Here is a 288,358-nt window from a genome sequence, read left to right as displayed (position 1 = left end):
TAAGTGTCATTATACACGGGTGCTCTATACATGGTATGTATAATGTAAGTGTCCAGGTAATCTAGTGATCGCCAGTGAAATTATACACAGGAGCTCTGTATATAGTGTCAGTGTACAGGTAATACAGTGATCACCAGTGACATTATACACAGGAGCTCTGTATATAGTGTCAGTGTACAGGTAATACAGTGATCACCAGTGACATTATACACAGGAGCTCTGTATATAGTGTCAGTGTACAGGTAATACAGTGATCACCAGTGACATTATACACAGTGTACATGTAATAGACTGACTCACCGGTGACGTCTCTAGGTGAAGTCCTTCATCTTCGCTTTTCTCCTTCATCCAGCACAGACCGCCATCACATCTTCCAGCCAGGACTCGTCTCTGCATAAAATAACACAGTTATCTAGAGCACATTCCCCAACTTCTACATTACGCAGCTGAATACAGACGTGCATCCACCATCAATATATGGTTAGTTATTATGCAACCTACCATTCCAAATATAAATTGTAATCCACCACTGTGCCCCCATTAACTGTAAATAGGCACTTAATATATAATTTAATTAGAACCTCTACTCTTTCCGCCAATTTGTTACCAGTCACACTCCTGCATCCGCAACGCCCCCTACTCTATACTTCCTGCTCCCCGCATTCAATATTTACATGCACCCCCTGCCCCAATTCATTATATCATGTCCGTGCTCTCCCCACCCCATCATCATTTATCATTTACTCTCCCCCACCCCACATTCGTTATGTGCAGCTCATTATCCCCTACTCCCAATTCCCCCATGTGCAGCTCTCAAACCCCCCCATGTGCAGCTCTCACCCCCCCATGTGCACATCTCTCACCCCCTCCCCCACATGTGCCCCTCTCGTCCCCCTCCCCCACATGTGCCCCTCTCTCATCCCCCTCCACCACATGTGCACCTCTCTCATCCCCCCCACATGTGCATCTCCCATCCCCCCCCCCCACACATGTGCATCTCCCATCCCCCCCCACACATGTGCATCTCCCATCTCCCCCCCACACACATGTGCATCTCCCATCTCCCCCCCACACACATGTGCATCTCCCATCTCCCCCCCACACACATGTGCATCTCCCATCCCCCCCCCCCACACACATGTGCATCTCCCCCCCCCCACACACATGTGCATCTCCCATCTCCCCCCCCACACACATGTGCATCTCCCATCTCCCCCCCCCACACACATGTGCATCTCCCATCTCCCCCCCCCACACACATGTGCATCTCCCATCTCCCCCCCCCACACACATGTGCATCTCCCATCTCCCCCCCCACACACATGTGCATCTCCCATCTCCCCCCCCACACACATGTGCATCTCCCATCTCCCCCCCCACACACATGTGCATCTCCCATCTCCCCCCCCACACACACATGTGCATCTCCCATCTCCCACCCCACACACACACATGTGCATCTCCCATCTCCCCCCCACACACACACACACACACACACATGTGCATCTCCCATCTCTCCACTCCTAGTTAATTGTATTTTAAAAAAAATAAAACTTGTTATACTTACCCCCATGCGATCCCTGCAGAATCCTGGCGCTCGTCCAAATCGCTGACAGCAGGTTCTCCTGACTTCCGGCCATGTGACTGCACCGTCACATGACCGGAAGTCAGGGGAATCATGAAGGCGCTGCTGCAACAGCGCAGCTCAGCGCTGAAATGTCCCGGACCCGGCGCATAGCATGGGGCCGGGGGCCCCATGAGGAGAGAGACGCACAAGAGGGGGGCCCCCGAGGGGGCCCCTACCGGCCGGGCCCCATACTGGAGTCAGGGCAGTCATGCCCTGATGGCGGCCCTGCTGGAGGCTGGAGGGGCCCCCTCTCCCTCGGGGCCCCCGTTCAATGAACCGGCTGCACGGGCGGTAGTTCCGCCCCTGCTATGTCTCCCTAGCAGGTTAGCCAAAGTGAAAAACGATGTAAGGGAACCTCTGCCAAAGGCAGAGGGAACTCACCGATACCGCGGCGACCGCTCCTTCTGAGTGTGTGGCGGTGGACGGGGAGCAGAGAGCAGGAGGTGCCCGATGGAACACGGAAGCCGGAGGAGAAGCAGGGACTGACACAGTGCGCGCCCAAGCCAAGAGCTTCCTGCCTGAGATATGAAGCCAGGAGACGCTAACCCACGCCCCCGCTAAGCCGCGCCCCGACAGAGCCCGCGCTATTCAGAGAGATTCCTGCCTCTATGAAGGCAGGAAGCAAGAAAAGAAAAAGCGTGCGCTAATACAAAAAGCTTCCTGCCTGATACACGGCAGGAAGCTAAGCACTGTGGGGCCACATATAAACATTACTGGCCTCCGTCTCTGCTACCCCCAGTAAAGGCAGCATCTGCAATAGACAAAAACACACAGGCAGTCACACTTCTAGAAACGGCGGCTGCTGCCGCAGCCGTTAAGGTACTCTTGTGCAAAAGAGCACTTACCCGGCTGAACGCCACAGAGATCCTCAGGGATGTGTGGCGCCGTGGCCCTTTGCTCCCCCCTACGGCGGAACACGCAGGGACCCCCAGATGTGGTGTGCGCCTCCGCCAGGGAGTGCCCTGTATCCCCCGGGGCCGGCAGGCTTCTGTGGGGACCTCCTCTATTGGTCTATTAGTCCATCTATACTGACCTCCATCAGGTTGCAAATTCAATATCATTTTTTTCTGCATGTAGCTCTGAAAAAATATTTCAGCTTGTAGCAGTGTGTGGGACTTGTTCTATTAGTCCATCTATACTGACCTCCATCAGGTTGCAAATTCAATATCATTTTTATCTGCATCTAACCCAGCCAATAGTTTTGGCCTAATACCACAGTTTGGCCACTCAGCTCTGCTCGGTTCCCATCCATTGTTTTTTTGTGCAAACAACTCCAGAGTTGTGAATTAGTTAACCACCAAAATGAGTGGAAAAAGGCCTGCTGCTGGTGGAAAGGGGAATAAGCGTGTTGGGAAGGAGAAAAAGGTTGTGTCCGTGGGGTAGGTGTTAAAGCAACAGTAACATCTGTAGAAGAAAGACCATCTTCCAGCCAAACTAAAATGTCTACTTCTTTTAGCGGACAATGTGATAAGATCCCTTTCTTACAGCCACGCCAATCGCTACAAATTCCAGATGAGGCACAAAAACAGCAGGTGCTTCAACGGATATCAAGTGCACCTTTAAGTGGGCTCTCCTCCACCTGAACTTCAACATCACAAATACTCCAGTCCTCAGAGGTGTCACCCCAATCGCACTTGCTTCCTCACAGCTCCCAAATCTCCAGCTGCCCGTCTGAGTATGGGGTAGAACAGATGGTTGAGTCTGCAGAGCTGTTTACTCATACTATAGCCTGGGAATCAGAGGTCGGCTCCAGAGCTTCTGTAAATCCAGACGAGGAAATGATCTGCACTGATGCCCAGAATCTTTATGAGTCGGATCCAGGACCAGACGCAGAAGGTTCTGACCATAATGTAGACCCTCATTCCCAAACTTTAACTCCTGTTGGTGGAGACAATGAGGAAGACGATGATGAGACTCAAATACCTGAGTGGAGCGACAACTTTAGTTTTTTGTCAGGGCAGGAACAGGTTGGCTCTGAGGACGACGGGTGTGATAACACTCAGGGTGATGATGATGAGGTTGGAGATCCCACTTACTGTCAACCCACAGTAAGCTAAGAGATGAGGTCAGCAGAGGTGGTGGAGGAGGATGCTAGTGACGACGAGGTCAGGTTGCGCCTTCCTGGACAGAGACGTAGTACTGGAAGCACGTCAACAACTGCATCCTCAAACACAACTCTGCCTCTGACCACAAATCGTGGTGGCTCTTCAGGTCGCATGGGTGCTAAGCCTTGCATAGCCTGGGCATTTTTTCAGATCGATAAAGATGACCCAACTCGTGTTATCTGTAACATTTGTCAGCAAAAGCTAAGTAGAGGCCAAAAAATACATAGTTTGAGTACTTCATGCATGAACCGGCACATGGACATGAAGCATAAGTTGCAGTGGGAAGCTCACTGTGCTACAATGCGGCCTAGCCGGCCGGGCCAACCACCGTCTGCCACATCTTGTGCATCTGCGGCCTCTTCATCCTCTGTGACTGGGGGGACAGCAGTCACACCTGTTTTGGGACGCAGACCTGCTGACGCGCCCCCTGGGCCTGTGCTGCTGGGGGTAGTAGTCCTCGTGGCGGTGACCCGGTCCGTGCCCAGGGTGTCAAACTAAGCGGCGGAGTTTAGTATAAGATGTTATAGTGTTCGACTACGCCACCCGTTGAATGCGGTTATGAAACCGCCACTGCAGGGCAGACCGCTGAGGCCGGTGGTACGGTTGTGCAGCGTGGATAGTATAACCCCCAACGGGAGGGGTATGGCCTCAGGGTAGCGGACGTGGATGATGGGGATAGTAGAATTGCTCGCAGGCACCAGGAACCACTCAGACGGTGCGGTGTAGTTCAGGGTCTTTACTGGTGGCAAAGGTAGACCCTCCCGGGAGTACTGGCTAGCGATCGGGGCCTGGTCAGTCCGTGAGCAGATAGGATCTCCCCTGGCCAGGCGGAGTTGTAGGCCTCCCCACTAATTGTACTCTTCCTGGCTACCTTGCTAGAAGCGGGTAAAAGTAGCCCACGTCCCTGAGTGTACCGTGTGGTGCTCACCCGTATGGCCGGTGACTCGGGGCCTTCTGGTAGCCTCCGCTCCACGACAGCGGTGCTGGTCCCTTGCGTGTGACCGTGCCTTCGGGTTTCTTGGCCAGAGGACCTGAAATCCCCTGCCGGTCGGTTTCTGCTGCTGGGTATGGCTCAGTCCCCACAGCCTCGGACTCCGTGTCCGGTGAGATCTCTTCAGTCAGGACGAGCTCTACAGCTTCCAGTCTCTGACCCCTTTTATCACTGCTCCCACAGAGCTCCTGATCTTGCTCTCCCTGTATCAGCTCCACTCCAGACCAGACTGTGTCTCTGTCTGGGACTCCTCTTCTTCTCTTCTTTTTCTTTTTCTAACCCCACCTCAGCCCCAGTTTATATAGGGAAAGTTCTTCCCCTCCCAGGACTGGGCAGGAGGTGTGGCATGCTTAGGGTTCCTGACCAGGAGACCTCCCACCTGCTCACAGACGTAATATTGCTATTACTGTGGTAACCAGAACCCTGGGGTGCCACACTGCCACCTCTTTACCCGCAACAGCCAGCGTGATTGGCAGGTCATCATTTTCTTTGGAGGTGGTAACACCAGCTGGTGTTGAGAGCTGTCCGACATCGATAGCGCCACCTTTGGATCAAGGCAACCTAACATGTCCGCCTGCATCTTCCTCACAGACCGGCAGTTTGCCGGGGACACCCTTTTCAACCCCGTCTAAGCACAACAGCCAGCCCTCGGTCCCTCAGATGTGGACAAGTAAAAGACCATTTCCTCCTAGCCATGAGAAAGCTAAGAGGTTGAATTTCACCATCTGCAAGCTCTTGGCTACAGAAATTCTGCCTTTCCGCCTAGTGGACACAGAGGATTTTCGAGACCTTATGTCCGTCGCAGTGCCCCAGTACCAGATGCCCAGTCGGCACTACTTCTCAAAGAAAGGTGTGCCTGCGCTCCACCAGCATGTCGCACACAACATCACCGCTTCTTTGAGAAACTCTGTGTGTGACAGGATGCATTTCACCACAGACACTTGGATGAGTAGGCATGGACAGGGGCGATACATGTCGCTGACTGGGCACTGGGTAACTATGGTGGCAGCAGGACAAGGGGCTCCTGTCCAAGTCTTGCCATCCCCACGGGTTGTGCGTCAATCCTCTTTATCTCAAAGTTCCTCCACTGCTTCTGCCTCCTCAACCTCCTCTCGGTCCTCCACCTGCACCCAAAGCCTGTCTGGTCATGCCACAAGCATTCTAACTGCGCAGAAGGGATCCTGCACACCTCCTTACTATGCTGGCAGTAGGGCTCAACGTCATCAGGTGATTTTTACTTTGAAATGTCTGGAAAATGTGAGTCACACAGCTGAGGAGTTGTGGTCAGCTCTGGAGAACCAATTTCATGAATGGTTGTCTCCACTGGACCTGAAACCAGGGAAGGCCGTGTGCGACAATGCTGCAAACCTGGGTGCGGCCCTTCGCCGGGGCAATGTCACACACGTGCCTTGTATGGCTCACGTGTTGAAACTGGTAGTCCAGCAATTTTTAGCCCACTATCCCGGACTAGATGGCCTTCTGCAGAGGGCACGGTCGCTGTGTGCACCCCGCAGCTCAGCGACTTACATCTCTACAGAAGTCGTTGGGCCTGCCACTTCACCAGCTAAAATGCGATGTGCCTACCCGGTAGAATTCAACTCTGCACATGTTGCAGTGACTGTGGCAGCACCGACAAGCCCTGGTGCAATACGTTCTGACTTATAGCCTGGGCCAACGAGATCCAGAGGTGGGGCAAATCACGCTGGAGGAGTGGTCTCAGATCAGGGACCTATGCACCCTTCTGCACAGTTTTGAAATGGCGACGAAGATGTTTAGTGCTGACTATGCCATTATCAGCATGACTATTCCGGTGATTTACATGCTGGAGCACATGTTAAACAGAATTCGGAGTCAGGTGGTGGCACAAGAGGAGGTGGAGGAAGTAGAGGAGGAGGAGTTGTATGCGGAAGGGCTAACATCTGCAAGGTCCAGACGGTCGGCAGCACCAAGGCGGCAGGCATGTGAAGGTGGGGGAGATGGTTTTACCAGGGTGCATGGAAGCAGCTAAACTAGTGAGGAAGGTGCAGGAGCCCAGGAAGAAGTGGAGGACGAACTGATGGAAGACTCATCAGATGAGGGAGACCTTGATCACATTTCTGTTGTGCGAGGTTGGGGGGAGAGGACAGAGGAAGGAAGCATGATTGTTACCTCGCCACCAACACAACAGGGACTTGGTGCTCCTGGATGCGCAACACACGAGTGCCTTCTTGCTGCACTACCTGCAACATGACCCTCGAATAGTGAGAATTAGAAATAATCCTGACTACTGGGTTGCTACACTGTTATATCCCCGGTACAAAAGTAAATTTGCAGAAATTATTCCTGCCATAGAGAGGGATGCACGCATGCAGGAGTATCAGCAGAGACTGTTGCAGAATCTTACATGTGCTTTTCCACAAAACACCAGTGGTGCACGTATTGAATCTCACAGTTCCAACTTGCCAACCGTGGGACCGTCGAGTGTCCAGCACTCAAACCGTAACAGAAACACAGTATCTGCTGGTAACATCAATTTTGCGGAATCATTTCACCACTTTTTTAGCCCATCCTTTGCAAGGCCACAGGAGACAAGAAGTCTGACACATAGTCAACGCCTAGAGACGATGGTACAGGAGTATCTCCAAGTAAACATTGAAGCCATGACTGTGTCACTGGACCCTTGCTCTTTTTGGGCTTCCAATCTGGATAAATGGCCGGAGCTCGCCACTTACGTCTTGGAGATTTTGTCATGCCCCGCAGCCAGCGTTCTGTCTGAACGTGTGTTCAGCGCTGCTGGTGGTGTGCTGACAGATAAGCGCACGCGGCTCTCCACTGATAATGTAGACAGACTCACGTTCATAAAGATGAACAAATCATGGATCCGAAATGACTTTTCTACCCCTGTGTCATCCTGGGGAGAGTAAAAGCTTCATGATTGGTTAAAATCACCTCACCAACCGTTTTAAGCTTTCAAATTACTTGTTAGAACCTTGCTCTTAGGTTTTTTCTATTGCTGGTCACATGACCTTGTTGGCCTATTTAGTCTTGCTCCGCCCTTCTGGCTTTGCTGGACTTCATTGTATTACTACTCTTTAGCTAGCCAGTGCTCAGTATCTAACTCTGTTAGTTTGCTTGGTCTTCGGACCTCTGTGTTCTATATATTTTGTTTGTTTGTCTGTCTGCTACTATTTCTGTTAGGAGGTGTCCACTTTGCTCTCAGTCCCTAGTACTTGTAGGGATTCCTCCCCCACATCTATAGGTCTCCGTACAGACTAGCTGAGGACTTTAGCAGGTCTGATCGCAGGATCAGGTTCCCTGTTACATCGTAGGGATCAAGCTGAGTTCTATCGTAGGGACAGATCTCCTCTCTTTCCTTAGCTCTGGTAGCAGAACATAACAGTAAGTCCAGCCTGCAAATTCTCTAAGGAAAGATTTTTCTGTTCCATCATGGTGTCGGTTCAGGATTTGGCTCAACGCCTGCAGGGACTCTCTCTGGAGGTGGCCGATCTTCATCAGCACGTGAGTAACTGTCCTGGAGCACATTTCTTGGAGCCTAAGGTACGTTTGCCTGATTTATTTTTTGGTGAACACCAAGAATTTTTTTCATTTAAAAATGCTTGCTTATTGTATTTTCGTTTGAGACCCAGGTCCTCTGGGGATGAATACCAGCGAGTAGGGTTCATAATGTCACTTTTGCGCAAAGAGCCTCAGGAGTGGGCCTTTTCTTTGCAACCTAGTGATACATGCTTTAGATCCGTGGATAGTTTTTTTCTGCTTTGGGGCTATTATATGATGATCCTGACCGTGTCTCATCTGCTGAGACTGAGTTGAGATGTTTGAGACAGGGATCAGGTAATGTGGAAAAATATTGTACTCATTTCCGTCGGTGGTCTACTCAAATAGGGTGGAACGATTCTGCTCTGAAGAGTCTGTTTCTTGCTGGGCTTAGTGAAAGGGTTAAAGACCTGCTAATTGCTTATCCCACACCTGAAGATTTGCAACAGGCTATGCAATTAGCTATACGGGTGGATAGGAGACTGCGTGCAAGGGTTAATGAGAGCAAATCCTCTGCTATGTCAGTTTCTGGTCATGAGAATGTGTGTACTGACAGTGGAGAGCCGATGGAGATTGGAGCGATGGCACCTCGCTCTCAAGAAAAGGACCGCAGATTTTCTGAAGGTTTGTGTTTCTATTGCGGAAATTCTGGTCATTTCATTAAAAGCTGTGTGCTTCGTATGAAGAAAGAAAAAAAAATGGTCAGTCATGCCCGTATTGCCTGTTTAAATTCCAAGGGTGTATTTTTAGCTGCTTCCACTTTTGCTCAGGAAAAATTAATGGAATTTCGGGTGTTTGTCGATTGTGGGTCTACTCTGAATGTAATTGATGGGGGATTCTTGGAAAAACTCAATTTAAAACCCGAACCTTTGTCATCCCCCATTGCTGTGGTTTCTGTGGATGGCTCCCCTTTGAAGAATGTTACTCTCAGGGTCTGTGAGTTTCCCCTCACTATTAATGGTGTTCACCATGAGAAATTGGATTTGGTAGTTTTGAATAACTTGCCTTCTCCGGTGGTGTTGGGATTGCCCTGGTTAAAATTGCACAATCCTGTACTGGATTGGTCTACCAATGAAATTAAATCCTGGAGCCATAAATGTTATGACAAGTGTTGTAACGGGCGTATTGCAGCTGTGGATAGGGGGGAATTGCCTGTTCCTATTCAGGATTTTTGGAGAGTATTTTCTGAGAAGGAATCGCAGGTTTTGCCTCCCCATAGAGACTATGATTGTACTATTGAATTTGTCCCTGGAGCGACTCTTCCTAAAAGTCGTTTATTTAACCTTACTATTCCTGAGAGAAAGGCTTTGGAGGAATACATACAGACAAGTTTGGCCGCCGGTCACATTAGGCCCTCTAAGTCTCCTGTGGCGGTTGGATTTTTTTTTGTAAAAAAAAAGGACGGCGGTTTACGTCCTTGTCTGGATTTTCGTGAGATTAACAAAATTACTGTACGCAATCCTTACCCACTGCCATTGATTCCTGATCTGTTTAACCAGTTAGTGGGGGCCAAGTGGTTCTCTAAAATTGACCTTCGGGGGGCATACAATCTGTTGCGCATGAAGGAGGGTGACGAATGGAAGACTGCTTTTAACACTCCTGTGGGTCATTTTGAGAATTTGGTTATGCCTTTTGGTCTTACTAATGCTCCTGCATTTTTTTCAGAATCTTATTAATGACATCCTTAGACCTTTGATCGGCAAAAATGTGGTTGTGTATTTGGATGACATTTTGATTTATTCGCCGGATCTGGAGTCTCATTGGCGGAGCGTACGTGAAGTATTACAGTTATTAATTGACAATTCGCTTTTTGCTAAGCTGGAGAAATGTGAGTTCGCTGTACAGAGAATTAGTTTTTTGGGCTACATTATCTCCAGTGAAGGTTTTGAGATGGACCCGGTTAAAGTTCAAGCTGTGCAGGAATGGCCTAGGCCTATTGGTTTGAAATCGATACAGAGGTTTTTGGGTTTCACCAATTATTATAGAAAATTCATTAAAAATGTTTATTATTGTCAAACCTCTGACCGATCTCACCAGGAAAGGTGCTGATGCGGTTCAGTGGACTTCTGAGGCCATTGAAGCTTTTGTGTATCTCAAGGAGAGGTTCACCTCTGCTCCCATCCTTATGCAGCCTGATGTGACTAAGCCGTTTTTGGTTGAGGTTGATGCTTCCTCTGTGGGGGTTGGCGCAGTATTGTCTCAGGATAACGGGGATGGAGTACATCCCTGTGCCTTTTTTTCAAAAAATTTTTCGGAGACTGAACTGAATTACGATATTGGTAATCGGGAATTATTGGCTATTAAACTCGCATTTGAACACTGGCGCCACCTCTTGGAAGGTGCTGAATTTCCCGTTCAGGTTTTTACGGATCATAAAAATCTGATATATCTTGATGCTGCCAAGCGCCTGAATGCCCGTCAGGCTAGGTGGGCACTGTTTTTCTCGCGGTTTAATTTTTCCGTTACTTACATCCCAGGTACTAAGAATGTTAAGGCGGATGCCTTGTCTCGCAGTTTTTCTCCCATAGTCGGTGCTGAGAAAGAGGAGAACATTTTACACGAAGGTGTTGTGATAGCTGCTTTGGACTCCGTTTTGGAAGATGAGATTCTTAAAGCACAGGAGAATGCCCCATCTAACACTCCCCATGGGAGGTTGTTTGTGCCTGGGACCTTAAGGAGAGATTTGTTTGTTGAGTGTCACGAATCTCGGTTGGCAGGTCATCCCAGAATCTCTGAGACCAAGAGACTGGTGGGTCGCAGTTTTTGGTGGCCTGGATGGCAGAAGTAAGTCATTAAGTGGGTGCGTCAATGTACTATATGTGCTAGATCTAAGTCCTCACATACTCCTGCTGCGGGGTTACTTTGCCCTCTGGAGGTTCCCAGTGCTCCTTGGACACATTTGGCTATGGACTTTGTAACTGACCTTCCCCCCTCTGAGGGTTTTACTGTCATCTGGGTGGTCGTGGACCGTTTTAGCAAGATGTGTCACTTGGTTCCCTTCGTCAAACTGCCCTGCGCTAAGACTCTCGCTAAGGCCTTTGTCAAGGAAATTGTCAGACTTCATGGCGTTCCTACTGACATTGTTTCTGATAGGGGACCTCAGTTCGTGGCTCGTTTTTGGCGCGCCTTTTGTGACAGGTTGGGAGTTCATTTGTCGTTCTCATCCGGATATCATCCTGAATCTAATGGCCAGACAGAAAGGAAAAACCAGGATGTTGAGCAGTTCTTGCGTTGTTTTGTGGCAGACAATCAAGAGGGGTGGTCTGAGTTTCTGCCACTTGCTGAATTTGCTCTGAACATTCATACATCTTCTTCTGCTGGTTGTTCGCCTTTTTTTTGTTGTTCTGGGAGACATCCGTCGTTTGGGTCGTTCTCCAAGTTGGTATCTGCCGTGCCTGAGGAGGAGAATTTTTCCGGCGATTTGGAGAGAGTTTGGACGGATGTACGTGGTAATCTTCAGGAGGCTAACAGAAAATCTAAAGACTACTTTGATAGGAAACGACAGGAGGTTTTGTTCGCTGTTGGTGACATGGTTTGGTTGTCCTCTAGGAATCTGCGGTTGAGGATTCCTTCTAAGAAATTGGGTCCCAAGTTTGTTGGGCCCTTTAAGGTGCTTCAGGTTGTCAACCAATCTGCTGTTAAGTTGGAGGTTCCTACCTCCTGGAGAATTAATCCGGTGTTTCATGTCTCTCTGTTGAAAAAAGCTGTTGTGTCGGATTGTGACGCCTCTGCCTCTGTTCCTCCGGTGGTGGAGGACGGGGAATATGAAATTTCTCGCATCCTTAATTCTAGACGGTATAGAGGTAGTTTGCAGTATCTCGTGGCCTGGAAAGGTTTCAGACCCGAGGATAACTCATGGGTGAGGTCGGAGGATGTTTCCGCGTCCAGACTTATCAGAGCGTTTCACAGGAGATTTCCTGATAAGCCTGGTCCTAGGGGATCCGGAGGATCCTCTTAGAAGGGGGGGTACTGTTAGAACCTTGCTCTTAGGTTTTTTCTATTGCTGGTCACATGACCTTGTTGGCCTATTTAGTCTTGCTCCGCCCTTCTGGCTTTGCTGGACTTCATTGTATTACTACTCTTTAGCTAGCCAGTGCTCAGTATCTAACTCTGTTAGTTTGCTTGGTCTTCGGACCTCTGTGTTCTATATATTTTGTTTGTTTGTCTGTCTGCTACTATTTCTGTTAGGAGGTGTCCACTTTGCTCTCAGTCCCTAGTACTTGTAGGGATTCCTCCCCCACATCTATAGGTCTCCGTACAGACTAGCTGAGGACTTTAGCAGGTCTGATCGCAGGATCAGGTTCCCTGTTACATCGTAGGGATCAAGCTGAGTTCTATCGTAGGGACAGATCTCCTCTCTTTCCTTAGCTCTGGTAGCAGAACATAACATTACTAATCATGTTTATCTGTATCTTGGCTGGAAAATTATTTGGGCTTTGTAGCAGTGTGCAGTACTGATTCTATTAGGCCATCTATACTAAGCTCCACCAGATTTAAAATTACTAATCATGTTTATCTGTATCTTGGCTGGAAAATAATTTGGGCTTTGTAGCAGTGTGCAGTACTGATTCTATTAGGCCATCTATACTAAGCTCCACCAGATTTAAAATTAATAATAATTTTTAGCTGCATCTAGCCCGGAAAATAATTTTGGGGCTCCTAGATGCGCAAGACACATGAGTGCCTTCTTGCTGCACTACCTGCAACATGACCCTCAGATTATCAGAATTCGAAGTAATCCTGACTACTGGGTTGCCACACTCTTAGATCCCCCACACTCTTCGATCAACCTTTTCATTTTAATAAAGCACAAAAAAATGGTCATTTTTGAAATTATAAGCATTAGCAGGTTATTAGAAACTGAAATCGAACAGTTTTCAACTCAAAACTTTATTCTAGGTGATGTTACATTTGCACATAGGAACCCTTGCTCGAAAGGAGCTTCTGAACACTCTCGTCCATTGAATTTGTCAGGTTTTGGATGGTTTCTGCTTCAATTGTTTTGCATGAGGACAGAATACCCTCCCAGAGCTGTTGCTTAGATGTGAACTGCCTCCTGCCATCATAGACACTCCTTTTGATGATGCTCCAGAGGTTCTGAATGGGGTAGAGGTCAGGGGAGCATGGGGGTCACACCATAAGTTTGTCCCCTTTTATGCCCATATCAGCCAGAGATGCAGATGTGTTATGTGCAGCATGAGACAGTGCATTATCATACTTGAAAATGATCGTGCTGTGGAATACACGGTTCTTCTTCTTGAACCATGGCAGGAAGTGCTGTTTGAGAAACTCCACATACATTATGGAGTTCATCTTTACCCCTTCAGGGATCCTAAAGGGGCCGACAATCTCTCTCCAGCCCAAAACATTACTCCACCTCCTCCTTGTTGGCGCTGTAGCCGTGTTTGCGTGGGGTGTCCATCAACCAGCCATCCTCCACTCCATCCATCTGGACCATCGAGCGTTGCACTGCACTCATCCGTGAACAAAACAGTTTTGAAGTCAGTCTTCATGCATTGTTTGGCCCACTGGAGCCGTTTCTGCTTGTGTGCAGTGGATAGAGGAGGTCGACAGGATGGCTTACACACAGCTGCAAACCTCTGAAGGACCCTGCATCTTGTTTTTCGGGGGACGTTGGAGGCACCAGCAGCTTCAAAAACTTGTCTGCTGCTATGACAAGGCTTTTTTGCCGCTGCTCTTTTAACCTGACGTAATTGCCTGTAGGAAAGAGTCCTCAATTTGCCCTTATCAGCACGCACACGTGTGTACTGTGAATCAGCTACATACTTCTTGATTGCCAAGACACTTCATCCTGATCATCGCACAATGTTGATTGTAGTCATGGCTTGACCTAAACACTCCACAATTTGTTGCTTCTCAGCAGCCGACACATCATATTTCTTTCCCATTTTGGCAGAAAATGTAGGCTGCTTAATAATGTGGGACAGCCTTCTTAAGTAGTCTTGCCTTTCATTGGACACACCTGCCAAACTAATTAGCACAGGTGTCTGCAATTGCTTACAGTGATATAAAGAGCCCTGACACACATCACCATCAATGAGTTTAACGGACAAACAAACAAATTCTTCCCTTATCACTCCTAAACACTTTTTGCATAATAATTTGGAACACAGTGTACATGTGCTTTTCCACAAAACACCAGTGGTTCACGTAGTGAATCTTACAATTCTAACTTGCCAACCGTGGTCTGTATGGAGTTGTTCAATAAAGGGCCCAAAATTAAGATAACATAGACGGGAGAGGTCTCTATGAATAGGAATTCCTAAATATTTGATACCCTGTGAGGGCCAGGCAAAGGGAAAGTTGGACTGGATGGAATCCTGTACGGATTTGGGGAGGGAGACATCGAGGGCCTCAGACTTCGCTGCATTGATTTTAAAATTTGACCATGTAACAAAGTGATCTATTTCAGCCATAACAGCAGGGATGGATATATGTGATTGAGTGATATATACTAGGACATCATCAGCAAATAGAGAGCACTTGTACTCGGTGCCTCCCACCTCAATCCACCTAATATTGGGGTTATGGCGAATTGATGAGAGCAGGTGCTCCGTCACTAGGATGTATTAGAGAGGGGACAGAGGACATCCCTGCCTTGTCCCATTGGTGATTATGAAAGGTGATGAAAATGTTCTGACGCGCCCCCTGGGCCTTGGGACACCCGGAGCCAGACCCTTTTTGGTGGATGCTGGTGGTTGTAGTCTCCGTGGCGGCGACCCGGTTCCGTGGCTCAGGGCGGTCAAACCAGTGGCGGAACTATTTATGTGGTTTTGATGTTTAAATGTCCGACTACGCCACCCGTGGATTGCGGTCAGAGTGAACCGCCGCTGCAGGGCAGACCGCTGAGGCTGGTGCTGTGGGTGCAGCAGAGCGTAGTATAACTCCCCACGGGAGGAGTATAGCCTCAGGGCAGTGTATGCAGAGGATGGGGGTGATGGTGCAGGGCAGCAGCAGTAACGACACGGAGTCCAGGGCCTTTACTCACTGTTCTTATTATCCAGACCACTTCTGCAGGTAACGGCTGCCCACGTCGTACTGTGCTCACCAGGTGAGGGGCTCAGACAACTCCCAGATAACTTTGGAGCGCTTCACAGTACCCCTTTGTGTGTCCTTTGTCTGGCCTTTCTTACCAACGCTTCTGTCCGGCTGCCTCGGGCCTCCTCTTGGTAAACTTGGCGCCAGTTTCCCTGATCCTATGTGGTGCCTTCCTAGCGGGTGTAGCGAGGGGCTGCGCCACATAAAATGTCACAGCCTCCGGTTTCTATCTGAGGGTCGTTTCCCGCCTCCACTAGTTTCGGGGACCGGTCTCCCCCTTTGGCCTGACCCCTCCACGCAGGTGGATTCGGGCGTGCGGTGGCGACTCGCCCGTCCGCACCCCTGGGATCCCTTCGTTCCTCGTTCCTGGAGCCTTCTCCGCTCCTCTTCCTTCCTTCTCCCTCTTCCAGGCCTAGGCCTCTGTTACTAGGCCCGCCTCCGGAGCAGAGCTCATGCAGAGCCCCTGCTCCCTGTCACTTCTGCTCAGACTTCTCTGCACTGAACTAAGATGGTGCCCACCTTTTATACTTCCTTCTCAATGCACCCAGGAACTGCTTCCTCCCTGCTCCTGCACTACAGGGTTCCCCTTCCTCAGTGTTCCCTCCCCCCACTCCAGCCAGGGACAGGGACAGTCCTGCCCATCTCAGGGGCATATTGGTCGCCCTGCCCCACGGCAATGTGGTGTAATGCATGCCGGTGTCGAGGGTCCTGATCCACACTCCATCCTTACCTGAGAGTGAGATATCACACCTCTGGGTGAGGTGCAATACCTCTGTAGCAACCGAGCCCTCGGAGTGCTACAGTTCCATTTATCTTCAGCCTAGGTGACGTATTGCGATACAGGGCCGTGATTTTGGCTATAAAAGGGTCCCCTAGACCCCTACCCCAAGCTTTTTAAGAGAATAATATATGGCGTGCCAGGAGACTCTATGGAATGCTTTCTCAGCATCCAACGAGAGTATCTAATTACAAATTTTTAACTGCATCTAGCCCAGGAAATACTTTGTGCCTAGTAGCAGTGTCTGCTAGTCAGCGGATTATCCCAGCTGTTAAGCAAGCCACACCACCTGTAGTTTGGACACTTAATTTTTTCAAAGGAAATGCTTCGGGACCCCGGGATACTCAGTGAAGAGCATCAGGAGGCACCCCAAGGCATAGGGGCTGTAAAAGGATTTCAAGTGTATTCATTCAAATTAGAGAGACAATTGAATTTAAAAAGCTTAGACCTGCCTCCACCACAGGGGGGCTCGCTCGACCCACCAGCGGACAGGCACCAGTATTGGGAGAGGGGGGCTGGCCGTCAGGGTCCACCGCGGCTCTGGCACAAACCCGGCGACACGGAGGTGGCACGGGCAGGAACGGACTGGCCGTGTCGGCTTCTCACTTTTTGGATTTTAGAAGGGCATGACATGCCTATATCTGTGTCTCCCCCTCCTTTTACTCCTCCACCTCTTTTCTTTTCGCATGACTATATGTACTTGTCACTTTTCCATGTGTTAGTTATGTCTTCTGAGCAGTTTGTCAGCTTTTGGACACCTTTGAAGGTGTTTTCTATGTGTTTCTATGTGTTTTTGTTTGCGTGCCATTGGTTTTAACGGTGTTCGAAGGTGTTCGACGAACAGTTCGGCGAACACAAGGGTGTTCGATGAACCGAACCGAACACTACGGGGGTGGCTCAACACTATTTAGGATAAAAAGCATGCAGTCCTCGATAAAATTAATCTGTTCTTCTGGCATGGTGGTGTGTTTTAGGAAGAATTTGGCTGCTTGGTAGCCTTTTTGATGTTGGATGACTGTATAGAGGGACGTGATGTCCAGTGTTCCTATTATATAGTGGTTTTCCCATCTAATTTTATTCAGTAATTGTAGAGTGTGTTTTGTATCTTTGAGATGAGCTGGCAGGAGGGGGACTAGGTTTTGTAGATGACTCAATAAATCTCGATAAATTGGAGGTTAGACTTTGAATCCCCGATATAATAGGTCTGCCGGGTGGGTTAATCAATGACTTATGAATTTTTGGGAGATAGTAGAATACAGCTATTCTAGGATACGGTGTAAGTATGTATTCGTACTCATTTTTAGTGAGAAGGCCTTCACTTAGGCCTTTGTTTAGCAGTTGCTTCAGTTCTATACTATATTTTGGAGTTGGGTCAAAGGACATTAATTCATAGGTTTGAGTATCGTTTAGGAGTCTAAGGCATTCGTTATGATATTGTGCATAGTCCAAAATGACAATACCTCCGCCTTTGTCTGCCGGGCGTATAACCAGGTCCTGGTTTTGCGCTAATGTTTGAATTGCCTTACGTTCACCTCTGGTAAGGTTATGTTTGATTGTAGAGCAATTTTTATCACTTATACGGTAAATGTCATCTATCACGTTTTTCTTAAATGCTTCCATTGACTCTGAATATTCATTCAGAGGATGGAAGTTTGATTTCTTTTTTAGTGTGCTATGATGGAGAATCTGATTAGTGGTATGAGGGGAAGTTGTGGTGATGCTATTGTTATTTTTATTTTTTGTCGCATGAATTTTTTCACCCCTATAAAGGCCTCGAATTTATCAAATCGGGATGCTGGTGCGTATTTCAGGCCCTTGTTCAATAATTTACATTCATCCGGTTTTAAGGTATAGTGGCTCAGGTTGAAAATAGAGGAGTTGTCTTGATTCATTAATAGGGCCTATATTAACTCCTTCCCTCTCCTTCCCTTCTAGGTCCTCCTCACCTACCTCAAGCTATCTACCCATTAACCTCTTGAAGCACGCTCCAAGCAAGATCCCTACCCATTGTGTTTTTAGTTGCAAATGGTCAGCCAACATCATGGTTTTTTAAATTAACTAACAATTTTATCCCAAAAAATTTTTTGCCAATACCTTTTATTATCTAATAAAATATTTATCTATTTATCTATTTGCCTACATCACCTTTTTAGTACCTCTAACCTACCAAGACCAGCGCAGATACCCTATTCTTATTTGTATTTAACCCTTGCAGCCTTTCTGGTTCACTGATTGTATCAGCTGCAGGTCTAGGTTATAGTCTAACAGCGCCCCCTATCAGTAACAACTTTTAATAGATAAATCTAAAAGTACCCTTATCAATATACATAAAGACACAACCCAGGCTATCCCTAGAATTCCCTATTGGACTCGTGGCCTTCTTAGCAGCGGAGGTTGACACCCTAGCGAATGGATTTGGTGTCCCCTCTCCACGTCGGCTCTCCCTTAACCCTTTTTACCCTTAAACAGACATACACATACATAAAAAAGTCATCAAAGATTGAAGGATACCGGCAGTCGTGTTACTGCTCACCTCCGCCCATCAGCACCTGTACTGCCTGGCCGACCACATGCACAGAATGATGGAGGTGGATGCGTCTGCTGACGCTCCCTCCTCCAAGCAGTATATAATACATCAGTCAAGCAAAAAAGCAAAAACAAGGGAAATGAAAAAATAAATATAGTGCACTGATATGGACAACTAAGTCAAATGTACCAATAAGTGAGTACGTTGATAGGATGTAAAAGTATTAGCTCAAAAAGCCGTTCTAGACAAATAAAGTGCAGCAGTGCTGATAATTCGGGGCAAGGAGAAGACAACAATATGCCCCTACTGTAATGAGAAGCCCATATGTTCAGTCGCAAGAAATAGACAACAATTTTTCATGCTGGACATGGAGAGGCTATGTGGGGGCTTATACTGTAAATAGAGAGGCTATGTGGGGGCTTATACTGTATATAGAGGCTATGTGGGGGCTTATACTGTATATAGAGAGGCTATGTGGGCCTCATGCTGTATATAGAGATTATGTGGGGCTCATGCTGTATATGGGGAAGCTATGTGGGACTCATGCAGTATATAGAGGCTAAGTGGGGCTTATGCTGTATATGTGGAGGTTATGTGGGGCTCATGCTGTATATAGAGGCTAAGTGGGGCTTATGCTGTATATGTGGAGGCTATGTGGGGCTCATTCTGTATATAGAGGTTATGTGGGGCTCATGCTGTATATAGAGGCTATTTGGGGCTCATTCTGTATATAGAGGCTATGTAGGCTCATGTTGTATATAAAGAAGCTATGTGGAGCTCATGCTGTATATGGGGAAGCTATGTGGGGCTCATGCTCTATATAGGGAGGCTATGTGGGGCTCATGCTGGACATGGGGAGGCTATGTGGGGCTTATACTGTATATAGAGAGGCTATGTGGGCCTCATGCTGTATATAGAGGTTATCTGGGGCTCATGCTGTATATGTGGAGGCTATGTGGGGCTCATGCCGTATATGTGGAGGCTATGTGGGGCTCATGCTGTATATAGAGGTTATGTGGGGCTCATGCTGTATATGTGGAGGCTATGTGGGGCTCATGCTGTATATGTGGAGGCTATGTGGGTCTCATGCTGTATATGTGGAGGCTATGTGGGGCTCATGCTGTATATAGAGAGGCTATGTGGGGCTCATGCTCTATATAGGGAAGCTATGTGGGGCTCATGCTGTATATAGGGAGGCTATGTGGGGCTCATGGTGTATACAGGAAGGCTATGTGGGGCTCATGCTATATATAGGGAGCCTATGTGGGGCTCTTAAGGTTTATAGGGGCTGTGTGTGGGCTCTTACGGTATATAGGGGGCTCATATGTTATATAGAAGGGGAAATATTTATATATACACGGTATATAGAGGGAAATAAGCATACTTAATTCTGTTCAATATTAAGTGTTCTAATTATTTTAGATTAATATTAATTGTAATTAATATGTTAATATTAATATTTAGCAAAATCAATTATAAACCCTCCATAGACTTTATTATACATGATTACATTGAATAGCATTGGCTGCAGGGCTTGTCCTAAGCACATTCTAGAATGTTGTGACATCACAAGATCTTCACCATCGTCACCTCTGCCTGGATATTATGACATCATGAGGAATATATAAGCAACCGCTCACCCGGAACTCCTTTGAGAGTTTATAGTAGGCGTTCAGAGTGAGTAAGTGTTTCTTCTACTCCTGGTCTGTCCGTATTATTTCCCATTTTCTGTCTATATACGTTTCTGATTTCTTATCACAAGCTTCATCTACTCCCCAATTCTCATTTCCCATACATTTTTAATGAGAAAGCCTTATATTTATTAATTAGCTCGTTATGGCAATATTTACTATTGATACAATTGGTTTTTAAGATCAGGCTATTCATAAGGAAACCTCTCTATTTCTTCAATTCAGGATTTTGCAGTTATTTAGATTTGAAAAATATCGAGCAAAAATCGAAGCTCAATTTATGTACCGGTAAGTCCTAAATAAGAAAAGTCATGTAATTCAGAACAGTGATTGTAATGCTGTCTCTATAAGTATATATAATAATGAAGTTCTGTTTTCTGATGTCCGTTCTTTACGCACGGCAAATGCCCGGACCAGTCAGGCCAGTACGATTACCACGATACCAAACTTGTATTTTTTCATTTAAGTGGTGAAAAAAAATTAGCAAAAATTAGCTTGAGTCTGCATTTTTGAATACCCGTAACATTTTAATTTGTTGTGGATGGAGCTGTGTGAGGACTTGTGTTTTGCATGGTGACCTGATGGTTTTATTGATACTATTTTGGGGTAGTTTCAACGCTTTGATCGCTTCTTAATGCATTTTTTGTGGAATTGTAGCAATCAAAAACCTGCAATTTTGCCATTTTGATTTCTTCTTTGCTTTACAGTTTTTACAGATTGGGTCAATTAATTTTATATTTTCATAGATTGGACTTTTCTCAACACGTTGATACCAAATATGTGTATTTTTTCTTTTTTTTCTTTCTTTAATGTTAACTGGAGAAGAGGGGGTGTGATTTGAACTTTTTTTTTACTTTTTTAAACACGTTTTTCTTCACTTCTTTCTCTGTTTGTTAGTCCTCTTAGGGGACTTGAATCTGCGATTGTCTGATCTCTTATGCCACATACAGCAGTATTCCGGTATATAGTAAAAATCACTGTCTTCTATGACGCCCAACCACAGGCAGAACGTCACAGGAGAGAGAAAAGTTTTTTTCACTGGCCCTTATATTCTATGGAGCTAGTAACCTGTCAGGTTTGGGGTGAATTGTGGATCACACTCACCCATTGACTGACTATTAGGAAAAACTTGGGAAATTTCCATCAGCTTTTTTATTTTTTCATACAAAGATAAATGGATGACATACTGATGGTAAAAATGGACACATGGACCAAAAAAAAAAAAAGGAAGCCGCACACTAATGAAAATTAGATTGTTTGGTTTTGTGCAGATGAGAAAAAAAATCACGTGTGAATATGGCCTAAAAATGAGTCGCCCAACTGAGTGACTTTTATTAAATACTTCAGTAAATCTAATTCTAAACTATTGTTTGTGTTTTCAGATGCAAGTGTAAATCACAGGTAAAAGTCCTTCCTCTCACTGTACAGTGGTGTGGTGCGCACAGGGCCGGTTTTAGACAAAGTGGGCTCTGGGCAAAAGTTTTAAGTGGGACCCCCAATGTTCACATATTGCAGCATCACACAGAAACATTTCAGTTGTATTCACATGTGCTGAGTTCAGGCCGTTAAACGAGCGCGATCAACAATATTGAAGTCGTTCAACCATTGTTTCCCGGCCTCTTTACACCGACTGAGGAAGAACGATGGACACAATCACTGATAGATCAATCTGTCCCCAAACAGTATCATGTTATCAGCAGCATATCTGAACTTTTCTCTCAGCGATGTGCTGCAGAGAACAATGATTTTTGTACCGGCATAAACAATGCAGTCACTGAATGAATAGGCAGCATTTTGATTGTTTAGTGTAATGCACAACCCATAGTCCTCCATATAGTATAATGCACAGCCCATAGTCCTCCATATAGTATAATGCACAGCCCATAGTCCTCCATATAGTATAATGCACAGCCCATAGTCCTCCATATAGTATAATGCACAGCCCATAGTACTCCACATAGTATAATACACTCCCCACAGTACTCCACATAGTATAATACACTCCCCATAGTCCTCCACATAGTATAATGCACAGCCCATAGTCCTCCATATAGTATAATACACTCCCCATAGTACTCCACATAGTATAATACACTCCCCATAGTCCTCCGCATAGTATAATATACCCCATAGTCCTCCATATAGTATAATACACTCCCCATAGTATCCACATAGTATAATGCACAGCCCATAGTACTCCACATAGTATAATGCACAGCCCATAGTCCTCCGCAAAGTATAATACACCCCATAGTCCTCCGCATAGTATAATACACTCCATAGTCCTCCGCATAGTATAATACATCCCATAGCCCTCCATATAGTATAATACATCCCATAGCCCTCCATATAGTATAATACACTCCATAGTTCTCCGCATAATATAATACATCCCATAGCCCATAGTCCTCCATATAGTATAATGCACTCCCCATAGTCCTCGGCATAGTATAATACACCCCATAGTCCTCCGCATAGTATAATACACTCCATAGTCCTCCGTATAGTATAATACATTCCATAGTCCTCCATATAGTATAATACACCCCATAGTCCTCCGCATAGTATAATACACTCCCCATAGTCCTCCATATAGTATAATACACTCCATAGTCCTCCATATAGTATAATACACAGCCCATAGTCCTCAATATAGTAAAATACACTCCCCATAGTCCTCCATATAGTATAATGCATCCCATAGTCCTCCATATATTATAATACATAGCCCATAGTCCTCCATATAGTATAATGCACAACCCATAGTACTCCACATAGTATAATACACTCCTCATAGTACTCCACATAGAATAATGCACTCCCAATAGTCCTCCGCATAGTATAAAACACCCCATAGTCCTCCATATAGTATAATACACTCCATAGTACTCCGCATAGTATAATACATCCCATAGTCCTCCATATAGTATAATACATCCCATAGTCCTCCGCATAGTATAATACATCCCATAGCCCTTAGTTCTCCATACAGCATAATGCACTCCCCATAGTCCTCCATATAGTATAATACACTCCCCATAGTCCTTTATACAGTATAATGCACTCCCCATAGTCCTCCATACAGTATAATGCACTACCCATAGTCCTCCATATAGTATAATACACTCCCCATAGTCATCCACATAGTATAATGCACTCCCCATAGTCCTCTGCATAGTATAATACACTCCATAGTCCTCCGCATAGTATAATACATCCCATAGTCCTCCATATAGTATAATACACTCCCCATAGTCCTCTATACCGTATAATGCACTACTTATAGTCCTCCATATAGTATAATACACTCCCCATAGTCCTGCATATAGTAAAATACACTCCCCATAGTCCTCCATATAGTAAAATACACTCCCCATAGTCCTCCATATAGTAAAATACACTCCCCATAGTCCTCCATATAGTAAAATACACTCCCCATAGTCCTCCATATAGTAAAATACACTCCCCATAGTCCTCCATATAGTAATATACATTCCCCATAGTCCTCCATATAGTATAATGCATTCCCTATAGTCCTCAACATAGTATAATGCACTCCCCATAGTCCTCCATATAATAAAATACACTTCCCATAGTCCTCCATATAGTATAATGCATCCCATAATCCTCCATATAGTATAATACACAGCCCATAGGCCTCCATACAGTATAATGCAGCCCCATATAGTACATATATAGTACACTGCAGCCAAATAGAGTACACTGCAGCCCAATAGAGTACACTGCAGCCCCACAGAGTACACTGCTGCCCCACAGAGTACACTGCTGCCCCACAGAGTACACTGCCGCCCCACAGAGTACAATGCCGCCCCACAGGGTACAATGCCGCCCCACAGAGTACAATGCCGCCCCACAGGGTACAATGCCGCCCCACAGGGTACAATGCCGCCCCACAGGGTACAATGCCACCCCACAGGGTACAGTGCCGCCCCATAGAGTTCAGTGCCGCCCCATAGAGTTCAATGCCGCCCCATACAGTATAATACAGTCTCATACAATATAATACAGTCCCATACAGTATAATGGCGCTCCAAAAAGTATAATGCCATCCCATAGAGTACAATGCCGCCCCCTAGAGTACAATGCCGCCCCATAGAGTACAGTGTCGCCCCATAGAGTACAATGTCGCCCCATAGAGTACAATGCCGCCCCATAGAGTACAATGCCGCCCCATAAAGTACAATGCCGCCCCATAAAGTACAATGCCGCCCCATAGAGTACAATACTGCCCCACCATAGAGTATAATGCCGCCCCATTGAGTATAATGCAGCCCCATAGGGTACAATTCAGCCCCATAGAATATAATACAGCCTCATACGGTACAATGCTACCCCACCATAAAGTATAATGCAGCCACAGAGTATAATGCTGCCTAATAGAGTATGATGCCGCCACATAGCATAGCATACAATGCAGACCTATAGAGTACAATTCTGCCCCATAAAGTATAAAGCAGCCACCCCATAGAGTATAATTCAGCCACTCCAAAGAGTATAATTCAAACCCCCTCAGAGCATAATGCAGCTACCCCATAGAGTATAATGCAGGCCCATAGAGTACAATGCCACCCCACCTGAAAGCATAATGCAGCCCCATAGAGTAGAATGCTGCCCCAGAGAATACAATGCTGCCCCATAGAGTATAATACAGCCTGATACAGTATAATGCTGCCCCACCAAAAAGTATATTGCAGCCCCATAGAGTACAATGCAGCCCCATAGAGTACAATGCAGCCCCATAGGGTACAATGCAGCCCCATAGAGTACAATGCAGCCCCATAGAGTACAATGCAGCCCCATAGAGTACAATGCTGCCCCATAGAGTACAATGCATCCCCATAGATTATAATGACGCCCCATAGAGTATAATGCCGCTGCATAGCATAAAATGCAGACCCATAGAGTACAATGGCGCCCCATAGAGTACAATGCTGCCCCATAGAGTATAATGCTGCTCCATAGAGTACAATGCAGCCCCATAGAATATAATGCAGCCACAGAGTATAATGCTGCCCAATAGAGTATGATGCCGCCACATAGAGTATAATGCAGGCCACCCCATAGAGTATAATGCAGGCCACCCCATAGAGTATATTGCAGGCCACCCCATAGAGTACAATGCCGCCCCATAGGGTACAATGCCGCCCCATAGGGTACAATGCCGCCCCATAGGGTACAATTTTACCCCATAGAATGCCATAGAGTACAATGCCACCCCATAGAGTACAATGGCGCCCCATAGAGTACAATGCCGCCCCATACAATATAATGTTACCCCATAGAATGCCATAGAGTACAATGCAGCCCCATAGAGTACAATGCCGCCCTACAGAGTATAATGCCACCCCATAGAGTATAATGCCGCCCCATAGAGTATAATGCCGCCCCATAGGGTACAATGCTGCCCCATAGGGTGCAATGCTGCCCCATAGGGTACAATGCCGCCCTCATAGAGTATAATACCACTACCCGATAGAGTATAACGCAGCCCATCCCATAGAGTACAATACAGCCCCTCAGACTACTATGCTGCCCGAAAGAGTACAATGCAGCCCCACAGAGTACAATGCTGCCGCGTAGCGTACAATGCTGTCGCATAGCGTATGATGCTTCCGCATAGCGTACAATGCAGACTTATAGAGTACAATGCCACCCCATAGAGTATAATGCCGCCCCATAGTGTATAATTCTACCCCATAGAGTATAATGTAGCCACCCCAAAGAGTATAATGCAGCCCCCCCTCATAGAGCAAAATGCAGCTACCCCATAGAGTATAATGCAGGCCATCCCACAGATTACAGTGCATCCACATAGAGTACAGTGCAGCCCCATAGAGTACAATGCAGCCCCATAGAGTACAATTCCGCCATATAGAGCATAATACAGCCCCATATAGTATAATGCCGCCCCACCATAGAGTACAATGCAGCCCCATAGAGTATAATGCCGCCCCATAGAGTATAATGCAGCCCCATACAGTATAATGCAGCCCCATAGAGTACAATACCGCCCCATAGAGTACAATACTGCCCCATAGAGTACAATACCGCCCCACAGAGTATAATGCTGCCCAATAGAGTATAATACTGCCCCATAGAGTATAATGCCGCTGCATAGTGTACAATGCAGACCCATAGAGTACAATGCCGCCCCACAGAGTATATATCCGTCCCATAGAATACAATGCCGTCCCATAGAGTACAATGCCGCCCCATAGAGTACAATGCCGTCCCACAGAGTACAATGCAGCCCCATACAGTATATTGCCATCCCACCATAAAGTATAATGCAGCCCCATAGTGTATAATCCAGCCCCACAGAGTATAATGCTGCACCATAGAGTATAATGCTGCCCCATAGAGTATAATGCCGCCGCATAGTGTACAATGCAGACCCATAGAGTACAATGCCGCCCCATAGAGTACAATGCCGTCCCACAGAGTATAATGCCGCCCCAAAGAGTATAATGCCGCCTCATAGAGTACAATCCCGCCCCATAGAGTACAATGCAGCCCCATACAGTATATTGCCATCCCACCATAAAGTATAATGCAGCCCCACAGTGTATAATCCAGCCCCACAGAGTATAATTCCGCCCCATAGAGTACAACGCAGCCCCAAAGAGTATAATGCAGCCCCCCTCATAGAGCACAATGCAGCTCCTCAAAGAGTATAATGCAGGCCATCCCATAGATTACAGTGCCTCGTCATAGAGTACTGTGCAGCCCCATACAGTATAATGCCGCCCCACCATAGCGTACAATGCCGCCCCATAGGGTACAATGCAGCCCCCTAGAGTAAACTGCGGCCCCATAGAGTATAATACAGCCCCATACTGTATAATGTCGTTCCACCATAGAGTACAATGCCGCCCCATAGAGTATAATGCCGCCCCATAGAGTATAATGCCGCCGCATAGAGTAAAATGCAGCCCCATAGAGTACAATGCAGCCCCACAGGGTATAATACAGCCCCATTCGGTATAATGCTGCTCCATAGAGTATAATGCTGCCCCATAGAGTACAATACCGCCCCATAGAGAACAATACCGCCCCATAGAGTACAATACCGCCCCATAGAGTATAATGCAGCTCCACAGAGTATAATGCTGCCCCATAAAGTATAATGCCGCCGCATAGCATACAATGCAGACCCATAGAGTACAATGTCGCCCCACAGAGTATAAATCCGTCCCATAGAATACAATGCAGCTCCATAGAGTACAATGCTGCCCCATAGAGTACAATGCCGCCCCATACAGTATATTGCCATCCCACCATAAAGTATAATGCAGCCCCATAGTGTATAATTCAGCCCCACAGAGTATAATTCTGCCCCATAGAGTACAATGCAGCCCCATAGAAAACAATGCTGCCCCAGAGAGTACAATGCCGCCCCATACAGTATAATGCCGCCCCATAGAGCATAATGCAGCCCCCCATAGAGCATAATGCAGCCCCCCATATAGAGTATAATGCAGCTACCCCATAGAGTATAATGCAGGCCATCCCTTAGAGTAAAACACAGCCACAGAGTATAATGCTGCCCCATTGAGTACAATGCCGCCCCATAGACTTTAATACAGCCCCATACATGTATAATACCGCCCCACAGAGTATAATGTCACCGCATAGTGCACAATGCAGACCCATAGAGTACAATGCCGCCTCATATAGTATATATCCACCCCATAGAGTTTATTGCCACCCCATAGAGTATAATACCGCCCCATAGAGTACAATGCAGCCCCACAGAGTACAATGCAGCCCCACAGAGTACAATGCAGCCCCATAGAGTACAATGCAGCCCCATAGAGTACATTGCAGCCCCCTAGAGTACATTGCAGCCCCCTAGAGTATAATACAGCCCCACAGTATATAATGGTTTCGCAGAGCGTACAATTTACCACCCTTTTACCACCTTGCAGCAAGATTTAACCTGTTTACTACCTGGCAGCAATATTTAACCCTTCTACAAACTGGCAGCAAGATTTAACCCGTTTACAACCTGGCAGCAAGATTTAACCCTTTTACAACCTGGCAGCAAGACAAGATTTAATGCTTTTAGCACCTGGCAGCAAGATTTAACCCTTTTCCCACCGGGTAGCAAGATTTAATCCTTTTTTTTTCCACCTGGCAGCAAGATTTAACCCCTTTTTTCCACCTGGCAGCAAGATTTAACCCGTTTACAACCTGGCAGCAAGATTTAACCTTTTTACCACCTGGCAGCAAGATTTAATCCTTTTACCACCTGGCAGCAAGATTTAACCAGTTTACCACATGGCAGCAAGATTTAACCCTTTTACCACCTGGCAGCAAGATTTAACCCGTTTACTACCTGGCAGCAAGATTTAACCGTTTACCAACTGGCAGCAAGATTTAACCCTTTTTTCTACCTGGCAGCAAAATTTAAGCCGTTTACCACCTGGCACGCAAGATTTAACCCTTTTACCACCTGGCAGCAAGATTTAACCCTTTTTTCTACGTGGCAGCATGATTTAAGTAGTTTACCACCTGGCAGCAAGATTTAACCCGTTTACCACATGGCAGCAAGATTTAATCCTTTTACCACATGGCAGCATGATTTAACCCTTTTACTACCAGGCAGCAAGATTTAACCCTTTTACCACCTGGCAGCAAGATTTAACCCTTTTTTCTACCTGGCAGCGAGATTTAAGCCGTTTACCACATGGCAGCAAGATTTAAACAGTTTACCACCTGGCAGCAAGATTTAACCCGTTTACCACATGGCAGCAAGATTTAATCCTTTTACCACATGGCAGCATGATTTAACCCTTTTACTACCAGGCAGCAAGATTTAACCCTTTTACCACCTGGCAGCAAGATTTAACCCTTTTTTCTACCTGGCAGCGAGATTTAAGCTGTTTACCACATGGCAGTGTAGCACCCTGAGGATTCGGCTGCTACAGGGGTATTGCACCTCAACCCAGAGGTGTGATATTCCACTCCCGGGTAAGGAAGGAGTGTGGAACTGAGCTCAGATAGACTGCATGCACTACATACATCCCATTCCAGAGGAGCAGGCCGACGGTACTCCCACTTAGAAATGTGCAGGTACAACCGAGCCTGTTCCTGGCTGGAGTGGGAGGGGGGTGGTACATCCCATGTAGTGTAGGGGCAGATAGGGGGAGCAGTCTGGGTAGTGATAGGAGCTCATTGGGTGCTGGTCACCTGAGCTCACACATAGAGGGATATATAAGGAGGGCACCAACTTAGATCAGGGTCAGACGCTGAGAACAAGTCAGTTGGAGAGGAGAGAGAAGGAAACAGCAGCCCTGGAGAGAGAGAGAGTGGAGCAGAGAAAGACCCAGAGGGGGAAGACTGAAGGGACCCAAGAACCCAAATTAGAACACCGGGTGAGGAGTCAGCAAGAGGGTACCGGAACCCAAGCTGGTGGGGGCAAAGACATTCCCCAGCCAGAGACCGGAGACCGTGGGCAGTGTCTGTCACGGTCACCCACCACATTCACCCCGAAGGCACACCACATGAAGGGTCAGGGAACCCAGGGCCAAGGGTGTCCCAAAAGAAGGCCCGAGGGAGCTGGACCTAGGTGAATCACTGGTGGGGACGGCTGAAGAAAGGACAGAGGGAGAGCTCAGGGCCACGCTCTGGACTTGTTTGGGGGTTGGCTGGATCCAGGACCTGGTGGACGCAGCACGGCTCGGGTGGTCACTAGCAGCTGGAGTGACCGGAACATCAGCAGTAAGTAAACACCCTTAACTGCACAACCCGAGTCTGTCTTCATTGCCGGCTGCACCACACCACCACAACCCCCATCCTCTGCGCCTGTCCCCTCTGAGGCTATACCCCTCCCGTTGGGGGTTATCCCACCAAGCTGCACATCCACCATCAGCCTCAGCGGACCCTGCTGCAGCGGCGGCCACAGTGACCGCATCACAACGGGTGGCGTAGTCGACACAAAAGAACTTTAGTAACATCTGTAAAGCTGCCACATAACACTGAGCTTGACGCCCTGGGCACGGGACCGGGTCACAGCCGCTCGGAGACTACAACCCCCCCCATCTGATCCGGTGCCGGGTATTCCCCTCAAAAAGGAATATGTCCCAGGGGGCGCGTAAACTTTGGCGTAGTCGGCAGGATTACGTGCCCGCAACACCCGGGTACTGCGTGCCTGAAGAAAAGTGCAAGTTTACCTCAGAAAGAAGTCTCCCGCCAGTTCCGGAGGGTCCACGCCATCGGACTCCATCACCAGTCGTTTCCCGCCGATTGTCCGCCATTTCCAGCTTGTTCCCGCCATCTGCAGAGTTTCCCGCCACTGGGCAACGCTTCCCGCCAAAACCGCAGATTTCCCGCCTTGGAAGAGCAGCGGACGCCATTATGGGCGTGCCAAAGGAGGGCAAGAGGCCACCTCCCATCGTGGGCCAGGACAGAAAATGGCGCCAAAAGGGGAAACCGCCCCCACCAACAGAGACTGTGATGCTGGAGGTGTCTGTCAGCGTGAAAGAACTCCCCCTGGAGCTGACAGTCACCGAGTTGCCCCGGGACCGCCCTCGAAGTGGGAGGAGACGAAAGAGAAGAGAAAAGATGGGTGTCGCTTGGAGCAGTCTGGAGCGAGCGCACCCGGAGGCAGGAAGCCTGGAAAGGAGCAGCAGAAAAGCTCACCCGGAGATGGAAAGAGAGCAGAACAGCACCGGCCCGCTGGCCAGGAGTCTGCTAGAGACCGAGGAAGGAGGGCAGAGCAGCACCGGCCCGCTGGCCAGGAGCCTGCCGGAAGCCGAGCAGAGCAGCACCGACCCGATGGTCAGGAGCCTGCTAGAGTCCACAACCCCGCTAGGTCTAGCGGAGATCCTAGCGCAGCTCCCCCGAGACCGGGAGTGTGCACAGACTGCCCTGGAGGGCCTCGCAAGGAGGATGGCCCGGGTACAGCGTGAGATACTGGCGGAGTGGAGCCGGGAGATGACCCAGCAAGCAAAGACCAGTCAACGGAGCACGCTACCCTGGAAGAGGAAGCAGACCGCCTCTGAGGATGGCGCAGGAGGACCCAAGGCCGGAGACGGCGCCGAGGAGGGAGCCGAACGCATGGAGGCAGGTAAAGGGGACGCCTATACCCCAAGCCGTGACACCGCTTACCTGCCCCAGCTCCCCGTCGCAGAGCCCGAAAGTCCCCCTGCTGTGCCCGTAGCCGCCAGGTCACCGCCATGGACTAGGCCCCGACCGGAAGCCGCCGCAGCGACCCCTGTGACGTCACGCGCCTCGACCCGAAGCGTGACAAAGCAGGAAATACCACCAGCCTGGTCGCAAGGCCTAGTACCCCCGGGCGCCGCAATACCAACAGCGCCCCCTACCTCCGCGGAGCCTCCGGCCTGGCCGCAAGGCCAGGTAGCCCAGGGCGCCGCCGTCCTAACGGTGCCCTTCACCTTCCAGGTGCCCCAGGCCTGGCCGCAAGGCCTGGGCAACCCGGGCGCCACCACCACCGCGCCCGCGCCTGCAATACCTAGGGTGCCACACCTGGGGGAGGACCTCTTCGGCCAGCTCACATGGCCGGACGGGCGGCCCTTCATCTGGCCCGAAGGGTACCCTGAGCTGGAGCGGCAGCAAAGACTAGGGCCCTTGTGTGAGCCCCTAATCCCGGCTCCGAAGCCCGTGGCTCGGGTCTCGCCTCCTCTAGCAGAAGCCCAATTCGTGTGGGACCCCACGGGAGAAGATTTGATGGGGTTCACCGGAGAAACTCGGGCAGCCGCAGCTGAACGTACAGAGTGTTGCCGTCAACAGCTGGCAGAGTTTAAGAGAGAACGGGAGGAGAGGCGGGTCAGAGAACAACAGGCCCAAATCCAGAGCGCGGAGCAGAAGAGCCGGACTAGGAGGAACCCCCGTGCAGCGCATTGTCCCCGCACCATCGGGACAGTGATAAAGTTCAACCCGCAGCATGGGTGGGGCTTTATTCGGGACCGTAACAACCGCGGTGACGTTTTTGTGACCCGCAGAGACGTCGAGTCCCACCTGCCGGAAGGTCACAAAGGCCGTGACCTCTACGTCGGAGACGAGGTCACTTTCACCCGGCACAAGTGTGCCAAAGGACCTTACGCCCTCCACGTACACCGCTTGACGGAGGAGGAGTTGCGGTACGGAGAGGAGGAGCCAGAGGACCCGGACGGGTCTGAAGAAACATCATATCAAGAAAGAGCAGGAGGAAGACGCCGTTGAGTGCGGCCGAGAAGTGATGTAAATAGTTACCCAATCGGGGTATAAAGGAACTGAAACTGGAACTGTTGCTGCTGCTAAAATAGTCCCCGTTGGGACCAGTGAACTGTTTTACCCGTTAACCCCTTCATCCTACAGGCTGAGGACTGTGAGCAGCCATTCCCTTCCCTCTACCTGGCCGAGGAACTGAGAGCGGCCAACATTCCCTGTATATAGTTGCGCGTCCTAAAGCGCCCCCTACCGGTTTTATAGAAAACCAGTTTTTCTAAGAGACTGTCGCACTTTTCCCGGACACACGTTGCACAGTGTCCGGAGGAGGAACCAGAGACAAGAGAAGTCTACGAGAATGTTTATATAAAAAGTTTTATATATATATAATGTTTATATGTTTTATATGTTTATATAAAAATTTTGTATGTTTTGGTGTTTTATGTCTTACAGCCCGAGGACGTGCTGTGATTTACCAGGGGGGAATGTAGCACCCTGAGGATTCGGCTGCTACAGGGGTATTGCACCTCAACCCAGAGGTGTGATATTCCACTCCCGGGTAAGGAAGGAGTGTGGAACTGAGCTCAGATAGACTGCATGCACTACATACATCCCATTCCAGAGGAGCAGGCCGACGGTACTCCCACTTAGAAATGTGCAGGTACAACCGAGCCTGTTCCTGGCTGGAGTGGGAGGGGGGTGGTACATCCCATGTAGTGTAGGGGCAGATAGGGGGAGCAGTCTGGGTAGTGATAGGAGCTCATTGGGTGCTGGTCACCTGAGCTCACACATAGAGGGATATATAAGGAGGGCACCAACTTAGATCAGGGTCAGACGCTGAGAACAAGTCAGTTGGAGAGGAGAGAGAAGGAAACAGCAGCCCTGGAGAGAGAGAGAGTGGAGCAGAGAAAGACCCAGAGGGGGAAGACTGAAGGGACCCAAGAACCCAAATTAGAACACCGGGTGAGGAGTCAGCAAGAGGGTACCGGAACCCAAGCTGGTGGGGGCAAAGACATTCCCCAGCCAGAGACCGGAGACCGTGGGCAGTGTCTGTCACGGTCACCCACCACATTCACCCCGAAGGCACACCACATGAAGGGTCAGGGAACCCAGGGCCAAGGGTGTCCCAAAAGAAGGCCCGAGGGAGCTGGACCTAGGTGAATCACTGGTGGGGACGGCTGAAGAAAGGACAGAGGGAGAGCTCAGGGCCACGCTCTGGACTTGTTTGGGGGTTGGCTGGATCCAGGACCTGGTGGACGCAGCACGGCTCGGGTGGTCACTAGCAGCTGGAGTGACCGGAACATCAGCAGTAAGTAAACACCCTTAACTGCACAACCCGAGTCTGTCTTCATTGCCGGCTGCACCACACCACCACAACCCCCATCCTCTGCGCCTGTCCCCTCTGAGGCTATACCCCTCCCGTTGGGGGTTATCCCACCAAGCTGCACATCCACCATCAGCCTCAGCGGACCCTGCTGCAGCGGCGGCCACAGTGACCGCATCACAACGGGTGGCGTAGTCGACACAAAAGAACTTTAGTAACATCTGTAAAGCTGCCACATAACACTGAGCTTGACGCCCTGGGCACGGGACCGGGTCACAGCCGCTCGGAGACTACAACCCCCCCCATCTGATCCGGTGCCGGGTATTCCCCTCAAAAAGGAATATGTCCCAGGGGGCGCGTCAGCAGCAAGATTTAAACAGTTTACCACCTGGCAGCAAGATTTAACCCTTTTACCACCTGGCAGCAAGATTTAACCCGTTTACTACCTGGCAGCAAGATTTAAGCTGTTTACCACCTGGCAGCAAGATTTAACCCGTTTACTACCTGGCAGCAAGATTTAATCCTTTTTTTTCCACCAGGCAGCAAGATTTAACCTCTTTTTTCCACCTGGCAGCAAGAGTTAACCCTTTTACCACCTGGCAGCAATATTTAACCCCTTTTATTCCACCTGGCAGCAAGATTTAACCTCTTTTTTTCACGTGGCAGCAAGATTTAACCCTTTTTTTTCCCCATGCGACAGTAAGATTTAACCCTTTTTTTCCCACCTGGTAGCAAGATTTAATCCTTTTTTTTCCACCTGGCAGCAAGATTTAACCCCTTTTTTCCACCTGGCAGCAAGATTTAACCATTTTAGAACCTGGCAGCAAGACAAGATTTAATGCTTTTACCACCTGGCAAGCAAGATTTAACCCCTTTTTTCCACCTGGCAACAAGATTTAACCCCTTTTACCACCTGGCAGCAAGATTTAACCCTTTTACAACCTGGCAGCAAGACAAGATTTAATGCTTTTAGCACCTGGCAGCAAGATTTAAGCCGTTTACTAACTGGCAGCAAGATTTAATCCTTTTACCAAATGGCAGCAAGATTTAACCCGTTTACTACCTGGCAGCAAGATTTAAGCCGTTTACCAACTGGCAAGCAAGATTTAACCTGTTTACTACCTGGCAGCAAGATTTAAGCCGTTTACTACCTGGCAGCAAGATTTAATCCTTTTACCAAATGGCAGCAAGATTTAACCCGTTTACTACCTGGCAGCAAGATTTAACCCGTTTACCACCTGGCAGCAAGATTTAACCCTTTTTCTACCTGGCAGCAAGATTTAAGCCGTTTACCACCTGGCAGCAAGATATAACCTGTTTACCACCTGGCAAGCAAGATTTAATCCTTTTACCACCTGGCAGCAAGATTTAACCAGTTTACTACATGGCAGCAAGATTTAACCCTTTTACCACCTGGCAGCAAGATTTAACCCTTTTACCACCTGGCAGCAAGATTTAACCGTTTACCAACTGGCAGCAAGATTTAACCCTTTTTTCTACCTGGCAGCAAGATTTAACCCGTTTACCACCTGGCAAGCAAGATTTAACCCTTTTACCACCTGGCAGCAAGATTTAACCCTTTTTTCTACGTGGCAGCATGATTTAAGTAGTTTACCACCTGGCAGCAAGATTTAACCCGTTTACCACATGGCAGCAAGATTTAACCCTTTTACCACCTGGCAGCATGATTTAACCCTTTTACTACCAGGCAGCAAGATTTAACCCTTTTACCACCTGGCAGTAAGAGTTAACCCTTTTTTCTACCTGGCAGCGAGATTTAAGTCGTTTACCACATGGCAGCAAGATTTAACCCGTTTACCACCTGGCAGCAAGATTTAACCCGTTTACCACCTGGCAGCAAGATTTAACCCGTTTACTACCTGGCAGCAAGATTTAAGCTGTTTACCACCTGGCAGCAAGATTTAACCCGTTTACTACCTGGCAGCAAGATTTAATCCTTTTTTTTCCCCCAGGCAGCAAGATTTAACCTCTTTTTTCCACCTGGCAGCAAGAGTTAACCCTTTTACCACCTGGCAGCAATATTTAACCCCTTTTTTTTCCACATGGCTGCAAGATTTAACCTCTTTTTTTCACGTGGCAGCAAGATTTAACCCTTTTTTTCCCACCTGGTAGCAAGATTTAATCCTTTTTTTTCCACCTGGCAGCAAGATTTAACCCCTTTTTTCCACCTGGCAGCAAGATTTAACCATTTTAGAACCTGGCAGCAAGATTTAACCCGTTTACCACCTGGCAGCAAGATTTAACCCTTTTACTACCTGGCAGCAAGATTTAACTCGTTTACTACCTGGCAGCAAGATTTAAGCCGTTTACCACCTGGCAAGCAAGATTTAACCCTGTTTTCTACCTGGCAGCAAGATTTAAGCCGTTTACCACTTGGCAGCAAGATTTAAGCTGTTAACCACCTGGCAGCAAGATTTAACCCGTTTACCACCTGGCAGCAAGATTTAACCCTTTCACCACCTGGCAGCAATATTTAACCCCTTTTTTCCACTTGGCAGCAAGATTTAACCTCTTTTTTCCATGTGGCAGCAAGATTTAACACTTTTACCACCTGGCAGCAAGATGTAACCCTTTTTTTTTCCACGCGACAGTAAGATTTAACCCTTTTTTCCCACCTGGTAGCAAGATTTAATCCTTTTTTTTCCACCTGGCAGCAAGATTTAACCCCTTTTTTCCACCTGGCAGCAAGATTTAACCCTTTTACAACCTGGCAGCAAGACAAGATTTAATGCTTTTAGCACCTGGCAGCAAGATTTAAGACGTTTACTACCTGGCAGCAAGATTTAACTCGTTTACTACCTGGCAAGCAAGATTTAACCCCTTTTTTTCACCTGGCAGCAAGATTTAACCCTTTTACCCCCTGGCAGCAAGATTTAAACCTTTTACCACCTGTCAGCAAGATTTAACCCTTTTTCCACCTGGCAGCAAGATTTAACTCTTTTACCACCTGGCAGCAAGATTTATGCCCTTTTTTCCACCTGGCATCAAGATGTAACCCTTTTTTTTTCCACGCGACAGTAAGATTTAACCCTTTTTTTCCAACTGGCAGCAAGATTTAACCCCTTTTTTCCACCTGGCAGCAAGATTTAACCCTTTTACAACCTGGCAGCAAGATTTAACCAGTTTACTACATGGCAGCAAGATTTAATGCTTTTAGCACCTGGCAGCAAGATTTAACCCTTTTCCCACCTGGTAGCAAGATTTAATCCTTTTTTTCCACCTGGCAGCAAGATTTAACCCCTTTTTCCACCTGGCAGCAAGATTTAACCCCTTTTTTTCCACCTGGCAGCAAGATTTAACCCCTTTTTTCCACCTGGCAGCAAGATTTAACCTTTTTACCACCTGGCAGCAAGATTTAACCCGTTTACCACCTGGCAAGCAAGATTTAATCCTTTTACCACCTGGCAGCAAGATTTAACCAGTTTACTACATGGCAGCAAGATTTAACCCTTTTACCACCTGGCAGCAAGATTTAACCCGTTTATTACCTGGCAGCAAGATTTAACCGTTTACCAACTGGCAGCAAGATTTAACCCTTTTTTCTACCTGGCAGCAAGATTTAAGCCGTTTACCACCTGGCAGCAAGATTTAACCAGTTTACCACCTGGCAAGCAAGATTTAACCTTTTTTTCTACGTGGCAGCAAGATTTAAGTCATTTACCACCTGGCAGCAAGATTTAACCCGTTTACCACATGGCAGCAAGATTTAACCCTTTTACCACCTGGCAGCATGATTTAACCCTTTTACTACCAGGCAGCATGATTTAACCCTTTTACTACCAGGCAGCAAGATTTAACCCTTTTACCACCTGGCAGCAAGATTTAACCCTTTTTTCTACCTGGCAGCAAGATTTAAGCTGTTTACCACATGGCAGCAAGATTTAACCCGTTTACCACCTGGCAGCAAGATTTAACCCTTTTACCACCTGGCAGCAAGATTTAACCCGTTTACTACTTGGCAGCAAGATTTAAGCTGTTTACCACCTGGCAGCAAGATTTAACCCGCTTACCACCTGGCAGCAAGATTTAACCTGTTTACTACCTGGCAGCAAGATTTAAGCCGTTTACAACCTGGCAGCAAGATTTAACCATTTTTTTCTACCTGGCAGCAAGATTTAACCCATTTACCACCTGGCAGCAAGATTTAATCCTATTTTTTCCACCTGGCAGCAAGATTTAACCCCTTATTTCCACCTGACAGCAAGATTTAACCCGTTTACCACCTGGCAGCAAGATTTAACCCTTTTACCACCTGGCAGCAAGTTTTAACCCTTTTTTTCCACCTGGCAACAAACCAAAAGGTTGTCCAACCAATTATACTTTTGTAATTTTATAAACACCACAATAAATTGATTTTTGACCTTTTGTTCCTCTTTAATTTCACTTGGCAGTGCCACCACCGATCACTACACCTTACGCCCTATCCACAATGTTGATAGTCATCACATGTCCCCTACATTACCAAGGGGTAATGTTTACGAAGAGAATCTTCTACTGGACCTATGCTGACGCCAGTGCCCACTTCAATTGGATGTGCACCTGGACGCACAATCAGCTGAAGTGTGTTACGGTGCAGAGACACGTTGAGTTCCTGCACCGCAATACACATCACCGGCCAATCAGAAGCCAGCAGCTGACAGGCATAGACGTTGCATGGCAGTGACGTTAGCCTACACACACAGTCTAGCCTATGCTGGGGCTACACGATGTTTGGTCACAACATAGGTCAAGCTGCCAAACTTCGGTCTATGCCGCTGCTACATGTTAGCGTGATGCAGGTGAGTAGGGTTACATTACGACCCCTGCGGTGATGTGACAAGTTCTGATTTTTTTTATCTGCTTGCTGCATTATGTAGGGTGGACGTAATGTGACCCTACTCACTTTATTTCTGCTGCCATGTCATGTAGCAGCATTTTACAATGATTATGGTGCACAACCTGCACTATGACCAAAATCACTGAGTAACCAGCATCAATAAATAATAGTGTAATGTATAGCTGAATAAAAAGAGTCACAGTACTCCATAGGAATCGGATCAGGGTCATGCAAAGATATTCAGCCGGTCAAGAAATAGTGTGCCCTTGTATTATGTGCCACATACATTCAAGATGATGAGTCTGAATACCAGCCAAAGAAGGTTGCAAGTTTTCCAATAGATCCTGCTGATCAATTGGTCGAGTTTGTATAATATATGAAGCATGTATGCAGTTATTGCTTTACATATAAAAAACGTAACCATATGAATAAAGATTGTTATAGATACATATTTATTTATAGTGATATACGGCAATAAAATGGCAGCACTCCAGACGTGAAATAGTGAAGAAAACTGATCATTACTCACCCTTGTATGCAGGGCTGCCACCAGGAATTTCAGGGCCCCATACTGGCAAAATTTTCGGGTCCCCTTGAGACTCTGCCTGGGTTCCACCCCAGCTCCACTTCTATCCCTCGAACCTTCTACAGTCCAACCGCCAACTCTTGGAAAAACTCCACTCCACACATTACCAGTTCCTAGTGAACACCAGATCACACACATAGCCATCAGCTTTTGTTTTGGCCAAAAGACGTCCTCACCAATCACACATTACCAGTTCCCAGTGAACACCAGATCACACACATAGCCATCAGCTTTTGTTTTGGCCAAAAGATTTTTACCACAATAAGGTAGACTCTTCTGGCTGGGCCCTACTCTACTTTAACCTATTTAAAAAAAATTAAAATATCCAATACTCTTTTTAGGTATAATTTTTATTTATTTTTCTTTAAGGGAATGTGTCATATACATTTTTTAAAATGACCAAAAATACCACATACAAGAGACAAATACCACCACACCATGACCACACCACATATAACCACCACATAGTGATCAAATAATACCACATACCAGAAACAAAATACCGTCACATCATGACCAGACCACATATTACCACCTCATAGTGCCCAAATAATACCACATACAAGGAACAAAAACTGCCACACCATAACCAGACCACATATTACCACCACATTGTCACTGAATAATACCACATACAAGGGACAAATACCGCCACACCACGACTGGACCTCATATTACCACCACATAGTGACCGAATACTACAATACTGATCATTAATAAAAAAAAACACAATATTACCATAAGTGCCATTATACACGGGAGCTCTGTACATGGTACAATGTATAATGTAAGTGTACAGGTAATATAGTGATCACCAGTGACATTATACACAGGAGCCCTATACATGGTATACTGTGTATAATGTAAGTGTACAGGTAATATAGTGATCACCAGTGACATTATACACAGGAGCCCTGTACATAGTATACAGTGTATAGTGTCAGTGTACATGTAATACACTGACTCACCGGTGATGTCTCTAGGTGAAGTCCTTCATCTTCGCTTTTCTCCTTCATACAGCACAGACCACCATCACTTCTTCCAGCCAGGACTCGTCTCTGCATAAAATAACACACAGTTATCTAGAGCACATTCCCCAACTTCTACATTACACAGCTGAATACAGACGTGCACTCACCATTAATATATAATTAGTTATTATGCAACCCACCATTCCAAATATAAATTGTAATCCACCCCTGTGCCCCCCACTAACTGTAAATAGCCACTTTCCCCAACTAATAAATATATAAATTAATTAGAACCCCAATTTATTACCAGTCACACTCCTGCATCCTCAATGCCCCCTACTCTGTACCTCCTGCTCCCCCAATTCATTATATTTATATGCACCCTCTACCCCAATTCATTGTCAAGTCCGTGCTCTCCTCATCCCCACCCTCTATTCAGTCAGGAGAAATATGCAGCCACGCAGCTCCGGTAAGGCACTTAGCACCGAGGTTTGTGCTCCCTTGCGGCGCCCCGGCGCTCGGCACTCTGTTACAGCATGGGGCCCCGTGAGCAGAAGCACAAGAGGGGGCCCCCCCCTCTATACTGCTGCTCAAGGGGCCCCATACAGCAGTAAGGGCAGTAATGCCCTGATGGCGGCCCTGTATGTATGTGCGACGTTTCGGCTCTTCACACTGTGAGCCTTTCTCAAGCCATGAACATTCACTGTGCATAAGCAAGGTATATATAGGTTACACCCCATAATCAGTGATTAATCACTATACATCAGGAAAGCATAGTGCATATGTATACAGTGCAGTAATATCAATCTCCTCATGTGTCAGTATGTATATAACAATAATTCATTTTTATTCTGTGCCAGTTGACAGGTCATTGCTAAAGAAGCTGGCTGTTCACAGAGTGCTGTATCCAAGCATATTAACGGAAATTTGAGTGGAAGGAAAAAGTGTGGTAGAAAAAGGTGCACAAGCAACAGGGATAACCGCAGCTTTGAAAGGATTGCTAAGAAAAGGCCATTCAAAAATTTGGGGGGAGATTCACAAGGAGTGGACTGCTGCTGGAGTCACTGCTTCAAGAGCCACCACACACAGACGTATCCAGGACATGGGCTACAAGTGTCGCATTCCTTGTGTCAAGCCACTCATGACCAATAGACAACGCCAGAAGCATCTTACCTGAGCCAAGGAGTAAAGGACCTGGACTGATGCTCAGTGGCCCAAGGTGTTGTTTTCAGATGAAAGTAAATTTTGCATTTCATTTGGAAATCAAGGTCCCAGAGTCTGGAGGAAGAGTGGAGAGGCCACAATCCAAGCTGCTGGAGGTCTAGTGTGAAGTTTCCACAATCAGTGATGGTTTGGGGGGCCATGTCATCTGCTGGTGGAGGTCCACTGTGTTTTATCAACACCAAAGTCAGCGCAGCCGTCTACCAGGAAATTTTAGAGCACTTCATGCTTCCCTCTGCCGACAAGCTTTTTGGAGATGGAAATTTCGTTCTCCAGCAGGACTTGGCACCTGTTCACACTGCCAAAAGTACCAATACCTGGTTTAAAAACAACAGTATCGCTGTGCTTGATTGGCCAGCAAAGTCGCCTGACCTTTACCCCATAGAGAATCTATGGGGTATTGTCAAGAGGAAGATGAGAGACACCAGACCCAACAATGCAGACGAGCTGAAGGCTGCTATCAAAGCAACCTGGGCTTCCATAACACCTCAGCAGGGCCACAGGCTGATCGCCTCCATGCCACGCCGCATTGATGCAGTAATTAATGCAAAAGGAGCCCCGACCAAATATTGAGGGCATTTACTGATCATACATTTCAGTAGGATAACATTTTGGATTTTAAAAACATTTTTCAAGCTGTTGTTATAAAGTATTCTAATTTACTGAGATAATGACTTTAGTGTTTTCATTGACTGTAAGCCATAATCATCAACATTAACAGAAATAAACACTTGAAATAGATCACTCTGTTTGCAATGACTCTATATAATATATGAGTTTCACTTTTTGTATTGAAGAACTGAAATAAATTAAGTCTTTGATGATATTCTAATTTTGTGAGAAGCACCTGTATATGTAACATAATATTACATGGTGCACTTTCTTGTCCTTTACATATCAGGTTCTGAACATAACAGGACGCTACATAATAAAGAACGGAGCCATACATAGCTAGAGAGGGTGCTACATAATAAGTGAGAGTGCCATACATAGCTAGAGAGGGTGCTACGTAATAAGGGACGGCGCCATACATACCTAGAGAGGATGCTACATAATAAGTGACAGTGCCATACATACTTAGAGAGGATGCTACGTAATAAGGGAAGGCGCCACACATAGCTAGAGAGGATGCTACATAATAAGTGACAGTGCAATACATACTTAGAGAGGATGCTACGTAATAAGGGAAGGCGCCACACATAGCTAGAGAGGATGCTACATAATAAGTGACAGCGCCATACATACCTAGAGAGCATGGTACGCAATAAGGGATGGCGCCATTCATAGCTAGAGAGGGTGCTACGTAATAAGGGAAGGCACCATGCATACTTAGGGAGAGTGCTATCTAATAAGGGACAGCGCCCTAGATTGCTAGAGAGGATGCTATGTAATAAAGGACGGCACCATACTTACCTAGAGAGGGTGCTACGTAATAAGGGAAGGCGCCCTACATAGCTAGAGAGGATGCTACGTAATAAGGGACAGCACTATACATAGCTAGAAAGGATGTTACGTAATAAGGGACGACGCCAGTGACAGTGTATGCCATACATACTTAGAGAGGGTGCTACGTAATAAGAGAAGGCACCATACATAGCTAGAGACGGTGCTACGTAATTAGGGACGGCGCCATACATAGCTAGAAAGGATGTTATGTAATAAGGAACGGCACCATACATAGCTAGAGAGGGTGCTACATAATAAGTGACAGCGCCATACATACCTAGAGAGGGTGCTGCGTAATAAGAGAAGGCACCATACATAGCTAGAGAGGGTGCTACGTAATAAGTGGCAGCGCTAAACATACCTAGAGAGGATGGTACGTAATAAGGGATGGCGCCATACATAGCTAGAGAGGATGGTACGTAATAAGGGACGGCGCCATACGTAGTCAGAGCGAATGCTACGTAATATGTGTCAGAACCATACATAGCTAGAGAGGGTGCTACATAATAAGTGACAGCGCCATACATACCTAGAGAGGATGGTACGTAATAAGGGACGGCGTTTTACATAACTAGAGAGGATGCTGCGTAATAAGAGAAGGCACCATACATAGCTAGAGAGGGTGTTATGTAATAAGGGACAGCACCATACATACCTAGAGAGGATGCTACATAATAAGGGGCGGCACCATACATAGCTAGAGAGGGTGTTACGTAATACGGGACGGCGCCATACGTAGTCAGAGCGAATGCTACGTAATATGTGTCAGAACCATACATAGCTAGAGAGGGTGCTATGTAATAAGGGACAGCGCTATACATAGCTAGAGAGGGTGTAACGTAATAAGGGACGGCGCCATACATAGCTAGAGAGGGTGTTACGTAATAAGGGACGGCGCCATACGTAGTCGGAGCGAATGCTACGTAATATGTGTCAGAACCATACATAGCTAGAGAGGGTGCTACATAATAAGGGACGGCGCTATACATAGCTTGAGAGGGTGTTACGTAATAAGGGACGGCGCCATACGTAGTCAGAGCGAATGCTACGTAATATGTGTCAGAACCATACATAGCTAGAGAGGGTGCTATGTAATAAGGGATGGCGCCATACATTGCTAGAGAGAATGTTGCGTAATAAGGGAAGGGCACCATACAAAGCTAGAGAGGGTACTAAGTAATAAGGAACGGCGCCATACATAGAGCGAATGCTACGTAATATGTATCAGCACCATACATACATAGAGAAGATGCTACGTAATAAGTGACAGCGCCATACATACCTAGAGAGGATGCTATGTAATAAGGTAAGGCGCCACACATAGCTAGAGAGGGTGCTACGTAATAAGTGACGGCACTATACATAAATAGAGAGGATGCTATGTAATAAGGGAAGGCACCATACATAGCTAGAGAGGGTACTACGTAATAAGGGACGGCGCTATACATAAATAGAGAGGATGCTACGTAATAAGTAACAGCGCCATACATACCTAGAGATGATGCTACCTGATAAGGGATGGTGCCATACATAGCTAGAATTGATGTTATATAATAAGGGACGGCACCATCCATAGCTAGAGAGGGTGCTGTGTAAGAAGGGAAGGTGCCATACATAGCTAGAGAGGATGCTACGTAATAAGGGACAACGCTATAAATAACTAGAGAGGATGCTACATAATAAGGGACGGCGCCATAAATAACTAGAGAGGATGCTATATAATAAGGGAAGGCACCATACATAGCTAGAGAGGGTGCTACGTAATAAGTGAAAGCGCCATACATACCTAGAGAGGATGCTATGTAATAAGGGATGGCGCCATACATAGCTAGAGAGGGTGCTACGTAATAAGTGAAAGCGCCATACATACCTAGAGAGGATGCTATGTAATAAGGGATGGCGCCATACATAGCTAGAGAGGGTGCTACGTAATAAGTGACAGCGCCATACATAGCTAGAGAGGATGCTATGTAATAAGGGAAGGCACCATACATAGCTAGAGAGGGTGCTACATAATAAGGGACGGCGCCATACATAACAAGAGAGGGTGCTACGTAATAAGTGACAGCGCCAAACATAAGTAGAAAGGATGCTACATAATAAGGGATGGCGCCATACATAGCTAGAGAGGATGCTACGTAATAAGGGAAGGCGCCCTACATAGCTAGAGAGGATGCTACGTAATAAGGGACAGCACCATACATACCAAGAGAGGATGATACGTAATAAGGGAAGGCACCATACATAGCTAGAGAGGATGATACGTAATAAGGGATGGCACCATTCATAGCTAGAGAGGGTGCTACGTAATAAGGGAAGGCACCATACATACCTAGAGAGAGTTCTACCTAATAAGGCACGGCACCTTAGATAGCTAGAGAGGATGCCACATCAAAACGGGCAGCATCATACATACCTAGAAAGGATGTTATGTAATAAGGGATGGCACCATACATAGCTAGAGAGGGTGCTACATATTAAGGCACAGCGCCATACATAGCTAGAGAGGATGCTATGTAATAAGAGAAGGCATCATACATACCTAGAGAGGATGCTACGTAATAAGGGAAGGCGCCATACATACCTAGAGAGGGTGCTACGTAATAAGGGAAGGCGCCATACATAGCTAGAGAGGATGCTACGTAATAAGGGACGACGCCATACATAGCTAGAGAGGTCGATACGTAATAAGTGACAGCGCCATACATAACTAGAGAGGGTGCTACGTAATTTGGGACGGCGCCATACATACTTAGAGAGGATGCTACGCAATTAGAGATGGCGCCATACATACGTAGAGAGGATGCTACGTAATAAGGGACGGCGCCATACATACGTAGAGAGGATGCTACGTAATTAGGGACGGCGCCATACATACGTAGAGAGGATGCTACGTAATAAGGGACGGCACCATCCATAGCTAGAGAGGGTGCTACATAATAAGTGACAGCGCCATACATGCCTAGAGAGGATGCTACATAATAAGGGACGGCCCCATACATACCTAGAGAGCATGCTACATAATAAGGGACGGCACCATACATAGCTAGAGAGGGTGCTATGTAATAAGGGAAGGCGCCACACATAGGTAGAGAGGGTGCTACGTAATAAGGGACGGCCCCATACATAGACAGAGAGTGTGCTAAGTAATAAGTGACAGCGCCATACATAGCTAGGGAGGGTGCTATGTAATAAGGGGAGGCACCATACATAGCTAGAGAGGGTACTATGTAATAAGGGACAGCGCCATACATAGAGCGAATGCTACGTAATATGTATCAGCACCATACATACCTAGAGAAGATGCTATGTAATAAGTGACAGCGCCATACATACATAGAAAGGATGCTACATAATAAGAGAAGGCACCATATATAGAGCGAATGCTACGTAATATGTATCAGCACCATACATACCTAGAGAAGATGCTACGTAATAAGTGACAGCGCCATACATACCTAGAGAGGATGCTGCGTAATAAGAGACGGCGTTTTACATAACTAGAGAGGATGCTAAGTAATAAGGGACAGCACCATACATACCTAGAGAGGATGATACATAATAAGGGAAGGCACCATACATAGCTAGAGAGGATGCTACGTAATAAGAGACAGTGCCAAACATACCTAGAGAGGGTGCTACGTAATGAGGGATGGCGCCATACATAACTAGAGAGGGTGCTACGTAATAAGGGAAGGCGCCCTACATAGATAGAGAGGATGCTACGTAATAAGGGACAGCACCATACATACCTAGAGAGGATGATACGTAATAAGGGAAGGCACCATACATAGCTAGAGAGGATGCTACGTAATAAGAGACAGTGCCAAACATACCTAGAGAGGGTGTTACGTAATAAGGGATGGCGCCATTCATAGCTAGAGAGGATGCTACGTAATAAGGGAAGGCACCATACATACCTAAAGAGAGTTCTACCTAATAAGGGACGGCGCCCTAGATAGCTAAAGAGGATGCTACATAAAAACGGGGAGCATCATACATAGCTAGAAATGATGTTATGTAATAAGGGACGGCACCATGCATAGCTAGAGAGGGTGCTACATAAGAATTGACAGCCCAAACATACCTAGAGAGGGTGCTGCGTAATAAGAGAAGGCACCATACATAGGTAGAGAGGATGCTATGTAATAAGGGAAGGTGCCATACATAGGTAGAGAGGGTGCTACATAATAAGGGACAGCCCCATACATAATACCTAGAGAGGATGCTACATAATAAGGGACGGCACCATACATAGCTAGAGAGGGTGCTAAGTAATAAGGGACGGCGCCGTACATAGAGTGAATGCTACGTAATATGTATCAGCACCATACATACCTAGAGAAGATGCTACGTAATAAGTGACAGCGCCAAATGTGGCACCCCAGGGGTCTGGTTGCCACAGTAATAAGAATATTACGTCTGAGAGCAAGTGGGAGGTTTCTTTGGTCAGGAGCCCTAAGCATGCAACACCGCCCGCCCAGACCTGGGAGGGGAGGAATCTGCCCTTATAAACTGGGTCTGGGGCGGGATTAGGTCAGTCAGAGCCTGGAGAGGGAAAGTTACAGCAGGAGCTCTGTAGGAGCAGGAGCAAGTGCCAGGGGCTGGAAGCTAGATAGCTCGACCTGGCTGAAGACTCTAAGACCGGACACGGAGTCCGAGGCTGTGGGGACATCCAGGTCCAGCAGCAGAATCCAAACGGCAGGGGATTCCAGGTCCTCTGGCCATAGAAGCCCAGAGGCACGGTCACAAGCAAGGGACCAGCACCGCCATCATGGAGTGGAGGCTAACCGAAGGCCCCAAGTCACCGGCCATACGGGTGAGCACCACACGGTACACTCATGGATGTGGGCTACTTCTACCCGTATACAGCAAGGTAGCCAGGAAGAGTACAGATAGACGGGGAGGCCTACAACTCCACCTGGCCAGGGGAGATCCCGCTTGCTCACAGACTGACCAGGCCTCTACTGCTAACCAGTAGTCCCGGGAGGGTCTGCTTTATAACACCAGTAAAGACCCTGAACTGCACTGCACTGACTCTGAGTTGTTCCTGCTGCGCTCGTGCACCATCACTCCCATCATCCACACCAACTGCCCTGAGGCTATACTTCTCCCGTGGGGAGTCATCCCATTCTTAGCTGCACACACAACACCGGCCTCAGCGGTCTGCCTTGCAGCGGCGGCCCCCACTGACCGCAATCCACGGGTGGCGTAGTCGGACCATTATCATACCAATAACCCTGCCACTGATTTGACCATCCTGGGCACGGACCGGGTCATCACCACGGAGACTACAACCCCCAGCGATCCGGCTCCGGGTATTCCCCGGACACACGTGCACACACAGCACAGGCCCAGGGGGCGAGTCACCATACATACCTAGAGAGGATGCTACGTTTTAAGGGACGGCCCCATACATAGCCAGAGAGAGTGCTACGTAATAAGTGACAGCGCCATACATAGCTAGAGAGGGTGCTATGTAATATGGGACGGCACCATACATAGAGCGAATGCTACGTAATATGTATCAGCACCATACATACCTAGAGAAGATGCTACTTAATAAGTGACAGCACCATACATACCTAGAGAGGATGCTACGTAATAAAGGATGGCGCTATACATAACTAGAGAGGATGCTACATAATAAGGGACGGCGCCATACATAGCAAGAGAGGATGCTACATAGTAAGGGATGGCACCATACATAACTAGAGAGGATGCTATGTAATAAGGGAAGGCACCATACATACCTAGAGAGGATACTACGTAATAAGGGACGGCGCCATACATAGCAAGAGAGGATGCAACATAATAAGGGACGGCCCCATACATACCTAGAGAGCATGCTACATAATAAGGGACGGCACCATACATAGCTAGAGAGGGTTCTATGTAATAAGGGACGGCACCATACATAGCTAGAGAGGGTGCTATGTAATAAGGGAAGGCGCCATACATAGCAAGAGAGGATGCTACATAGTAAGGGATGGCACCATACATAACTAGAGAGGATGCTATGTAATAAGGGAAGGCACCATACATACCTAGAGAGCATGCTACATAATAAGGGACGGCACCATACATAGCTAGAGAGGGTTCTATGTAATAAGGGACGGCACCATACATAGCTAGAGAGGGTGCTATGTAATAAGGGAAGGCGCCATACATAGCTAGAGAGGGTACTATGTAATAAGGGAAGGCACCATACATAGCTAGAGAGGGTACTATGTAATAAGGGACGGCGCCATACATAGCTAGAGAGGATGCTATGTAATAAGGGACGGCGCCATACATAGAGCGAATGCTACGTAATATGTATCAGCACCATACATTCATAGAGAAGATGCTACATAATAAGTGACAGCGCCATACATTCCTAGAGAGGATGCTACGTAATAAGGGAAGGCGCCACACATAGGTAGAGAGGGTGCTACGTAATAAGGCACGGCCCCATACATAGCCAGAGAGTGTGCTAAGTAATAAGTGACAGCGCCATACATAGCTAGGGAGGGTGCTATGTAATAAGGGAAGGCACCATACATAGCTAGAGAGGGTACTATGTAATAAGGGACAGCGCCATACATAGAGCGAATGCTACGTAATATGTATCAGCACCATACATACCTAGAGAAGATGCTACGTAATAAGTGACAGCGCCATACATACCTAGAGAGGATGCTGCGTAATAAGGGACGGCTTTTTACATAACTAGAGAGGATGCTAAGTAATAAGGGACAGCACCATACATATCTAGAGAGGATGATACGTAATAAGGGAAGGCACCATACATAGCTAGAGAGGATGCTACGTAATAAGAGACAGTGCCAAACATACCTAGAGAGGGTGCTACGTAATGAGGGATGGCGCCATACATAACTAGAGAGGGTTCTACGTAATAAGGGACGGCGCCATACATAGCTAGAGAGGAGGATACGTAATAAGGGAAGGCGCCCTACATAGCTAGAGAGGATGCTACGTAATAAGGGAAGGCGCCCTACATAGATAGAGAGGATGCTACGTAATAAGGGACAGCACCATACATACCTAGAGAGGATGATACGTAATAAGGGAAGGCACCATACATAGCTAGAGAGGATGCTACGTAATAAGAGACAGTGCCAAACATACCTAGAGAGGGTGTTACGTAATAAGGGATGGCGCCATTCATAGCTAGAGAGGATGCTACGTAATAAGGGAAGGCACCATACATACCTAAAGAGAGTTCTACCTAATAAGGGACGGCGCCCTAGATAGCTAGAGAGGATGCTACATAAAAACGGGGAGCATCATACATAGCTAGAAAGGATGTTATGTAATAAGGGACGGCACCATGCATAGCTAGAGAGGGTGCTACGTAAGAATTGACAGCCCAAACATACCTAGAGAGGGTGCTGCGTAATAAGAGAAGGCGCCATACATAGGTAGAGAGGATGCTATGTAATAAGGGAAGGTGCCATACATAGGTAGAGAGGGTGCTAAGTAATAAGGGACGGCGCCGTACATAGAGTGAATGCTACGTAATATGTATCAGCACCATACATACCTAGAGAAGATGCTACGTAATAAGTGACAGCGCCAAATGTGGCACCCAATATTACGTCTGAGAGCAAGTGGGAGGTTTCTCTGGTCAGGAGCCCTAAGCATGCAACACCGCCCGCCCAGACCTGGGAGGGGAGGAATCTGCCCTTATAAACTGGGTCTGGGGCGGGATTAGGTCAGTCAGAGCCTGGAGAGGGAAAGTTACAGCAGGAGCTCTGTAGGAGCAGGAGCGAGTGCCAGGGGCTGGAAGCTAGATAGCTCGTCCTGGCTGAAGACACTAAGACCGGACACGGAGTCCGAGGCTGTGGGGACATCCAGGTCCAGCAGCAGAATCCAAACGGCAGGGGATTCCAGGTCCTCTGGCCATAGAAGCCCAGAGGCACGGTCACAAGCAAGGGACCAGCACCGCCATCGTGGAGCGGAGGCTAACCGAAGGCCCCAAGTCACCGGCCATACGGGTGAGCACCACACGGTACACTCAGGGACGTGGGCTACTTCTACCCGTATACAGCAAGGTAGCCAGGAAGAGTACAGATAGACGGGGAGGCCTACAACTCCACCGGGCCAGGGGAGATCCCGCTTGCTCACAGACTGACCAGGCCTCTACTGCTAACCAGTACTCCCGGGAGGGTCTGCTTTATAACACCAGTAAAGACCCTGAACTGCACTGCACTGACTCTGAGTTGTTCCTGCTGCGCTCGTGCACCATCACTCCCATCATCCACACCAACTGCCCTGAGGCTATACTTCTCCCGTGGGGAGTCATCCCATTCTTAGCTGCACACACAACACCGGCCTCAGCGGTCTGCCTTGCAGCGGCGGCCCCCACTGACCGCAATCCACGGGTGGCGTAGTCGGACCATTATCATACCAATAACCCTGCCACTGATTTGACCACCCTGGGCACGGACCGGGTCATCGACACGGAGACTACAACCCCCAGCGATCCGGCTCCGGGTATTCCCCGCACACACGTGCACACACAGCACAGGCCCAGGGGGCGAGTCACCATACATAACTAGAGAGGATGCTACGTTATAAGGGACGGCCCCATACATAGCCAGAGAGAGTGCTACGCAATAAGTGACAGCGCCATACATAGCTAGAGAGGGTGCTATGTAATATGGGACGGCGCCATACATAGAGCGAATGCTACGTAATATGTATCAGCACCATACATACCTAGAGAAGATGCTACTTAATAAGTGACAGCACCATACATACCTAGAGAGGATGCTACGTAATAAGGGACGGCGCTATACATAACTAGAGAGGATGCTACATAATAAGGGACGGCGCCATACATAGCAAGAGAGAATGCTACATAATAAGGGATGGCACCATACATAACTAGAGAGGATGCTATGTAATAAGGGAAGGCACCATACATACCTAGAGAGGATACTACGTAATAAGGGACGGCGCTATACATAACTAGAGAGGATGCAACATAATAAGGGACGGCGCCATACATAGCTAGAGAGGATGTTACGTAATAAGGGATGGCACCATACATAGCTAGAGAGGATGCTACATAATAAGTGACAGCGCCATACATACCTAGAGAGGATGCTACATAATAAGGGATAGCGCCATACATAACTAGAGAGGGTTCTATGTAATAAGGGACGGCACCATACTGTTAGAACTCTCCTGTTAGTTTTTTTTTAGTTTGCTGGTCACATGACCATTTTTGCCTATTTAATCCGGCTCCGCCCTCCTGGTCTTGCTGGACTTCATTGTATTTACTACTCTTGAGCTAGCTTGGTGCTCTGTTGCCGTTCTCTATTAGTTTTGCTGGGTCTTCTGACCTCTATGCTTTTTGTTGTGTGTTTGTCTTTGACTGCTACTATTTCTGCTAGGAGGTGTCCAACTTATCCCAGTCCCTAGTTCTTGTAGGGATCCCTTCCTCACATCTATAGGTCTTCGTTCAGACTAGCCGAGGACTTTAGCGGGTCTGATCGCAGGATCAGGTTCCCCGTTACATCGTAGGGATCTAGTTTAGTTCTATTGTAGGGACAGTTCTCCTGTCTTTCCTTAGTCCCTGTAGCAGATCATAACAGTAAGTCCAGCCCTAAAAGAAAAAAAAAAAAAAAATTCTCTAAGGAAAGACCTCCAGTTTTCCATCATGGTCTCGGTTCAAGATTTGGCTCAACGCTTGCAGGGACTCTCTCTGGAGGTGGCCAAACTCCAACAACACGTGAGTAGCTGTTCTGGAGCACATTTTGTGGAACCAAAGGTACGTCTGCCTGATTTATTTTTTGGCGAACAACAAGATTGTTTTTCTTTTAAAAATGCTTGTTTATTGTATTTTCGTTTGAGACCCGGATCCTCTGGTGATGAATCACAGCGCATAGGGTTCATAATGTCAATTTTGCGCAAAGATCCTCAGGGATGGGCCTTCTCTCTCCAACCTAGTGATCCATGCTTTAGATCAGTGGATAGTTTTTTTTCTGCTTTGGGTTTGTTGTATGATGATCCTGATCGTGTCTCATCTGCTGAGTCTGAATTGAGACGTTTGAGGCAGGGATCAGGTAATGTGGAAAAATATTGTTCTCACTTCCGTCGGTGGTCTGCCCAGGTGGGGTGGAACGATTCAGCTTTGAAAAGCTTGTTTCTTGCAGGGCTAGGTGAAAGGGTTAAGGATTTACTGATTGCTTATCCCACACCTGGAAACTTGCAGGATGCTATGCAATTAGCTATACGGGTGGACAGGAGACTGCGTGCAAGGGTTAATGAGAGCAAATCCTCTGCTATGTCAGCTCCGAGTCTTGAGAGGGTCTGTGCTGACAATGGAGAGCCGATGGAGATTGGGGCGATGCCACCCCGCTCTCAGGAAAAAGATCGCAGGCTTTCTGAAGGCTTGTGCTTCTATTGCGGAAATTCTGGTCATTTTATTAAGAACTGTGTGCTTCGTTTGAAGAAAGAAAAAAAAATGGTCAGTTATGCCCGTATTGCCTGTTTAAATTCTAAGAGAGTATTCCTATCTGCCACTACTGCTGCTCAGGATGAATTAATTGAATTTCGGGTATTTGTGGATTGTGGTTCTACTCTGAATGTGATTGATGGGGGATTCTTGGAAAAACTTAGATTAGAACCTAAAACTTTGTCATCCCCTATTGCTGTGGTTTCTGTTGATGGCTCTCCCTTGAAGAGTGTTACTCATAAGGTCTGTGAATTTCCCCTCACTATTAATGGTATTCACCAAGAAAACTTGGATTTGGTGGTATTGGATAATTTGCCTTCTCCAGTAATATTGGGGTTACCCTGGTTAAAATTGCACAATCCTGTACTGGATTGGTCTACCAATGAAATTAAGTCCTGGAGCCCTAAGTGTTATGACAAGTGTTGTAACGGACGTATTGCTGCTGTGGATAAAGGGGAATTGCCTGTACCTATTCAGGATTTTAGGAGAGTTTTTTCTGAGGAGGAGTCACAAATTTTGCCTCCCCATAGAGACTATGATTGTACCATTGAATTTGTCCCTGGAGCGACTCTTCCTAAAAGTCGTTTATTTAATTTTACTATTCCTGAGAGAAAGGCTTTGGAGGAATACATACAGACAAGCTTGGCCGCCGGTCACATTAGGCCTTCCAAGTCTCCTGTGGCTGTTGGATTTTTTTTTGTAAAAAAAAAAGATGGCGGTTTACGTCCTTGTCTGGACTTTCGTGAGATTAATAAAATTACTGTACACAATCCGTACCCACTGCCATTGATTCCTGATTTATTTAACCAGTTAGTGGGGGCCAAGTGGTTCTCTAAAATTGATCTCCGGGGGGCATACAATTTGTTGCGCATGAAGGAGGGTGATGAATGGAAGAATGCTTTTAACACTCCTGTGGGTCATTTTGAGAATCTGGTTATGCCTTTTGGTCTTACCAATGCTCCAGCATTTTTTCAGAATCTTATTAATGACATCCTTAGACCTTTAATCGGCAAAAATGTGGTTGTGTATTTGGATGACATTCTGATTTATTCGCCTGATCTGGAGTCTCATTGGCGGAGCGTACGTGAGGTATTACAGTTATTAATGGACAATTCGCTTTTTGCTAAGCTGGAGAAATGTGAGTTCGCTGTACAGAGAATTAGTTTTTTGGGCTACATTATCTCCAGTGAAGGTTTTGAGATGGACCCGGTTAAAGTTCAAGCTGTGCAGGAATGGCCTAGGCCTATTGGTTTGAAATCGATACAGAGGTTTTTGGGTTTCGCCAATTATTACAGAAAATTCATAAAAAAATTTTCTATTATTGTCAAACCGCTGACCGATCTCACCAGGAAAGGTGCTAATGCGGTTCAGTGGACTTCTGAGGCCATTGAAGCTTTTGTGTTTCTAAAGGAGAGGTTCACCTCTGCTCCCATCCTTATGCAGCCTGATGTGACTAAGCCGTTTTTGGTTGAGGTTGATGCTTCTTCGGTGGGGGTCGGTGCGGTGTTGTCTCAGGAAAACAAGGATGGAGTACATCCCTGTGCCTTTTTTTCCAAAAAATTTTCTGAGACTGAACTTAATTACGATATTGGTAATCAGGAATTGCTGGCGATTAAACTCGCATTTGAACACTGGCGTCACCTCTTGGAAGGTGCTGAATTTCCCATTCAGGTTTTCACTGATCATAAAAATCTGATCTATCTTGATGCTGCCAAGCGCTTGAATGCCTTTTTTTCTCGCGGTTTAATTTTTCTGTCACTTACATCCCGGGTACCAAGAATGTTAAAGCGGATGCTTTGTCTCGCAGCTTTTCTCCCATGGTCGGTGTTGAGGAGGAAGAGGAGAGCATTTTACAAGAAGGTGTTGTGATTGCTGCTTTGGACTCCGTTTTGGAGGATGAGATTCTTAAAGCTCAGGAGAATGCCCCATCTAACACTCCCCATGGGAGGTTGTTTGTGCCTAGGACCTTTAGGAGAGATTTGTTTGTTGAGTGTCATGAGTCTCGGTTGGCAGGTCATCCAGGAATTTCTGAGACCAAGAGACTTGTGGGTCGCAGTTTTTGGTGGCCTGGATGGTAGAAGGAAGTCATTAAGTGGGTGCGCCAATGTACTGTGTGTGCTAGATCCAAGTCTTCGCATGCTCCTGCTGCGGGGTTGCTTTGCCCTCTGGAGGTTCCTAGTGCACCTTGGACACATCTGGCTATGGACTTTATTACTGACCTTCCCCCCTCTGAAGGTTTCACGGTCATCTGGGTGGTCGTGGACCGTTTTAGCAAGATGTGTCACTTGGTTCCCTTCATCAAACTGCCTTGCGCTAAGACACTCGCTAAGGCCTTTGTCAAGGAAATTGTCAGACTACATAATGTTCCTACTGACATTGTTTCTGATAGGGGACCTCAGTTCGTGGCTCGTTTTTGGCGTGCCTTTTGTGACAGGTTGGGAGTTCATTTGTCGTTTTCATCTGGATATCATCCTGAGTCTAATGGCCAGACAGAAAGGAAGAACCAGGATGTTGAGCAGTTCTTGCGTTGTTTTGTGGCAGACAATCAAGAGGGGTGGTCTGAGTTTCTGCCACTTGCTGAATTTGCTCTTAACAACCATGCATCCTCTTCTGCGGGGTGTTCGCCTTTTTTTTGTTGTTCTGGGAGACATCCGTCTTTTGGGTTATTCTCCAAATTGGTTTCGGCTGTGCCTGAGGAGGAGAGTTTTTCCGGTGATTTGGAGAGAGTTTGGACGGATGTGCGTGGTAATCTTCAGGAGGCTAACAAAAAATCTAAGAGGTACTTTGATAGGAAACGGCAAGAGGTTTTGTTTGCTGTTGGTGACATGGTTTGGTTGTCCTCTAAGAATCTGCGATTGAGGATTCCTTCTAAAAAATTGGGTCCCAAGGTCGTAGGGCCCTTTAAGGTGCTTCAGATAGTTAACCAATCTGCTGTTAGGTTGGAGGTTCCTACGTCCTGGAAGATTAACCCGGTGTTTCATGTTTCTCTGTTGAAAAAAGCTGATGTGTCTGATGGTGACGCCTCTGCCACTGTTCCTCCAGTGGTGGAGGACGGGGAATATGAAATTTCCCGCATCCTAAATGCTAGACGGTATAGAGGGAGTTTGCAGTATCTCGTCGCTTGGAAGGGTTTCGGACCTGAGGATAACTCATGGGTGAGGGCGGATGATGTTTCTGCTTCCAGACTTGTCAGAGAGTTTCACAGGAGGTTTCCTGGTAAGCCTGGGCCTAGGGGATCCGGAGGATCCTCTTAGAAGAGGGGGTACTGTTAGAACTCTCCTGTTAGTTTTTTTTTAGCTTGCTGGTCACATGACCATTTTTGCTTATTTAATCCGGCTCCACCCTCCTGGTCTTGCTGGACTTCATTGTATTTACTACTCTTGAGCTAGCTTGGTGCTCTGTTGCCGTTCTCTGTTAGTTTTGCTAGGTCTTCTGACCTCTATGCTTTTTGTTGTGTGTTTGTCTTTGACTGCTACTATTTCTGCTAGGAGGTGTCTAACTTATCCCAGTCCCTAGTTCTTGTAGGGATCCCTCCCTCACATCTATAGGTCTTCGTTCAGACTAGCCGAGGACTTTAGCGGGTCTGATCGCAGGATCAGGTTCCCCGTTACATCGTAGGGATCTAGTTTAGTTCTATTGTAGGGACAGTTCTCCTGTCTTTCCTTAGTCCCTGTAGCAGATCACAACACATATATAACTAGAGAGGGTGCTATGTAATAAGGGATGGCACCATGCATAGCTAGAGAGGATGCTATGTAATAAGGGAAGGCACCATACATAGCTAGAGAGGGTGCTACATAATAAGTGACAGCGCCATACATACCTAGAGAGGATGCTACATAATAAGGGATGGCGCCATACATAACTAGAGAGGGTGCTACGTAATAAGGGACGGCGCCATACATAGCTAGAGAGGATGCAACGTAATAAGGGAAGGCACCATACATACCTAGAGAGAGTTCTACCTAATAAGGGACGGCGCCCTAGATAGCTAGAGAGGATGCTACATAAAAATGGGTTGCATCATACATAGCTAGAAAGGATGTTATGTAATAAGGGACGGCACCATACATAGCTAGAGAGGATGCTACGTAAGAATTGACAGCGTCAAACATACCTAGAGAGGATGGTACGTAATAAGGGATGGAGCCATACATTGCTAGAGAGGGTGCTACGTAATAAGGCACAGCGCCATACATAGCTAGAGAGGATGCTACGTAATAAGGGAAGGCATCATACATACCTAGAGAGGGTGCTACGTAATAAGGGAAGGCGCCATACATAGCTAGAGAGGATGCTACGTAATAAGGGACGACGCCATACAAAGCTAGAGAGGTTGCTACGTAATAAGTGACAGCGCCATACATACTTAGAGAGGATGCTACGTAATTAGGGACGGCACCATACATACCTAGAGAGGATGCTACATAATAAGGGACGGCCCCATCCATACCTAGAGAAAATGCTACGTAATAAGTGACAGCGCCATACATGCCTAGAGAGGAAGCTACGTAATAAGGGAAGGTGCCATACATAGCTAGAGAGGGTGCTACATAATAAGTGACGGTGCCATACATAGCTAGAGAGGGTGCTAAGTAATAAGGGACGGCACTATACATAACTAGAGAGGATGCTACATAATAAGGGACGGCACCATACATAGCTAGGGAGGGTGCTACATAATACGGGACGGCACCATAGGTAGTTAGAGCGAATGCTACGTAATATGTGTCAGCACCATACATACCTAGAGAGGGTGCTACGTAATAAGGGACGGCGCCATACATTGCTAGAGAGAATGCTGCGTAATAAGGGACGGCCCCATACATAGCTAGAGAGGGTGCTACGTAAAAAGGGGTGTCGCTATACATTGCTAGAGAGGATGCTACGTAATAAGGGACAGCGCCATACATAGCTAGAAAGGATGTTACATAATAAGTGACGGTGCCATACATAGCTAGAGAGGGTGCTACGTAATAAGGGACGGCGCTATACATAGCTAGAGAGGGTACTACGTAATAAGGGACAGCTCCATACATAGAGAGAATGCTACGTAATAAGTGACAGCGCAATACATACCTAGAAAAGAGGCTACGAAATATGTGACAGCGCCATACATAGGTAGAGAGGATGCTACGTAATAAGGGAATGCGCCACACATAGGTAGAGAGGGTACTACGTAATAAGGGACGGCTCCATACATAGAGCGAATGCTACGTAATATGTATCAGCACCATACATACCTAGAAAAGATGCTACGAAATATGTGACAGCGCCATACATAGGTAGAGAGGATGCTACGTAATAAGGGAATGCGCCACACATAGGCAGAGAGGATGCTAGTTAATAAGGGACGGCCCATACATAGCTAGAGAGGGTGCTACGTAAAAAGGGGTGTCGCTATACATTGCTAGAGAGGATGCTACGTAATAAGGGACAGCGCCATATGTGTCACCCTACCTGGATGCCACAAGTGTAATAAAGCTGTGTCTGAGAGCAAGGGGGAGGTTCTCTGGTCAGGGGAACATTAGCATGCAATGCCTCCTGTCTCAGGCCAGTAGGGGGAGCAGGCTGCCCCTATAAAAGCTGGTACTGGGGACAGGGTTAGGGAGAACTGGATTGCCTGTCTCAGCTTTGAGACGTGTTCCAGAGTGGAGCAGGGACAGAAAGTTGATTGCACCTAAGAGGAAGTGTGGCAGTAGGAGAGCCACAAGCCAGAGACAAGAGGCGAAGAGAGCCTGTCTTGGCAGAGAAAGACTTAGCTTTACCAGACTTTGGTGTCTGAGGCTGGAAGGATTCCACATCCCCCAGCAGAGAACTAGTCCGCAAGGGACTGTACATTCCTTGGCCTAAGAAGCCTGGAGGCCCTGCCACAACCGAAGGGACCAGTAAAGCCGTACAAGGCTGGGAGCAAAAAGGAACCCACGTCGCAGGCCATACAGGCAAGAAAGCACGGAAAGCTCGGAAACGTGGGCTGTTATCCTATCAGGAGGAGATAGTCAGAAGGAGCGCAGAAAGCACGGTAGGCCTACACCCTCACCCTGACCAGGGCCAATTTCCCCGTTGCTCTCAGACGTCCAGGTCCCCTCCTAGCTGGGACTGTTTGTGGGTCAATTTACCTGTTTTAGTAAAGACCCTGGACTGCAACCTGTTGTCTGTGTGCTCCTTGCTCCTCCAGCACTACCAGCACTGGGACTCTCACTACCATCACTCCCAACATCCACTATACTGCCCTGGGGCTGCACTCTTCCCGTGGGGAGTCACACCATCCCAGCTGCACATATCATCAGCCCCAGCGGTCTGCATGCAGCGGCGGTTCCTAATAACCGCAAATCCACGGGTGGCGTAGTCGGACATAATCATTAACACATAACGGACTACCACTGGCCTGACCACCCTGAGCCACTACTACTCCCATCGTTTCCCTAATTGCCCGGATCCGAGTGCCCCACGGCCCAGGGGGCGAGTCAACTTTGGCGTAGTCGGCAGGATTTCGTGCCCGCAACCACCGGGTACTGCGTGCCTGAAAAAGACTGTTGTAAACTTACCTGTGGAGAAGTTTCCCGCCATCAGACGCCATCTCGGACCGTTTCCCGCCGTCCGGAGTCGTTTCCCGCCATCCGAAGCCGATTCCCGCCATCAGACGCCATCTTGGACCGTTTCCCGCCGTCTTCTGCCGTCTTCTGCCGTCTTCCCGCCATCGGACGCCATCTTCAGGACGCCGCGCGGGAAGAAGAGGGGCGTGGACGTCAAAACCGCGCGAGATCCGAAGCTCCGCCCCACGCACCGACGCTGCGCAAGGTCCTGGAAGGGAGAGAGAGCGACGCTGACGTCATCAGGACGCGACGCCAGGTCCTCGTCCATAGCAGCAGCAGCGGAGCCGCGGCCTACAGAAGAGGATCGCCGGAAGGTAGGCCACACTTCACTAGGGGGGGAGGAAGATGTCGGACACAGAGGCGCCCACTACCACCAACGCAGCTGCAGCAGCGGTGATGCCCTTTTCCTTGCCCTACATCCCTGGAGCGGCCTAGCTGCCCAAATACTCAGGGGAGCCCCATGCCCTAACTGACTTCAAGGAAAGACTGTATAGTTTGTTCCAAGTTTACCCCCTGACAGAGGAACAGAAGGTCAGCATATTGACAGGGCAGTTAACTGGCGCAGCCCAAAGGGAGGTAAAATCATGGCCCATTGAGGAGAAAGGGACTGTGAAGGGTATTCTGGCCCGGCTGCGGGGTACCTTTGATACACGTACCTCCGCTGAAATTAAAATGAGGTTCTATGGATGTAAGCAGCGGGCACAGGACAGCATCAGAGACTATGCCCTAAATCTGCAGGAAGCCTTGAGGGCTATTCAACAAACTGACCCTGGCAGTGTGCAGGAAACCGATAAGCTGCTAACAGAACAATTCATAGAGGGTCTGCTGTCCAGCGCCCACAGGGCCCAGCTGCGCCTCATGTTCTTTCAGAACCCCGACCTGACTTTTGCCCAATTTAAGGACAGGGCCATAAGGGTGCTCCGTGAATCTGCAACCAGTGGTGCTATAAACCCCCGGCGCCCTGTTATCACCTACCACCAGGAGGCGGCGCCCTCCTCTATGGACTCCGTGGAGGCTGATGCACAGGCCCTGAACAAAGCCCCGTCGAAAGGCCTGCACCACCAAGTCCAGGAGCTAACCAGGAGCGTCGCGGCGTTGACCAGGACCGTCCAGGCGTTGCAAGTGGACCCGTCAAGACCCATCGAGGTGGCTTCAAGTCCGAAGGATGTCCCGTGGCGTCGACAGAGGAGGATCCCGTCGTTCCGAGGGAGGCCCACAGACCGCTACGCAAAGGATGGACAGCCCATTTGCCGTCGATGCAACCAGCCTGGACACCTTTCCAGGTACTGTAATTTAAACGGGTCCAACCTGGGGCAGAGGGCCGACCCCCAGGCATAAGATCACCAGGCCCTTATAATTGGCGTGATAAGTACGTTGGGGGGCGCCCGGTTTTACCCGTGGTGCTGGACGGTATCCCCATGAGCGCCTTGCTGGATACTGGGTCGCAAGTAACCACAATCCCTTATGTACTTTTTAAGCAGTATTGGACTCATGCTGATATCACATGGTATCCAGACAGTAACTTGAGCATCATCGCCAGTAATGGCTTACCCGTGCCGCAGATGGGGTTCAAGGAGATGACCATTAAAATTGGTAAAGTTGAACTGCCGGCACAGGGAGTGATTATTGTGGACATTGACCGTCATGAAAGTCACCCTAAAATAACTGTGGGTACTAACATAATTGAAAATTGTCTTTCAGAAGTAATTGTAATTCTACAACAGGTGGCGGTGAATGCTAGTTCCAGCCAAAAGAGAGTCCTCAACAAGGAGATAAAAGCCCTGATGAGACGGCAGCAGGTAGAACTGTCTGGTGGTGAGATCGGTAGCGTAAGACTGAGTGACCCATTCCCCATTTCCATGCCTCCCAAAAGTAAAATGATGATCTGGTGTCGGACTGCAATCGGGTTGAGAGGTAGAGACTACCAAGCCATGGTAGAACCCGTGTACTCAGACAGCAGGCCCACCATTTTGACAGCCCGGGGGGTGGTTGATGTCCGTCATGGGAGGGTGCCCGTCCACATCCTCAACATTGGGGAGAGGGAAGTACACTTACCCAGGTACGCTACACTCGCCAAACTGTTTGTCGTTGAACACAAAGCTATCAGGGCCGTGGAACCCTTGCCTCCATCTCCACAGGCGGAGGGTAATGGCTCCCAGAAACAAAAGGAGGACTGGTGCCAGAAACTCCACGTCGGTGCTGACTCCACTCCCCTGCACCAAAAACAAGGAGTCTACCGGGTGGTACAGGAGTACGAGAGAGTCTTTAGTAAGCACCCGCTAGACTTCGGCAGAGTAAAAGGGATAGAACACCACATCCCCACAGGGAGCCACCCACCAATAAAAGAGAGGCACAGACCTGTACCCCCTGCAGATTATCAGAACGCCAAGGGTATGCTAAGGGAGATGAAAGAAGCTGGGGTCATTAGAGACAGCTGTAGCCCCTGGGCAGCCCCCTTGGTTCTGGTCAAAAAGAAAGACGGCACCATGAGAATGTGCGTGGACTATAGACAAATCAACCGTATCACCCACAAAGACGCATATCCGCTGCCTAGAATAGAAGAGTCTTTAGCCGCACTAAAATCTGCTAACTTCTTTTCTACTTTGGACTTTACTAGCGGGTACTGGCAGGTTCCTGTGGCAGAGGCTGACAAGGAGAAGACCGCCTTCACCACCCCGATGGGACTGAGCGAATTCAACTGTATGCCTTTCGGGCTCTGCAACGCACCAGGGACCTTCCAGCGGCTGATGGAATGCTGTCTAGGGCACCGAAACTTCGAGACGGTCCTCCTTTACCTGGACGACGTGATCGTCTATTCGAAGACCTACGAGGACCATCTCAAGCACCTGGCTGAGGTGTTCGAAGCCCTGGCAGGCTATGGCCTGAAGGTGAAACCATCGAAGTGCCACCTGCTGAAACCAAAGGTCCAGTACCTAGGGCACGTGGTAAGCGCGGAAGGAGTGGCCCCCGACCCTGACAAGGTCACGGCAATCAAGAGCTGGCCAAGCCCCTCGAACATCAAAGAGGTGAGACAGTTTCTCGGGTTGGTAGGCTACTACCGAAGGTTCATCCCCGGATTCACTAAGATGGCAGTTCCTATGCAGGACCTCCTGATCGGACAGTCCAAGTCCAGAAGTCAAAAGCCACTCTTCAAGTGGGATAAACCGGAAGAGGAGTCCTTCCGCCAGCTAAAGTTGGCCCTCACTGGGGATGAGATCCTGGCCTACCCTGATTATGGCCAGCCTTTCATTCTCCACACAGATGCCAGTAATGTGGGACTGGGAGCCGTACTGTCCCAAAACCAACAGGGCAGAGAACGGGTGATCGCATACGCCAGCCGGAAGCTGAGGCCCACCGAGAGGAACCTGGAGAATTACAGCTCCTTCAAGCTAGAATTCTTGGCGGTGGTGTGGGCCGTGACGGAACGCTTCAAGCATTACCTGGCCTCCGCAAAGTTCACCGTGTACACGGACAACAACCCGTTGACACACCTGGACAATGCAAGACTGGGTGCCCTGGAACAGCGGTGGATGGCCCGTCTCTCCAACTATGACTTCGTGATCAAGTACCGGGCAGGCAAAACCAACGCCAACGCGGACGCCCTATCAAGGATGCCTCACTTACCTGAAGGTGACGAAGACCCAGAAGAGCTGGAGGAAGTAGAACTCCCTGCGTTTCACCGGTATGGAGCCGCTCAACACTCTCACCGCGTGAAGGAGGAGGATCTAACAACTGTGATGATGAATCCCCTACCTCACCACAGCTGGGCCGAGACCCAAGATAGTGACCCTGCAGTCCGCCTGGTGAAAGATCTGCTGACCCGGGAAGACGCCCGCCTAGATCCAGATGCCCCAGAGGAAGCCAAGCAGCTATGGAAGGAGAAGAGCAAGCTGTTCCTCTACGAAGGCAAGTTGTGCAGAAGGATTGTTAACCACCGGACGCACGAGCTGACCTGGCAAGTCGTGGTCCCAAGGCGAGATGCAGCTATGGTCCTGGGGGCTTACCATGACAGAGCGGGACACTTCGGTTGGAAGAAACTGGAGTTCCTACTAAGAGGAAGGTTCTTTTGGGTCGGCTGTGGAAAAATGGTGCAGAGACTGTGGCCCTTGTCACCTAAGGAGGAAGGACCGTACCAGCCAGAAGACACCCTTGAGGCCCATCGTCACCACGCAGCCTCTTGAGCTGGTAGCTCTGGACCATGTCAAATTGGCTCCCAGCCGGTCAGGATACATCTATGCCCTGACAATCGTGGACCACTATTCCCGTTTTCTAGTGGTGGTCCCGGTAAAGGACTTGACAGCCCAAACAGCGGCCAGAGCCTTCCAGCAATACTTCTGCCGTCCACACAGGTATCCGGAACAGGTCCTGACAGACCAGGGTCCAGCGTTTGAAGCTGAAATCTTCCAGGAGTTCTGCAACCTCTATGGCTGTAAGAAGATTCGTACAACGCCTTACCACCCCCAAACCAATGGGATGTGTGAGAAGATGAACAATATAGTCATTGATCTCCTGAAGACGTTGCCCCTGGAGGAGCGCAGCCTGTGGCCAGAAAAACTGCCGGACCTGATAGACATGTACAACAATATCCCGGTGAATGCTACAAACTGCACCCCGGCTTACCTGATGCGAGCCAGACCAGGTAAGCTGCCCGTAGACCTGGAGATTGGAGTCCTAATACCTGAGGACACCTCCCCGGATGCTGACTGGGATACGGAAAGGCAACTGCAGTACAAGAAGGTACAGGAGAGTGTGGAGAAGAGCCTGGCCCAGGTGAGAGAGAGGCAAGAAAAACTCTTCAATCAACACGCCCCTGCTGGTCCCCTAGAACCTGGTGAGCAAGTCCTAAAGCGAAAAAGAAGGCTACATAAGTTGGACGACCAATGGGAAAGGGAACCCTACACCGTACTGCAGTCTGATCACGACAACCCAAAGGTGTGCGTAATCACCAAGGACGGAGGAGAAACCACTATTGTTGTCTCCAGGGACCACCTCAAAAGATGCCCCGAGCAACTCCGTAGTGCAGAAGAGGATCAGAGTGACCTTGAACCCGCAGAGGACAAGGAAGAAATGATCAGCACCGTTTTCGGAGAGTTCCCTCAGTCCTGGACTCGCATAAATGATGCTATAGTGGTACCAGTCCTGCATTTCCTGCAACCGGCACAGCAACAACCAACACCAGAGCCGGAAGGTGAAGAGGAGCAAGCGGTTCCAGAGGCAGAAGAGCCTGTTCCAGCAGCCCAGGAGAGTCAACCCTCTGCTGACAGTGAGCCTGCCATGCCTGCGGTAAGCCAAAGAACCCGCAGACAGCTGCCTGCCCTACCTGTACACCCAGCTGGTAGCTGTACCCCTAACGCTAGTGGGGAAAGCCAGGTTAGTCCACCACCAGACAGTGGGTTAAGGAGGTCAACCAGGAGCACAAAGGGACAGATACCCGCTCGCTGGAGAATATAGAGTGTACTAAATTGTAAATAACCTTGTTGCCAAATGTTGAAATGTTTGCTAAAGTTACCTGCATGTTTATTGATAGTGTGTTTCAGTCTCTTGCAGCAACCGTAAGGACTCAAAGGTTATGGACTTTTTATAACCGGGACTTTGCATGGACTGCATTCTGAGCCTAACCCAGGAATGAACTAAGACTGTGAAGGACTTGGGGTAGGACAGACCCCCACCTGGATAAGGCTCCCCGTTGTTTTGGTGATATGGACACCCAGTCACAGGCCACACTGTGACCTAAAGAACTCAATTTGTGCGCCGTCTGTCTATTAATGTTTTATTGTTATGCATATTGTCTTTGTTTATTGTTTAGTCCCGGAGTACTAAATTTCACTAGGGGGGAATGTGTCACCCTGACCTGGATGCCACAAGTGTAATAAAGCTGTGTCTGAGAGCAAGGGGGAGGTTCTCTGGTCAGGGGAACATTAGCATGCAATGCCTCCTGTCTCAGGCCAGTAGGGGGAGCAGGCTGCCCCTATAAAAGCTGGTACTGGGGACAGGGTTAGGGAGAACTGGATTGCCTGTCTCAGCTTTGAGACGTGTTCCAGAGTGGAGCAGGGACAGAAAGTTGATTGCACCTAAGAGGAAGTGTGGCAGTAGGAGAGAGCCACAAGCCAGAGACAAGAGGCGAAGAGAGCCTGTCTTGGCAGAGAAAGACTTAGCTTTACCAGACTTTGGTGTCTGAGGCTGGAAGGATTCCACATCCCCCAGCAGAGAACCAGTCCGTAAGGGACTGTACATTCCTTGGCCTAAGAAGCCTGGAGGCCCTGCCACAACCGAAGGGACCAGTAAAGCCGTACAAGGCTGGGAGCAAAAAGGAACCCACGTCGCAGGCCATACAGGCGAGAAAGCTCGGAAACGTGGGCTGTTATCCTATCAGGAGGAGATAGTAGGCCTACACCCTCACCCTGACCAGGGCCAATTTCCCCGTTGCTCTCAGACGTCCAGGTCCCCTCCTAGCTGGGACTGTTTGTGGGTCAATTTACCTGTTTTAGTAAAGACCCTGGACTGCAACCTGTTGTCTGTGTGCTCCTTGCTCCTCCAGCACTACCAGCACTGGGACTCTCACTACCATCACTCCCAACATCCACTATACTGCCCTGGGGCTGCACTCTTCCCGTGGGGAGTCACACCATCCCAGCTGCACATATCATCAGCCCCAGCGGTCTGCATGCAGCGGCGGTTCCTAATAACCGCAAATCCACGGGTGGCGTAGTCGGACATAATCATTAACACATAACGGACTACCACTGGCCTGACCACCCTGAGCCACGGAATCGGGTTGCCACTACTACTCCCATCGTTTCCCTAATTGCCCGGATCCGAGTGCCCCACGGCCCAGGGGGCGAGTCACCATACATAGCTAGAAAGGATGTTAAGTATTAAGGGACAGCACCATACATAGCTAGAGAGGGTGCTACGTAATAAGGGACGGCGCTATACATAGCTAGAGAGGGTACTACGTAATAAGGGACAGCTCCATACATAGAGAGAATGCTACGTAATATGTATCAGCACCATACATACCTAGAAAAGATGCTACGAAATATGTGACAGCGCCATACATAGGTAGAGAGAATGCTACGTAATAAGGGAATGCGCCACACATAGGTAGAGAGGATGTTAGGTAATAAGGGACGGCCCCATACATAGCTAGAGAGGGTGCTAAGTAATAAGTGACAGCGCCATACATAGCTAGAGAGGGTGCTACGTAATAAGGGGTGGCGCTATTCATTGCTAGAGAGGATGTTACGTAATAAGGGACAGCGCCATGCATAGCTAGAGAGGATGCTACATAATAAGTGACAGCGCCATACATACCTAGAGAGGGTGCTACGTAATAAGAGAAGGCATCATACATAGGTAGAGAGAGTGCTACATGATAAGGGACGGCGCCATATATACCTAGAGAGGGTACTACGCAATAAGGGACGGCGCCATACATAGAGCGAATGCTACGTAATATGTGTAAGCACCATACATACCTAGAGAAGATGCTACGTAATCAGTGACAGCGCCATACGTACCTAGAGAGGATGCTACATAATAAGGGAAGGCGCTATACATAGCTAGAGAGGGTGCTAAGTAATAAGTGACAGGGTCATACATAGCTCGAGAGGGTGCTACGTAATAAGTGATAGCGTCATACATAGCTAGGGAGGATGCTACGTAATAAGGGACGGCGCTAAACATAACTAGAGAGGATGCTACATAATAAGGGACGGCGCCATACATAGAGTAAAAGCTGCGTAATATGTTTCAGCACCATACATACCTAGAGAAGATGCTACGTAATAAGTTACAGCGCCATACATACCTAGAGAGGGTGCTGCGTAATAAGGGAATGCACCACACATAGCTAGAGAGGGTGCTACGTAATAAGGGACGGCGACATACATTGCTAGAGAGAAAGCTGCGTTATAAGGGACAGCACCATACATAGCTAGAGAGGATGCTACGTAATAAGGGACAGAGTTATACAGAGCTAGAAAGGATGTTACGTAATAAGGGACGGCCCCATACATAGCTAGAGAGGTTGCTACATAATAAGTGACAGCGCCATACATACCTAGAGAGGGTGCTACGTAATAAGGGACGAAGCCATACATACCTAGAGAGGGTGCTACGTAATAAGGGACGGCCCCATATATACCTAGAGAGGATGCTACATAATAAGGGACGGCGACATACATAGCTATTGAGGGTACTAAGTAATAAGGGACGGCGCCATACATAGAGCGAATGCTATGTAATATGTGTAAGCACCATACATACCTAGAGAAGATGCTACGTAATTGACGCGCCCCCTGGGCCAGTGCTGTTTGGGGATACCCGGAGCCGGATCAGATGGGGGTCGTAGTCTCCGAGTGGCGGCGACCCGGTCCGTGCCCAGGGTGTCAAACTCAGTGGCAGTCTGTTAGCAGTTGATGTTGGATGACTACGCCACCCGTTGAATGCAGCTTTGGAGCTGCCGCTGCAGGGCAGACCGCTGAGGCCGGTGGAAGGATGGTGCAGCGGGGATGGTATAACCCCCAACGGGAGGGGTATGGCCTCAGGGCAGCCGACGTGGATGATGGGGGTAGCAGGAACCACTCAGAGACGATGCGTGTAGTTCAGGGTCTTTACTGGTGACAAAGATAGACCCTCCCGGAGTACTTGCTAGCGATCGGGGCCTGGTCAGTCCTTGAGCAGATGGGATCTCCCCTGGCCAGGCGGAGTTGTAGGCCTTCCCAACTAACTGTACTCTTCTGGCTACCTTGCTAGAGGTGGTATAAGTAGCCCACGTCCCTGAGTGTACCGTGTGGTGCTCACCCGTATGGCCGGTGACTCGGGGCCTTCTAGTAGCTTCCGCTCCATGACGGCGGTGCTGGTCCCATGCGTGTGACCGTGCCTTCGGGTTTCTTGGCCAGAGGACCTGAAATCCCCTGCCTGACGGATTCTGCTGCTGGGTAGGAGTTAGTCCCCACAGCCTCGGACTCCGGGTCCGGTAAGAAATCTTCTCAGTCAGGGCGAGCTCTGCAGCTGCCAGCCCCTGATTCGAAGTAGTATTGCTCCCACTGAGCTTCTGCTGTTTCTTCCTGTGACTGTTTCTTGTCTCTACTCTCCTTGACTGACTAACCCTGCTTCAGCCCCGGGTTTATATAGGGGAAGTTCTTCCCCTCCCAAGACTGGGCAGGAGGTGTGGCATGCACAGGATCCCTGGCCAAGAGACCTCCCACCTGCTCTCAGACATAACATTGCTTGTTACTGTGGAAACCAGACCCCTGGGGTGCCACATTCCCCCCTAGTGAAATTTAGTACTCCGGGACTAAACATATTTTAGAAAAACATAACAAGATATAACAATAACAATACAATAAAGAAACACATAAAGGTGGTCACGGCATGTCCGTAACCGGGTGCAGTCTTTGAAGAAACAAAGGTGTCCATTCCACCAAAACAGGGAGACGTAACCAGGTAGGGGTCTGTCCTACCCCGAGTCCTTAACAGTCTCTAGTCCATCCTGGGTTACGCTCCAACTAATTGTACAAGGATTCCCGGTAGATCCACCAAGGATTCCTAAAAATAACTAGAAACACAAAATTATACACAAGCAACAATACACAGGTAAACATAAATAAAACAATTTATACACTTTAAATCCTCCAGCGTGCGGGTAACTGGCCTCTAGTGGCTCTAGTGGACCTACGGAGCTGACTGTCTGGCCCCGAACTACAGGGTGTAGGAGCTGTCAAGGGTAAACTGGGCAGCTGTCTACGAGTTCCCTGGCTCACTAGGGATATGGCAGGCTCACTGCAAGCAGAGGATTGATCCTCCTGGTCTGCGGGTGTGGGGTCTTCTGCCTCCTGGACCGGCTGTTCTTCCAGCTCTACCTGTTGCTCCGTAGGTGCTTGGGATGACGGTTGGAGGAAGGTGAGTACGGGCACCACAACCGCACCATTGACTTGAGTCCAAGACCGAGGGAAGTCCCCGAGCACAGTACTAACCATATCTTCCCTTTCCTCTACGGGTTGATGGTCTTCTTGTTCCTCTTCAGGGTTCCTCAGTTGTTCGGGACACTTCTTCAGGTGGTCCCGGGATACAATGGCTGTGGTTTCCCCTCCGTCTTTACTGATGGTGCAGACCTTCGGGTTCTCGTGGCTTGAGGGCAGTACGGTGTACGGGTCCTTCTCCCACTGGTCGTCCAACTTGTGGAGCCGTCTTTTCCTCTTTAAGACCTGCTCTCCGGGTACCAGGGGAACGGCGGGAGCGTACTGGTTGTAAGTTTTCTCTTGTCTTTCCCTAGCCTGACAGAGACTTCGCTCCACGCTCTCCTGTACTTTCCGGTACTGTTGCTGCCTCTCTGTGTCCCAGTCTGCTTCTGGTGAAGTGTCCTCGGGTGTCAGGACTCCCATTTCCAGGTCAACAGGTAACTTACCAGGTCTCGCCCTCATTAGGTAAGCCGGGGTACAGTTGGTGGAACCTACCGGGATGTGGTTGTATAGGTCCACCAGATCGGGCAACTTCTCAGGCCACAGACTGCGTTCTTCCAGGGGCAACGTTTTTAGAAGATCCATTACCACCTGGTTCATTTTTTCACAAAGTCCATTAGTTTGCGGATGGTAGGGTGTCGTCCTTATCTTCCGGCAGCCATACAGATTGCAAAATTCCTGGAAGACCTCCGCTTCAAAGGCAGGTCCCTGGTCCGTCAGCACTTGATCCGGGTACCCGTGTGGACGGCAGAAGTGCTGCTGAAAGGCTCTAGCTGCTGTTTGAGCCGTTAAGTCCTTGACGGGGACAACAACCAAGAACCGGGAGTAATGATCCACGATGGTTAACGCGTAGACGTAGCCACTTCTGCTTGGGGTCAGTTTTACATGATCCAAGGCTACCAGTTCCAACGGTTGCCGGGTGACGATGGACTGCAGGGGAGTCTTCTGGCTGGCACGGTCCTTCCTTCTCAGGTTGCACGGGCCACAGTCTCTGCACCACTTCTCGATGGTTCCCCTCATGCCTACCCAGTGGAACCGCTCGCGCAGCAGGAACTCCAGCTTCTTCCACCCGAAGTGTCCAGCTCCGTCATGGTATGCCTCCATCACCATGGCTGCGTCTCTTCGTGGCACCACTACTTGCCAGAGTAATTCATGCGTCCGGGAGTTAACCATTCTGCGGCACAACTTCCCTTTGTAAAGGAACAGTCGACTCTTCTCTGCCCATAGTTGTTTGGCTTCCTCCGGAGCGTCTGGTTCAAGGCGAGCCTCCGGCCGAGTCAGCATCTCCTTCACCAGTCGGACGGCAGGGTCGCTGTCTTGCGTTTCCGCCCAGTTGTAGTGGGGTAAGGGGTTCAACGTAGCAGCCTGCTTACTCCTTACCCGGTGGGAATACTGGATAGTCCCATGACGGTGGAACGCAGGGAGTTCAACTTCTTCCAGTCCCTCCGGATCTTCTCCTCCGTCCGGCAGGTTGGGCATCCTGGACAGGGCGTCCGCGTTGGTATTGGAGCGTCCTGCCCGGTATTTGATTGTGAACTCGTAGTTGGACAGACGGGCCATCCACCTCTGCTCCAGGGCCCCCGAGTCTTGCCGTGTCCAGGTGTGTCAACGGGTTGTTATCCGTGTACACGGTGAACCGGGAAGAAGCGAGGTAATGCTTAAAGCGCTCGGTGACTGCCCATACCACGGCCAGGAACTCTAACTTAAATGAGCTGTAGTTCTCGGGGTTCCTTTCGGTGGGTCGCAGTTTTCGGCTTGCGTAGGTGATTACTCGTTCTTTCCCTTGCTGAATCTGGGACAGTACGGCTCCTAGCCCGATGTTACTGGCGTCGGTGTAGAGCAGGGGTCTCAAACACGCGGCCCGCGGGCCGCATGCGGCCCCTGAGGCTGCTTTATGCGGCCCGCAGGCACAGACCCCTTGACGATCCCGACCTGGTCCAGGAGGAGCCGCCGACAGCAGCGCTGAATTGCCGCACAGAGACTGTTTCCCAGCACTGTATTTCCAATGCCAGCCGCTGGCCAATCAGAGGCCAGCAGCTGATATCTGCGTGTCGGCGCAGCGAGTATGACGTCATTGCCATATGCCGATGTCAGCTGCTGGCCTCTGATTGGCCGGCGGCTGACATTGAAAATGCTGTGCTGGGAGACAGTCTCTGTGCGGCAATGCAGCGCTGCTGTCGGCGGCTCCTCCTGGACCAGGTCGGGATCGTCAAGGGGTCGGACTCTGTGGTGCCTGCGGGCCACATCTGCAGGAAGGCCGCCGAGGGAACGGAGGACAGGTGAGAATCATCTTTTTTTTTTTTCTATTTTATGTGTGTGAAGAACAGCACAGGGGGCACAGAGCCACAACATGGGGACCAGGATGGGGCACATAGCCACAAGAGGGGACCTGGATGGGGCACATAGCCACAAGAGGGGACCTGGATGGGGCACATAGCCACAAGAGGGGACCTGGATGGGGCACATAGCCACAAGAGGGGACCTGGATGGGGCACATAGCCACAAGAGGGGACCTGGATGGGGCACATAGCCACAAGAGGGGACCTGGATGGGGCACATAGCCACAAGAGGGGACCTGGATGGGGCACATAGCCACAAGAGGGGACCTGGATGGGGCACATAGCCACAAGAGGGGACCTGGATGGGGCACATAGCCACAGGATGGGGACCTGGATGGGGCACAGAGCCTCAAGATGTGGACCTGGATGGGGCACATAGCCTCAAGATGTGGACCTGGATGGGGCACATAATGGGGACCTGGATGGGGCACAGAGCCACAAGATGGGGACCAGAGCCACAAGATGGGGACCTGGATGGGGCACATAGCCACAGGATGTGGACCTGGATGGGGCACAGAGCCTCAAGATGTGGACCTGGATGGGGCACATAGCCTCAAGATGTGGACATGGATGGGGCACATAATGGGGACCTGGATGGGGCACAGAGCCACAAGATGGGGACCAGAGCCACAAGATGGGGACCAGAGCCACAAGATGGGGACCAGAGCCACAAGATGGGGACCTGGATGGGGAACATTGCCACAGGATGGGGACCTGGATGGGGCACATAGCCCCAAGATGGGGACCTGGATGAGGCACATTAGTACAAGATGGGCGCCAGGATGGGGAACGTTGACACAGGATGGGGACCTGGATGGGGCACATAGCCACAGGATGGGGACCTGGATGGGGCACATTAGTACAAGATGGGGACTTGGATGGGGAACATTACTACAAGATGTTTTCCATTATTACTATATGATGCTAATTGTAAGACAATATTACTGTATGTGGCCAATTGGGGGAAATAAAATTGTAAAAAAAATAAAAAATAAAATAAAGCATGAAAAAATATTGGGCACTAAAAATGCTGTTTTATATGTAAACTAAAGTAAACACAAAAAAGTGCACGTTTATTATCGCCACATCCATAACGATCCAAGCCATAAAAAAATAAACACGGCAAAAATGTTCAAAAGGTGTACACAAAAAAAAATGGTATCACTAAAAATGTCACATTGAACAAAGAATGCGGCCCCCCAAATTAAAATTTTTTCCATGTGCGGCCCATATACCCAGCCGAGTTTGAGACCCCTGGTGTAGAGGATAAAGGGCTGGCTATAATCCGGGTATGCCAGGATTTCATCCCCCGTGAGGGCCATCTTCAGCTGGCGGAAGGACTCTTCTTCCAGCTCCTCCCATTTGAAGGGCGGCTTCTGGTTCTTGGCCTTCCGGGACTGGCCTATCAGGAGGTCCTGCATAGGAGCTGCCTTTTTGGTGAAGCCGGGGATGAATCTGCGGTAATAGCCTACCAACCCAAGGAACTGCCGCACTTCCTTTACACTGGAGGGACTTGGCCATTCCTTAATTGCGGTGATCTTATCAGGGTCGGGAGCCACTCCATCAGCGCTCACCACGTGTCCCAGGTACTGCACCTTTGGCTTCAGGAGGTGACACTTAGAGGGTTTCACCTTCAGGCCGTAACTTGCCAGGGCTTCGAACACTTCCGCCAGATGTTTCAGGTGGTCCTCATAAGTCTTGGAATATACGATGACATCGTCCAGGTACAACAAGACCGTCTCGAAGTTTTTGTGTCCCAGACAGCACTCCATTAATCGTTGGAAGGTTCCTGGTGCGTTACAAAGTCCAAACGGCATACAGGTAAACTCGCTAAGTCCCATCGGGGTGGTGAATGCGGTCTTCTCCCAGTCCGCCTCTGCTACAGGAACCTGCCAGTACCCGCTAGTGAGATCCAAGGTAGAGAAGAAGTTAGCAGATCTTAAAGCAGCCAAAGACTCCTCTATCCTTGGTAAAGGGTACGCATCCTTGTGTGTGATACGGTTGATTTTCCGGTAATCTACACACATCCTCATAGTGTTGTCTTTCTTTTTGACTAAAACCAGTGGGGCTGCCCAGGGGCTACAGCTATCCCGGATTACCCCAGCCTCCTTCATGTCTCTAAGCATCCCCTTGGCGTGTTGGTAATGTGCAGGGGGTACGGGTCGATACCTCTCTTTTATGGGAGGATGATCTCCCGTGGGGATGCGGTGTTCTACCCCCTTGACTCGCCCGAAGTCTAACGGGTGTTTACTAAACACTCTCTCATACTCTTGAACCACCCGGTAGACTCCCTGTTTCTGGTGGGAGGGAGTGGAGTCAGTTCCCAAGTGTAGTTGCTGACACCAATCCTCCATTACTTTCTTAGAGCCGTTACCTTCCTCCGGGTGAGATGGAGGCAAGGGTTCCACAGATTGTATAGCATTTTGGCTAATGGTATATAATTTGGCTAGCGTGGCATACCGGGGCAGGTACACTTCCCTCTTCCCGATATTGATTATGCGAACGGGCACCCTCCCATGGCGTACATTAACCACCCCCCGTGCTGTCAAGATGGTGGGCCTACTGTCTGAGTAAACTGGTTCTACCATTGCCTGGTAATCTCTACCTCTCAGACCAATAGCTGCCCGGCACCAAATCATCATTTCACTTTTTGGGGGCATGGCAATAGGAAAAGGGTCACACATTCTTACGCTACCAATCTCACCGCCGGAGAGTTCCACCTGTTGCCGTCGCATCAGTGCCCGGATCTCTTTCTGGAGCACCCGCTGCTCGCCGGAGCTGGCGTTCTTGGCAACCTGCTGTAGAAGGAAAATCACCTCTGCAAGACAATTTTCAATTACATTAGTTCCTAGAGTTATTTTTGGGTGACTCTCATGTTTGTCAATATCTACAATGATCAGTCCCTGTGCTGCCAGTTTGACTCTACCGATTTTGATGGTCACCTCTTTAAATCCGATCTGTGGCACGGGCTGGCCATTGCTGGCGATGATACTCAAGTCGTCGTCAGGGTAGCGGGTAATATCTGAGTCATTCCAGTACTGCTTAAAGAGCACGTACGAGATGGTGGTGACCTATGACCCGGTGTCCAGTAGGGCACTCATGGGAATGCCATCCAGTACCACAGGCAAGACTGGACGTCCTCCCACATATCTGTCGCGCCAGTTCGATGGGCCTGGTGATCTTTTTCCTGGGGGTTGGTCCTCTACCCCAGGTTGTGCCCGTTTAAAGAACAGTACCTTGCCATATGTCCGGGTTGATTGCAGCGGCGGCAGATGGGTCGTCCGTCCTCGCTGTATCGGTCACTGGGTCTTCCTCTGGCCGGTGGGGTCCTCCTTGGTCGACGCCACGGGATGTCCTCCGGTCCGGATGCCAGCTGGATCTTCCCTGGGGTGGAAGCCTGTAAAGACTGCACAGTTCGGGTTAGCGCAGCAACGCTCTTAGCTAGCTCTTGGACCTGATGGTGTAGGTCTGGAGCCGGGTCATTGTCCAAAGCCTGCGCATCAGCTCCCACAGGCCCTGCCGACAAGGGCGCCGCCTCCTGGTGGTAAGTGATAGCAGGGCGCCTGTGGGTCACAACGCCACCGGTTCTCGGAGCACCCGGATGGCTCTGTCCTTGAACTGCGCAAAGTCCAGATGGTGATCCTGTAAGGCCATTGCCCGCAACTGGGTTCGGTGGGTATTACAATATAGTCCCTCTATAAACTGTTCGGTCAACAGCCTGTCCTCGTTTCCCACTCCATCAGGGTCGGTCTGCTTAATGGCTCTCAGGGCCTCTTGTAGGTTTAGTGCATAGTCCCTTATACTCTCATGCGCTCGCTGCTTGCACCCGTAGAATCTAAGCTTAATCTCGGCTGAGGTGCGGGTATCAAAGGTGTCCTTCAGCCGGGTTAGTATCCCTGCGACAGTCTTCCTCCCAGGTGGCCAGGATTTTACTTCCCTTTTGGCTGCCCCGGTTAGTTGGGCCACCAGGATGCTCACTTTTTGCTCTTCTGTGAGGGGGTACACCTGGAAGAGGCTATCCAGCTTTTCTCTAAAGTCATGCAGGGTATGTGACTCCCCTGAGTACTGGGGTAGCCAAGCTGCTCCCGGGATATAGGGCATGGTGAGGGGCATAACTGCAGCAGCGGTAGCGCTGGCGGGGGTTGAGGCGGTGAAGCTCTCCTCCGTATCCGACATCTTCCTCCCCCCTAGTGGACCGTGGCCTACCTTGCGATGATCCTCTTCCGTAGGCCGCGGCTCCGCAGTGGATGGTTGAGGACCTTCCGTCGCGCTCCTGTGACGTTGGCGTCTGCTGGGCTCCTTCCAGGACCTTACGCAACGTCCGGACGTGAGGCGGGGCTTCAGTTCTCGCGCGCTTTCGGAGTCCACGCCCCTCTTCTTCCCGCGCGGCGTCCTCAAGATGGCGTCCAATGGCGGGAAACCTCCACGGATGGCGGGAAGAAGGCAGAAGATGGCGCCGGATGGCGGGAAACTTCACCGATGGCGGGAAGAAGGCTGAAGATGGCGCCGGATGGCGGGAATCTTCACCACAGGTAAGTTTGAAAAGTCTCTTTTTCAGGCACGCAGTACCCGGTGGTTGCGGGCACGAAATCCTGCCGACTACGCCAAAGTTGACGCGCCCCCTGGGCCAGTGCTGTTTGGGGATACCCGGAGCCGGATCAGATGGGGGTCGTAGTCTCCGAGTGGCGGCGACCCGGTCCGTGCCCAGGGTGTCAAACTCAGTGGCAGTCTGTTAGCAGTTGATGTTGGATGACTACGCCACCCGTTGAATGCAGCTTTGGAGCTGCCGCTGCAGGGCAGACCGCTGAGGCCGGTGGAAGGATGGTGCAGCGGGGATGGTATAACCCCCAACGGGAGGGGTATGGCCTCAGGGCAGCCGACGTGGATGATGGGGGTAGCAGGAACCACTCAGAGACGATGCGTGTAGTTCAGGGTCTTTACTGGTGACAAAGATAGACCCTCCCGGAGTACTTGCTAGCGATCGGGGCCTGGTCAGTCCTTGAGCAGATGGGATCTCCCCTGGCCAGGCGGAGTTGTAGGCCTTCCCAACTAACTGTACTCTTCTGGCTACCTTGCTAGAGGCGGTATAAGTAGCCCACGTCCCTGAGTGTACCGTGTGGTGCTCACCCGTATGGCCGGTGACTCGGGGCCTTCTAGTAGCTTCCGCTCCACGACGGCGGTGCTGGTCCCATGCGTGTGACCGTGCCTTCGGGTTTCTTGGCCAGAGGACCTGAAATCCCCTGCCTGACGGATTCTGCTGCTGGGTAGGAGTTAGTCCCCACAGCCTCGGACTCCGGGTCCGGTAAGAAATCTTCTCAGTCAGGGCGAGCTCTGCAGCTGCCAGCCCCTGATTCGAAGTAGTATTGCTCCCACTGAGCTTCTGCTGTTTCTTCCTGTGACTGTTTCTTGTCTCTACTCTCCTTGACTGACTAACCCTGCTTCAGCCCCGGGTTTATATAGGGGAAGTTCTTCCCCTCCCAAGACTGGGCAGGAGGTGTGGCATGCACAGGATCCCTGGCCAAGAGACCTCCCACCTGCTCTCAGACATAACATTGCTTGTTACTGTGGAAACCAGACCCCTGGGGTGCCACATAATCAGGGACAGCGCAATACGTACCTAGAGAGGATGCTACATAATAAGGGAAGGCGACATACATAGGTAGAGAGGAAGCTATGAAATAAGGGATGGCACCATACATAGCAAGAGAGGGTGCTACATAATAAGGGACAGCACCATACATAGCTAGAGAGGGTGCTACATAATAAGGGACAGCACCATACATAGCTAGAGAGGGTGCTATGTAATAAGTGACAGCGCCATACATAGCTAGAGAGGGTGCTACTAAATAAGGGATGGCACCATACATAGCAAGAGAGGGTGCTACATAATAAGGGACAGCACCATACATAGCTAGAGAGGATGCTATGTAATAAGGGACGGCGCCATACATAGCTAGAGAGGATGCTACATAATAAGGGATGGTGCTATACATAGCTAAAGAGGATGCTATGTAATAAGGGACAATGCTATACATAGCTAGAGAGGATGCTATGTAATTAGGGACAATGCTATACATAGCTGGAGAGGATGCTATGTAATAAGGGACGGCGCCATACATAGCTAGAGAGGGTGCTGCGTAATAAGGGAAGGCACCATACATAGCTATAGAGGATGCTATATAATAAGGGACAATGCTATACATAGGTAGAGAGGATGCTACATAATAAGGGATGGTGCTATACATAGCTAGAGAGGATGCTATGTAATAAGGGACGATGCTATACATAGCTAGAGAGGATGCTACGTAATAAGTGACAGCGCCATACATAGCTAAAGAGGATGCTGCATAATAAGGGATGGGGCTATACATAGCTAGAGAGGATGCTATGTAATAAGGGACAATGCTATACATAGCTAGAGAGGATGCTATGTAATTAGGGACAATGCTATACATAGCTAGAGAGGATGCTATGTAATTAGGGATGGTGTTGTATAGAGAGGAGGACATTATGTAATTAAAGGGGTATTGCCATCTCTAAGATCCTATGCCAATATGTAGTAAGTAAAGTAATATTAGCAAATACCTAAAATTAGAAATTTAGTATAGTTCTCCTAATTAGCTATGTCACTTACCTCATGTGCAGGCATTGCACTCGCCTACGTATTGTAAGGCGGCGGTGTTCACACCATGCAGTAACTGAGGCAGTGACACAAGCAAGTCCAACATAAACAGCTTTTATTCAGCAACTCACGGGTAAACACAAAGTCCTCCGGTTCGCAGCCGGGTTAACATGAGTCCATAAACAACGGTTGCCGGGAGCAACGGCCGCGCCGGGCCGCTCAGAGCCTGACAGGTGCAGAGGCTTCCCAGGAGTGGGTTCAGCCACCCTCAATCCTGCTGAGCTCCCTGCTGAGCTCCTAGCAGGTTCCAACATAGAACAACACTAATCCTTAGTGCAGGGATTTTAAAGGACCTGTGGCAAGAGCCACTGGAAAACCCGGGTTGGAGGGAGGAGGCCGCCCCACTGCCTCCTGTGACCTCCTCCAAGAAATGAAGGCCCTGCCGGGTTTTACTTAATCTGCCTTAGCCAGATAGCCTGACCAGGTGATTGCTCACCTTCATTCCAGCATTGCAGCTGTGTCTATGACTGCAATGCACTCCAATGGTTTTAATTGGTCTCTGTACACATTCTGGGGGAGATATAATGTCCCTCGTATACGATCCCGGTCACTGCCTCACATATCCCCCCCTCCTCTGTTCAAACTTGTGGGGTTGAACATTTGCCATCATACACGGTGCCCGGGACAGGGCATCCGCGTTTCCCTGTGACTTCCCGGGGCGATGTTCTACAGAGAAACTGAAATTTTGCAGTGATAGGAACCACCTGGTGACTCGTGCATTCCTCTCCTTGGCATTTCTCACCCATACCAAAGGTGAGTGGTCCGTCACCAAGCGGAACTGACGCCCGAGTAAATAATAACGTAGCGATTCCAAGGCCCACTTAATAGCCAAACACTCCTTCTCTACCAAGCTATAGTTTTTCTCTACCGGGACAAGTTTTCTACTTAAGTAGGTGACCGGGTGCTCTTCACCATTCACTTTTTGTGACAATACCGCCCCTAGGCCTACCTCCGAGGCATCTGTCTGTACAATAAAGGTTTCCTTGAAGTTGGGGCTGATGAGGACCGGCTGTCCACACAGGGCCAACTTCAGGGACTGAAAAGCTTCTTCTGCCTGAGGGTTCCACCGGACCATTACCGATTTTTTTTTTTCCTTTCAAGAGATCGGTCAGGGCCGCCGTTCGCCCAGCAAAATTAGGTATAAACCGGCGGTAATACCCAAGGATGCCAAGGAACGCCCTCACCTGCTTTGTACTTGACGGTTTAGACCAGTTTTTTATGGCCTCAACTTTATTGATTTGGGGCTTGATAGCTCCTCGGCTTATCACATACCCCAAATATCGGGCTTCCTCTAGCCTTATCGCACATTTTTGGGGTTTGCCGTTAACCCCGCGGCTCTGAGAGAAATCAGCACCGCTTGTACCTGTGATAGGTGCGTATGCCAGTCGGTGCTAAAGATGATAATATCATCTAGATACGCGGACGCGTACTCCTGATTAGGCTTGAGCACTATGTCCATCAACCTCTGGAATGTAGCCGGGGCCCCATGTAACCCAAAAGGTAAGACCACATAGTGATATAACCCCGCTGGAGTTATGAAGGCAGTCTTTTCCTTCCCCGATTTTGTGAGAGGTACCTGCCAGTAACCCTTGGTGAGATCGAGCGTGGTAAAGTACTGGGCCTGCCCCAGTCTCTCAATCAGCTCATCCACCCGGGGCATTGGATAAAGGTCAAACTTCGACACTTCATTCAATTTCCGGAAATCGTTACAGAAGCGTAAAGATCCGTCTGGTTTCGGAATCAGTACGATGGGGCTAGCCCACTTACTCCGTGATTCCTCTATAACGCCTAACTGAAGCATTTGTTTGACCTCAGCAGTGATGGCTTGCCTCGGGGCTTCGGGTACCCGGTACGGTCTCATTCACACCCTTACCCCAGGTTCGGTGACAATGTCATGTTGGATAACCGTAGTCCTACCCGGTAGCTCTGAGAACACGTCGGTATTGTGCTGCACCAGCGAGCGAGCCTCACGTTGCTGCTGTTTAGTGAGGGCATCATTTATCCTGACCTCCCCATCGGACGCTTCCCTGGCTTAAGGTAGAGAACTCTCTGGCGATATGCCCGGAGTGACGTCTGTAACTAAACACTCTCGATCTTTCCAAGGCTTTAGCAGGTTTACATGGTAAAGCTGCTCAGGTTTCCTCCTTCCGGGCTGATATACCCGGTAATTTACCTCCCCCACCTTTTCTCGAACCTCACATGGCCCTTGCCACTTGGCCATGAGCTTACTCTCGGCTGTGGGTACCAGTGCTAACACACGATCGCCCTTGTTAAAAGACCTGACTCTGGCTCTTTTATTATATGTGCGCCTCTGGGCTGCTTGGGCATCTAACAGATGTTCTTTCACGATGGGCAGGACCGCCGCGATCCAGTCCTGCATACTAGCCACGTGTTCAATTATACTCCTATGTGGAGTCGGCTCTTGTTCCCATGTCTCTTTGCTACGTCCAACAGACCCCTAGGGTGTCTGCCGTACAATAACTCAAAGGGAGAGAACCCTGTGGAAGCCTGGGGTACCTCACGGGCGGCGAACATCAAATAGGGTAGCAACATGTCCCAATCCCTTCCGTCCTTAGAAACCACCTTTTTTAACATGGACTTGAGGGTTTTATTGAACCGTTCTACTAGCCCGTCTGTTTGAGGGTGGTACACCGAGGTGCGCAATTGTTTAATTTTTAGCAATTTGCACAGTTCCCTTGTCACTTTGGACATAAAAGGGGTCCCCTGATCCGTCAGGATCTACTTAGGTAGTCCAAGGCGACAGAACATGGCAAACAGCTCCCGTGCAATCAATTTTGCCGAGGTGTGGGGTAGCAGTATAGCCTCCGGGTGCCGGGTGGCATAGTCGACGACCACCAGTATATGTTGGTGGCCACGGGCGGATTTTACAATGGGCCCTACCAAGTCCATTGCAATCCGTTCAAAAGGTACCTCTATCACTGGCAGGGGTACCAAAGGTCTACGGAAACTTGCGATGGGTGTGGTCAACTGACATTCGGGGCAGGATTCGCAGTACCTTCTGACCTCCGCATAAACCCCAGGCCAAAAGAACCGCTGCAAAATACGTTCTTGCATTTTTTTTTACCCCAAAGTGTCCACCCAGCAGGTGTGTGTGTGCCAAATCTAGAACCACCCGACGGTACGACTGAGGTACCACAAACTGTTCCACGACCTCGTCCCTGATCTTATCTATCCTATATAGCAACTCACCGTGGACTACCATGCGTGGAAATTCAGTATCTGCACCGGGCTGTTGGGCTACGCCATTTACCTCTAACAACCTTTCCCGCGCCCGAGTCAGGGTGGGATCCTGTAGCTGAGCCGTCCCTAAAGTGTCCCGGGACACTTCCAGCTCGGGGATCGATGTGGTTTCCTCGACCTCTCCTGCCAGCACCTCTAAGGGAAAACTATCAGGGTCACACTCTGTCCCTAGGTTGGACACCCCTAAGGCAGGTTCCCCTGACTCGGGTTCGTCGGGTACAGCGCCTGTAATACATTTTACCGGGGGAGAGTGGATTTTGTTTTTCCACAGAGTCCAGAACAGAGGCAAGTCTCTTCCCAACACAGTCCCATAGGGAAGAGTTTTTACCACCCCCACCACATGTTTTATATCTCCACATGGCGTGGACAAAACTACCTCCGCAGTTGGGTACTCTCGGAGGTCCCCATGGATACACACAACCCCGACTGGCCGTCCACTGGGCTTGTCTCCTGCCACCAGCGACCCATGTACCAAAGTCACGAGGCTCCCTGAGTCCAGGAGCGCCTCCGTGGGGTACCCATTAACCAGTACCTGGAATAGTTGGAGTTCACTGTCCCGGGGGTCGGCGCTCGCCGTGCAGACGGTCTGGGCATACATTGAGACCCGGCGGCTATATCCGCAGTCCATGGGTTCCGTAGTCAGGGGAAAATTAGCAACCACATGTCCCGGCCCCTGACACCGCCACCAGCACCTAAGGGTGGAGGTACTGTTAGGTCTTATGACAGTTTGGGAGGGAACCGGTCTCCTGCCACTCTCACTCCGCGGTACCCCTTCAGTACGGGCACGGTGCTGACTGTCCTCAGCAGAGGGACGCGACCCCTTTCCCGATTCCTGGGTTGGCAGAGATCGGCGTTACAGCCGAGAGGGGGTGGAGTCTCGAATGAAGTCCTGAGTGGCCGAGTAGCGCTCGATCAAACTGACCACCTGGTCGAGGGTGCCGGGGTCCCCTTGCCCCACCCAACGTTGGATAGAGGCTGGCTGAGTCCTAACCAGCTGGTCAACCACCACCCTCTCCACCATCTGGGCTGTAGACAAAGTATCAGGCTGGAGCCACCTCTTTACCAGCTGTAGGAGGTCATAAGCCTGAGACCGGGTGGGTCGGGTCTCCACATAGGTCCACGAAAACACACGCTGAGCCCTCACGTATGTATTGACCCCCAGCCGGGCAAGGATCTCACCTTTGAGCCTCTAGTACTCCTGGGCGTCCTCCCGACTGAGGTCGAAGTAGGCCTTTTGGGCATCGCCAACCAGAAACTGAGCCACCACTTCTGCCCACTGGCCAGCTGGTATGTTTTCCCGCTCTGCGGTGCACCCATAAAAGGTCAGGAAGGCCTGCATGCGCCCGCCATCTTGGATCCGTGAAATCGCACCGTCGGAGCCCGCCTCCGCTCCTAGTGCACTCCCCTGACAGGACTCTTCGCTAGCCAGGGGCAAGTGCTCTAGTTCACGGTCCCCTGGGAGACCCACAAAACGAGGAGACAAAGGAGACCAGAGCTACAACAAATGCTGACTAAAGGAGTCTCTCCTTTTATAAACCTGATGGCCCTGGAGTGAAAGCCGTTTATGGAGGCAATTGGTTTAGAAAATCTTGATAAATTACCTCAATTAAGGGGGGGTTAGGTTTGAATTTGAATCTTACTTTAAATTTAAATGTAATCTGTTATATTACACACATGGTCGGGCAAAAGTGAAGCCCAGGAGATAGTTTTTCCCTAGCGAGCAGTTAAAAATGTTTACGCTCTTGCTAGGTCAGTTCTTTAAAACTTTTATATATTGTTTTTTGAATTTGTTTCACATGTTTGAGCTTCGCTCGTTATTACGGAATTTAACTACATGTCATCATTATTTTACAAGTTGTTCACCAAACATGTCTATCATTGCAGTCTTTGAATATGTATATTGTATCTTGGAATGTTAAGGGTTTGCCTTCTCCCCAAAAACGGATGAAAGTCCTTAGACATTTAAAACGTTTAAAGCCTGACATAGCCCTGCTACAAGAAACTCATTTGCCTGAAACAGATTTCCCCCGGATGAAGAAGTTTTGGGTTGGGGGTATTTATGGTTCACCGTCCATAGATAGAAAGGATGGTGTCTTAATCCTTATTAATAAGCAGTTTATACATCAGGTCATAAGTCAGCAGCAGTATGAAGAAGGGAGGTTGATTCAATTAACATTATCTACGTCTTGCGGAACCTTCTCTATCTACAATATATACGCGCCTAATATAAGCAGCAAACTTTTTTTTAAACAATTGGAGACTAGACTCCTATTTGATTCCAACCCTAACAAAATAATAGGTGGAGACTTTAACTCGGTAGTCTCGGTTCAGGAGGATAGGAAAAACACTACTGGTACTCCGCAATCGGTTACCTCGCATGACAAAGCACTGGCACCTTTTTTGTATAGTTGCCAATTAACTGATTCATGGAGGTTTTTGAACCCCAGTAATAGAGAATATACACACTTCTCACACGCCAACGACTCTTGGTCTCGTTTTGACTACTTTTTTGCATCTTCTCCTCTGTTGGCTAAATTGGTAATGGTGCAAATTGATGATATTGTTATTTCTGATCATGCTCCGGTGAGATTGGAACTGTCGAGGGATTTCCCTCGGGCCAAGACTTCTTGTGGAGATTTTCAGATTATTTTTGCAAAGACGACTCTTTCGTGGAACGAGTTCTTATCTGACAACTCGGCACACCAAGATAACCCCACATTATTATGGGAGTCGGCCAAGGCGGTACTTAGAGGTAGGATTTTGGCATATACCTTTTCTCACAAAAAGAGGGTTATGAAAAAATATAGTGAACTGTCCTCTGAACTGAAACAAGCCTATTCTACATTTCTTCTTGATCCTTCCCCTCTTAATAAAACACATTGGTCCCAAAAACAATCTGAATTCAATCAATATGCAGATGTGAGAGAAAAATTTCATTTATCTCAAACAGAAGCATTCTTTTATAGATTTGGTAACAAATCGGGGAGGATGATGGCCAATTTAGCTAAAGGCATGAGAAAGCCACAGGGAATCTTTCAACTAAGAAATAAAAATGGAGTTATTCTCATGGACCCTAAATCAATTAATGAGATTTTAGGCTCATTCTATAAGGCCCTCTTTAAACCAAAACAAACCTTGCCCCTTTCTAATACACTCTTGGATAAAGTCAAATTACCATTTTTTTCGGAGGAACATAAATCTATATTAAACAAACCTATTTCATTGGAAGAGATTGCCACTACAATTAAAAATTTTAAACCAAATAAAGCTCCTGGATCTGATGGATGCACTTCTGATTTCTTTAAATCCTTAATGGAAGAGGTGTCCCCACTATTAGTACCGATCTTCAACAGGATAATCTGTGGCAATCCCATTCTCCCATCCGCAAATATGGCTTATGTCAAGTTATTACTAAAACCAGACAAAGATCCATTATCCCCCAATTCATACAGACCGATTTCACTTACAAATATCGACATTAAGCTTTTATCCAAAATAATGGCTGATAGACTGGCCTCCATTCTACCTCACCTTATATCTCCTGCACAAGCAGGCTTTGTTAAGGGTCGCTCAGCCACACTAAATATTAGGAAAGTATTGTTGGCGCTCGATAAAGGTCTTTCTACTCCTGATCTAAAGGGATCCTCAGCAATTATCTCCCTTGACGCCGAAAAGGCCTTTGATAATATAAATTGGGATTGGTTATACATGGTTTTGACTAAAATGTCATTGTCAGGCCCCTTTTTTAATCATATTCGTAATTGATATACGTCTCCTAAAGCCCAGGTATATACCCCGGGTTTTCTATCCTCTCCCTTCCCTCTTGAAAAGGGAACGAGACAAGGATGTCCTCTACCCCCCTTACTTTTTAATCTGGCTCTAGAACCCTTAGTCCGTATTTTGTCAGACCCTAGAACTTTTTCGGGCATCCAATTTAACAAAAAATCAGTTCAGGCGGCTTTTTTTGCAGATGACATCATTCTGTTCATGTCAGATCCCTTCCTACATTTACCTCTGGTGTTGGATCTACTTAAGAATTTTGGCTCATATTCTGGTTTCAAAATAAACACTAAAAAATGTGAATTGCTACCATTAACTGAAAAGGGTATGAAACTCTACCCAAAGAAATCTTTTTGTGATATTAACATAACTACATCCCATATTACCTATCTGGGAATAAAAATAGGACGGCTACCTTCTTCTCTATATACATTAAATTATCCCCCCCTCATCAAAAAAATTACTGATCAGTTGAAGTCGTGGCAGGATTTGCCCTGGTCTTTCTTGGGTAGGGCGCATCTCGTTAAGATGATAAGCACCTCGAAAATTATGTATCAGCTCCAAACTCTGCCATTACTATTGAAACACTCCGACGTAATCACACTTAATAAGGCATTCAGTCATTTTATATGGAGAGGAAAACCTCCTAGGATTAGCCTTGACAAACTTATGTCGTCCAAGGATGATGGAGGCATCAATTTTCCAAGTATAAGAAATTATAACCTGGCTTGTCTTTTTCGCTACATAATTGACTGGCTCCACAAAAGACATACATACTCTGATTACTCTTTGGAATCAGACTATGCTTACCCCTTTAATTTAACTGCTCTTCTACACTCTCGCTACTCTTCTCTACCCCCAGCAATCAAAAAATCTGTGACTCTTAAAGACACCATTTCCGCTTGGAAAGCGGTTAGAAAGAAATATGGCCTTTCTTTCAGAGTTTCTAAACACCTGCCGCTATGGCGGAATCCGGAATTTCCACAGGGCAGTGAAAATATATTATTTATGAAATGGCAGCAAGCAGGTATTCATAACATATCCCACCTACTCCACCCAACCGATCGGAGATGGTTGACGTTCCCAGAATGTATAGATAAATATGATCTACCTCTGCAGCATGGCCTCCAATTTGAACAAATTAGATTATCTATTATGTCAAACTTAAAGGATGTCACCTTCGAGACCTTTCAAAACGAATTAGATGTAATTTTACTATCTCCAACTGGTACTCCCTCAATTTCTAGTCTTTACTCGGCTATGAAATCTAATTTATTAAAGATACACCCTGATGTCTTCTTTAAATATTGGAAGCAACAATTAGATGATGTTGAAATCCCTACTAAAATCAGATCGGGTTGGAATATATTTAGAAAATACATTATAAACGAATCATGGAGAGAGACTCAGTATAAAATAATACATGGGGCCATTTACGCTTTTAACATACCGAAAAAAGATCCCTTGTCAAATAGGATGATTGCTTGCCCTAAATGTCATCACCCATACTCTGATCTTATGCGCGGCCTATGGTCCTGCCCTGATTCAACAGTATACTGGAATCAAGTATCAGATGTGATAAAGACTATTTGGGGCCCAGGATACAATCTCTCTCCATATGTAGCAATATTACATCATTGGGATAAACCAGAAAACCCTGACCAAAAATCAAAAGGCCCCCCAAAACTGCTTCATACTCTACTCCTCCTGGCAAAAAAACAGTTACTTAAACATTGGCTGGATCCCATCATTCCCCCATAGCAGAGCTAATAATCCAAATGAACCATTTTATGGGAGTGGAGCAATTAGATGCCCTTAGTAACAAGGAACAGCTAGCTGGCAAATTTCTATCGAAATGGAAACAGTTTATTATAACTTGCCGTTCTCTGTCTGAAAAGAATAAAATTGTCCAACCATTTACTTCTACAGAATGGTATATTCTGGAGGATCTAAATAATAACCTAGGACTCTTACGTGTTAACTAAAGCAGGGGAGAAATTCATCACAATGTATCGTTATTTAATTAATTCCATTGATTGTAGATGACTGTAACTTGCTAATACTGAGTTTAGATGTCTATTTGTTAAGCCCGGTAACCGGAGCTTGTTGATCATTTATGGTGCGTGATTTGTGTGCAGGTTTATTATTCTCTACATCCTGGCTCTGTTCTATTTGTTCTTATTTGTTTTTTTATGATTTCTTATGTTTAAAAACCAAAAAAAAATGATGCTTGAGAAAAAAAAAAAAAAATGGTCATGAAGGCTTCCACGTCGTCCTCCGGTCCCATCTTCCTCAACGCTGAGCGAACCTGGTCCCGGCCTCTCAACGTTCCGGGGCTGGTGCCGTCGGCGTCTCCCGCATGGCAACAATCTGTTGGAGCAACAGTTGGTTTGTTTTCTGCTGCTGCTGGTGCAGTAACTGCTGCTGCTGATCACGCTGCTCCGGGAGAGTATCCACTGTTTGTACAGCTCCTCCATTTTGTCCACGGGGTGGAACTGAAAGGTGGCAGGTCGGGTTGTGGCCATGCAGCTGCCAGTGGGGGTATGCCTCAGTCACTATGCCCACATTCTCCACCAAGCTGTAAGGCGGCGGTGTTCACACCGTGCAGTAACTGAGGCAGTGACCCAAGCAAGTCCAACATAAACAGCTTTTATTCAGCAACTCACGGGTAAACAGAAAGTCCTCCGGTTCGCAGCCGGGTTAACATGAGTCCATAAACAACGGTTGTCGGGGGCAAAGGCCGCGCCGGGCCGCTCAGAGCCTGACAGGGGCAGAGGCTTCCCAGGAGTGGGTTCAGCCACCCTCAATCCTGCTGAGCTTCCCTGCTGTGCTCCTAGCAGGTTCCAACATAGAAGAACACTAATCCTTAGTGCAGGGGTTTTAAAGGACCTGTGGCAAGAGCCACTGGAAAACCCGGGTTGGAGGGAGGAGGCCGCCCCACTGCCTCCTGTGACCTCCTCCAAGAAATGAAGGCCCTGCCGGGTTTTACTTAATCTGCCTTAGCCAGGTAGTCTGACCAGGTCAATGCTCACCTTCATTCCTGCATTGCAGCTGTGTCTATGACTGCAATGCACTCCAATGGTTTTAATAGGTCTCTGTACACATTCTGGGGGAGATATAACGTCCCTCGTATACGATCCCGGTCACTGCCTCACAGTATCTATGGTTACGACCAACAACAGCTGACTAACTAACAATATGTGTGTAGTTGTAACCATGGATACCTAAGCTACTGCAATGCCTGCACATGGGGTAAGTGACATAGCTAATTAGGAGAACTATACTACATTTCTAATTGGAGGTATTTGTTACTATTATTATACCTACAACATATTGAAATAGGAACTTGGAGATTAGAATACTCCTTTAAGGACTGTGCTATCCATAATAAGTGAGTACATTATACACTAAGGGACTGCTCTATATATATAATAAGGCTACATTTCTGCATCAGTGTCCTGCTTGATTTTCTTTTTCTTTCAAACAGCACACAGACCCACTGAGTAAGTCCTATTCCGATCTTCAAAACCGGATCAGAACAGGACATGATTTGAGTCTCGCAGATCTCATTCTCGGATCTGTGACTTTCACAGATATGTGAATGGATTTATAAAACTCTGAGTCTGTGTGCCGTCTAATAAAAAAATCTGGCAGCTCATGGACATTTCACACAAAAATGAGAATGTGGCCTAAGTGATTTTACAAATAACAGTATTACTCCAAGTCATACAGTGCAGATACAGAATAAATACTTACATCCAGTGATCGCTGACGTCTCTTCTGATCAGAGCCGGTTTCTGTTGTTTCTTCTCCATCTGGTCAGACCTTCATGTCGACATCTCCCAGCCATGACTCGTCTTGTCACACTGATGACCGCAGCCATAAAAATAACAAATAACAAGGTCACACATATATATATATATATATATATATATATATATATATATATATATATATATATATATATAATATATATATATATACACATAAAGTACAGACCAAAATTTTGGACACACCTTCTCATTTAAAGATTTTTCTGTATTTTCATGACTATGAAAATTGTACATTCACACTGAAGGCATCAAAACTATGAATTAACACCAGTGGAATTATATACTTAACAAAAAAGTGTGAAACAACTGAAAATATGTCTTATATTCTAGGTTCTTCAAAGTAGCCACCTTTTGCTTTGATGACTGCTTTGCACACTCTTGGCATTCTCTTGATGAGCTTCAAGAGGTAGTCACCGGAAATGGTTTTCACTTCACAGGTGTGCCCTGTCAGGTTTAATAAGTGGGATTTCTTGCCTTATAAATGGGGTTGGGACCATTAGTTGTGTTGTGCAGAAGTCAGGTGGATACACAGCTGATAGTCCTACTGAATAGACTGTTAGAATTTGTATTATGACAAGAAAAAAGCAGCTAAGTAAAGAAAAACCAGTGGCCATCATTACTTTAAGAAATTAAGGTCAGTCAGTGCGAAAAATTGGGCAAACTTTGAATGTGTCCCCAAGTGCAGTTGCAAAAACCATCAATTGCTAAAAACAAACTGGCTCACATGAGGACCGCCGCAGGAAAGGAAGACCAAGAGTCACCTCTGCTTCTGAGGATAAGTTTATCCGAGTCACCAGCCTCAGAAATCGCAGGTTAACAGCAGCTCAGATTAGAGACCAGGTCAATGCCACACAGAGTTCTAGCAGCAGACACATCTTTACAACAACTGTTAAGAGGAGACTTTGTGCAGCAGGCCTTCATGGTAAAATAACTGCTAGGAAACCACTGCTAAGGACAGGCAACAAGCAGAAGAGACTTGTTGGGCTAAAGTACACAAGGAATGGACATTAGACCAGCGGAAATCTGTGCTTTGGTCTTATGAGTCCAAATTTGAGATCTTTGGTTCCAACCACTGTGTCTTTGTGCGACGCAGAAAAGGTGAACAGATGGACTCTACATGCCTGGTTCCCACCGTGAAGCATGGAGAAGGAGGTGTGATGGTGTGGGGGTGCTTTGCTGGTGACACTGTTGGGGATTTATTCAAAATTGAAGGCATAGTGAACCAGCATGGCTACCACAGCATCTTGCAGCGGCATGCTATTCCATCCGGTTTGCGTTTAGTTGGACCATCATTTATTTTTCAACATGACAATGACTCCAAACACACCTCCAGGCTGTGTAAGGGCTGTTTGACCAAGAAGGAGAGTGATGGGGTGCTACGCCAGATGACCTGGCCTCCACAGTCACTAGACCTGAACCCAATCGAGATGGTTTGGGGTGAGCTGGACCGCAGAGTGAAGGCAAAAGGGCCAACAAGTGCTAAGCATCTCTGGGAACTCCTTCAAGATTGTTGGAAGACCATTTCCGGTGACTACCTCTTGAAGCTCATCAAGAGAATGCCAAGAGTGTGCAAAGCAGTCATCAAAGCAAAAGGTGGCTACTTTGAAGAACCTAGAATGTAAGACATATTTTCAGTTGTTTCACACTTTTTTGTTAAGTATATAATTCCACATGTGTTAATTCATAGTTTTGATGCCTTCAGTGTGAATGTACAATTTTCATAGTCATGAAAATACAGAAAAATCTTTAAATGAGAAAGTGTGTCCAAACTTTTGGTCTGTATGTATATATAGGTAGCATATGGCTTGAGGGTTGTGGTTTCCAGAACAAGAGTGTCAGGGTATTCCACAGCGACGATACCGGGGGGGATCACGCAATATCTCGGTGTTGCTGTCATGCTGTCAGGATTTCGTCAGGGACCCTCGAGCATACGGTCCCCACTACTCGTAGCGTATGGCATCACACCTTTGGATTCCAACGCATGGAATATGTGTTTACGCCCTCTGTACGGTTACTGTCAGCTTCACGATAGCACGATTATAAATATTATTTGCTGCCACCACCGGCCGAGTTTGAAATATATTACAGGCCTGGCCGGACGCCTGCGTTCTGATAGCGCATGGCTTCGGGGAAGGGAACGATTACAGGAAAAAAGAAACTATTAAATTTTATATTTAATTCAAAAGGGAGGCAGTGTTTAGGAAAAATATACAAGGGTTTTACAAAGGGGACAATACAATACATAAGCAGTTACACAAAATAATAAGGATTAAAGCAGAAACTTACTATACGATCGCTGAGATGATGCAATATAGCTGGAGGGGAGCTCTCCTCTGATTTGACTGTTATTGAACATGATCCGTTGCATATAATAACTATATACTCCCGCAATGAATGTTATGCCAACCTCAGCAGACTATTTTATGCTGAAGGGAGAGACCTACCCACACCCCCCTGGGCCGACATCACAGGAGCAGGGCTCCACCCGTTATGCTTTTATTAAAAACGCTAATTTCTGCAATAACTTTTCGCTCATTGATCGCAGAAGCTTGCAAACAACGCCATGTTTTCCGTGATTATGGCTTATAGCCAATGAAAACACAAAAGTCATCATCTCAATAAATTTAAATAATTAACAAAAAACACCTGCAAAGACTTCCTAAGCATTTAAAAAGGTCCCTTAGTCGGTTTCAGTAGGCTCCACAATCATGGGGAAGACTGCTGACTTGACAAATGTCCAGAATGCAGTCATTGACACACTCCACAAGGTTCCAGAATTTCAATTTTCATTTGGAAATCAAGGTCCCAGAGTCTGGAGGAAGAGTGGAGAGGCCACAATCCAAGCTGCTTGAGGTCTAGTGTGAAGTTTCCACAATCAGTGATGGTTTGGGGAGCCATGTCATCTGCTGGTGTAGTTCCACTGTGTAAAAGTAAAGAGATAATTAGTAGCTTTATACAGTGGGTAAACCTAAACCTTTATGGATATAATATTGTTTTGGACCCCAGGATATGTTAAAATCCAGCTTATTTCGACTTTGGGTAGATTGGCTAAAATATAAAAAAAAAAGTATGGTAACTAGTTGGGTAATTTAATATATATGTTATGGGCATGTCCATTCATGAACATCTTTTGGAAAGATACAGTACAGACCAAAAGTTTGGACACACCTTCTCATTTAAAGATTTTTCTGTATTTTCATGACTATGAAAATTGTACATTCACACTGAAGGCATCAAAACTATGAATTAACACATGTGGAATTATATACTTAACAAAAAAGTGTGAAACAACTGAAAATATGTGTTATATTCTAGGTTCTTTAAAGTAGCCACCTTTTGCTTTGATGACTGCTTTGCACACTCTTGGCATTCTCTTGATGAGCTTCAAGAGGTAGTCACCGGAAATGGTGTTCCAACAATCTTGAAGGAGATCCAAGAGATGCTTAGCACTTGTTGGCCCTTTTGCCTTCACTCTGCGGTCCAGCTCACCCCTAACCATCTCAATTGGGTTCAGGTCTGGTGACTGTGGAGGCCAGGTCATCTGGCGTAGCATCCCATCACTCTCCTTCTTGGTCAAATAGCCCTTACACAGCCTGGAGGTGTGTTTGGGGTCATTGTCCTGTTGAAAAATAAATGATGGTCCAACTAAGCGCAAACCGGATGGAATAGCATGCCACTGCAAGATGCTGTGGTAGCCGTGCTGGTTCAGTATACCTTCAATTTTGAATAAATCCCCGACAGTGTCACCAGCAAAGCACCCCCACACCATCACACCTCCTCCTCCATGCTTCATGGTGGGAACCAGGCATGTAGAGTCCATCCGTTCACCTTTTCTGCGTCGCACAAAGACACGGTGGTTGTGACCAAAGATCTCAAATTTGGACTCATCAGACCAAAGCACATATTTCCACTCGTCTAATGTCCATTCCTTGTGTTCTTTAGCCCAAATAAGTCTCTTCTGCCTGTTGCCTGTCCTTAGCAGTGGTTTCCTAGCAGCTATTTTACCATGAAGGCCTGCTGCACAAAGTCTCCTCTTAACAGTTGTTGAAGAGATGTGTCTGCTGCTAGAACTCTGTGTGGCATTGACCTGGTCTCTAATCTGAGCTGCTGTTAACCTGCGATTTCTGAGGCTGGTGACTCGGATAAACTTATCCTCAGAAGCAGAGGTGACCCTTGGGCTTCCTTTCCTGGGGCTTTCCTCATGTGAGCCAGTTTCTTTGTTGCGCTTGATGGTTTTTGCAACTGCACTTGGGGACACTTTCAAAGTTTTCCCAATTTTTCAGACTGACTGACCTTCATTTCTTAAAGTAATGATGGCCACTCGTTTTTCTTTACTTAGCTGCTTTTTTCTTGCCATAATACAAATTCTAACAGTCTATTCAGTAGGACTATCAGCTGTGTATACACCAGACTTCTGCACAACACAACTGATGGTCCCAACCCCATTTATAGCCAAGAAATCCCACTTATTAAACCCGACAGGGCACACCTGTGAAGTGAAAACCATTTCCGGTGACTACCTCTTGAAACTAATCAAGAGAATGCCAAGAGTGTGCAAAGCAGTCATCAAAGCAAAAGGTGGCTACTTTGAAGAACCTAGAATATAAGACACATTTTCAGTTGTTTCACACTTTTTTGTTAAGTATATAATTCCGCATGTGTTAATTCACAGTTTTGATGCCTTCAGTGTGAATGTACAATTTTCATAGTCATGAAAATACAGAAAAATCTTTAAATGAGAAGGTGTGTCCAAACTTTTGGTCTGTACTATATATTGGATATACAGTGCCTACAAGTAGTATTCAACCCCCTGCAGATTTAGCTGGTTGACACATGCGGAATTAACTTGGCATTGTGACATTTGTACTGTAGATCAGCCTGGAAGTGGGAAATGCACTGCAGCAAATTTTTTTTTTGTTTTTTTTTTAAACGTAAAAAGTTAATTCAGAGTGTCATTTACTATTCAACCCCTCAAACCACAAGAATTCTGTTTGGTCCCCCTAAAGTATTAAGAAGTAGTTCAGGCACCAAGAATAATGAGCTTCACATGTGTGGATTAAAGATCTCTTTTGCCAGCCTTTTCTGACTATTTAAGACCCTCCCCAAACTTGTGAACAGCACTCAGACATGGTCAACATGGGAAAGACAAAGGAGCATTCCAAGGCCATCAGAGACAAGATCGTGGAGGGTCACAAGGCTGGCAAGGGGTACAAAACCCTTTCCAAGGAGTTGGGCCTACCTGTCTCCACTGTTGGGAGCATCATCCGTAAGTGGAAGGCTTATGGAACTACTGTTAGCCTTCCACGGCCAGGAAAGCCTTTGAAAGTGTCCTCCCGTGCCGAGGCCAGGCTTGTCCGAAGAGTCAAGGCTAACCCAAGGACAACAAGGAAGGAGCTCCGGGAAGATCTCATGGCAGTGGGGACATTGTTTTCAGTCAATACCATAAGTAACGTACTCCACCGCAATGGTCTCCGTTCCAGACGAGCCCGTAAGGTACCTTTACTTTCAAAGCGTCATGTCAAGGCTCATCTACAGTTTGCTCATGATCACTTGGAGGACTCTGAGACAGACTGGTTCAAGGTTCTATGGTGTGATGAGACCAAGATCGAGATCTTTGGTGCCAACCACACACGTGACGTTTGGAGACTGGATGGCACTGCATACGACCCCAAGAATACCATCCCTACAGTCAAGCATGGTGGTGGCAGCATCATGCTGTGGGGCTGTTTCTCTGCCAAGGGGCCTGGCCATCTGGTCCGCATCCATGGGAAGATGGATAGCACGGCCTACCTGGAGATTTTGGCCAAGAACCTCCGCTCCTCCATCAAGGATCTTATGATGGGTCGTAATTTCATCTTCCAACAAGACAACGACCCAAAGCACACAGCCAAGAAAACCAAGGCCTGGTTCAATAGGAAAAAGTCAAGATGTTGGAGTGGCCTAGTCAGTCTCCTGACCTTAACCCAATTGAAAACTTGTGGAAGGAGCTCAAGAATAAAGTCCACATGAGACACCCAAAGAACCTAGATAACTTGGAGAAGATCTGCATGGAGGAGTGGGCCAAGATAACTCCACAGACCTGTGCCGGCCTGATCAGGTCTTATAAAAGACGATTATTAGCTGTAATTGCAAACAAGGGTTATTCCACAAAATATTAAACATAGGGGTTGTATAATAATTGACCCACACTTTTATGTTTAAAATTTAATAAAATTCAACAGAGCAACATAACTTTTTGGTTTGTAAGATTTATGCTTCTGTTCATAAAACCTACTCTTGTTTGCAGTTTGAAGGCTCTAACTTATTTGCATCTTATCAAACCAGCTAAATCTGCAGGGGGTTGAATACTACTTGTAGGCACTGTATGTGGACCAATTGTATATCATTAACCTCTTCCCAACATTTGAAGTACATGTATGTAATAACGTAATAATCAGGAAGGAATACACACACTGTGACTCACTTATCTCATGGTGAACATGTGGGCACAGGAGCAGTGCCCGCAAGATCACTGCTAGACGAATTCTGTTTGGGAGTTAGCATATTGCATACTTGACCGCCATTGAGGGTGAGGGAACTTACATTATTGATACCACTCTAGCACTGAAATAAAAACAAAATTGCTGGCGTGGTGCTTTAGTCAATATCTCACTAAACGCAAGAACAAAGACTTAGTTTCATAGAACATTTTTTTGACCCATAACATATAAGTATGGTTAGTAATATAACTTTCATTACAAAATCAGTTTTACTCATATTAGTTGATGCAGAAATGAGTACACCCCACATCAAAAACTACTACATGTAGTATTTAGTATGACCTCCATGAATTTTATGCGCAGCATCAAGTCCTCTAGGCGTGGAATGAACAAGTTGGCGATATATTGCATCATCTATCTTTTTCCATTCTTCAAAAACCTAGGGCAGTATGAATCAGAGCCTGGCTGCACTGTTGCAGCCAAATATGTCTTACTGTGAAATGCTGGTTTTTTTTCTTCGAGACAACATAGAAAAGTCAGCTGGGGAATATACCAAGAGGCACGACTAGTCCAGCATGGCTCCCAGCTTCTCCCTGTGTGATTGACAGCTCTCTCCCTATATGCACACATGGGAGAGACCTGTCAATCAACAGAAGCTGGTCGGGAGCCATACTGGATTAGTTACATCTGTCCCTATAGTCCCCAGCTGACTTTTTGATCTAGGTTTTCTCTAGAACGCTGCATCATTTCACAGTAAAACATTGCGCAGCCAGACTCTGATATATGCTGCCTGTGCTTTGCGCAGCATGAATATAGTGGTAGGTTCCCATTAAGTGATATATGTTTACAACCCACAAATAAGACAGAAAACTGTTTTCACTGTAAATTAATAATTACAGTCGCAATAATTTGTACAAGTTTCTCCAGCTTCAAAAAAAGTCACCCATGTTTCCATTCTTTTTTTATTGACAGGGAAAATAAGTGCCCTATTTTACAGACTATCTTGGAATTTCTGGACGGTTAGCAAACCTGATAGTGTTATGTAAGTTGGAACTCCACTTATCAATTACGGGTGAAGAAATCAAATAGGCAAATGCCTCTTCAGAGAGGAAGAGGACTTGAACTCTATAGCGCCGCCTGTTGGAAACAGCAATCCTACAAGTCACTATCGACCCTTTAACGAGCCTTGTAATATGACTTAGGATAAAAGCCAAATCAGAACCTCAATTTGCAGACCCGGTGTTTCGGGGTATTGCTCCTTGTCAGTGCAAAGTATGAGAACTGATATGACTAGGTGAGAGGCTCTGGACTGAGGTCTAATGGGTAATGTTTCTCCTTGGGGAGAGTGACATACCGGCTCTGGCATGCTAAGGTTAGGAGGCTTATTAGCCATGCAATGCTTCTCTGGGAAGTTAAACATGCAAAGAAAATTGAGAAGAAAAGGGCTAGACCTCTGTAGCGTCACTTGTTGGAAGCAGCGATCCAACAAGTCACTATTGACCATGTAACCAGCCTTGCCTTGTGTGAAGAAATTTGCGTTTTTGATGTCTACTTTAGATGAAAGAAAAGTGGATTTCACATACTCGACCCTGTGATCTGCCAGTAATGGGTGTTGAGTTGTGAGATATTATATTGATTTTATTGTCTTCAGAAAGCGCTTTGTTGTGGACTTGATCTTTGTGGGCTTTCATCCATGCTAAAGATTCCTGGACATTGCAATTTGTGCATAATTAAGGGATCTTCTCCTGCTTGATTGGACATTGTGGTTGCACAGACGCAACAGCAGCCTGGGCAGTAGAGTTATATCATGCATGGGTCCTATTGTGAATTATTAGGAGCCGTGCAGAATACTTGCTGAGCGTGCTATAGTTGCCTGGAGAACTGTACTGTCCATGCACCTGAATCCCTCCACAACCGACGTCAGATCACGTGGAAGAGTATTTAATATTTATTTTTAGAGCCCCATTGGTTCAGTGGTGCTGTACATGTGAAAACTATCCCAAGAGGTTCATGTCTCTCCTGGCTGTGACGCGATCGCTGGAAGAGACAGTGCCGACACCGCTGGAACAGCATCGGCGGTGAGTAAAACTGTTGGCAATTTAAAATGGGGAAATCGTGATTGAGAAGAGGTAACAAGTCATGGCGTCTTCAGCAGTCCTTGAAATAAAGAAGTTCTGGAAAGTTCTGCCTCATGTTTATGACGCGCCCCCTGGGTCGTGGGGTACTCGGTGCCGGGCCGGTCGTTGCTAAGGGAGATGTCACAGTGGCGGTGACCCGGTCCGTGACCCAGGGCGGTCAGTAAAAAGGAGAATATTTACAGGGGATTTATGTACAAAGTTCGTGACGCCACCTGTGGTATGCGGCTATATGGAGCCGCCGCTGCGGAGCAGGTCCTCTGGAGCTGATGTTAGTGCAACAAAGCTGGTGTGGCTCTCCACAGGTAGAGCTTAGCTCCAGGGCAGTGTAGATGTTATAGGTTATGCTGGGCGTTGTAGTGCAGGGGTTGATGGCGCAGCAATAATCACAGAGACAGTGGGGTGCAGTCTTCTGAGTTTACTCACAGTTGATAAATTCCTCAGGTTACAGGGTCCAGACCACAACCTCCCACGTCGTGCTGCGTTCACCAGGCAGGGGTTCAGCAATCCCTCAGGTAATTCAAGAGTGCCTGACAGGACCCCTTTCTATGTGCCTTCCTCAGTCGTCTTCCTGCGCTGGCTCTCGCCCTCCTGACCTGCGCCTCGCAACCAGTGTCCCAATCCTGTAGCCTCGGGTCTTGTCGGGCGACCTGCAGTCCCCTGGACCCTCTGTGGCCGCCTTTTCGGAGATATAGTTGTTGATGTGGCCACTGCACCTTGCAAGTACAGCAGCCTCCGGTTCCAAGCTGAGCCTTGTAGTTCTCCACTAGTTTAGAGGCCGGTCCCCTCTGCGGCTCGATTCCTCCACTGCCTGGCAGATTCGGGCGTACGGGTGGCCTCCAGCACTGCCCGCACCCCTGGGATCCCTTCTGTTCCTGGAGCCTTTCTCCTGCTCCCGCTCCTCTCTCAGTCCTGGGCCTCTCTGGCTAGGCCCGCCTCCCGAGCAGAGCCTCTGCTCCCCTCACTTTCCTCCTCTGACTGGCTTGTCCTTCTAAGATGGCTCCCCTTTTTATACAGCTTCCTTTCATGTGCTCCCCTGATCTACGTCCTCCACCCACACCCACTACATGGTTCCCCCTCACTAGGTTCCCCTCCACTCCAGCCAGGGACCAGGGACTGTGCTCTCCCGCAGGAGCAATCTCGCCCTGCCCTACTGAAGTGGACATGTTGGATGCAGGTGTTAGTGTCCCGGGCAGCAATCTATCCTTACCCGAGAGTGAGATACCACACCTCTGGGTGAGATGCAGTACCTCTGTGGCGACTGAACCCTCAGGGGCACCACTTTTACTGATAGCAAAATTGGTTCATACTAAAGATTAGTGGGAGCATCAATAATATCCTATTAATTTCTAGTAATCCCCCCATTGTCCCTCAGCTTCTTTGTAACGTGGCCTATAACCGCCCGCTGACTATTATACTTTGTGCTGACTATAGCATGCACACAGAGGGCAGCAGCAATTTGTGTACAGCGGGACATACAGGTGCATCTCACTAAATTAGAATATCATCAAAAAGTTCATTTATTTCAGTTCTTCAATACAAAAAGTGAAACTCATATTATATAGAGTTATTACAAACAGAGTGATCTATTTCAAGTGTTTATTTCTGTTAATGTTGATGATTATGGCTTACAGCCAATGAAAACACAAAAGTCATTATCTCAGTAAATTAGAATAATTAACAAAAAATACCTGCAAAGGCTTCCTAAGCGTTTAAAAAGGTCCCTTAGTCTGTTTCAGTAGGCTTAACAATCATGGGGAAGACTGCTGACTTGACAGATGTCCAGAAGGCAGTCATTGACACACTCCACAAGGAGGGTAAGCCACAAAAGGTCATTGCTAAAGAAGCAGCTGTTCACAGAGTGCTGTATCCAAGAATATTAATGGAAAGTTGAGTGGAAGAAAAAAGTGTGGTAGAAAAAGGTGCACAAGCAACAGGGATAACCGCAGCTTTGAAAGGATTGTTAACAAAACGCCATTCAAAAATTTGGGGGAGATTCACAAGGAATGGACTGCTGCTGGAGTCATTGCTTCAAGAGCCACCACACACAGACGTATCCAGGACATGGGTTACAAGTGTCACATTCCTTGTGTCAAGCCAATCATGACTAATAGACAACGCCAGAAGCATCTTAACTGGGCCAAGGAGTAAAAGACCTGGACTGATGCTCAGTGGTCCAAAGTGTTGTTTTCAGATGAAAGTAAATTCTGCATTTCATTTGGAAATCAAGGTCCCAGAGTCTGGAGGAAGAATGGAGAGGCCACAATCCAAGCTGCTTGAGGTCTAGTGTAAAGTTTCCACAATCAGTGATGGTTTGGGGAGCCATGTCATCTGCTCGTGTAGGTCCACTGTGTTTTATCAAGACCAAAGTCAGCGCAGCCTGCTACCAGGAAATTTTAGAGCACTTCATGCTTCCCTCTGCCGACAAGCTTTTTGGAAATGGAAATTTCTTTCTCCAGCAAACTTGGCACCTGTCCACACTGCCAAAACCAGCTGAAACCAGATGCCAACCAGCTGAGAGAAAGCCTACAGACGGGGGCTGGTGTTATTATTCTGGTTAAAGGCCAATAGCATTAAAGGTTTCCAGACTATTAATAACAGCTCACAGCTGTCTGTTTAGCCGTTACTGGTTATTAAAAAGGGGGTACCACCCAAAAAAAGACTTGGGCTCCCCCTAATTTTAATAATCACCAAAGGCTAAAACAGACAGCTGTGGGCTTATATTAATAGGCTGGGAAGGGGTAATGGATATTGGCCCCCTCCCAGACTAATAACATCAGCCCTCAGCCACCCCAGAAAAAGCGCATCCATTAGATGCACCAATTCTGACGCTTAGCTGCGGCTCTTCACACTTGACCTGGTGTGTTGGCAAGTGGGGTAATAGTTTTGGGGTTGATGTCAGCTGTTTACTGTCTGCTGACATCAAGCCCAGGGGTTAGTAATGGAGAGGTGTCTATTAGCCACCCCTATTACTAACCCCGTAGTTAAAATACAAACACAAATAAACACACAGAGAAAAGTCCTTTAATTGAAAAAAAAATCCCCTACAATTCCCCTCATTTTCCTATTTAGTACCATAGAAATGAAAGATATGCTCACTTGTCCACCTTATTTCCATAATAAAGAGGGCCCAAAGTTATATTCACCTGTCTCACTGTGAGCGGTGACGTCAGTAAGATTACCGCAGTTCATAGGCTGACTCAAACAGAGGTTACCGTGGGAACCGATGCCTGTGCCTGGCGGTGACCTTGATGACGTCACCGCTCGGCACTGCAGCCGGGTTCTCATGGTACTCTCATTGTGTTCCAGCTGGCGTGGTGAGCAGTTGCATTACTCATGTCACCGCTCACCACACCACCCGGAGGTAACAGAGTTGGAGATCATTGTGGGACCTCCTTATTATGGCGGACAGGTGATGCAGACCGTGGGGAATACATTGGTGGAGGAGGGGCCACCAATAATGTGTATGCAAGGGCGTACATAGAAATCATGTGGCCCAATAACAGAAGTTCTAATTGGGCCGCCGCACCCCAAAAAAACCTACCTCCCCATGGTCCTCCTCACAATATAATGCACCCCTTTATGGTCCCCTATACCAGTATAATGTGACCCCCAAGATCCTCTATACAGTATAATGCACCGCCATGGTCCCCCAAACAATATAATGCGCCCACCATGATCCTCCACCCAGTATAATGTACTCCCCATGGTCCTCCACACAATATAATGCACCCCCCATGGTCCTCTATACAAGTATAATGCACTCCCATGGTCCTCCACACAATATAATGCACCCCCCATGGTCCTCTATACAAGCATAATGTACCCCCATAGACCTCCATATAGTTTAATGCACCCCCATGGTCCCCCACACAATATAATGCGCCCACCATGATCCTGCATACAGTATAATGCACCCCCATGGTCCTCCACACAGTATAATGCACTCCCCATGGTCCTCCACACAATATAATGCACCCCCCATACTGTATTATGGCCACTGGTCACTGATTTTAAAAAAATAAATACAGTACTCACCTCTCCTGGTTCCACCCAGTGCTCCAGTCTCCTCAGCGTGCATTGTGAAGCGCCGGACATCTCAGAGCAACGGGCGCCAAGTGTTGGCGTCATCGCAACCGCTGCTCTAAGACGTCAGACAACGAGGAAGAATTATGGGGTGGAAGCGACTGCTTACGCTCCCTCCTCCATCATCATTGCTTGCACTGGGCCTCCCCCCCTCCAGCCATCAGCGCGAGCAATGATGATGGAGGAGGGAGCGTCAGCAGACGCTTCCACCCCCATCATTCTGTGTGGGTGGTCGGCCAGGCAGTATGGGTGCTGATGGGCAGAGGTGGGGCCCGGTGCGGGGAGGGCCCAGTGTGGTGCGCCCCCCTCCCCGGTTCACGTCTCCATAGCAGTGATGGCCTGCCTTCATTGGCGGTACGCCACTGTGTGTATGGGATGTTTGGCTTCAGATGGGAAGGCTATGGGGCTCTCATGCTGGACATGGGGAGGCTATGGGGCTCTCATGCTGGACATGGGGAGGCTATGTGGAGCTCAAGCTGTATATGGGGAAGCTATGTGGGGCTCATGCTGTATATGTGGAGGCTATGTGGGGCTCATGCTGTATATAGAGAGACTATGTGGGGCTCATGCTCTATATAGGGAAGCTATGTGGCGCTCATGCTGTATATAGGGAGGCTATGTGAGGCTCATGGTGTATATAGGAAGGCTATGTGGGGCTCATGCTATATATAGGGAGCCTATGTGGGGCTCTTAAGGTTTATAGGGGCTGTGTGTGGGCTCTTACGGTATATAGGGAGCTCATATGATATATAGAAGGGGGAATATTAATATATACACCGTATATATACACGGTATATAGGGGGAAATAAGCATACTTAATTATGTTCAATATTAAGTGTTCTAATTATTTTATATTAATAAATAACCTATAAATGTGACTCATGGACAGTATAAAATGGACATTAATTGAAAAATTCATAAAAACACATACAAAACAATAATACAAAAGAGGAAAAAAGTAAACAGAAAAATGGGCATCTGAGGGTAGGTAGAAGCATAAATCGACATTTTAAACCATGTACAAAAGCACAGTGACCAAAGTCAGCCTAAGGTAAAGATGCATATGGAGACCATCATTTAAATAAAGTGCAAAGTGCAACAAGGTGTCCCAAGTGAATAGGTACTTAGGCTACATAGAAAAGGGGTCAGTAAATAAATAAATACGACAGCTGATACAGAGGTCAGAGGTACTGGAAAATGGACATGAATGTATCACATGAGCTACCTGAAGATCCCTCAGAGTCCACACAGGTCCGACGCGCGTTTCGCCGTAGGCTTTTACCAGGATACAGAAAGGGGGGTGAGGAGGGGGTATATATAGGACAATTGGCCAATGAGAAGAGTATAAGAACAAAAGCATAGCGCTATGCAAAAAGAGCGCCAAGCAGCGATCTGTTAGAAGACCGCGTCTCATCAGAGCACAGTCCTACCACAGTATCGGTGTTGGCGTGCGTGTCACGTTGGAACGCAAACGCGCCCGGAAGTGACGTAAACTGAACATCCGGGATTCATGTGGAACGCAAACCGGAAGTGAGGTGATAAGAATCACCAGGATTGAAGTAGCGAGGAGGGGAGGAGAATATCTGCAAGGAGTTTATGCGCGCCAACATGGAAAGCAAGGAAACAGTGGTACAGGTAGGTGTAGAAGAGAAGATAGATGTATGTAGAAATAAGAACGTGAACGTGACTAGAAAAACAATGAAAGACAAAATAGGATATATATGTGAAAATAATACATGAGAGAATATAATATATAAATAAATAAATACATAAAAGGCGGCAGATGTAACAAATATGCACCCGATAAATATTATGTCCACGCTCACAAGAAATAAGAACATGGAATTATCGTGATAATCAAAAAATACAGAAAAAGACATAATACTAAGAGACAAAGCAAAAAGTGAAAAAATGAGGTGAAAATATTCATAATAAAATGTGTATATCCATATTGTGGTAGGCATGTAGTCCATCCCAAAGAATGTTTCAAAGTACAGCATAATGGTGTATTTCTTCTCTTCAACTCATGGCCAAAACGAGACTCCTCAAGAAATACATCAAATAGGCGAAAGAACTAATAAGCAAAAGAAAAATAAGTGAAGAACAAGCAGTAAAAACATCATAAAAACAATAAAAATAGACCAATAAAAATAGTGATAAGCAGAAATATAATCAGCAGACAACAATAAAGAGACAACAAAGAAGAAAAGAGAGAAAAGAGAAGAAAGAAGAAGGAAACTGAGAAAGCAGAATACAACGGAAGAGGGAAGTAAATTTAGAGGAAAGGAACAAAGCTGTTGGATTCATTAAGACCATGGGGTACCATGGTATTAAGAGTAAAAATCCATTTCACTTCTTTTTGGGCCAAGACCTTTTTCCAATTTCCGCCTCGGATCCCCACATAGACTCGGTCTATACCACTAACCTTGAGGAGAGAGGCATCACACTCATGGTGCCTTTTAAAATGGCGGGGTAAAGTTTTCAGTTAATCCAAGTTAGTTACTTCTTTGGCTGCTATGATGTCCAAAACATGTTCTCTTGTTCGTTTGCGGAGCTCCCTAGTAGTCATGCCAATATAAATCTTATCACAGGGGCATCTAGCACTATAGATGACCCCTATTGTTGTACACGTGATGGCATGAGTTATGGTATACTCCCTAGATTTGTCCGCGTTAGTGAATGTCTTCTCAGAACAAGTATTTGGACAGGCCACACATGACCCGCAAGGTCTACATCCCCATGAAGGGCCTTTTGATCCAAATATATAGGTTTTCTTCTTACTATTAAGATTACTATGAACAAGTCTATCCCGTAAATTCTGAGCCCGTCTATAAGTAACCATAGGGTTGCGGGGGATATAAGAGGAGAGGGTTTTGTCCAAAAGAAGAACCTGCCAATGTTTGTTCAAAGCATTCCATATCTCATTACTTCTAGAATTAAATGTTGAGATAAATCTCACGATATCCTTTCCTCCAATTTTTCGTTGTTGGTATAGTAGGTTCTTCCTATCTGAGAATTTTGCTCTTCGATAACTTCTCTGTATAGCTTTCTCACTATAACCCCTCTTTCTGAACCTATCTTTGAGGTCCAATGCCTGTTTTTCAAAAGTCTCATCATTGGAACAGATTCGGCGAATTCTCAAAAATTGGCCTGTGGGGATGCCATTAATCAGTTTCCTGGGGTAAGAGGAATTAGCATGCAAAAGGGCGTTAGTCGTCGTAGGCTTCCGAAAAACGCCCGTTTGGATGAGTCCATCACAGTCAATGCTCAGCATAACATCCAAAAACTCCATGTTGTGTCTCCCAGTCTTGAAAGTTAAATTGATGTTGAGGTTGTTGAGGTTTAGAGTGTAGATGAGATGCGCAACCTCCGTGTCAGAGACCTGCCACAAAAAGAAAATATCATCAATGTATCGACCCCAGTACAGGATCCTATCAATACCCTGTACTGGATCGGTCATGAAGATCTCCCTCTCCCACAGCCCCAGGAACCGATTAGCGTAAGAGGGGGCACAAGCCGCTCTCATAGCTGTCCCCTGGAGCTGTAGGTAGAAGGACTCTCCATACAGAAAAAAATTGTGACTTAAGGAAAACTGTAAGAGCTCGACCACAAGGTCGCGCATCCCAATCTCCATATCCGACATCTCAAGAAAAACCTTGGTGGCCCTAACTCCGTCCTCATGGCGGATGGACGTATAAAGAGATTCAACATCATTCAACATCACAAACCACCATGAGGACATCCTCATCCACATGTACCCAATCCATTTTTTTTAAGAAAATCGGTAGTGTCCCTAAGGTGGGACGGTAATGTCTCTACCAGAGGATGGGGACAAATTGGTTCACAGAAGTTTTGTACACCAGACACTATAGGTCTACCTGGGGGGGCAGTCATAGTAACATAGTTTGTAAAGCCGAATAAAGACTTGCGTCCATCAAGTTCGACCTGTTAGTTCTGTAATTGCTAAAGTTGATCCAGAGGAGGGCAAAAACCCCAAATGATTTAGCTAATCTTCACCTGAGGAAAAATTCCCTCCCGACTCTGAAACCAGCAGTCAGAATAAATCCCTGTATCAACCTACTATTTTATTTTATTTTTAAGTATACGCTGAAATCTGCCTGGTATCTAGAAATGCATCCAGTCCCCGCTTGAACTGGTGTAGTGAATCCGACATTACCGTCTCCTCACTCAGTGAATTCCATATTCTCACTGCTCTTACAGTAAAGAACCCCTTTCTATGCTGGTGCTGAAACCTTTTCTCTTCCAATCTTAGTGAATGCCCTCTTGTTACCGTAATATCCCTCCTTTTGAACAAATCCCGGGCAAGATCTCTATACTGTCCCCTAACATATTTGTACACATTTATTATGTCCCCCCTCAACCTTCTCTTTTCCAGGCTGAATAGTCCTAGTTTTGCCAACCTCTCTGGGTATTGCAGTCCCTCCATTCCCTTTATTAATTTTGTTGCCCTCCTTTGTACCTTTTCAAGCTCATTTATATCCTTTCTATATATTGGGGCCCATAACTGAGCACAGTATTCCAAGTGTGGTCTGACCAGTGCTTTGTACAGTGGAAGAACAATGTTCTCATCCTTTGCAGCTATATCTCTTCTGATACATCCCATTACCCTGTTTGCCCTTACAGCAGCGGCCTGACTTTGGGCACTCCAATTTAGTTTGCTATCAATCAAGATGCCCAAGTCCTTCTCCATCTCTGAATTCCCCAATGATTTCCCATTCAGTGAGTACTGGTGACTTCCATTTTTCCTTCCCATATGTATGACCTTACATTTCTCCTCGTTAAACCTCATTTGCCATTTAATGCTCCACCTACCCAGCTTATCCAAATCCCTCTGTAGGTCTGCACTGTCCTCTTTTGTATTAATTGTTTTACATAACTTTGTGTCATCTGCAAATATTGATATTTTACTATTTATCCCGTTGACTATGTCGTTAATAAAGATATTAAATAACATTGGGCCTAGTACAGACCCCTGTGGTACCCCACTAGTGACGCTTACCCATTCTGAGTATATTCCATTTATAACTACCCTCTGCCTTCTATCCTTTAGCCAGTTAGCTACCCACTTGCAAACATTTTCCCCCAGCCCCATCATTCTCATTTTGTATACCAACCTATTATGTGGCACGCTATCGAACGCTTTTGAGAAGTCGAGATACACGACATCCACTGGTTCCCCCTGATCTACTCGAGAGCTAACCTCCTCGTAGAAGTCAATCAGGTTTGTTTGGCAGGGGCGATTCCTCATGAATCCATGTTGGTTCGGGATTAAAAGATTATTAGCATCAAGATGCTCCGTAATTGCCTCTTTAATGAAGCTTTCAAAAATTTTGCCCACAACGGACGTCAGACTCACCGGCCGATAGTTTCCGGCGTCACTTTTTGCTCCCTTTTTGAATATTGGCACTACATTCGCCTGTCGCTAATCAAGTGGTACAGACCCAGTCTCAACAGAGTCCTTAAATATAAGATATAACGGTCTGTCTATCACATTACTTAGTTCCCTTAGTACCTGTGGGTGTATGCCATCAGGTCCTGGTGATTTGTTTATTTTAATGTTACTGAGGCGTTTCTGTACCCCAGCTTGGGTTAGATTTGTCATACTTAGTGGAGGATTAAGTTTGTCACTTCTCATTTCTCCTGTTAGTTCGATTTCCTTTGTGAAAGTTGTCGAAAAAAAATTATTTAATAGATTAGCTTTATCCTCATCTTTCTCTATGATTTTGCCTTCCTCACTTTTTATCGGTCCAATATTATCCGATTTAATCCTTTTACTATTTATATACGTAAAGAACAGTTTGGGATTTGATCTACTTTCCCTAGCAATATGTTTCTCTGTTTCCTCCTTCGCTATTTTTATTTGTTTTTTACAGGTTCTCGTTTTTTCCTTGTAACACATTAGTGCCTCCTTACTGTTTTCCTGTTTTAATATCTTGAATGCCTCTTTTTTGCTATTTAACGCCCCTTTTACGTTCTTGTTCAACCATATTGGTTTCCTCTTATTTCTGGCCCTTTTATTCCCATACGGTATATACCTCTCGCACTGAGTATTCAGAATTCTTTTGAAGGTTTCCCATTTACTATTCGTATTCCATTGATTAAGTACTTTGTCCCAGTCAATAAGTTGAAGGTTTTCTATCAGCTGATCAAACTTCGCCCTCCTAAAGTTTAATGTTTTTGTTGTTCCCTTATTGATAACCCTACTGAAGGGCATTTTGAAGTCGATAATATTATGATCGCTATTACCTAGGTGCCCCCCTATCTGTACCTCAGTTATTCTATCAGGCCTATTAGTCAATATTAAGTCCACCACGGCCTTCCCTCTCGTTGGTTCCTGCACTAGTTGGGAGAGATAATTATCCTTAATATTTGTCAAGAACCTCTTTCCTTTTTGAGATCTACAGGTTTCTGTTTCCCAGTCAATATCCGGGTAGTTGAAATCCCCCATTACAATCACTTCATTATGTTTTGCTACTTTGTCTATTTGTCCTAATAACAGATTCTCATTCTCCTCTGTTATATTTGGTGGCTTATAGCAGACCCCCAGTAATATTTTATTATTATTTTTTGCCCCCTCTATCTCTACCCACATGGACTCGACCCCCTATTCTCCCTCTCCTATATCTTCCCTTAGTCTGGGTTTTAGACATGACTTTACATATAAGCAGACTCCTCCGCCTTTCCCGTTTCCGGTCCCTTCTAAATAAACTATAATCTAATAAATTTACCGCCCAGTCGTAGCTATCGTCTAGCCAAGTCTCTGTTATACCTACGATGTCATACCTCTCCTCCGATATAAGCGCCCGCAGCTCATCCGCCTTATTGGTCAGGCTTCTTGCGTTGGTCAGCATGCAAGATAAAACTTTGGGGTTATTTAGCATCCTATTCTTCTCTAACGATCTATGGAACTCTCTGCCGCATGATGTTGTAATGAGTGATTCACTACTAAAATTTAAGAAGGGTATGGATGGCTTTCTTGAAAAGTATAATATTACAGGTTATATATACTAGATTCCCTGATAGGGCATTAATCCAGGGAACTAGTCTGATTGTCGTATGGAGTCGGGAAGGAATTTTTTTCTCCAATGTGGAGCTTCGTGTTTGCCACATGGGTTTTTTTCTTGCCTTCCTCTGGATCAAGATGTTAGGCTATGGGTTGAACTAGATGGACTTAGTCTTCCTTCAACCTTAAAAACTATGTTACTATGTTACATTCCTCAAAAGTTGAATTTGGGACAAACTGAACAATCAGCACTGAGTGTAATTATTTGTATAATAAAATTGCTAGTTTTATTCATTACAAAAAACTAAATTTTGCTGATTTTTTTGGCTGCATCGAAATACATAAAAAATATAAAACGGTATTAAAAATGAATGTACAACTTTGGATGTTTACTCACTTAAAGGGAATCTGTCACCCCCTGGGATCTATCAGACCTCTAATATGGGCATACATAATATGGGTGTATGAAATGTAAATCTATACATACCTGTATGGCCCATATTAGAGGTCTGCTTGCTTTGAAATATCTTTTTATAAAAGCCATTCTGCTAAGCTTGGCGTCCAGGGGACGCCAAGAAATGCCCATCTACCTGCTTAATTTAAATATTCCCCCCTCACCATCACAGTCTAGGTCTGCACATCCCGCACATGCGCAATGCGCCTATAATGCAAGGCGCGTTCTTTTTTCTCCCTTCCCTATTTTACACTGCTGGGCTCTAGTGCGCAGGTGCTAGGGAGTCACTGTGACTTCCGCTCCAGTGACCTCCGGTGTGCACAACAGTAAGGTTTGGTCTCCACTTCCTCCCGGCATCCTGATTTTATAAAAAGATATTTCAAAGCAAACAGACCTCTAATATGGGCCATACAGGTATGTATAGATTTACATTTCTATCACCTGTATGCCCATATTAGAGGTCTGATAACTCCCAGGGGGTGACAGATTCCCTTTAAAAAATCAATTTACTTCAAATAAAAACACCATGAAATCATCCACTGGGATTTAGCTTTCTTATATAAAGCAGGCAAAATCCTAGAGGGGGGAAGGAACTGGTGCATTGGGCCAGTAGTTATAGTATTAACCCCTTATATAAAATAAATTAATCTGATCACTAAACGGCATAATGAGAAAAAAATTTAAAGGCCAGAATTACGTGTTTTTGGCCACCACAACATTGCAATAAAATGCAATAAGAGGCGATCAAAACATGGTATCCACGCCAAAATGGTATCAATAAAAACGTCCCGCCAAAAAAGAAAAAAAAAAGCCCCCAACGACGATGTGGACAGAAAAATAAAAAAGGAAAAAAATGATAAAACTGAAAATGGCCCGAGGGTTAAAACACCCCTAGGTGCAAGCTTGGAAGAAATCTGTGGTCCTGTGATCAACAAAAATGATCACCAGTAAATGAAATGGACGTGGATGTGATCAGAGCAGGATATTGTACAGACCGAAATCAGGGGGGTAATTCCTGTGTATAAACATCCCATAAAAATAGATATGAGCCATATCTAGTCCACGGCTCAATATTACTGCGAAAAATACCATTCCAGAATTCCTATAGATCCAGGGGCGGACAAAGAATGTAGTGGGCCCCTGTGCAAGAATTTTTTTGCCCCCCCCCCGTGCATCTCTCATCCCCCCCATGCATCTCTGATTCCCCCCACTCCTAGTTAATTGTATTTAAAAAAAATAAAACTTGTTATACTTACCCCCAGGGCCGGCTCCAGGTTTTTGTGGGCCCTGGGCGAAAGAGTCTCAGTGGGCCCCTTTAACACATACCATGATTCATGATGCACAGATACGACAGGGAAATATATATATATAGTACAAGGCCAAGGATTTCACTTACTACATTACATGAGTGATATCTATTGTAAATTCTACAATAGCTCAGAAACCGGCAAATCCTCACAGCGCACAGTGCAGACCGGACAGTATAGTCCTCCATACAGTATTATGGGCACCATATCATGCTCCATACAGGATACTGACCCCCTTATAACGCTCCATACAGGATATTGGTCCCCATATAACGCTCCATACAGAATACTGGTCCCCATAAATAGCTTCATACAGGATACTGGTCCCCATATAACGCTCCATACAGGATACTGGTCCCAATATAACGCTCCATACAGGATACTGGTCCCCATATAACGCTCCATACAGGATACTGGTCCCCATATAACACTGCATACAGAATACTGGCTCCCATAAAATGCTCCATACAGAATACTGGCCGCCATATAACGCTCCATACAGAATACTGGCCCCCATATAACGCTCCATACAGAATACTGGCCCCCATATAAAGCTCCATACAGAATACTGGCCCCCATATAACGCTCCATACAGAATACTGGCCCCCATAAAAAACTCCATACAGAATACTGACCCCCATATAAAACTCCATACAGAATACTGGCCCCCATATAAAACTCCATACAGAATACTGGCCCCCATATAAAACTCCATACAGAATACTGGCCCCCATATAACGCTCCATACAGAATACTGGCCCCCATATAACGCTCCATACAGAATACTGACCCCATATAACGCTCCATAGAGAATACTGTCCCCCATATAACGCTCCATACAGAATATTGGCCCACATATAACGCTCCATGCAGGCTGTTCCCCCCCTTATAATGCCCCATGCAGGATGACACCCCCCTTTTAATGCCCTATGCAGGATGTCACCTCTACCCCCCATAAAATGCCCCATGCAGGATGTCACCTCTCCCCCCCATATAATGCCCCTTGAAGGATGTCACTTCCCCCCTTTTCAATGCCCCATGCAGTAAGTCAGACCACCCCCTCCCTTATCATGCCCCATGCAGTAATTCAGACCACCCCCTCCCTTATAATGCCCCATGCAGGATGTCACTTCCCCCCTTCCAATGCCCCATGCAGGATGTCACTTCCCCCCTTCCCCTCTTATAATGCCCCATGCAGGATGTCACACACCCCCCACAACCATATAAAGCCCCATGCAGGATGTCAATTCCCCCCTCCCCCTCTTATAATGCCCCATGCAGGATGTCACTTCCCCCCTCCCCCTCTTATAATGCCCCATGCAGGATGTCACTTCCCCCCCTTCCCCTCTTATAATGCCCCATGCAGGATGTCAATTCCCCCCTCCCCCTCTTATAATGCCCCAAGCAGGATGTCACTTCCCCCCTTATAATGCCCCATGCAGGATGTCAACCCCCCATATAATGCCCCATGCAGGATGTCACCCCCCCATATAATGCCCCATGCAGGATGTCACCCCCCCCATATAATGCCCCATGCAGGATGTCACCCCCCCCATATAATGCCCCATGCAGGATGTCACCTCTACCCCCCATATAATGCCCCATTCAGGATGTCACCTCTCCCCCCATATAATGCCCCATGCAGGATGTCACACCCACTCTCCCCCCACCATATAATGCCTCATGCCCCCATACATAAAAAAAAAAAAATCAAATACTCACCTCCCTTCTTACCTGCTGCTGATCCGGACTCCAGCGTTGCGTCGTGCCCTGATGGCGGCCCTGCTGGAGGGGCCCCCTCTCCCTCGGGGGCCCCCCATTCAATGAACCGTCTGCACGGGCGGTAGGTCCGCCCCTGTATAGATCTACATCCAATAAGTGTCCTGCATCCCAGTGGGGTTCAGCATTGTCATATAGGGCAGGATAAAGCCCAGTGGCCAGAAGGGCCTGGTCCCTCTGCCCAGCAGGGAATAGCCGGCTCTGGGTGACAGCACAATGCCAGTGGCCAGAAGGGCCTGGTCCCTCCGCCCAGCAGGGAATAGCCAGCTCTGGGTGACAGCACAATGCCAGTGGCCAGAAGGGCCTGGTCCCTCTGCCAAGCAGGGAATAGCCGGCTCTGTGTGACAGCACAATGCCAGTGGCCAGAAGGGCCTGGTCCCTCTGCCCAGCAGGGAATAGCCGGCTCTGTGTGGGTGACAGCACAATGACAGTGGCCAGAAGGGCCTGGTCCCTCTGCCCAGCAGGGAATAGCCGGCTCTGGGTGACAGCACAATGCCAGTGGCCAGAAGGGCCTGGTCCCTCTGCCCAGCAGGGAATAGCTGGCTCTGTGTGGGTGACAGCACAATGACAGTGGCCAGAAGGGCCTGGTCCCTCTGCCCAGCAGGGAATAGCCGGCTCTGGGTGACAGCACAAGGCCAGTGGCCAGAAGGGCCTGGTCCCTCTGCCCAGCAGGGAATAGCCGGCTCTGGGTGACAGCACAATGACAGTGGCCAGAAGGGCCTGGTCCCTCTGCCCAGCAGGGAATAGCCGAATCTGTGTGTCAGCACAATGCCAGTGGCCTGGTCCCTCTGCCCAGCAGGGAATAGCCGGCTCTGTGTGACAGCACAATGCCAGTGGCCAGAAGGGCCTGGTCCCTCTGCCCAGCAGGGAATAGCCGGCTCTGGGTGACAGCACAATGACAGTGGCCAGAAGGGCCTGGTCCCTCTGCCCAGCAGGGAATAGCCGGCTCTGGGTGACAGCACAATGCCAGTGGCAAGAAGGGCCTGGTCCCTCTGCCCAGCAGGGAATAGCCGGCTCTGGGTGACAGCACAATGCCAGTGGCCAGAAGGGCCTGGTCCCTCTGCCCAGCAGGGAATAGCCGGCTCTGTGTGACAGCACAATGCCAGTGGCCAGAAGGGCCTGGTCCCTCTGCCCAGCAGGGAATAGCAGGCTCTGGGTGACAGCACAATGCCAGTGGCCAGAAGGGCCTGGTCCCTCTGCCCAGCAAGGAATAGCCGGCTCTGGGTGACAGCACAATGCCAGTGGCCAGAAGGGCCTGGTCCCTCTGCCCAGCAGGGAATAGCCGGCTCTGTGTGACAGCACAATGCCAGTGGCCAGAAGGGCCTGGTCCCTCTGCCCAGCAGGGAATAGCCGGCTCTGGGTGACAGCACAATGCCAGTGGCCAGAAGGGCATGGTCCCTCTGCCCAGCAGGGAAGAATAGCCGGCTCTGGGTGACAGCACAATGCCAGTGGCCAGAAGGGCCTGGTCCCTCTGTCCAGCAAGGAATAGCCGGCTCTGGGTGACAGCACAATGCCAGTGGCCAGAAGGGCCTGGTCCCTCTGCCCAGCAGGGAATAGCCGGCTCTGGGTGACAGCACAATGCCAGTGGCCAGAAGGGCCTGGTCCCTCTGCCCAGCAGGGAATAGCCGGCTCTGGGTGACAGCACAATGCCAGCGGCCAGAAGGGCCTGGTCCCTCCGCCCAGCAGGGAATAGCCGGCTCCAGGTGACAGCACAATGCCAGTGGCCAGAAGGGCCTGGTCCCTCTGCCCAGCAGGGAATAGCCGGCTCTGTGTGGGTGACAGCACAATGACAGTGGCCAGAAGGGCCTGGTCCCTCTGCCCAGCAGGGAATAGCCGGCTCTGGGTGACAGCACAATGCCAGTGGCAAGAAGGGCCTGGTCCCTCTGCCCAGCAGGGAATAGCCGGCTCTGGGTGACAGCACAATGCCAGTGGCCAGAAAGGCCTGGTCCCTCTGCCCAGCAGGGAATAGCCGGCTCTGTGTGACAGCACAATGCCAGTGGCCAGAAGGGCCTGGTCCCTCTGCCCAGCAGGGAATAGCAGGCTCTGGGTGACAGCACAATGCCAGTGGCCAGAAGGGCCTGGTCCCTCTGCCCAGCAAGGAATAGCCGGCTCTGGGTGACAGCACAATGCCAGTGGCCAGAAGGGCCTGGTCCCTCTGCCCAGCAGGGAATAGCCGGCTCTGTGTGACAGCACAATGCCAGTGGCCAGAAGGGCCTGGTCCCTCTGCCCAGCAGGGAATAGCCGGCTCTGGGTGACAGCACAATGCCAGTGGCCAGAAGGGCCTGGTCCCTCTGCCCAGCAGGGAATAGCCGGCTCTGGGTGACAGCACAATGCCAGTGGCCAGAAGGGCCTGGTCCCTCTGTCCAGCAAGGAATAGCCGGCTCTGGGTGACAGCACAATGCCAGTGGCCAGAAGGGCCTGGTCCCTCTGCCCAGCAGGGAATAGCCGGCTCTGTGTGACAGCACAATGCCAGTGGCCAGAAGGGCCTGGTCCCTCTGCCCAGCAGGGAATAGCAGGCTCTGGGTGACAGCACAATGCCAGTGGCCAGAAGGGCCTGGTCCCTCTGCCCAGCAAGGAATAGCCGGCTCTGGGTGACAGCACAATGCCAGTGGCCAGAAGGGCCTGGTCCCTCTGCCCAGCAGGGAATAGCCGGCTCTGTGTGACAGCACAATGCCAGTGGCCAGAAGGGCCTGGTCCCTCTGCCCAGCAGGGAATAGCCGGCTCTGGGTGACAGCACAATGCCAGTGGCCAGAAGGGCCTGGTCCCTCTGCCCAGCAGGGAATAGCCGGCTCTGGGTGACAGCACAATGCCAGTGGCCAGAAGGGCCTGGTCCCTCTGTCCAGCAAGGAATAGCCGGCTCTGGGTGACAGCACAATGCCAGTGGCCAGAAGGGCCTGGTCCCTCTGCCCAGCAGGGAATAGCCGGCTCTGGGTGACAGCACAATGCCAGTGGCCAGAAGGGCCTGGTCCCTCTGCCCAGCAGGGAATAGCCGGCTCTGGGTGACAGCACAATGCCAGCGGCCAGAAGGGCCTGGTCCCTCCGCCCAGCAGGGAATAGCCGGCTCCAGGTGACAGCACAATGCCAGTGGCCAGAAGGGCCTGGTCCCTCTGCCCAGCAGGGAATAGCCGGCTCTGTGTGGGTGACAGCACAATGACAGTGGCCAGAATGACCAGGCCCTTTACCGCACTGGGAGAGCCACAACCCTGCTCCAGCCCCAGGGTGCACCGCAGCCTCCGGCTCCTCTGCTATCACGTGTCTCTGCGCGCCATGCAGTGACGTCACCGCGCTGCCCGACGTCCCCTGCGTGACACCGGATTCCCTGCGTCCTGCTGAAGTGACAGACGAGGCCCTCAGCTTCTGTCCCGGACGAAGCTGACACCCCAGGGAGGTACCGCCGGCGGGGGGCGGGCAGAGAGCGGTGTTAGGGGCTGCCTGCCCCCCCGGCCGTCACTGTGCTGGAGCCGGAGGAGGGAGCCTGGCGGCCAGCGCTGGCTGCGACAGTTGGTGATTTTGTTTAAAACTGCGCCATCTACCGCCCGGTAAATGTATTGACACGACATGTAATGTGCGGCATCATGCAGCTCGCTCCTGCGCTCCCTCTACTGGTGGCTGCTGGTAGTGCTCTTGTCACCATTTGTACCATGAAGTATATAGATATGGATTATATCATGTGCACTATAGTAGAGACTCCGGGGCACATCCTGTGCTGGGTTTATTGGGGGTGGTTGTTCTATCACAGAGAAGTTTCTAAATAAATATTTATTCCAGATTACAAAGAAAATGAAGAAAGCAGTGACAATAATGAATTGCTGTGCTGGTCCTGGGCTTCTCTCTTCTCTTTTGACCTCATCGCCTTCTGCCTTCTGACATCGCTCGATCCGCCACTCGCACCAGCTGCAGCCGATCACTTGAGCAGAGCAGTCGTCTCACCGGCAGATGTGTCCTCCCCTTAGACCCCAAACATGAGCAGCATTTTCTCCAGGCCGCAGATGGAAGATTGTGATTTACTGATCTCAGGCTCCGCACAAAGTGACAGATAAGTATTAATGATCCGTGTCCGTATTCCTCCCTCCACTGTCTTCCCTGCGGTAGATCTTTCTAGGACCCCGGTACAATGGCCGCAGTACTGCAGGATACAAGGATTGCAGCAGGTGTCTCCCCTCACCCCTGGTATCACATCTGTTACTGTGCGGCTGAACCTGCTGCAGGGACTGTGGGAGAAATCCTAAAGACACTGTCCCATATTACTGCCGCCATCCTGGGGACACATTCACAGACCGATTTTGGCCTGGATTTGGGTCAGGAATTTGTAAGCCAAAATCAGGAGTCGGTGCAAAAGAGGTTCAGGTCTCTCCAAGATAGATTTTATCTGTTTGTTTCACTCCTGGTTCTCTCTAAAAAAAATGCTGATTTAATCCATAGTGTATATGTGGTGGTTGCATATCTGTAGTATAGATGTGCTGTCTATTTACACACAGTATGTGAAGTGTATGTGTTAGCCTACCTTCACACATCCACTTTTTAAAGGGAATCTGTCACCACTTTGGAGCTATGGGCATACAGGGTATAGAAAAGTAAATCTATACATACCTGTATGGCCCATGGTAGAGGTCTGAATGCAGAGAAATGTAGTTTTATCTCCTTGGTTTTTCACAAGATACCAAGCTATCCCCACCAATCTGCTTATTATTCCACCAATTCCCGCCTATGTCCACGTTTACCATATTTCTCCCCCTCCCCGCACTTGACAGGTCCCTGTGACGTGCGCTTTCTTCCCTCACCTCCCGGCACAAGCGCAAAGCGCGGCATACCGGGAGCGCACTTTGTTTCCTCCTGGGCCCGTTTGGCTGAGCACAGTGCCACAGTGACTCCCCAGCGCCTGCGCAATAGAGCACTGTGGCACTGTACTCAGACAAACGGGCCCGGGAGGAAACAAAGCGCCCTCCCTGTGGGGGGACACCAAGCCTGTGAAAAACCAAGGAGATAATACTACGTTTCTCTGCATTCAGATCTCTACCATGGCCATACAGGTATGTATAGATTTACTTTTCTATACCCTGTATGCCCATAGTAGAGGTCTGATAACTCCAAAGTGGTGACAGATTCCCTTTAAGGGCTGCAAAAACGGACACACGCACACCCATTGTATTCAATGGTGGTGCACGAATGTAGTTTTTTTCACATGGACGACGTGTCCGTGTGAAAAACTTGCAGACATGTAATTTTTTCTAGCAGCACGAAGGAAATGCGTGCATGCCGCACACGTGCACACTGATGACACACGTGCACACTGATGACACACGTGCACACTGATGACACACAGTTGACATGTACCAGAATGAAAAGCTCCAGCGCCTGGAAAAGCAGTACAGTTAGCGCCAGGACTGTGGAGTCGGTAAGCCAAACCTCCGACTCCTCAATTTCCATGACTCCGACTCCCTCATACATGGCTCATGTTTAAGTGATAAATTTACTGCAGTACACATTCATCTCAGCTAAAAGTCTAGACCCTTAGATCAGGAATAGGACAGACATTTATAGGACATTTCATAACTTTCCAAAATTCTTATGAAAAAATATTCCCCACAAACTGCATTGAACTACTGTACCCAATTTATTATATATTTTAGGAGTCAGAGTCAGTCCATTTGATACTGACTCTGACTCCACCAAAATGGACTCTGACTCCACAGCCCTGGTTAGCGCTGATACCGGGTGCTGACAACTGTCATCATCCTCTCCTGGTCTTCCTGTGACTAGCAAGATCAGGCAACGCTGATGACGGTTGCAGTCAGCGCATTAAATAATTGAAAAAAAAAAACGCCGTGGCCTCCCCCCATATATTTTATCCCCTAGTGACCAAGCCAATTTTGACCTTAAATGGAATCTTTCACCCCCTGGGACTTATCTGACCTACCAATATGGGCATACAGGTGATAGAAATGTAAATCTATTCATACCTGTATGCCTCATATTAGAGGTCTTGTTGCTGTGAAATTTCTTTTTATTCATTCTGATTTCTGATGGCTTGCGGGCCCTGCGCCTGGAATAAATCCCTGCCTCCTATATTACTTATAATGTTTCCCCCCTCCCCTGCACGTCACAGTGCCCTGTGACGTGCATTTGCGGCGACCAAATCCCGCGCACTTCACATTTTGCAGAAGGCGCACTCCCGTGTTTGGTCATAGTACTGCAGGGATCTTGTATTCAAGCACCTACAAGTCTCTATGACTTCCCGGTCCGGGATTTGGCCGCCGCAACTGCACGTCACAGGGCACCGTGACGTGCAGTGGAGTGGGGAAACATTATAAATCACACAGGAGGTGGGGATTTCTTCCGGGTCCAGGGACTGGAACGCATCAGAAACCAGAATGAATAAGAAGACATTTCACAGCAATAAGACCTCTAATATGAGGAATACAGGTATAAATAGATTTACATTTCTGTCACCTGTATGCCCATCTTAGTAGGTCAGATAAGTCCCAAGGGGTAACAGATTCCCCTTAATGACCAAACCAATTTTTACAATTCTGACCAGGGTAAGTTTATGAGGTACTAACCCCGGAACGCTTCAACAGAGCTCACTGATTCTGAGACTGTTTTTTCGTGACATATTGTCCTTCATGGTAGTGGTAAAATTTGTTCAATATGACTTGCGTTTATTGTCAAAAATGTTGAAAATGTTGCAAATTTTCAAATTTGAATTCTTATGCCCTTAAATCAGAGATATGTCACACAATATAGTTAATAACATTTCCCACATGTCTACTTTACATCAGCACAATTTTTGAAACAATTATTATATGTTATAATGGTTAAACGTTGACCTGCGATTTCTCATTTTGTCAACAAAATTTACAAAACCGTTTTTTTTTTTTAGGGACCACATTACATTTGAAGTGATTTTTAGGGGTCTATATGACAGAAAATACCCATAAGTAACACAATTCTAAAAACTGCATCCCTCAAGGTGCTAAAAAACACATTAATATTATTATTATTATTATAGTGCCATTTATTCCATGGCGCTTTACATGTAAAAAAAGGGGTATACCTACAAAAACAATTACAATGATCTTTAACAAAATGTGACGGCGACTGGTACAGGAGGAGCGAGGACCCTGTCCGTGAGGGCTCACAGTCTACAAGGGATGGGTGAGGATACAGTAGGTGAGGGTAGAGCTAGTCGTGCAGCGGTATGGTGGAGCAATGGTTACTGGCTGGAGCAAAGGTTGTAGGCTTGTTGGAAGAGGTGAGTGAGTCTTCAGGTTCCTTTTGAAGGTTTTCACGGTGGGCGAGAGTCTGATATGTTGGGGTAGAGAGTTCCAGAGTAGTGTGGACGCACGGCAGAAATTTTGTATGCGATTGTGGGAAGAGGAGATAAGAGGGGAGTAGAGCAGGAGATCTTGTGAGGATCGGAGGTTACGTGCAGGTATGTCCCGGGAGACTAGGTCACAGATATATGGAGGAGACAGGTTGTGGATGGCTTTGGGCTTTGTATGCCGTGGTTAGGGTTTTGAACTGGAGTCTGGGTAATGCGGAGCCAGTAAAGGGATTGACAGAGAGGTGAGTCTGGGGAATAGCGTAGGGACAGGTGGATTAGTCGGGCAGCAGAATTTAGGATAGATTGGAGGGGTGCAAGAGTGTTAGAGGGGAGGCCACAGAGAAGGAGGTTGCAGTATTCGAGGCGGGAGATGATGAGGGTGTGCACTAGTGTTTTTGCAAATTCATGGTTGAGGAATGTGCGGAATCGGGAGATATTTTTGAGTTGGAGTCGGCAGGAAGTGGAAAGGGTTTGGATATGTGGTTTGAAGAAGAGATCAGAGTCCAGGGTTACCTATGTACCGTACGTCACGTCTGCGTCCTTTGTGTGTGCATAACTCACTCACTGACACACACATGCACACACTCCCCGACTCTCTTTTTCTCTTTCTTGCACTCACAAACATTCTTTCACATTCTTTCACACTCTCCTACACACACACTCACTATCATGTGCATACACTCACACAACCTTTCTCTCACTCTCCTACACACACTCTCAGACACACTCACACAAACTCACTATCACATGCACACATACACACTATCACGCACACACACACATTGTCTATCAAACACTGTCATGCACACACACACCCTCTCTCACACACTCACTATCACGCATGCATACACGATCTCGCACAAGCACGCTGGCACAAGCACGCTGGCACTCACATAAAAACACTCACACAAGCATGCACACACAAACTCACACACACGCTTACAGAAACAGGCTCCCACAAAGACGCTGACACTCTCACAAACATGCTCACACTCTCACAAACACGCTCGCATAAACACGCTCGCACAAACACACTCGCACAAACAATTGTTTGATAGGCAAACATCACATCTAGAGTTTGCAAGATATACCTTCCAGCTACTTAATGTGAATTAGAAGCAAATTCTTTGAAGATTACGTCTACCTAAATGGAAGAAAACGCACCTATCTTGGTGATGGATAGGACAGCTTGAGGGGATATGGAGGAGGCTGTTTTTTTGATAGCAAAATGTTTAAATTACACCTAATAATTTATAGAAAGTATCAGATTTTTCTAACTATTGAACTCACCTTAATTTAAAACACACCCCAGGTTTAGATAGTAACAAAATAGGAGCAATACTTTTGCAACTAATTTAAATTTCCTGGAGGTGTAAATTTGGGAAGGATTTGATAATACTAACTTTACTTTACACACACACACACACACACACACACACACACTCTTTCACATACTGTCTCTCACACACACACTCTTTCACATACTGTCTCTCACACAAGCACAGTCACTCAAACACACAAGCACAGACACAAACAGACTCACACAAACAGACTCACACAAACAGACTCACACAAACAGACTCACACAACACTCTCACACAACACTCTCACACAACACTTTCACACAAACACATGCACACACTCTCACACAAACACATGCACACACTCTCACACAAACACATGCACACACTCTCACACAAACACACAAACGCGCTGGCACAAACACATAAATGCTCACACAAACATGATCACACTCTCACACAAACACGCTCACACAACACTTACACAAACACGCTCACAAAAAGACGCTCACACAAATACTCACATAAACACGCTCGCACAAACACGCTGACCCATCCACACTTGCACAAACACACTGACACAAACACACTGACACAAACACGCTCGCACAAACACGCTGACCCATCCACACTTGCACAAACCTCACACAAATCTCCTCACACGCTCACACTCTCACACAAACCCGCTTACACCAACACTCTCTCACAAGCACGCTCACACAAACACGCTGACACTCACACAAACACACAAGCATGCACACACAAACACGCTGACACTCACACAAACACACAAGCATGCACACACAAACACGATCACAATCTCACACACGCTTACACAAACACGCTCACACAAACACACTTACACCATCAGGCTCACAGGCTCACACAAACAGGCTCACACACTCATACAAACACGCTGACAAACAAGCTGACACAAACAAGCTGACGCTCTCACACAAACAGGCTCACACTCTCACACAAACTGACTCACAAACACTCTTACACAAACACGCTCACACAACACTCTCACACGCTTACACAAACACGCTCACACAAACACACTCACATAAACACTCTCACACAAACACGCTGACAACGCTCACACAAACACGCTCACACTCACACAAACACGCACACAAACGCGCTGACACAAAGATGCGGACACAAAAAAGTCTGATACAAACGCTGACAAACACACAAACACTGTTAGAAAAAACTAACAGGAGGGTTCTATCTTGTGTTTGTGGTCTCGTGACCATCTGCCTATATATTTCAGCTCCGCCCTTCTGGCTTTGCTGGACTTCAGTGTTGTTTTGACTGTCTCTAGCCAGGTGCTTCGGTGCCTATCTGTCTAGTTCGCTTGGTCCTCTGGACCTCTAGTACTTTTTGTCAGTTTGTCTTTTGTGCTCTGCAACATCTTCTGTTTAGGAGGTGTCCCATTTTTGTCACAGTCCTTAGTTCATTTAGGGACCCCTTCCTTAAATCTATAGGTCTCCGTTCAGACTAGCCGAGGACGAAGGTGGGTCTGTTCACAAGGAACAGGCAGCCCGCTACATCGTAGGGATTCAGCTTAGTCTTACTGTAGGGACAGCTTTCCCTTATCTTTCCTTAGTTTATGTTGCAGATCATAACAGTAAGTCCAGCCCAAAAAAAAAAAAACTAAAAAGGAAAGAAATTCGGGGATCAGTATGGTTTCTGTCCAGGAGTTGGCTCAATGCCTGCAGGGATTGTCTCTGGAGGTGGCCGAGCTTCAGCAACACGTGAGTAGCTGTCCTGGAGCGCATTTTGTCGAACCCAAGGTAGGACTGCCTGATGTTTTTTATGGTAAACAGCAAGATTTTTTTTTTCTTTAAAAATGCTTGTTTGTTATATTTTCGTTTGAGACCAAGGTCCTCTGGGAATGAATCACAGCACATTGGTTTTATTATATCACTTTTGCGCAAAGAACTACAGGGGTGGACCTTTTCTGTCCAACCTAATGATCCGTGTTTAAGTTCTGTTGAAGAATTTTTTTCTGCTATGGGGCTATTATATGACGATCCTGATCGAATCTCATCTGCTGAATCAGAACTTAGACGTTTGAATCAGGGGTCAGATGATGTTGAAAATTATTGCACACACTTCAGGAGATGGGCCTTAGAAGTTAAATGGAATGATTCTGCGCTGAGATGTTTATTTCTTGCTGGTCTGAGTGAAAGGGTTAAGGATTTGCTAATTGCATTCCCTGTACCTGAGACTCTACAGGAAGCTATGCAGTTAGCTGTTCGTATTGACAGGAGACTGAGGTCCAGGGTTAATGATGTAAAAACTCCTGTAACTTCAGGTCCTAGTTCCCAGAAAATCTGCTCTGTCAGCGGAGAACCGATGGAGGTTGGGGCGAGGTCACTCCGCTCTCAGGAAAGATCGGAGATTCACCGAAGGTTTGTGTCTTTATTGTGGTAAAGCCGACCATTTGATTAAGTATTGTGAGCATCGTTTAAGTAAAGAAAAAAAAAAAAGGTCAGTTACATCTGCATAGCTTTTTTACGCTCTGCAGGAGTGTTTCTTTCTGGGAGTACTACTCTGCAAGGAGATTTGATTGAATTTCAGGTATTTGTGGATTGTGGTTCAACACTTAATGTGATTGATAAAGGGTTTTTGGAAAAACTTAAATTGAAATCCAAACCGTTGCCATCACCTATTTCTGTGGTTGCAATTGATAACACTCCTTTGAAATGTATTACTCACAAGACTGCTGCATTTCCTGTCACTTTCAATGGAGGTCACCAAGAAATTTTGGACTTGGTTGTTTCGGATAATTTGCCCTCTCCAGTTGTTCTAGGATTGCCTTGGTTAAAACTGCACAATCCTTTATTGGACTGGTCTACTAATGTGATTAAGTCTTGGAGTCCGAAGTGCTATGATAAATGTTGTAATGGTCGCATTGCAGCTGTGGAAAAAGGAGAATTACCATACCTATTCAAGATTTTTGGAGTTTTTTTTCGGAGGAGGAGTCGCAAGTTTTACCTCCTCATAGGGATTATGATTGCGCCATTGAGTTTGTTCCAGGTGCTACTCTTCCCAAAAGTCGCTTGTTTAATCTGACTATCCCTGAAAGAAAGGCCTTGGAGGAGTACATAGAGGCTAGCCTGGCTGCTGGTCACATTAGACCTTCTAAGTCACTTGTGGCAGTTGGATTCTTCTTTGTTAAAAATAAGGACGGCGGTTTACGTCCATGTCTGGATTTTCGTGAAATTAATAAGATTACCGTACGCAATTCCTACCCATTGCCGTTAATTCCTGACTTGTTTAGACTTGTTTAACCAGTTAGTGGGAGCCAAGTGGTTCTCCAAAACTGATCTCCGGGGGGCATACAATTTGTTACGTGTGAAGGAGGGTGATGAATGGAAAACTGCCTTTAACACTCCGGTAGGTCATTTTGAGAATCTGGTGATGCCTTTTGGTCTTACCAATGCACCTGCATTTTTTCAGAACCTTATTAATGACATCCTGAGACCTTTGATTGGTAAGAATGTGGTTGTGTATTTGGATGACATTTTGATTTATGCGCCAGATCTAGAGTCCCATTGGCAGAGTGTACGTGAAGTTTTGCAGTTATTGAGTGATAATTCACTCTTTGCTAAGCTGGAGAAATGTAAGTTCGCTGTGCAGAAAATTAGTTTTTTGGGCTACATTGTCTCCAGCGAGGGCTTTGAGATGGACCCGGTGAAGGTTCAGGCTGTGCAGGAATGGCCTAGGCCTATTGGTTTGAAATCTATACAGAGATTTTTGGGTTTTGCCAATTATTACAGGAAATTCATTAAGAATTTTTCTGTAATTGTTAAACCTCTAACCGATCTCACCAGGAAAGGGGTGAATATGGCCCAGTGGACTACTGAGGCCATTGAAGCGTTTGAGTATCTCAAAAGAGAGGTTCAGTTCTGCCCCTATCCTTATTGAGCCTGATGAGACCAAGCCTTTTTTGGTCGAGGTCGATGCTTCATCGGTGGGGGTCGGAGCAGTTTTGTCTCAGGAGAATAAGGGTGGAGTACATCCTTGTGCCTTCTTTTCGAAAACCGAACTGAATTATGATGTTGGAAATCGGGAGTTGCTGGATATTAAACTTGCGTTTGAACATTGGCGTCATTTTTTGGAAGGCGCTAGATTTCCTATTCAGGTTTTCACAGATCATAAGAATCTGATCTATCTGGATGCTGCCAAGCGCTTGAATGCCCGTCAAGCTAGGTGGGCACATTTTTTTCTCGGTTTCATTTTTCTGTTACCTATATGCCTGGTACTAAGAATGTTAAAGCCGATGCTTTATCTCACAGCTTCTCTCCTACGGTTGGTGCCGAAGAGGAGGAGAGCATTTTACGGAAAGGAGTTGTGGTGGCGGCTTTGGACTCCGTTTTGGAGAATGGGATTCTGAAAGCTCAAGATGATGCTCCATCTAACAGTCCCAATGGGAGGTTGTTCGTGCCTAGAGCCTTTAGGAGAGATTTGTTTGTGGAGTGTCATGAGTCTCGGTTGGCAAGTCATCCAGGAATTTTGGAAACTAAGCGACTTATCAGTTGCAGTTTTTGGTGGCCTGGATGGCAGAAGGAAGTCTTCAAGTGGGTGCGTCAATGTACTGTGGGTGCTAGGTCAAAGGCTTTACATACTCCTGCTGTGGGGTTGCTTTGCCCTCTGGAGGTTCCTAGTGCACCTTGGACGCATCTCACAATGGATTTCATTACTGATCTTTCTGTGTCCAAGGGTTTTACTGTCATCTGGGTGGTCGTGGGCCGTTTTAGTAAGATGTGTCATTTGGTTCCATTCTTTAAGTTGCCCTGCACCAAGACACTCGCTAAGGCGTTTGTTAAGCAGATTGTCCAGCTCCATGGCGCTCCCACGGATATTGTTTCTGATAGAGGACCTTAGTTTGTGGCTCGCTTTTGGCGTGCTTTTTGTGACAGGTTGGGAGTCCATTTGTCATTTTTGTCTGGTTATCATCCTGAGTCTAATGGACAGACTGAAAGAAAGAACCAGGATGTTGAACAGTTTTTGCGTTGTTTTGTGGCAGACAATCAAGAGGTGTGGTGTGAGTTTCTGCCTCTCGCAGAATTTGCTCTTAACAATCATACATCCTCCTCTGCTGGGTGTTCTCCTTTTTTTTTGTTGTACTGGGAGACATCCGTATTTTGGTTCGTTTTTCAACTTAGGGTCGGCGGTGCCGGAGGAGGAGAATTTTTCCGGTGATTTGGAGAGAGTTTGGACTAATGTAATTTGCAACCTTCAAGAGGCTAACAACAAGTCCAAGAAGTATTTTGACAGGAAACGTAAAGAGGTTTTGTTTACTGTGGGTGACATGGTTTGGTTGTCCTCAAAGAACTTGCGGTTGAGGATTCCCTCTAAAAAACTGGGTCCTAAGCTTGTGGGTCCATTTAAAGTGCTTCAGGTAGTTAACCCGTCTGCTGTTAGGTTGGATGTCCCTACTTCCTGGAAGATTAATCCTGTGTTTCATGTCTCCTTGTTGAAAAAGGCTGATGTATCTGATAGGGACGCCACTATCACAGTTCCTCCTGTGGTGGAAGACGGCGAATATGAAATTTCTCTTATCTTGAATTCTAGATGGCATAGAGGGAGATTACAGTATCTTGTCTCCTGGAAGGGTTTCGGTCCCGAAGGCAACTCCTGGGTAAGGACGGATGATGTCTCTGCTCCTAGGTTTGTTAAAGCTTTCCACAGGAGGTTTCCGGATAGGCCTGGGCCTGGAGGATCCAGAGGCTCCTCATAAAAGAGGGGGTACTGTTAGAACCCTTCTGTTTGTTTTTTTTTATCTTGGGTTTTGCGGTCACCTGACCATCTGCCTTTATATTCCAGCTCCGCCCTCCTGGCTGTGCTGGACTTCAGTGTTTGACTTTCTCTAGCCTGGTGCTTCGGTGCCTTTCTCTGTCAGTTCGCTTGGTCCTCTGGGACCTCTAGTACTTTTTGTCAGTTTGTCTTTTTGTGTTCTGCAACAACTTCTGTTTAGGAGGTGTCCCATTTTTGTCCCAGTCCTTAGTTCTTTTAGGGACCCTAGGGACCCCTCCCTTAATTCTATAGGTCTTCGTTCAGACAAGTCGAGGACTAAGGAGGGTATGTTCACTAGGAACAGGCTGCCCGCTACATCGTAGGAATTCAGCTTAGTCTTACTGTAGGGACAGCTTTCCCCTATCTTTCCTTAGTGCTTGTTTCAGATCATAACAGCCAACAAAGTGAACAACACTCTCCAGGAGGTAGGCGCATCAATATCCAAATCTACCATAAAGAGAAGACTGCATGAAAGTAAATACAGAGGGTTCACTGCATGGTGCAAGCCACTCATAAGCATCAAGAATAAAAAGGCTAGACTGGACTTTGCTAAAAAAACATCTAAAAAAGCCAGCACAGTTCTGGAAGAACATTCTTTGAACAGATGAAACCAAGATCAACCTCTACCAGAATGATGGAAAGAGAGAAGTATGGCGAAGGCGTGGTACAGCTCATGATCCAAAGCATACCACATCATCTGTAAAACACGGCGGAGGCAGTGTGATGGCTTGGGCATGCATGGCTGCCAGTGGCACTGGGTCACTAGTGTTTATTGAAGATGTGACACAGGACAGAAGCAGCCAAATGAATTCTGATTTGTTAAGAGCCATACTGTGTGCTCAGATCCAGCCAAATGCAGCCCAACTGATTGGTCATCATTTCATACTACAAATGGACAATGACCCAAAACATAAAGCCAAAGCAACCCAGGAGTTTATTAAAGCAAAGAAGTGGAATATTCTTGAATGGCCAAGTCAGTCACCTGATCTCAACCCAATTGAGCATGCATTTCACTTGTTAAAGACTAAACTTCAGAGAGAAAGGTCCACAAACAAACAGCAACTGAAAACCACCACAGTGAAGGCCTGGCAGAGCATCAAAAAGGAGGAAACACAGCGTCTGGTGATGTCCATGATTTCAAGGCTTCAGGCAGTCATTGCCAACAAAGGGTTTTCAACCAAGTACTAGAAATGAACATTTTATTTACAATTATTTAATCTGTCCAATTACTTTTGGTCCCTTTTAAAAACAGGGTGGCACATGTTAAGGAGCTGAAACTCCTAAACCCTTCATCCAATTTTAATGTGGATACCCTCAAATGAAAGCTGAAAGTCTGAACTTCAACTGCATCTGAATTGTTTTGTTTAAAATTCATTGTGGTAATGTCTAGAACCAAAATTAGAAAAATGTCTCTGTCCAAATATATATGGACCTAACTGTAGGTGGATAGATAGATGCACATACACATAGATAGATGTTTCATAGCTAGGAGATAGATATAGATAGATTATGTGACAGATATTTAATATTGTAAGGTGATCACAGGGGAGATGTGTCATCCAGTTTGTAAAGCTTGGTGATATGAACCCGGAATTAATGCTCCAATGTCACAGATGCTGAGAGACTTAAATTAACTTTAACAGGGCTGTGTTTTTTTGTGAACAGCTAAAGAGATGGGCGGGATGGCTGTTCACCATATCTCCACCTCAGGGTGTGGTCCATAGAGATATATAGATATAGACATACATAGATAAATAGATAGCTAGATAGATATGAGATACATAGATGATAGATACATATGAGATACATCAATGAGACATACATGAGAGATAGATAGAAATGACACACATACATTAAATATAGATTGAGACACAGACAAATAACATGATATAGACAGATATATGATAGATCAATATAAAATACATATATAATAGATACAGGGATAGATAGACATAGATTATAGAATAAAATGTGTTTTTTTGTCCTTATGTGGATACAATGTTAATAAAATGTTACCTTTATCTACTTTGCTTTCATTTTAACAAAGGGGGAGGGATGAGTGCACTTAGGAAAGGGGACACACAGGGGGGAGACAGCTCAAACGAAAGAACAAAAGAGGGAAGAAGACAGCACGGGTGGAGAGAGATAGCAGACAAGGGGGATAGTACGTGGGGTACACAGGTCAAAGAAGAGAGCACAGACGGGAGAAGTCAGCACATGGGGGAAAAAGAGAAAGTGGATAGGTGGGTGAGCACATGGGGGGGTGGTGGGGAGATTCTCAATGCTGCAAAGCCTGCCCCCATCGTGACATTACCACCCTCCCGATGCCATAGCATCGGGCCTAAACCTAGTAATTATATATTACAGTATTTTAAACCTGTGTCCGACCTTCATCATATGAATGTCGTTGTTTGTTCTACGGGGTTTTGGAGGGAGAGGAGGCAACTGGTAATACCATTTTGGTGTCGCTGCAGTCTCATACTGACCTGAAGGATCATATTGACAACTATTAACGTTGAAACCAATACCCTTCCCACATCGCTTGCCAAAGAAACAAAACAAACAAAAATAAAAGGATTTGCGTTTATTCACTCCATGTTTTAATTGCACTGTGGGGAAGGGACGCCATTTTAATTTTTACCTCAGTTATCAGGCAAGATAAAAATAGAATTAGACTTACCAGTAATTTGGTTTCTAATAACCCACCACTACAGCACCACAGCAAGATATCACCCCACCGTAATAGCCTAGGGACAGTAAACACAAAGAGGTTAAAAAGCCCCCCCACATCCTCTCTCCAGGGTTATTATAAAGGACCATAAGAGTATGAATGCTTCAAATTATGTTTATTTTCACCTGATTCAAAGTAATGCAGTAAATAATTGAGCAAGGTGAGGGAATTACCTGTGCTGTCGTGGTGGGTTATTAGAAACCAAATTACCGGTAAGTCTAATTCTGTTTTCTCCAATTACCCCCATGGACAGCACCACAGGAGGAATACCAAAGACTAATGTTTAAGGAGAGATAATAGCCTGGAGAACTTTTATACCAAAGGCCAAATCTTTAACAGACGTTAAGTCTAGTCTGTAATGTTTGGAGAAGGTACGGACTAGTGATGAGCGAGTGTATTCATTACTATTCACACGGATAGTACGGTATTCGGATTACTCGTTATATTGCTAGTATTTGTGTACTCACCTCGCTATATTCGGATGTCCCGCCCTGCAGTTTTGGCGCCTCCTTTGCAGCCACTAAACATGCTGGGCTTCTTAACCAATCACAGTAATGCTGCAGACATCTTGGTTGTGGCATTACTGTGCTTGGCTGGCCGCCCAGCGTCATAGGGTCTATTTAAGCCCTGCCACCGCCATTTTGTGCACATTGCGTTTGGAGCCTGCATTCTATAAGCATAGGGAGAAATTGCCGAGCTGCTAGGGAGAGTGTTTAGGCCTCTTGATAAAACAAAAGCCCTTGTAAAGCCTACCTGCAGTGTATACTAGTTATGTGTTTAAAGGAGCCACTCACTAGCTCTATAATACCACCAAAAAATAGCTCTTTTCAGAGCTGAAGGCACACTACAAAGTGAGAGTACAAGGAGGGAGAGATTGTGTATTAGGTAGGGAGAGGTTAAAGTGTTCTTCCAGTTTCCATCTTAAAACAGCTCTTGTCAGAGGCACAGCAATATTTTACCAGCACACACAGAAGTAGCATTTTGTGCTGCCTTTTTTTTTTTTTTTTTTTTTTTTAGCACCGGTCTATTTTCCCTGCTGTTTTAGGGGTCAGAGCCTGCCTTCTGTCCAAATTAGTCCACTTAAAAAAGCTTTTTGTGCCCTAAACAAAGCAGTAGTCCAAACATTTCATGCTGCCCACTACAAAGCATGCACCAGACCATTTTAACCACTATTTTGGCTGTGACAGCTAGCTTTGCTTGTGCATTCATCATCTGAAAATCTGTCAACAAAACCCAAAATGCCAAAAAAGCCTGTTATTAAGGGACGTGGACATGGACGTGGTGTTGTCAGTGGTGCGCGAGAAGGCACTCAGTCTGTGTCAGGTCAGAAGAAGCTTGATGCATCCACTATGTTCCTGGAAAAATTTCCCGGTCTGGAACGTAAATGTGTGTGGAAGCCACAAGAGCGAGAGCAGATTCTGTCTTGGATAGCAGACAAGGCTTCTACGCATTTGTCAAGCAGCAACAAATCTTCCACGACCACACAGTCTACTGTGGATACACAGAAGGCTGGCCCATCCAATCCTGAAGCTGGTTCTCCTTCCTCTAGCCATTATCAGTCACAGGAGACATATGACCCCAAGTTTGGCCACTCCGAGGATCTGTTTGTTACGTATCCTTTAGGCTCTGGACTATCACCGTGCAGCATTGAAGAGGCACAAGAGGAGGTGGCGTGCGTTGATGCCCAGAGTGAGAACTGGGTCAACTGTTCCCAAGAGCCCCCCCGCTGTGCACAAAGTCTGGGCAAGGGGGCGTTCAGCTGCTGTGTGGAATTTTTTTTCTGAAAGTCCTTCAGAGAAAAACATGGTATGGCACATGCTACAAAGTTGAGCAGAGGCCAGGGCAAAGGCAACCTAAGCACCACCAGTATGCGAAACCACATGGCAGCCAAGCACTCTAGTAGGTGGGCGGAACACCAGGGTACCAAATCTGCGTCTGCGGGTCAAACCAATGCCATGTCGCCTGGGCTATGTCCTTCAGAATCTGCTGTTCAGGAAGCAGGCACTCATACCTTCTGCCCACAAGCTGCTTTTGCTCACACACAACAAACATCAACCACATCCACGTCCTTGTTCCAGCAAAGCGTCCAATTGTTCGTGCCTGAGAGCTTGGAAAGAAAGCGTAAATACCCAGCCACGCACCCACAAAATGGGTAATTTTTCTACTGTTGGGGACACAGAATATTTGCCTTTTTGCAGCTTGGCCGACTTGGCACAGTTCATCTGTAAGTGTCTGTGGCAAGAGCCTTGTGTGATACACATTTTATCCAACAACTTTATACTGGTTGGCCACCTTTCTCCATCCACAGTACAAGGAGAAATTTCCCTCTCTCCTTTTGGAGTCTACAAAAAGTTTTACAATGCAATCGTTCAAGAAGGTCGTTGTAGATCAGTTGCTGAAAATATCACCCTCAGACAATGCTGGTGGCAGAGGTACCAGCTCTTTTCAACACCAAGGGATAATGGGGAGAGACACGAACCCCAGCTCTAACAGAGGTGGGGGGAAAATGTGCACAAATTAGTCAATTTTCCATAGACCAGTAACACAGCAAGGGCTATCTGTGCCTATAAACATGCCCAGGAGGGATAAGTCGCAGAACATGGTCAAGGGTTACTTAAGTGACCATACGTGTATCCTTTCTGACGCTTCAGTTCCCATTAATTATTGGGTGTCTAAGCTGAAAACTTGGCCCGACCTCTCCTTATAGGTGGTGCTGGCCTGCCCGGCTGCTAGTGTGGTGTCTGAGCGTGTTTTCAGTTCCGCTGGGGCAATAATCACTGATAGGCGCACACGCCTCTCCACGGAAAATGCAGACAGACTTACTCTAATTAAATTCAACAAGGACTGGATATCTCCACAGTTTGTAATTCCTCCAGATGACAGCAAGCCAACCTAAATTCACCAAAAATGCAGATTCATGCTACTGCTGTTAACCATAAAAACCCGTTTCCTTCCTTCGTCAACCATGACTCAGCCCATAGGGCTAATTTTTACAAACCCTATACACATTGTGTAGTGAACAAATCTGGAATGTACATTGGTCCTACCAAATTAATATTTGTCATTGGAGGCCCTTGTCACAGGTTGTGTCACATTGTGACTGAGATAGGAGATACATATTCAATAGAAATGTACTGTCAGTCACCCTATTTGGCAAAAAACATGCCTGGCTTGTGCCACATTGTAACTGAGATAGGGGATACATATTCAATAGAAATTTACACTGACTGTTCATAACCGACTGATGGCCCTCTGAAAACTTGAATTGAGGGCCACAACTTCTACAGTACTCCATCGTAGATAATGTTTGACAAGGGATGCCCTTGTCAAGGATTCTCCCTGCACCTATGACACAGCCCCCAGGAGTAGTTTTTGGAAATATGATGCACATTCTGCACTGGACCAAGTAGTACAATATCAAGAAGTCTTCTCTTCTTATATAATCTTGGGAATATTGACAATCAAAATCTCTGAGCCATTTGGAGAAACTTCTCCAACCCTCCTGGAGGGGGGGGGGGTCACCATATATCCTTTGTCCATTGACTTGCACAAGTGATATATTTGAGCTCGTCATCCAGTTAACTAGTGCAGCTTTATTTTTCCAGTTCACGGAGTTCAGCCATACCTGAGGATCGCAGGCTGCACTCACTGCTACCTTCTAGTACTCCATGTCTCTTGGCCTTTTTCTCTGTAGTCTCTGCTCTTAAATTAGTTAAATAATAGAGTGAGGGCCCTGTAATATGAATAAGTGAGGGCACTCTCAAATGTACACAAGAGGGACCTCCAAAAATCTCTAGAGGAGGGCACTTCAAAATGTATGTTACAGGGCCACATGAGGGCTCTCACAAAACTCAGCTTTCCTGCCTACTGCAGGGCCTCTGAACATTTGAATTTAAGGCCACAGTATCACATGGTGGTGCAGGAGTAGGAGGAGGAGGGTCAACCCAATGCTACAATGGGCACATTGTAAACTGCTATTGAATATGTATTCCACTATCTGAGTGTCAATGATGGAGGAACTGCCCAAATGTCTAAATAACAGCTGTCTGTCCAAAACGCATGTTATAGAGCCACCTGAGGCCTCTCGGGTCAAAGATCAACATACCTACTAGTACGTTCTAGCTGAGTTGTAAAGTGCTGGGTAATAGCGAACTAAAAATGATGTATGAGAGAGGGACCTACAAAATGTATAAGTGAGGACCCTCCCAATTGTAAAAAGCAAAAAAAAGCCACAACAGTATGTGTGAACAAACGCTGAAAGGCATATTTTTTTGGTTTCTCTGGTTTATTTAGCCTTATATACAAGTTATTGTGCAGGAAAAACCTGTTTCTTAACCGTTTTGGCCTGTTAAATGCCATTTAGGTTAGGTTTGGTAGTTGTTCTTGTGTGTCTGTAAAAGTGGCGTAATACTGCGACAAACTTATTCCCAGAAACCATGTGCGAGTCAGAAATGCATGCAGGCACATTCTCCGGACTCTTCTATTCTGTTTCATCACTTTCCCATCCATTTCAGCCTTTTCCTCAGGCCCCCAGGCCCCTTAGTAGGGTCCAGCAGAAAGTTACTTGCATTTCCCATTGACTTACATTGTAATAATCGCGTATTCATGCCGAATACCGAGTATAAAGTACTCGTTACGAGTATAGTGATTAGTGTTGAGCCACCCCCGTAGTGTTCGAGTTCGGTTCGCAGAACACCCATATGTACGGGTATGTAAGCTGACAAACTGCTCAGAAGACACAACTAACACATGGAAAAGTGACAAGTACATATAGTCATGTGAAAAGAAAAGAGGTGGAGGAGTAAAAGGAGGGGGGAGACTCAGATATAGGCATGTCATGCCCTTCTAAAATCAAGAAAGGCTGGAGTAAAAATCTAAAATCAGCCTACCAACACCCAGACGTCGTGACAAGAAAATTAAAAAAAGAAATATCTTTAGGTAGAATGGCGGTTCCATTCAGAACACTTTCCTTACAAGACGTAGTGGTATCCCCGTTGGGAGTCGTGCCAAAAACGGAACCCAATACATTCGGACTAATCCACCATTTGTCATATCCAAGGGGCAGGTCAGTAAACGACAACATCGACGTGGAACCAAGTACAGTAGTATATACTGTACATCCTTTGACAAGGCAATCAGGCGGATCAAGAAGTTGGGAAGGGTCAGCCTAATGGCCAAAACAGACATTGATGCTTCGTTCCGGTTACTTAATACCTGTGCCTCCGAATAGTGTCCACCTATTGGGCTGTTTCTGGGAAGGAGCATACTATATAGATCACTGTTTGCCCATGGGGTGGTCCAGATCCTGCTCACTATTTGAGGCGTTTAGTTGCTTCCTCGAATGGGTTGTAATGGACGTTTCTAAGGGGGCACATATTAACCATTACCTTGACAACTTCTTATGCCTGGGCCCAAAAGATTCGCCACAGTGTGAATACACGCGGTAGTCCACCTGTGAGAAGGAGAGAGCTGGAGGGAGAGCGGACACCACAGAGCCAAGGGGTTAGATGGAGAACGGAAGAAGGAAAGAGGGCGAGGGAGGTAAGGGAGTACAGTGGAAGGCCGACCTGAGCTCCCCCACGTTCCTGCTGGGCGGGGAACAGCCCTGGGAAGAAAAGCCACTTGCGCATCCCTTTGAGGTTACGGGCGCGAGCGGGCAGAGGGACTACGCTGGAGTGCGAAGCCGACACGGCCAGTCCGTTCCTGCCCGTGCGACCTCCGTGTCGCCGGGTTTGTGCCAGAGCCGCGGTGGACCCTGACGGCCAGCCCCCCTCTCCCAATACTGGTGCCTGTCCGCTGGTGGGTCGAGCCCCCCCGCGGTGGGGGGGGGGAGTAACATCTGCAGAAGAAAGACCATCTTCCAGCCAAACTAAGACTAAACTACTTCTTTTCATGGACAATGTGATACGATCCCTTTCTTACGGACACGCCCATCGCTACAAATTCCAGATGAGATACAAAAACAGCAGGTGCTTCAACGGATATCAAGTGCTCCTTCAAGTGGGCTCTCCTCCACCTCAACATCACAAATACTCCAGTCCTCAGAGGTGTCACCCCAATCGCACTTGCTTCCTCACAGCTCCCAAGTCTCCAGCTTCCCGTCTGAGTATGGGGTAACACAGATGGTTGAGTCTGCACAGCTGTTTACTCATACTATAGCCTGGGAAATGGAGGTCTGCTCCAGAGCTTCTGTTAATCCAGACGAGGAAATGATCTGCACTGATGCCCAGAATCTTTATGAGTTGGATCCAGGACCAGATGAAGAAGGTTCTGAGCATAATGTAGACCCTCTTTCCCAAACTGTAACTCCTGTTGGTGGAGACAATGATGAAGACGATGAGGAGACTCAAATACCTGATTGGAGCGACAACTTGACTTTTCGGTCAGGGCAGGAAGAGGTTGGCTCTGAGGACAACTGGTGTGAGAACACACAGGGTGATGATGACGAGGTTGGAGATCCCACTTACTGTCAACCCACAGTCAGCCAGTCGATGAGGTCAGCAGAGGAGGTGAAGGAGGATGTGACTAGCCCAGGGGATGGGGATGACTCGGTACCCGGGCCTTTGCCTGGCCTTGGGGATGTCGCGGTGGTCGTCTCCCCGGCCCCTACACTGGGGTCACTCTTTAAAAGGGTGGATAATTGTTAATATTATAAGAGTTCGGGACGCCACCTGTGGTATCTGGTGAGAAGCACCAGCGCTGCAGCAGTCCACTGAGGCCGGTGATAAGGCAGCTTGATGGTATAGCTCCCCACAGGTGGAGCTAGGCCTCAGGGCAGCGTATGCAGGGGGAATGCAGGACAGGCGAGACCCAGCTGGGTTAGAGGAAGAACCTTTTACTGGTGGAAATTCAGGCACATCCTGGAGCACTGTAGGGTGAAGGGTGCATATCAGGATCCTCCCCAATGAGCGGGTGTAGGGCCTCCTGTTTCTTGCCTCTGCGTAGTAAGTTTCTGACCTGCCTGGAGCTAGGCCTAACTTTGTCTCTGTCCTGCACTGGCTGACCTTGTGGTAGGGCCTTGTCTTGGAGTTCTCTCTCCCAGTATGCGGGGCCTAAGCGTCTCCTGGCTCTGTTACGTATCAGCACCTTAGCGATCCTGGGACTTGTAGTTCTCCAGGGATTCTGGTTATGCCTTACTGGGTCCTAGAGATCCCGGTAAGCTCGGATCCGGTGTCCGGTAAATGCTTCGGGGTGAGCTGGTTAAGCTTCTCTGCCCCCTATGTACTAACTCTCCACTCACCTTCGGCCTAATCGGGCCCTCACTCGGCTATACACACTAACGGCAGCTTGCCGCGCTTCACCGATCTTATGGCGCCGGCACACCTTAAGCTCTAACTGGGCTCCCTGAATCTAGCTAGCAGGAGCCTCGTGCTCCACTGCTGAACTATTAACTGAGTTCTGTAGACTAGACTGAGCTCCAGGCAGGAACTCTTCAGAGGAACTGAACTGCCTAGCTCCACCTTCCCTATTAATATCCCTAACGGGCTCCCTCTGCTGGTCTGAGGTGGAAGGTGGAGATGTGTGAATGTTTATGGGGGCCTCTTGTGGAGGATTCCATCAATGCAGTCTTCTAGGATCTGTGATACCAAGCGCAGCAGGGCGTCACAGATGCTATTGACGAGGTTAGGTTGCGCCTTCCTGGACAGAGACGGAGTACTGGAAGCACGTCAACAACTGCATCCTCAACCACAACTCTGCCTCTGACCACAAGTCGTGGTGGCTCTTCAGGTCGCATGGGCTCTAAGCCTTGCATAGCCTGGGCATTTTTTCAGATCGATAACGATGACCCAACTCGTGTTATCTGTAATATTTGTCACCAAAAGCTAAGTAGAGGTCAAAAAATCCATAGTTTGAGTACTTCATGCATGAACCGTCACATGGATACGAAGCATAAGTTGCAGTGGGAAGCTCACTGTGCTACAATGCGGCCTAGCGGGCCGGGCCAACCACCGTCTGCCCCATCTTGTGCATCCGCGGCCTCTTCATCCTCTGTGACTTGGGGGACAGCAGTCACACATGTTTTTGGACGCAGACCTGCCACCTCTTTACCTGCAACAGCCAGTGTGATTGGCAGGTCGTCAGTTCATTGGGAAGTGGAAACACCTGCTGGTGTTGAGCGCTCTCCGACATAGAGAGCACCACCTTTGGATCAAGGCAACCTAACATGTCCGCCTGCATCTTCCTCACAGACCGGCAGTTTGCCGGGGACACCCTACTCAACCCCGTCTAAGCACAACAGCCAGCCCTCGGTCCCTCAGATGTGGACAAGTAAAAGACCATTTCCTCCTAGCCATGACAAAGCTAAGAGGTTGAATTTCACCATCTGCAAGCTGTTGGCTCCAGAAATGCTGCCTTTCCGCCTGGTGGACACAGAGGATTTTCGAGACCTTATGTCCGTCACAGTGCCCCAGTACCAGATGCCCAGTCGGCACTACTTCTCAAAGAAAGCTGTGCCTGTGCTCCACCAGCATGTCGCACACAACATCACCGCTTCTTTGAGAAACTCTGTGTGTGACAGGGTGCATTTCACCACAGACACTTGGACGAGTAGGCATGGACAGGGGCGTTACATGTCGCTGACTGGGCACTGGGTAACTATGGTGACAGCAGGACAAGGGGCTGCTGTCCAAGTCTTGCCGTCCCCACGAGTTGTACGTCAATCCTCTTTATCTCGAAGTTCCTCCACTGCTTCTGCCTCCTCAACCTCCTCTCGGTCCTCCACCTGCACCCAAAGCCTGTCTGGTAATGCCACCCGCTTTATAACTGCGCAGAAGGAATCCTGCACACCTCCTTACTATGCTGGCAGCAGGGCTCAACGGCATCAGGCGGTGTTTACTTTGAAATGTCTGGGAAATGTGAGTCACACAGCTGAGGAGTTGTGGTCAGCTCTGGAGACCCAGTTTCATGAATGGTTGTCTCCACTGGACCTGCAACCAGGGAAGGCCGTGTGCAACAATGCTGCAAACCTGGGTGCGGCCCTTCGCAGGGGCAATGTCACACACGTGCCTTGTATGGCTCACGTGTTGAACCTGGTTGTCCAGCTATCTGGCCTGACCCCTCTACCTCCTGGTAGCAGCGGGCGTACGGGTGGCCTTCTGCACGGCCCTTACCCCTAGGGTCCCTTCGGTTCCTGGAGCCTTCCTGCTCCCACTCCTCTCTTCTCTCCTTCAGTCCTGGGCCTCCCAGGCTAAGCCTGCCTTCGGAGCAGAGCTCATGCAGAGCCTCTGCTCCTGTCACTTCTCCTCCTCTGACTGGCTTGCTCTTTCTAAGATGGCTTCCTATTTTTACTCTCCCTGTCATGTGCTCCCCTAAGCTGCTCCCCTAAGCACCCACTACATAGGACCCTCCCGCCAGCTAGGGACCTGGGACTGTGCTCTCCCTTAGGAGCAATTACGCCCACTGTGGGTATGTGTTGGATGCAGGTGTTAGGGTCCTGAGCCATACTTCTTCCTTACCTGAGGGTGAGATACCACACCTCTGGGTGAGATGCAGTAACTCTGTGGCGACTGAACCCTCAGGGGCACCACACACCCTTCTGCACAGTTTTGAAATGGCGACAAAGATGTTTAGTGCTGACGACGATGCCATTATCAGCATGACTATTCCGGTGATTTACATACTGGAGCACACATTTAACAGAATTCAGAGTCAGATGGTGGGACAAGAGGAGGTGGAGGAAGTAGAGGAGGAGTCGTATGCGGAAGGGATAACATCTCCAAGGTCCAGACGGTCGGCAGCACCAAGGCGGCAGGCATGGGAGGGTGGGGGAGAGGGATTAACCAGGGCGCATGGTAGCAGCCAAACTGTTGAGGAAGGTGCAGGAGCCGAGGAAGAAGTGGAGGACGAACTGCCAATGGACATGGAAGACTCATCAGATGAGGGAGACCTTGATCACATTTCTGTTGTGCGAGGTTGGGGGGAGAGGGCAGAGGAAGGAAGCATGATTGTTACCTCGCTACCAACACAACAAGGACTTGGTCCTCATGGATGCGCAAGACACATGAGTGCCTTCTTGCTGCACTACCTGCAACATGACCCTCTGATTGTCAGAATTGGAAGTAATCCAGACTACTGGGTTGCCACACTCTTAGATCCCCGGTACAAAAGTAAATTTTCCGGAATAATTCCTGCCATAGAAAGGGATTCACGCATGCAGGAGTATCAGCAGACGCTGTTGCAGAATCTAACATGTGCTTTTCCACAAAACACCAGTGGTGCACGTAGTGAATCTCACAGTTCTAACTTGCCAACCGTGGGACTGTCGAGTCTTCAGCACTCAAACCGTAACAGTAACACAGTATCTGCTGGTAACAGCAATTTTGTGGAATCATTTCACCACTTTTTTTAGACCATCCTTTGCAAGGCAACAGGAGAGAAGAAGTCTGACACATAGTCAATGCCTAGAGAGGATGGTACAGGAGTATCTCCAAGTGAACATCGAAGCCATGACTGTCACTGGATGCTTGCTCATTTTGGGACTCCAATCTGGAAAAATGGCTAGAGCTCGCCACTCACGCCTTGGAGATCTTGTCATGCCCTGCAGCCAGCGTTCTCTCTGAACGCGTGTTCAGCGCTGCTGGTGGTGTGCTGACATAAGCGCAAGCGGCTGTCCACTGAGAATGTAGACAGACTCACGTTCATAAAGATTTACAAATCATGGATTCGCAAGGACTTTTCTACCCCTGTGTCATCCTGGGGAGACTAAAAGCTTGAGGATTTGGTAAAATTACCTCACCAACCTTTTTAAGTAACTCTGGGGCAATTGATGCCACTTAACCCTAGAACGCATGACCATAAAAATCTACACTTTCACATACCTGGGGCCTTTTAGGCCCGTGTGCAAATAACATGGAATAACTCAAACTCAAATGACAAACAACTATATAGATGAGGAATACCTAGAGTTTCAAAATTCTAACTAAAGTAATCTTGCAGAAAATAGAAAACAATTAACAGGGCGGGCCTGTGAGGCCCCAGGTATGCGTTCTAGGGTTAAGTGGTGTCTGTGCCACAATTTTTGGAAAAAATGGAGACTCTTTTTGGAGACCCCTTGCTGTGTTTTACGTGACGTTGGCATAGTCATTTCCAGGTGGGTTGGGTCGCTTCCCCCCCCTTTTAACTGTAAGAAACTACATACACTATGGCTCGGGGTAACACAGATGATTGAGTCTGAAGAGCTGTTTACTCAGAGGTCTGCTCCAAAGCTTCAGTGTCTGCTAGTCAGCGTAGAATTTTTAACTGCATCTAGCCTAGGCAATACTTTGAGCGTAGTAGCCCAGCTGCGAAGCAAGCTGCACCGCCTGTGTATCTAATAAGAATTTTTAAATGCATCTAGCCTAGGCAGACTGTGGGGACCCCCAACCAAACCCAGACGCTCAGCCCCCCTACCGCCCCCCTTTCCTTGACAATACAATAATTTAACTCTTACAACTGGATGGGTGAGGATCGGTCACAGCTTTATTAACTCTTTATACTTATTCCTTTAGAAAGGCATTTTATTTCGAAAATAATTCAGCTTGTTGCAGTATGCTCTGGGTCTCCACTCCAGCAAGTTGGCCAACAAGTGTAACTCTCCAACATGTCCTTTCTATTTCCAGGCCACGGAGGATCCTGCGTACTCATATGCAGGATTCTGACCCCCATCCATCACTCTTAACGCTTGTTCCTGACAGGAATATATCCAGTCCAATATCCATTAAGTGAACACCGTCGGGCCGTATGAGGCCTGCTTTATCTCCTTCCAGTTGTCGGTGTTGTACCACTACACCGCCTCTGTCTCTTCTAAATTTTGCCATCCGAATATTTATTACCCGCCTTGTCCGTTCGATGGCCGTGATGTCTCGCACACCTTGCCATACCGCTATCGGCACAATCTCTGACCATACTATAGTTAGTTTTGTGAAAAATTCTCTGAAGCGCTCAGTGTCTAGTTTCATTATTGCCATTAGTTATGCGCTCTTGTGATGACCTAGGTTGTTTCCCCCGGCCTGTATAACTAAAATGACCAGACCTCTTGCCTCTCTCCCTACCTTGATTACCTCCATTAGTACCTGTGGCCATAGCAGGCCTCTAATACCTCTCCAGTTGAAATATGTGTTATGAAACTCTAATTTCCTCCCGCCTGGGCGGACTTTCGCCCTTTTTTCTGCCCAATATATATACGAGTGGCCTATCACCCACACTGTTGGCTTAGTGTCACCTGTAAAAGAAACAAACCACGTTAGGATAACAAGTCCGGTCTTATGTATCTCGCCAAACACGTGGATCGCCATCTCCCTATCCTCTGAACTTCCGTTTCTGACAGTCCTGCTCTTGCTGCTTCCGTGGCCGCACCTATGCGGAATGAGTGTGTCCCGTAATCTTTGGGGTGGTTTCCTGCCAATGTTAGGCATTTATTAAATATAGCTTGGAACTGGTATCTTGATAATGGCGTTCCATCAATGTGTGATAGGAAGAAATTACTTTGTGATCTGATTGTTATATATGTTTTTACTATTGTTACCCGACTCAGTGTACCGTTTGTGGGTTGTAGAAGTACCCAAGTGCCCCTGCCCGCTGGAACCGTTTTCGATTGGCGTATGCGTAGACGTATTGCATTATTGGCTATGACTACGTCCTGGTGTAATAAGCCTCCACTGGTGGTAATTTTGGATTGAGGGACTAATTCACTTATGCATAGCGCCCCGAAGAAGGCGATCACAAATGCAGTAGACAGTAGTGTTGCTTCAAATTGTGAGTGTCATGTTAATGGTGTTAGGGATATGATGTGAGAAATCAGTTTTAGTGACACAGGACGTCTACACTCCTGACTTGGCTGACCCCTTTTCCACCCTTTTATGGATTGTCTGATGATGAATCTCTTTGTCACATCTCCCCAATTCAGTAGTTGGAAGTGAAATGCTACTCCGATCAGACACCGCTGCGCTGACGCCCCTGATATGCCCCTCATCATTAGCTGGTGGAGAAATTCTATGGTGACTTGTGATCTGGCTTGTTCACATTGGTCAACCAGTCTGCCTGCTACTAGTCGTGTCCACTCTTCCCATGCCTTACCGTATGCTTGCCACGTCGATGGGGCAACTGACGCTCTGATTAATGACATCAACTATTCGCCACTAGATCCCATAGGGAGGGTGGACAACTGTTGCCCGATGGGTGGGCGTTGGGGAGGAGCTCTGTGAAAATCTGCCAATTGAATTGTGATAAAGCGTTAGCAGCAGCTTTAGACCCCCTCAGCATCGTGGCTAGCGCGGACCCATACATTGTGTTTTAGGCACAGGAATGCTAGCCGGCGTAGTAGGCCTAGCACTGGGAGAGACGATGATGCCATCTTATTAATGCAGTGCGCTAGGCTGGTGTTTTTTGTTATGAAGCGTATATTTTTGTTTGCCAGGCGCGCGCCCCATATTTCTATTGCTACCACTATTGTGAAAAAAAATTATTTTCAGGGCTAGATGCAGCTAAAAATTATTTTTAATTTGCAACCTGGTGGAGCTTAGTATATATAGATGGACTAATAGAATGATGCTATGCCCAAAAGGTTTTAGTTGCCATGGTGCAGTGAAAAAATTTGTATTCTATACACAGGTGGTGTAGCTTGCAACACAGATAGGCTACTCCACTGACTAACACACTGCAAGAGACCAAAAAGGATTTGCTTAGCTAGATTTAGCCAAATGCTGTGAAAAAAACTTGCACAGCACTGGCACAGACCTGCCTGGCAAAAACTGATAGGAACTGATGTAACCTAGCCCTCAAAAGGACTGCAATTACAAGTAGACCCTACTCCCAACCTATCTATTTAACAGCACAGACCTGCCTGATAAAAGTCGTAGGAAATGATGTAACCTAGTCCTCAAAAGGACTGCAATCACAACTATTCCCTACTCCCAAGCCATCTGTAGATTTGTGCGAAAATTGGCTTGAAATTAACACTCAAAGTATATCCACACAACAACAGCGGTGCCGTCTAACACGCAGCTGCAGCAGTGAGAAAATGGTGGCGACGGGGAAAATGGCTGGATCTTATAGGGCAAGGACATGTGACATACACAGCCAATGACACATGCCCTTGCTTGTGTGAAAAAAAGCAGTTCGCTCCGTGTGTGCACTGCTGATAGGCTGACAGATTGCACCTCCTCACTGTAAATGCGGGAAAGAGAAAAAAAAATGGAGATCTTCATTATTTCTGCAGAGATCCATCCCCTGCCCCTCCCCCCGCCCCACTGTACACTCAAACTGCGTATTAACATTAATTTTCAGCATTACTGAGAAAAAATCCAGTTATGATTTTGGTGCACGAACAGTTATCGAACATAACCTCGAACAGCTGAATTTTTTTCAAATCGTTAGTGTTCGCCGAACAGCTCGAACACCGCCCAAAACAGCTCGAATTTGAGATTGGCGAATAGTTCGATTCGAACACCGCTCATCTCTAATAGCGATTACGAATATAACGGTACTCGCTCATCACTACTGATCATAGATGTGACTTCTCCATCTGTCTGTGACTTCTACAATATTTGTTTCAGGGTGAAGATCTGACCCATATTAACCCCTTTAAAGCCCATGACGTACTAATACGTGTCTGTGCCCTGGGACTTAAGAGCCTTACCCTTATTAGTAAGTCATCGCGATCGCGCACACAGGCTGTGCGGGCGCAATCGCCGCCGGGTGTCAGCTGTGACAATGTGCAGGGAGCGGTCCCGCACCGCTCCCGGCATATTAACCCCCGCAATGCTGCGGTCGAAGTCGATCGCATCATTGCGGTGGCTAGGGGAGGTGATCACAATACTCTCCTCCTCTTCCGGCCTCCAGCGCTGTCTGCTGCGGCTTCCCGGGTGTTGCCATGACGACCTGATGTCGACATGACAACATCCGGGTCACCAGACAGCAGGAAGATTGTTTGGTCATGCGCAGTGCATGACCAAACAATCTTCTCACTGTGCAGCGCTGACTGCCTGTATGGCACAGGGATGATGCTCCATCCCCATGCTATGCAGGCTATCAGAATAAAAAAAAAGTGAAAGTCCCAGAGTGGAACAAAGTAAAAAAAGTAAAAAAACTTTCAGAAAGTGAAAAAAAAGAAGATTAAAACAAAATTGTAAAAATATAAAAAAAAATAAAAAAAATAATCCACCAAAAATAAAAATATAATGTACCCATCAATAAATATTGTTATGAAAAAAAACAATAAAAGTACACATATTTGGTATTGCCGTGTCCGGAACGACCTGACCTATAAAATTGTCCCACTAGTTAACTCATTCAGTGAACACGGTGAAAAAAATAAATAAAAAACGAAGCAAAAAACAATGCTTTATCATCATACTGCCAAACAAAAAATGGAATAACACGCGATCAAAAAGACGAATATAAATAAATATGGTACCGCTGAAAACGTCATCTTGTCCCACAAAAAACAAGCTGCCATACAGCTCCATCATCCGAAAAATCAAAAAGTTATAGCTCTCAGAATAAAGCGATGCAAAAAAATAATTTTTCTATAAAATAGCTTTTATTGTGTAAAAGCGCCAAAACATAGAAAAACGATATAAATGTGGTAAACGTACTGACCTGTAGAATAACGCTGCCTTATCAATTTTACCACACGCGGAGTAGAATAAAAAAAAAAACAATTGCTGAATTGTTGGTTTTTGTTTATTCTGCCTCCCAAAAGCTGGAATAGAAAGCGATCAAAAAATGTCACGTGCCTGAAAATGGCACCAATAAAAACGTCAACTTGTCCAGCAAAAAACAAGCCATCACATGACTATCGGCCAAAATATGGAAAAATTATAGCTCTCAAAATATGACGATGCAAAAACTAAATTTTACAAAATATGTGTCTTTTAGTGTGTGACAGCTGTCAATCATAAAAACCCGATATCATTCTGGTATCTCTGTAGTCGCACTGACTCAAAGAATAAGGTCGTCTAATCACTTATACCGCACAAGGAACGGCGTAAAAAATAAACGCTAGGGCTGGGGTTGGGGTTAGGGTTGTGCTAATGTTAGGGTTGTTGTTTTTTCCAAAAAAAAAAGGATGACGATATGGCAACTAGTGTTGAACGCAAGTGCTCGCTACTTAAGTTTGCGTCGGGTGCTCGGGTATGCATTGAGTATCGCGGGTGCTCGAGTCTCCGCCCCATATGCTTCGTGGCCAAAAAAACCTCGCGGGGATTGCCTGCCATGCACGAGCGATCCCCGCATGTTTTTTTGGGGTGTCTAATAACCGTGAAACATGTGGGCAGGACTCGAGCATTTCAGTTGAGCACCTGTGATACATGGTGCATACCTGAGTACCCGATGCCAACTCAAGTAGCGAGCACTTGCGCTCAAGACTAATGACAACTTATTCAATATGATGACCTAATATCATCAAATTCTGTGTCGTACCTCTGGGTTCAAAATGTTCACTATACCCCTTGATAAAATCCTTGAGGGGTGTAGTTTCCAAAATGGTGTCACTTGTGGGGGGTTTCCACTGTTTAGGCACATCAGGGGCTCCTCAAATGCAACATGGCGTCCGCTAATTATTCAAGCAAATTTTACATTCAAAAAGTCAAATGGCGCTCCTTCCCTTCCGAACCCTGCCGTGCGCCCAAACAGTGGTTTTTCCCCACATATGGGGTATCTGTGTGCCCAGGGAAAATTGCACAACAAATTTTGGGGTCAATTTTTTCCTGTTACCCCTGAAAAAATAAGCAAAAAATTGGGTCTAAAGTAACATTTTTGTGAAAAAAGTTAAATGTTCATTTTTTTCTTCCACATTCCAAAAATTCCTGTGAAGCACCTGAAGGGTTAATAAAGTTCTTGAATGTGGTTTTGAGCACATTGAGGGGTGCAGTTTTTAGAATGGTGTCACTTTTGGGTATTTTCTGTCATCATGTGCTGATGTAAAGTAGACATGTGGGAAATGTTGTTTATTAACTATTTTGTGTGACATCTCTCTGATTTAAGGGCATAAAAATTCAAATTTTGAAAATTGCAAAATTTTCAACATTTTCGCCAAATTTCCATTTTTTTCACAAATAAGCGCAAGTGATATAGAAGAAATTTTACCACAATCATGAAGTACAATATGTCACGAAAAACAGTCTCAGAATCAGGGGGATCCGTTGAAGCGTTCCAGAGTAATTACCTCATAAAGTGACAGTGGTCAGAATTGTAAAAATTGGCCTGGTCATTAACGTGCAAACCACCTTGGGTTGTAAAGGAGTAAAATAGTAAAAAAATTTAAGCAAAAAATGTGGTCATGATGCGCTGTTATGGGGGAGGGGGTCTGCTGCTGACACTGGTATTGGGGTAATGTCCCCCAATTCTGTTAATATCCTCCATCCTGGTATGTATGGCCCATCCTTCCTGGTATAAGTGGCCCCCATCCCATCCTGGTATGCATGGCACCCCTTGATCCCCCATCCTGGTATGCATGGCACTCCTTTATACCCCATTTTGGTATGCATGGCACCCCTTGAGCCCCCATCCTGGTATGCATGGCACCCCTTGAGCCCCCATCCTGGTATTCATGGCACCCCTTGAGCCCCCATACTGGTATGTATGGCACCCTTGAGCCCCCATACTGGTATGTATGGCACCCTTGAGCCCCCATCTTGGTATGCATGGCACCCTCTGAGCCCCCATCCTGGTATGCATGGCACCCTCTGAGCCCCCATCCTGGTATGCATGGCACCCTCTGAGCCCCCATCCTGGTATGCATGGCACCCTCTGAGCCCCCATCCTGGTATGCATGGCACCCCCTTGAGCCCCCATCAGTCTGCCTACGAAAAAAAAAACCAAACAATCATACTCACCTCCTCTCTCCTCTAGCGCTGTCCCTCTCTGCTGCCGACACTCTCACTGTGTGAGCCGATCATGGCAGGGCGCGCATGGCGTCCCTGCCATGCGCCCTCTCACATTGTGAGATTCTGTGCTGGAATAGTCACTGCTCCCCACGCCGGGACACTGTGCTTGGGGAGCAGTGACCATTCAGTCTGTTCAATAGCCTGCACCCTGGAGCCGCAGCGCGGCTCCTGCTGCCGCTCTGCGGTCAGTGTGCCTGCTATTAAAGACTATGGATATTCACTACAACCCATGGGAGTGGGTTATAGGGAATATTCATGAGCTTTAATAGCGGGCACACAGACCGCAGAGTGGCAGCAGGAGCCGCGCTGCGGCTCCAGTGTGCCGGCTATTAAGAAAAATTAATATTCATTGCTCTCCACGCCCATGGGTGTGGGGAGCAGGGAATATTCATTTTCTTTAGTAGCGGGCATAGCATAGGCTGCAGCAGGTGGCTGCTGCCTCCTGTGCCACGCTGATCCCCCACCACCATGCACAGCCATGTATATAGTATTCGAACTATAAGACGCACCCCTCACTTTCCTCCAAAATTTTGAAGGAAAAAAGTGCGTCTTATAGTCCGAAAAATAAGATAAGTAAAAAGCAATAGTGCGTATAAATAACATAGGGTACTTGGTAAACACAGTTTTTGATTTAAAAAAAAAAAAAAGCATAAAAGCCATTCCACCAGTGTCAAAGTGTTCACAAATCGGGATGGTCTTAACCTCTAGTGTTAGAACCTTACCATGTGACGTCAATGTGAATAAGGGCCGAGCAGGACTGGGTCCCAAATATGAATACCCAGCAAATGGGAATCTATATAAACATAGTGTCCAGCCTAACCCCTTAGTGACCGAGCTAATCTTGACCTTAACCCCTTCACGACCTATGATGTATAGGTAGGTCATAGGTCGTGTATCCCCCTTTGATGCGGGCTCCGGCATGGAGCCCACATCTTTACCGGCACATGACAGCTGATTTGATTGCAATCCACCCACGGCTGTTAACATGTTAAATGCCGCTGTCAAACTCTGACAGCGGCATTTAACATGATCGCGCCGGAAGCGCGTCACAAACCCCACCCATCAGCGCCCCTGTCACATGATCGCGCGGGGCCGATCGGTTGGCATGACAATCGGGGGTCTGCCAAAGACCAACTGTGCTTATCATTGCTGATCTGCTATGAATGCTGGCCCATGACCGGCGTTCATAACAAATGATTTTTGCCACACAAAGCAGGGCTGCAGCCTTGCTATGTGTAGCACAAGCGATCAGAAGGTTGCAGCTTCAAGTCTCCTGAGCTGACTATTGAAGCAACTAAAAAGTAGAAAAAAAAAGTTTAAAAAAAGATTTAAAATATGAAAAAAATATACACTTTCAAAACACCTCCCTTTTGCCCCATTTAAAATAAAACAATAAAAAAAAAACAGATATTTGGTATCACTGCATTCAGAAACGCCCGATCTATCAAAATATAAAAAGAATTAATCCAATCTGTCAATGGTGTAACGAGAAAAAAAAATAAAAAAAATGGCTGCATTTTTTGGACGCCGCAACATTGCAATAAAATGCAATAACAAGCGATCAAAGCATAGGATCTACCCCAAAATGGTATCAATAAAAACGTCAACTTGTCGCGCAAAAAAATAACTCCTCACCCAGCCCCAGATCTCAAAAATTGGAGACGGAAAATGGCACCATTTGTTTTTTACAAACTTTGGATTTTTTTTTTCACCACGTAAGTAAAAAAGAACCTATACATGTTTGGTATCTACGAACTTGTAATAACCTGGAGAATAATGGCAGGTCAGTTTTAGGATATAGTGAACATGGTAGAAAAAAAAACAATTGTGGAATTGCAGTTTGTTTTGCAATTTCACCGCACTTGGAATTTTTTTTCCTATTTTCCAGTACACGATATAGTAAAACCAATGGTGTATTTAAAAAGTACAACTAGTCCTTCAAAAACAAGCCCTCATATGGCCATCTGGACAGAAAAGTAAAAAAAGTTATGGCTCTGGGAAGAAGCGGAGCAAAAACCGAAAACACAAAAACGGAAAATCCCAAAGTCGTGAAGGGGTTAATGACCTGGCCAAATTTTACGAATCTCACTAGTGTTACTTTATGTGGTAATAACTCTGGAATGCTTCAACGGATCCCACTGATTCTGAGAGTATTTTTTCGTGACACATTTTACTTCACGATAGTGGTAAAAGTATTACAATTTTGGCAAAAATGTTTAAAAAAATAATTGCAATTTTCAGACTTTCAATCTTTATATCATTAAACCAGTTAGTCATGCCGTACAAAATAATTAACTAAGGGTATGTGCACATGATGCAGAAATGCTCAGGATTTTTTCCTGAGCATTTCTGCGTCTCCCTGGCAGGAAAAAACGCATGCGGATTGTACATGCGGTTTCCTGCCAGGGACATGCGGAAATGAAGCGGTCTTCACTTTTATTTCCGCGTGCGGGTTGACAAGCTCTTCCCAAGCAATTTTAGCATCACTTGAGTGCTTGTCAACTTCACACTATATAAATCCATGCAAACAGCATGGATTTATATAGTGTGTGAATGTCAAAAAATAAATATATACTCACCCTCTGATGGCCCGCGGTGTCCTGCTTCGCTCGGTCCCGGCTGCCGGCAGTGAAGACTGAAGGACCTGCCAACGTCAGAGTCACGTGACCCGTCACATGACTCTGATGTCAGCGAAGGTCCTTCTTCATTCAACCGCGAAGTGCCGGGAACCAAGCAGGAGCGCTGCTCGGGCCGTCAGAAGGTGAGTGAGTATGTGTGTATATGTATGTGTATATATATTATATATATATATATATATATATATTATATACACACCATCCGCACATTAGACCGCATGGAATGCGCATCTACATATACAGTGATGCGGATTCCATGCGTTCTAATGCTAGTCAATGGCGGCAAAAAAGCAGCGTTTCCGCAAAATTAATTGACAAGCTGAAGATTTTTGAGCGCAGCGTTTACGCTGCGGAAAATTCCGCATCATGGGCACAGCACATGCGGATTTCCATTGGGGAACATTGCTGCCCTTCTACCATGCGTTTTTAATGCGTTTCCGCAGCTGCAAAAACGCCGCAGAAACGCATTAAAAATGCATCCTGTGAACTCCGCCTAATAACATTTCCCATATTTCTACTTGATATCTGTATTATTTTTTAAACATCATTTTATGTTGTTAGGATGTTATAGGGATTAAAAGTTTAGCAGCAATTTCATTTTTTCAACAAATTTACAAAACCTGTTTCTATAGGGAGCTATTCAGATTTCAATGGACTTTGAGGGAACTATATGTAGGAAACTCCCCAAAAGTGATACCATTTTAAAAACTGCACTCCTCAAATACTTCAAAACTGCTGTCAGTTTTTTTTAACCCTTCAGGTGCTACACAGGAATTAATGCAAGGTGGAATGAAAAAAATTTTTTTTTACCTCAAATGTTCCTTTAGCCTCAATTTTTTCACTTTTGCAACAGTGGACCCCACAGTTTGTTACCCACTTTCTCACAAGCACAGAGATGCCCCACATGTAGTCAAAAAGTTCTGTTTGGACACACGGCAGGGCTTGGAACGGAAGAAGCAATATTTTAATTTTGGAACATAAATTTGGCTGACACAGATAGCGGACACAGTGTTGCATTTGCAGTGCCCCTAAGGTGCCTAAACAGCAGAAATCCCTCACAACTGACCCCATTTTGAAAACTACACCCCTCAAGGATTTTATCCAGGGGTATAGTGAGCATTTTGAACCCACAGGTACTACATAGAATTTGATAATAACATTAGGTCGTCATATTGTCATTTTTTTTTCCGTAACTTTTGAAAAAAAACATAACTCTAAGCCTAACCCTAAACCTAACCCTAACCTTAAGACAAACCATAAGCCTAATCCTAATGCCAAAGAATGAAAGAAATAAAAAAAATGTGATCTAAGGGGATGACATGAGGGGGATGATCAAGGGGTTGCACAGCGAGGCACAACCCAAGTATTGTCCTTTTTACTAATTATTGGGCTTTTGATCACTGTGATAGGGTCTATCATAGTGATCAAAAGTCAGGAACCAATAGGAAAAATTCCTGCGGAAGATCTCGGCGGGCACACTGTGCATGCGCCCACCATTTTGCTTCATGAGGAGGAGGGCCAGGGGATGGCGGATCTGGTACTAAGGTACCGTGGTGGTTTGGGAACACTATTTCTCTCTCCTTTGACATATTATATGATGCCAGAAGAGAAAGTAATGATTTTTACACCGGATCTCCCTTTTTTTTATGTGATCGCCGTTATTTATTGAATAATGGCGATCACGTGATCAGGGACCGGAAAAACCAGCCCTGATCATGTTCTTCAGGGTCTCAGCTAAAACTGTGATATGGGAATAAGGCCCCATAGCGGCCGCTGTTTTAATGCATATCGGCGGTCATTAAAGGGTTAAAGAAAGAAAGGCCACACGCTTACCTGCACTAAGTGCAGAAACCTTAAACTTAACCGAAAAAAAAAATTAACTAAAGTATAAGTTGGTATGCACGCAAATAATGGAAGTGATGATATGGCCCCACAAAGCCGTGATCTCCAGATCATCGATTCTGTCTGGGATTTCATGAAGAGACAGAAGAATTTGTGCAAACCTACATCCACAGAAGATCTATACCTACTATTCTCACCTCTCTAATGGTTATCTGCCACCTGTCAGTCATGATTTAAGCTGCTGCTATTCCATTGCATCATCTCATTGTGTGACCACAGTAGCCATTACTGGCCACATAAGTGAACTGTCAATTTCAGTAATGTCAAGATGCATATCATCACTGCAGCACCATAAAGGAAGGCTGAGAGGGAACCACTGGTGTTCATTTTTAAGGTGAGAGCATTATTTTTGCCAATTTAACCTTGTAGGGACCCAGTGCTGATGTTTTGCCCTTGGCTATAACTCTGCACTGTTGTAAATTTGCGGCATGGAGTTAAAGCTTCTGCTCCTCCAATCTGATGCCTGGCTGTCAGACATATCTGGGAACTCTATGGAGAAAGCAGAGGTGGTTTATTACTGCTTCTGTATTCTTTTGCTAACTACATAGTACACAATGAGTGTTAAGGCCCCGTCACACATAACGAGATCGCTAGAGAGATCGTTGATACGTCACGGTTTTAGTGAAGCAATAGCGATCTCGCTAGCGATCTCGTTATGTCTGACAGATATTAGTGACCAGGCCCCTGCTGTGAGATCGCTGATCGTTACAAAGCTTCCTGGACCATTCCTGGGTCGTTGCGCTCCCACTGGGCAGTGTGCATCGCTGTATTTGACACCTTATCAACGACCTCGTTAGCAATTCAGAACTGAGACACGTAGGCATGCATGAATTGGACTTTAAGAGTCAGTGAAGATGTCCAGAGATCTCAGTCCGATCATGGATCACAATGCATGGACTAGCCGCAGGTCTCCCAACTGAAGCATGATATGCAGATATGAAGCAGTTTCTAATCTGGGCCATGGCAATTCTTTCAGTGTTTTTACAGCATTTTCACACATTGAAATAAATGGTGTGGTGGGGATACATAAAAAAACGCACACAAAAATGTGTATATTTTATGCAGTAGCGTTCATCAGTCGGAGAGGAGGGGGCGCGGAAAAGTAATTTTATGTATGCCTTTGTGACACAGTACAGTCCCTATCAAGGTGTGGATCGTTGAAATAGCTGCTGTGTGAAAGCGTCCCAACGACCGCCGAGATCGTTAGTTAGATCGCTGGGGAGGCCGAAATCGTTGGCAGGTTCTGCATGTTTGACAGCTCCCCAGCGATCACGAAACGACTTTCCAGTGATCCCAAAACCGTGACATAATAACGATCTCGCTAGCGATCTCGTTATGTGTGACGGGGCCTTTATGTACTGTACATAAGCATCAATAATTCTGTAGGATTTTGTGATCACATCGCCAGGTGTCTGCCAGTGTAGCAGAACTGCTGGATCTTAGCAGGCCCAGATCAGCCCCATCAGTGACTTATTTCAATGTAGCAGCTGTTTTTTTGCTTTAACTGGGGTTCTAATGGATGCCTCAGTTACAGTGGAACAAAAATCTACACATACATAATGTATCTACACAAACCTAATCACCTGGAGAGTTCATTCAATAGGCTATTTGGAGTGGAACATGAACATGTTCAGCTTTTTCTGATATTTGCGTCTCAAAATATATATATAAATTGTCGTGGTAGCCCCTCCAAGAAGAGCTAATTTGGATTGAGATACAAATTATCTCCAAATCTGCTATTTTTGATTCAAATTGGGTAAATGAAATAAATACGATGCATTGGAGAAAGAAACTAACACACAGCCAGTGTCTGAGTGTACAATTATTGTCTGCCCTCAGATCCCAAGCAACAAGTATTTATTACACCCCCAGAAGAAAGGGGATGGCGAACATTACCTAACAGAGAAAGTATTTTAATTGGAAATAACAGTCGTCCTTGAAAGCAGCTCTGTCCAATTAACTATACAGTACTTTAAAAAAAACAGAGGAAAGCGTAACAGAAACAGCTCTATACCCGGTGTTATCGCTTTTATGAATAACACTTATAAAGCGAATATTAAAATATCAAAGATAAATAGGTAGATTTAATTGTCTAAAGTAATAATCAAAGCAAAGTATGAATATTTACCATAACAAAAGTATACAATAATTTATAGGTACCCCAACTCTGTGCTAAAAAATTATATAATTTGTTGCACATAAAACAAAGCCTCATGAAGTTATATCAGTGAAAAAATAAAATTATATCTACATAAAAGTGGAGAGACTAAAACAACATTTTTTTTTTTTACTAAGACCCTTTCAGGCCCAGACATTAATAGGTTAAGTCATCTTTAATACTTCGGTATATTGGATATCATTAAACTCATAAGTATATCGTAGTGTTGAACCATATTGGAATGTTGTATAGGTGTATTGTCCCTAGGGACCCACTGACATATATATTAGGGTACGTTGAGGAAATAAAAACAGACAACATGACCAAAATAGCAATTGCGAGATTGTTTATTGCCAGAAAATTGATTGCAAAATATTGGATTAGAGAGGAGCCCCCGTCCAGACGAGAATTCATTGCCCAAACGAACTATATAATTCAACCTGAAAAAAGTATTTACACCAAGACGAATAAGCAGGAATACTTCCATAAATGATGGCAGCCACGGTTGGATAGGATCAATTAGAGTAACACCTATATATACTACTGTAGAGTAAAAAACTGCATGGCGGAGTGGAGAGGGAAGAAGGAAAGAAGAAAAGGGGAAGAGAAGGAAAGGGAGTAGGGGAAGGAAAGAAAAGAAAAGGAAAGAAGGGGGGGATAAAATAAAAAAGAGAAAGAAAGGTCTCCATGGGGGCAGAGGGGGGGGGGGACTTACTGTAATATTGTAAAACGAGTATTGGCATGTAATATCTGTTCCAAGTTTTGTTATGTTTAATAAAAATTTCTGATTAAAAAAAAAAAAAAAAAAGAACCTCCTAAGTATAAAAGTATATCTAAAGTTAATAGAAGGCAATGGATCAGATTTCTCAAAAATATCAATTATCTGTAATTGGATTTTATTTATTTTGTCAAGAATGTAACATGAAGAAACGACATCAAACACCTTGATCTCTTATATCATAACTTCAGTGGTATAGTATTTTTAACTGTACTTAAAAACTTTTTTAAATGCTTACCTTATAGATTGGAAATAGTGCCAAAACCTTGGAAGAAGTCTTTTTTGACAAATTACAACTTCATCAAGGAAAATTTGAACTCAATGAACCCAACAATGGCTGCTGTTTTGGATTTATGGCATTCTTCATTCATGTAAGTAATTACAATACAACTCTGCCTTGGTTATCTTTTCTTTTTTGATGTCTTGTAAAGTGCGCATTAAAGGGGCATTTAATAATAATAATAATAATAATTAGAAATGTAGTATAGTTTTTCTGATTCGCTATGTCTCTTTCCTCATGTGCAGGCATTGCAGGACATTAGGTATCCATGGTTACGACCACTAGCAACTAGCTAACTGTCACTATATCAGTGGTCGTAACCATGGATACCTAAAGGTCCTGCAATGAGGAAAGAGACATAGCCAATCAGAAAAACTATACTACATTTCTAATTGGAGGTATTTGATGATATTATTATTATTCCACCTACTACAAATTGAGATAGGATCTCGGAGATAGGAATACCCCTTTTATTTATAGGGCTTCAATTTTGGCTAAAAGGGGTGTACAAAACTACACCAAAACCGCACTGTCAGTACAGCCATTGCCAATAAGGTGCAGTTGTTGGTGCTTTTCTTTATTTTTAATGTACATTTTTAACTTTGTTCTTTTTAATTTCCAAAGGCAATTACGTCTTGTTGATACTGATGAATTTCACAACCGCCAGGAGTCAATGGAGCTATCCATTTTCCAAAATCTTCCTATGAGACATATTGATTCTGCCAAGGAAAAATTACTTAAGTAAGGAATATAAATGTTACTGGATAATTTGTTAGCCTATTAGTCCACTTAACTTGCCAGGGTCATAGTTTTCCAATACAGTTAGAAGAGGGGTACATAAGTATGTGAATAGACTGATACTCTACAGTAAATAGGAAAACTCTTTTCTTTTTAATCTATTGAGAATTTTATTGTACATATATATATATATTATACACACACACACATACACACACACACACACACACACACACATACACATACATACACAGTACAGACCAAACGTTTGGACACACCTTCTCATTTAAAGATTTTTCTGTATTTTCATGACTATGAAAATCGTACATTCACACTGAAGGCATCAAAACTATGAATTAACACATGTGGAATTATATACTTAACAAAAAAGTGTGAAACAACTGAAAATATGTCTTATATTCTAGGTTCTTCAAAGTAGCCACCTTTTGCTTTGATGACTGCTTTGCACACTCTTGGCATTCTCTTGATGAGCTTCAAGAGGTAGTCACCGGAAATGGTCTTCCAACAATCTTGAAGGAGTTCCCAGAGATGCTTAGCACTTGTTGGCCCTTTTGCCTTCACTCTGCGGTCCAGCTCACCCCAAACCATCTCGATTGGGTTCAGGTCTGGTGACTGTGGAGGCCAGGTCATCTGGCGCAGCACCCCATCACTCTCCTTCTTGGTCAAATAGCCCTTACACAGCCTGGAGGTGTGTTTGGGGTCATTGTCCTGTTGAAAAATAAATGATGGTCCAACTAAACGCAAACCGGATGGAATAGCATGCCGCTGCAAGATGCTATGGTAGCCATGCTGGTTCAGTATGCCTTCAATTTTGAATAAATCTCCAACAGTGTCACCAGCAAAGGACCCCCACACCATCACACCTCCTCCTCCATTCTTCACGGTGGGAACCAGGCATGTAGAGTCCATCCGTTCACCTTTTCTGCGTCGCACAAAGACACGGTGGTTGGAACCAAAGATCTCAAATTTGGACTCATCAGACCAAAGCACAGATTTCCACTGGTCTAATGTACATTCCTTGTGTTCTTTAGCCCAAACTTGTCTCTTCTGCTTGTTGCCTGTCCTTAGCAGTGGTTTCCTAGCAGCTATTTTGCCATGAAGGCCTGCTGCACAAAGTCTCCTCTTAACATTTGTTGTACAGCTGTGTCTGCTGCTAGAACTCTGTGTGATATTGACCTGGTCTCTAATCTGAGCTGCTGTTAACCTGCGATTTCGAGGCTGGTGACTCGGATAAACTTATCCTCAGAAGCAGAGTTGACTCTTGGTCTTCCTTTCCTGGGGCGGTCCTCATGTGAGCCAGTTTCTTTGTAGCGCTTGATGGTTTTTGCAACTGCACTTGGGGACACTTTCAAAGTTTGCCCAATTTTTCAGACTGATTGACTTTCATTTCTTAAAGTAATGATGGCCACTCGTTTTTCTTTACTTAGCTGCTTTTTTTCTTGCCATAATACAAATTCTAACAGTCTATTCAGTAGGACTATCAGCTGTGTATCCACCTGACTTCTGCACAACACAACTGATGGTCCCAACCCCATTTATAAGGCAAGAAATCCCAATTATTAAACCTGACAGGGCACACCTGTGAAGTGAACACCATTTCCGGTGACTACCTCTTGAAGCTCATCAAGAGAATGCCAAGAGTGTGCAAAGCAGTCATCAAAGCAAAAGGTGGCTACATTGAAGAACCTAGATTATAAGACATATTTTCAGTTGTTTCACACTTTTTTGTTAAGTATATAATTCCACATGTGTTAATTCATAGTTTTGATGCCTTCAGTGTGAATGTACAATTTTCATAGTCATGAAAATACTGAAAAATCTTTAAATGAGAAGGTGTATCCAAACTTTTGGTCTGTACTGTATACATAAAATATATGTGCTTAAAGCCCAATGAAGTGCAGGGCGATTGGCATTTACCAGAGAACACCAAGATTGGCATATTCCACACTGGCGTCCTGTGCTCTTCACGGATGAGAGCAGGTTCACACTGAGCACATGTGACAGTCGTGACAGTCTGGAAACGCCATGGTGAATGTTCTGCTGCCTGCGACATCCTTCAGCATGACCGGTTTGGCAGTGGGTCAGTAATGGTGTGGGGAGGCATTTCTTTGGAGGGCCGCACAGCCCTCCATGTGCTCGCTAGAGGTAGCCTGACTGCCATTAGGTACCGGAATGAGATCCTCCTCATTGTGAGACCATATGCAGGTTGAGTGGACCCTGGGTTCCTTCTGATGCATAACAATGCAAGGCTTCATGTTGCTAAAGTGTGTCAGCAGTTCCTGCATGATGAAGGCATTGATGCTTTGGACTGGCCTGCCCGTTCCCCAGACCTGAAGCCAATCGAGCACATCTCATTCCATCCACCATTGCCACGTTGCACCACAGACTGTCCAGGTGTTGACTGATGCTTTAATCCAGGTCTGGGAGGAGATCCCTCAGGAGAACATCCGCAACCTCATCAGGAGCATGGCCAGGCGTTGTACGGAGGTCATACAGGCACAATGAGGCCACACACACTACTGAGCATCATTTCCTTATCTTGAGGCATTTCCACTGAAGTTGGATCAACCAGACCTCCATGGGATATTTTTGATTTACATTGATTATTTTTATGCTTTATTGTTCTCAACGAATTGCACTATGTAATGAATAAAGATATGCACCTGGAGTATTTCATCCTGTGATATCTAGGATGTGGTATTTATGTGTTACCTTTATTTTTTTGAGCAGTGTATATATATATATATATTTTTTTTATATAATTATCTATATATACTTTGGGGGAAATAATCATTTGATCCATTGCTGTTTTTGTAAGTTTGCCCACTGACAAAAATATGAATAGTCTATGATTTTAAGGGTAGGTTAATTTTAACATTGAGAGATGGAATATCCAAAAAAAAATAAAATCAAGAAAATCACATAGAAATTAGATTTTTTTTTGCATTTTGCAGTGAGAAATAAGTATTTGATCCCTCTGGCAAACAACACTTAATACTTGGTGGCAAAACTCTTGTTGGCAAGCACAGCCGTCAGATGTTTTTTGTAGTTGATGATGAGGTTTGCTCACATGTCAGGAGGATTTTTGGTCCACTCCTCTTTGCAGATCATCTCTAAATCATTAAGATTTTGAGGCTGTCGCTTGGCAACTCGGAGCTTCAACTCCCTCCATAAGTTTTCTATGGGATTAAGGTCTGGAGACTGGCTAGGCCACTCCATGACCTTACTGTGCTTCTTTTTTAGCCACTCCTTTGTTGCCTTAGCTGTATGTTTTGTATAATTGTCTTGCTGGAAGACCCAGCCACGACCCATCTTCAATGCTCTTACTGAGGGAAGGAGGTTGTTGGCCGAAATCTCGTGATACATGACCCCACCCATCTTCCCTTCAGTACGGTGAAGTAGTCATGTCCCCTTTGCTGAATAGCACCCCCAAAGTATAATGTTTCCCCCACCATGCTTCACGGTTGGGACGATGTTCTTAGGGTTGTACTCCTCTTTCTTCTTCCTCCAAACACGGCGAGTTGAGTTAATGACAAAGAGCTCAATTTTTGTCTCATCTGACCGGAGCACCTTCTCCCAATAACTCACAGAATCATCCAGGTGTTCATTGGCAAACTTCAGATGGGCCTGCACATGTGCCTTCTTGAGCAGGGGGACTTTGCGGGCACTGCAGGATTTTAAACCTTTAAGGCGTAATGTGTTACCAATGGTTTTCTTGGTAAATGTGGTCCCAGCTGCCTTGAGATCATTAACAAGTTCCCCCCCGTGTAGTTTTAGGCTGATTTCTCACCTTCCTCATGATCAAGGATACCCCACGAAGTGAGATTTTGCATGGAGACCCATATCTATGTCGATTGACGGTCATTTTGTATTTCTTCCATTTTCTTACTGGATACGGGAATGCACAGCAAGTATGGAGTCCAATAATATTAAAGAAGGTGCTAACCCATGTGGTATAACCAAGAATGCAAGTAAAGGAGAAAAGAACCACATGTACGGAGCAGCACACTTCTATATATAAAAAGGTATAATTTTATTCCAGAAACTTCGTAGACGAAACATTTAAAAGATAGAGATATATATATATAGACAAAGGGGTCTGGCCCTCATGACTGCTCAGGTTAATAGATGGTCACCAATACACAGACAATACTTTGTATATCATGCAGTAAATACATGGGTATATAGCATATCAAAATACACAGAATTTACAGAAAAGAGACCATGAACACTGTACAGGAGAAACAAAAAACACAATAGCCACAACGTGGTCTTTGCCATCTAATCAACAAGATTAGTGCAATGTAAGAGCCCAATATCTAATCTAAATAAGCGGGTAATATCAAATCCTTAATGCTCCTGCAAAATAGCACAATAGTATTACAAGGTATTCTTATATAAAATCCCAATGATGCAAAAGGTCTTATTATCAATATACAGAATAAATGTTACCTATAGCCTGTATTCAGCATTAGGTAATTCTATCACTTGATCCGACCCATCTGCATACATCTAGGTGTAACACAATCTAGATGTAATGGCCAGCAGAAAGATGTAGATGGGTGTGCCCTGTCAGCGTGGCTAGTGCTATAGTATACCAGTCATGTGGAGAGGATGAAGGAGCAGAGCCCCATGCCCCACGCGTATCGCCGCGTCTCCGCGCAGCTTCGTCAGGGGAATAACGTCCACTGGTTCCTGGCTTGTCTTTATATCATGGTTAAATAAGCTAATAGTATACTGGTGTGTTTCCTCTGCCGACATCATCTCAGCTGGAAGGGGGTACATGTTACTTTACTCCTAGCATTCCTGGTATCTGGTTTAGATGATGGTCAGTGAGCAAAATTACAAAAACAGCAAGAGATCAAATAATTATTTCCTTCACTGTATATATTTATATGTCGAACATATTGTATATATAGTTCCTACAAATTGATCTATGCGTATAGAACACATGCTAAATATGTATTACTTTGATCAGAACCAGGTTTGTATTATGCAGTATTGGAAAACAAATAAGCATCTCTAACATTTTCTTAGGAAAAGTTTTATTTTGTCCTATAGTCTATTCCTATTTTTCATTAAGACGCCATGCAGGAGAGTGTATTTCCCAAATGTTGTGTTAGGTTGAATTTAAACACAATGTTTCAATGCATTTTCGGTAACGGCATTTTTTTCTTTTGCAAACACTTCTCTATGGTGCTTCAGAAACACCTAAAAATTCTATGAAGAAAATGTAAAAAGATAAAAAATGCCATCAAAGACGCTTGTATTACATATGTCTTAAAATAGTAAAGGTGAAAAAAGTTGCAGAACACGCACTTTGGTGCCCATCAAAGTAGTTTCGCCAGAATTTTTCAAACTAGGATAAAAATCACGTTTATAGCGAACCGGTCTTCAGGATCAGGCATGTTAAACTAAAGATATCGACAGCGTGGCTGTTCTTTATCTTTAGAAGTTTGTGTGCAATAAGCTGTTCGTTCATCAGGGGGATCCTGGAGCGGGACTGTAGATAAGGTCTTTGGCTCTGCTTTGGCCTCTCAGCTGCGGGGTCCTGGAGCGGGACTGTAGATAAGGTCTTTGGCTCTGCTTTGGCCTCTCAGCTGCGGGGTCCTGGAGCGGGACTGTAGATAAGGTCTTTGGCTCTGCTTTGGCCCCTCAGCTGCCTCTGGTGTCTATATCTTGTTATTGTTTTTAATTTTGCATCGGCGCCGCAAGAGGCGCCTGCATACATTGACCTCGCAGTGGGCTTTAGGAAAATGGCGTGTTGGCGCATGCGCAAATTTAGATCTCGGCTCCATGACGACTCGAGATCTCAATTTGCGAATGTGCCGCCTCTGGCGCTATTTTACTGAAGACCGCCAAGAGATCAATGTGCGCATGCGCTGACACAGCGGCGTTCTGATGAAGCCCACTGCAAGGTCAATATGCAAGTGCCACCCCCCCCCCCCTGTTAAGACCGCGCCGGCACAAAATTTGTGACAGTAACAAGATACTGGGACCAGAGGCAGCTGAGGGGCCGGAGCAGAGCCGAAGACCTTATCTACAGTCCCGCCCACAGGCCCACTCCGATGAACGAACAGCTTACTGCACACAAACGTCTAAAGATAATTAAAGAACAGTTAAAGTACCTATTAAACCAGTAGGACAGCTCCTTTATACCCATACATACGTTTAACATGCCTGATCCTGATGACAGGTTGTCTTTAAGGCTGCGTGCCCACTATGCGTTTTTCATGCGTTTCCGCTGCGGAATTTCCGCAGCGGAAACGCATCAAAAACGCTTGGTAATCCGCACCCCATGGTCCCCAATGGCATTCCACAATGTCAATGCACATGCTGTGGATTTTTCCGCAGTGCTCATAAATCCGCAGTATGTTCATTAATTTTGCAGAAGCGCAGCAGAAGCGCCGCCATTGACTTGCATTGAGACGCATATAATCCGAGTCTGTACATTTGTACACGCGGATTATATGCGGTTCAATGTGCGGATGGTACCCAGGTCTGGAGGAGAGAAGACTCTCATCCAGACCTGGGTAACATTGTACCTGTAAAAAAAAGAATAAAATAAAAAAGTTTATATTCACCTTCTCCTTCCAGGACCTGAGATGACGTCGCGGTCATGTGACCGCAGGCTGTCTCGCGATGTGCTGGCAACCCGGAAGAAGCCAGGACGAGCGCTGCAGCACACGTGGGGGATCGGGGGTAAGTATAGCTTTATTTTTCTATTTTTACGGTCACGCTATATAAATCCATGCCTTTTGCATTGATTTATACAGTGTGACCTAGTTGTCAAGCACTTTCCAAGTGATGCTATCGCCTGGAAAGCGCTTGTCAGTCCACATGCGTATCCACATGCGTTAACGCATGTGAATCTGCATGTGAATCCGCATGTATTCTGCAGGAAAAACGCATGCACAATCTGCATGCATTTTTTCTGCCAGGGAGATGCAGAAATGCTGCAGAAATTTTCTGCTTCATTTCTGCATCGTGGGCACATAGCCTAACATCTGCTGAGCTGCTGAAAAAGAAGTCTCTTGCTGTGATATTCCTTGAAGGTTCTTTATTAACCACTCCACGTTTCAACATTAAAACACTTTGAAAAGTCACAAAATTACGACTTTTTGTGCTTTCACATCACTTTCAATCATCTCTACCAAAGTTATTAGCTGGGGAGAAGCCTGACTGGAGTAACATTTATGGCAAGACACCTGCCGTAGCATGCCACTGATGAGATGCGCAAAATTAATTGACGCGTGCCTCTTAATGAATTTGATGCAAAAAGAAAGGGCTCATGTGTAGACTCACAGGGCTATTTATATAAATTAAAAAGTGCCAGTGCACTCACCTGTGATGGTTGTGTACGTCTACACAACCAAGATTAAGCGTGTGATTAATGAGGCTCCGGGTCGCCTCTCTCTATTTGTAATACCTCTCTCTATTTGTAATACAGGCTGTGCGGGCGCGATCGCCGCCGGGTGTCAGCTGATTGTCACAGCTGACACCCGGTACTATGTGCAGGGAGCGGTCCTGCACCGCTCCCAGCACATTAACCCCCGCTATGCTGCGATCGAAGTCGATCGAAATCGATCGCGGCATTGCGAGGGCAAGGGGAGGTGATCGGCGATACTCACCTCCTCTTCCGGCTTCCAGCGCAGTCTGCAAAGGCTTCCCGGGTGTTGCCATGACGACCCTATGTCGTCATGACAACATCCGGGTCACCAGAGAGCAGGAAGATTGCTTGGACATGCGCAGTGCATCTCCAAGCAATCTTCACACTGTGCACTTCTGACAGCCTGCATGGCATAGGGATGGTGCTCCATTCCTGTGCCATGCAGGCGATCAGAAAAAAAAAAGTGAAAGTCCCAGAGTGGAACAAAGTAATAAAGAGTATAAACTGTGTGAAAGTGGAAAAAAAAAATGTGCAAAAATATTATAAAAAAATAAAAAAAATATTACACCAAAAATAAAAATATAATGTACCCATCAATAAATATTATTATAAAAAAAATAAATAAATAAAAATAAAAGTACACATATTTGGTATCGCCGCGTCCGGAACAACCTGACCTATAAAACTGTCCCACTAGTTAACCCCTTCAGTGAACACTGTAAAAAAAAAAAAAAAAAAACACCGAAGCAAAAAACAATGCTTTATCACCATACCGCCAAACAAAAAGTGGAATAACATGCGATCAAAAAGACGCATATAAATAAAAATGATACCCCTGAAAACGTCATCTCGTCCCGCAAAAAACAAGCCGCCATACAGCTCCATCAGCCGAAAAATAAAAAAAAGTTATAGCTCTCAGAATAAAGCGATGCTAAAAAATATTTTTTTCTATAAAATAGCTTTTATTGTGTATAAGCGCCAAAACATAGAAAAATGATACAAATGTGGTACCGCTGTAAACGTACTGACCCGAAGAATAAAGCTACCTCATCAATTTTACCACACGCGGAACAGAGTAAAAAAAAAAAAAAAAAACAATTCCTGAATTGCTGGTTTTTGTTTATTCTGCCTCCCAAAAATCGGAATAGAAAGCGATCAAAAAATGTCACGTGCCTGAAAATGGCACCAATAACATCGTCAAGTCATCCCGCAAAAAACGAGCCGTCACATGACTGTCTGCCAAAATCTGGAAAAATTATAGCTCTCAAAATATGGCGATGCAAAAACTAGATTTTACAAAAAATGCGTCTTTTAGTGTCTTGACAGCTGTCAATCATAAAAACCCCATATGATTCTGGCATTGCTGTAATCACACCGACCCGAAGAATAAAGTCGTCTAATCACTTATACCGCACAAGGAACGGCGTCAAAAATATACTCTTGGGTTAGGATTGGGCTAGGGTTAGGGCTGAGTTTGGGGCTAGGGTTGTGCTGGGGCTAGGGTTGTGCTGGGGCTAGGGTTGTGCTGGGGCTAGGGTTGTGCTGGGGCTAGGGTTGTGCTGGGGCTAGGGTTGCGCTATGGTTAGGGTTGTGCTAGGGTTAGGGCTGGGGTTGAGATTTTTTTCAAAAGTAAGAAAAAAAGATGACGATATGGCGACTAGTGTTGAGAGCAAGTGCTCGCTACTTGAGTTTGCATCGGGTGCTCTGGTATGCATTGAGTATCGTGGGTATTTGAGTGACATGCTCGAGTCTCTGCCCCATATGCTTCGCGGCCAAAAAACTTTACGGGGATTGCCTGCCATGCACGAGCGATCCCCGCATGTTTTTTTTTGGGTGTCTAATAACCGTGAAACATGCGGAGCAGGGACTCGAGCATGTCACTCAAGCACACGCTGTACATGGTGCATACCTGAGTACCCGATGCAAACTCAAGTAGCGTGCACTTGCGCTCAAGAATAATGACAACTTATTCAATATGATGACCTAATGTAAACAAATTCTGTGCCGTATCTCTGGGTTCAAAATGTTTACTATACACCTTAATAAAATCCTTGAGGGGTATAGTTTCAAAAATGGGGACACTTGTGGGGGAGCTCCACTGTTTAGGCACATCACGGGCTCTCCAAACGCGACATGGTGTCCGCTAACAAATTGAATGGAAAATCGGCTCAAATTGTTAGCGGACGCCATGTTGAGTTTGGAGAGCCCCTGTGTGCCCAAACATTGGAGCTCCCCCACAAGTGACCCCATTTTGGAAACTAGACCCCCCAAGGCACCTATCTAGATGCATAGTGAGCAATTGGAACCCCCAGGTGCTTCACAAATTGATTCGTAAAAATGAAAAAGTGAAAAAAAAAACACTTTCATTTTTATGAATCAATTTGTGAAGCACCTGGGGTTCCAAGTGCTCACTATGAATCTAGATAGGTGCCTTGGGGGGTCTAGTTTCCAAAATGGGGTCACTTGTGGGGGAGCTCCAATGTTTGGGCACACAGGGACTCTCCAAATGCAACATGATATCCGCTAACAAATTGTCGGCTCAAATTGTTAGCGGATATCATGTTGCATTTGGAGAGTCCCTGTGTGCCCAAATATTGGAGCTCCCCCACAAGTGACCCCATTTTGGAAACTAGACCCCCCAAGGCACCTATCTAGATGCATAGTGAGCACTTGGAACCCCCAGGTGCTTCACAAATTGATTCGTAAAAATGAAAAAGTGTTTTTTTTTTCACTTTTTCATTTTTACGAATCAATTTGTGAAGCACCTGGGGGTTCCAAGTGCTCACTATGCATCTAGAAAGGTGCCTTGGGGGGTCTAGTTTCCAAAATGGGGTCACTTGTGGGGGAGCTCCAAAGTTTGGGCACACATGGGCTCTCCAAACACAACATGGCGTCCGCTAATTATTCAAGCAAATTTTACAATCAAAAAGTCAAATGGCTCTCCTTCCCTTCCGAGCCCTGCCGTGCGCTCAAACAGTGTTTCTTCCCCAAATATTGGGTATCTGCGTGCCCAGGGGAAATTGCACAACAAATTTTGGGGTCCATTTTTTCTTGTTACCCCTGTGAAAATAAAAAAAATTGGGTCTAAAGTAACATTTTTGTGAAAAAAGTTAAATGTTCATTTTTTTCTTCCACATTCAAAAAATTCCTGTGAAGCACCTGAAGGGTTAATAAAGTTCTTGAATGTGGTTTTGAGCACCTAGAGGGGTGCAGTTTTTAGAATGGTGTCACTTTTGGGTATTTTCTGTCATAAAGTCCTCTCCAAGTGACTTCAAATGTGATGTGGTCCCTAAAAAAATGGTTTTATAAATTTTGTTGGAAAAATGAGAAATCGCTGGTCAACTTTTAACCCTTATAACTCCCTAACAAAAAAAAATGTTGGTTCCAAAATTGTGCTGATGTAAAGTAGACATGTGGGAAATGTTATTTATTAACTCTTTTGTGTGACATATCGCTCTGATTTCAGGGCTTAAAAATTCAAATTTAGAAAATTGCAAAATTTTCAAAATTTTCGCCAAATTTCCGTTTTTTCCACAAATAAACGCAAGTGATATCGAAGAAATTTTTCCACAATCATGAAGTACAATATGTCACGAAAAAACAATCTCAGAATGGGGGGATCCGTTGAAGCGTTCCAGAGTAATTACCTCATAAAGTGACAGTGGTCAGAATTGTAAAAATTGGCCCGGTCATTAACGTGCAAACCACCCGCGGGGCTTAAGGGGTTAAGAAACTTAACTTTTGAATTGGGGGCTGGAAATCGCAGTATAGCAGTGTCAAGACACCCTAAGAAGTTTCCCAGGGTGATTTTAAATATGTATGGGGTTTATAATTGTAGTGGGCAATGGTATAAGGTTATTTTTGGCCATTTTATATGAAAGTGTACTGTCTCTTTAAGAAATTTCACTTTTGAATTGTGGGCTGGAAATCGCAGTATAGCACTGTCAAGACACCCTAAGAAGGTTCCCAGGGTGATTTTAAATATGTATGGGGTTTATAATTGTAGTTGTCAATGGTATAAGGTTATTTTTGGCCATTTTATATGAAAGTGTACTGTCTCTTTAAGAAATTTAACTTTTGAATTGGGGGCTGGAAATCGCAGTATAGCACTGTCAAGAAACCCTAAGAAGGTTCCCAGGGTGATTTTAAATATGTATGGGGTTTATAATTGTAGTGGGCAATGGTATAAGGTTAGTTGGCCAAAAATAACCTTATACCATTGTCCACTACAATTATAAACCCCATACATATTTAAAATCACCCTGGGAACCTTCTTAGGGTGTTTTGACAGAGCTATACTGCGATTTCCAGACCCCAATTCAAAAGTTAAGTTTCTTAAAGAGACAGTACACTTTCATATAAAATGGCCAAAATAACCTTATACCAGTGCCCACTACAATTATAAACCCCATACATATTTAAAATCACCCCCGTAACCTTCTTAGGGTGTCTTGACAGTGCTATACTGCGATTTCCAGCCCCCAATTCAAAAAATAAGTTTCTTAAAGAGACAGTACACTTTCATATAAAATGGCCAAAAATAACCTTATACCATTGCCCACTACAATTATAAACCCCATACATATTTAAAATCACCGTTGTCCTGAAATGCTATAGTGCGATTTCCAGCCCCCAATTCAAAATTGAAGTTTCTTAAAGAGACAGTACACTTTCATATAAAATGGCCAAAATTAACCTTATACCATTGCCCACTACAATTATAAACCCCATACATATTTAAAATCACCCTGGGAACCTTCTTAGGGTGTCTTGACAGTGCTATACTGCGATTTCCAGCCCCCAATTCAAAAGTGAAGTTTCTTAAAGAGACAGTACACTTTCATATAAAATGGCCAAAAATAACCTTATACCATTGCCCACTACAATTATAAACCCCATACATATTTAAAATCACCCTGGGAACCTTCCCAGGGTGACCAGAAAATGCTATAGTGCGATTTCCAGCCCCCAATTCAAAAGTGAAGTTTCTTAAAGAGACAGTACATTTTCATATAAAATGGCCAAAAATAACCTTATACCATTGCCCACTACAATTATAAACCCCATACATATTTAAAATCACCCTGGGAACCTTCCCAGGGTGTCCTGAAAATGCTATAGTGCGATTTCCAGCCCCCAATTCAAAAGTGAAGTTTCTTAAAGAGACAGTACACTTTCATATAAAATGGCCAAAAATAACCTTATACCATTGCCCACTACAATTATAAACCCCATACATATTTAAAATCACCGTTGTCCTGAAATGCTATAGTGCGATTTCCAGCCCCCAATTCAAAAGTTAAGTTTCTTAAAGAGACAGTACACTTTCATATAAAATGGCCAAAAATAAAATTATACCATTGCCCACTACAATTATAAACCCCATACATATTTAAAATCACCCTGGGAACCTTCTTAGGGTGTCTTGACAGTGCTATACTGCGATTTCCAGCCCCCAATTCAAAAGTGAAGTTTCTTAACCCCTTAAGCCCCGCGGGTGGTTTGCACGTTAATGACCGGGCCAATTTTTACAATTCTGACCACTGTCACTTTATGAGGTAATTACTCTCGAACGCTTCAACGGATCCCCCTGATTCTGAGTTTGTTTTTTCGTGACATATTGTACTTCATGATTGTGGAAAAATTTCTTCGATATCACTTGCGTTTATTTGTGAAAAAAACGGAAATTTGGCGAAAATTTTGAAAATTTTGCAATTTTCAAAATTTGAATTTTTAAGCCCTGAAATCAGAGAGATATGTCACACAAAAGAGTTAATAAATAACATTTCCCACATGTCTACTTTACATCAGCACAATTTTGGAACCAAAATTTTTTTTTGTTAGGGAGCTATAAGGGTTAAAAGTTGACCAGCGATTTCTCATTTTTCCAACAAAATTTACAAAACCATTTTTTTAGGGACCACATCACATTTGAAGTCACTTTGAGAGGTCTTTATGACAGAAAATACCCAAAAGTGACACCATTCTAAAAACTGCACCCCTCAAGGTGCTCAAAACCACATTCAAGAACTTTATTAACCCTTCAGGTGCTTCACAGGAATTTTTTGAATGTGGAAGAAAAAAATGAACATTTAACTTTTTTCACAAAAATGTTAATTTAGACCCAATTTTTTTTATTTTCACAGGGGTAACAAGAAAAAATGGACCCCAAAATTTGTTGTGCAATTTCCCCTGGGCACGCAGATACCCAATATTTGGGGAAAAAATACTGTTTGGGCGCACGGCAGGGCTCGGAAGGGAAGGAGCGCTATTTGACTTTTTGATTGTAAAATTTGCTTGAATAATTAGCGGACGCCATGTTGTGTTTGGAGAGCCCATGTGTGCCCAAACTTTGGAGCTCCCCCACAAGTGACCCCATTTTGGAAACTAGACCCCCCAAGGCACCTTTCTAGATGCATAGTGAGCACTTGGAACCCCCAGGTGCTTCACAAATTGATTCGTAACAATGAAAAAGTGAAAAAAAAAAACACTTTTTCATTTTTATGAATCAATTTGTGAAGCACCTGAGTGTTCCAAGTGCTCACAATGCATCTAGATAGGTGCCTTGGGGGGTCTAGTTTCCAAAATGGGGTCACTTGTGGGGGAGCTCCAATGTTTGGGCACACAGCGGCTCTCTAAATGCAACATGGTGTCCGCTAACAAATTTAACGCAAAATTGGCTCAAATTGTTAGCGACACCATGTTGCGTTTGGAGAGCTGCTGTGTGCCCAAACATTGGAGCTCCCCCACAAGTGACCCCATTTTGGAAACTAGACCCCCCAAGGCACCTATCTAGATGCATAGTGAGCACTTGGAACCCCCAGGTGCTTCACAAATTGATTCGTAACAATGAAAAAGTGAAAAAAAAAACACTTTTTCATTTTTATGAATCAATTTGTGAAGCACCTGGGGGTTCCAACTGCTCACTATGCATCTAGATAGGTGCCTTGGGGGGTCTAGTTTCCAAAATGGGGTCACTTGTGGGAGAGCTCCAATGTTTGGGCACACAGGGACTCTCTAAATGCAACATGGTATCCGCTAACAAATTGAATGGAAAATCGGCTCAAATTGTTAGCGGACACCACATTGCGTTTGGAGAGCTTCTCTGTGCCCAAACTTTGGAGCTCCCCCACAAGTGACCCCATTTTGGAAACTAGACCCCGCAAGGCACCTTTCTAGATGCATAGTGAGCACTTGGAACCCCCAGGTGCTTCACAAATTGATTCGTAATAATGAAAAAGTGAAAAAAAAAACACTTTTTCATTTTTACGAATCAATTTGTGAAGCACCTAGGGGTTCCAAGTGCTCACTATGCATCTAGATAGGTGCCTTGGGGGGTCTAGTTTCCAAAATGGGGTCACTTGTGGAGGAGCTCCAATGTTTGGGCACACAGGGACTCTCCAAATGCAACATGATATCCGCTAACAATTTGAGCCGACAATTTGTTAGCGGATATCATGTTGCATTTGGAGAGTCCCTGTGTGCTCAAACATTGGAGCTCCCCCACAAGTGACCCCATTTTGGAAACTAGACCCCCCAAGGCACCTATCTAGATTCATAGTGAGCACTTGGAACCCCAGGTGCTTCACAAATTGATTCATAAAAATGAAAAAGTGTTTTTTTTTTCACTTTTTCATTTTTACGAATCAATTTGTGAAGCACCTGGGGGTTCCAAGTGCTCACTATGCATCTAGAAAGGTGCCTTGGGGGGTCTAGTTTCCAAAATGGGGTCACTTGTGGGGGAGCTCCAAAGTTTGGGCACAGAGGGGCTCTCCAAACGCAATGTGGTGTCCGCTAACAATTTGAGCCGATTTTCCATTCAATTTGTTAGCGGATACCATGTTGCATTTAGAGAGTCCCTGTGTGCCCAAACATTGGAGCTCCCCCACAAGTGACCCCATTTTGGAAACTAGACCCCCCAAGGCACCTATCTAGATTCATAGTGAGCACTTGGAACCCCAGGTGCTTCACAAATTGATTCATAAAAATGAAAAAGTGTTTTATTTTCACTTTTTCATTTTTACGAATCAATTTGTGAAGCACCTGGGGGTTCTAAGTGCTCACTATGCATCTAGATAGGTGCCTTGGGGGGTCTAGTTTCCAAAATGGGGTCACTTGTGGGGGAGCTCCAATGTTTGGACACACAGGGGCTCTCCAAACGCAACATGGCGTCCGCTAACAATTTGAGCCGATTTTCCATTCAATTTGTTAGCGGACACCATGTCGCGTTTGGAGAGCCCGTGATGTGCCTAAACAGTGGAGCTCCCCCACAAGTGTCCCCATTTTGGAAACTATACCCCTCAAAGATTTTATTAAGGTGTATAGTGAACATTTTGAACCCAGAGGTACGGCACATTATTTGTTTACATTAGGTCATCATATTGAATAAGTTTTCATTATTCTTGAGCGCAAGTGCTCGCTACTTGAGTTTGCATCGGGTACTCAGGTATGCACCATGTACAGCGTGTGCTCGAGTGACATGCTCGAGTCCCTGCTCCGCATGTTTCACGGTTATTAGACACCCAAAAAAAAACATGCGGGGATCGCTCGTGCATGGCAGGCAATCCCCGTAAAGTTTTTTGGCCGCGAAGCATATGGGGCAGAGACTCGAGCATGTCACTCAAATATCCACGATACTAAATGCATACCAGAGCACCCGATGCAAACTCAAGTAGCGAGCACTTGCTCTCAACACTAGTCGCCATATCGTCATCTTTTTTTCTTACTTTTGAAAAAAATCCCAACCCCAGCCCTAACCCTAGCACAACCCTAGCCCCAGCACAACCCTAGCCCCAGCACAACCCTAGCCCCAGCACAACCCTAGCCCCAGCACAACCCTAGCCCCAGCACAACCCTAGCCCCAGCACAACCCTAGCCCCAAACCCAGCCCTAACCCTAGCCCAATCCTAACCCAAGAGTTTATTTTTGACGCCGTTCCTTGTGCGGTATAAGTGATTAGACGACTTTATTCTTCGGGTCGGTGTGATTACAGCAATGCCAGAATCATATGGGGTTTTTATGACTGACAGCTGTCACACACTAAAAGATGCATTTTTTGTAAAATCTAGTTTTTGCATCGCCATATTTTGAGAGCTATAATTTTTCCAAATTTTGGCAGACAGTCATGTGACGGCTCGTTTTTTGCGGGATGACTTGACGTTGTTATTGGTGCCATTTTCAGGCACGTGACATTTTTTGATCGCTTTCTATTCCGATTTTTGGGAGGCAGAATAAACAAAAACCAACAATTCAGGAATTGTTTTTTTTTTTTTTTTTTTATTCTGTTCCGCGTGTGGTAAAATTGATGAGGCAGCTTTACTCTTCGGGTCAGTACGTTTACAGCGGTACCACATTTGTATAATTTTTCTATGTTTTGGCGCTTATACACAATAAAAGCTATTTTATAGAAAAAAATATTTTTTAGTATCGCTTTATTCTGAGAGCTATAACTTTTTTATTTTTCGGCTGATGGAGCTATATGGCGGCTTGTTTTTTGCGGGACGAGATGACGTTTTCAGCGGTATCATTTTTATTTATATGCGTCTTTTTGATCGCGTGTTATTCCACTTTTTGTTTGGCGGTATGGTGATAAAGCATTGTTTTTTGCTTGGTTTTTTTTTTTTTTTTTTTACCGTGTTCACTGAAGGGGTTAACTAGTGGGACAGTTTTATAGGTCAGGTTGTTCCGGACGCGGCGATACCAAATATGTGTACTTTTATTGTTTTTTTTTTATTTTTTTTATAATAATATTTATTGATGGGTACATTATATTTTTATTTTTGGTGTATTATTTTTTTTATTTTTTTATAATATTTTTGCACATTTTTTTTTTTTTTTTTTTCCACTTTCACACAGTTTATACACTTTATTACTTTGTCCCACTCTGGGACTTTCACTTTTTTTTTTCTGATCGCCTGCATGGCACAGGAATGGAGCACCATCCCTATGCCATGAAGGCTGTCAGAAGTGCACAGTGTGAAGATTGCTTGGAGATGCACTGCGCATGTCCAAGCAATCTTCCTGCTCTCTGGTGACCCGGATGTTGTCATGACGACATCGGGTCGGCATGGCAACACCCGGGAAGCCTTTGCAGACTGCGCTGGAAGCCGGAAGAGGAGGTGAGTATCGGCGATCACCTCCCCTTGCCCCCGCAATGCCGCGATCGACTTCGATCGCAGCATCGCGGGGGTTAATGTGCTGGGAGCGGTGCGTGACCGCTCCCTGCACATAGTACCGGGTGTCAGCTGTGACAATCAGCTGACACCCGGCGGCGATCGCGCCCGCACAGCCTGTGTGCGCGCGCGATCGCCATGACGTACTAATACGGGTCTGGCTCTTAAGTCCCAGGGCACAGACGCGTATTAGTACGTCAGATGTTATTAAGGGGTTAAAGAGACAGTACACTTTCATATAAAATAGCTAAAAATAACCTTATACCATTGCCCACTACAATTATAAACCCCATACATATTTAAAATCACCCTGGGAACCTTCTTAGGGTGTCTTGACAGTGCTATACTGCGATTTCCAGCCCCCAATTCAAAAGTGAAGTTTCTTAAAGAGACAGTACACTTTCATATAAAATGGCCAAAAATAACCTTATACCATTGCCCACTACAATTATAAACCCCATACATATTTAAAATCACCCTGGGAACCTTCCCAGGGTGACCTGAAAATGCTATAGTGCGATTTCCAGCCCCCAATTCAAAAGTTAAGTTTCTTAAAGAGACAGTACACTTTCATATAAAATGGCCAAAAATAACCTTATACCATTGCCCACTACAATTATAAACCTCATACATATTTAAAATCACCCTGGGAACCTTCTTAGGGTGTCTTGACAGTGCTATACTGCGATTTCCAGCCCCCAATTCAAAAGTGAAGTTTCTTAAAGAGACAGTACACTTTCATATAAAATGGCCAAAAATAACCTTATACCATTGCCCCCTACAATTACAAACCCCATACATATTTAAAATCACCCTGGGAACCTTCTTAGGGTGTCTTGACAGTTATATACTGCGATTTCCAGCCCCCAATTCAAAAGTGAAGTTTCTTAAAGAGACAGTACACTTTCATATAAAATGGCCAAAAATAACCTTATACCATTGCCCACTACAATTATAAACCCCATACATATTTAAAATCACCCTGGGAACCTTCCCAGGGTGACCTGAAAATGCTATAGTGCGATTTCCAGCCCCCAATTCAAAAGTTAAGTTTCTTAAAGAGACAGTACACTTTCATATAAAATGGCCAAAAATAACCTTATACCATTGCCCACTACAATTATAAACCCCATACATATTTAAAATCACCCTGGGAACCTTCTTAGTGTGTCTTGACAGTGCTATACTGCGATTTCCAGCCCCCAATTCAAAAGTGAAGTTTCTTAAAGAGACAGTACACTTTCATATAAAATGGCCAAAAATAAACCTTATACCATTGCCCACTACAATTATAAACCCCATACATATTTAAAATCACCCTGGGAACCTTCCCAGGGTGTCCTGTAAATGCTATACTGCGAGTTCCAGCCCCCAATTCAAAAGTGAAGTTTCTTAAAGAGACAGTACACTGTCATATAAAATGGCCAAAAATAACCTTATACCATTGCCCACTACAATTATAAACCCCATACATATTTAAAATCACCCTGGGATCCTTCTTAGGGTGTCTTGACAGTGCTATACTGCGATTTCCAACCCCCAATTCAAAAGTGAAGTTTCTTAAAGAGACAGTACACTTTCATATAAAATGGCCAAAAATAACCTTATACCATTGCCCACTACAATTATAAACCCCATACATATTTAAAATCACCCTGGGAACCTTCCCAGGGTGACCTGAAAATGCTATAGTGCGATTTCCAGCCCCCAATTCAAAAGTTAAGTTTCTTAAAGAGACAGTACACTTTCATATAAAATGGCCAAAAATAACCTTATACCATTGCCCACTACAATTATAAACCCCATACATATTTAAAATCACCCTGGGAACCTTCTTAGGGTGTCTTGACAGTGCTATACTGCGATTTCCAGCCCCCAATTCAAAAGTGAAGTTTCTTAAAGAGACAGTACACTTTCATATAAAATGGCCAAAAATAACCTTATACCATTGCCCCCTACAATTACAAACCCCATACATATTTAAAATCACCCTGGGAACCTTCTTAGGGTGTCTTGACAGTTATATACTGCGATTTCCAGCCCCCAATTCAAAAGTGAAGTTTCTTAAACAGACAGTACACTTTCATATAAAATGGCCAAAAATAACCTTATACCATTGCCCACTACAATTATAAACCCCATACATATTTAAAATCACCCTGGGAACCTTCCCAGGGTGACCTGAAAATGCTATAGTGCGATTTCCAGCCCCCAATTCAAAAGTGAAGTTTCTTAAACAGACAGTACACTTTCATATAAAATGGCCAAAAATAAACCTTATACCATTGCCCACTACAATTATAAACCCCATACATATTTAAAATCACCCTGGGAACCTTCCCAGGGTGTCCTGTAAATGCTATACTGCGAGTTCCAGCCCCCAATTCAAAAGTGAAGTTTCTTAAAGAGACAGTACACTTTCATATAAAATGGCCAAAAATAACCTTATACCATTACCCACTACAATTATAAACCCCATACATATTTAAAATCACCCTGGGATCCTTCTTAGGGTGTCTTGACAGTGCTATACTGCGATTTCCAACCCCCAATTCAAAAGTGAAGTTTCTTAAAGAGACAGTACACTTTCATATAAAATGGCCAAAAATAACCTTATACCATTGCCCACTACAATTATAAACCATACATATTTAAAATCACCCTGGGAACCTTCTTAGGGTGACCTGAAAATGCTATAGTGCGATTTCCAGCCCCCAATTCAAAAGTGAAGTTTCTTAAAGAGACAGTACACTTTCATATAAAATAGCCAAAAATAACCTTATACCATTGCCCACTACAATTATAAACCCCATACATATTTAAAATCACCCTGGGAACCTTCCCAGGGTGTCCTGTAAATGCTATACTGCGATTTCCAGTCCCCAATTCAAAAGTGAAGTTTCTTAAAGAGACAGTACACTTTCATATAAAATGGCCAAAAATAACCTTATACCATTGCCCACTACAATTATAAACCCCATACATATTTAAAATCACCCTGGGAACCTTCTTAGGGTGTCTTGACCAGTGCTATACTGCGATTTCCAGCCCCCAATTCAAAAGTGAAGTTTCTTAAAGAGACAGTACACTTTCATATAAAATGGCCAAAAATAACCTTATACCATTGCCCACTACAATTATAAACCCCATACATATTTAAAATCACCCTGGGAACCTTCTTAGGGTTTCTTGACAGTGCAATACTGCGATTTCCAGCTCCCAATTCAAAAGGTAAGTTTCTTAAAGAGACAGTACACTTTCATATAAAATGGCCAAAAATTACCCTATACCATTGACAACTACAATTATAAACCCCATACATATTTAAAATCACCCTGGGAACCTTCTTAGGATGTCTTGACAGTGCTATACTGCGATTTCCAGCCCCCAATTCAAAAGTGAAGTTTCTTAAAGAGACAGTACACTTTCATATAAAATGGCCAAAAATAACCTTATACCATTGCCCCCTACAATTACAAACCCCATACATATTTAAAATCACCCTGGGAACCTTCTTAGGGTGTCTTGACAGTTATATACTGCGATTTCCAGCCCCCAATTCAAAAGTGAAGTTTCTTAAACAGACAGTACACTTTCATATAAAATGGCCAAAAATAACCTTATACCATTGCCCACTACAATTATAAACCCCATACATATTTAAAATCACCCTGGGAACCTTCCCAGGGTGACCTGAAAATGCTATAGTGCGATTTCCAGCCCCCAATTCAAAAGTGAAGTTTCTTAAAGAGACAGTACACTTTCATATAAAATGGCCAAAAATAAACCTTATACCATTGCCCACTACAATTATAAACCCCATACATATTTAAAATCACCCTGGGATCCTTCTTAGGGTGTCTTGACAGTGCTATACTGCGATTTCCAACCCCCAATTCAAAAGTGAAGTTTCTTAAAGAGACAGTACACTTTCATATAAAATGGCCAAAAATAACCTTATACCATTGCCCACTACAATTATAAACCCCATACATATTTAAAATCACCCTGGGAACCTTCTTAGGGTGACCTGAAAATGCTATAGTGCGATTTCCAGCCCCCAATTCAAAAGTGAAGTTTCTTAAAGAGACAGTACACTTTCATATAAAATAGCCAAAAATAACCTTATACCATTGCCCACTACAATTATAAACCCCATACATATTTAAAATCACCCTGGGAACCTTCCCAGGGTGTCCTGTAAATGCTATACTGCGAGTTCCAGCCCCCAATTCAAAAGTGAAGTTTCTTAAAGAGACAGTACACTTTCATATAAAATGGCCAAAAATAACCTTATACCATTGCCCACTACAATTATAAACCCCATACATATTTAAAATCACCCTGGGAACCTTCTTAGGGTGTCTTGACCAGTGCTATACTGCGATTTCCAGCCCCCAATTCAAAAGTGAAGTTTCTTAAAGAGACAGTACACTTTCATATAAAATGGCCAAAAATAACCTTATACCATTGCCCACTACAATTATAAACCCCATACATATTTAAAATCACCCTGGGAACCTTCTTAGGGTTTCTTGACAGTGCAATACTGCGATTTCCAGCTCCCAATTCAAAAGGTAAGTTTCTTAAAGAGACAGTACACTTTCATATAAAATGGCCAAAAATTACCCTATACCATTGACAACTACAATTATAAACCCCATACATATTTAAAATCACCCTGGGAACCTTCTTAGGATGTCTTGACAGTGCTATACTGCGATTTCCAGCCCACAATTCAAAAGTGAAATTTCTTAAAGAGACAGTACACTGTCATATAAAATGGTCAAAAATAAACCTTATACCATTGCCCACTACAATTATAAACCCCATACATATTTAAAATCACCCTGGGAACCTTCCCAGGGTGTCCTGTAAATGCTATACTGCGATTTCCAACCCCCAATTCAAAAGTTAAGTTTCTTAAAGAGACAGTACACTTTCATATAAAATGGCCAAAAATAACCTTATACCATTGCCCACTAAAATTATAAACCCCATACATATTTAAAATCACCCTGGGATCCTTCCCAGGGTGTCTTGACAGTGCTATACTGCGATTTCCAACCCCCAATTCAAAAGTGAAGTTTCTTAAAGAGACAGTACACTTTCATATAATATGGCCAAGAATAACCTTATACCATTGCCCACTACAATTATAAACCCCATACATATTTAAAATCACCCTGGGAACCTTCTTAGGGTTTCTTGACAGTGCAATACTGCGATTTCCAGCTCCCAATTCAAAAGTGAAGTTTCTTAAAGAGACAGTACACTTTCATATAAAATGGCCAAAAATAACCTTATACCATTGCCCCCTACAATTACAAACCCCATACATATTTAAAATCACCCTGGGAACCTTCTTAGGGTGTCTTGACAGTTATATACTGCGATTTCCAGCCCCCAATTCAAAAGTGAAGTTTCTTAAACAGACAGTACACTTTCATATAAAATGGCCAAAAATAACCTTATACCATTGCCCACTACAATTATAAACCCCATACATATTTAAAATCACCCTGGGAACCTTCCCAGGGTGACCTGAAAATGCTATAGTGCGATTTCCAGCCCCCAATTCAAAAGTGAAGTTTCTTAAAGAGACAGTACACTTTCATATAAAATGGCCAAAAATAAACCTTATACCATTGCCCACTACAATTATAAACCCCATACATATTTAAAATCACCCTGGGATCCTTCTTAGGGTGTCTTGACAGTGCTATACTGCGATTTCCAACCCCCAATTCAAAAGTGAAGTTTCTTAAAGAGACAGTACACTTTCATATAAAATGGCCAAAAATAACCTTATACCATTGCCCACTACAATTATAAACCCCATACATATTTAAAATCACCCTGGGAACCTTCTTAGGGTGACCTGAAAATGCTATAGTGCGATTTCCAGCCCCCAATTCAAAAGTGAAGTTTCTTAAAGAGACAGTACACTTTCATATAAAATAGCCAAAAATAACCTTATACCATTGCCCACTACAATTATAAACCCCATACATATTTAAAATCACCCTGGGAACCTTCCCAGGGTGTCCTGTAAATGCTATACTGCGAGTTCCAGCCCCCAATTCAAAAGTGAAGTTTCTTAAAGAGACAGTACACTTTCATATAAAATGGCCAAAAATAACCTTATACCATTGCCCACTACAAGTATAAACCCCATACATATTTAAAATCACCCTGGGAACCTTCTTAGGGTGTCTTGACCAGTGCTATACTGCGATTTCCAGCCCCCAATTCAAAAGTGAAGTTTCTTAAAGAGACAGTACACTTTCATATAAAATGGCCAAAAATAACCTTATACCATTGCCCACTACAATTATAAACCCCATACATATTTAAAATCACCCTGGGAACCTTCTTAGGGTTTCTTGACAGTGCAATACTGCGATTTCCAGCTCCCAATTCAAAAGGTAAGTTTCTTAAAGAGACAGTACACTTTCATATAAAATGGCCAAAAATTACCCTATACCATTGACAACTACAATTATAAACCCCATACATATTTAAAATCACCCTGGGAACCTTCTTAGGATGTCTTGACAGTGCTATACTGCGATTTCCAGCCCACAATTCAAAAGTGAAATTTCTTAAAGAGACAGTACACTTTCATATAAAATGGCCAAAAATAACCTTATACCATTGCCCACTACAATTACAAACCCCATACATATTTAAAATCACCCTGGGAACCTTCTTAGGGTGTCTTGACTGTGATATACTGCGATTTCCAGCCCCCAATTCAAAAGTGAAGTTTCTTAAAGAGACAGTACACTGTCATATAAAATGGTCAAAAATAAACCTTATACCATTGCCCACTACAATTATAAACCCCATACATATTTAAAATCACCCTGGGAACCTTCCCAGGGTGTCCTGTAAATGCTATACTGCGATTTCCAACCCCCAATTCAAAAGTTAAGTTTCTTAAAGAGACAGTACACTTTCATATAAAATGGCCAAAAATAACCTTATACCATTGCCCACTAAAATTATAAACCCCATACATATTTAAAATCACCCTGGGATCCTTCCCAGGGTGTCTTGACAGTGCTATACTGCGATTTCCAACCCCCAATTCAAAAGTTAAGTTTCTTAAAGAGACAGTACACTTTCATATAAAATGGCCAAAAATAACCTTATACCATTGCCCACTAAAATTATAAACCCCATACATATTTAAAATCACCCTGGGAACCTTCTTAGGGTGTCTTGACAGTGCTATACTGCGATTTCCAACCCCCAATTCAAAAGTGAAGTTTCTTAAAGAGACAGTACACTTTCATATAAAATGGCCAAAAATTACCTTATACCATTGACAACTACAATTATAAACCCCATACATGTTTAAAATCACCCTGGGAACCTCCCCAGGGTGTCCTGAAAATGCTATACTGCGATTTCCTGCCCCAATTCAAAAGTTAAGATTCTTAAAGAGACAGTACACTTTCATATAAAATGGCGAAAAATAACCTTATACCATTGCCACTACAATTATAAACCCCATACATATTTAAAATCACCCTGGGAACCTTCTTAGGGTGTCTTGACAGTGCTATACTGTGATTTCCAGCCCCCAATTCAAAAGTTTAATTTCTTAAAGAGACAGTACACTTTCATATAAAATGGCCAAAAATAACCTTATACCATTGCCCACTACAATTATAAACCCCATACATATTTAAAATCACCCTGGGAACCTTCTTAGGGTTTCTTGACAGTGCTATACTGCGATTTCCAGCCCCCAATTCAAAAGTAAAGTTTCTTAAAGAGACAGTACCCTTTCATATAAAATGGGCAAAAATAACCTTATACCATTGCCCACTACAATTATAAACCCCATACATATTTAAAATCACCCTGGGAACCTTCTTAGGGTGTCTTGACAGTGCTATACTGCGATTTCCAGCCCCCAATTCAAAAGTGAAGTTTCTTAAAGAGACAGTACACTTTCATATAAAATGGCCAAAAATAAACCTTATACCATTGACAACTAAAATTATAAACCCCATTCATATTTAAAATCACCCTGGGAACCTTCCCAGGGTGTCCTGTAAATGCTATACTGCGAGTTCCAGCCCCCAATTCAAAAGTGAAGTTTCTTAAAGAGACAGTACACTTTCATATAAAATGGCCAAAAATAACCTTATACCATTGCCCACTACAATTATAAACCCCATACATATTTAAAATCACCCTGGGAACCTTCTTAGGGTGTCTTGACCAGTGCTATACTGCGATTTCCAGCCCCCAATTCAAAAGTGAAGTTTCTTAAAGAGACAGTACACTTTCATATAAAATGGCCAAAAATAACCTTATACCATTGCCCACTACAATTATAAACCCCATACATATTTAAAATCACCCTGGGAACCTTCTTAGGGTTTCTTGACAGTGCAATACTGCGATTTCCAGCTCCCAATTCAAAAGGTAAGTTTCTTAAAGAGACAGTACACTTTCATATAAAATGGCCAAAAATTACCCTATACCATTGACAACTACAATTATAAACCCCATACATATTTAAAATCACCCTGGGAACCTTCTTAGGATGTCTTGACAGTGCTATACTGCGATTTCCAGCCCACAATTCAAAAGTGAAATTTCTTAAAGAGACAGTACACTTTCATATAAAATGGCCAAAAATAACCTTATACCATTGCCCACTACAATTACAAACCCCATACATATTTAAAATCACCCTGGGAACCTTCTTAGGGTGTCTTGACTGTGATATACTGCGATTTCCAGCCCCCAATTCAAAAGTGAAGTTTCTTAAAGAGACAGTACACTTTCATATAAAATGGCCAAAAATAACCTTATACCATTGCCCACTACAATTATAAACCCCATACATATTTAAAATCACCCTGGGAACCTTCTTAGGGTGTCTTGACCAGTGCTATACTGCGATTTCCAGCCCCCAATTCAAAAGTGAAGTTTCTTAAAGAGACAGTACACTTTCATATAAAATGGCCAAAAATAACCTTATACCATTGCCCACTACAATTATAAACCCCATACATATTTAAAATCACCCTGGGAACCTTCCCAGGGTGTCCTGTAAATGCTATACTGCGATTTCCAACCCCCAATTCAAAAGTTAAGTTTCTTAAAGAGACAGTACACTTTCATATAAAATGGCCAAAAATAACCTTATACCATTGCCCACTAAAATTATAAACCCCATACATATTTAAAATCACCCTGGGATCCTTCCCAGGGTGTCTTGACAGTGCTATACTGCGATTTCCAACCCCCAATTCAAAAGTGAAGTTTCTTAAAGAGACAGTACACTTTCATATAATATGGCCAAGAATAACCTTATACCATTGCCCACTACAATTATAAACCCCATACATATTTAAAATCACCCTGGGAACCTTCTTAGGGTGTCTTGACAGTGCTATACTGCGATTTCCAACCCCCAATTCAAAAGTGAAGTTTCTTAAAGAGACAGTACACTTTCATATAAAATGGCCAAAAATTACCTTATACCATTGACAACTACAATTATAAACCCCATACATGTTTAAAATCACCCTGGGAACCTCCCCAGGGTGTCCTGAAAATGCTATACTGCGATTTCCTGCCCCAATTCAAAAGTTAAGATTCTTAAAGAGACAGTACACTTTCATATAAAATGGCGAAAAATAACCTTATACCATTGCCACTACAATTATAAACCCCATACATATTTAAAATCACCCTGGGAACCTTCTTAGGGTGTCTTGACAGTGCTATACTGTGATTTCCAGCCCCCAATTCAAAAGTTTAATTTCTTAAAGAGACAGTACACTTTCATATAAAATGGCCAAAAATAACCTTATACCATTGCCCACTACAATTATAAACCCCATACATATTTAAAATCACCCTGGGAACCTTCTTAGGGTTTCTTGACAGTGCTATACTGCGATTTCCAGCCCCCAATTCAAAAGTAAAGTTTCTTAAAGAGACAGTACCCTTTCATATAAAATGGGCAAAAATAACCTTATACCATTGCCCACTACAATTATAAACCCCATACATATTTAAAATCACCCTGGGAACCTTCTTAGGGTGTCTTGACAGTGCTATACTGCGATTTCCAGCCCCCAATTCAAAAGTGAAGTTTCTTAAAGAGACAGTACACTTTCATATAAAATGGCCAAAAATAAACCTTATACCATTGACAACTAAAATTATAAACCCCATTCATATTTAAAATCACCCTGGGAACCTTCCCAGGGTGTCCTGTAAATGCTATACTGCGAGTTCCAGCCCCCAATTCAAAAGTGAAGTTTCTTAAAGAGACAGTACACTTTCATATAAAATGGCCAAAAATAACCTTATACCATTGCCACTAAAATTATAAACCCCATACATATTTAAAATCACCCTGGGAACCTCCCCAGGGTGTCCTGAAAATGCTATACTGCGATTTCCTGCCCCAATTCAAAAGTTAAGATTCTTAAAGAGACAGTACACTTTCATATAAAATGGCGAAAAATAACCTTATACCATTGCCACTACAATTATAAACCCCATACATATTTAAAATCACCCTGGGAACCTTCTTAGGGTGTCTTGACAGTGCTATACTGTGATTTCCAGCCCCCAATTCAAAAGTTTAATTTCTTAAAGAGACAGTACACTTTCATATAAAATGGCCAAAAATAACCTTATACCATTGCCACTACAATTATAAACCCCATACATATTTAAAATCACCCTGGGAACCTTCTTAGGGTGTCTTGACAGTGCTATACTGCGATTTCCAGCCCCCAATTCAAAAGTGAAGTTTCTTAAAGAGACAGTACACTTTCATATAAAATGGCCAAAAATAAACCTTATACCATTGCCCACTACAATTATAAACCCCATACATATTTAAAATCACCCTGGGAACCTTCCCAGGGTGTCCTGTAAATGCTATACTGTGAGTTCCAGCCCCCAATTCAAAAGTGAAGTTTCTTAAAGAGACAGTACACTTTCATATAAAATGGCCAAAAATAACCTTATACCATTGCCCACTACAATTATAAACCCCATACATATTTAAAATCACCCTGGGAACCTTCTTAGGGTGTCTTGACCAGTGCTATACTGCGATTTCCAGCCCCCAATTCAAAAGTGAAGTTTCTTAAAGAGACAGTACACTTTCATATAAAATGGCCAAAAATAAACCTTATACCATTGCCCACTACAATTATAAACCCCATACATATTTAAAATCACCATGGGAACCTTCCCAGGGTGTCCTGAAAATGCTATACTGCGAGTTCCAACCCCCAATTCAAAAGTGAAGTTTCTTAAAGAGACAGTACAGTTTCATATAAAATGGCCAAAAATTACCTTATACCATTGACAACTACAATTATAAACCCCATACATATTTAAAATCACCCTGGGAACCTTCTTAGGATGTCTTGACAGTGCTATACTGCGATTTCCAGCCCACAATTCAAAAGTGAAATTTCTTAAAGAGACAGTACACTTTCATATAAAATGGCCAAAAATAACCTTATACCATTGACAACTACAATTATAAACCCCATACATATTTAAAATCACCATGGGAACCTTCCCAGGGTGTCTTGACAGTGATATACTGCGATTTCCAGCCCACAATTCAAAAGTGAAATTTCTTAAAGAGACAGTACACTTTCATATAAAATGGCCAAAAATAACCTTATATTATTGCCCACTACAATTATAAACCCCATACATATTTAAAATCACCCTGGGAACCTTCTTAGGATGTCTTGACAGTGCTATACTGCGATTTCCAGCCCCCAATTCAAAAGTAAAGTTTCTTAAAGAGACAGTACCCTTTCATATAAAATGGCCAAAAATAAGCTTATACCATTGCCCACTACAATTATAAACCCCATACATATTTAAAATCACCCTGGGAACCTTCTTAGGGTGTCTTGACAGTGCTATACTGCGATTTCCAGCCCCCAATTCAAAAGTGAAGTTTCTTAAAGAGACAGTACACTTTCATATAAAATGGCCAAAAATAAACTTATACCATTGCCCACTACGATTATAAACCCCATACATATTTAAAATCACCATGGGAACCTTCCCAGGGTGTCCTGAAAATGCTATACTGCGATTTCCAGCCCACAATTCAAAAGTGAAGTTTCTTAAAGAGACAGTACACTTTCATATAAAATGGCCAAAAATAACCTTATACCATTGCCCACTACAATTATAAACCCCATACATATTTAAAATCACCCTGGGAACCTTCTTAGGGTGTCTTGACAGTGCTATACTGCGATTTCCAGCCCCCAATTCAAAAGGTAAGTTTCTTAAAGAGACAGTACACTTTCATATAAAATGGCCAAAAATTACCTTATACCATTGACAACTACAATTATAAACCCCATACATATTTAAAATCACCCTGGGAACCTTCTTAGGATGTCTTGACAGTGCTATACTGTGATTTCCAGCCCCCAATTCAAAAGTAAAGTTTCTTAAAGAGACAGTACCCTTTCATATAAAATGGCCAAAAATAACCTTATACCATTGCCCACTACAATTATAAACCCCATACATATTTAAAATCACCCTGGGAACCTTCTTAGGTTTTCTTGACAGTGCAATACTGCGATTTCCAGCCCCCAATTCAAAAGGTAAGTTTCTTAAAGAGACAGTACAGTTTCATATAAAATGGCCAAAAATTACCTTATACGATTGACAACTACAATTATAAACCCCATACATATTTAAAATCACCCTGGGAACCTTCTTAGGATGTCTTGACAGTGCTATACTGCGATTTCCAGCCCACAATTCAAAAGTGAAATTTCTTAAAGAGACAGTACACTTTCATATAAAATGGCCAAAAATAACCTTATACCATTGCCCACTACAATTATAAACCCCATACATATTTAAAATCACCCTGGGAACCTTCTTAGGGTTTCTTGACAGTGCTATACTGCGATTTCCAGCCCCCAATTCAAAAGTTTAATTTATTAAAGAGACAGTACACTTTCATATAAAATGGCCAAAAATAACCTTATATCATTGCCCGCTACAATTATAAACCCCATACATATTTAAAATCACCCTGGGAACCTTCTTAGGGTGTCTTGACAGTGCTATACTGCGATTTCCAGCCCCCAATTCAAAAGTGAAATTTCTTAAAGAGACAGTACACTTTCATATAAAATGGCCAAAAATAACCTTATATTATTGCCCACTACAATTATAAACCCCATACATATTTAAAATCACCCTGGGAACCTTCTTAGGATGTCTTGACAGTGCTATACTGCGATTTCCAGCCCCCAATTCAAAAGTAAAGTTTCTTAAAGAGACAGTACCCTTTCATATAAAATGGCCAAAAATAACCTTATACGATTGACAACTACAATTATAAACCCCATACATATTTAAAATCACCCTGGGAACCTTCTTAGGGTTTCTTGACAGTGCAATACTGCGATTTCCAGCCCCCAATTCAAAAGGTAAGTTTCTTAAAGAGACAGTACAGTTTCATATAAAATGGCCAAAAATAACCTTATACCATTGCCAACTACAATTATAAACCCCATACATATTTAAAATCACCCTGGGATCCTTCCCAGGATGTCCTGTAAATGCTATACTGCGATTTCCAGCCCCCAATTCAAAATTAAAGTTTCTTAAAGAGACAGTACACTTTCATATAAAATGGCCAAAAATAACCTTATACCATTGCCAACTACAATTATAAACCCCATACATATTTAAAATCACCCTGGGAACCTTCTTAGGGTGTCTTCACAGTGCTATACTGCAATTTCCAGCCCCCAATTCAAAAGTTAAGTTTCTTAAAGAGACAGTACACTTTCATATAAAATGGCCAAAAATAAACTTATACCATTGCCAACTACAATTATAAACCCCATACATATTTAAAATCACCCTGGGAACCTTCTTAGGTTGTCTTCACAGTGCTATACTGCAATTTCCAGCCCCCAATTCAAAATTAAAGTTTCTTAAAGAGACAGTACACTTTCATATAAAATGGCCAAGAATAACCTTATACCATTGCCCACTACAATTATAAACCCCATACATATTTAAAATCACCCTGGGAACCTTCTTAGGGTGTCTTGACAGTGCAATACTGCGATTTCCAACCCCCAATTCAAAAGGTAAGTTTCTTAAAGAGACAGTACAGTTTCATATAAAATGGCCAAAAATTACCTTATACCATTGACAACTACAATTATAAACCCCATACATATTTAAAATCACCCTGGGAACCTTCTTAGGATGTCTTGACAGTGCTATACTGCGATTTCCAGCCCACAATTCAAAAGTGAAATTTCTTAAAGAGACAGTACACTTTCATATAAAATGGCCAAAAATAACCTTATACCATTGACAACTACAATTATAAACCCCATACATATTTAAAATCACCATGGGAACCTTCCCAGGGTGTCCTGAAAATGCTATACTGCGATTTCCAGCCCACAATTCAAAAGTAAAATTCCTTAAAGAGACAGTACACTTTCATATAAAATGGCCAAAAATAACCTTATATCATTGTCCACTACAATTATAAACCCCATACATATTTAAAATCACCCTGGGAACCTTCTTAGGATGTCTTGACAGTGCTATACTGCGATTTCCAGCCCCCAATTCAAAAGTAAAGTTTCTTAAAGAGACAGTACACTGTCATATAAAATGGCCAAAAATAACCTTATACCATTGCCCACTAAAATTATAAACCCCATACATATTTAAAATCACCCTGGGATCCTTCCCAGGGTGTCCTGTAAATGCTATACTGCGATTTCCAGCCCCCAATTCAAAATTAAAGTTTCTTAAAGAGACAGTACACTTTCATATAAAATGGCCAAAAATAACCTAATACCATTGCCCACTACAATTATAAACCCCATACATATTTAAAATCACCCTGGGAACCTTCCCAGGGTGTCCTGAAAATGCTATACTGCGAGTTCCAGCCCCCAATTCAATAGTGAAGTTTCTTAAAGAGACAGTACACTTTCATATAAAATGGCCAAAAATAACCTTATACCATTGCCCACTACAATTATAAACCCCATACATATTTAAAATCACCCTGGGAACCTTCTCAGGGTGTCTTGACAGTGCTATACTGCGATTTCCAGCCCCCAATTGAAAAGGTAAGTTTCTTAAAGAGACAGTACACTTTCATATAAAATGGCCAAAAATTACCTTATACCATTGCCACTACAATTATAAACCCCATACATATTTAAAATCACCCTGGGAACCTTCTTAGGGTGTCTTGACAGTGCTATACTGCGATTTCCAGCCCCCAATTCAAAAGTTTAATTTCTTAAAGAGACAGTACACTTTCATATAAAATGGCCAAAAATTACCTTATACCATTGACAACTACAATTATAAACCCCATACATATTTAAAATCACCCTGGGAACCTTCTTAGGATGTCTTGACAGTGCTATACTGCGATTTCCAGCCCACAATTCAAAAGTGAAATTTCTTAAAGAGACAGTACACTTTCATATAAAATGGCCAAAAATAACCTTATACCATTGCCAACTACAATTATAAACCCCATACATATTTAAAATCACCCTGGGAACCTCCCCAGGGTGTCCTGAAAATGCTATACTGCGATATCCATCCCACAATTCAAAAGTGAAATTTCTTAAAGAGACAGTACCCTTTCATATAAAATGGCCAAAAATAACCTTATACCATTGCCCACTACAATTATAAAACCCATACATATTTAAAATCACCCTGGGAACCTTCTTAGGGTGTCTAGACAGTGCTATACTGCGATTTCCAGCCCCCATTTCAAAAGTGAAGTTTCTTAAAGAGACAGTACACTTTCACATAAAATGGCCAAGAATAACCTTATACCATTGACAACTACAATTATAAACCCCATACATATTTAAAATCACCCTGGGAATCTCCCCAGTGTGTCCTGAAAATGCTGTACTGCGATTTCCAGCCCCCAATTCAATAGTGAAAATTCTTAAAGAGACAGTACACTTTCATATAAAATGGCCAAAAATAACCTTATACCATTGCCCACTACAATTATAAACCCCATACATATTTAAAATCACCCTGGGATCCTTCCCAGGATGTCCTGTAAATGCTATACTGCGATTTCTAGCCCCCAATTCAAAATTAAAGTTTCTTAAAGAGACAGTACACTTTCATATAAAATGGCCAAAAATAACCTTATGCCATTGCCAACTACAATTATAAACCCCATACATATTTAAAATCACCCTGGGAACCTTCTTAGGGTGTCTTCACAGTGCTATACTGCAATTTCCAGCCCCCAATTCAAAATTAAAGTTTCTTAAAGAGACAGTACACTTTCATATAAAATGGCCAAAAATAACCTTATACCATTGCCCACTACAATTATAAACCCCATACATATTTAAAATCACCCTGGGAACCTTCCCAGGGTGTCCTGAAAATGCTATACTGCGAGTTCCAGCCCCCAATTCAATAGTGAAGTTTCTTAAAGAGACAGTACACTTTCATATAAAATGGCCAAAAATAACCTTATACCATTGCCCACTACAATTATAAACCCCATACATATTTAAAATCACCCTGGGAACCTTCTTAGGGTGTCTTGACAGTGCTATACTGCGATTTCCAACCCCCAATTCAAAAGTGAAGTTTCTTAAAGAGACAGTACACTTTCATATAAAATGGCCAAGAATAACCTTATACCATTGCCCACTACAATTATAAACCCCATACATATTTAAAATCACCCTGGGAACCTGCTTAGGGTTTCTTGACAGTGCAATACTGCGATTTCCAGCCCCCAATTCAAAAGGTAAGTTTCTTAAAGAGACAGTACAGTTTCATATAAAATGGCCAAAAATTACCTTATACCATTGACAACTACAATTATAAACCCCATACATATTTAAAATCACCCTGGGAACCTTCTTAGGATGTCTTGACAGTGCTATACTGTGATTTCCAGCCCACAATTCAAAAGTGAAATTTCTTAAAGAGACAGTACACTTTCATATAAAATGGCCAAAAATAACCTTATACCATTGACAACTACAATTATAAACCCCATACATATTTAAAATCACCATGGGAACCTTCCCAGGGTGTCCTGAAAATGCTATACTGCGATTTCCAGCCCACAATTCAAAAGTGAAATTCCTTAAAGAGACAGTACACTTTCATATAAAATGGCCAAAAATAACCTTATATCATTGCCCACTACAATTATAAACCCCATACATATTTAAAATCACCCTGGGAACCTTCTTAGGGTGTCTTGACAGTGATATACTGCGATTTCCAGCCCACAATTCAAAAGTTTAATTTCTTAAAGAGACAGTACACTTTCATATAAAATGGCCAAAAATAACCTTATACCATTGCCCACTACAATTATAAACCCCTTACATATTTAAAATCACCCTGGGAACCTTCTTAGGGTGTCTTGACAGTGATATACTGCGATTTCCAGCCCCCAATTCAAAAGTGAAGTTTCTTAAAGAGACAGTACACTTTCATATAAAATGGCCAAAAATAACCTAATACCATTGCCCACTACAATTATAAACCCCATACATATTTAAAATCACCCTGGGAACCTTCCCAGGGTGTCCTGAAAATGCTATACTGCGAGTTCAAGCCCCCAATTCAATAGTGAAGTTTCTTAAAGAGACAGTACACTTTCATATAAAATGGCCAAAAATAACCTTATATCATTGCCCACTACAATTATAAACCCCATACATATTTAAAATCACCCTGGGAACCTTCTTAGGGTGTCCTGAAAATGCTATACTGCGATTTCCAGCCCCAATTCAAAAGTTAAGATTCTTAAAGAGACAGTACACTTTAAAAATAACCTTATACCATTGACAACTAAAATTATAAACCCCATACATATTTAAAATCACCCTGGGAACCTTCTTAGGATGTCTTGACAGTGCTATACTGCGATTTCCAGCCCACAATTCAAAAGTAAAGTTTCTTAAAGAGACAGTACCCTTTCATATAAAATGGCCAAAAATAACCTTATACCATTGCCCACTACAATTATAAACCCCATACATATTTAAAATCACCCTGGGAACCTTCTTAGGGTTTCTTGACAGTGCTATACTGCGATATCCATCCCACAATTCAAAAGTGAAATTTCTTAAAGAGACAGTACACTTTCATATAAAATGGCCAAAAATAACCTTATATTATTGCCCACTACAATTATAAACCCCATACATATTTAAAATCACCCTGGGAACCTTCTTAGGATGTCTTGACAGTGCTATACTGCGATTTCCAGCCCCCAATTCAAAAGTTAAGTTTCTTAAAGAGACAGTACACTTTCATATAAAATGGCCAAAAATAACCTTATACCATTGCCCACTAAATTATAAACCCCACACATATTTAAAATAACCCTGGGAACCTTCCCAGGGTGTCCTGTAAATGCTATACTGCGATTTCCAGCCCCCAATTCAAAAGTAAAGTTTCTTAAAGAGACAGTACCCTTTCATATAAAATGGCCAAAAATATCCTTATACCATTGCCCACTACAATTATAAACCCCATACATATTTAAAATCACCCTGGGAACCTCCCCAGGGTGTCCTGAAAATGCTATACTGCGATATCCATCCCACAATTCAAAAGTGAAATTTCTTAAAGAGACAGTACACTTTCATATAAAATGGCCAAAAATAACCTTATACCATTGCCAACTACAATTATAAACCCCATACATATTTAAAATCACCCTGGGAACCTCCCCAGGGTGTCCTGAAAATGCTATACTGCAATTTCCAACCCCCAATTCAAAAGTGAAATTTCTTAAAGAGACAGTACACTTTCATATAAAATGGCCAAAAATAACCTTTTACCATTGCCCACTACAATTATAAACCCCATACATATTTAAAATCACCCTGGGAACCTTCTTAGGGTTTCTTGACAGTGCTATACTGCGATTTCCAGCCCCCAATTCAAAAGTGAAATTTCTTAAAGAGACAATACACTTTCATATAAAATGGCCAAAAATAAACCTTATACCATTGCCCACTACAATTATAAACCCCATACATATTTAAAATCACCCTGGGAACCTCCCCAGGATGTCCTGAAAATGCTATACTGCGATTTCCAGCCCCCAATTCAAAAGTGAAATTTCTTAAAGAGACAGTACACTTTCATATAAAATGGCCAAAAATAACCTTATACCATTGCCCACTACAATTATAAACCCCATACATATTTAAAATCACCCTGGGAACCTTCTTATAGTGTCTTGACAGTGCTATACTGCAATTTCCAGCCCCCAATTCAAAAGTTAAGTTTCTTAAAGAGACAGTACACTCTCATATAAAATGGCCAAAAATAACCTTATACCATTGCCCCTACAATTTTAAACCCCATACATATTTAAAATCACCCTGGGAACCTTCTTAGGATGTCTTGACAGTGCTATACTGCGATTTCCAGCCCACAATTCAAAAGTGAAATTTCTTAAAGAGACAGTACACTTTCATATAAAATGGCCAAAAATAACCTTATACCATTGACAACTACAATTATAAACCCCATACATATTTAAAATCACCCTGGGAATCTCCCCAGTGTGTCCTGAAAATGCTGTACTGCGATTTCCAGCCCCCAATTCAAAAGTGAAATTTCTTAAAGAGACAGTACACTTTCATATAAAATGGCCAAAAATAACCTTATACCATTGCCCACTACAATTATAAACCCAATACATATTTAAAATCACCCTGGGAAACTTCTTAGGGTGTCTTGACAGTGCTATACTGCGATTTCCAGCCCCCAATTCAAAAGTGAAATTTCTTAAAGAGACAGTACACTTTTATATAAAATGGCCAAAAATAACCTTATACCATTGCCCACTACAATTATAAACCCCATACATATTTAAAATCACCCTGGGAACCTTCTTAGGGTTTCTTGACAGTGCAATACTGCGATTTCCAGCCCCCAATTTAAAAGGTAAGTTTCTTAAAGAGACAGTACACTTTCATATAAAATGGCCAAAAATAACCTTATACCATTGCCCACTAAAATTATAAACCCCATACATATTTAAAATCACCCTGGGAACCTTCTTAGGGTGTCTTGACAGTGAAATACTGCAATTTCCAGCCCCCAATTCAAAAGTTAAATTTCTTAAAGAGACAGTACACTTTCATATAAAATGGCCAAAAATAACCTTATACCATTGACAACTACAATTATAAACCCCATACATATTTAAAATCACCCTGGGAATCTCCCCAGTGTGTCCTGAAAATGCTGTACTGCGATTTCCAGCCCCCAATTCAAAAGTGAAATTTCTTAAAGAGACAGTACACTTTCATATAAAATGGCCAAAAATAACCATATACCATTGCCCACTACAATTATAAACCCCATACATATTTAAAATCACCCTGGGAACCTCCCCAGGGTGTCGTGAAAATGCTATACTGCGATTTCCAGCCCCCAATTCAAAAGTTACGTTCTTAAAGAGACAGTACACTTTCATATAAAATGGCCAAAAATAACCTTTTACCATTGCCCACTACAATTATAAACCCCATACATATTTAAAATCACCCTGGGAACCTTCTTAGGGTGTCTTGACAGTGCTATACTGCAATTTCCAGCCCCCAATTCAAAAGTGAAATTTCTTGAAGAGACAGTACACTTTCATATAAAATGGCCAAAAATAACCTTATACCATTGCCCACTACAATTATAAACCCCATACATATTTAAAATCACCCTGGGAACCTCCCCAGGATGTCCTGAAAATGGTATACTGCGATTTCCAGCCCCCAATTCAAAAGTGAAATTTCTTAAAGAGACAGTACACTTTTATATAAAATGGCCAAAAATAACCTTATACCATTGCCCACTACAATTATAAACCCCATACATATTTAAAATCACCCTGGGAACCTTCTTATAGTGTCTTGACAGTGCTATACTGCAATTTCCAGCCCCCAATTCAAAAGTTAAGTTTCTTAAAGAGACAGTACACTCTCATATAAAATGGCCAAAAATAACCTTATACCATTGCCCACTACAATTATAAACCCCATACATATTTAAAATCACCCTGGGAACCTTCTTAGGGTGTCTTGACAGTGCTATACTGCGATTTCCAGCCCCCAATTCAAAAGTGAAGTTTCTTAAAGAGACAGTACACTTTCATATAAAATGGCCAAAAATAACCTTATACCATTGCCCACTAAAATTATAAACCCCATACATATTTAAAATCACCCTGGGAACCTCCCCAGGGTGTCCTGAAAATGCTATACTGCGATTTCCAGCCCCCAATTCAAAAGTTACGTTCTTAAAGAGACAGTACACTTTCATATAAAATGGCCAAAAATAACCTTTTACCATTGCCCACTACAATTATAAACCCCATACATATTTAAAATCACCCTGGGATCCTTCCCAGGGTGTCCTGTAAATGCTGTACTGCGATTTCCAGCCCCCAATTCAAAATTAAAGTTTCTTAAAGAGACAGTACACTTTCATATAAAATGGCCAAAAATAACCTTATACCATTGCCCACTACAATTATAAACCCCATACATATTTAAAATCACCCTGGGAACCTTCCCAGGGTGTCCTGAAAATGCTATACTGCGAGTTCCAGCCCCCAATTCAATAGTGAAGTTTCTTAAAGAGACAGTACACTTTCATATAAAATGGCCAAAAATAACCTTATATCATTGCCCACTACAATTATAAACCCCATACATATTTAAAATCACCCTGGGAACCTTCTTAGGGTGTCTTGACAGTGCTATACTGCGATTTCCAGCCCACAATTCAAAAGTGAAATTTCTTAAAGAGACAGTACACTTTCATATAAAATGGCCAAAAATAACCTTATACCATTGACAACTAAAATTATAAACCCCATACATATTTAAAATCACCCTGGGAACCTCCCCAGGGTGTCCTGAAAATGCTATACTGCGATTTCCAGCCCCAATTCAAAAGTTAAGATTCTTAAAGAGACAGTACACTTTCATATAAAATGGCCAAAAATAACCTTATACCATTGACAACTAAAATTATAAACCCCATACATATTTAAAATCACCCTGGGAACCTTCTTAGGGTGTCTTGACAGTGCTATACTGCGATTTCCAGCCCACAATTCAAAAGTGAAATTTCTTAAAGAGACAGTACACTTTCATATAAAATGGCCAAAAATAACCTTATACCATTGACAACTAAAATTATAAACCCCATACATATTTAAAATCACCCTGGGAACCTCCCCAGGGTGTCCTGAAAATGCTATACTGCGATTTCCAGCCCCAATTCAAAAGTTAAGATTCTTAAAGAGACAGTACACTTTCATATAAAATGGCCAAAAATAACCTTATACCATTGACAACTAAAATTATAAACCCCATACATATTTAAAATCACCCTGGGAACCTTCTTAGGATGTCTTGACAGTGCTATACTGCGATTTCCAGCCCACAATTCAAAAGTAAAGTTTCTTAAAGAGACAGTACCCTTTCATATAAAATGGCCAAAAATAACCTTATTTCATTGCCCACTACAATTATAAACCCCATACATAATTAAAATCACCCTGGGAACCTTCTTAGGATGTCTTGACAGTGCTATACTGCGATTTCCAGCCCCCAATTCAAAAGTTAAGTTTCTTAAAGAGACAGTACCCTTTCATATAAAATGGCCAAAAATATCCTTATACCATTGCCCACTACAATTATAAACCCCATACATATTTAAAATCACCCTGGGAACCTCCCCAGGGTGTCCTGAAAATGCTATACTGCGATATCCATCCCACAATTCAAAAGTGAAATTTCTTAAAGAGACAGTACACTTTCATATAAAATGGCCAAAAATAACCTTATACCATTGCCAACTACAATTATAAACCCCATACATATTTAAAATCACCCTGGGAACCTCCCCAGGGTGTCCTGAAAATGCTATACTGCAATTTCCAACCCCCAATTCAAAAGTGAAATTTCTTAAAGAGACAGTACACTTTCTTATAAAATGGCCAAAAATAATCTTATACCATTGCCCACTACAATTATAAACCCCATACATATTTAAAATCACCCTGGGAACCTTCTTAGGGTGTCTTGACAGTGCTATACTGCAATTTCCAGCCCCCAATTCAAAAGTGAAATTTCTTAAAGAGACAGTACACTTTCATATAAAATGGCCAAAAATAACCTTATACCATTGCCCACTACAATTATCAACCCCATACATATTTAAAATCACCCTGGGAACCTTCTTAAGATGTCTTGACAGTGCTATACTGCGATTTCCAGCCCACAATTCAAAAGTGAAATTTCTTAAAGAGACAGTACACTTTCATATAAAATGGCCAAAAATAACCTTATACCATTGACAACTACAATTATAAACCCCATACATATTTAAAATCACCCTGGGAATCTCCCCAGTGTGTCCTGAAAATGCTGTACTGCGATTTCCAGCCCCCAATTCAAAAGTGAAATTTCTTAAAGAGACAGTACACTTTCATATAAAATGGCCAAAAATAACCTTATACCATTGCCCACTACAATTATAAACCCAATACATATTTAAAATCACCCTGGGAAACTTCTTAGGGTGTCTTGACAGTGCTATACTGCGATTTCCAGCCCCCAATTCAAAAGTGAAATTTCTTAAAGAGACAGTACACTTTTATATAAAATGGCCAAAAATAACCTTATACCATTGCCCACTAAAATTATAAACCCCATACATATTTAAAATCACCCTGGGAACCTTCTTAGGGTGTCTTGACAGTGAAATACTGCAATTTCCAGCCCCCAATTCAAAAGTGAAATTTCTTAAAGAGACAGTACACTTTCATATAAAATGGCCAAAAATAACCATATACCATTGCCCACTACAATTATAAACCCCATACATATTTAAAATCACCCTGGGAACCTCCCCAGGGTGTCGTGAAAATGCTATACTGCGATTTCCAGCCCCCAATTCAAAAGTTACGTTCTTAAAGAGACAGTACACTTTCATATAAAATGGCCAAAAATAACCTTTTACCATTGCCCACTACAATTATAAACCCCATACATATTTAAAATCACCCTGGGAACCTTCTTAGGGTGTCTTGACAGTGCTATACTGCAATTTCCAGCCCCCAATTCAAAAGTGAAATTTCTTGAAGAGACAGTACACTTTCATATAAAATGGCCAAAAATAACCTTATACCATTGCCCACTACAATTATAAACCCCATACATATTTAAAATCACCCTGGGAACCTCCCCAGGATGTCCTGAAAATGGTATACTGCGATTTCCAGCCCCCAATTCAAAAGTGAAATTTCTTAAAGAGACAGTACACTTTTATATAAAATGGCCAAAAATAACCTTATACCATTGCCCACTACAATTATAAACCCCATACATATTTAAAATCACCCTGGGAACCTTCTTATAGTGTCTTGACAGTGCTATACTGCAATTTCCAGCCCCCAATTCAAAAGTTAAGTTTCTTAAAGAGACAGTACACTCTCATATAAAATGGCCAAAAATAACCTTATACCATTGCCCACTACAATTATAAACCCCATACATATTTAAAATCACCCTGGGAACCTTCTTAGGGTGTCTTGACAGTGCTATACTGCGATTTCCAGCCCCCAATTCAAAAGTGAAGTTTCTTAAAGAGACAGTACACTTTCATATAAAATGGCCAAAAATAACCTTATACCATTGCCCACTAAAATTATAAACCCCATACATATTTAAAATCACCCTGGGAACCTCCCCAGGGTGTCCTGAAAATGCTATACTGCGATTTCCAGCCCCCAATTCAAAAGTTACGTTCTTAAAGAGACAGTACACTTTCATATAAAATGGCCAAAAATAACCTTTTACCATTGCCCACTACAATTATAAACCCCATACATATTTAAAATCACCCTGGGATCCTTCCCAGGGTGTCCTGTAAATGCTGTACTGCGATTTCCAGCCCCCAATTCAAAATTAAAGTTTCTTAAAGAGACAGTACACTTTCATATAAAATGGCCAAAAATAACCTTATACCATTGCCCACTACAATTATAAACCCCATACATATTTAAAATCACCCTGGGAACCTTCCCAGGGTGTCCTGAAAATGCTATACTGCGAGTTCCAGCCCCCAATTCAATAGTGAAGTTTCTTAAAGAGACAGTACACTTTCATATAAAATGGCCAAAAATAACCTTATATCATTGCCCACTACAATTATAAACCCCATACATATTTAAAATCACCCTGGGAACCTTCTTAGGGTGTCTTGACAGTGCTATACTGCGATTTCCAGCCCACAATTCAAAAGTGAAATTTCTTAAAGAGACAGTACACTTTCATATAAAATGGCCAAAAATAACCTTATACCATTGACAACTAAAATTATAAACCCCATACATATTTAAAATCACCCTGGGAACCTCCCCAGGGTGTCCTGAAAATGCTATACTGCGATTTCCAGCCCCAATTCAAAAGTTAAGATTCTTAAAGAGACAGTACACTTTCATATAAAATGGCCAAAAATAACCTTATACCATTGACAACTAAAATTATAAACCCCATACATATTTAAAATCACCCTGGGAACCTTCTTAGGGTGTCTTGACAGTGCTATACTGCGATTTCCAGCCCACAATTCAAAAGTGAAATTTCTTAAAGAGACAGTACACTTTCATATAAAATGGCCAAAAATAACCTTATACCATTGACAACTAAAATTATAAACCCCATACATATTTAAAATCACCCTGGGAACCTCCCCAGGGTGTCCTGAAAATGCTATACTGCGATTTCCAGCCCCAATTCAAAAGTTAAGATTCTTAAAGAGACAGTACACTTTCATATAAAATGGCCAAAAATAACCTTATACCATTGACAACTAAAATTATAAACCCCATACATATTTAAAATCACCCTGGGAACCTTCTTAGGATGTCTTGACAGTGCTATACTGCGATTTCCAGCCCACAATTCAAAAGTAAAGTTTCTTAAAGAGACAGTACCCTTTCATATAAAATGGCCAAAAATAACCTTATTTCATTGCCCACTACAATTATAAACCCCATACATAATTAAAATCACCCTGGGAACCTTCTTAGGATGTCTTGACAGTGCTATACTGCGATTTCCAGCCCCCAATTCAAAAGTTAAGTTTCTTAAAGAGACAGTACCCTTTCATATAAAATGGCCAAAAATATCCTTATACCATTGCCCACTACAATTATAAACCCCATACATATTTAAAATCACCCTGGGAACCTCCCCAGGGTGTCCTGAAAATGCTATACTGCGATATCCATCCCACAATTCAAAAGTGAAATTTCTTAAAGAGACAGTACACTTTCATATAAAATGGCCAAAAATAACCTTATACCATTGCCAACTACAATTATAAACCCCATACATATTTAAAATCACCCTGGGAACCTCCCCAGGGTGTCCTGAAAATGCTATACTGCAATTTCCAACCCCCAATTCAAAAGTGAAATTTCTTAAAGAGACAGTACACTTTCTTATAAAATGGCCAAAAATAATCTTATACCATTGCCCACTACAATTATAAACCCCATACATATTTAAAATCACCCTGGGAACCTTCTTAGGGTGTCTTGACAGTGCTATACTGCAATTTCCAGCCCCCAATTCAAAAGTGAAATTTCTTAAAGAGACAGTACACTTTCATATAAAATGGCCAAAAATAACCTTATACCATTGCCCACTACAATTATCAACCCCATACATATTTAAAATCACCCTGGGAACCTTCTTAAGATGTCTTGACAGTGCTATACTGCGATTTCCAGCCCACAATTCAAAAGTGAAATTTCTTAAAGAGACAGTACACTTTCATATAAAATGGCCAAAAATAACCTTATACCATTGACAACTACAATTATAAACCCCATACATATTTAAAATCACCCTGGGAATCTCCCCAGTGTGTCCTGAAAATGCTGTACTGCGATTTCCAGCCCCCAATTCAAAAGTGAAATTTCTTAAAGAGACAGTACACTTTCATATAAAATGGCCAAAAATAACCTTATACCATTGCCCACTACAATTATAAACCCAATACATATTTAAAATCACCCTGGGAAACTTCTTAGGGTGTCTTGACAGTGCTATACTGCGATTTCCAGCCCCCAATTCAAAAGTGAAATTTCTTAAAGAGACAGTACACTTTTATATAAAATGGCCAAAAATAACCTTATACCATTGCCCACTAAAATTATAAACCCCATACATATTTAAAATCACCCTGGGAACCTTCTTAGGGTGTCTTGACAGTGAAATACTGCAATTTCCAGCCCCCAATTCAAAAGTTAAATTTCTTAAAGAGACAGTACACTTTCATATAAAATGGCCAAAAATAACCATATACCATTGCCCACTACAATTATAAACCCCATACATATTTAAAATCACCCTGGGAACCTCCCCAGGGTGTCGTGAAAATGCTATACTGCGATTTCCAGCCCCCAATTCAAAAGTTACGTTCTTAAAGAGACAGTACACTTTCATATAAAATGGCCAAAAATAACCTTTTACCATTGCCCACTACAATTATAAACCCCATACATATTTAAAATCACCCTGGGAACCTTCTTAGGGTGTCTTGACAGTGCTATACTGCAATTTCCAGCCCCCAATTCAAAAGTGAAATTTCTTGAAGAGACAGTACACTTTCATATAAAATGGCCAAAAATAACCTTATACCATTGCCCACTACAATTATAAACCCCATACATATTTAAAATCACCCTGGGAACCTCCCCAGGATGTCCTGGAAATGGTATACTGCGATTTCCAGCCCCCAATTCAAAAGTGAAATTTCTTAAAGAGACAGTACACTTTTATATAAAATGGCCAAAAATAACCTTATACCATTGCCCACTACAATTATAAACCCCATACATATTTAAAATCACCCTGGGAACCTTCTTATAGTGTCTTGACAGTGCTATACTGCAATTTCCAGCCCCCAATTCAAAAGTTAAGTTTCTTAAAGAGACAGTACACTCTCATATAAAATGGCCAAAAATAACCTTATACCATTGCCCACTACAATTATAAACCCCATACATATTTAAAATCACCCTGGGAACCTTCTTAGGGTGTCTTGACAGTGCTATACTGCGATTTCCAGCCCCCAATTCAAAAGTGAAGTTTCTTAAAGAGACAGTACACTTTCATATAAAATGGCCAAAAATAACCTTATACCATTGCCCACTAAAATTATAAACCCCATACATATTTAAAATCACCCTGGGAACCTCCCCAGGGTGTCCTGAAAATGCTATACTGCGATTTCCAGCCCCCAATTCAAAAGTTACGTTCTTAAAGAGACAGTACACTTTCATATAAAATGGCCAAAAATAACCTTTTACCATTGCCCACTACAATTATAAACCCCATACATATTTAAAATCACCCTGGGATCCTTCCCAGGGTGTCCTGTAAATGCTGTACTGCGATTTCCAGCCCCCAATTCAAAATTAAAGTTTCTTAAAGAGACAGTACACTTTCATATAAAATGGCCAAAAATAACCTTATACCATTGCCCACTACAATTATAAACCCCATACATATTTAAAATCACCCTGGGAACCTTCCCAGGGTGTCCTGAAAATGCTATACTGCGAGTTCCAGCCCCCAATTCAATAGTGAAGTTTCTTAAAGAGACAGTACACTTTCATATAAAATGGCCAAAAATAACCTTATATCATTGCCCACTACAATTATAAACCCCATACATATTTAAAATCACCCTGGGAACCTTCTTAGGGTGTCTTGACAGTGCTATACTGCGATTTCCAGCCCACAATTCAAAAGTGAAATTTCTTAAAGAGACAGTACACTTTCATATAAAATGGCCAAAAATAACCTTATACCATTGACAACTAAAATTATAAACCCCATACATATTTAAAATCACCCTGGGAACCTCCCCAGGGTGTCCTGAAAATGCTATACTGCGATTTCCAGCCCCAATTCAAAAGTTAAGATTCTTAAAGAGACAGTACACTTTCATATAAAATGGCCAAAAATAACCTTATACCATTGACAACTAAAATTATAAACCCCATACATATTTAAAATCACCCTGGGAACCTTCTTAGGGTGTCTTGACAGTGCTATACTGCGATTTCCAGCCCACAATTCAAAAGTAAAGTTTCTTAAAGAGACAGTACCCTTTCATATAAAATGGCCAAAAATAACCTTATACCATTGCCCACTACAATTATAAACCCCATACATATTTAAAATCACCCTGGGAACCTTCTTAGGGTTTCTTGACAGTGCTATACTGCGATATCCATCCCACAATTCAAAAGTGAAATTTCTTAAAGAGACAGTACACTTTCATATAAAATGGCCAAAAATAACCTTATATTATTGCCCACTACAATTATAAACCCCATACATATTTAAAATCACCCTGGGAACCTTCTTAGGATGTCTTGACAGTGCTATACTGCGATTTCCAGCCCCCAATTCAAAAGTAAAGTTTCTTAAAGAGACAGTACCCTTTCATATAAAATGGCCAAAAATATCCTTATACCATTGCCCACTACAATTATAAACCCCATACATATTTAAAATCACCCTGGGAACCTCCCCAGGGTGTCCTGAAAATGCTATACTGCGATATCCATCCCACAATTCAAAAGTGAAATTTCTTAAAGAGACAGTACACTTTCATATAAAATGGCCAAAAATAACCTTATACCATTGCCAACTACAATTATAAACCCCATACATATTTAAAATCACCCTGGGAACCTCCCCAGGGTGTCCTGAAAATGCTATACTGCAATTTCCAACCCCCAATTCAAAAGTGAAATTTCTTAAAGAGACAGTACACTTTCTTATAAAATGGCCAAAAATAATCTTATACCATTGCCCACTACAATTATAAACCCCATACATATTTAAAATCACCCTGGGAACCTTGTTAGGATGTCTTGACAGTGCTATACTGCGATTTCCAGCCCACAATTCAAAAGTGAAATTTCTTAAAGAGACAGTACACTTTCATATAAAATGGCCAAAAATAACCTTATACCATTGCCCACTACAATTATAAACCCCATACATATTTAAAATCACTCTGGGAATCTCCCCAGTGTGTCCTGAAAATGCTGTACTGCGATTTCCAGCCCCCAATTCAAAAGTGAAATTTCTTAAAGAGACAGTACACTTTCATATAAAATGGCCAAAAATAACCTTATACCATTGCCCACTACAATTATCAACCCCATACATATTTAAAATCACCCTGGGAACCTTCTTAAGATGTCTTGACAGTGCTATACTGCGATTTCCAGCCCCCAATTCAAAAGTTAAGCTTCTTAAAGAGACAGTACACTTTCATATAAAATGGCCAAAAATAAACCTTATACCATTGCCCACTACAATTATAAACCCCATACATATTTAAAATCACCCTGGGAACCTTCTTAGGATGTCTTGACAGTGCTATACTGCGATTTCCAGCCCACAATTCAAAAGTGAAATTTCTTAAAGAGACAGTACACTTTCATATAAAATGGCCAAAAATAACCTTATACCATTGCCCACTAAAATTATAAACCCCATACATATTTAAAATCACCCTGGGAACCTCCCCAGGGTGTCCTGAAAATGCTATACTGCGATTTCCAGCCCCCAATTCAAAAGTTACGTTCTTAAAGAGACAGTACACTTTCATATAAAATGGCCAAAAATAACCTTTTACCATTGCCCACTACAATTATAAACCCCATACATATTTAAAATCACCCTGGGAACCTTCTTAGGGTTTCTTGACAGTGCTATACTGCGATTTCCAGCCCCCAATTCAAAAGTGAAATTTCTTAAAGAGACAGTACACTTTCATATAAAATGGCCAAAAATAAACCTTATACCATTGCCCACTACAATTATAAACCCCATACATATTTAAAATCACCCTGGGAACCTCCCCAGGATGTCCTGAAAATGCTATACTGCGATTTCCAGCCCCCAATTCAAAAGTGAAATTTCTTAAAGAGACAGTACACTTTCATATAAAATGGCCAAAAATAACCTTATACCATTGCCCACTACAATTATAAACCCCATACATATTTAAAATCACCCTGGGAACCTTCTTATAGTGTCTTGACAGTGCTATACTGCAATTTCCAGCCCCCAATTCAAAAGTTAAGTTTCTTAAAGAGACAGTACACTCTCATATAAAATGGCCAAAAATAACCTTATACCATTGCCCACTACAATTATAAACCCCATACATATTTAAAATCACCTTGGGAACCTTCTTAGGGTGTCTTGACAGTGCTATACTGCGATTTCCAGCCCCCAATTCAAAAGTTAAGCTTCTTAAAGAGACAGTACACTTTCATATAAAATGGCCAAAAATAACCTTATACCATTGCCCACTAAAATTATAAACCCCATACATATTTAAAATCACCCTGGGAACCTTCTTAGGGTGTCTTGACAGTGAAATACTGCAATTTCCAGCCCCCAATTCAAAAGTTAAATTTCTTAAAGAGACAGTACACTTTCATATAAAATGGCCAAAAATAACCTTATACCATTGACAACTACAATTATAAACCCCATACATATTTAAAATCACCCTGGGAATCTCCCCAGTGTGTCCTGAAAATGCTGTACTGCGATTTCCAGCCCCCAATTCAAAAGTGAAATTTCTTAAAGAGACAGTACACTTTCATATAAAATGGCCAAAAATAACCATATACCATTGCCCACTACAATTATAAACCCCATACATATTTAAAATCACCCTGGGAACCTTCTTAGGGTGTCTTGACAGTGCTATACTGCAATTTCCAGCCCCCAATTCAAAAGTGAAATTTCTTGAAGAGACAGTACACTTTCATATAAAATGGCCAAAAATAACCTTATACCATTGCCCACTACAATTATAAACCCCATACATATTTAAAATCACCCTGGGAACCTTCTTATAGTGTCTTGACAGTGCTATACTGCAATTTCCAGCCCCCAATTCAAAAGTTAAGTTTCTTAAAGAGACAGTACACTCTCATATAAAATGGCCAAAAATAACCTTATACCATTGCCCACTACAATTATAAACCCCATACATATTTAAAATCACCCTGGGAACCTTCTTAGGGTGTCTTGACAGTGCTATACTGCGATTTCCAGCCCCCAATTCAAAAGTGAAGTTTCTTAAAGAGACAGTACACTTTCATATAAAATGGCCAAAAATAACCTTATACCATTGCCCACTAAAATTATAAACCCCATACATATTTAAAATCACCCTGGGAACCTCCCCAGGGTGTCCTGAAAATGCTATACTGCGATTTCCAGCCCCCAATTCAAAAGTTACGTTCTTAAAAAGACAGTACACTTTCATATAAAATGGCCAAAAATAACCTTTTACCATTGCCCACTACAATTATAAACCCCATACATATTTAAAATCACCCTGGGAACCTTCCCAGGGTGTCCTGTAAATGCTGTACTGCGATTTCCAGCCCCCAATTCAAAATTAAAGTTTCTTAAAGAGACAGTACACTTTCATATAAAATGGCCAAAAATAACCTTATACCATTGCCCACTACAATTATAAACCCCATACATATTTAAAATCACCCTGGGAACCTTCCCAGGGTGTCCTGAAAATGCTATACTGCGAGTTCCAGCCCCCAATTCAATAGTGAAGTTTCTTAAAGAGACAGTACACTTTCATATAAAATGGCCAAAAATAACCTTATACCATTGCCCACTACAATTATAAACCCCATACATATTTAAAATCACCCTGGGAACCTGCTTAGGGTTTCTTGACAGTGCAATACTGCGATTTCCAGCCCCCAATTCAAAAGTGAAGTTTCTTAAAGAGACAGTACAGTTTCATATAAAATGGCCAAAAATTACCTTATACCATTGACAACTACAATTATAAACCCCATACATATTTAAAATCACCCTGGGAACCTTCTTAGGATGTCTTGACAGTGCTATACTGCGATTTCCAGCCCACAATTCAAAAGTGAAATTTCTTAAAGAGACAGTACACTTTCATATAAAATGGCCAAAAATAACCTTATACCATTGACAACTACAATTATAAACCCCATACATATTTAAAATCACCATGGGAACCTTCCCAGGGTGTCCTGAAAATGCTATACTGCGATTTCCAGCCCACAATTCAAAAGTGAAATTCCTTAAAGAGACAGTACACTTTCATATAAAATGGCCAAAAATAACCTTATATCATTGTCCACTACAATTATAAACCCCATACATATTTAAAATCACCCTGGGAACCTTCTTAGGATGTCTTGACAGTGCTATACTGCGATTTCCAGCCCCCAATTCAAAAGTGAAGTTTCTTAAAGAGACAGTACCCTTTCATATAAAATGGCCAAAAATAACCTTATACCATTGCCCACTAAAATTATAAACCCCATACATATTTAAAATCACCCTGGGATCCTTCCCAGGGTGTCCTGTAAATGCTATACTGCGATTTCCAGCCCCCAATTCAAAATTAAAGTTTCTTAAAGAGACAGTACCCTTTCATATAAAATGGGCAAAAATAACCTTATACCATTGCCCACTACAATTATAAACCCCATACATATTTAAAATCACCCTGGGAACCTTCTTAGGGTGTCTTGACAGTGCTATACTGCGATTTCCAGCCCCCAATTCAAAAGTGAAGTTTCTTAAAGAGACAGTACACTTTCATATAAAATGGCCAAAAATTACCTTATACCATTGACAACTACAATTATAAACCCCATACATATTTAAAATCACCCTGGGAACCTTCTTAGGATGTCTTGACAGTGCTATACTGCGATTTCCAGCCCACAATTCAAAAGTGAAATTTCTTAAAGAGACAGTACCCTTTCATATAAAATGGCCAAAAATAACCTTATACCATTGCCCACTACAATTATAAACCCCATACATATTTAAAATCACCCTGGGAACCTTCTTAGGGTGTCTAGACAGTGCTATACTGCGATTTCCAGCCCCCATTTCAAAAGTGAAGTTTCTTAAAGAGACAGTACACTTTCACATAAAATGGCCAAGAATAACCTTATACCATTGACAACTACAATTATAAACCCCATACATATTTAAAATCACCCTGGGAATCTCCCCAGTGTGTCCTGAAAATGCTGTACTGCGATTTCCAGCCCCCAATTCAATAGTGAAAATTCTTAAAGAGACAGTACACTTTCATATAAAATGGCCAAAAATAACCTTATACCATTGCCCACTACAATTATAAACCCCATACATATTTAAAATCACCCTGGGATCCTTCCCAGGATGTCCTGTAAATGCTATACTGCGATTTCTAGCCCCCAATTCAAAATTAAAGTTTCTTAAAGAGACAGTACACTTTCATATAAAATGGCCAAAAATAACCTTATGCCATTGCCAACTACAATTATAAACCCCATACATATTTAAAATCACCCTGGGAACCTTCTTAGGGTGTCTTCACAGTGCTATACTGCAATTTCCAGCCCCCAATTCAAAATTAAAGTTTCTTAAAGAGACAGTACACTTTCATATAAAATGGCCAAAAATAACCTTATACCATTGCCCACTACAATTATAAACCCCATACATATTTAAAATCACCCTGGGAACCTTCCCAGGGTGTCCTGAAAATGCTATACTGCGAGTTCCAGCCCCCAATTCAATAGTGAAGTTTCTTAAAGAGACAGTACACTTTCATATAAAATGGCCAAAAATAACCTTATACCATTGCCCACTACAATTATAAACCCCATACATATTTAAAATCACCCTGGGAACCTTCTTAGGATGTCTTGACAGTGCTATACTGCGATTTCCAGCCCACAATTCAAAAGTGAAATTCCTTAAAGAGACAGTACACTTTCATATAAAATGGCCAAAAATAACCTTATACCATTGCCCACTACAATTATAAACCCCATACATATTTAAAATCACCCTGGGAACCTTCTTAGGGTGTCTTGACAGTGCTATACTGCGATTTCCAACCCCCAATTCAAAAGTGAAGTTTCTTAAAGAGACAGTACACTTTCATATAAAATGGCCAAGAATAACCTTATACCATTGCCCACTACAATTATAAACCCCATACATATTTAAAATCACCCTGGGAACCTGCTTAGGGTTTCTTGACAGTGCAATACTGCGATTTCCAGCCCCCAATTCAAAAGGTAAGTTTCTTAAAGAGACAGTACAGTTTCATATAAAATGGCCAAAAATAACCTTATACCATTGACAACTACAATTATAAACCCCATACATATTTAAAATCACCCTGGGAACCTTCTTAGGATGTCTTGACAGTGCTATACTGCGATTTCCAGCCCACAATTCAAAAGTGAAATTCCTTAAAGAGACAGTACACTTTCATATAAAATGGCCAAAAATAACCTTATATCATTGCCCACTACAATTATAAACCCCATACATATTTAAAATCACCCTGGGAACCTTCTTAGGGTGTCTTGACAGTGATATACTGCGATTTCCAGCCCACAATTCAAAAGTTTAATTTCTTAAAGAGACAGTACACTTTCATATAAAATGGCCAAAAATAACCTTATATCATTGTCCACTACAATTATAAACCCCATACATATTTAAAATCACCCTGGGAACCTTCTTAGGATGTCTTGACAGTGCTATACTGCGATTTCCAGCCCCCAATTCAAAAGTAAAGTTTCTTAAAGAGACAGTACCCTTTCATATAAAATGGCCAAAAATAACCTTATACCATTGCTCACTACAATTATAAACCCCTTACATATTTAAAATCACCCTGGGAACCTTCTTAGGGTGTCTTGACAGTGATATACTGCGATTTCCAGCCCCCAATTCAAAAGTGAAGTTTCTTAAAGAGACAGTACACTGTCATATAAAATGGCCAAAAATAACCTTATACCATTGCCCACTAAAATTATAAACCCCATACATATTTAAAATCACCCTGGGATCCTTCCCAGGGTGTCCTGTAAATGCTATACTGCGATTTCCAGCCCCCAATTCAAAATTAAAGTTTCTTAAAGAGACAGTACACTTTCATATAAAATGGCCAAAAATAACCTTATGCCATTGACAACTAAAATTATAAACCCCATACATATTTAAAATCACCCTGGGAACCTCCCCAGGGTGTCCTGAAAATGCTATACTGCAATTTCCAGCCCCAATTCAAAAGTTAAGATTCTTAAAGAGACAGTACACTTTCATATAAAATGGCCAAAAATAACCTTATACCATTGACAACTAAAATTATAAACCCCATACATATTTAAAATCACCCTGGGAACCTTCTTAGGATGTCTTGACAGTGCTATACTGCGATTTCCAGCCCACAATTCAAAAGTAAAGTTTCTTAAAGAGACAGTACCCTTTCATATAAAATGGGCAAAAATAACCTTATACCATTGCCCACTACAATTATAAACCCCATACATATTTAAAATCACCCTGGGAACCTTCTTAGGGTTTCTTGACAGTGCTATACTGCGATTTCCAGCCCACAATTCAAAAGTGAAATTTCTTAAAGAGACAGTACCCTTTCATATAAAATGGCCAAACATAACCTTATACCATTGCCCACTACAATTATAAACGCCATACATATTTAAAATCACCCTGGGAACCTCCCCAGGGTGTCCTGAAAATGCTATACTGCGATATCCATCCCACAATTCAAAAGTGAAATTTCTTAAAGAGACAGTACACTTTCATATAAAATGGCCAAAAATAACCTTATATTATTGCCCACTACAATTATAAACCCCATACATATTTAAAATCACCCTGGGAACCTTCTTAGGATGTCTTGACAGTGCTATACTGCGATTTCCAGCCCCCAATTCAAAAGTTAAGTTTCTTAAAGAGACAGTACACTTTCATATAAAATGGCCAAAAATAACCTTATACCATTGCCCACTAAATTATAAACCCCACACATATTTAAAATAACCCTGGGAACCTTCCCAGGGTGTCCTGTAAATGCTATACTGCGATTTCCAGCCCCCAATTCAAAAGTAAAGTTTCTTAAAGAGACAGTACACTTTCATATAAAATGGCCAAAAATAACCTTATACCATTGCCCACTACAATTATAAACCCCATACATATTTAAAATCACCCTGGGAACCTTCTTAGGGTGTCTTGACAGTGCTATACTGCAATTTCCAGCCCCCAATTCAAAAGTGAAATTTCTTAAAGAGACAGTACACTTTCATATAAAATGGCCAAAAATAACCTTATACCATTGCCCACTACAATTATAAACCCCATACATATTTAAAATCACCCTGGGAACCTTGTTAGGATGTCTTGACAGTGCTATACTGCGATTTCCAGCCCACAATTCAAAAGTGAAATTTCTTAAAGAGACAGTACACTTTCATATAAAATGGCCAAAAATAACCTTATACCATTGACAACTACAATTATAAACCCCATACATATTTAAAATCACCCTGGGAATCTCCCCAGTGTGTCCTGAAAATGCTGTACTGCGATTTCCAGCCCCCAATTCAAAAGTGAAATTTCTTAAAGAGACAGTACACTTTCATATAAAATGGCCAAAAATAACCATATACCATTGCCCACTACAATTATAAACCCCATACATATTTAAAATCACCCTGGGAACCTTCTTAGGGTGTCTTGACAGTGCTATACTGCAATTTCCAGCCCCCAATTCAAAAGTGAAATTTCTTGAAGAGACAGTACACTTTCATATAAAATGGCCAAAAATAACCTTATACCATTGCCCACTACAATTATAAACCCCATACATATTTAAAATCACCCTGGGAACCTTCTTATAGTGTCTTGACAGTGCTATACTGCAATTTCCAGCCCCCAATTCAAAAGTTAAGTTTCTTAAAGAGACAGTACACTCTCATATAAAATGGCCAAAAATAACCTTATACCATTGCCCACTACAATTATAAACCCCATACATATTTAAAATCACCCTGGGAACCTTCTTAGGGTGTCTTGACAGTGCTATACTGCGATTTCCAGCCCCCAATTCAAAAGTGAAGTTTCTTAAAGAGACAGTACACTTTCATATAAAATGGCCAAAAATAACCTTATACCATTGCCCACTAAAATTATAAACCCCATACATATTTAAAATCACCCTGGGAACCTCCCCAGGGTGTCCTGAAAATGCTATACTGCGATTTCCAGCCCCCAATTCAAAAGTTACGTTCTTAAAAAGACAGTACACTTTCATATAAAATGGCCAAAAATAACCTTTTACCATTGCCCACTACAATTATAAACCCCATACATATTTAAAATCACCCTGGGATCCTTCCCAGGGTGTCCTGTAAATGCTGTACTGCGATTTCCAGCCCCCAATTCAAAATTAAAGTTTCTTAAAGAGACAGTACACTTTCATATAAAATGGCCAAAAATAACCTTATACCATTGCCCACTACAATTATAAACCCCATACATATTTAAAATCACCCTGGGAACCTTCCCAGGGTGTCCTGAAAATGCTATACTGCGAGTTCCAGCCCCCAATTCAATAGTGAAGTTTCTTAAAGAGACAGTACACTTTCATATAAAATGGCCAAAAATAACCTTATACCATTGCCCACTACAATTATAAACCCCATACATATTTAAAATCACCCTGGGAACCTGCTTAGGGTTTCTTGACAGTGCAATACTGCGATTTCCAGCCCCCAATTCAAAAGTGAAGTTTCTTAAAGAGACAGTACAGTTTCATATAAAATGGCCAAAAATTACCTTATACCATTGACAACTACAATTATAAACCCCATACATATTTAAAATCACCCTGGGAACCTTCTTAGGATGTCTTGACAGTGCTATACTGCGATTTCCAGCCCACAATTCAAAAGTGAAATTTCTTAAAGAGACAGTACACTTTCATATAAAATGGCCAAAAATAACCTTATACCATTGACAACTACAATTATAAACCCCATACATATTTAAAATCACCATGGGAACCTTCCCAGGGTGTCCTGAAAATGCTATACTGCGATTTCCAGCCCACAATTCAAAAGTGAAATTCCTTAAAGAGACAGTACACTTTCATATAAAATGGCCAAAAATAACCTTATATCATTGTCCACTACAATTATAAACCCCATACATATTTAAAATCACCCTGGGAACCTTCTTAGGATGTCTTGACAGTGCTATACTGCGATTTCCAGCCCCCAATTCAAAAGTAAAGTTTCTTAAAGAGACAGTACCCTTTCATATAAAATGGCCAAAAATAACCTTATACCATTGCCCACTACAATTATAAACCCCATACATATTTAAAATCACCCTGGGAACCTTCTTAGGGTTTCTTGACAGTGCTATACTGCGATTTCCAGCCCCCAATTCAAAAGTGAAGTTTCTTAAAGAGACAGTACACTGTCATATAAAATGGCCAAAAATAACCTTATACCATTGCCCACTAAAATTATAAACCCCATACATATTTAAAATCACCCTGGGATCCTTCCCAGGGTGTCCTGTAAATGCTATACTGCGATTTCCAGCCCCCAATTCAAAATTAAAGTTTCTTAAAGAGACAGTACCCTTTCATATAAAATGGGCAAAAATAACCTTATACCATTGCCCACTACAATTATAAACCCCATACATATTTAAAATCACCCTGGGAACCTTCTTAGGGTGTCTTGACAGTGCTATACTGCGATTTCCAGCCCCCAATTCAAAAGTGAAGTTTCTTAAAGAGACAGTACACTTTCATATAAAATGGCCAAAAATTACCTTATACCATTGACAACTACAATTATAAACCCCATACATATTTAAAATCACCCTGGGAACCTTCTTAGGATGTCTTGACAGTGCTATACTGCGATTTCCAGCCCACAATTCAAAAGTGAAATTTCTTAAAGAGACAGTACACTTTCATATAAAATGGCCAAAAATAACCTTATACCATTGCCCACTACAATTATAAACGCCATACATATTTAAAATCACCCTGGGAACCTCCCCAGGGTGTCCTGAAAATGCTATACTGCGATATCCATCCCACAATTCAAAAGTGAAATTTCTTAAAGAGACAGTACCCTTTCATATAAAATGGCCAAAAATAACCTTATACCATTGCCCACTACAATTATAAACCCCATACATATTTAAAATCACCCTGGGAACCTTCTTAGGGTGTCTAGACAGTGCTATACTGCGATTTCCAGCCCCCATTTCAAAAGTGAAGTTTCTTAAAGAGACAGTACACTTTCACATAAAATGGCCAAGAATAACCTTATACCATTGACAACTACAATTATAAACCCCATACATATTTAAAATCACCCTGGGAATCTCCCCAGTGTGTCCTGAAAATGCTGTACTGCGATTTCCAGCCCCCAATTCAATAGTGAAAATTCTTAAAGAGACAGTACACTTTCATATAAAATGGCCAAAAATAACCTTATACCATTGCCCACTACAATTATAAACCCCATACATATTTAAAATCACCCTGGGATCCTTCCCAGGATGTCCTGTAAATGCTATACTGCGATTTCTAGCCCCCAATTCAAAATTAAAGTTTCTTAAAGAGACAGTACACTTTCATATAAAATGGCCAAAAATAACCTTATGCCATTGCCAACTACAATTATAAACCCCATACATATTTAAAATCACCCTGGGAACCTTCTTAGGGTGTCTTCACAGTGCTATACTGCAATTTCCAGCCCCCAATTCAAAATTAAAGTTTCTTAAAGAGACAGTACACTTTCATATAAAATGGCCAAAAATAACCTTATACCATTGCCCACTACAATTATAAACCCCATACATATTTAAAATCACCCTGGGAACCTTCCCAGGGTGTCCTGAAAATGCTATACTGCGAGTTCCAGCCCCCAATTCAATAGTGAAGTTTCTTAAAGAGACAGTACACTTTCATATAAAATGGCCAAAAATAACCTTATACCATTGCCCACTACAATTATAAACCCCATACATATTTAAAATCACCCTGGGAACCTTCTTAGGATGTCTTGACAGTGCTATACTGCGATTTCCAGCCCACAATTCAAAAGTGAAATTCCTTAAAGAGACAGTACACTTTCATATAAAATGGCCAAAAATAACCTTATACCATTGCCCACTACAATTATAAACCCCATACATATTTAAAATCACCCTGGGAACCTTCTTAGGGTGTCTTGACAGTGCTATACTGCGATTTCCAACCCCCAATTCAAAAGTGAAGTTTCTTAAAGAGACAGTACACTTTCATATAAAATGGCCAAGAATAACCTTATACCATTGCCCACTACAATTATAAACCCCATACATATTTAAAATCACCCTGGGAACCTGCTTAGGGTTTCTTGACAGTGCAATACTGCGATTTCCAGCCCCCAATTCAAAAGGTAAGTTTCTTAAAGAGACAGTACAGTTTCATATAAAATGGCCAAAAATAACCTTATACCATTGACAACTACAATTATAAACCCCATACATATTTAAAATCACCCTGGGAACCTTCTTAGGATGTCTTGACAGTGCTATACTGCGATTTCCAGCCCACAATTCAAAAGTGAAATTCCTTAAAGAGACAGTACACTTTCATATAAAATGGCCAAAAATAACCTTATATCATTGCCCACTACAATTATAAACCCCATACATATTTAAAATCACCCTGGGAACCTTCTTAGGGTGTCTTGACAGTGATATACTGCGATTTCCAGCCCACAATTCAAAAGTTTAATTTCTTAAAGAGACAGTACACTTTCATATAAAATGGCCAAAAATAACCTTATATCATTGTCCACTACAATTATAAACCCCATACATATTTAAAATCACCCTGGGAACCTTCTTAGGATGTCTTGACAGTGCTATACTGCGATTTCCAGCCCCCAATTCAAAAGTAAAGTTTCTTAAAGAGACAGTACCCTTTCATATAAAATGGCCAAAAATAACCTTATACCATTGCTCACTACAATTATAAACCCCTTACATATTTAAAATCACCCTGGGAACCTTCTTAGGGTGTCTTGACAGTGATATACTGCGATTTCCAGCCCCCAATTCAAAAGTGAAGTTTCTTAAAGAGACAGTACACTGTCATATAAAATGGCCAAAAATAACCTTATACCATTGCCCACTAAAATTATAAACCCCATACATATTTAAAATCACCCTGGGATCCTTCCCAGGGTGTCCTGTAAATGCTATACTGCGATTTCCAGCCCCCAATTCAAAATTAAAGTTTCTTAAAGAGACAGTACACTTTCATATAAAATGGCCAAAAATAACCTTATGCCATTGACAACTAAAATTATAAACCCCATACATATTTAAAATCACCCTGGGAACCTCCCCAGGGTGTCCTGAAAATGCTATACTGCGATATCCATCCCACAATTCAAAAGTTAAGATTCTTAAAGAGACAGTACACTTTCATATAAAATGGCCAAAAATAACCTTATATTATTGCCCACTACAATTATAAACCCCATACATATTTAAAATCACCCTGGGAACCTTCTTAGGATGTCTTGACAGTGCTATACTGCGATTTCCAGCCCCCAATTCAAAAGTTAAGTTTCTTAAAGAGACAGTACACTTTCATATAAAATGGCCAAAAATAACCTTATACCATTGCCCACTAAATTATAAACCCCACACATATTTAAAATAACCCTGGGAACCTTCCCAGGGTGTCCTGTAAATGCTATACTGCGATTTCCAGCCCCCAATTCAAAAGTAAAGTTTCTTAAAGAGACAGTACACTTTCATATAAAATGGCCAAAAATAACCTTATACCATTGCCCACTACAATTATAAACCCCATACATATTTAAAATCACCCTGGGAACCTTCTTAGGGTTTCTTGACAGTGCTATACTGCAATTTCCAGCCCCCAATTCAAAAGGTAAGTTTCTTAAAGAGACAGTACCCTTTCATATAAAATGGCCAAAAATATCCTTATACCATTGCCCACTACAATTATAAACCCCATACATATTTAAAATCACCCTGGGAACCTCCCCAGGGTGTCCTGAAAATGCTATACTGCAATTTCCAACCCCCAATTCAAAAGTGAAATTTCTTAAAGAGACAGTACACTTTCTTATAAAATGGCCAAAAATAATCTTATACCATTGCCCACTACAATTATAAACCCCATACATATTTAAAATCACCCTGGGAACCTTCTTAGGGTGTCTTGACAGTGCTATACTGCAATTTCCAGCCCCCAATTCAAAAGTGAAATTTCTTAAAGAGACAGTACACTTTCATATAAAATGGCCAAAAATAACCTTATACCATTGCCCACTACAATTATAAACCCCATACATATTTAAAATCACCCTGGGAACCTTGTTAGGATGTCTTGACAGTGCTATACTGCGATTTCCAGCCCACAATTCAAAAGTGAAATTTCTTAAAGAGACAGTACACTTTCATATAAAATGGCCAAAAATAACCTTATACCATTGCCCACTAAAATTATAAACCCCATACATATTTAAAATCACCCTGGGAACCTCCCCAGGGTGTCCTGAAAATGCTATACTGCGATTTCCAGCCCCCAATTCAAAAGTGAAATTTCTTAAAGAGACAGTACACTTTCATATAAAATGGCCAAAAATAACCTTATACCATTGCCCACTACAATTATAAACCCAATACATATTTAAAATCACCCTGGGAAACTTCTTAGGGTGTCTTGACAGTGCTATACTGCGATTTCCAGCCCCCAATTCAAAAGTGAAATTTCTTAAAGAGACAGTACACTTTTATATAAAATGGCCAAAAATAACCTTATACCATTGCCCACTACAATTATAAACCCCATACATATTTAAAATCACCCTGGGAACCTCCCCAGGGTGTCCTGAAAATGCTATACTGCAATTTCCAACCCCCAATTCAAAAGTGAAATTTCTTAAAGAGACAGTACACTTTCTTATAAAATGGCCAAAAATAATCTTATACCATTGCCCACTACAATTATAAACCCCATACATATTTAAAATCACCCTGGGAACCTTCTTAGGGTGTCTTGACAGTGCTATACTGCAATTTCCAGCCCCCAATTCAAAAGTGAAATTTCTTAAAGAGACAGTACACTTTCATATAAAATGGCCAAAAATAACCTTATACCATTGCCCACTACAATTATAAACCCCATACATATTTAAAATCACCCTGGGAACCTTGTTAGGATGTCTTGACAGTGCTATACTGCGATTTCCAGCCCACAATTCAAAAGTGAAATTTCTTAAAGAGACAGTACACTTTCATATAAAATGGCCAAAAATAACCTTATACCATTGCCCACTAAAATTATAAACCCCATACATATTTAAAATCACCCTGGGAACCTCCCCAGGGTGTCCTGAAAATGCTATACTGCGATTTCCAGCCCCCAATTCAAAAGTGAAATTTCTTAAAGAGACAGTACACTTTCATATAAAATGGCCAAAAATAACCTTATACCATTGCCCACTACAATTATAAACCCAATACATATTTAAAATCACCCTGGGAAACTTCTTAGGGTGTCTTGACAGTGCTATACTGCGATTTCCAGCCCCCAATTCAAAAGTGAAATTTCTTAAAGAGACAGTACACTTTTATATAAAATGGCCAAAAATAACCTTATACCATTGCCCACTACAATTATAAACCCCATACATATTTAAAATCACCCTGGGAACCTTCTTAGGGTTTCTTGACAGTGCAATACTGCGATTTCCAGCCCCCAATTTAAAAGGTAAGTTTCTTAAAGAGACAGTACACTTTCATATAAAATGGCCAAAAATAACCTTATACCATTGCCCACTACAATTATAAACCCCATACATATTTTAAATCACCCTGGGAACCTTCTTATGGTTTCTTGACAGTGCTATACTGCGATTTCCAGCCCCCAATTCAAAAGTTAAGTTTCTTAAAGAGACAGTACACTTTCATATAAAATGGCCAAAAATAACCTTATACCATTGCCCACTACAATTATAAACCCCATACATATTTAAAATCACCCTGGGAACCTCCCCAGGGTGTCGTGAAAATGCTATACTGCGATTTCCAGCCCCCAATTCAAAAGTTACGTTCTTAAAGAGACAGTACACTTTCATATAAAATGGCCAAAAATAACCTTTTACCATTGCCCACTACAATTATAAACCCCATACATATTTAAAATCACCCTGGGAACCTTCTTAGGGTGTCTTGACAGTGCTATACTGCAATTTCCAGCCCCCAATTCAAAAGTGAAATTTCTTGAAGAGACAGTACACTTTCATATAAAATGGCCAAAAATAACCTTATACCATTGCCCACTACAATTATAAACCCCATACATATTTAAAATCACCCTGGGAACCTTCTTATAGTGCCTTGACAGTGCTATACTGCGATTTCCAGCCCCCAATTCAAAAGTGAAGTTTCTTAAAGAGACAGTACACTTTCATATAAAATGGCCAAAAATAACCTTATACCATTGCCCACTACAATTATAAACCCCATACATATTTAAAATCACCCTGGGAACCTCCCCAGGGTGTCCTGAAAATGCTATACTGCGATTTCCAGCCCCCAATTCAAAAGTGAAATTTCTTAAAGAGACAGTACACTTTCATATAAAATGGCCAAAAATAACCTTATACCATTGCCCACTACAATTATAAACCCCATACATATTTAAAATCACCCTGGGAACCTTCTTAGGATGTCTTGACAGTGCTATACTGCGATTTCCAGCCCCCAATTCAAAAGTTTAATTTCTTAAAGAGACAGTACACTTTCATATAAAATGGCCAAAAATAACCTTATACCATTGCCCACTACAATTATAAACCCCATACATATTTAAAATCACCCTGGGAACCTTCTTAGGGTTTCTTGACAGTGCTATACTGCGATTTCCAGCCCCCAATTCAAAAGTTTAATTTCTTAAAGAGACAGTACACTTTCATATAAAATGGCCAAAAATAACCTTATATCATTGCCCACTACAATTATAAACCCCATACATATTTAAAATCACCCTGGGATCCTTCTTAGGGTTTCTTGACAGTGCAATACTGCGATTTCCAGCCCCCAATTCAAAAGGTAAGTTTCTTAAAGAGACAGTACAGTTTCATATAAAATGGCCAAAAATTACCTTATACGATTGACAACTACAATTATAAACCCCATACATATTTAAAATCACCCTGGGAACCTTCTTAGGATGTCTTGACAGTGCTATACTGCGATTTCCAGCCCACAATTCAAAAGTGAAATTTCTTAAAGAGACAGTACACTTTCATATAAAATGGCCAAAAATAACCTTATACCATTGCCCACTAAAATTATAAACCCCATACATATTTAAAATCACCCTGGGATCCTTCCCAGGGTGTCCTGTAAATGCTATACTGCGATTTCCAGCCCCCAATTCACCATTAAAGTTTCTTAAAGAGACAGTACACTTTCATATAAAATGGCCAAAAATAACCTTATATCATTGCCCACTAAAATTATAAACCCCATACATATTTAAAATCACCCTGGGAACCTTCTTAGGATGTCTTGACAGTACTATACTGCGATTTCCAGCCCACAATTCAAAAGTAAAGTTTCTTAAAGAGACAGTACCCTTTCATATAAAATGGGCAAAAATAACCTTATACCATTGCCCACTACAATTATAAACCCCATACATATTTAAAATCACCCTGGGAACCTTCTTAGGGTTTCTTGACAGTGCTATACTGCGATTTCCAGCCCACAATTCAAAAGTGAAATTTCTTAAAGAGACAGTACACTTTCATATAAAATGGCCAAAAATAACCTTATATTATTGCCCACTACAATTATAAACCCCATACATATTTAAAATCACCCTGGGAACCTTCTTAGGATGTCTTGACAGTGCTATACTGCGATTTCCAGCCCCCAATTCAAAAGTTAAGTTTCTTAAAGAGACAGTACACTTTCATATAAAATGGCCAAAAATAACCTTATACCATTGCCCACTACAATTATAAACCCCATACATATTTAAAATAACCCTGGGAACCTTCCCAGGGTGTCCTGTAAATGCTATACTGCGATTTCCAACCCCCAATTCAAAAGTAAAGTTTCTTAAAGAGACAGTACACTTTCATATAAAATGGCCAAAAATAACCTTATACCATTGCCCACTACAATTATAAACCCCATACATATTTAAAATCACCCTGGGAACCTTCTTAGGGTTTCTTGACAGTGCTATACTGCAATTTCCAGCCCCCAATTCAAAAGGTAAGTTTCTTAAAGAGACAGTACCCTTTCATATAAAATGGCCAAAAATATCCTTATACCATTGCCCACTACAATTATAAACCCCATACATATTTAAAATCACCCTGGGAACCTCCCCAGGGTGTCCTGAAAATGCTATACTGCGATATCCATCCCACAATTCAAAAGTGAAATTTCTTAAAGAGACAGTACACTTTCTTATAAAATGGCCAAAAATAACCTTATACCATTGCCCACTACAATTATAAACCCCATACATATTTAAAATCACCCTGGGAACCTTCTTAGGGTGTCTTGACAGTGCTATACTGCAATTTCCAGCCCCCAATTCAAAAGTGAAATTTCTTAAAGAGACAGTACACTTTCATATAAAATGGCCAAAAATAACCTTATACCATTGCCCACTACAATTATAAACCCCATACATATTTAAAATCACCCTGGGAACCTTGTTAGGATGTCTTGACAGTGCTATACTGCGATTTCCAGCCCCCAATTCAAAAGTTAAGCTTCTTAAAGAGACAGTACACTTTCATATAAAATGGCCAAAAATAAACCTTATACCATTGCCCACTACAATTATAAACCCCATACATATTTAAAATCACCCTGGGAACCTTCTTAGGATGTCTTGACAGTGCTATACTGCGATTTCCAGCCCACAATTCAAAAGTGAAATTTCTTAAAGAGACAGTACACTTTCATATAAAATGGCCAAAAATAACCTTATACCATTGCCCACTAAAATTATAAACCCCATACATATTTAAAATCACCCTGGGAACCTCCCCAGGGTGTCCTGAAAATGCTATACTGCGATTTCCAGCCCCCAATTCAAAAGTTACGTTCTTAAAGAGACAGTACACTTTCATATAAAATGGCCAAAAATAACCTTTTACCATTGCCCACTACAATTATAAACCCCATACATATTTAAAATCACCCTGGGAACCTTCTTAGGGTTTCTTGACAGTGCTATACTGCAATTTCCAGCCCCCAATTCAAAAGTGAAATTTCTTAAAGAGACAGTACACTTTCATATAAAATGGCCAAAAATAACCTTATACCATTGCCCACTACAATTATAAACCCCATACATATTTAAAATCACCCTGGGAACCTTCTTAGGATGTCTTGACAGTGCTATACTGCAATTTCCAGCCCCCAATTCAAAAGTGAAATTTCTTGAAGAGACAGTACACTTTCATATAAAATGGCCAAAAATAACCTTATACCATTGCCCACTACAATTATAAACCCCATACATATTTAAAATCACCCTGGGAACCTCCCCAGGATGTCCTGAAAATGCTATACTGCGATTTCCAGCCCCCAATTCAAAAGTGAAATTTCTTAAAGAGACAGTACACTTTCATATAAAATGGCCAAAAATAACCTTATACCATTGCCCACTACAATTATAAACCCCATATATATTTAAAATCACCCTGGGAACCTTCTTATAGTGTCTTGACAGTGCTATACTGCAATTTCCAGCCCCCAATTCAAAAGTTAAGTTTCTTAAAGAGACAGTACACTCTCATATAAAATGGCCAAAAATAACCTTATACCATTGCCCACTACAATTATAAACCCCATACATATTTAAAATCACCCTGGGAACCTTCTTAGGGTGTCTTGACAGTGCTATACTGCGATTTCCAGCCCCCAATTCAAAAGTTAAGCTTCTTAAAGAGACAGTACACTTTCATATAAAATGGCCAAAAATAACCTTATACCATTGCCCCTACAATTTTAAACCCCATACATATTTAAAATCACCCTGGGAACCTTCTTAGGATGTCTTGACAGTGCTATACTGCGATTTCCAGCCCACAATTCAAAAGTGAAATTTCTTAAAGAGACAGTACACTTTCATATAAAATGGCCAAAAATAACCTTATACCATTGACAACTACAATTATAAACCCCATACATATTTAAAATCACCCTGGGAATCTCCCCAGTGTGTCCTGAAAATGCTGTACTGCGATTTCCAGCCCCCAATTCAAAAGTGAAATTTCTTAAAGAGACAGTACACTTTCATATAAAATGGCCAAAAATAACCTTATACCATTGCCCACTACAATTATAAACCCAATACATATTTAAAATCACCCTGGGAAACTTCTTAGGGTGTCTTGACAGTGCTATACTGCGATTTCCAGCCCCCAATTCAAAAGTGAAATTTCTTAAAGAGACAGTACACTTTTATATAAAATGGCCAAAAATAACCTTATACCATTGCCCACTACAATTATAAACCCCATACATATTTAAAATCACCCTGGGAACCTTCTTAGGGTTTCTTGACAGTGCAATACTGCGATTTCCAGCCCCCAATTTAAAAGGTAAGTTTCTTAAAGAGACAGTACACTTTCATATAAAATGGCCAAAAATAACCTTATACCATTGCCCACTAAAATTATAAACCCCATACATATTTAAAATCACCCTGGGATCCTTCCCAGGATATCCTGTAAATGCTATACTGCGATTTCCAGCCCCCAATTCAAAATTAAAGTTTCTTAAAGAGACAGTACACTTTCATATAAAATGGCCAAAAATAACCTTATACCATTGCCCACTACAATTATAAACCCCATACATATTTAAAATCACCCTGGGAACCTTCTTAGGGTGTCTTGACAGTGAAATACTGCAATTTCCAGCCCCCAATTCAAAAGTTAAGTTTCTTAAAGAGACAGTACACTTTCATATAAAATGGCCAAAAATAAACCTTATACCATTGCCCACTACAATTATAAACCCCATACATATTTAAAATCACCCTGGGAACCTTCTTAGGATGTCTTGACAGTGCTATACTGCGATTTCCAGCCCACAATTCAAAAGTGAAATTTCTTAAAGAGACAGTACACTTTCATATAAAATGGCCAAAAATAACCTTATACCATTGCCCACTACAATTATAAACCCCATACATATTTAAAATCACCCTGGGAACCTCCCCAGGGTGTCCTGAAAATGCTATACTGCGATTTCCAGCCCCCAATTCAAAAGTTACGTTCTTAAAGAGACAGTACACTTTCATATAAAATGGCCAAAAATAACCTTTTACCATTGCCCACTACAATTATAAACCCCATACATATTTAAAATCACCCTGGGAACCTTCTTAGGGTGTCTTGACAGTGCTATACTGCAATTTCCAGCCCCCAATTCAAAAGTGAAATTTCTTGAAGAGACAGTACACTTTCATATAAAATGGCCAAAAATAACCTTATACCATTGCCCACTACAATTATAAACCCCATACATATTTAAAATCACCCTGGGAACCTCCCCAGGATGTCCTGAAAATGCTATACTGCAATTTCCAGCCCCCAATTCAAAAGTGAAATTTCTTGAAGAGACAGTACACTTTCATATAAAATGGCCAAAAATAACCTTATACCATTGCCCACTACAATTATAAACCCCATACATATTTAAAATCACCCTGGGAACCTCCCCAGGATGTCCTGAAAATGCTATACTGCGATTTCCAGCCCCCAATTCAAAAGTGAAATTTCTTAAAGAGACAGTACACTTTCATATAAAATGGCCAAAAATAACCTTATATTATTGCCCACTACAATTATAAACCCCATACATATTTAAAATCACCCTGGGATCCTTCCCAGGGTGTCCTGTAAATGCTATACTGCGATTTCCAGCCCCCAATTCACCATTAAAGTTTCTTAAAGAGACAGTACACTTTCATATAAAATGGCCAAAAATAACCTTATATCATTGCCCACTAAAATTATAAACCCCATACATATTTAAAATCACCCTGGGAACCTTCTTAGGATGTCTTGACAGTACTATACTGCGATTTCCAGCCCACAATTCAAAAGTAAAGTTTCTTAAAGAGACAGTACCCTTTCATATAAAATGGGCAAAAATAACCTTATACCATTGCCCACTACAATTATAAACCCCATACATATTTAAAATCACCCTGGGAACCTTCTTAGGGTTTCTTGACAGTGCTATACTGCGATTTCCAGCCCACAATTCAAAAGTGAAATTTCTTAAAGAGACAGTACACTTTCATATAAAATGGCCAAAAATAACCTTATATTATTGCCCACTACAATTATAAACCCCATACATATTTAAAATCACCCTGGGAACCTTCTTAGGATGTCTTGACAGTGCTATACTGCGATTTCCAGCCCCCAATTCAAAAGTTAAGTTTCTTAAAGAGACAGTACACTTTCATATAAAATGGCCAAAAATATCCTTATACCATTGCCCACTACAATTATAAACCCCATACATATTTAAAATCACCCTGGGAACCTCCCCAGGGTGTCCTGAAAATGCTATACTGCGATATCCATCCCACAATTCAAAAGTGAAATTTCTTAAAGAGACAGTACACTTTCTTATAAAATGGCCAAAAATAACCTTATACCATTGCCCACTACAATTATAAACCCCATACATATTTAAAATCACCCTGGGAACCTTCTTAGGGTGTCTTGACAGTGCTATACTGCAATTTCCAGCCCCCAATTCAAAAGTGAAATTTCTTAAAGAGACAGTACACTTTCATATAAAATGGCCAAAAATAACCTTATACCATTGCCCACTACAATTATAAACCCCATACATATTTAAAATCACCCTGGGAACCTTGTTAGGATGTCTTGACAGTGCTATACTGCGATTTCCAGCCCACAATTCAAAAGTGAAATTTCTTAAAGAGACAGTACACTTTCATATAAAATGGCCAAAAATAACCTTATACCATTGCCCACTACAATTATAAACCCCATACATATTTAAAATCACTCTGGGAATCTCCCCAGTGTGTCCTGAAAATGCTGTACTGCGATTTCCAGCCCCCAATTCAAAAGTGAAATTTCTTAAAGAGACAGTACACTTTCATATAAAATGGCCAAAAATAATCTTATACCATTGCCCACTACAATTATAAACCCCATACATATTTAAAATCACCCTGGGAACCTTCTTAAGATGTCTTTACAGTGCTATACTGCGATTTCCAGCCCCCAATTCAAAAGTTAAGCTTCTTAAAGAGACAGTACACTTTCATATAAAATGGCCAAAAATAAACCTTATACCATTGCCCACTACAATTATAAACCCCATACATATTTAAAATCACCCTGGGAACCTTCTTAGGATGTCTTGACAGTGCTATACTGCGATTTCCAGCCCACAATTCAAAAGTGAAATTTCTTAAAGAGACAGTACACTTTCATATAAAATGGCCAAAAATAACCTTATACCATTGCCCACTAAAATTATAAACCCCATACATATTTAAAATCACCCTGGGAACCTCCCCAGGGTGTCCTGAAAATGCTATACTGCGATTTCCAGCCCCCAATTCAAAAGTTACGTTCTTAAAGAGACAGTACACTTTCATATAAAATGGCCAAAAATAACCTTTTACCATTGCCCACTACAATTATAAACCCCATACATATTTAAAATCACCCTGGGAACCTTCTTAGGGTTTCTTGACAGTGCTATTCTGCGATTTCCAGCCCCCAATTCAAAAGTGAAATTTCTTAAAGAGACAGTACACTTTCATATAAAATGGCCAAAAATAACCTTATACCATTGCCCACTACAATTATAAACCCCATACATATTTAAAATCACCCTGGGAACCTTCTTAGGATGTCTTGACAGTGCTATACTGCAATTTCCAGCCCCCAATTCAAAAGTGAAATTTCTTGAAGAGACAGTACACTTTCATATAAAATGGCCAAAAATAACCTTATACCATTGCCCACTACAATTATAAACCCCATACATATTTAAAATCACCCTGGGAACCTCCCCAGGATGTCCTGAAAATGCTATACTGCGATTTCCAGCCCCCAATTCAAAAGTGAAATTTCTTAAAGAGACAGTACACTTTCATATAAAATGGCCAAAAATAACCTTATACCATTGCCCACTACAATTATAAACCCCATATATATTTAAAATCACCCTGGGAACCTTCTTATAGTGTCTTGACAGTGCTATACTGCAATTTCCAGCCCCCAATTCAAAAGTTAAGTTTCTTAAAGAGACAGTACACTCTCATATAAAATGGCCAAAAATAACCTTATACCATTGCCCACTACAATTATAAACCCCATACATATTTAAAATCACCCTGGGAACCTTCTTAGGGTGTCTTGACAGTGCTATACTGCGATTTCCAGCCCCCAATTCAAAAGTTAAGCTTCTTAAAGAGACAGTACACTTTCATATAAAATGGCCAAAAATAACCTTATACCATTGCCCCTACAATTTTAAACCCCATACATATTTAAAATCACCCTGGGAACCTTCTTAGGATGTCTTGACAGTGCTATACTGCGATTTCCAGCCCACAATTCAAAAGTGAAATTTCTTAAAGAGACAGTACACTTTCATATAAAATGGCCAAAAATAACCTTATACCATTGACAACTACAATTATAAACCCCATACATATTTAAAATCACCCTGGGAATCTCCCCAGTGTGTCCTGAAAATGCTGTACTGCGATTTCCAGCCCCCAATTCAAAAGTGAAATTTCTTAAAGAGACAGTACACTTTCATATAAAATGGCCAAAAATAACCTTATACCATTGCCCACTACAATTATAAACCCAATACATATTTAAAATCACCCTGGGAAACTTCTTAGGGTGTCTTGACAGTGCTATACTGCGATTTCCAGCCCCCAATTCAAAAGTGAAATTTCTTAAAGAGACAGTACACTTTTATATAAAATGGCCAAAAATAACCTTATACCATTGCCCACTACAATTATAAACCCCATACATATTTAAAATCACCCTGGGAACCTTCTTAGGGTTTCTTGACAGTGCAATACTGCGATTTCCAGCCCCAATTTAAAAGGTAAGTTTCTTAAAGAGACAGTACACTTTCATATAAAATGGCCAAAAATAACCTTATACCATTGCCCACTAAAATTATAAACCCCATACATATTTAAAATCACCCTGGGATCCTTCCCAGGATATCCTGTAAATGCTATACTGCGATTTCCAGCCCCCAATTCAAAATTAAAGTTTCTTAAAGAGACAGTACACTTTCATATAAAATGGCCAAAAATAACCTTATACCATTGCCCACTACAATTATAAACCCCATACATATTTAAAATCACCCTGGGAACCTTCTTAGGGTGTCTTGACAGTGAAATACTGCAATTTCCAGCCCCCAATTCAAAAGTTAAGTTTCTTAAAGAGACAGTACACTTTCATATAAAATGGCCAAAAATAAACCTTATACCATTGCCCACTACAATTATAAACCCCATACATATTTAAAATCACCCTGGGAACCTTCTTAGGATGTCTTGACAGTGCTATACTGCGATTTCCAGCCCACAATTCAAAAGTGAAATTTCTTAAAGAGACAGTACACTTTCATATAAAATGGCCAAAAATAACCTTATACCATTGACAACTACAATTATAAACCCCATACATATTTAAAATCACCCTGGGAATCTCCCCAGTGTGTCCTGAAAATGCTGTACTGCGATTTCCAGCCCCCAATTCAAAAGTGAAATTTCTTAAAGAGACAGTACACTTTCATATAAAATGGCCAAAAATAACCTTATACCATTGCCCACTACAATTATAAACCCCATACATATTTAAAATCACCCTGGGAACCTCCCCAGGGTGTCCTGAAAATGCTATACTGCGATTTCCAGCCCCCAATTCAAAAGTTACGTTCTTAAAGAGACAGTACACTTTCATATAAAATGGCCAAAAATAACCTTTTACCATTGCCCACTACAATTATAAACCCCATACATATTTAAAATCACCCTGGGAACCTTCTTAGGGTGTCTTGACAGTGCTATACTGCAATTTCCAGCCCCCAATTCAAAAGTGAAATTTCTTGAAGAGACAGTACACTTTCATATAAAATGGCCAAAAATAACCTTATACCATTGCCCACTACAATTATAAACCCCATACATATTTAAAATCACCCTGGGAACCTCCCCAGGATGTCCTGAAAATGCTATACTGCAATTTCCAGCCCCCAATTCAAAAGTGAAATTTCTTGAAGAGACAGTACACTTTCATATAAAATGGCCAAAAATAACCTTATACCATTGCCCACTACAATTATAAACCCCATACATATTTAAAATCACCCTGGGAACCTCCCCAGGATGTCCTGAAAATGCTATACTGCGATTTCCAGCCCCCAATTCAAAAGTGAAATTTCTTAAAGAGACAGTACACTTTCATATAAAATGGCCAAAAATAACCTTATACCATTGCCCACTACAATTATAAACCCCATACATATTTAAAATCACCCTGGGAACCTTCTTATAGTGTCTTGACAGTGCTATACTGCAATTTCCAGCCCCCAATTCAAAAGTTAAGTTTCTTAAAGAGACAGTACACTCTCATATAAAATGGCCAAAAATAACCTTATACCATTGACAACTACAATTATAAACCCCATACATATTTAAAATCACCCTGGGAATCTCCCCAGTGTGTCCTGAAAATGCTGTACTGCGATTTCCAGCCCCCAATTCAAAAGTGAAATTTCTTAAAGAGACAGTACACTTTCATATAAAATGGCCAAAAATAACCTTATACCATTGCCCACTACAATTATAAACCCAATACATATTTAAAATCACCCTGGGAAACTTCTTAGGGTGTCTTGACAGTGCTATACTGCGATTTCCAGCCCCCAATTCAAAAGTGAAATTTCTTAAAGAGACAGTACACTTTTATATAAAATGGCCAAAAATAACCTTATACCATTGCCCACTACAATTATAAACCCCATACATATTTAAAATCACCCTGGGAACCTTCTTAGGGTTTCTTGACAGTGCAATACTGCGATTTCCAGCCCCCAATTTAAAAGGTAAGTTTCTTAAAGAGACAGTACACTTTCATATAAAATGGCCAAAAATAACCTTATACCATTGCCCACTAAAATTATAAACCCCATACATATTTAAAATCACCCTGGGATCCTTCCCAGGATATCCTGTAAATGCTATACTGCGATTTCCAGCCCCCAATTCAAAATTAAAGTTTCTTAAAGAGACAGTACACTTTCATATAAAATGGCCAAAAATAACCTTATACCATTGCCCACTACAATTATAAACCCCATACATATTTAAAATCACCCTGGGAACCTTCTTAGGGTGTCTTGACAGTGAAATACTGCAATTTCCAGCCCCCAATTCAAAAGTTAAGTTTCTTAAAGAGACAGTACACTTTCATATAAAATGGCCAAAAATAACCTTATACCATTGCCCACTACAATTATAAACCCCATACATATTTTAAATCACCCTGGGAACCTTCTTATGGTTTCTTGACAGTGCTATACTGCGATTTCCAGCCCCCAATTCAAAAGTTAAGTTTCTTAAAGAGACAGTACACTTTCATATAAAATGGCCAAAAATAAACCTTATACCATTGCCCACTACAATTATAAACCCCATACATATTTAAAATCACCCTGGGAACCTTCTTAGGATGTCTTGACAGTGCTATACTGCGATTTCCAGCCCACAATTCAAAAGTGAAATTTCTTAAAGAGACAGTACACTTTCATATAAAATGGCCAAAAATAACCTTATACCATTGACAACTACAATTATAAACCCCATACATATTTAAAATCACCCTGGGAATCTCCCCAGTGTGTCCTGAAAATGCTGTACTGCGATTTCCAGCCCCCAATTCAAAAGTGAAATTTCTTAAAGAGACAGTACACTTTCATATAAAATGGCCAAAAATAACCTTATACCATTGCCCACTACAATTATAAACCCCATACATATTTAAAATCACCCTGGGAACCTCCCCAGGGTGTCCTGAAAATGCTATACTGCGATTTCCAGCCCCCAATTCAAAAGTTACGTTCTTAAAGAGACAGTACACTTTCATATAAAATGGCCAAAAATAACCTTTTACCATTGCCCACTACAATTATAAACCCCATACATATTTAAAATCACCCTGGGAACCTTCTTAGGGTGTCTTGACAGTGCTATACTGCAATTTCCAGCCCCCAATTCAAAAGTGAAATTTCTTGAAGAGACAGTACACTTTCATATAAAATGGCCAAAAATAACCTTATACCATTGCCCACTACAATTATAAACCCCATACATATTTAAAATCACCCTGGGAACCTCCCCAGGATGTCCTGAAAATGCTATACTGCGATTTCCAGCCCCCAATTCAAAAGTGAAATTTCTTAAAGAGACAGTACACTTTCATATAAAATGGCCAAAAATAACCTTATACCATTGCCCACTACAATTATAAACCCCATACATATTTAAAATCACCCTGGGAACCTTCTTAGGATGTCTTGACAGTGCTATACTGCGATTTCCAGCCCACAATTCAAAAGTAAAGTTTCTTAAAGAGACAGTACCCTTTCATATAAAATGGGCAAAAATAACCTTATACCATTGCCCACTACAATTATAAACCCCATACATATTTAAAATCACCCTGGGAACCTTCTTAGGGTTTCTTGACAGTGCTATACTGCGATTTCCAGCCCACAATTCAAAAGTGAAATTTCTTAAAGAGACAGTACCCTTTCATATAAAATGGCCAAAAATATCCTTATACCATTGCCCACTACAATTATAAACCCCATACATATTTAAAATCACCCTGGGAACCTCCCCAGGGTGTCCTGAAAATGCTATACTGCAATATCCATCCCACAATTCAAAAGTGAAATTTCTTAAAGAGACAGTACCCTTTCATATAAAATGGCCAAAAATATCCTTATACCATTGCCCACTACAATTATAAACCCCATACATATTTAAAATCACCCTGGGAACCTCCCCAGGGTGTCCTGAAAATGCTATACTGCAATATCCATCCCACAATTCAAAAGTGAAATTTCTTAAAGAGACAGTACACTTTCATATAAAATGGCCAAAAATAACCTTATACCATTGCCAACTACAATTATAAACCCCATACATATTTAAAATCACCCTGGGAACCTCCCCAGGGTGTCCTGAAAATGCTATACTGCAATTTCCAACCCCCAATTCAAAAGTGAAATTTCTTAAAGAGACAGTACACTTTCTTATAAAATGGCCAAAAATAACCTTATACCATTGCCCACTACAATTATAAACCCCATACATATTTAAAATCACCCTGGGAACCTTCTTAGGGTGTCTTGACAGTGCTATACTGCAATTTCGAGCCCCCAATTCAAAAGTGAAATTTCTTAAAGAGACAGTACACTTTCATATAAAATGGCCAAAAATAACCTTATACCATTGCCCACTACAATTATAAACTCCATACATATTTAAAATCACCCTGGGAACCTTGTTAGGATGTCTTGACAGTGCTATACTGCGATTTCCAGCCCACAATTCAAAAGTGAAATTTCTTAAAGAGACAGTACACTTTCATATAAAATGGCCAAAAATAACCTTATACCATTGCCCACTACAATTATAAACCCCATACATATTTAAAATCACTCTGGGAATCTCCCCAGTGTGTCCTGAAAATGCTGTACTGCGATTTCCAGCCCCCAATTCAAAAGTGAAATTTCTTAAAGAGACAGTACACTTTCATATAAAATGGCCAAAAATAACCTTATACCATTGCCCACTACAATTATAAACCCAATACATATTTATAATCACCCTGGGAACCTTCTTAGGGTGTCTTGACAGTGCTATACTGCGATTTCCAGCCCCCAATTCAAAAGTGAAATTTCTTAAAGAGACAGTACCCTTTCATATAAAATGGCCAAACATAACCTTATACCATTGCCCACTACAATTATAAACGCCATACATATTTAAAATCACCCTGGGAACCTCCCCAGGGTGTCCTGAAAATGCTATACTGCGATATCCATCCCACAATTCAAAAGTGAAATTTCTTAAAGAGACAGTACACTTTCATATAAAATGGCCAAAAATAACCTTATATTATTGCCCACTACAATTATAAACCCCATACATATTTAAAATCACCCTGGGAACCTTCTTAGGATGTCTTGACAGTGCTATACTGCGATTTCCAGCCCACAATTCAAAAGTTAAGTTTCTTAAAGAGACAGTACACTTTCATATAAAATGGCCAAAAATAACCTTATACCATTGCCCACTACAATTATAAACCCCACACATATTTAAAATAACCCTGGGAACCTTCCCAGGGTGTCCTGTAAATGCTATACTGCGATTTCCAGCCCCCAATTCAAAAGTAAAGTTTCTTAAAGAGACAGTACCCTTTCATATAAAATGGCCAAAAATATCCTTATACCATTGCCCACTACAATTATAAACCCCATACATATTTAAAATCACCCTGGGAACCTCCCCAGGGTGTCCTGAAAATGCTATACTGCAATATCCATCCCACAATTCAAAAGTGAAATTTCTTAAAGAGACAGTACACTTTCATATAAAATGGCCAAAAATAACCTTATACCATTGCCAACTACAATTATAAACCCCATACATATTTAAAATCACCCTGGGAACCTCCCCAGGGTGTCCTGAAAATGCTATACTGCAATTTCCAACCCCCAATTCAAAAGTGAAATTTCTTAAAGAGACAGTACACTTTCTTATAAAATGGCCAAAAATAACCTTATACCATTGCCCACTACAATTATAAACCCCATACATATTTAAAATCACCCTGGGAACCTTCTTAGGGTGTCTTGACAGTGCTATACTGCAATTTCCAGCCCCCAATTCAAAAGTGAAATTTCTTAAAGAGACAGTACACTTTCATATAAAATGGCCAAAAATAACCTTATACCATTGCCCACTACAATTATAAACCCCATACATATTTAAAATCACCCTGGGAACCTTGTTAGGATGTCTTGACAGTGCTATACTGCGATTTCCAGCCCACAATTCAAAAGTGAAATTTCTTAAAGAGACAGTACACTTTCATATAAAATGGCCAAAAATAACCTTATACCATTGCCCACTACAATTATAAACCCCATACATATTTAAAATCACTCTGGGAATCTCCCCAGTGTGTCCTGAAAATGCTGTACTGCGATTTCCAGCCCCCAATTCAAAAGTGAAATTTCTTAAAGAGACAGTACACTTTCATATAAAATGGCCAAAAATAACCTTATACCATTGCCCACTACAATTATAAACCCAATACATATTTATAATCACCCTGGGAACCTTCTTAGGGTGTCTTGACAGTGGTATACTGCGATTTCCAGCCCCCAATTCAAAAGTGAAATTTCTTAAAGAGACAGTACACTTTCATATAAAATGGCCAAAAATAATCTTATACCATTGCCCACTACAATTATAAACCCCATACATATTTAAAATCACCCTGGGAACCTTCTTAAGATGTCTTGACAGTGCTATACTGCGATTTCCAGCCCCCAATTCAAAAGTTAAGCTTCTTAAAGAGACAGTACACTTTCATATAAAATGGCCAAAAATAAACCTTATACCATTGCCCACTACAATTATAAACCCCATACATATTTAAAATCACCCTGGGAACCTTCTTAGGATGTCTTGACAGTGCTATACTGCGATTTCCAGCCCACAATTCAAAAGTGAAATTTCTTAAAGAGACAGTACACTTTCATATAAAATGGCCAAAAATAACCTTATACCATTGCCCACTAAAATTATAAACCCCATACATATTTAAAATCACCCTGGGAACCTCCCCAGGGTGTCCTGAAAATGCTATACTGCGATTTCCAGCCCCCAATTCAAAAGTTACGTTCTTAAAGAGACAGTACACTTTCATATAAAATGGCCAAAAATAACCTTTTACCATTGCCCACTACAATTATAAACCCCATACATATTTAAAATCACCCTGGGAACCTTCTTAGGGTGTCTTGACAGTGCTATACTGCAATTTCCAGCCCCCAATTCAAAAGTGAAATTTCTTGAAGAGACAGTACACTTTCATATAAAATGGCCAAAAATAACCTTATACCATTGCCCACTACAATTATAAACCCCATACATATTTAAAATCACCCTGGGAACCTCCTCAGGATGTCCTGAAAATGCTATACTGCGATTTCCAGCCCCCAATTCAAAAGTGAAATTTCTTAAAGAGACAGTACACTTTCATATAAAATGGCCAAAAATAACCTTATACCATTGCCCACTACAATTATAAACCCCATACATATTTAAAATCACCCTGGGAACCTTCTTAGGATGTCTTGACAGTGCTATACTGCGATTTCCAGCCCACAATTCAAAAGTAAAGTTTCTTAAAGAGACAGTACCCTTTCATATAAAATGGGCAAAAATAACCTTATACCATTGCCCACTACAATTATAAACCCCATACATATTTAAAATCACCCTGGGAACCTTCTTAGGGTTTCTTGACAGTGCTATACTGCGATTTCCAGCCCACAATTCAAAAGTGAAATTTCTTAAAGAGACAGTACCCTTTCATATAAAATGGCCAAACATAACCTTATACCATTGCCCACTACAATTATAAACGCCATACATATTTAAAATCACCCTGGGAACCTCCCCAGGGTGTCCTGAAAATGCTATACTGCGATATCCATCCCACAATTCAAAAGTGAAATTTCTTAAAGAGACAGTACCCTTTCATATAAAATGGGCAAAAATAACCTTATACCATTGCCCACTACAATTATAAACCCCATACATATTTAAAATCACCCTGGGAACCTTCTTAGGATGTCTTGACAGTGCTATACTGCGATTTCCAGCCCCCAATTCAAAAGTTAAGCTTCTTAAAGAGACAGTACACTTTCATATAAAATGGCCAAAAATAAACCTTATACCATTGCCCACTACAATTATAAACCCCATACATATTTAAAATCACCCTGGGAACCTTCTTAGGATGTCTTGACAGTGCTATACTGCGATTTCCAGACCACAATTCAAAAGTGAAATTTCTTAAAGAGACAGTACACTTTCATATAAAATGGCCAAAAATAACCTTATACCATTGCCCACTAAAATTATAAACCCCATACATATTTAAAATCACCCTGGGAACCTCCCCAGGGTGTCCTGAAAATGCTATACTGCGATTTCCAGCCCCCAATTCAAAAGTTACGTTCTTAAAGAGACAGTACACTTTCATATAAAATGGCCAAAAATAACCTTTTACCATTGCCCACTACAATTATAAACCCCATACATATTTAAAATCACCCTGGGAACCTTCTTAGGGTTTCTTGACAGTGCTATACTGCGATTTCCAGCCCCCAATTCAAAAGTGAAATTTCTTAAAGAGACAGTACACTTTCATATAAAATGGCCAAAAATAACCTTATACCATTGCCCACTACAATTATAAACCCCATACATATTTAAAATCACCCTGGGAACCTCCCCAGGATGTTCTGAAAATGCTATACTGCGATTTCCAGCCCCCAATTCAAAAGTGAAATTTCTTAAAGAGACAGTACACTTTCATATAAAATGGCCAAAAATAACCTTATACCATTGCCCACTACAATTATAAACCCCATACATATTTAAAATCACCCTGGGAACCTTCTTATAGTGTCTTGACAGTGCTATACTGCAATTTCCAGCCCCCAATTCAAAAGTTAAGTTTCTTAAAGAGACAGTACACTCTCATATAAAATGGCCAAAAATAACCTTATACCATTGCCCACTACAATTATAAACCCCATACATATTTAAAATCACCCTGGGAACCTTCTTAGGGTTTCTTGACAGTGCTATACTGCGATTTCCAGCCCCCAATTCAAAAGTTAAGCTTCTTAAAGAGACAGTACACTTTCATATAAAATGGCCAAAAATAAACCTTATACCATTGCCCACTACAATTATAAACCCCATACATATTTAAAATCACCCTGGGATCCTTCCCAGGATATCCTGTAAATGCTATACTGCGATTTCCAGCCCCCAATTCAAAATTAAAGTTTCTTAAAGAGACAGTACACTTTCATATAAAATGGCCAAAAATAACCTTATACCATTGCCCACTACAATTATAAACCCCATACATATTTAAAATCACCCTGGGAACCTTCTTAGGGTGTCTTGACAGTGAAATACTGCAATTTCCAGCCCCCAATACAAAAGTTAAGTTTCTTAAAGAGACAGTACACTTTCATATAAAATGGCCAAAAATAACCTTATACCATTGCCCACTACAATTATAAACCCCATACATATTTTAAATCACCCTGGGAACCTTCTTATGGTTTCTTGACAGTGCTATACTGCGATTTCCAGCCCCCAATTCAAAAGTTAAGTTTCTTAAAGAGACAGTACACTTTCATATAAAATGGCCAAAAATAAACCTTATACCATTGCCCACTACAATTATAAACCCCATACATATTTAAAATCACCCTGGGAACCTTCTTAGGAAGTCTTGACAGTGCTATACTGCGATTTCCAGCCCACAATTCAAAAGTGAAATTTCTTAAAGAGACAGTACACTTTCATATAAAATGGCCAAAAATAACCTTATACCATTGACAACTACAATTATAAACCCCATACATATTTAAAATCACCCTGGGAATCTCCCCAGTGTGTCCTGAAAATGCTATACTGCGATTTCCAGCCCCCAATTCAAAAGTTACGTTCTTAAAGAGACAGTACACTTTCATATAAAATGGCCAAAAATAACCTTTTACCATTGCCCACTACAATTATAAACCCCATACATATTTAAAATCACCCTGGGAACCTTCTTAGGGTGTCTTGACAGTGCTATACTGCAATTTCCAGCCCCCAATTCAAAAGTGAAATTTCTTGAAGAGACAGTACACTTTCATATAAAATGGCCAAAAATAACCTTATACCATTGCCCACTACAATTATAAACCCCATACATATTTAAAATCACCCTGGGAACCTCCCCAGGATGTCCTGAAAATGCTATACTGCGATTTCCAGCCCCCAATTCAAAAGTGAAATTTCTTAAAGAGACAGTACACTTTCATATAAAATGGCCAAAAATAACCTTATACCATTGCCCACTACAATTATAAACCCCATACATATTTAAAATCACCCTGGGAACCTTCTTATAGTGTCTTGACAGTGCTATACTGCAATTTCCAGCCCCCAATTCAAAAGTTAAGTTTCTTAAAGAGACAGTACACTCTCATATAAAATGGCCAAAAATAACCTCATACCATTGCCCACTACAATTATAAACCCCATACATATTTAAAATCACCCTGGGAACCTTCTTAGGGTGTCTTGACAGTGCTATACTGCGATTTCCAGCCCCCAATTCAAAAGTTAAGTGTAACATACCTGGCGGCGTCCTTGCATAGTGGTCCATTTCCCACTGTGCAGGAGCGCGCACTTGATCTCCTGTCCAGAATGTCTCTCTGGCTTCCCTCCATGCTGTCTGTTTGTGTCTGTCTCTGCTGCTTAAGGGCGGCGCCCGATCACTTCCTGCTTTTTGTGCCTGCTGTGGGTCACACCCCTTGTGCGTCCTCAGCCTATTGCTGTCTGACACTTGGTATATAGCTCAGCAGCTCCCTTCTATCCCGGCCTGTGCATAGTGTTTTCCTTCAGTGTGTGCTTGCACTCTGAAGGTGCCAGGTCCCGTCTTTGTTTCCTTGTCTGCCTTTCCTGGAGGCTGTATTTCCAGGCCTGTCTGAACTTAGTCCTGTATGTCTCCTGCTTTGCGGTATTAGTTCCCGTGTCTGAACTAAGTCCTGTATGTCTCCTGCTTTTTGTATCAGTTCCCGTGTCTGAACTGAGTCCTGTATTTCTCCTGCTTTGCGGTATCAGCTCCCGTGTCTGAACTAAGTCCTGTATGTCTCCTGCTTTGCGGTATTAGTTCCCGTGTCTGAACTAAGTCCTGTATGTCTCCTGCTTTGCGGTATTAGTTCCCGTGTCTGAACTGAGTCCTTTCTGTGTATCTTTTCTGTCCTGTCTGAACACGCTCCTAGCCTGTTCCTCCCGCCTTCTAGGAGCCGATTACCTAGACCCGCTCCTGTATCTTGTCTGTCCTGTCTGAACACACTCCTTGCCTGTTCGTTCCGCCTCTCTGGGGGCAGTATTCCCAGACCCGCTCCTGTATCCCGCTGCAGTGTCGGTCTCCTCCGTACACTCAGTTCCAGTCTGAACTCTCTCCTATCCTTTACCTGTTTTGCCTCTATGTCCGTTCCCTTCCTTTTTCTGCAGAGTCTGAACTCGTACCTAACTCCTACTTGTTGTCTCTGCAAGTACTGTGTGAGTATCTGGCTCTGTCTTTCCCTTCCTGTCTGTTCCGTGTGAACAGAGTCCTGTCCTGCCCTGCTTCTGCCCGCTGCTCCGGCAGTCCTGTCCTGCCCTGCTTCTGCCCGCTGCTCCGGCAGTCCTGTCCTGCCCTGCTTCTGCCCGCTGCTCCGGCAGTCCTGTCCTGCCCTGCTTCTGCCCGCTGCTCCGGCAGTCCTGTCCTGCCCTGCTTCTGCCCGCTGCTCCGGCAGTCCTGTCCTGCCCTGCTTCTGCCCGCTGCTCCGGCAGTCCTGTCCTGCCCTGCTTCTGCCCGCTGCTCCGGCAGTCCTGTGTTCCTACCTGCTAGTGCCTCCCTGTCTGCACTCTAGCTGTGCTTGCCTTTACCCCCCTGCCTGCATACCCGCCTGCCTGCATACCAGTCGTGCCTGCCTTTACCCACCAGTCTGTGTGCCAGCCTACCAGCCTGTTCCTGTATTCCCCTGTGTGGGTCAACAGCCGTGTCCGGGGTCTGTCCTGGAGTAGCACCTGGTCCCTCTGCTCGGTTCCTCCTTGGTGCACTGGCGTCGTATGCCGTCGTGCGACCCTGGTCGGATCGGGTGAATACTTAGTCACGCCCCTCCAGGCATTCACTCTCCGGCACGGTCCAGTGGAATCACTACCAATCACACGCACACACCGCTTAGCCCGGGCGTGTGCATAACATTAAGCTTCTTAAAGAGACAGTACACTTTCATATAAAATGGCCAAAAATAACCTTATACCATTGCCCACTACAATTATAAACCCCATACATATTTTAAATCACCCTGGGAACCTTCTTATGGTTTCTTGACAGTGCTATACTGCGATTTCCAGCCCCCAATTCAAAAGTTAAGTTTCTTAAAGAGACAGTACACTTTCATATAAAATGGCCAAAAATAAACCTTATACCATTGCCCACTACAATTATAAACCCCATACATATTTAAAATCACCCTGGGAACCTTCTTAGGATGTCTTGACAGTGCTATACTGCGATTTCCAGCCCACAATTCAAAAGTGAAATTTCTTAAAGAGACAGTACACTTTCATATAAAATGGCCAAAAATAACCTTATACCATTGACAACTACAATTATAAACCCCATACATATTTAAAATCACCCTGGGAATCTCCCCAGTGTGTCCTGAAAATGCTGTACTGCGATTTCCAGCCCCCAATTCAAAAGTGAAATTTCTTAAAGAGACAGTACACTCCTGTGGGTCATTTTGAGAATCTGGTTATGCCTTTTGGTCTCACTAATGCTCCTGCATTTTTTCAGAATCTGATTAATGACATCCTTAGACCTTTGATCGGTAAAAATGTGGTTGTGTATTTGGATGACATTTTGATTTATTCGCCAGATCTGGAGTCTCATTGGCGGAGCGTGCGTGAGGTATTACAGTTATTAATGGACAATTCGCTTTTTGCTAAGCTGGAGAAATGTGAGTTCGCTGTACAGAGAATTAGTTTTTTGGGCTACATTATCTCCAGCAAAGGTTTTGAGATGGATCCGGTTAAGGTTCAGGCTGTGCAGGAATGGCCTAGGCCTATTGGTTTGAAATCGATACAGAGGTTTTTGGGTTTCGCCAATTACTATAGAAAGTTCATAAAAAATTTTTCTAGTATTGTCAAACCTCTGACTGATCTCACCAGGAAAGGTGCTGATGTGGTTCAGTGGTCTTCTGAGGCCATTGAAGCTTTTGTGTATCTCAAGGAGAAGTTCACCTCTGCTCCCATCCTTATGCAGCCTGATGTTACTAGGCCGTTTTTGGTTGAGGTTGATGCTTCCTCTGTGGGGGTTGGCGCAGTATTGTCTCAGGATAACGGGGATGGATTACATCCCTGTGCCTTTTTTTCAAAAAAATTTTCGGAGACTGAATTGAATTACGATATTGGTAATCGGGAATTATTGGCTATTAAACTCGCATTTGAACACTGGCGCCACTTCTTGGAAGGTGCGGAATTTCCCGTTCAGGTTCTTACGGATCATAAAAATCTGATATATCTTGATGCTGCCAAGCGCCTGAATGCCCGTCAGGCTAGGTGGGCACTGTTTTTCTCGCGGTTTAATTTCTCCGTTACTTACATCCCTGGTACTAAGAATGTTAAGGCGGATGCCTTGTCTCGCAGTTTTTCTCCCATAGTCGGTGCTGAGAAAGAGGAAAACATTTTACAAGAAGGTGTTGTGATAGCTGCTTTAGACTCCGTTTTGGAAGATGAGATTCTTAAAGCTCAGGAGAATGCCCCATCTAACACTCCTCATGGGAGGTTGTTTGTGCCTGAGACCTTTAGGAGAGATTTGTTTGTTGAGTGTCACGAATCTCGGTTGGCAGGTCATCCCGGAATCTCTGAGACCAAGAGACTGGTGGGTCGCAGTTTTTGGTGGCCTGGATGGCAGAAGGAAGTCATTAAGTGGGTGCGCCAATGTACTATATGTGCTAGATCTAAGTCCTCACATACTCCTGCTGCGGGGTTGCTTTGTCCTTTGGAGGTCCCCAGTGCTCCTTGGACACATTTGGCTATGGACTTTATAACTGACCTTCCCCCCTCTGAGGGTTTTACTGTCATCTGGGTGGTCGTGGACCGCTTTAGCAAGATGTGTCACTTGGTTCCCTTCGTCAAACTGCCCTGCGCTAAAACTCTCGCTAAGGCCTTTGTCAAGGAAATTGTCAGACTTCATGGCGTTCCTACTGACATTGTTTCTGATAGGGGTCCTCAGTTCGTGGCTCGTTTTTGGCGTGCCTTTTGTGACAGGTTGGGAATTCATTTGTCGTTTTCGTCCGGATATCATCCTGAATCTAATGGCCAGACAGAAAGGAAAAACCAGGATGTTGAGCAGTTCTTGCGTTGTTTTGTGGCAGACAATCAAGAGGGGTGGTCTGAGTTTCTGCCACTTGCCGAATTTGCTCTGAACAATCATACATCATCTTCTGCTGGTTGTTCGCCTTTTTTTTGTTGTTCTGGGAGACATCCGTCGTTTGGGTCGTTCTCCAAGTTGGGATCTGCCGTGCCTGAGGAGGAGAATTTTTCCGGTGATTTGGAAAGAGTTTGGACGGATGTGCGTGGTAATCTTCAGGAGGCCAACAGAAAATCTAAAGACTACTTTGATAGGAAACGACAGGAGGTTTTGTTCGCTGTTGGTGACATGGTTTGGTTGTCCTCTAGGAATCTGCGGTTGAGGATTCCTTCTAAGAAATTGGGTCCCAAGTTTGTAGGGCCCTTTAAGGTGCTTCAGGTTGTCAACCAATCTGCTGTTAGGTTGGAGGTTCCTACCTCCTGGAGAATTAATCCGGTCTTTCATGTCTCTCTGTTAAAAAAAGCTGTTGTGTCGGATGGTGACGCCTCTGCCTCTGTTCCTCCGGTGGTGGAGGACGGGGAATATGAAATTTCTCGCATCCTTGACTCTAGACGGTATAGAGGTAGTTTGCAGTATCTTGTGGCCTGGAAAGGTTTCGGACCCGAGGATAACTCTTGGGTGAGGTCAGATGATGTTTCCGCGTCCAGACTTATCAGAGCGTTTCACAGGAGATTTCCTGATAAGCCTGGTCCTAGGGGATCCGGAGGATCCTCTTAGAAGGGGGGGTACTGTTAGAACCTTGCTGTTAGGTTTTTTTTCCTTTGCTGGTCACATGACCTTGTTGGCCTATTTAGTCCTGCTCCGCCCTTCTGGCTTTGCTGGACTTCATTGTATATCTACTTTCTAGCTAGCCTGTGCTCTGTATCTAACTCTGTTAGTTTGCTTGGTCTACGGACCTCTATGTTCTATCTATTTTGTTTGTTCGTCTGTCTGCTACTATTTCTGTTAGGAGGTGTCCCATATTCCTCCCAGTCCTTAGTACTTGTAGGGATTCCCTCCCCACATCTATAGGTCTTCGTACAGACTAGATTAGGACTTTAGCAGGTCTGATCGCAGGATCAGGTTCCCTGTTACATCGTAGGGATTCAGCTGAGTCTCATAGTAGGGACAGATCTCCTCTCTTTCCTTAGCTTCGGTAGCAGAACATAACAACTACAATTATAAACCCCATACATATTTAAAATCACCCTGGGAACCTTCTTAGGGTGTCTTGACAGTGCTATACTGCGATTTCCAGCCCCCAATTCAAAAGTTAAGCTTCTTAAAGAGACAGTACACTTTCATATAAAATGGCCAAAAATAACCTTATACCATTGCCCCTACAATTTTAAACCCCATACATATTTAAAATCACCCTGGGAACCTTCTTAGGATGTCTTGACAGTGCTATACTGCGATTTCCAGCCCACAATTCAAAAGTGAAATTTCTTAAAGAGACGGTACACTTTCATATAAAATGGCCAAAAATAACCTTATACCATTGACAACTACAATTATAAACCCCATACATATTTAAAATCACCCTGGGAATCTCCCCAGTGTGTCCTGAAAATGCTGTACTGCGATTTCCAGCCCCCAATTCAAAAGTGAAATTTCTTAAAGAGACAGTACACTTTCATATAAAATGGCCAAAAATAACCTTATACCATTGCCCACTACAATTATAAACCCAATACATATTTAAAATCACCCTGGGAAACTTCTTAGGGTGTCTTGACAGTGCTATACTGCGATTTCCAGCCCCCAATTCAAAAGTGAAATTTCTTAAAGAGACAGTACACTTTTATATAAAATGGCCAAAAATAACCTTATACCATTGCCCACTACAATTATAAACCCCATACATATTTAAAATCACCCTGGGAACCTTCTTAGGATGTCTTGACAGTGCTATACTGCGATTTCCAGCCCCCAATTCAAAAGTTTACTTTCTTAAAGAGACAGTACACTTTCATATAAAATGGCCAAAAATAACCTTATACCATTGCCCACTACAATTATAAACCCCATACATATTTAAAATCACCCTGGGAACCTTCTTAGGGTTTCTTGACAGTGCAATACTGCGATTTCCAGCCCCCAATTTAAAAGGTAAGTTTCTTAAAGAGACAGTACACTTTCATATAAAATGGCCAAAAATAACCTTATACCATTGCTTACTACAATTATAAACCCCATACATATTTAAAATCACCCTGGGAACCTTCTTAGGATGTCTTGACAGTGCTATACTGCGATTTCCAGCCCACAATTCAAAAGTGAAATTTCTTAAAGAGACAGTACACTTTCATATAAAATGGCCAAAAATAACCTTATATCATTGACAACTAAAATTATAAACCCCATATATATTTAAAATCACCCTGGGAACCTTCTTAGGGTGTCTTGACAGTGCTATACTGCGATTTCCAGCCCACAATTCAAAAGTGAAATTTCTTAAAGAGACAGTACACTTTCATATAAAATGGCCAAAAATAACCTTATACCATTGCCCACTACAATTATAAACCCCATACATATTTAAAATCACCCTGGGAACCTCCTTAGGATGTCTTGACAGTGCTATACTGCGATTTCCAGCCCCCAATTCAAAAGTGAAATTTCTTAAAGAGACAGTACACTTTCATATAAAATGGCCAAAAATAACCTTATACCATTGACAACTACAATTATAAACCCCATACATATTTAAAATCACCCTGGGAATCTCCCCAGTGTGTCCTGAAAATGCTGTATTGCGATTTCCAGCCCCCAATTCAAAAGTGAAATTTCTTAAAGAGACAGTACACTTTCATATAAAATGGCCAAAAATAACCTTATACCATTGCCCACTACAATTATAAACCCCATACATATTTAAAATCACCCTGGGAACCTCCCCAGAATGTCCTGAAAATGCTATACTGCGATTTCCAGCCCCCAATTCAAAAGTGAAATTTCTTAAAGAGACAGTACACTTTCATATAAAATGGCCAAAAATAACCTTATACCATTGCCCACTACAATTATAAACCCCATACATATTTAAAATCACCCTGGGAACCTTCTTATAGTGTCTTGACAGTGCTATACTGCAATTTCCAGCCCCCAATTCAAAAGTTAAGTTTCTTAAAGAGACAGTACACTCTCATATAAAATGGCCAAAAATAACCTTATACCATTGCCCACTACAATTATAAACCCCATACATATTTAAAATCACCCTGGGAACCTTCTTAGGGTGTCTTGACAGTGCTATACTGCGATTTCCAGCCCCCAATTCAAAAGTTAAGCTTCTTAAAGAGACAGTACACTTTCATATAAAATGGCCAAAAATAACCTTATACCATTGCCCCTACAATTTTAAACCCCATACATATTTAAAATCACCCTGGGAACCTTCTTAGGATGTCTTGACAGTGCTATACTGCGATTTCCAGCCCACAATTCAAAAGTGAAATTTCTTAAAGAGACAGTACACTTTCATATAAAATGGCCAAAAATAACCTTATACCATTGACAACTACAATTATAAACCCCATACATATTTAAAATCACCCTGGGAATCTCCCCAGTGTGTCCTGAAAATGCTGTACTGCGATTTCCAGCCCCCAATTCAAAAGTGAAATTTCTTAAAGAGACAGTACACTTTCATATAAAATGGCCAAAAATAACCTTATACCATTGCCCACTACAATTATAAACCCAATACATATTTAAAATCACCCTGGGAAACTTCTTAGGGTGTCTTGACAGTGCTATACTGCGATTTCCAGCCCCCAATTCAAAAGTGAAATTTCTTAAAGAGACAGTACACTTTTATATAAAATGGCCAAAAATAACCTTATACCATTGCCCACTACAATTATAAACCCCATACATATTTAAAATCACCCTGGGAACCTTCTTAGGATGTCTTGACAGTGCTATACTGCGATTTCCAGCCCCCAATTCAAAAGTTTACTTTCTTAAAGAGACAGTACACTTTCATATAAAATGGCCAAAAATAACCTTATACCATTGCCCACTACAATTATAAACCCCATACATATTTAAAATCACCCTGGGAACCTCCCCAGGATGTCCTGAAAATGCTATACTGCGATTTCCAGCCCCCAATTCAAAAGTGAAATTTCTTAAAGAGACAGTACACTTTCATATAAAATGGCCAAAAATAACCTTATACCATTGCCCACTACAATTATAAACCCCATACATATTTAAAATCACCCTGGGAACCTTCTTATAGTGTCTTGACAGTGCTATACTGCAATTTCCAGCCCCCAATTCAAAAGTTAAGTTTCTTAAAGAGACAGTACACTCTCATATAAAATGGCCAAAAATAACCTTATACCATTGCCCACTACAATTATAAACCCCATACATATTTAAAATCACCCTGGGAACCTTCTTAGGGTGTCTTGACAGTGCTATACTGCGATTTCCAGCCCCCAATTCAAAAGTTAAGCTTCTTAAAGAGACAGTACTTTCATATAAAATGGCCAAAAATAACCTTATACCATTGCCCACTACAATTATAAACCCCATACATATTTAAAATCACCCTGGGAACCTTCCCAGGATGTCCTGAAAATGCTATACTGCGATTTCCAGCCCCCAATTCAAAAGTTAAGTTTCTTAAAGAGACAGTACACTTTCATATAAAATGGCCAAAAATAACCTGATACCATTGCCCACTACAATTATAAACCCCATACATATTTAAAATCACCCTGGGAACCTTCTTAGGGTTTCTTGACAGTGCTATACTGCGATTTCCAGCCCCCAATTCAAAAGTTAAGTTTCTTAAAGAGACAGTACACTTTCAGAAAAAATGGCCGAAAATAACCTTGTACGATTGCCCACGACTATTATAAAGCTCATAAAACCCAATACTATCCATTATCATGATTGGAACCTATGCTTCCAGTAAACGAAGTAACCGACGACAATATTGGAGGAAGAATAAAGGTTGGTTATCATCTAGTAAATTGTCCAGTATTCCTTTGGCGCTCCCTGAGATCGCTGCACCATTGTTTACATGTGAAATATCGCCATAAGGAGCCAAAGCGGTAGGAGCCGCCCGGCATATTTGGATGTTTGAGGACCTGCGGTTATCCAGCCACCGGGATAAACAATGGAGGACCTGCGGTGACGTGGTATCCGGTCCGGCAGGATAGCGTTACCACTCGAGGAGCACGGAGGTGCGATACAAACACCGACAGGACGGTATTACAAATAGAGAGAGGCGACCTGGAGCCTCATTAATCACATGCTTAATCTTGGTTGTGTAGACGTACACAACCATCACAGGTGAGTGCACTGGCACTTTTTAATTTATATAAATAGCCCTGTGAGTCTACACATGAGCCCTTTCTTTTTGCATCAAATTCATTAAGAGGCACGCGTCAATTAATTTTGCGCATCTCATCAGTGGCATGCTACTGCAGGTGTCTTGCCATAAATGTTACTCCAGTCAGGCTTCTCCCCAGCTAATAACTTTGGTAGAGATGGTTGAAAGTGATGTGAAAGCACAAAAAGTCGTAATTTTGTGACTTTTCAAAGTGTTTTAATGTTGAAACGTGGAGTGGTTAATAAAGAACCTTCAAGGAATATCACAGCAAGAGACTTCTTTTTCAGCAGCTCAGCAGATGTTAGGCTATGTGCCCACGATGCAGAAATGAAGCAGAAAATTTCTGCAGCATTTCTGCATCTCCCTGGCAGAAAAAATGCATGCAGATTGTGCATGCGTTTTTCCTGCAGAATACATGCGGATTCACAAGCAGATTCACATGCGTTAAAGCATGTGGATACGCATGCGGACTGACAAGCGCTTTCCAGGCGATAGCATCACTTGGAAAGTGCTTGACAACTAGGTCACACTGTATAAATCAATGCAAAAGGCATGGATTTATATAGCGTCACCGTAAAAATAGAAAAATAAAGCTATACTTACCCCCGATCCCCCACGTGTGCTGCAGCGCTCGTCCTGGCTTCTTCCGGATTGCCGGCACATCGCGAGACAGCCTGCGGTCACATGACCGCGACGTCATCTCAGGTCCTGGAAGGAGAAGCGCTGCAGGGGCCGCCGGACAGGTGAATATAAAATTTTTTATTTTATTCTTTTTTTTACAGGTACAATGGTACCCAGGTCTGGATGAGAGTCTTCTCTCCTCCAGACCTGGGTACCATCCGCACATTGAACCGCATATAATCCGCGTGTACAAATGTACAGACACGGATTATATGCGTCTCAATGCAAGTCAATGGGCGGTCATTCCGCTGCGCTTCCGCAAAATTAATGAACATGCTGCGGATTTATGAGCGCTGCAGAAACGCTGCGGAAAAATCCGCAGCATGTGCATTGACATTGTGGAATGCCATTGGGGACCATGGGGTGCGGATTACCAAGCGTTTTTGATGCGTTTCCGCTGCGGAAATTCCGGAGCGGAAACGCATGAAAAACGCATAGTGGGCATGCAGCCTTAAAGACAACCTGTCATCAGGATCAGGCATGTTAAACGTATGTATGGGTATAAAGGAGCTGTCCTACTGGTTTAATAGGTACTTTAACTGTTCTTTAATTATCTTTAGACGTTTGTGTGCAGTAAGCTGTTCGTTCATCGGAGTGGGCCTGTGGGCGGGACTGTAGATAAGGTCTTCGGCTCTGCTCCGGCCCCTCAGCTGCCTCTGGTCCCAGTATCTTGTTACTGTCACAAATTTTGTGCCGGCGCGGTCTTAACAGGGGGGGGGGGGTGGCACTTGCATATTGACCTTGCAGTGGGCTTCATCAGAACGCCGCTGTGTCAGCGCATGTGCACATTGATCTCTTGGCGGTCTTCAGTAAAATAGCGCCAGAGGCGGCACATTCGCAAATTGAGATCTCGAGTCGTCATGGAGCCGAGATCTAAATTTGCGCATGCGCCAACACTGGCGCCATTTTCCTAAAGCCCACTGCGAGGTCAATGTACGCAGGCGCCTCTTGCGGCGCCGATGCAAAATTAAAAACAATAACAAGATATAGACACCAGAGGCAGCTGAGGGGCCAAAGCAGAGCCAAAGACCTTATCTACAGTCCCGCTCCAGGACCCCGCAGCTGAGAGGCCAAAGCAGAGCCAAAGACCTTATCTACAGTCCCGCTCCAGGACCCCGCAGCTGAGAGGCCAAAGCAGAGCCAAAGACCTTATCTACAGTCCCGCTCCAGGATCCCCCTGATGAACGAACAGCTTATTGCACACAAACTTCTAAAGATAAAGAACAGCCACGCTGTCGATATCTTTAGTTTAACATGCCTGATCCTGATGACAGGTTCGCTATAAACGTGATTTTTATCCTAGTTTGAAAAATTCTGGCGAAACTACTTTGATGGGCACCAAAGTGCGTGTTCTGCAACTTTTTTCACCTTTACTATTTTAAGACATATGTAATACAAGCGTCTTTGATGGCATTTTTTATCTTTTTACATTTTCTTCATAGAATTTTTAGGTGTTTCTGAAGCACCATAGAGAAGTCTTTGCAAAAGAAAAAAATGCCGTTACCGAAAATGCATTGAAACATTGTGTTTAAATTCAACCTAACACAACATTTGGGAAATACACTCTCCTGCATGGCGTCTTAATGAAAAATAGGAATAGACTATAGGACAAAATAAAACTTTTCCTAAGAAAATGTTAGAGATGCTTATTTGTTTTCCAATACTGCATAATACAAACATGGTTCTGATCAAAGTAATACATATTTAGCATGTGTTCTATACGCATAGATCAATTTGTAGGAACTATATATACAATATGTTCGACATATAAATATATACAGTGAAGGAAATAATTATTTGATCTCTTGCTGTTTTTGTAATTTTGCTCACTGACCATCATCTAAACCAGATACCAGGAATGCTAGGAGTAAAGTAACATGTACCCCCTTCCGGCTGAGATGATGTCGGCAGAGGAAACACACCAGTATACTATTAGCTTATTTAACCATGATATAAAGACAAGCCAGGAACCAGTGGACGTTATTCCCCTGACGAAGCTGCGCTGAGACGCGTGGGGCATGGGGCTCGGGGCTCTGCTCCTTCATCCTCTCCACATGACTGGTATACTATAGCACTAGCCACGCTGACAGGGCACACCCATCTACATCTTTCTGCTGGCCATTACATCTAGATTGTGTTACACCTAGATGTATGCAGGTGGGTCGGATCAAGTGATAGAATTACCTAATGCTGAATACAGGCTATAGGTAACATTTATTCTGTATATTGATAATAAGACCTTTTGCATCATTGGGATTTTATATAAGAATACCTTGTAATACTATTGTGCTATTTTGCAGGAGCATTAAGGATTTGATATTACCCGCTTATTTAGATTAGATATTGGGTTCTTATATTGCACAAATCTTGTTGATTAGGTGGCAAAGACCACGTTGTGGCTATTGTGTTTTTTGTTTCTCCTGTACAGTGTTCATGGTCTCTTTTCTGTAAATTCTGTGTATTTTGATATGCTATATACCCATGTATTTACTGCATGATATACAAAGTATTGTCTGTGTATTGGTGACCATCTATTAACCTGAGCAGTCATGAGGGCCAGACCCCTTTGTCTATATATATATATATCTCTATCTTTTAAATGTTTTGTCTACGAAGTTTCTGGAATAAAATTATACCTTTTTATATATAGAAGTGTGCTGCTCCGTACATGTGGTTCTTTTCTCCTTTACTTGCATTCTTGGTTATACCACATGGGTTAGCACCTTCTTTAATATTATTGGACTCCATACTTGCTGTGCATTCCCGTATCCAGTAAGAAAATGGAAGAAATACAAAATGACCGTCAATCGACATAGATATGGGTCTCCATGCAAAATCTCACTTCGTGGGGTATCCTTGATCATGAGGAAGGTGAGAAATCAGCCTAAAACTACACGGGGGGGAACTTGTTAATGATCTCAAGGCAGCTGGGACCACATTTACCAAGAAAACCATTGGTAACACATTACGCCTTAAAGGTTTAAAATCCTGCAGTGCCCGCAAAGTCCCCCTGCTCAAGAAGGCACATGTGCAGGCCCATCTGAAGTTTGCCAATGAACACCTGGATGATTCTGTGAGTTATTGGGAGAAGGTGCTCCGGTCAGATGAGACAAAAATTGAGCTCTTTGTCATTAACTCAACTCACCGTGTTTGGAGGAAGAAGAAAGAGGAGTACAACCCTAAGAACATCGTCCCAACCGTGAAGCATGGTGGGGGAAACATTATACTTTGGGGGTGCTATTCAGCAAAGGGGACATGACTACTTCACCGTACTGAAGGGAAGATGGGTGGGGTCATGTATCACGAGATTTCGGCCAACAACCTCCTTCCCTCAGTAAGAGCATTGAAGATGGGTCGTGGCTGGGTCTTCCAGCAAGACAATTATACAAAACATACAGCTAAGGCAACAAAGGAGTGGCTAAAAAAGAAGCACAGTAAGGTCATGGAGTGGCCTAGCCAGTCTCCAGACCTTAATCCCATAGAAAACTTATGGAGGGAGTTGAAGCTCCGAGTTGCCAAGCGACAGCCTCAAAATCTTAATGATTTAGAGATGATCTGCAAAGAGGAGTGGACCAAAAATCCTCCTGACATGTGAGCAAACCTCATCATCAACTACAAAAAACATCTGACGGCTGTGCTTGCCAACAAGGGTTTTGCCACCAAGTATTAAGTGTTGTTTGCCAGAGGGATCAAATACTTATTTCTCACTGCAAAATGCAAAAAAAAATCTAATTTCTATGTGATTTTCTTGATTTTATTTTTTTTTGGATATTCTATCTCTCAATGTTAAAATTAACCTACCCTTAAAATCATAGACTATTCATATTTTTGTCAGTGGGCAAACTTACAAAAACAGCAAGGGATCAAATGATTATTTCCCCCAAAGTATATATAGATAATTATATAAAAAATATATATATATATATACACTGCTCAAAAAAATAAAGGTAACACATAAATACCACATCCTAGATATCACAGGATGAAATACTCCAGGTGCATATCTTTATTCATTACATAGTGCAATTCGTTGAGAACAATAAAGCATAAAAATAATCAATGCAAATCAAAAATATCCCATGGAGGTCTGGTTGATCCAACTTCAGTGGAAATGCCTCAAGATAAGGAAATGATGCTCAGTAGTGTGTGTGGCCTCATTGTGCCTGTATGACCTCCGTACAACGCCTGGCCATGCTCCTGATGAGGTTGCGGATGTTCTCCTGAGGGATCTCCTCCCAGACCTGGATTAAAGCATCAGTCAACACCTGGACAGTCTGTGGTGCAACGTGGCAATGGTGGATGGAATGAGATGTGCTCGATTGGCTTCAGGTCTGGGGAACGGGCAGGCCAGTCCAAAGCATCAATGCCTTCATCATGCAGGAACTGCTGACACACTTTAGCAACATGAAGCCTTGCATTGTTATGCATCAGAAGGAACCCAGGGTCCACTCAACCTGCATATGGTCTCACAATGAGGAGGATCTCATTCCGGTACCTAATGGCAGTCAGGCTACCTCTAGCGAGCACATGGAGGGCTGTGCGGCCCTCCAAAGAAATGCCTCCCCACACCATTACTGACCCACTGCCAAACCGGTCATGCTGAAGGATGTCGCAGGCAGCAGAACATTCACCATGGCGTTTCCAGACTGTCACGACTGTCACATGTGCTCAGTGTGAACCTGCTCTCATCCGTGAAGAGCACAGGACGCCAGTGTGGAATCTGCCAATCTTGGTGTTCTCTGGTAAATGCCAATCGCCCTGCACTTCATTGGGCTTTAAGCACATATATTTTATGTATACAGTACAGACCAAAAGTTTGGATACACCTTCTCATTTAAAGATTTTTCAGTATTTTCATGACTATGAAAATTGTACATTCACACTGAAGGCATCAAAACTATGAATTAACACATGTGGAATTATATACTTAACAAAAAAGTGTGAAACAACTGAAAATATGTCTTATAATCTAGGTTCTTCAATGTAGCCACCTTTTGCTTTGATGACTGCTTTGCACACTCTTGGCATTCTCTTGATGAGCTTCAAGAGGTAGTCACCGGAAATGGTTTTCACTTCACAGGTGTGCCCTGTCAGGTTTAATAAGTGGGATTTCTTGCCTTATAAATGGGGTTGGGACCATCAGTTGTGTTGTGCAGAAGTCAGGTGGATACACAGCTGATAGTCCTACTGAATAGACTGTTAGAATTTGTATTATGGCAAGAAAAAAAGCAGCTAAGTAAAGAAAAACGAGTGGCCATCATTACTTTAAGAAATGAAGGTCAATCAGTCTGAAAAATTGGGCAAACTTTGCAACTGCACTTGGGGACACTTTCAAAAACCATCAAGCGCTACAAAGAAACAGCCCCAGGAAAGGAAGACCAAGAGTCAACTCTGCTTCTGAGGATAAGTTTATCCGAGTCACCAGCCTCGAAATCGCAGGTTAACAGCAGCTCAGATTAGAGACCAGGTCAATATCACACAGAGTTCTAGCAGCAGACACAGCTCTACAACAAATGTTAAGAGGAGACTTTGTGCAGCAGGCCTTCATGGCAAAATAGCTGCTAGGAAACCACTGCTAAGGACAGGCAACAAGCAGAAGAGACAAGTTTGGGCTAAAGAACACAAGGAATGTACATTAGACCAGTGGAAATCTGTGCTTTGGTCTGATGAGTCCAAATTTGAGATCTTTGGTTCCAACCACCGTGTCTTTGTGCGACGCAGAAAAGGTGAACGGATGGACTCTACATGCCTGGTTCCCACCGTGAAGAATGGAGGAGGAGGTGTGATGGTGTGGGGGTCCTTTGCTGGTGACACTGTTGGAGATTTATTCAAAATTGAAGGCATACTGAACCAGCATGGCTACCATAGCATCTTGCAGCGGCATGCTATTCCATCCGGTTTGCGTTTAGTTGGACCATCATTTATTTTTCAACAGGACAATGACCCCAAACACACCTCCAGGCTGTGTAAGGGCTATTTGACCAAGAAGGAGAGTGATGGGGTGCTGCGCCCGATGACCTGGCCTCCACAGTCACCAGACCTGAACCCAATCGAGATGGTTTGGGGTGAGCTGGACCGCAGAGTGAAGGCAAAAGGGCCAACAAGTGCTAAGCATCTCTGGGAACTCCTTCAAGATTGTTGGAAGACCATTTCCGGTGACTACCTCTTGAAGCTCATCAAGAGAATGCCAAGAGTGTGCAAAGCAGTCATCAAAGCAAAAGGTGGCTACTTTGAAGAACCTAGAATATAAGACATATTTTCAGTTTCACACTTTTTTGTTAAGTATATAATTCCACATGTGTTAATTCATAGTTTTGATGCCTTCAGTGTGAATGTACGATTTTCATAGTCATGAAAATACAGAAAAATCTTTAAATGAGAAGGTGTGTCCAAACGTTTGGTCTGTACTGTGTATGTATGTGTGTGTGTGTGTGTGTGTGTGTGTGTATGTGTGTGTGTGTATAATATATATATATATGTACAATAAAATTCTCAATAGATTAAAAAGAAAAGAGTTTTCCTATTTACTGTAGAGTATCAGTCTATTCACATACTTATGTACCCCTCTTCTAACTGTATTGGAAAACTATGACCCTGGCAAGTTAAGTGGACTAATAGGCTAACAAATTATCCAGTAACATTTATATTCCTTACTTAAGTAATTTTTCCTTGGCAGAATCAATATGTCTCATAGGAAGATTTTGGAAAATGGATAGCTCCATTGACTCCTGGCGGTTGTGAAATTCATCAGTATCAACAAGACGTAATTGCCTTTGGAAATTAAAAAGAACAAAGTTAAAAATGTACATTAAAAATAAAGAAAAGCACCAACAACTGCACCTTATTGGCAATGGCTGTACTGACAGTGCGGTTTTGGTGTAGTTTTGTACACCCCTTTTAGCCAAAATTGAAGCCCTATAAATAAAAGGGGTATTCCTATCTCCGAGATCCTATCTCAATTTGTAGTAGGTGGAATAATAATAATATCATCAAATACCTCCAATTAGAAATGTAGTATAGTTTTTCTGATTGGCTATGTCTCTTTCCTCATTGCAGGACCTTTAGGTATCCATGGTTACGACCACTGATATTGTGACAGTTAGCTAGTTGCTAGTGGTCGTAACCATGGATACCTAATGTCCTGCAATGCCTGCACATGAGGAAAGAGACATAGCGAATCAGAAAAACTATACTACATTTCTAATTATTATTATTATTATTATTAAATGCCCCTTTAATGCGCACTTTACAAGACATCAAAAAAGAAAAGATAACCAAGGCAGAGTTGTATTGTAATTACTTACATGAATGAAGAATGCCATAAATCCAAAACAGCAGCCATTGTTTGGTTCATTGAGTTCAAATTTTCCTTGATGAAGTTGTAATTTGTCAAAAAAGACTTCTTCCAAGGTTTTGGCACTATTTCCAATCTATAAGGTAAAAAGCATTTAAAAAAGTTTTTAAGTACAATTAAAAATACTATACCACTGAAGTTATGATATAAGAGATCAAGGTGTTTGATGTGGTTTCTTGATGTTACATTCTTGACAAAATAAATAAAATCCAATTACAGATAATTGATATTTTTGAGAAATCTGATCCATTGCCTTCTATTAACTTTAGATATACTTTTATACTTAGGAGGTTCTTTTTTTTTTTTTTTTTAATCAGAAATTTTTATTAAACATAACAAAACTTGGAACAGATATTACATGCCAATACTCGTTTTACAATATTACAGTAAGTCCCCCCCCCCCTCTGCCCCCATGGAGACCTTTCTTTCTCTTTTTTATTTTATCCCCCCCTTCTTTCCTTTCCTTTTCTTTTCTTTCCTTCCCCTACTCCCTTTCCTTCTCTTCCCCTTTTCTTCTTTCCTTCTTCACTCTCCACTCCGCCATGCAGTTTTTTTACTCTACAGTAGTATATATAGGTGTTACTCTAATTGATCCTATCCAACCGTGGCTGCCATCATTTATGGAAGTATTCCTGCTTATTCGTCTTGGTGTAAATACTTTTTTCAAGTTGAATTATATAGTTCGTTTGGGCAATGAATTCTCGTCTGGACGGGGGCTCCTCTCTAATCCAATATTTTGCAATCAATTTTCTGGCAATAAACAATCTCGCAATTGCTATTTTGGTCATGTTGTCTGTTTTTATTTCCTCAACGTACCCTAATATATATGTCAGTGGGTCCCTAGGGACAATACACCTATACACCATTCCAATACGGTTCAACACTACGATATACTTATGAGTTTATTGATATCCAATATACCGAAGTATTAAAGATGACTTAACCTATTAATGTCTGGGCCTGAAAGGGTCTTAGTAAAAAAAAAAAAAAAATGTTTTAGTCTCTCCACTTTTATGTAGATATAATTTTATTTTTTCACTGATATAACTTCATGAGGCTTTGTTTTATGTGCAACAAATTCTATAATTTTTTAGCACCGAGTTGGGGTACCTATAAATTATTGTATACTTTTGTTATGGTAAATATTCATACTTTGCTTTGATTATTACTTTAGACAATTAAATCTACCTATATATCTTTGATAATTTAATATTTTAATATTCGCTTTATAAGTGTTATTCATAAAAGCGATAACACCGGGTATAGAGCTGTTTCTGTTACGCTTTCCTCTGTTTTTTTTAAAGTACTGTATAGTTAATTGGACAGAGCTGCTTTCAAGGACGACTGTTATTTCCAATTAAAATACTTTCTCTGTTAGGTAATGTTCGCCATCCCCTTTCTTCTGGGGGTGTAATAAATACTTGTTGCTTGGGATCTGAGGGCAGACAAGAATTATACACTCAGACACTGGCTGTGTGTTAGTTTCTTTCTCCAATGCATCGTATTTATTTAATTTACCCAATTAGAATCAAAAATAGCAGATTTGGAGATAATTTGTATCTCAATCCAAATTAGCTCTTCTTGGAGGGGCTACCACGACAATTTATATATATATATTTTGAGACGCAAATATCAGAAAAAGCTGAACATGTTCATGTTCCACTCCAAATAGCCTATTGAATGAACTCTCCAGGTGATTAGGTTTGTGTAGATACATTATGTATGTGTAGATTTTTGTTCCACTGTAACTGAGGCATCCATTAGAACCCCAGTTAAAGCAAAAACCAGCCACTACATTGAAATAAGTCACTGATGGGGCTGATCTGGGCCTGCTAAGATCCAGCAGTTCTGCTACACTGGCAGACACCTGGCGATGTGATCACAAAATCCTACAGAATTATTGATGCTTATGTACAGTACATAAAGGCCCCGTCACACATAACGAGATCGCTAGCGAGATCGTTATTATGTCACGGTTTTGGGATCACTGGAAAGTCGTTTCGTGATCGCTGGGGAGCTGTCAAACATGCAGAACCTGCCAACGATTTCGGCCGCCCCAGCGATCTAACTAACGATCTCGGCGGTCGTTGGGACGCTTTCACACAGCAGCTATTTCAACGATCCACACCTTGATAGGGACTGTACTGTGTCACAAAGGCATACATAAAATTACTTTTCCGCGCCCCCTCCTCTCCGATTGATGAACGCTACTGCATAAAATATACACATTTTTGTGTGCGTTTTTTTATGTATCCCCACCACACCATTTATTTCAATGTGTGAAAATGCTGTAAAAACACTGAAAGAATTGCCATGGCCCAGATTAGAAACTGCTTCATATCTGCATATCATGCTTCAGTTGGGAGACCTGCGGCTAGTCCATGCATTGTGATCCGTGATCGGACTGAGATCTCTGGACATCTTCACTGACTCTTAAAGTCCAATTCATGCATGCCTACGTGTCTCAGTTCTGAATTGCTAACGAGGTCGTTGATAAGGTGTCAAATACAGCGATGCACACTGCCCAGTGGGAGCGCAACGACCCAGGAATGGTCCAGGAAGCTTTGTAACGATCAGCGATCTCACAGCAGGGGCCTGGTCACTGCTATCTGTCAGACATAACGAGATCGCTAGCGAGATCGCTATTGCTTCACTAAAACCATGACGTATCAACGATCTCTCTAGCGATCTCGTTATGTGTGACGGGGCCTTAACACTCATTGTGTACTATGTAGTTAGCAAAAGAATACAGAAGCAGTAATAAACCACCTCTGCTTTCTCCATAGAGTTCCCAGATATGTCTGACAGCCAGGCATCAGATTGGAGGAGCAGAAGCTTTAACTCCATGCCGCAAATTTACAACAGTGCAGAGTTATAGCCAAGGGCAAAACATCAGCACTGGGTCCCTACAAGGTTAAATTGGCAAAAATAATGCTCTCACCTTAAAAATGAACACCAGTGGTTCCCTCTCAGCCTTCCTTTATGGTGCTGCAGTGATGATATGCATCTTGACATTACTGAAATTGACAGTTCACTTATGTGGCCAGTAATGGCTACTGTGGTCACACAATGAGATGATGCAATGGAATAGCAGCAGCTTAAATCATGACTGACAGGTGGCAGATAACCATTAGAGAGGTGAGAATAGTAGGTATAGATCTTCTGTGGATGTAGGTTTGCACAAATTCTTCTGTCTCTTCATGAAATCCCAGACAGAATCGATGATCTGGAGATCACGGCTTTGTGGGGCCATATCATCACTTCCATTATTTGCGTGCATACCAACTTATACTTTAGTTAATTTTTTTTTTCGGTTAAGTTTAAGGTTTCTGCACTTAGTGCAGGTAAGCGTGTGGCCTTTCTTTCTTTAACCCTTTAATGACCGCTGATATGCATTAAAACAGCGGCCGCTATGGGGCCTTATTCCCATATCACAGTTTTAGCTGAGACCCTGAAGAACATGATCAGGGCTGGTTTTTCCGGTCCCTGATCACGTGATCGCCATTATTCAATAAATAACGGCGATCACATAAAAAAAAGGGAGATCCGGTGTAAAAATCATTACTTTCTCTTCTGGCATCATATAATATGTCAAAGGAGAGAGAAATAGTGTCCCCAAACCACCACGGTACCTTAGTACCAGATCCGCCATCCCCTGGCCCTCTTCCTCATGAAGCAAAATGGTGGGCGCATGCACAGTGTGCCCGCCGAGATCTTCCGCAGGAATTTTTCCTATTGGTTCCTGACTTTTGATCACTATGATAGACCCTATCACAGTGATCAAAAGCCCAATAATTAGTAAAAAGGACAATACTTGGGTTGTGCCTCGCTGTGCAACCCCTTGATCATCCCCCTCATGTCATCCCCTTAGATCACATTTTTTTTATTTCTTTCATTCTTTGGCATTAGGATTAGGCTTATGGTTTGTCTTAAGGTTAGGGTTAGGTTTAGGGTTAGGCTTAGAGTTATGTTTTTTTTCAAAAGTTACGGAAAAAAAAATTACAATATGACGACATTCAATATGACGACCTAATGTTATTATCAAATTCTATGTAGTACCTGTGGGTTCAAAATGCTCACTATACCCCTGGATAAAATCCTTGAGGGGTGTAGTTTTCAAAATGGGGTCAGTTGTGAGGGATTTCTGCTGTTTAGGCACCTTAGGGGCACTGCAAATGCAACACTGTGCCCGCTATCTGTGTCAGCCAAATTTATGTTCCAAAATTAAAATATTGCTTCTTCCGTTCCAAGCCCTGCCGTGTGTCCAAACAGAACTTTTTGACTACATGTGGGGCATCTCTGTGCTTGTGAGAAAGTGGGTAACAAACTGTGGGGTCCACTGTTGCAAAAGTGAAAAAATTGAGGCTAAAGGAACATTTGAGGTAAAAAAAAAATTTTTTCATTCCACCTTGCATTAATTCCTGTGTAGCACCTGAAGGGTTAAAAAAAAACTGACAGCAGTTTTGAAGTATTTGAGGGGTGCAGTTTTTAAAATGGTATCACTTTTGGGGAGTTTCCTACATATAGTTCCCTCAAAGTCCATTGAAATCTGAATAGCTCCCTATAGAAACAGGTTTTGTAAATTTGTTGAAAAAATGAAATTGCTGCTAAACTTTTAATCCCTATAACATCCTAACAACATAAAATGATGTTTAAAAAATAATACAGATATCAAGTAGAAATATGGGAAATGTTATTAGGCGGAGTTCACACGATGCATTTTTAATGCGTTTTTGCAGCTGCGGAAACTCCGCGGAAACGCATTAAAAACGCATGGTAGAAGGGCAGCAATGTTCCCCAATGGAAATCCGCATGTGCTGTGCCCATGATGCGGAATTTTCCGCAGCGTAAACGCTGCGCTCAAAAATCTTCAGCTTGTCAATTAATTTTGCGGAAACGCTGCTTTTTTGCCGCCATTGACTAGCATTAGAACACATATATAATAATACACATACTCACTCACCTTCTGACGGCCCACGCAGCGCTCCTGCTTGGTTCCCGGCACTTCGCGGTTGAATGAAGAAAGACCTTCGCTGACATCAGAGTCATGTGACGGGTCACGTGACTCTGACGTTGGCAGGTCCTTCAGTCTTCACTGCCAGCAGCCGGGACCGAGCGAAGCAGGACACCGCGGGCCATCAGAGGGTGAGTATATATTTATTTTTTATTTTTTGACATTCACACACTATATAAATCCATGCTGTTTGCATGGATTTATATAGTGTGAAGTTGACAAGCACTTTCCAAGTGATGCTAAAATCGCTTGGGAAGCGCTTGTCAACCCGCACGCGGAAATAAAAGTGAAGACCGCTTCATTTCCGCATGTCCCTGGCAGGAAACCGCATGTACAATCCGCATGCGTTTTTTCCTGCCAGGGAGACGCAGAAATGCTCAGGAAAAAATCCTGAGCATTTCTGCATCATGTGCACATACCCTTAGTTAATTATTTTGTACGGCATGACTAACTGGTTTAATGATATAAAGATTGAAAGTCTGAAATTGCAATTATTTTTTTAAACATTTTTGCCAAAATTGTAATACTTTTACCACTATCGTGAAGTAAAATGTGTCACGAAAAAATACTCTCAGAATCAGTGGGATCCGTTGAAGCATTCCAGAGTTATTACCACATAAAGTAACACTAGTGAGATTCGTAAAATTTGGCCAGGTCATTAACCCCTTCACGACTTTGGGATTTTCCGTTTTTGTGTTTTCGGTTTTTGCTCCGCTTCTTCCCAGAGCCATAACTTTTTTACTTTTCTGTCCAGATGGCCATATGAGGGCTTGTTTTTGAAGGACTAGTTGTACTTTTTAAATACACCATTGGTTTTACTATATCGTGTACTGGAAAATAGGAAAAAAAATTCCAAGTGCGGTGAAATTGCAAAACAAACTGCAATTCCACAATTGTTCTTTTTTCTACCATGTTCACTATATCCTAAAACTGACCTGCCATTATTCTCCAGGTTATTACAAGTTCGTAGATACCAAACATGTATAGGTTCTTTTTTACTTACGTGGTGAAAAAAAAAATCCAAAGTTTGTAAAAAAACAAATGGTGCCATTTTCCGTCTCCAATTTTTGAGATCTGGGGCTGGGTGAGGAGTCATTTTTTTGCGCGACAAGTTGACGTTTTTATTGATACCATTTTGGGGTAGATCCTATGCTTTGATCGCTTGTTATTGCATTTTATTGCAATGTTGCGGCGTCCAAAAAATGCAGCCATTTTTTTATTTTTTTTTCTCGTTACACCATTGACAGATTGGATTAATTCTTTTTATATTTTGATAGATCGGGCGTTTCTGAATGCAGCGATACCAAATATCTGTTTTTTTTTTTTATTGTTTTATTTTAAATGGGGCAAAAGGGAGGTGTTTTGAAAGTGTATATTTTTTTCATATTTTAAATCTTTTTTAAAACTTTTTTTTTCTACTTTTTAGTTGCTTCAATAGTCAGCTCAGGAGACTTGAAGCTGCAACCTTCTGATCGCTTGTGCTACACATAGCAAGGCTGCAGCCCTGCTTTGTGTGGCAAAAATCATTTGTTATGAACGCCGGTCATGGGCCAGCATTCATAGCAGATCAGCAATGATAAGCACAGTTGGTCTTTGGCAGACCCCCGATTGTCATGCCAACCGATCGGCCCCGCGCGATCATGTGACAGGGGCGCTGATGGGTGGGGTTTGTGACGCGCTTCCGGCGCGATCATGTTAAATGCCGCTGTCAGAGTTTGACAGCGGCATTTAACATGTTAACAGCCGTGGGTGGATTGCAATCAAATCAGCTGTCATGTGCCGGTAAAGATGTGGGCTCCATGCCGGAGCCCGCATCAAAGGGGGATACACGACCTATGACCTACCTATACATCATAGGTCGTGAAGGGGTTAAGGTCAAGATTAGCTCGGTCACTAAGGGGTTAGGCTGGACACTATGTTTATATAGATTCCCATTTGCTGGGTATTCATATTTGGGACCCAGTCCTGCTCGGCCCTTATTCACATTGACGTCACATGGTAAGGTTCTAACACTAGAGGTTAAGACCATCCCGATTTGTGAACACTTTGACACTGGTGGAATGGCTTTTATGCTTTTTTTTTTTTTTTTTTAATCAAAAACTGTGTTTACCAAGTACCCTATGTTATTTATACGCACTATTGCTTTTTACTTATCTTATTTTTCGGACTATAAGACGCACTTTTTTCCTTCAAAATTTTGGAGGAAAGTGAGGGGTGCGTCTTATAGTTCGAATACTATATACATGGCTGTGCATGGTGGTGGGGGATCAGCGTGGCACAGGAGGCAGCAGCCACCTGCTGCAGCCTATGCTATGCCCGCTACTAAAGAAAATGAATATTCCCTGCTCCCCACACCCATGGGCGTGGAGAGCAATGAATATTAATTTTTCTTAATAGCCGGCACCCTGGAGCCGCAGCGCGGCTCCTGCTGCCACTCTGCGGTCTGTGTGCCCGCTATTAAAGCTCATGAATATTCCCTATAACCCACTCCCATGGGTTGTAGTGAATATCCATAGTCTTTAATAGCAGGCACACTGACCGCAGAGCGGCAGCAGGAGCCGCGCTGCGGCTCCAGGGTGCAGGCTATTGAACAGACTGAATGGTCACTGCTCCCCAAGCACAGTGTCCCGGCATGGGGAGCAGTGACTATTCCAGCACAGAATCTCACAATGTGAGAGGGCGCATGGCAGGGACGCCATGCGCGCCCTGCCATGATCGGCTCACACAGTGAGAGTGTCGGCAACAGAGAGGGACAGCGCTAGAGGAGAGAGGAGGTGAGTATGATTGTTTGGTTTTTTTTTTCGTAGGCAGACTGATGGGGGCTCAAGGGGGTGCCATGCATACCAGGATGGGGGCTCAGAGGGTGCCATGCATACCAGGATGGGGGCTCAGAGGGTGCCATGCATACCAGGATGGGGGCTCAGAGGGTGCCATGCATACCAGGATGGGGGCTCAGAGGGTGCCATGCATACCAAGATGGGGGCTCAGAGGGTGCCATACATACCAGTATGGGGGCTCAAGGGTGCCATGAATACCAGGATGGGGGCTCAAGGGGTGCCATGAATACCAGGATGGGGGCTCAAGGGGTGCCATGCATACCAGGATGGGGGCTCAAGGGGTGCCATGCATACCAAAATGGGGTATAAAGGAGTGCCATGCATACCAAGATGGGGTATAAAGGAGTGCCATGCATACCAGGATGGGGGATCAAGGGGTGCCATGCATACCAGGATGGGATGGGGGCCACTTATACCAGGAAGGATGGGCCATACATACCAGGATGGAGGATATTAACAGAATTGGGGGACATTACCCCAATACCAGTGTCAGCAGCAGACCCCCTCCCCCATAACAGCGCATCATGACCACATTTTTTGCTTAAATTTTTTTGCTATTTTCCTCCTTTACAACCCAAGGTGGTTTGCACGTTAATGACCAGGCCAATTTTTACAATTCTGACCACTGTCACTTTATGAGGTAATTACTCTGGAACGCTTCAACGGATCTCCCTGATTCTGAGAATGTTTTTCGTGACATATTGTACTTCATGATTGTGGTAAAATTTCTTCTATATCACTTGCGCTTATTTGTGAAAAAAATGGAAATTTGGCGAAAATGTTGAAAATTTTGCAATTTTCAAAATTTGAATTTTTATGCCCTTAAATCAGAGAGATGTCACACAAAATAGTTAATAAATAACATTTCCCACATGTCTACTTTACATCAGCACATGATGACAGAAAATACCCAAAAGTGACACCATTCTAAAAACTGCACCCCTCAATGTGCTCAAAACCACATTCAAGAACTTTATTAACCCTTCAGGTGCTTCACAGGAATTTTTGGAATGTGGAAGAAAAAAATGAACATTTAACTTTTTTCACAAAAATGTTACTTTAGACCCAATTTTTTGTTTATTTTTTCAGGGGTAACAGGAAAAAATTGACCCCAAAATTTGTTGTGCAATTTTCCCTGGGCACACAGATATCCCATATGTGGGGAAAAAACACTGTTTGGGCGCACGGCAGGGTTCGGAAGGGAAGGAGCGCCATTTGACTTTTTGAATGTAAAATTTGCTTGAATAATTAGCGGACGCCATGTTGCATTTGAGGAGCCCCTGATGTGCCTAAACAGTGGAAACCCCCCACAAGTGACACCATTTTGGAAACTACACCCCTCAAGGATTTTATCAAGGGGTATAGTGAACATTTTGAACCCAGAGGTACGACACAGAATTTGATGATATTAGGTCATCATATTGAATAAGTTGTCATTAGTCTTAAGCGCAAGTGCTCGCTACTTGAGTTGGCATCGGGTACTCAGGTATGCACCATGTATCACAGGTGCTCAACTGAAATGCTCGAGTCCTGCCCACATGTTTCACGGTTATTAGACACCCCAAAAAAACATGCGGGGATCGCTCGTGCATGGCAGGCAATCCCCGCGAGGTTTTTTTGGCCACGAAGCATATGGGGCGGAGACTCGAGCACCCGCGATACTCAATGCATACCCGAGCACCCGACGCAAACTTAAGTAGCGAGCACTTGCGTTCAACACTAGTTGCCATATCGTCATCCTTTTTTTTTGATTTTTTTGGAAAAAAAAACAACCCTAACATTAGCACAACCCTAACCCCAACCCCAGCTCTAGCGTTTATTTTTTACGCCGTTCCTTGTGCGGTATAAGTGATTAGACGACCTTATTCTTTGAGTCAGTGCGACTACAGAGATACCAGAATGATATCGGGTTTTTATGATTGACAGCTGTCACACACTAAAAGACACATATTTTGTAAAATTTAGTTTTTGCATCGTCATATTTTGAGAGCTATAATTTTTCCATATTTTGGCCGATAGTCATGTGATGGCTTGTTTTTTGCTGGACAAGTTGACGTTTTTATTGGTGCCATTTTCAGGCACGTGACATTTTTTGATCGCTTTCTATTCCAGCTTTTGGGAGGCAGAATAAACAAAAACCAACAATTCAGCAATTGTTTTTTTTTTTATTCTACTCCGCGTGTGGTAAAATTGATAAGGCAGCGTTATTCTACAGGTCAGTACGTTTACCACATTTATATCGTTTTTCTATGTTTTGGCGCTTTTACACAATAAAAGCTATTTTATAGAAAAATTATTTTTTTGCATCGCTTTATTCTGAGAGCTATAACTTTTTGATTTTTCGGATGATGGAGCTGTATGGCAGCTTGTTTTTTGTGGGACAAGATGACGTTTTCAGCGGTACCATATTTATTTATATTCGTCTTTCTGATCGCGTGTTATTCCATTTTTTGTTTGGCAGTATGATGATAAAGCATTGTTTTTTGCTTCGTTTTTTATTTATTTTTTTCACCGTGTTCACTGAATGAGTTAACTAGTGGGACAATTTTATAGGTCAGGTCGTTCCGGACACGGCAATACCAAATATGTGTACTTTTATTGTTTTTTTTCATAACAATATTTATTGATGGGTACATTATATTTTTATTTTTGGTGGATTATTTTTTTTATTTTTTTTTATATTTTTACAATTTTGTTTTAATCTTCTTTTTTTTCACTTTCTGAAAGTTTTTTTACTTTTTTTACTTTGTTCCACTCTGAGACTTTCACTTTTTTTTTATTCTGATAGCCTGCATAGCATGGGGATGGAGCATCATCCCTGTGCCATACAGGCAGTCAGCGCTGCACAGTGAGAAGATTGTTTGGTCATGCACTGCGCATGACCAAACAATCTTCCTGCTGTCTGGTGACCCGGATGTTGTCATGTCGACATCAGGTCGTCATGGCAACACCCGGGAAGCCGCAGCAGACAGCGCTGGAGGCTGGAAGAGGAGGAGAGTATTGCGATCACCTCCCCTAGCCACCGCAATGATGCGATCGACTTCGACTTCGATCGCAGCATTGCGGGGGTTAATATGCCGGGAGCGGTGCGGGACCGCTCCTTGCACATTGTCACAGCTGACACCCGGCGGCGATTGCGCCCGCACAGCCTGTGTGCGCGATCGCGATGACTTACTAATAAGGGTAAGGCTCTTAAGTCCCAGGGCACAGACACGTATTAGTACGTCATGGGCTTTAAAGGGGTTAATATGGGTCAGATCTTCACCCTGAAACAAATATTGTAGAAGTCACAGACAGATGGAGAAGTCACATCTATGATCAGTAGTGATGAGCGAGTACCGTTATATTCGTAATCGCTATTAGAGATGAGCGGTGTTCGAATCGAACTATTCGCCAATCTCAAATTCGAGCTGTTTTGGGCGGTGTTCGAGCTGTTCGGCGAACACTAACGATTTGAAAAAAATTCAGCTGTTCGAGGTTATGTTCGATAACTGTTCGTGCACCAAAATCATAACTGGATTTTTTCTCAGTAATGCTGAAAATTAATGTTAATACGCAGTTTGAGTGTACAGTGGGGCGGGGGGAGGGGCAGGGGATGGATCTCTGCAGAAATAATGAAGATCTCCATTTTTTTTTCTCTTTCCCGCATTTACAGTGAGGAGGTGCAATCTGTCAGCCTATCAGCAGTGCACACACGGAGCGAACTGCTTTTTTTCACACAAGCAAGGGCATGTGTCATTGGCTGTGTATGTCACATGTCCTTGCCCTATAAGATCCAGCCATTTTCCCCGTCGCCACCATTTTCTCACTGCTGCAGCTGCGTGTTAGACGGCACCGCTGTTGTTGTGTGGATATACTTGGAGTGTTAATTTCAAGCCAATTTTCGCACAAATCTACAGATGGCTTGGGAGTAGGGAATAGTTGTGATTGCAGTCCTTTTGAGGACTAGGTTACATCATTTCCTACGACTTTTATCAGGCAGGTCTGTGCTGTTAAATAGATAGGTTGGGAGTAGGGTCTACTTGTAATTGCAGTCCTTTTGAGGGCTAGGTTACATCAGTTCCTATCAGTTTTTGCCAGGCAGGTCTGTGCCAGTGCTGTGCAAGTTTTTTTCACAGCATTTGGCTAAATCTAGCTAAGCAAATCCTTTTTGGTCTCTTGCAGTGTGTTAGTCAGTGGAGTAGCCTATCTGTGTTGCAAGCTACACCACCTGTGTATAGAATACAAACTTTTTCACTGCACCATGGCAACTAAAACCTTTTGGGCATAGCATCATTCTATTAGTCCATCTATATATACTAAGCTCCACCAGGTTGCAAATTAAAAATAATTTTTAGCTGCATCTAGCCCTGAAAATAATTTTTTTTCACAATAGTGGTAGCAATAGAAATATGGGGCGCGCGCCTGGCAAACAAAAATATACGCTTCATAACAAAAAACACCAGCCTAGCGCACTGCATTAATAAGATGGCATCATCGTCTCTCCCAGTGCTAGGCCTACTACGCCGGCTAGCATTCCTGTGCCTAAAACACAATGTATGGGTCCGCGCTAGCCACGATGCTGAGGGGGTCTAAAGCTGCTGCTAACGCTTTATCACAATTCAATTGGCAGATTTTCACAGAGCTCCTCCCCAACGCCCACCCATCGGGCAACAGTTGTCCACCCTCCCTATGGGATCTAGTGGCGAATAGTTGATGTCATTAATCAGAGCGTCAGTTGCCCCATCGACGTGGCAAGCATACGGTAAGGCATGGGAAGAGTGGACACGACTAGTAGCAGGCAGACTGGTTGACCAATGTGAACAAGCCAGATCACAAGTCACCATAGAATTTCTCCACCAGCTAATGATGAGGGGCATATCAGGGGCGGCAGCGCAGCGGTGTCTGATCGGAGTAGCATTTCACTTCCAACTACTGAATTGGGGAGATGTGACAAAGAGATTCATCATCAGACAATCCATAAAAGGGTGGAAAAGGGGTCAGCCAAGTCAGGAGTGTAGACGTCCTGTGTCACTAAAACTGATTTCTCACATCATATCCCTAACACCATTAACATGACACTCACAATTTGAAGCAACACTACTGTCTACTGCATTTGTGATCGCCTTCTTCGGGGCGCTATGCATAAGTGAATTAGTCCCTCAATCCAAAATTACCACCAGTGGAGGCTTATTACACCAGGACGTAGTCATAGCCAATAATGCAATACGTCTACGCATACGCCAATCGAAAACGGTTCCAGCGGGCAGGGGCACTTGGGTACTTCTACAACCCACAAACGGTACACTGAGTCGGGTAACAATAGTAAAAACATATATAACAATCAGATCACAAAGTAATTTCTTCCTATCACACATTGATGGAACGCCATTATCAAGATACCAGTTCCAAGCTATATTTAATAAATGCCTAACATTGGCAGGAAACCACCCCAAAGATTACGGGACACACTCATTCCGCATAGGTGCGGCCACGGAAGCAGCAAGAGCAGGACTGTCAGAAACGGAAGTTCAGAGGATAGGGAGATGGCGATCCACGTGTTTGGCGAGATACATAAGACCGGACTTGTTATCCTAACGTGGTTTGTTTCTTTTACAGGTGACACTAAGCCAACAGTGTGGGTGATAGGCCACTCGTATACATATTGGGCAGAAAAAAGGGCGAAAGTCCGCCCAGGCGGGAGGAAATTAGAGTTTCATAACACATATTTCAACTGGAGAGGTATTAGAGGCCTGCTATGGCCACAGGTACTAATGGAGGTAATCAAGGTAGGGAGAGAGGCAAGAGGTCTGGTCATTTTAGTTATACAGGCCGGGGGAAACAATCTAGGTCATCACAAGAGCGCATAACTAATGGCAATAATGAAACTAGACACTGAGCGCTTCAGAGAATTTTTCACAAAACTAACTATAGTATGGTCAGAGATTGTGCCGATAGCGGTATGGCAAGGTGTGCGAGACATCACGGCCATCGAACGGACAAGGCGGGTAATAAATATTCGGATGGCAAAATTTAGAAGAGACAGAGGCGGTGTAGTGGTACAACACCGACAACTGGAAGGAGATAAAGCAGGCCTCATACGGCCCGACGGTGTTCACTTAATGGATATTGGACTGGACATATTCCTGTCAGGAACAAGCGTTAAGAGTGATGGATGGGGGTCAGAATCCTGCATATGAGTACGCAGGATCCTCCGTGGCCTGGAAATAGAAAGGACATGTTGGAGAGTTACACTTGTTGGCCAACTTGCTGGAGTGGAGACCCAGAGCATGCTGCAACAAGCTGAATTATTTTCGAAATAAAATGCCTTTCTAATGGAATAAGTATAAAGAGTTAATAAAGCTGTGACCGATCCTCACCCATCCAGTTGTAAGAGTTAAATTATTGTATTGTCAAGGAAAGGGGGGCGGTAGGGGGGCTGAGCGTCTGGGTTTGGTTGGGGGTCCCCACAGTCTGCCTAGGCTAGATGCATTTAAAAATTCTTATTAGATACACAGGCGGTGCAGCTTGCTTCGCAGCTGGGCTACTACGCTCAAAGTATTGCCTAGGCTAGATGCAGTTAAAAATTCTACGCTGACTAGCAGACACTGAAGCTTTGGAGCAGACCTCTGAGTAAACAGCTCTATAGACTCAACCATCTGTGTTACCCCGAGCCATAGTGGATGTAGTTTCTTACAGTTAAAAGGGGGGGGGAAGCGACCCAACCCACCTGGAAATGACTATGCCAACGTCACGTAAAACACAGCAAGGGGTCTCCAAAAAGAGTCTCCATTTTTTCCAAAAATTGTGGCACAGACACCACTTAACCCTAGAACGCATACCTGGGGCCTCACAGGCCCGCCCTGTTAATTGTTTTCTATTTTCTGCAAGATTACTTTAGTTAGAATTTTGAAACTCTAGGTATTCCTCATCTATATAGTTGTTTGTCATTTGAGTTTGAGTTATTCCATGTTATTTGCACACGGGCCTAAAAGGCCCCAGGTATGTGAAAGTGTAGATTTTTATGGTCATGCGTTCTAGGGTTAAGTGGCATCAATTGCCCCAGAGTTACTTAAAAAGGTTGGTGAGGTAATTTTACCAAATCCTCAAGCTTTTAGTCTCCCCAGGATGACACAGGGGTAGAAAAGTCCTTGCGAATCCATGATTTGTAAATCTTTATGAACGTGAGTCTGTCTACATTCTCAGTGGACAGCCGCTTGCGCTTATGTCAGCACACCACCAGCAGCGCTGAACACGCGTTCAGAGAGAACGCTGGCTGCAGGGCATGACAAGATCTCCAAGGCGTGAGTGGCGAGCTCTAGCCATTTTTCCAGATTGGAGTCCCAAAATGAGCAAGGATCCAGTGACAGTCATGGCTTCGATGTTCACTTGGAGATACTCCTGTACCATCCTCTCTAGGCATTGACTATGTGTCAGACTTCTTCTCTCCTGTTGCCTTGCAAAGGATGGTCTAAAAAAAGTGGTGAAACGATTCCACAAAATTGCTGTTACCAGCAGATACTGTGTTACTGTTACGGTTTGAGTGCTAAAGACTCGACAGTCCCACGGTTGGCAAGTTGGAACTGTGAGATTCACTACGTGCACCACTGGTGTTTTGTGGAAAAGCACATGTTAGATTCTGCAACAGCGTCTGCTGATACTCCTGCATGCGTGAATCCCTTTCTATGGCAGGAATTATTCCGGAAAATTTACTTTTGTACCGGGGATCTAAGAGTGTGGCAACCCAGTAGTCTGGATTACTTCGAATTCTGACAATCTGAGGGTCATGTTGCAGGTAGTGCAGCAAGAAGGCACTCATGTGTCTTGCGCATCCATGAGGACCAAGTCCTTGTTGTGTTGGTAGCGAGGTAACAATCATGCTTCCTTCCTCTGACCTCTCCCCCCAACCTCGCACAACAGAAATGTGATCAAGGTCTCCCTCATCTGATGAGTCTTCCATCAGTTCGTCCTCCACTTCTTCCTGGGCTCCTGCACCTTCCTCAACAGTTTGGCTGCTACCATGCGCCCTGGTTAATCCCTCTCCCCCACCCTCCCATGCCTGCCGCCTTGGTGCTGCCGACCGTCTGGACCTTGGAGATGTTATCCCTTCCGCATACCACTCCTCCTCTACTTCCTCCACCTCCTCTTGTCCCACCATCTGACTCTGAATTCTGTTAAATGTGTGCTCCAGTATGTAAATCACCGGAATAGTCAAGCTGATAATGGCATCGTCGTCAGCACTAAACATCTTTGTCGCCATTTCAAAACTGTGCAGAAGGGTGTGTGGTGCCCCTGAGGGTTCAGTCGCCACAGAGTTACTGCATCTCACCCAGAGGTGTGGTATCTCACCCTCAGGTAAGGAAGAAGTATGGCTCAGGACCCTAACACCTGCATCCAACACATACCCACAGTGGGCGTAATTGCTCCTAAGGGAGAGCACAGTCCCAGGTCCCTAGCTGGCGGGAGGGTCCTATGTAGTGGGTGCTTAGGGGAGCAGCTTAGGGGAGCACATGACAGGGAGAGTAAAAATAGGAAGCCATCTTAGAAAGAGCAAGCCAGTCAGAGGAGGAGAAGTGACAGGAGCAGAGGCTCTGCATGAGCTCTGCTCCGAAGGCAGGCTTAGCCTGGGAGGCCCAGGACTGAAGGAGAGAAGAGAGGAGTGGGAGCAGGAAGGCTCCAGGAACTGAAGGGACCCTAGGGGTAAGGGCCGTGCAGAAGGCCACCCGTACGCCCGCTGCTACCAGGAGGTAGAGGGGTCAGGCCAGATAGCTGGACAACCAGGTTCAACACGTGAGCCATACAAGGCACGTGTGTGACATTGCCCCTGCGAAGGGCCGCACCCAAGTTTGCAGCATTGTTGCACACGGCCTTCCCTGGTTGCAGGTCCAGTGGAGACAACCATTCATGAAACTGGGTCTCCAGAGCTGACCACAACTCCTCAGCTGTGTGACTCACATTTCCCAGACATTTCAAAGTAAACACCGCCTGATGCCGTTGAGCCCTGCTGCCAGCATAGTAAGGAGGTGTGCAGGATTCCTTCTGCGCAGTTATAAAGCGGGTGGCATTACCAGACAGGCTTTGGGTGCAGGTGGAGGACCGAGAGGAGGTTGAGGAGGCAGAAGCAGTGGAGGAACTTCGAGATAAAGAGGATTGACGTACAACTCGTGGGGACGGCAAGACTTGGACAGCAGCCCCTTGTCCTGCTGTCACCATAGTTACCCAGTGCCCAATCAGCGACATGTAACGCCCCTGTCCATGCCTACTCGTCCAAGTGTCTGTGGTGAAATGCACCCTGTCAGAGTTTCTCAAAGAAGCGGTGATGTTGTGTGCGACATGCTGGTGGAGCACAGGCACAGCTTTCTTTGAGAAGTAGTGCCGACTGGGCATCTGGTACTGGGGCACTGTGACGGACATAAGGTCTCGAAAATCCTCTGTGTCCACCAGGCGGAAAGGCAGCATTTCTGGAGCCAACAGCTTGCAGATGGTGAAATTCAACCTCTTAGCTTTGTCATGGCTAGGAGGAAATGGTCTTTTACTTGTCCACATCTGAGGTACCGAGGGCTGGCTGTTGTGCTTAGACGGGGTTGAGTAGGGTGTCCCCGGCAAACTGCCGGTCTGTGAGGAAGATGCAGGCGGACATGTTAGGTTGCCTTGATCCAAAGGTGGTGCTCTCTATGTCGGAGAGCGCTCAACACCAGCAGGTGTTTCCACTTCCCAATGAACTGACGACCTGCCAATCACACTGGCTGTTGCAGGTAAAGAGGTGGCAGGTCTGCGTCCAAAAACATGTGTGACTGCTGTCCCCCCAGTCACAGAGGATGAAGAGGCCGCGGATGCACAAGATGGGGCAGACGGTGGTTGGCCCGGCCCGCTAGGCCGCATTGTAGCACAGTGAGCTTCCCACTGCAACTTATGCTTCGTATCCATGTGACGGTTCATGCATGAAGTACTCAAACTATGGATTTTTTGACCTCTACTTAGCTTTTGGTGACAAATATTACAGATAACACGAGTTGGGTCATCGTTATCGATCTGAAAAAATGCCCAGGCTATGCAAGGCTTAGAGCCCATGCGACCTGAAGAGCCACCACGACTTGTGGTCAGAGGCAGAGTTGTGGTTGAGGATGCAGTTGTTGACGTGCTTCCAGTACTCCGTCTCTGTCCAGGAAGGCGCAACCTAACCTCGTCAATAGCATCTGTGACGCCCTGCTGCGCTTGGTATCACAGATCCTAGAAGACTGCATTGATGGAATCCTCCACAAGTGGCCCCCATAAACAGTCACACATCTCCACCTTCCACCTCAGACCAGCAGAGGGAGCCCGTTAGGGATATTAATAGGGAAGGTGGAGCTAGGCAGTTCAGTTCCTCTGAAGAGTTCCTGCCTAAGAGAGGTCAGTCTGCAGTGGAGCTCAGTCTAGTCTAGAGAACTCAGTTAATAGTTCAGCAGTGGAGCACGAGGCTCCTGCTAGCTAGATTCAGGGAGCCCAGTTAGAGCTTAAGGTGTGCCGGCGCCATAAGATCGGTGAAGCGCGGCAAGCTGCCGTTAGTGTGTATAGCCGAGTGAGGGCCCGATTAGGCCGAAGGTGAGTGGAGAGTTAGTACATAGGGGGCAGAGAAGCTTAACCAGCTCACCCCGAAGCATTTACCGGACACCGGATCCGAGCTTACCGGGATCTCTAGGACCCAGTAAGGCATAACCAGAATCCCTGGAGAACTACAAGTCCCAGGATTGCTAAGGTGCTGATACGTAACAGAGCCAGGAGACGCTTAGGCCCCGCATACTGGGAGAGAGAACTCCAAGACAAGGCCCTACCACAAGGTCAGCCAGTGCAGGACAGAGACAAAGTTAGGCCTAGCTCCAGGCAGGTCAGAAACTTACTACGCAGAGGCAAGAAACAGGAGGCCCTACACCCGCTCATTGGGGAGGATCCTGATATGCACCCTTCACCCTACAGTGCTCCAGGATGTGCCTGAATTTCCACCAGTAAAAGGTTCTTCCTCTAACCCAGCTGGGTCTCGCCTGTCCTGCATTCCCCCTGCATACGCTGCCCTGAGGCCTAGCTCCACCTGTGGGGAGCTATACCATCGAGCTGCCTTATCACCGGCCTCAGTGGACTGCTGCAGCGCTGGTGCTTCTCACCAGATACCACAGGTGGCGTCCCGAACTCTTATAATATTAACAATTATCCACCCTTTTAAAGAGTGACCCCAGTGTAGGGGCCGGGGAGACGACCACCGCGACATCCCCAAGGCCAGGCAAAGGCCCGGGTACCGAGTCATCCCCATCCCCTGGGCTAGTCACATCCTCCTTCACCTCCTCTGCTGACCTCATCGACTGGCTGACTGTGGGTTGACAGTAAGTGGGATCTCCAACCTCGTCATCATCACCCTGTGTGTTCTCACACCAGTTGTCCTCAGAGCCAACCTCTTCCTGCCCTGACCGAAAAGTCAAGTTGTCGCTCCAATCAGGTATTTGAGTCTCCTCATCGTCTTCATCATTGTCTCCACCAACAGGAGTTACAGTTTGGGAAAGAGGGTCTACATTATGCTCAGAACCTTCTTCATCTGGTCCTGGATCCAACTCATAAAGATTCTGGGCATCAGTGCAGATCATTTCCTCGTCTGGATTAACAGAAGCTCTGGAGCAGACCTCCGTTTCCCAGGCTATAGTATGAGTAAACAGCTGTGCAGACTCAACCATTTGTGTTACCCCATACTCAGACGGGAAGCTGGAGACTTGGGAGCTGTGAGGAAGCAAGTGCGATTGGGGTGACACCTCTGAGGACTGGAGTATTTGTGATGTTGAGGTGGAGGAGAGCCCACTTGAAGGAGCACTTGATATCCGTTGAAGCACCTGCTGTTTTTGTATCTCATCTGGAATTTGTAGCGATGGGCGTGTCCGTAAGAAAGGGATCATATCACATTGTCCATGAAAAGAAGTAGTTTAGTCTTAGTTTGGCTGGAAGATGGTATTTCTTCTGCAGATGTTACTCCCCCCCCCACCACGGGGGGGCTCGACCCACCAGCGGACAGGCACCAGTATTGGGAGAGGGGGGCTGGCCGTCAGGGTCCACCGCGGCTCTGGCACAAACCCGGCGACACAGAGGTCGCACGGGCAGGAACGGACTGGCCGTGTCGGCTTCGCACTCCAGCGTAGTCCCTCTGCCCGCTCGCGCCCGTAACCTCAAAGGGATGCGCAAGCGGCTTTTCTTCCCAGGGCTGTTCCCCGCCCAGCAGGAACGTGGGGGAGCTCAGGTCGGCCTTCCACTGTACTCCCTTACCTCCCTCGCCCTCTTTCCTTCTTCCGTTCTCCATCTAACCCCTTGGCTCTGTGGTGTCCGCTCTCCCTCCAGCTCTCTCCTTCTCACAGGTGGACTACCGCGTGTATTCACACTGTGGCGAATCTTTTGGGCCCAGGCATAAGAAGTTGTCAAGGTAATGGTTAATATGTGCCCCCTTAGAAACGTCCATTACAACCCATTCGAGGAAGCAACTAAACGCCTCAAATAGTGAGCAGGATCTGGACCACCCCATGGGCAAACAGCGATCTATATAGTATGCTCCTTCCCAGAAACAGCCCAATAGGTGGACACTATTCGGAGGCACAGGTATTAAGTAACCGGAACGAAGCATCAATGTCTGTTTTGGCCATTAGGCTGACCCTTCCCAACTTCTTGATCCGCCTGATTGCCTTGTCAAAGGATGTACAGTATATACTACTGTACTTGGTTCCACGTCGATGTTGTCGTTTACTGACCTGCCCCTTGGATATGACAAATGGTGGATTAGTCCGAATGTATTGGGTTCCGTTTTTGGCACGACTCCCAACGGGGATACCACTACGTTTTCTAAGGAAAGTGTTCTGAATGGAACCGCCATTCTACCTAAAGATATTTCTTTTTTTAATTTTCTTGTCACGACGTCTGGGTGTTGGTAGGCTGATTTTAGATTTTTACTCCAGCCTTTCTTGATTTTAGAAGGGCATGACATGCCTATATCTGAGTCTCCCCCCTCCTTTTACTCCTCCACCTCTTTTCTTTTCACATGACTATATGTACTTGTCACTTTTCCATGTGTTAGTTGTGTCTTCTGAGCAGTTTGTCAGCTTACATACCCGTACATACGGGTGTTCTGCAAACCGAACCGAACTCGAACACTACGGGGGTGGCTCAACACTAATCACTATACTCGTAACGAGTACTTTATACTCGGTATTCGGCACGAATACGCGATTATTACAATGTAAGTCAATGGGAAATGCAAGTAACTTTCTGCTGGACCCTACTAAGGGGCCTGGGGGCCTGAGGAAAAGGCTGAAATGGATGGGAAAGTGATGAAACAGAATAGAAGAGCCTGGAGAATGTGCCTGCATGCATTTCTGACTCGCATATGGTTTCTGGGAATAAGTTTGTCGCAGTATTACGCCACTTTTACAGACACACAAGAACAACTACCAAACCTAACCTAAATGGCATTTAACAGGCCAAAACGGTTAAGAAACAGGTTTTTCCTGCACAATAACTTGTATATAAGGCTAAATAAACCAGAGAAACCAAAAAAATATGCCTTTCAGCGTTTGTTCACACATACTGTTGTGGCTTTTTTTTGCTTTTTACAATTGGGAGGGTCCTCACTTATACATTTTGTAGGTCCCTCTCTCATACATCATTTTTAGTTCGCTATTACCCAGCACTTTACAACTCAGCTAGAACGTACTAGTAGGTATGTTGATCTTTGACCCGAGAGGCCTCAGGTGGCTCTATAACATGCGTTTTGGACAGACAGCTGTTATTTAGACATTTGGGCAGTTCCTCCATCATTGACACTCAGATAGTGGAATACATATTCAATAGCAGTTTACAATGTGCCCATTGTAGCGTTGGGTTGACCCTCCTCCTCCTACTCCTGCACCACCATGTGATACTGTGGCCTTAAATTCAAATGTTCAGAGGCCCTGCAGTAGGCAGGAAAGCTGAGTTTTGTGAGAGCCCTCATGTGGCCCTGTAACATACATTTTGAAGTGCCCTCCTCTAGAGATTTTTGGAGGTCCCTCTTGTGTACATTTGAGAGTGCCCTCACTTATTCATATTACAGGGCCCTCACTCTATTATTTAACTAATTTAAGAGCAGAGACTACAGAGAAAAAGGCCAAGAGACATGGAGTACTAGAAGGTAGCAGTGAGTGCAGCCTGCGATCCTCAGGTATGGCTGAACTCCGTGAACTGGAAAAATAAAGCTGCACTAGTTAACTGGATGACGAGCTCAAATATATCACTTGTGCAAGTCAATGGACAAAGGATATATGGTGACCCCCCCCCCCCCCTCCAGGAGGGTTGGAGAAGTTTCTCCAAATGGCTCAGAGATTTTGATTGTCAATATTCCCAAGATTATATAAGAAGAGAAGACTTCTTGATATTGTACTACTTGGTCCAGTGCAGAATGTGCATCATATTTCCAAAAACTACTCCTGGGGGCTGTGTCATAGGTGCAGGGAGAATCCTTGACAAGGGCATCCCTTGTCAAACATTATCTACGATGGAGTACTGTAGAAGTTGTGGCCCTCAATTCAAGTTTTCAGAGGGCCATCAGTCGGTCATCAATAGTCAGTGTAAATTTCTATTGAATATGTATCCCCTATCTCAGTTACAATGTGGCACAAGCCAGGCATGTTTTTTGCCAAATAGGGTGACTGACAGTACATTTCTATTGAATATGTATCTCCTATCTCAGTCACAATGTGACACAACCTGTGACAAGGGCCTCCAATGACAAATATTAATTTGGTAGGACCAATGTACATTCCAGATTTGTTCACTACACAATGTGTATAGGGTTTGTAAAAATTAGCCCTATGGGCTGAGTCATGGTTGACGAAGGAAGGAAACGGGTTTTTATGGTTAACAGCAGTAGCATGAATCTGCATTTTTGGTGAATTTAGGTTGGCTTGCTGTCATCTGGAGGAATTACAAACTGTGGAGATATCCAGTCCTTGTTGAATTTAATTAGAGTAAGTCTGTCTGCATTTTCCGTGGAGAGGCGTGTGCGCCTATCAGTGATTATTGCCCCAGCGGAACTGAAAACACGCTCAGACACCACACTAGCAGCCGGGCAGGCCAGCACCTCCAAAGCATATAAGGAGAGGTCGGGCCAAGTTTTCAGCTTAGACACCCAATAATTAATGGGAACTGAAGCGTCAGAAAGGATACACGTATGGTCACTTAAGTAACCCTTGACCATGTTCTGCGACTTATCCCTCCTGGGCATGTTTATAGGCACAGATAGCCCTTGCTGTGTTACTGGTCTATGGAAAATTGACTAATTTGTGCACATTTTCCCCCCACCTCTGTTAGAGCTGGGGTTCGTGTCTCTCCCCATTATCCCTTGGTGTTGAAAAGAGCTGGTACCTCTGCCACCAGCATTGTCTGAGGGTGATATTTTCAGCAACTGATCTACAACGACCTTCTTGAACGATTGCATTGTAAAACTTTTTGTAGACTCCAAAAGGAGAGAGGGAAATTTCTCCTTGTACTGTGGATGGAGAAAGGTGGCCAACCAGTATAAAGTTGTTGGATAAAATGTGTATCACACGAGGCTCTTGCCACAGACACTTACAGATGAACTGTGCCAAGTGGGCCAAGCTGCAAAAAGGCAAATATTCTGTGTCCCCAACAGTAGAAAAATTACCCATTTTGTGGGTGCGTGGCTGGGTATTTACGCTTTCTTTCCAAGCTCTCAGGCACGAACAATTGGACGCTTTGCTGGAACAAGGACGTGGATGTGGTTGATGTTTGTTGTGTGTGAGCAAAAGCAGCTTGTGGGCAGAAGGTATGAGTGCCTGCTTCCTGAACAGCAGATTCTGAAGGACATAGCCCAGGCGACATGGCATTGGTTTGACCCGCAGACGCAGATTTGGTACCCTGGTGTTCCGCCCACCTACTAGAGTGCTTGGCTGCCATGTGGTTTCGCATACTGGTGGTGCTTAGGTTGCCTTTGCCCTGGCCTCTGCTCAACTTTGTAGCATGTGCCATACCATGTTTTTCTCTGAAGGACTTTCAGAAAAAAAATTCCACACAGCAGCTGAACGCCCCCTTGCCCAGACTTTGTGCACAGCGGGGGGGCTCTTGGGAACAGTTGACCCAGTTCTCACTCTGGGCATCAACGCACGCCACCTCCTCTTGTGCCTCTTCAATGCTGCACGGTGATAGTCCAGAGCCTAAAGGATATGTAACAAACAGATCCTCGGAGTGGCCAAACTTGGGGTCATATGTCTCTTGTGACTGATAATGGCTAGAGGAAGGAGAACCAGCTTCAGGATTGGATGGGCCAGCCTTCTGTGTATCCACAGTAGACTGTGTGGTCGTGGAAGATTTGTTGCTGCTTGACAAATGCGTAGAAGCCTTGTCTGCTATCCAAGACAGAATCTGCTCTCGCTCTTGTGGCTTCCACACACATTTACGTTCCAGACCGGGAAATTTTTCCAGGAACATAGTGGATGCATCAAGCTTCTTCTGACCTGACACAGACTGAGTGCCTTCTCGCGCACCACTGACAACACCACGTCCATGTCCACGTCCCTTAATAACAGGCTTTTTTGGCATTTTGGGTTTTGTTGACAGATTTTCAGATGATGAATGCACAAGCAAAGCTAGCTGTCACAGCCAAAATAGTGGTTAAAATGGTCTGGTGCATGCTTTGTAGTGGGCAGCATGAAATGTTTGGACTACTGCTTTGTTTAGGGCACAAAAAGCTTTTTTAAGTGGACTAATTTGGACAGAAGGCAGGCTCTGACCCCTAAAACAGCAGGGAAAATAGACCGGTGCTAAAAAAAAAAAAAAAAAAAAAAGGCAGCACAAAATGCTACTTCTGTGTGTGCTGGTAAAATATTGCTGTGCCTCTGACAAGAGCTGTTTTAAGATGGAAACTGGAAGAACACTTTAACCTCTCCCTACCTAATACACAATCTCTCCCTCCTTGTACTCTCACTTTGTAGTGTGCCTTCAGCTCTGAAAAGAGCTATTTTTTGGTGGTATTAGAGCTAGTGAGTGGCTCCTTTAAACACATAACTAGTATACACTGCAGGTAGGCTTTACAAGGGCTTTTGTTTTATCAAGAGGCCTAAACACTCTCCCTAGCAGCTCGGCAATTTCTCCCTATGCTTATAGAATGCAGGCTCCAAACGCAATGTGCACAAAATGGCGGTGGCAGGGCTTAAATAGACCCTATGACGCTGGGCGGCCAGCCAAGCACAGTAATGCCACAACCAAGATGTCTGCAGCATTACTGTGATTGGTTAAGAAGCCCAGCATGTTTAGTGGCTGCAAAGGAGGCGCCAAAACTGCAGGGCGGGACATCCGAATATAGCGAGGTGAGTACACAAATACTAGCAATATAACGAGTAATCCGAATACCGTACTATCCGTGCGAATAGTAATGAATACACTCGCTCATCACTAGTCCGTACCTTCTCCAAACATTACAGACTAGACTTAACGTCTGTTAAAGATTTGGCCTTTGGTATAAAAGTTCTCCAGGCTATTATCTCTCCTTAAACATTAGTCTTTGGTATTCCTCCTGTGGTGCTGTCCATGGGGGTAATTGGAGAAAACAGAATTAGACTTACCGGTAATTTGGTTTCTAATAACCCACCACGACAGCACAGGTAATTCCCTCACCTTGCTCAATTATTTACTGCATTACTTTGAATCAGGTGAAAATAAACATAATTTGAAGCATTCATACTCTTATGGTCCTTTATAATAACCCTGGAGAGAGGATGTGGGAGGGGATTTTTGACCTCTTTGTGTTTACTGTCCCTAGGCTATTACGGTGGGGTGATATCTTGCTGTGGTGCTGTAGTGGTGGGTTATTAGAAACCAAATTACTGGTAAGTCTAATTCTATTTTTATCTTGCCTGATAACTGAGGTAAAAATTAAAATGGCGTCCCTTCCCCACAGTGCAATTAAAACATGGCGTGAATAAACGCAAATCCTTTTATTTTTGTTTGTTTTGTTTCTTTGGCAAGCGATGTGGGAAGGGTATTGGTTTCAACGTTAATAGTTGTCAATATGATCCTTCAGGTCAGTATGAGACTGCAGCGACACCAAAATGGTATTACCAGTTGCCTCCTCTCCCTCCAAAACCCCATAGAACAAACAACGACATTCATATGATGAAGGTCGGACACAGGTTTAAAATACTGTAATATATAATTACTAGGTTTAGGCCCGATGCTATGGCATCGGGAGGGTGGTAATGTCACGATGGGGGCAGGCTTTGCAGCATTGAGAATCTCCCCACCCCACCCCCCCATGTGCTCACCCACCTATCCACTTTCTCTTTTTCCCCCATGTGCTGACTTCTCCCGTCTGTGCTCTCTTCTTTGACCTGTGTACCCCACGTACTATCCCCCTTGTCTGCTATCTCTCTCCACCCGTGCTGTCTTCTTCCCTCTTTTGTTCTTTCGTTTGAGCTGTCTCCCCCCTGTGTGTCCCCTTTCCTAAGTGCACTCATCCCTCCCCCTTTGTTAAAAAGAAAGCAAAGTAGATAAAGGTAACATTTTATTAACATTGTATCCACATAAGGACAAAAAAACACATTTTATTCTATAATCTATGTCTATCTATCCCTGTATCTATTATATATGTATTTTATATTGATCTATCATATATCTGTCTATATCATGTTATTTGTCTGTGTCTCAATCTATATTTAATGTATGTGTGTCATTTCTATCTATCTCTCATGTATGTCTCATTGATGTATCTCATATGTATCTATCATCTATGTATCTCATATCTATCTAGCTATCTATTTATCTATGTATGTCTATATCTATATATCTCTATGGACCACACCCTGAGGTGGAGATATGGTGAACAGCCATCCCGCCCATCTCTTTAGCTGTTCACAAAAAAACACAGCCCTGTTAAAGTTAATTTAAGTCTCTCAGCATCTGTGACATTGGAGCATTAATTCCGGGTTCATATCACCAAGCTTTACAAACTGGATGACACATATCTCCCCTGTGATCACCTTACAATATTAAATATCTGTCACATAATCTATCTATATCTATCTCCTAGCTATGAAACATCTATCTATGTGTATGTGCATCTATCTATCCACCTACAGTTAGGTCCATATATATTTGGACAGAGACATTTTTCTAATTTTGGTTCTAGACATTACCACAATGAATTTTAAACAAAACAATTCAGATGCAGTTGAAGTTCAGACTTTCAGCTTTCATTTGAGGGTATCCACATTAAAATTGGATGAAGGGTTTAGGAGTTTCAGCTCCTTAACATGTGCCACCCTGTTTTTAAAAGGGACCAAAAGTAATTGGACAGATTAAATAATTGTAAATAAAATGTTCATTTCTAGTACTTGGTTGAAAACCCTTTGTTGGCAATGACTGCCTGAAGCCTTGAAATCATGGACATCACCAGACGCTGTGTTTCCTCCTTTTTGATGCTCTGCCAGGCCTTCACTGTGGTGGTTTTCAGTTGCTGTTTGTTTGTGGACCTTTCTCTCTGAAGTTTAGTCTTTAACAAGTGAAATGCATGCTCAATTGGGTTGAGATCAGGTGACTGACTTGGCCATTCAAGAATATTCCACTTCTTTGCTTTAATAAACTCCTGGGTTGCTTTGGCTTTATGTTTTGGGTCATTGTCCATTTGTAGTATGAAATGATGACCAATCAGTTTGGCTGCATTTGGCTGGATCTGAGCACACAGTATGGCTCTTAATAAATCAGAATTCATTTGGCTGCTTCTGTCCTGTGTCACATCTTCAATAAACACTAGTGACCCAGTGCCACTGGCAGCCATGAATGCCCAAGCCATCACACTGCCTCCGCCGTGTTTTACAGATGATGTGGTATGCTTTGGATCATGAGCTGTACCACGCCTTCGCCATACTTCTCTCTTTCCATCATTCTGGTAGAGGTTGATCTTGGTTTCATCTGTTCAAAGAATGTTCTTCCAGAACTGTGCTGGCTTTTTTAGATGTTTTTTTAGCAAAGTCCAGTCTAGCCTTTTTATTCTTGATGCTTATGAGTGGCTTGCACCATGCAGTGAACCCTCTGTATTTACTTTCATGCAGTCTTCTCTTTATGGTAGATTTGGATATTGATGCGCCTACCTCCTGGAGAGTGTTGTTCACTTTGTTGGCTGTTATGATCTGAAACAAGTACTAAGGAAAGATAGGGGAAAGCTGTCCCTACAGTAAGACTAAGCTGAATTCCTACGATGTAGCGGGCAGCCTGTTCCTAGTGAACATACCCTCCTTAGTCCTCGACTTGTCTGAACGAAGACCTATAGAATTAAGGGAGGGGTCCCTAAAAGAACTAAGGACTGGGACAAAAATGGGACACCTCCTAAACAGAAGTTGTTGCAGAACACAAAAAGACAAACTGACAAAAAGTACTAGAGGTCCCAGAGGACCAAGCGAACTGACAGAGAAAGGCACCGAAGCACCAGGCTAGAGAAAGTCAAACACTGAAGTCCAGCACAGCCAGGAGGGCGGAGCTGGAATATAAAGGCAGATGGTCAGGTGACCGCAAAACCCAAGATAAAAAAAAACAAACAGAAGGGTTCTAACAGTACCCCCTCTTTTATGAGGAGCCTCTGGATCCTCCAGGCCCAGGCCTATCCGGAAACCTCCTGTGGAAAGCTTTAACAAACCTAGGAGCAGAGACATCATCCGTCCTTACCCAGGAGTTGCCTTCGGGACCGAAACCCTTCCAGGAGACAAGATACTGTAATCTCCCTCTATGCCATCTAGAATTCAAGATAAGAGAAATTTCATATTCGCCGTCTTCCACCACAGGAGGAACTGTGATAGTGGCGTCCCTATCAGATACATCAGCCTTTTTCAACAAGGAGACATGAAACACAGGATTAATCTTCCAGGAAGTAGGGACATCCAACCTAACAGCAGACGGGTTAACTACCTGAAGCACTTTAAATGGACCCACAAGCTTAGGACCCAGTTTTTTAGAGGGAATCCTCAACCGCAAGTTCTTTGAGGACAACCAAACCATGTCACCCACAGTAAACAAAACCTCTTTACGTTTCCTGTCAAAATACTTCTTGGACTTGTTGTTGGCCTCTTGAAGGTTGCAAATTACATTAGTCCAAACTCTCTCCAAATCACCGGAAAAATTCTCCTCCTCCGGCACCGCCGACCCTAAGTTGAAAAACGAACCAAAATACGGATGTCTCCCAGTACAACAAAAAAAAAGGAGAACACCCAGCAGAGGAGGATGTATGATTGTTAAGAGCAAATTCTGCGAGAGGCAGAAACTCACACCACACCTCTTGATTGTCTGCCACAAAACAACGCAAAAACTGTTCAACATCCTGGTTCTTTCTTTCAGTCTGTCCATTAGACTCAGGATGATAACCAGACAAAAATGACAAATGGACTCCCAACCTGTCACAAAAAGCACGCCAAAAGCGAGCCACAAACTAAGGTCCTCTATCAGAAACAATATCCGTGGGAGCGCCATGGAGCTTGACAATCTGCTTAACAAACGCCTTAGCGAGTGTCTTGGTGCAGGGCAACTTAAAGAATGGAACCAAATGACACATCTTACTAAAACGGCCCACGACCACCCAGATGACAGTAAAACCCTTGGACACAGGAAGATCAGTAATGAAATCCATTGTGAGATGCGTCCAAGGTGCACTAGGAACCTCCAGAGGGCAAAGCAACCCCACAGCAGGAGTATGTAAAGCCTTTGACCTAGCACCCACAGTACATTGACGCACCCACTTGAAGACTTCCTTCTGCCATCCAGGCCACCAAAAACTGCAACTGATAAGTCGCTTAGTTTCCAAAATTCCTGGATGACTTGCCAACCGAGACTCATGACACTCCACAAACAAATCTCTCCTAAAGGCTCTAGGCACGAACAACCTCCCATTGGGACTGTTAGATGGAGCATCATCTTGAGCTTTCAGAATCCCATTCTCCAAAACGGAGTCCAAAGCCGCCACCACAACTCCTTTCCGTAAAATGCTCTCCTCCTCTTCGGCACCAACCGTAGGAGAGAAGCTGTGAGATAAAGCATCGGCTTTAACATTCTTAGTACCAGGCATATAGGTAACAGAAAAATGAAACCGAGAAAAAAATGTGCCCACCTAGCTTGACGGGCATTCAAGCGCTTGGCAGCATCCAGATAGATCAGATTCTTATGATCTGTGAAAACCTGAATAGGAAATCTAGCGCCTTCCAAAAAATGACGCCAATGTTCAAACGCAAGTTTAATATCCAGCAACTCCCGATTTCCAACATCATAATTCAGTTCGGTTTTCGAAAAGAAGACACAAGGATGTACTCCACCCTTATTCTCCTGAGACAAAACTGCTCCGACCCCCACCGATGAAGCATCGACCTCGACCAAAAAAGGCTTGGTCTCATCAGGCTCAATAAGGATAGGGGCAGAACTGAACCTCTCTTTTGAGATACTCAAACGCTTCAATGGCCTCAGTAGTCCACTGAGCCATATTCACCCCTTTCCTGGTGAGATCGGTTAGAGGTTTAACAATTACAGAAAAATTCTTAATGAATTTCCTGTAATAATTGGCAAAACCCAAAAATCTCTGTATAGATTTCAAACCAATAGGCCTAGGCCATTCCTGCACAGCCTGAACCTTCACCGGGTCCATCTCAAAGCCCTCGCTGGAGACAATGTAGCCCAAAAAACAAATTTTCTGCACAGCGAACTTACATTTCTCCAGCTTAGCAAAGAGTGAATTATCACTCAATAACTGCAAAACTTCACGTACACTCTGCCAATGGGACTCTAGATCTGGCGCATAAATCAAAATGTCATCCAAATACACAACCACATTCTTACCAATCAAAGGTCTCAGGATGTCATTAATAAGGTTCTGAAAAAATGCAGGTGCATTGGTAAGACCAAAAGGCATCACCAGATTCTCAAAATGACCTACCGGAGTGTTAAAGGCAGTTTTCCATTCATCACCCTCCTTCACACGTAACAAATTGTATGCCCCCCGGAGATCAGTTTTGGAGAACCACTTGGCTCCCACTAACTGGTTAAACAAGTCAGGAATTAACGGCAATGGGTAGGAATTGCGTACGGTAATCTTATTAATTTCACGAAAATCCAGACATGGACGTAAACCGCCGTCCTTATTTTTAACAAAGAAGAATCCAACTGCCACAAGTGACTTAGAAGGTCTAATGTGACCAGCAGCCAGGCTAGCCTCTATGTACTCCTCCAAGGCCTTTCTTTCAGGGATAGTCAGATTAAACAAGCGACTTTTGGGAAGAGTAGCACCTGGAACAAACTCAATGGCGCAATCATAATCCCTATGAGGAGGTAAAACTTGCGACTCCTCCTCCGAAAAAAACCTCCAAAAATCTTGAATAGGTATGGTAATTCTCCTTTTTCCACAGCTGCAATGCGACCATTACAACATTTATCATAGCACTTCGGACTCCAAGACTTAATCACATTAGTAGACCAGTCCAATAAAGGATTGTGCAGTTTTAACCAAGGCAATCCTAGAACAACTGGAGAGGGCAAATTATCCGAAACAACCAAGTCCAAAATTTCTTGGTGACCTCCATTGAAAGTGACAGGAAATGCAGCAGTCTTGTGAGTAATACATTTCAAAGGAGTGTTATCAATTGCAACCACAGAAATAGGTGATGGCAACGGTTTGGATTTCAATTTAAGTTTTTCCAAAAACCCTTTATCAATCACATTAAGTGTTGAACCACAATCCACAAATACCTGAAATTCAATCAAATCTCCTTGCAGAGTAGTACTCCCAGAAAGAAACACTCCTGCAGAGCGTAAAAAAGCTATGCAGATGTAACTGACCTTTTTTTTTTTCTTTACTTAAACGATGCTCACAATACTTAATCAAATGGTCGGCTTTACCACAATAAAGACACAAACCTTCGGTGAATCTCCGATCTTTCCTGAGAGCGGAGAGACCTCGCCCCAACCTCCATCGGTTCTCCGCTGACAGAGCAGATTTTCTGGGAACTAGGACCTGAAGTTACAGGAGTTTTTACATCATTAACCCTGGACCTCAGTCTCCTGTCAATACGAACAGCTAACTGCATAGCTTCCTGTAGAGTCTCAGGTACAGGGAATGCAATTAGCAAATCCTTAACCCTTTCACTCAGACCAGCAAGAAATAAACATCTCAGCGCAGAATCATTCCATTTAACTTCTAAGGCCCATCTCCTGAAGTGTGTGCAATAATTTTCAACATCATCTGACCCCTGATTCAAACGTCTAAGTTCTGATTCAGCAGATGAGATTCGATCAGGATCGTCATATAATAGCCCCATAGCAGAAAAAAATTCTTCAACAGAACTTAAACACGGATCATTAGGTTGGACAGAAAAGGTCCACCCCTGTAGTTCTTTGCGCAAAAGTGATATAATAAAACCAATGTGCTGTGATTCATTCCCAGAGGACCTTGGTCTCA

General features: G+C 43.8%; 1 protein-coding gene across 1 annotated transcript; it reads right to left on the bottom strand.

Moving 5' to 3' along the window:
- Positions 1–104,944: 104,944 nt before the first annotated feature.
- LOC141178669 (uncharacterized) lies at positions 104,945–239,003 on the bottom strand. The gene is made up of 2 exons (XM_073660558.1): positions 238,888–239,003; positions 104,945–105,895 (listed from the first exon to the last, which is right to left on the bottom strand). Exons 1-2 carry the CDS (start codon positions 238,903–238,905, stop codon positions 104,999–105,001), a joined length of 915 nt encoding a protein of 304 aa, XP_073516659.1. The 5' UTR covers positions 238,906–239,003; the 3' UTR covers positions 104,945–104,998.
- Between the last annotated feature and the right edge of the window lie 49,355 nt (positions 239,004–288,358).

The sequence above is a fragment of the Phyllobates terribilis genome, unplaced genomic scaffold (genome assembly GCF_046119375.1).
Source record: "Phyllobates terribilis strain yellow unplaced genomic scaffold, ASM4611937v1 Scaffold_29__1_contigs__length_15306474, whole genome shotgun sequence".
NCBI lineage: Eukaryota > Metazoa > Chordata > Amphibia > Anura > Dendrobatidae > Phyllobates > Phyllobates terribilis.
The sequence above is the reverse complement of the archived record's forward strand: the minus strand, read 5'-3'. Positions and strand labels throughout refer to the sequence as shown.